This window comes from Bufo bufo, chromosome 4, assembly GCF_905171765.1.
Source record: "Bufo bufo chromosome 4, aBufBuf1.1, whole genome shotgun sequence".
Taxonomy (NCBI): Eukaryota; Metazoa; Chordata; class Amphibia; order Anura; family Bufonidae; genus Bufo; species Bufo bufo.
In genome coordinates, this window is record NC_053392.1 from 61603337 (window position 1) to 61891694 (window position 288358).

Consider the following 288358-nt stretch of genomic DNA (forward strand, 5'->3'; position numbering starts at 1 on the left):
ACATGGAGGTGACTAGGAGCAGCACACCCTATGTGAGGCGTCTGCGCTCCTGAACATAAAGGCCCAATGGCCTAGGTAGGTTTAGTGTCGGACCCGCCTGACCTGAGACCACCTTGGCGCTTGGTAGGCGGGCACAGATATGTTTTGATCAAAATATATTGGCTAAGTGTCTCAGATATTATCACATCAGAGTGAGGACTTTGTCCATATATTATGCTTGCATCTACTTTACTAAGTGCATTATTATTTTATTTCTGTGTATTAGGGACCTTCAGTCATTATTAGATGAACAAGAACTGGAAGATACATCTAAGTTTCCCATACATCTGCATCGCTGATCGCAGCATTGGCCCCCTACGACATCCTGTCCAGCGGTTGATATCTTTGTTAAGCTGGTTAAACGGGATTTTGAAGAGATTTGTAACATTAGATTTCACGACAATTTAAGTAGGGAACAGAGGATTGTTCTGAAAGAATTGAAGAACATGAATAGTGTCGTGATCAAACCTGCCGATAAGGGGGGAAATGCTGTGATCTGGCCGGTGTCATTTTGGATCATGACTAAGAACACTACTGTTCGAAATGCGTAGATCTACTGGGACTAAGTGGGGGCCAGTGCCACTGATTGCTGTACCTATTTGGAATATGTTGGTGAATAAAGATCGGGATTGTTGAATTGTCCACATCTGGTGCTGGAGCCTTTTTTCTAAATTTGTGTGAGACCATCTGCTTTGATTTTTATCTACAGAGATGTGTAGAAACTTTGCCTTCATTTGTTCGTGACAGTACAGATGTCCTCAGGAGACTGAATGGGGTGCATCTGGATAGGGATATGCTCATGGTCACGTGCGACGTCGAGTCCCTGTATACGACCATCGGCTGCGAGCGTCAAGATTCTTTCTGGAAATGACCAGTCTTGATGGGGACCCTATTGATCTCAACATGTTGTTATTGGAGTTTGCACTGACACACAATGCATTCACATTTAAGGACCGTTTTTTCCTACAGCTCCAGCGGACGGCAAAGGGGGCGACTTGTGCGCCCTCATATGCTAACCTCTTCCTGGGGCTGTGGGAAAGGGAGATTGTTATGAATGCAGGGAGTCATGACGCCGTGGTTTCGTGGTTGAGGTATATTGATGACAATTTGTTTATATGGCAGGGCTCGGCATCGCACTTGGAGGAGTTCTTGCAGGACCTTAATAACAACGATCTGAACATTAAGCTTACTTGGCAGTATAGTGCGGATCGGGTTGAGTTTCTTGATCTTGTGATTATAGTTGAAGATGGAGGTTTCCTGGGTACAGATGTGTACAGGAAGCCTACTTCCACCAATTCCCTGCTGCATTCCTCCTCTTCTCACCATCCGCAGGTCTCTAGAGCAATACCAGTTGGCCAGATTTGTAGAGCCAGGAGGATCTGTTCGAGTGACACTCGGTTTGAACGACAGGCGGCTAACCTGTCATGACGCTTCTTGGAGAGGGGATACAATAAAAAAAGTAGTACAAAGGGGTTACACTAAAGTAAAAAATCTCTCCAGGGATAACCTTTTGAGCTATGCCAGGCAAAAAAGAACAGGTACTGATTATTCCAGATTTGTTACCAATTTGAATGTCCTTTGGAGACAACTACAAGCTATCCTACAGAAACATTGGCAGGTGCTCCTGACAGCTAAAGATCTGAAGGGAGTTATCTCTGAGAGACCATTAATAACATGGAAGAGAGCCAAAAACCTAAGGGACATGATGACAAGAAGCCACTATGTTGCCCCGGTGAGAGGAGGTCTGTTTGGTGATAAGGGCCCACAATGGGGAGCCTTCCCGTGTGATAGCTGTTCTGCTTGCCATTATATGATTAGAACAGATAAGTTTGTTGATTCCGGTGGGGGTAGAGAATACAAAATTGTCCATCACATTTCCTGCAAAACAGAGGCGATCATTTACTATGCGGAGTGCCCATGTGGTCTCATCTATATAAGGATGACCACTAGGGCGTTCAAAATCAGAGTACTCAAACACATTCGAGACATTAGGGCAGCAGGTGAGATCACTGAACAAGAGAAACTCAAGAAACTGAAACCGATTGCAAAACATTTTCGGGATAATCATAACAGCAACCCTAGAGGGATTTCTTTCAGGGGGATAGATCGGGTAAGACTGGGGAGGAGGAGACATTAAACGATGCCTCCTTCAGAAAGAAACAAAATGGATGGTTCTGCTTAATACGGTGACCCCTCATGGACTCAATGAGACCCTGAGTTTCAAATCCTTTCTCTAATGTTTTTATGATACGATATTTTATACTTATATTTTCTTTTCATTTTTTTTTTTGTAGCCTCATTTGCCCTTTGAACATTGGAACCATAATATCTCTTATGTGACCATTAGGATGGGTTGAATGGAATGGGAAGTGGGAGAAGACCCCATCATTCGTTTTTGGGAGATACCACTATATGAACTATTAAGACATATCAGCAAAGTGATATGATATTGTGATATATTTTATCTTTTTTTTTTTTACATTAATTTTGGCACTTGTTATTTTATTGTATTTATTATATTTATTGTATATTTGCACTTTGTCACTTTTTATTATGGAATATTTTATGTGTAGACATTATTATTATTATCCATTTTTCCTATAGAATATGGTCCTACTATTATTTTCACAGTTATTATACACTCACCTAAAGAATTATTAGGAACACCATACTAATACGGTGTTGGACCCCCTTTTGCCTTCAGAACTGCCTTAATTCTACGTGGCATTGATTCAACAAGGTGCTGATAGCATTCTTTAGAAATGTTGGCCCATATTGATAGGATAGCATCTTGCAGTTGATGGAGATTTGAGGGATGCACATCCAGGGCACGAAGCTCCCGTTCCACCACATCCCAAAGATGCTCTATTGGGTTGAGATCTGGTGACTGTGGGGGCCATTTTAGTACAGTGAACTCATTGTCATGATCAAGAAACCAATTTGAAATGATTCGAGCTTTGTGACATGGTGCATTATCCTGCTGGAAGTAGCCATCAGAGGATGGATACATGTTCTCATTCTGTTTACGCAAAACTCGGACTCTACCATTTGAATGTCTCAACAGAAATCGAGACTCATCAGACCAGGCAACATTTTTCCAGTCTTCAACTGTCCAATTTTGGTGAGCTCGTGCAAATTGTAGCCTCTTTTTCCTATTTGTAGTGGAGATGAGTAGTACCCGGTGGGGTCTTCTGCCGTTGTAGCCCATCCGCCTCAAGGTTGTGCGTGTTGTGGCTTCACAAATGCTTTGCTGCATACCTCGGTTGTAACGAGTGGTTATTTCAGTCAACGTTGCTTTTCTATCAGCTTGAATCAGTCGGCCCATTCTCCTCTGACCTCTAGCATCCACAAGGCATTTTTGCCCACAGGACTGCCACATACTGGATGTTTTTACCTTTTCACACCATTCTTTGTAAACCCTAGAAATGGTTGTGTTTGAAAATCCCAGTAACTGAGCAGATTGTGAAATACTCAGACCGGCCCGTCTGGCACCAACAACCATGCCACGCTCAAAATTGCTTAAATGACCTTTCTTTCACATTCTGACATTCAGTTTGGAGTTCAGGAGATTGTCTTGACCAGGACCACCCCCCTAAATGCATTGAAGCAACTGCCATGTGATTGGTTGACTAGATAATTGCATTAATGAGAAATAGAACAGGTGTTCCTAATAATTCTTTAGGTGAGTGTATATGCACTAGGACTATGTATCATGTGTATTTCACTAGTAGGGAGGTTTTTGCACTCAGTAATTATGTAAGCGCATGAGTATGTCCCTTATTACTATGATATAGCTGAATAGCGCTAATAATGGATCGGATCAGATTCCACTTTGTTATAGTGGTTCTGACCTTTTCCTTTTAAGTCCTCTTTCTTTTCATACATATTCCTTATAGCTACTGTAGATTTTCTTTCATAAATATTGTTTTGCTTTTGGTGTTTGGATATGGACGCCTAGTATATAGTTTACAGGGTTGCTTGGTTACCCTGTCAGATGTTGTAGCGCATCGCCATGGTGCGCTACGTCCCCTTTGGGAGGCAGGCTGGAATACATGGCGTGCGTTCCACCCCTCCTCCTGATGGGAAAGGTGTCTCCATGTTTTGACCGCGGTGCGCATCATCAGGTGGGGATGCGTCCGATAGGACACAGCAGCTGAAATATGTGAGTTCATTATGTATACTTGGCACCCTTTTTGGATATAAATTTGGGCTGAGGGCTATATTTTATTACCTCCTGACGAAGCTGAGGCGAAACGTGCGTCGAGGTTTTTCTGGCTGACCAGTGTTGTTCCCTCTACCCCCAATCATGTCTTGCGGTATGTACTGCCTACTTGTGTTAGATTCTCTGTGATATATTGCATTATATTATTTGTGGCCTCCTTGATTTGCCCTTGCTGTACCAGTGCTTCAGGTTAGTAGAATCTATCAGTGTTGTTATACACTTCCTAGGTATGTAATCTGCATGGGAATATACCTATATTGTGGGATGTACCCAGGGGGCATACGGTATTAGGTCGGTCACTATGTGCTCTTCATGTTCTACAAGTGCACTTATTTATATTTGTGACTACGCGGGACATGTGTAACATCTATTTGAGGGTAGCAGTAGCAGAGGTTAGGGTATTCTGGCATCTTTGTACGTCTGTTAACTCTTCATTTCTATTTTCATATTGTGATATGCTTTGTATATGGACTTTTTATGCAATAAAGTGGATCTATATTTTTTGACTATTTTGGGCATGTGTCGTTGTTTTTGAGTGAACAACATTGTAGGTATATTATGGTTATTGCATTTATGCCCTGATCTAATGTTGGTGCGGACTGTAAAACACGGTACGTCATGTACCTCTTTCACACGGGCATCATGTTTTTGGCCCGGATAAGATGCGGATGTGCAACGAGCAGGACACTGGGTCAGTTGGGGCTGCTTTGCAGTGGGTCAGATTTAGGTGTAACTAAGTTCGTGACGCCAGTTTCAGCTTGCGCAGGTACTGTAAAAGGGCCCTTTAAGATGGTATAGCTCATGTACTAGGTTAGGAATGCCAGAGGGGGATATTGTCTCTGTATTGTGTCAATGGTGTCTCCTACCTTAGTACGGCTGGACTCCTGTATCCTGGCTCACATACAACAAAATTGAGTGTTGTAAATAGGAGGAATGATGGAATTCCACACAGAGAATAGGGTCCAACTTGTCTTTACTTGAGGTTATCTTATGCAGCTCTAGATCCAAACAATGTTACAGCAATAGTCTAGGGTCCCAGCAGGTATTGGCAATATGTGGCAGGAATTATATATATCTTCTGCATGTATTACATACACCTTTAAGAATCTGGCAGGTATCTGTCTTCTGCTCTGTCTATGTTCTGCTTGGTTTGGGCCTGACTAGCTATGGAGGTACTTATCTTCCCATTTCGTCCTACGGCAGCACAGCATGGGTTAAGCTCGTCTTCATCCCCTTGGCTAGGACCGCCCACCTAGATTAAAATAATTAATTAATTAAATCATTAGTAGAGACTATAAAGCTGGCCTCCCACAATGCTCCACTGTGTTTTTTTATTGTCCTCATTCCTTGAGGATGAAGCCCACCTATATGACCGCATACCGTGGTGTGTCCAGGTTCTAATGGTCTGTAAGAATCGGCGTGTGCCATGTGTGGTTCCCTGGCTGCCGTTCTTAGCCGCTGTGGCGCTGAATAGGAGAGTGATTCACTCTTCTGGATGCTATTTCAAATCGCAGGAGGCGTGTGTCTGGGACCGGAAGTGGAACTCCGAACTTCCGGCTCGCGCCGTGGAACGCACGGTGGAACGAAGGAAGTGCGTCTTCAAGCACACCTGGTGCCTCCCCTACAAGCGCCCCTACAGCTAATTAAGTTAAGTATATAAAGCGGCTCTGTGCAGAGCTCGGCGCCCCTCTGTGCCTGGCAGCCGAGCTCTAGCAGAAATAAGGTAAAAAGCCTGTCTTGGTCAGGCAAATCCTTTATTTATTATATATATATATATATGTTCTCATGATTCCCCTTTTCTCACTGCAGATGTCCTTCTCTTCTGAGAAAGGGGGAAAAAGATCCTGCAAAGGCAGGCATAGACTATGCAAGTCCTTTGAACAGCCATTGCCTGATGAATGTACAGATGATCTGTGTACAAGCTGTAATGTGGACTCTCTAAGGTCTCCACCCAGATCTAATAAGAGGCAGAAGACTAAGCATGGTCTATGTATTTCATGTGTTCAGCCCTTACCCCTGAACTGGTCATCTAATATATGTGAAAATTGCTCGCATCCAGAAGAAGTGTCGGATGCAGAAACTAAAAAATTAATGTCTATGTTTAAAGCCTTTTTGTCGCAAGCCAAAAAGAAAAAGCATTTAACACATAAGAAGCATTATGTCTCTCCATCATCTTCTGAGGAGTCTTCTAGATCTGAGGGTGAAGTGTCTTCAGACTCAGAGCTTGACTTGCCTACCCTGGAAGACAATTTTTTGTTTAACAAAAGTAATGCAAATCACTTGATTAAGGAAGTGAAAAACATCATGGAATCAAAAAAAGAGGAGACAGCCGATAAAGAAGAAGATAACCTTTTTTATTTTCCCAAGAAGAAGGCGTCCGTTTTCCCTAGCCATCCAGTACTCAATACTATTATGCGTAAAGAATGGCAGCAGCCAATAGGAAAAATAAACTTAGGATCAAGATTCAAGTCTATATATAAAATAGACCCGGCTGAATCTACAAGTTGGGAAGTTCCTGCTAGGGTTGATCCTGCTGTCGCCAGATTAGCCAAGAGATCCATGTTTCCTAGCGATGATTCTTCTCTTCTCAAGGATCCAATGGAGAAAAAGGCGGACGGTCTCCTAAAAAGATTGCATTCCTACCTGTCTCTTACAAATAAAGCTGCTATGGCTTCGGTTCCGGTAGCACGTGCTCTGAGGGTCTGGCTAAGTCACCTGGGCAGAGACATAGAAGACAGTGTGTCCAGAGAAGAATTACTCCAACAGTTACCCACATTGAAACTAGCAGCAGAGTTCCTCTGTGATTTCTCTGTAGATTCCTTAAGATTAATAGCTAAGAATATGGCGCTTTCCAACTCCGTCAGAAGATCTGTCTGGCTCAAATTATGGTCTGGAGATTCAGCATCAAAAAATAATCTATGCTCACTCCATTTTGAGCCCGGGAAGTTATTTGGGTCCCATCTAGATAGACTGCTGGAATCCAGTAATGAAGAAAAGGTGTTGAATTTTCCCCAATTCAAGGGTAATGAAAAGAAGCGTTTTTTTCGTCCCTACAGAGAACAAAATTATAGAAGGTATAGATCAAGAGGACGCTTCAACAGAAGCAGACCTGACAGGAGATCCTGGATGCCTTCAGAAAAGTCAAAGCACAGATCAGAGGATGGAAAACCCTCTAAGAAGGAATTCTGACGCCAGAAGCCAAAAAGTAGGAGGTCGGCTGACACATCACTACTCACAGTGGCAAGAGATTACTTCAGACACCTGGGTTCTAAACATCATAAAAGAAGGATACATGTTGGAGCTAGATCGTCATCCAAGGGACAGATTTCTACTGAACAAGAAAGAAGATCCCAGAATTTTCTCTCTTCTAGACGAATTCCTAAAGAAAGGAGCGTTAGAACCAGTACCCAGGCACCAAAGAAGTTCTGGAGTATACTCCAAAATATTTCAGGTTCCCAAACCAGGGGGGAAGTATCGTCTTATAATAGACCTTCGATACCTGAATCAATTCATAAAAAAGATCCATTTCAAAATGGAGACATTAAGATCTATCACAGCGGTGCTCACAGAAAATCAGTTCATGGTCTCTCTAGATCTAAGAGACGCCTACCTGCACATCCCCATAAGGGAAGAATCCAGAAGATTCCTAAGAATAGCGGTCATAAGAAAGAAGAAAGTGTCGCACTTCCAGTTCAAAGCACTACCGTTTGGCCTTTGTTCCTCTCCCAGAATCTTCACCAAGGTGGCAGTCCTGGTTGCAGTACATCTTCGTCTCCAGAGAATACAAGTTTTTCCATATCTCGATGACTGGTTACTGGTAGCTCAGTCAGAAGATCTTCTACACTTTCATCTCAAACAAACTATCATGACGCTTCAAAGACTGGGGTTTTTAATAAATTGGGAGAAATCCGACGTGATTCCTACTACCTCAAAGATTTTTTTGGGTCTGCAGATAGATACACTCTCAATGGCTCTGTTTCTTCCCCCACCAAAGATCAGAGCTCTGAAGAAAGAAATAAAGATTCTCATTTCTTTACGTTCTCCCACAGTCCGCAGAGTGATGAAGACCCTGGGACATCTAACAGCAGTAACGGATGCGGTCCCTTGGGCAAGAATCCATACCAGAGACCTACAGCAAAATATGCTTCAAGTCTGGCATCACACTTCTCACAATCTGGAAGCAAGAGTGAGACTAAGGCCTTCTACAGTTCAGAGCCTCAGGTGGTGGTTGCAATCCAGGAATCTATCCAAGGGGAAGACCTTCAAATATCTACCCCCAGTGGTAATCACTACGGATGCGTCTGGCCGAGGCTGGGGAGCCCATCTTCAAGACAGTTGGATCCAGGGGCTGTGGTCCTCCGAGGACAGGAAGAAGTCTTCAAACTTCAAAGAACTAAAGGTAGTGCAACTGGCACTTCTCCAGTTCAAGAAACTTATAGTAGGAAAACCAGTGTTGATTCGTTCGGACAATCTTGCAACTGTATTTTACCTCAACAAGCAGGGTGGAACGAGGAACAGTTCCCTCCTGAAGTTGTGCAAAGAGATCTTCTGTTGGGCGGAAGCCAATATCTTAGAGCTAAAAGCCTTGCATATAAGAGGTTGCTTGAATATTCAAGCGGATCGTCTGAGCCGGAGGAAAATAGACCCAGCAGATTGGGAACTGAACCAGAGAATATTTCAGAAGATTGTAGCCAGATGGGGATGTCCAGAGTGGGACTTGATGGCATCAGCATCGAACAAAAAGGTTCCCAAATTCTGCTCTCTGAACAAGCTGGACAAGCCCACAATACTGGATGCCTTTTCCTTCAGTTGGAGACGCCTGTTTGTCTACATTTTTCCTCCAGTACCTCTCATTCCAAGAGTCCTGAGGAAGATAATGATGGACAAGCCTCAGACGATATTAATAGCCCCATTCTGGCCAAGGAGGTCGTGGTTCCCTTTACTACTCCAGCTATCCAAGAGGGAGTTCTGGAAGCTTCCCCTAGTTCCAGATCTTCTGTTACAAGATGGTTTCTATCACCAGAACCTCAACCATTTACATCTGACAGCCTGGAGGTTGAGAGAGCTAAGTTAATGCAGATGGGCCTCTCTGATTCTGTAGTTAAGACCTTATTATGTTCCCGCAAAGATTCTACTAATAAAAAATATGCTAAAATATGTAAAAGGTTTACAGCCTGGTTGGCTGAAGCGAACTATGTGAAGATTGAGGTCGGGTCCATTCTTCAATTTCTTCAGGAAGGTTTCCAGAAGGGATTTAAGCCTAACACATTAAAAGCGCACATGACGGCTATCAATATTATGACTGAGAACAAGTTTCTCCATCACCCACTTATTTTCAGATTCTTCAAAGCAATAAGAAGATTGAAACCTACACATAGAGAGCCTACACCAGTCTGGAACCTCTCTCTGGTTCTGAGGAGGCTTACACTTGCTCCATTTGAACCCTTGCAGCAAACTGACTTAAAATGGCTGTCATACAAAGTATTGTTTCTGGTTGCGGTCACCTCCGCAAAAAGAGTAGGTGAACTTCAAGCGCTGTCTTCCAAATACCCTTATTTAAGAATCCTGCCTGATGGGGTCCTTCTTCGCACCATACCATCTTTTACTCCTAAGGTGCCTTCTACTGCTAACAATAATAGAGAAGCCTTTCTCCCCGTGTTTTTTCCTGACCCGGTTGATGAAGAACAAACTCTACTACATACTCTAGATCTGAAAAGGGCAATCGAGATCTATCTCCAGAGAACAGAAGAGTTCCGGTTAGCCGAAAATTTGTTCATATTGTTCACAGGTCCAAGAAGAGGGCAAGAACCTTCCAGAGATACATTAGCTAGATGGCTAAAGGATACTATCAAAGAATCATATTCCTTAGAAGAGATGGTTTCTCCTTTTCCAATTAAAGCCCATTCAACAAGGTCTGCCGCAACCTCCTGGGCTGAACAGGCGCATGTATCTATAGAAGAAATCTGCAATGCTGCCTCCTGGTCCTCATCTCAGACCTTCATGAAGCATTATCGGTTAGACGTCAACGCTAGAAGCTCAGCCTTTGGCACTGGGGTATTAAGTGCAGTTCTTGATGAAAAATCCCCCCTTTCATGATCTATACAAATCCCATGCTGTGCTGCCGTAGGACGAAATGGGAAAGGGAAAATCTGTACCTGGGATTTTACTTTCCTTGAGTCCGAAGGCAGCACAAGTATACCCTCCCTTAAATAAATTTTGTTATTTTTGCATTGAATGAAAGTCTATTCTTTTTAAACACAGTGGAGCATTGTGGGAGGCCAGCTTTATAGTCTCTACTAATGATTTAATTAATTAATTATTTTAATCTAGGTGGGCGGTCCTAGCCAAGGGGATGAAGACGAGCTTAACCCATGCTGTGCTGCCTTCGGACTCAAGGAAAGTAAAATCCCAGGTACAGATTTTCCCTTTCTCCTTGTATTTGGAATCTGTACTTACAGGACTGCTCGCAGGGAATGGTGGTTTCTTCCTGGAGATCTAGTAGTTCTGAAGATGGCTGATTTCTTTGTCATCCAGCTGAGGTAAGGAACTCAGGCTGGAAAGATTGCTTTAGGCCTCAGGTTAGGCCTGAATCCTTGGTTGGGATCCCTGTTTCTGGGAGCTCCTATTCACACAGCCTACCCCAACAGGGGGTGGCTGGTACACTGCCTAGAACTTTCTATCCTCCCTCTGAAGTAGGATCTGGGAACATTCCACTCCTCCTCAGATAGGGGGAAGCTAGCCTGGAATGTACTATTCCAGTCTAGGTATACTAACTGGCTTGGGTCTGTTACATACTGCTGCCACCTGCTGGTGTACATTTGAAATTACAGCAAATACATTCAACACAGACATAGTAATGGCATACAAAATCAATGCAAGGTCAGATTACACAGGGTGACAACACATCTACACTTTAACATCATGAAGCTGGGTGTCAGAGTTTTAGTGAAATACTCTGGGATGTTACATACCCGCTTACTTTAAGTGAAGCCGTCCTCGGCGTATGCTATAATAAAAGGAACAAGCTCTAGGTACCCAATTAATACAAAGTGCTGCATGAATTTACATATAATGACATACATAAGACAAAACATATAACGGTTTCCTCGAGGTTCCTGCCCGCTAGCATAAGGTGTCCAACACACAGTTTCCTTATCTTGGTATAACCAGGTAACCTAAATACTGCACAAAGCTAAACCTTTACTGACTGACTTTGTATGTTCTGGATCCTTTAAACATCAAAGAAAGCATGGGGGTGTCTTTACTCCGTAATCCCACCATGGTGTAATGAAATACTGGCAAATAGAAGGGTGGCTTTATCCTGTATTCCCTTCCCTGCACCATAGCCTGAAGAAATTTGGCTTATAGCACGATCACTATGATGTCTTAGAGGAAGCTAAGTTGTGGCTCTAAGGTTTGAGGCGCCTTACCTTAGGCAAAAGGCTCAGAAGGGGAGGTATGTATCGTCTCCATGTCTTCTGGCAAGTCACAGGAGGAGGGCAGTACGTTCCCATGGATCTCCTGGAATGAGACACCTCCGAATGGGAACAATCCGGAACATTTAACAAGCGGGAAGGAGCAGCCTAGGGCTTCTAACGATTCCCGAAGCAGCAGGGGTACCTGTGAAATAATCTGGACCTGTCAGGACTTAACATTTGGTCCTACCCTGGGTACCTATGGGTATATATCACCGGGTGTAGGCCATTGGTGTTCAACGTCCCTATGTAGACAGTCCGTATAATGGGGGAGAGAACAAGAGCTGTAAAAAGGCACACTTTAAAGTAAGTTGCTACAATTTTTTGTTAAGTGCAATGGTAAGTGCAATCATTTGAAACAGTGCATAATTTCACATTGTGGCACCTGGAAGGATAATACACACAATGGGTAGGATATCTTGAACATTGCATAACATTTGTAAACTGGTTACAAGGACATAAGAATAAAGTGCAAGCTTTTATGTTGCAATAAAACATTTTATAAAATAGTGCAAATTTTATAAGTGCAAGGATAGGCTCAACAATGACTTGAGTCCTTATTCCTGGAAGTGCTTAAAGTTGTAGAAAAGTCCTTTGCAATCCACAGGGCAAAAGTTAATTGTAATCCAAAGGGTTAAAATGTCATAAAATAGCAGCAGGCTATCAGGTAACCTGAGAAAGGGGATATAACATTCAACTTGGAGTTGAGGGGTTTAAAGTGCTGATGGGGGGAGTCCTTACTGACATGACCATCTGGATGAGGACAACAATGGCAACCTGGAACAAAAATGGTTAAAATCACACAAACAATGCCACCAGGTCCTCACCCTTCAGGCAATCAGTCCATGGCGTGGCTCCCAAACAATGTCACTGGATTTTCTTCATGGGAGACACCTTAGGGAGACAGTAGGTGTCCAGCTCCTCGTCACTACTGGAGCTGCTGAAATGCATCAAAGGGAGCTCTAGCCTCTGCTGGTAGCTGAGGGTAGTATTGGTAGTGGTGCGCCACTGACCTCTACCGGTGGCTGGATGGGTTGGCTGTGCAGACAGCCTGGAAAACGCTGCCGTGGCTTGCTGCAGACCGGAATCCACAGCCGGTGCAGGAAGGGGCAGAACTTCTGGCTGCAGGGTGCAGGGAGAGCTGGAGCAGTTGTCTGGGGCTGCTTCAATGGGAGCACGTAGGGTGGCATGAAGCAGGTCTGAACCTTAGGATTAAAGGTCAAGACAGAATTGTTGATTTGTCCTACCCTCAGGGTTGGTGGCGGTGACAAATCGGGAATTAAAGGTGCAGGGGCTGGTTGTGCTTTTTCTTTAAATACCAGCCGGCCATCTGGGGTCTCCTGCAGACATCTGGTCTTAGCTGCAGAGCCTGGATCTTCCTGCCAGGTCTCTGGGGTGATGGCAGGGGAGAGAGGTTTCTGGAGCAGAGTGACTCCTGCTGCAAATAGTCCTTGCATGGACCGCATGGGGGTATACTCAACTTGGTCCCCAACGGACAAGTTGTGCCTCTCCTGGGGCAAGTAATGACGCTTCACTGATATGCGGCCTAAACACTTCTGTGCCTGAATGGTTGTCTTGGAGGAAACCCACGCCTCTTTCTACAGAGAACCATAGGACGGTTCCGGTACGTCTGGTCAGGACGGGATCTCCGGACTGGGGGCTGTCAAGGACCTCCTTCACCCACTCTTCTACGGCCGATTTGTACTCCTAGGCCGTCTGGGCAAAGGCGGTAATCTCATGCGGCACCTCTGGGTTAAGGCAGCTGAGCAGGCTGTAACTGGGCGGTGCTGGGGTCTCTGGACATGGCGGTGGAGCGGACATGGACCGGGCCTGGGCCTCAGGGAGCGGGGTAGCTCCTACCTGATGTCGTGGCCGGGCGGCCGGTTCCGGTGTCCTCCGCTGGTCCTCTCCGGATTCAGGCGCCATCTGGATCACGGCCTTCTTTTCCACTGTCGGAGTGACGTCAGCGACGGCCTCTGCGGGAACGGGTACGATGTCTACATCCATCCGGGCAGGTTCGTCAGCTTCCGCGGGTGCACTGTACACGGCGGAGGGATCCACGGCCTCCTGGTACTCGATTACCAGGTCTGGAACATCGCTATCAGGAATCGGGACTTCATCGTGGGTCTGCTCAGGCATCTCTGGTAGCTCAGGTAGGCTAGATGCAGCAGGGATCTGGAGCGCAGAGGTATCCACGGCCTCCTGTCGGGCAGCAAGAGCTGAGGGTCCGCGACTCTGTATTAGCTGAGAGACCCGGATCTCCATAGGCTGTTCGGGGTATACGTCCTCCCCATCAATGGCCATGGCATTCCATCTTGGTCGCGGATAGGCCATCTTCACTGTGCTCCGGCACACGCTGATTTCTAACACTAAAGGAGGGGCACAGAGGGCGGAGCTTTTATCACCTCTGGCCAGATCATAGACAAGTCCATAGAGGGCGTTCTCCAAGTTTCCCGCTCCTGAAGGGGCGTATTCGATATCTTCGCGCTCCTGGGAGGGCGTTTCTTGATTTCTTTGTCTTTCAGCATGAAGATGCAGCGCCATCTTGGAACGAATATGGCGAATCTCCCCAATAACGAATTAACTCTTCAAGTGCTGCAGCTCTGTTTGGCACAGCAATGCAAGTAAGACAATCATTTTTTAAGCGGTTTTGGTACAATCTTCAGCCCTGATTGTTATACTGTGTAGCAGGCGGTTTAAGTCCGTTTTTTTTTTTTTGCGCACAATTAGTTGCGGTTCTGCTGTTTAGGGATGCACACACAATGCAATCTGATCCTGTTCCCGTGACGCCACTTGAATGCAACGAGCAGGACACTGGGTCAGTTGGGGCTGCTTTGCAGTGGGTCAGATTTAGGTGTAACTAAGTTCGTGACGCCAGTTGCAGCTTGCGCAGGTACTGTAAAAGGGCCCTTTAAGATGGTATAGCTCATGTACTAGGTTAGGAATGCCAGAGAGGGATATTGTCTCTGTATTGTGTCAACGGTGTCTCCTACCTTAGTACGGCTGGACTCCTGTATCCTGGCTCACATGCAACAAAATTGAGTTTTGTAAATAGGAGTAATGGAGGAATGATGGAATTCCACACAGAGAATAGGGTCCAACTTGTCTTTACTTGAGGTTATCTTATGCAGCTCTAGATCCATACAATGTTACAGCAATAGTCTAGGGTCCCAGCAGGTATTGGCAATATGTGGCAGGAATTATATATATCTTCTGCATCTATTACATACACCTTTAAGAATCTGGCAGGTATCTGTCTTCTGCTCTGTCTATGTTCTGCTTGGTTTGGGCCTGACTAGCTATGGAGGTACTTATCTTCTCCTTGTATTTGGAATCTGTACTTACAGGACTGCTCGCAGGGAATGGTGGTTTCTTCCTGGAGATCTAGTAGTTCTGAAGATGGCTGCTTTCTTTGTCATCCAGCTGAGGTAAGGAACTCAGGCTGGGAAGGTTGCTTTAGGCCTCAGGTTAGGCCTGAATCCTTGGTTGAGATCCCTGTTTCTGGGAGCTCCTATTCACACAGCCTACCCCAACAGGGGGTGGCTGGTACACTGCCTAGAACTTTCTATCCTCCCTCTGAAGTAGGATCTGGGAACATTCCACTCCTCCTCAGATAAGGGGAAGCTAGCCTGGAATGTACTATTCCAGTCTAGGTATACTAACTGGCTTGGGTCTGTTACATACTGCTGCCACCTGCTGGTGTACTGTCACGACTGTGACTGATCCAGACAGGTCTGGGAGGAGAAGGTCGCAGCGACTTGCTACTCGCGATAGCTTGTGAGTTTGCTCCGTGGTTCAGGGTATGTCATCTGGGTTTTTCCTTGTGAACCTTTTTGTCCTGACTGGGAGTTTGTAGGCATCCTTCTCAGGTGAGTCCTGTCTGCCACTCCCAGCTACTATATTAGTTTCACTTTCACTTGCAGTCATTGCCAGATATAGTCCTTACTTCCAGTGCTACTCTGACCTTGGAAGGAGATCGTTTGATGGTGTTGCTGTGGAGCTCTTGTCCGGCGTGGACTGTCGTGTTTGGGATCGCCTTCTCTGCCCGTGACTGGATAAGTCTATCTCTGCTGTTGTTTGTTTGTTGCTGTCTTCCCCTGTTGTTTTCCTAGACGTGAGTGATGGTGACTAGCGCTCCCATCGGCCTTTCCCCAGTCCAGTCTTGTTAGGGCGACTGAGGGTTTAGGCATCCTGCTCGCCGCACGGGTTCACACCCCGTCTAGGGTATCAGGGCAGACAGGTGCCAGCTTAGGGTTAGTCAGGGGTGGCCATTCTATTTCCCATCCGTAGATAAGGGTCCCCCTTCCCCTCCGTCTGGTGCGACACGACTGCTGCTGGGATAGCGGTCGTGACATGTACATTTGGAATTACAGCAAATACATTCAACACAGACATAGAAATGGCATACAAAATCAATGCAAGGTCAGATTACACAGGGTGACAACACATCTGCACTTTAACATCATGAAGCTGGGTGTCAGAGTTTTAGTGACATACTCTGGGATGTTACAGATGTGTCACAGGAAAATGCACGATTTTTCCGCGCGTGTGCAAAACATTGTAATGCGTTTTGCACGTGCGTGAGAAAAATCGGCATGTTTGGTACCCAAACCCGAACTTCTTCACAGAAGTTCGGGTTTGGGATCGGTGTTGTGTAAATTGTATTATTTTCCCTTATAACATGGTTATAAGGGAAAATAATAGCATTCTTAATACAGAATGCATAGTACAATAGGGCTGGAGGGGTTAAAAAAAAAAAAAAAAAAAATTTAACTCACCTTAATCCACTTGCTCGCGCAGCCCGGCTTCTTTTCTGTCTTCATCTTTGCTGTGCACAGGAAAAGGACCCTTGATGACATCACTGCGCTCATCACATGGTCCATCACATGATCCATCACCATGGTAAAAAAAGATCATGTGACGGACCATGTGATGAGCGCAGTGACGTCACCACAGGTCCTTTTCCTGTGCACAGCAAAGATGAAGACAGAAGAGAAGCCGGGCTGCGCGAGCAAGTGGATTAAGGTGAGTAAAAAAATGTTTTATTTTTTTTTTAACACCTCCAGCCCTATTGTACTATGCATTTTGTATTAAGAATGTTATTATTTTCCCTTATAACCATGTTATAAGGGAAAATAATAATGATCGGGTCCCCATCCTGATCATCTCCTAGCAACCGTGCGTGAAAATCGCACCGCATCCGCACTTGCTTGCGGATGCTTGCGATTTTCATGCAGCCCCATTCACTTCTATGGGGCTTGCGTTGCGTGAAAAACGCACAAAATAGAGCTTGCTGCGATTTTCACGCAACGCACAAGTGATGTGTGAAAATCACCGCTCATGTGCACAGCCCCATAGAAATGAATGGGTCAGGATTCAGTGCGGGTGCAATGCGTTCACCTCACGCATTGCACCCGGGCGGAAAACTCGCCCGTGTGAAAGGGGCCTTAGTGTGCAACAACCCCCCCCCCACACACACACACACACTTTATGGTGCCTAAGTTGGGGTGGGCACACTCTATATGACCAATTCAACAGCAAGTAGAGTTCATGGAGGGGAGGGGGGGGGGGGGATGGAGCATACTGTCCTGAGTCCTCTATATAATAATGACCCTAAAGAACAGTGTCCTCCCAACCACACAAGAACTCTGCTTGCTGCTGCTCTCTGTCTTCCCCCCCATGAACAGAGTTACTGGCACTCACTGCTGTGCTGACTGTGGTCAGGTGGCATGGGCACACCACAGGGGCAAGTGTTGCTGCCTGCTGAGCCGGCGGCGGTGATGCTGGGGCAGGGCTGTTGGAGTCCATTTTCTTCTCCGGTCCAGTGGGTGGCTGAATGAGGCAGGCAGAGACAGCGTGAGCGCGGTATACAACTGCCGCCTGCGCCCACCTGCACAGTTCTGTCAGCTGAGCCAGCGGTGCACTAGCCAATCAGTAGCAGGAGCTTTGCACTGCTAAATGCTAATTGGCCAGTGCAGTGCCCAGCAGACAGAAGAGAGAGCGCTGTGCTGAATGTCACTGGCTGGGTCACACAGGGAGGAACATCGGTGTGAGTTGTGTACATAATGGGGGAGGGGGCCCTGAGCAGAGGGGAAGCAGGGCCCGGGAGTCAACAGAAGACAAGCCTGCTGTGGGCCTGTGCCAATGCCCGACAGCGATCTCGATCATAATATATAAACTGAGTCTGCAGACTTAGGGGGCGGGGCCTTCCAAGCACTCCGGCCCCCACACTGCCACGGGCCCCATAGCAGCTTTGTGGTCTGCCTATATTGGCGGTACGCCACTGATTGTGGCATTCCTGAGGAAAAAAAGACTTAGGGCTCATGCACACGGATGTAATTTTGGTCCGCATCCGATCCGCAAAATGTTCATCTCAAATCGGGCCGCAAAAGATGCGGTTCTGTGGCCTCATCAAAAAATAGAACAATAGAACATAACCTATTCTTGTCTGTTGTGCCTGGTGACAGAACCTGGTATGGTTGATCCTGCTGATTACAATGATACTTATCTTGTGAAAATCGGTCCTGAGAGAAAAAAGACTTATAGTGATTATGCAATTGAGGGCTTAAAGGCCGTGTACACCTTTTGGAGGCATTTTTTTTTGTTATTGCATTTTACTCAATTTGGGCTAAAAATCATTTTTTCAATTGGTCTTTATTAAAAAGACTGAGTCGTTCTGTCACAAAGGGTTAACTGTTTATCTAGCTGTGTGAATCCTACTTTTTACTTTCACTTTGTGCTGGTCATCTAATAACCCTTATCTCTAATTTACTAAGAGGTCATAAACACCTATTTTAGCCACATTCTTATCAGTAAGATAAGAACTGAGCTATAATGAGTGTTTATAATGTCAGAGAGCAGAGATAAGGAGCCCGTCAGCTCCCTGCCTGACAGAAGAGAGAAAATTCAGATTCCTCTGTTAGAGCATCTCAGCCCTGTACAGAAAAAAGAGCTCCATATTTTTAATAAAGACAAATTAAAAAAATGATTTTTAGCTCACAATGGGTACAATGCAATAAAAAAAAAAAATTGCCCCCAAAGGTGTACATAGTCTTTAAGTGCACAGAGGGGCGTGGACAGCATTAGAAAGCTGAGGAGATGAGGTGCACTGACAAACTAGGCTCTGCCCCTCTTTGCACTGAAGCCCTCATTTTCATTTTTCTCAGGAATGCCACAACTGATTTTCACAAGACAGGTACGGTTTTATTCTGTAGGATCAACCGTACTAGGCAGTATGCCTGGTTTAATGGGATTTATCCTGTTGACAGTCTTTAAAGGTATCACATTTCAGAGGGTGAGCAGTATACCAATGTTGTCTGTATTTGTAATAAGCACCACCAATGACAAGTACATCTGGCACTGTTTTGATCAGGCGGTGGAGGTCAGCACTATAATATCTGATTATACTGTGTACCCAGCCATGCCATGTGCCAGCAGAGTGACACCAGCAGATACATAAAACTCAAAGATCCCAAAACAAAAAGTCTGCATTGCCCCCGGGGTCCACAGCCCTGTATGGTGGTATGTGACCATGCCTCATGTGCACATTTCCTTTACTGCCTTGGTATTTATAATCCGAGCTGTGTTGACAAGGAACTGAGAGGACAAAACACATGGATGCCAAGTGTCCGGCTGGCGTGGTGCCTTGCTTCAGAATTTCAGCTGCTATGACTGCTTATCCAACACTGAAGCTATCATGACAATCATAGGGCCCCAAAGTAAAACTTGTATGGGCTCCCCAATGACATGTCTGCAGAATTTACATTTTCAGAAATTTTTTAACGAGTGCCTATATAAATACAGCTCATACAAAAAAAAACATAATTGTCGATGTATTTACAGCTGAACAATGGCCTAGATACATTGATAAATCTTCTCCATACATCAATATATCACTGCTTCACTTTAGCCACCACTAGGTGGCGCTCAGTGCATAGGAATTTATACAGTTACTATTGAACTCAGCGGAAGCAGTACAATATCAATGCACTGAGCTCCTCCTAGTGGTGGCTGCAGTAAAATGTGATGCATTCATGTAAAAACGCAGAAGAAGAAGTTTACCACCAGGCTTCCCCTCACCACAGGCCTCGTAGCGTGGCGTGGACTGCCTCCACAATAAGTACCATCAGTGATGCAAATTGCTCTAAATATATGAAGACAGTGCACAGGGCATATAATAGTAGACACAACTCGATGTTAGACATTTTATTCCCACGCCATTTGACAATTAAAAAAACAGAACTCAACAGAGGGTGTAAGAGAATCTTCTTTATTGAAAATGAATCAGCATAAAAAAACAAGTGTTTCAGGGATACTCAAAGCCCCTTCATCAGATTACAGTAGCACTAGCAGCAACCGTAGCCTGGTAAAGGGGACTTGAGTATCCACGAAATGCATTGTTTTTTTAATGCTGATTCATTTGCAATAAAGAACATTCTCTTACACCATCTGTCTGTGCCGGTTTTCTTGCGCCAAGCAGCAAATACTGCAAAACTACATTGGTTCCTTTGAGAGATTGGGCATCTCCAACAAAGGCATTTCATCTGGCATACCTGGCACCTCGGATTTCAGGCCTCACAAGCCTACCATAGAATTGTGTCTATCCTTAGCACAACTCAACAAGGTGAGCCTCCACATTGGAGATCTCCGTCTTCGGCCAACCACCCAGGACGTACTTCCCGTACGTTGCGAATCCTTCTGTTTTTTTACACAGTGATTCCATGTCTTCTATTTGAATTCTTTCAATAGTCACAATTTTACCCTGATAGGAAAAAACCCAGGTAAGCGTCAGGTATGAAGGTCTTTCGCCAATTATTTTGACACAAACAGTAACTTAACACGTTTTTTTGTAGGGTTCGGTAGTATGTGCTATGCTCCACTTTGGGGATAGGATAGGGGATAACTAACTGGTTGCTGGGGGTCCAACTGCTGGGAACCCCATAAATCCCGAGAAAGGGAGTCCCATTCCCCCATTCTTGAGGAGTGGCAGGTCATAAATTTGCACTGCCTAGCAATTAATTCTCCATAGGACCACCGAATATAGCTAAGCACTGTACTTAGCTATCTCAGGCAGTCCCATAAAAATTAATAGAATGGCAGGGCGCATGCCCGAACTTCTGCTCCATCAGGATGGGGGGAACATGACCTCTGTTAGTGGAATCAGTGGGGGTCCCAGCAGTGTTCCATCGGTCATCTTCTATATGTGGTGGGTGGCCTTAGAGCCATCGACACAAGTAAGGTAGCTCTCACCATGGCAGGGACAGAAATATTACAGGTCCAGGTCCTGTAAAACCAGCTGTCATCTAGGGATCTGTTCAGGGCTGTCATGAGCATGCACAGAGAAAGGGGTGGGATTACATCATCCTAGCACAGCTTGCATACCCCCAACAGAGCCATATGTGACCTTAGCAAACAGCTGCAGTATTGAAAGGAGGAGGTGAAACAACACTTTTAAACTACAAAATTCTACTTTCCAGTAGTCACCACTAGAGGGAGCATTCTGCATGCAGTCTATACACTGAACCCAATAATAAAGTGTACGCAGTAAACTCCTAACCTGTAGCAGAGTAAAGAACTCCAGATTACACACCACTGTAAGGAATCTTGGTCTGTCCTGAACTGGCAAAACTATTTTTACACTGTAACAAGTGGCATTATGTAGCGTTATGTAGCAACCCAAGAAACACAGTGTTCAAACCTTCTGAGAGGTATAGATGTCAACCCTCCAAAATACTGGCAAATTTTGCTTGTCCCAGCTTAAAAAATGGGTGGATATTATAAACTCTGCCCAGAAGTGGGGAAGAGGCAAGGCTTAAATGCCCCAAAAGTATGTGAGAGGCCGTAGGCGAGTACAGTAGAGACAACTGCACACGACCACTTCAGAACGTGTAGCTTCATATTCTCAATTGGTGGTCACCCAGACAGGAAGTCAGGTGGTTGCTAAGAAACTGAAGCTGAGAGATGGCTAAGCTTTCTGTCACCTGAGGGCTGTATCTAGTACCCTGACTTTCCAGAATGGCTTGTTGGGGAACTCTTCTGGTATCCAACATGGGGGCATATGACCAGCCAGCCCACCATAGCTTAGCATGGAAGGTTCAAACAGTCTACCAGGTCAGCTTGGACTTAGTAGGTGGGTCATATATACACGGCAGGGTGGCAGCTGTCTCAAACTATGATATACGTGGAGATACCTCCCTGAAAAGGCTAGATGAGAGAAGTCGCTGTGTTGTGAGCTCCTCAGCCCATGCTTTGTGTATGAACTCGAGCAAGTCAGTGAAGTGGAATACTTTGAGAGTCAGTTGTAAGGGAAGAGTGTTCTAGCTGTCTGTCTCAGATTTCTGGGTTAGCTGCCATTCCAAGAACTTGTGCAGGTAAAATTAGCAAGCAAACACGATCAGCGTAAATACGTTTACCCTGAGTCTTCATTGTCAATTCCTTCAGTGCAGGATGCTGGATCACAGCAAAAATACTGGGGAGATTGCAGCCCACCCAGCATGAAGGTACACTCTGAAGAGGACTTGTCCAGAGAGCATCCAGAGAAGGGAAGCCAGGACAGTCTCCCAGAAGACCACTTAGAGGACAAAAGACTGACAGTAGCTGGCATACCGCTGGGCCTGGAGTACCACTGGTCCTGGGTAACGTAATCTTATTATCTGCTCTGCAGTCCCTGCTAGACATGTGGAAATGTAAGGTGGGCATAGACCGGGGGATTACTTACCATGCACAATGAAAAAAACAATCTATAGAAAAACACAGGGACAACCCACTTGTAAATATCTATCTATCTAATATCTATCTATCTATCTATCTGCAAGACATGTGGAAATGTAAGGTGGGCAAAGACCGGGGGATTACTTACCATGCACAACGAATTAGCAATCCATACTAAAACACAGGGACAACCCAATTGTAGTGGTATTGAAATGTAATCTAATCTATCTATCTATCTATCTATCTATCTATCTATCTAATATCTATCTAATATCTATCTATCTAATATCTATCTATCTATCTAATATCTATCTAATATCTATCTATCTATCTGCTAGACATGTGGAAATGTAAGGTGGGCAAAGACCGGGGGATTACTTACCATGCACAACGAAAATAGCAATCCATAGAAAAACACAGGGACAACCCACTTGTAGCGGTATTGAAATGTAATCTAATCTATCTATCTAATATCTATCTCTTTAGCATCTCTTTTATATGTAACATCAGTATATATTTGTGAACATATAACATCAGGCCTGATTTATTTTTATTTGAGAAAACATTAAAATGTTTTTCATACTTTAACTGGAGTTCATGGAGTTCAGGAATGCCAATCACTAGAAAGTTATAATTAGGAGCTGTAAATAATAAGGACATCATGTACCGTAGACAACTCAATTTGCTTTTAATGGCAATTTCCATTTTTCCATTTAATTATAATGGTCATAATTTTTTTTAACACTTTTTATCATTTATAAACAGACTTTTCTGCATGACACATTATTATTTGATGGGTTATATCTTTTAATTAATTAATGGAGTAGATAGGCACACTTCATCTGGAGTAACCCAGAGACCTCGATATTCTCAGGTCAGATATTCAATATTCTAGACATGCACTCTCCGTTTGGAATTACTTAAAGAACATTATTCATATCTCAAATACATATATGTTTATTAAAAATATAAAATAGTATACACCTTATCCAGACTAATCAGAGGGTGAGCCGCTATTTTATATATACTACAGTCTACATATCTTTTAATTAGATAGATAGTAGTGTTGATCAAGCATGCTCGGCCGAACACCAGTTCGGCTCGAGCATCTCGATGCTCGGCACATGTCGGTATTCGGCGGAATACCGTGTGTACTCGAGCGCAATGCTCAAGTCTCCTCCCCGCACGTTTGTTGGCTGCTACGCAGCCAATAAACGTGCAGATGGGTACTGCCCTTCACTGTAATTCCGTAGCCATGTTGATTACTGGCATTACAGTGATTGGCTGGCCGGAATGCGTCATCGGGTGCTATATAGTCAGAGACCCAAAAGTCCTTTTATAGACTATTGTGTGTGGCAGCAGCAATATAAATTTTCAGCGCAACCTGCGCTAAATTGCTAGATCTTTACAGACCCAAAAGTCCATTTAAGGACTGTTGTGTGTGGCAGAAATATCTATTTTTAGCGCATCCAGCGTGCAATAGTTAGGCTGCTGCAGACAGTGACATTAGCTGCACTACATCTCCTGTGTAACGTGTGAACATACAAAAAATATCAGTGATATCCAGTGTACTTTTTCCGTAGACAGTGTCCGCTGCGGACAGTAACATTACCTGGGGTACATGTCCTGTGCAACGTTTCCACATCCCAAATACCTGTGACATTTCCTGTAATTTTTTATTAGCCGCTAGTGACATCAGCGACATTATCTGCGGTATTTCTCCTGTGTAACGTTTCCACATCCAAAATACCCGTGACATTCCCTGTAATTTTATATTAGCCGCTGGTGACATCAGCGACATTATCTGCGGTATATATCCTGTGTGACGTTTCCACAACCCAAACACCTGTGACATTCCCTGTAATTTTTTATTAGCAGCTGGTGACATCAGCGACATTATCTGCGGTATTACTCCTGTGTAACGTTTTATACATCCCAAATACCTGTGACATTCGCTGTAATTTTATATTAGCCGCTGCTGACATCAGCGACATTATCTGCGGTATTTCTCGTGTGTAACGTTTTTACATCCCAAATACTTGTGACATTCCCTGCAATTTTTTATTAGAGGCTGGTGACATCAGCGACATTATCTGCAGAATTTCTACTGTGTAACGTTTACACATCCCAAATACTTGTGACATTTCCTGCAATTTTATATTAGCCGCTGGTGACATCAGCGACATTATCTGCAGTATATATCCTGTGTGACGTTTCCACTTCCCAAACACCTGTGACATTCCCTGTAATTTTTTATTAGCCGCTGGTGACATCAGCGACATTATCTGCGGTATTTCTCCTGTGTAACGTTTTTACATCCCAAATACTTGTGACATTCCCTGCAATTTTTTATTAGAGGCTGGTGACATCAGCGACATTATCTGCAGAATTTCTACTGTGTAACGTTTCCACATCCCAAATACTTGTGACATTTCCTGCAATTTTATATTAGCCGCTGCAAACATCAGCGACATTATCTACGATATTTTTCCTATGTAACGTTTTATACATCCCAAATACCTGTGACATTCCCTGCAATTTTATATTAGCCGCTGGTGACATCAGCGACATTATCTGCGGTATATCTCCTGTGTGACGTTTCCACATCCCAAACACCTGTGACATTCCCTGTAATTTTTTATTAGCCGCTGGTGACATCAGCGACATTATCTGCTGTATTACTCCTGTGTAATGTTTTATACAGCCCAAATACTTGTGACATTCCCTGTAATTTTATTTGAGCCTCTACTGACATCAGCGACATTATCTGCGGTATTTCTCCTGTGTAACGTTTCCACATTCAAAATACCTGTGACATTCCCTGTAATTTTATATTAGCCGCTGCTGACATCAGCGACATTATCTGCGGTATATATCCTGTGTGACGTTTCCACATCCCAAACACCTGTGACATTCCCTGTAATTTTTTATTAGCCGCTGGTGACATCAGCAACATTATCTGCGGTATTACTCCTGTGTAACGTTTTATACATCCCAAATACCTGTGACATTCGCTGTAATTTTATATTAGCCGCTGCTGACATCAGCGACATTATCTGCGGTATTTCTCCTGTGTAACGTTTTTACATCCCAAATACTTGTGACATTCCCTGCAATTTTTTATTAGAGGCTGGTGACATCAGCGACATTATCTGCAGAATTTCTACTGTGTAACGTTTCCACATCCCAAATACTTGTGACATTTCCTGCAATTTTATATTAGCCGCTGCAGACATCAGCGACATTATCTGCGATATTTTTCCTGTGTAACGTTTTATACATCCCAAATACCTGTGACATTCCCTGTAATTTTATATTAGCCGCTGGTGACATCAGCGACATTATCTGCGGTATATCTCCTGTGTGACGTTTCCACATCCCAAACACCTGTGACATTCCCTGTAATTTTTTATTAGCCGCTGGTGACATCAGCGACATTATCTGCTGTATTACTCCTGTGTAATGTTTTATACATCCAAAATACTTGTGACATTCCCTGTAATTTTATTTTAGCCTCTACTGACATCAGCGACATTATCTGCGGTATTTCTCCTGTGTAACGTTTCCACATTCAAAATATCTGTGACATTCCCTGTAATTTTATATTAGTCGCTGCTGGCATCAGCGACATTATCTGCAGTATTTCTCCTGTGTAATGTTTCCACATCCCAAATACCTGTGACATTCCCTGTAATTTTTTATTAGCCGCTGCTGACATCAGAGACATTATCTGCGGTTTATCTCCTGTGTGACGTTTCCACATCCCAAATACCTTTTTTAATTTTCTTGCGCATGCACTTACAAATCCTACGCTACTGTACGTGTGACATACTTTCAAGCATATATAAGATTTAATATGAAGAAGGCGAGCAGTAAGGGACAAAGAAGTGGCCGTGATGCTGATAGTGCACGCAGAGGCCGTGGCCCTGGGCGCGTTGAAACTGTGCCTGCTGCCAGAGCCCAAGAAAAACAATCATCCACGATACCTAGCTTCATGTCCCAGTTTGCAGGGTGGCGCAGGACAACGCGTTCGAAGTCAGACCAGTGCGACCAGGTGGTAGGTTGGATTGCAGCAGATAATGCTTCCAGTCAGCAAAGCACAGCCCTGTCTTCCACCAAGTCCAGTCTCAGTAGCCAAGAGTCTGTTCACCACAATCCTCACTATGATCCTCCTTGCTCCCACCATGGAGAGTCTTGCCAAACAAGTAATCCCACACTCGGATCTTCTGAGGAGCTCTTTTCAGCACCATTCCTTCATTTGGGCCTCTCGACAAGCCCGCTTGAAGAGGGACATGAGATCTCGTGCCCTGATTCCGAAACTCTTGAGCATCCAGTCACAAGAAGATGACGGTGGGGAACAGCAATTAGTGTTTCACGAGGTAGTTGCTGATGAGACACAGTTGCCAATAAGTCCACGGCAATTAGTGTCTCAAGAGGTTGATGATGAGGATGAGACACAGTTGTCAATAACTGAGGTTGTTGTTAGGTCAACAAGTCAGGAGGATGAGCAGAGTGAGGAAGTGGAAGAGGATGTGGTGGACGATGAAGTCACTGACCCAACCTTGGAAGGTGGCAAGCCGAGCAAGGACAGCAGTACAGAAGGGGAGGGATTCGCAGCACCGCAACAGGCTGGAAGAGGCAGTAGGGTGGCAACATGGAGAAGGTGGACCACACCAAACAGGCCCGCAACTGTTCCCCGGAGCACACCCTTGCGTAAATCTCCCTTGCCAAGGGGTAGGTGTTCCGCAGTCTGGCGCTTTTTTGAGGAAAGTGCGGATGACAAAAGAATTGTAATTTGCAACCTGTGCCATACAAAAATGAGCAGAGGTGTGAACACTAGCAACCTCACCCCCACCAGCATGATCCGCCACATGGGAGCAAAGCACCGTAATAGGTAGGCCGAACGCCTGGGTCTACAATAAGTGTCTGCGGGTCACACCACTGCCTCCTCTTCCCCTGTGTTATGTGCTGGCCAATCCCCTGTCGAAGGTGTAGGCCCGTATGCCTCCCGCCCTGCACCTGGACCTTTGCAAGCCCCATCAGCGACCACATCCACTTCCGTGTCAAAGCGCAGCGTACAAATGTCCTTATCCCAGGCATTTCAACGCAAGCGCAAATACCCAGCCACCCACCCACAGGCCATAGCACTAAATGTGCAACTTTTCTAATTACCGGCCCTTGAAATGTTGCCATTTAGGCTTGTGGACACTGAGGCCTTCCGCATTCTGATGTCAGCGGCCGTCCCTTGTTACGCAGTCCCCAGCTGCCACTATTTTTCACGGTGTGCCGTGCCCGCCTTACACCAACATGTGTCCCGTAACATCACTCGTGCCCTGACCAACGCAGTTACTGGGAAGGTCCACTAAACAACTGACACATGGACAAGTGCATTCGACCAGAGACACTACATTTTCCTGACAGCACACTGAATGAACGTTGTGGAGGCCGGAAGCGAGTCTTACCCTGGGATGGCACAGGTGCTACCGATGCCAATGATTGTTGGCCCTAATTCCATCAGGGTTTACACCACCACGTATGTTAGTGGCTCCAACCCCCACTTCACCTCCTCCACCTCCTCCTCCACTTCCACCTCAGAATTTTCCTCTTGCAGCACCAGTCAGCCATCAGTCGGTAGCTGGAAGCAGTGTAGCACTGCAGTGGGGAAGCGGCAACAGGCCGTGCTTAAGCTGATCTGTTTAGGTGACAAACAGCACACCAGCGCAGAGCTTTGGCAGGGGATAAGAAAACCAGACTGAGCTGTGGTTCTCGCCACTCAACCTAGAACCAGGCATAGTTGTGTCTGATAATGGCCGTAACTTGGTGGGAGCTTTGGAGCTCGGCAAGCTCACACACATCCCATGCCTAGCCCACGTCTTCAACTTAGTGGTTCACCTGTTTCTCAAAACCTACCCCAATTTGCCTGAGGTACTGGTGAAGGTGCGCCGCGTGTGTGCCTATTTCCGCAAGTCATCGACAGCTTCCGCCGGTCTGTCAATGCTGCAGCAGCGCTTACAATTGCCAGCTCACCGACTGTTGTGCAACGTGAGCACGTGCTGGAACTCGACGTTCCACATGTTGGCCAGGCTTTGTGAGCAGCAGAGGGCAGTAGTGGAATACCAGCTGCAACATGGTCGTCGCCTTTCCAGTCAGCTTCTGCTCTTCACAAGCGAGGAGTGGGCATGGATGTCTGACCTCTGTGAGGTTTTAAGAAACTTTAAAGAATCAACACAGATGGTGAGTGGCGATAACGTTATTATCAGCGTCACCATCCCACTTCTCTGTCTACTCAAACGCTCGCTGCTTACAATTAAGGATGATGCCTTACATGTGGAAGAGGTGGAAATGGGTGAAGACATTACACAGGGTGATAGACAGATCACCCTCAGTTTGTGTTCTCATTGCAAATTGGAAGATGATGAGGAGGAGCAGGAGACGGTTGCCTCCGCTACAGAGGGTAGTACCCATGGAAGTTAAATTCCATCTGTTCAGCGTGGATGGGCAGAAGAGGAGGAAGAGGATGAGGAGATTGAGAGTCATCCTCCTGATGAGGACAGCGAAGTCTTGCCTGTTGGGACTCTGGCACACATGGCTGACTTTATGTTAGGCTTCCTTTCCCGTGACCCACGCGTTTTACGCATTTTGGACAACACCGATTACTGATTGTTCACCCTTCTCGACCCCCGCTACAAAGAGAACTTCTCATCTCATTACTGTGATGGAGAGGACGAGCAAAATGGTGCAATACCAGAAGGTCCTTGTGGAAAAATTGCTCCAAAAATTTCCAGCTGCCAACGCTGGCGGCAGAGTACGTAGTTCCTTGGGCAACCGAGGAGGGGAGATGAGGGGAACACACAGCAGTTCCAATAGAGGCAGGGCAACACTCTCCAAAGCCTGGGACAGTTTCATGACACCCCGCCAGCACCCTCACCCTGATGCGCGGCCTAGTGTCACAAGGAGCGAAAAATTTGGGAAGATGGTGAAGGAGTACGTAGCAGACCGTGTCAGCGTCCTCAGTGATCCCTCTGTGCCTTACAACTACTTGGTGTTGAAGCTTGACACGATGGCCCGAACTGGGGCTCTACGCCTTGGAGGTGCTGGCCTGCCCTGACGCCAGCGTTTTTTCAGAGCAGGTATTTAGTGTTGCTGAGGGCATAATAACTGATAAGCACATCCGCCTGTCAACTGAAAATGCTGACAGGTTGACTCTTATAAAAATGAACAAGGCCTGGATTGCCCCTGACTTCTCTACTCCACCAGAGGAAAGCGGCTGAACATAAAGGCACTTTAAATGTGTTTTTTATAATGTACTGAATACACTGTATTCCCATGCACCCCTTTTATCACAAAAAAGGGTATATGGTTCAATCTTCCTTTTCTCGTCCCCCTCCTCCTCCTCTTCCATCATATCAACATGCTTATTAGGCTACTTTCACATAGCGTTTTTCTTTTCCGGCATAGAGTTCCGTCACAGGGGCTCTATACTGGAAAAGAACTGATCAGGCATATCCCTATGCATTCTGAATGGAGAGTAATCCGTTCAGGATGCATCAGGATGTCTTCAGTTCAGTCATTTTGACTGATCAGGCAAAAGAGAAAACCGTAGCATGCTACGGTTTTATCTCCGGCGAAAAAAACTGAAGACTTGCCTGAAGACTTTTTCCATAGGAATGTATTAGTGCCTTCAAAATACCGGAATGCCGGATCCGTCCTTCCGGTCTGCGCATGCGCAGACCTTTAAAAATGAGAAAAAAATAAATACTGGATCCGTTTTGCCTGATGACACTGGAAAAACAGATCCGGTATTGCAATGCATTTTTCAGACTGATCAAGCATTTTTCAGACTGACATGCGTTTGCACATACAGTTTGCCTGATCAGGCAGGCAGTTCAGGCAACGGAACTGCCTGCCGGAATCAAACAACACATGTGTGAAAGTAACCTTAGTCTGCCCTCGTTCCTAATGTTGTAGAGGGTCAGCTCACCTGCAGGCCCTCGCATATAATGTTTTAGAGGGTCAGCTCACCAGCAGGCCCTCATCTACAATCTTTTAGAGGGCCAGCTCACCTGCAGGCCCTCGCATGTAATGTTTTAGAAGGTCAGCTCACCAGCAGGCCCTCAACCATAATGTTTTACAGGGTCAGCTCACCAGCAGGCCCTCACCTACAATCTTTTAGTGGGTCAGCTCACCAGCAGGCCCTCGCATATAATGTTTTTGAGGGTCAGCTCACCAGCAGGCCCTCAACCATAATGTTTTACAGGGTCAGCTCACCAGCAGGCCCTCGCCCATCATTTTTTCAATGGTTACCTAAGCAGCAGGCACTCGCCCATAATTTTTTCAATGCTCATATCAGCAGCAGGCACTCGCCCCTAATGTTTTAGAGTCAGCTCTGCAGTAGACCCTCACCCCTAATGTTTTAGATGGTCAGTTAAGCAGCAGGCCCTTGCTCCTAATGTTTTTGAGGGTCGCTAGCAGGCCATCAATCATAATTTTTCAAATGTGTATGATGCCCTCCTTTATGTGTAATAAAGGGTGTATTGGAGTGCTGGTTCCTTGTAATTTTTGGCAGCCCTTTCACTTAGTGCATAGGCTTTATGAGTGTAGGAGTCCCACTACCTGAACAATTGTACCACAATGTGAATGAGGCCCTCCATTATGTGATATACAGGTTATATCGGAGTGCCTCTTCGTTGTAATTTTTGGCAGCACTTGCACTTTATATACAAGTAAATATACAGGAAAGAATGTTTCCTAACAATTTTTCCTCTAAAATCGATTTTATCTTCGGTTTTGTGCGTATTATTGTCAGTCTGTAAAAGTGGCGTACTACTCGGACAACATCGTTCCCAGCAGCGACCTGGGAGTCCAAGATGCATCCAGACATCCTCCCCATGCTGTTCCCGAACCATTTTGGTGGTGTTTCCATCAATTTATGACCTTTTCCTATGAACCAGACACCCTCCCCTCTTCAGAGCAGGGGGTGCCTTGTTTAATGCTTCCATTGTGCTCGGGTGCTCGACCCGAGCATCCGAACACCCGAGCCATTTGGTGCTCGATCAACAATAATAGATAGCTATGAGATAGATAAATAATAGATATAGAAATAATAGATAAATATTATGGTCTATTATTTGTTGGCAATTATTGTGAAGCTGGAGTAATATAGATAGTAATTACCATCATTTTACCATTCCTAGTAAATGCTACTTATGCCTTCCTATCAGTATTCTGGGCTGTAGACTGAGATCACTTATACATAGGTTAATCATAAAAATTATGTGTTCATATGAAAATTGTTGACTGTCCCTGATATTTGAAAAAGTTGGCCAGAAATAATAAGGTTGGAAACCCCGGTCACCTGGCCTTGTGATATGAAATAGATGAAACAGAGCATCTACCATCAGTTCACCTAGTTCTTCTGAATGTTTACCAAACATTGTTGTCCCTGTTGTTTAGCACTGGTCACCACTCCTGTGGTGTCTACTATTCTACTGAGGGGCTGGTGGAACCAAAAGTTGTGGAGAACTGGCAAGCAGGCACCATGTTGACAGATCTATCAACTGGCATTGTGATATGAAATACAGCACCTTGCACAGGAACATTTATTTTGGAAAGGTTCAGGGCTCCAAGTATTGGACCATTCCCTGCTGGTAATTGGACATGGGCAGATATTAGGGAATTACATCATAAGTAGAGTTGAGCGGACACCTGGATGTTTGGGTTCGGCAGGTTCGGCCGAATTTGAAAAAAAAGTTCGGGTTCGGGACCCGAACTTGACCTGAACTTGACTCCGAACCCGAACCCCATTGAAATCAATGGGGACCTGAACTTTTGGGCACTAAAATGGCTCTAAAATAGTCCTGGAAAGGGCTAGAGGGCTGCAAAAGGCATCAAAATGTGCTTAAGAGCATGACAACTGTTCTGCAAACAAATGTGGATAGGGAAATGACTTAAAATAACATAAAATACAGAAAAATTAAAAATAACAATCTGGATCTAGGAGTAGGAGGTTGAGGAGGCGGTGGATGGGTGGATGTGGCGGTGTAGGTTGACGTGGCGGTGTAGGTGGAAGCGGCGGTGAAGGAGGAATAGGTAGCCAACACTGATTTGTGTTACACCAACCGAAATATATACCTCAACCATAGAATGAATCCTCATTCAAGTGATGCCCAAGCCTTTGGCAGTAAAATACATATATATAACCTACATAGAGAAATGCCAGACCGCTGGTACTAATTGATTCTTTATTACAAAAACACATTATAATTTAGCAACATACATGATTAAAAGAATCAGTGCAGGAGATAAAAAAGCAGCATCGCTGGAGGAGACATACAGTGGACGGAGTCCCTATCCTTAACCATGATTAATCAAAAAATTGCATGCATGGAATCATACATTGTAGGAAACAGGACAATTACCCATACAGAGTCTCCTCCAGGATGGCGCCAACCCCAACGCGCGTTTCGGCGTACCTTCGTCTGGGGGTAGCGTCATCACTGGAGGACAGGGTTTAAATATAAATGTCAGCCAATCAACATACCAGTAATCATCAATTCATGCATCACCGGACTGCGCCGGAATTGGTCTGATGGACTTCCTAGATGCCGGCATCTAAAGGAAGACGTGACCACTGATTTGTGTTATTTTTTATTTTTAAATTGGGGTATCCCCCAAAATATTGGGACATATAACAAAATAAAACTAAGAATAAGTGCACTTGAGTACAAGAATGGATGGTTGAGGCTGGTATAAATGTCTATTCTGCACAAGGTACGGACAAGTCCTGTGGGATCCATGCCTGGTTCATTTTAATAAATGTAAGCTTGTCCACATTGGCTGTGGCCTGTGATAATGCTCTCTGCCGTGCTAAACACACGTTCACACTATACACTGGCTGCAGGGCAGGTCAGCACCTCCAAGGCTGACAAAGCTTTTCCACATTTGGGCCATGCTAAGCCTGCCTTCTCAGGTGCTGGCGGTGCCCCCGCTGCGTTGGCGACCTCTTCCTCCTCCTCTGCCTTTGCCTTGTGCTTCCACTGTGCCCACGCTGTCAGGTGGGAATGCCATCATCAGCGTGCGCTTGTAGTCGCGCATCTTCCGATCAGTAACAGATGTTTTCACTAAATTTAGTTCCCTGTCAGCAATGCAGAGCAGGGGTTCATTCACGGCAAAAGGGGGTTCATGTCACCCAGCAATAGAACAGAGGATTTTGAGAGATTTAGGCCCCTGTCACCCAGGCACAGCAGGGGTTTGTAAACGCCAAGAATTGTAAAATGTCATCCGACAATTGAAAATAAGAATTTTTTCAATTTAGGGCACTAAAATTGGCACTTTTAAAAAAAATTAAAATGGCTCTAAAATAGTCTTTGAAAAGGCTAGAGGGATGTAAAAGGCAGTAATATGTGCTTAAGAGCATGGCAACTGCTCTGCAAACAAATGTGGATAGGGAAATAACTTAAAATGAAATAAAATAGCAAAAAATTACAAATTATTAACCTGCAACTCAGAGAAGGAGGTGGATATGGAGTCGGAGGTTGAGGAGGCGGTGAATGTGGTGTTGTAGGTGGAGGCAGCAATTGGGGAGGAGGAGGAGGTAGTCAACAATGTTTTTTTATTTTTTTTATTCAGGTAGGTAGCCCCCAAAATATTGGGACAAATAAAAAACAAACAAACAAAAAAAAAATAAGAATCATTGCACTTGACTTGAGTGCAAGAATGTATGTTTGATGGTGGTATAAATGTCTATTCTGCACAAGGTACAGACAAGTCTTGTGGGATCCAAGCCTGGTTCATTTTAATCAACGTGAGCTTGTCCACGTTGGCTCCATATCAGCAGTTGGGGCCGGTTGTTGCGGCGAGGTGACAAAGCTTTTCCACATGTCGGCCATGCTAACCCTGCCTTCTGAGGTGTTGGCGCTGACACAGCTGCGTTGATGACCTCTTCCTCCTCCCCTGCCTTCGCCTTGTGCTTCCACTTGTCCCCCAGCGTCAGTCGGGAATGCTCTCAGGAGCGTGTCTACCAGCGTGCGCCTGTAGTCGCGCATCTTCAGATCACGCTCCAGTGAGGGAATTAAGGATGGCACATTGTCTTTGTAACGGGGATCCAGCAGGGTGGCCACCCAGTAGTCAGCACACGTTAAAATGTGGGCAACTCTGCTGTCTTTGCGCAGGCACTGCAGCATGTAGTCGCTCATGTGTGCCAGGCTGCCCAGAGGTAAGGACAAGCTGTCCTCTGTGGGAGGCGTATCGTCTGCGTCCTCCGTATCCCCCCCCAGCCAAGCACCAGTGATGGGCCCGAGCTGCGTTGGATGCCACCCCGCTGTGAACATGCTTCATCCCCATCCTCCTCATCCTCCTCCTCCTCGTCCTCCAGTAGTGGGCCCTGGCTGGCCAAATTTGTACCTGGCCTCTGCTGTTGCAAAAATCCTCTTTCTGAGCCACTTCTAAAAGACTGGCCTGAAAGTGTTAGAGATGACCCCTCTTCCTCCTCCTCGTCCTGGGCCACATCCTCTTCCATCATCGCCCTAAGTGTTTTCTCAAGGAGACATAGAAGTGGTATTGTAACGCTGATAACGGCGTCATCGCCACTGGCCATGTTGGTGGAGTACTCGAAACAGCGCAACAGGGCACACAGGTCTCGCATGGAGGTCCAGTCATTGGTGGTGAAGTGGTGCTGTTCCGCAGTGCGACTCACCCATGCGTGCTGCAACTGAAACTCCACTATGGCCTGCTGCTGCTCGCACAGTCTCTCCAGCATGTGCAAGGTGGAGTTCCACGTGGTGGGCACGTCACATATGAGGCGGTGAGCGGGAAGGCCGAAGTTACGCTGAAGAGCAGACAGCCGAGCGGCGGCAGGATGAGAACGCCGGAAGCGCGCACAGACGGTCCGCACTTTACGCAGCAGCTCTGACATGTCGGGGTAGTTGTGAATGAATTTCTGCACCACCAAATTCAGCACATGCACCAGGCAAGGGATGTGCGTCAAACCGGCTAGTCCCAGAGCTGCAACGAGATTTCGCCCATTATCGCACACCACCAGGCCGGGCTTGAGGCTCACTGGCAGCAACCACTCGTCGGTCTGTTGTTCTATACCCCGCCACAACTCCTGCGCGGTGTGGGGCCTGTCCCCCAAACACATCAGTTTCAGAACGGCCTGCTGACGTTTACCCCTGGCTGTGCTGAAGTTGGTGGTGAAGGTCTGTCGCTGACCGGATAAGGAGGTGGTACAAGAGGAGGAGGAAGCCGAGTAGGAAGAGGAGGCAACAGGAGTCAAAGAATGATGCAGTGCGATCCTTGGCGGCAGAAGGACGTGCGCCAAACAGCCCTCCGCCTGGGGCCTAGCCGCCACTACATTTACCCAGTGTGCAGTTAGGGAGATATAGCGTCCCTGGCCGTGCTTACTGGTCCACGTATCTGTGGTTAGGTGGACCTTGCCACAGATGGCGTTGCGCAGTGCACACTTGATTTTATCCGATACTTGGTTGTGCAGGGAGGGCACGGCTCTCCTGGAGAAGTAGTGGCGGCTGGGAACGACGTACTGTGGGACAGCAAGCGACATGAGCTGTTTGAATCTGTCCGTCTCCACCAGCCTGAATGACAGCATTTCAAAGGCCAGTAGTTTAGAAATGCTGGCATTCAGGGCCAGGGATCGAGGGTGGCTAGGTGGGAATTTACGCTTTCTCTCAAAGGTTTGTGAGATGGAGAGCTGAACGCTTCCGTGTGACATGGTGGAGATGCTTGGTGATGGAGGTGGTGTTGTTGGTGGCACATCCTCTGTTTGCTGGGCGGCAGGTGCCAACATTCCTCCAGAGGCAGAGGAAGAGGCCGAGGCAGCAGCAGAAGAGGGAGCAGGAGGGGCCTGAGCCCTTTCTTGGTTTTAAAGGTGCTTACTCCACTGCAGCCCATGTCTCGCATGTAGATGCCTGGTCATGCAGGTTGTGCTAAGGTTCAGAACGTTAATGCCTCGCTTCAGGCTCTGATGGCACAGCGTGCAAACCACTCGGGTCTTGTCGTCAGCACATTGTGTGAAGAAGTGCCATGCCAGGGAACTCCTTGAAGCTGCCTTTGGTGTGCTCGGTCGCTGGTGACGGTGGCCAGTAGCAGGCGAACTGTTTTGGCGACGGCTGCTCTGCTTTTGCACCCTGCTCCCTCTTTTGCTACACTGTTGGCTCGGTCTCACCACTGCCTCTTCCTCCGAACTCTGAAAGTCAGTGGCACGACCTTCATTCCATGTGGGGTCTAGGACCTCATCGTCCCCTGCATCGTCTTCCACCCAGTCTTCCTCCCTGACCTCCTTTTCGGTCTGCACACTGCAGAAAGACGCAGCAGTTGGCACCTGTGTTTCATCATCATCAGAGACGTGCTGAGGTGGTATTCCCATGTCCTCATCAGGAAACATAAGTGTTGTGCATCAGTGCATTCTATGTCTTCCACCCCTGGGGAAGGGCTAGGTGGATGCCCTTGGGAAACCCTGCCAGCAGAGTCTTCAAACAGCATAAGAGACTGCTGCATTACTTGAGGCTCAGACAGGTTCCCCGATATGCACGGAGGTGATGTGACAGACTGATGGGCATGGGTTTCAGGCGCCACCTGTGCGCTTTCTGCAGAAGACTGGGTGGGAGATAATGTGAACGTGCTGGATCCACTGTCGGCCACCCAATTGACTAGCGCCTGTACTTGCTCAGGCCTTACCATCCTTAGAACGGCATCAGGCCCGACCAAATATCGCTGTAGATACTGGCGGCTACTGGGACCTGAGGTAGTAGGTTCCGTAGGACGTGTAGCTGTGGCAGAACGGCCACGTCCTCTCCCTGCACCAGAGGCTCCACCAACACCACGACCATGACCGCGTCCCTTATTAGATGTTTGCCTCATAGTTAGCGTTCACAAAGCAAAGTAAGTGGTTAAGTATGTTAAAAATAATTAACCACCAATATAAACCCTGATGTAGGGTATTGCACTCTATTATTATTATTTTTTTTTAACTCTATATGTCAGCGGTATTTGTGGCCTAAATGTGACAGTCACCTATGCAAGTGTAATCCCAGATGTGCAGTATATCAGAGGGATTTTTCACCACAGTATCCTATAAGCCTTATTTGTGGCCTAAATGTGACAGTCACTTATGCTTGTCTAATCCCAGATGTGCAGCATATTAGAGGGTTTTTTCACCCTAACCAAAAAGCTGTATTTCTGTCCTAAATGTGACAGTCGCTTATGCTTGTCTAATCCCAGATGTGCAGCATATTAGAGGGTTTTTTCACCCTAACCAAAAAGCTGTATTTCTGTCCTAAATGTGACAGTCACTTATGCTTGTCTAATCCCAGATGTGCAGTATATCAGAGGCTTTTTTCACCTCAGTATGCCAAAGCTGTATTTCTGGACTTGCAGATAGCCTATGCTGGTGCACTATCGTTGCATAAAATGGCTGCCGTTCATGTATTGATATTGACTAACTGAAGAAAAAAAAGTTCGTTTTCAGCAGTAGTTGGCTCAGGGCAGGCTTAAAAAAATTGTGCACTGCACACGAAAAACACTTTTGCTGTAGATCGCTGAGTACAAAAATATTTCTTGATAAGATTTGTCCCTGATCTCTCCCTCACAGCAGCTGCAGCCTCTCCCTACACTAATCCGAGCAGAACGACGGGTGGCGCTACGTGACTCCAGCTTAAATAGAGGCTGGGTCACATGCTGCAGTTGGCCAATCACAGCCATGCCAATAGTAGGCATGGCTGTGATGGCCTTTTGGGGCAAGTAGTATGACGCTTGTTGATTGGCTGCTGTGCAGCCTTTTCAAAAAGAGCCATAAAAATCACGAACCTGAACTTTTTTACGTAAAGTTCAACTCGGGTTCGCTCAACTCTAATCATAAGCAATTCTATAATATACATGCAGTGGTGGCCGAGTTTGAGGTGGCCCATCAATGCGATGCTGGGTCCCTCGGACACCTTCCAAGTGTCACCACGTGTTGCTGCTCTCTGGAAGGGATGGTAAGACGTGGTGCACCCCAATGGTAAATAAGTCCTGAGAGTCAGGGTCTGCAGTAAACTAGTGTGCTTCGTTATAGGAGCAACTCAAGTGCATAATAATACAGACAAGGCACTGAGCTGGCAGAACGTTTTATGCTGAGGAAAGCCCTGAGTTAGCTGTCCCTCTCTTTATCAGAAGGCTGGTGCTCTGGACAAAGGCTGGTGTCCCAGGGTCTGTTAGCTCAGTTGTTCAGCTGGAGCCCTGGTCAATGGGATGGTAACCTGGGGTCTTTGGCTCAGCATTCCTATATCTGTGTCTTCTGGTCACTCATGCAGTCTGTTAGAGTCTGTCCTACTAAGCAGTGATCCTTATCTGCCGACAACTAGGGGCTCTGAGTGCTCTACTTATATACGGTTTGTAGCTGAACTAGAACCTTCGAGTGGGAGGGGTGGAGTGGAGAAGCACAGCCTAAGCGGAAACATTGTAACAATTTATAGATTTGTATAGAGCTTCAGTGCAAGTCTATGGGAATCAATAAGCAGTCTTCACCTAGTTTCAGCAATTATTATAACCCTTTAAATTAATTAACTTTAATTAAATTACTTTAAGATAAGACATACGGAACAAAAATCACTGAGATAGTCTCAGATAAATCTACCGCAGGCAGCTACATCAATGTATCCTGACGGGTGGGGAGAGCTGTCACTATATTCTCACCCTAGTCTCGTGCTCAGCCCAGGGACGACCCCTAAAGGTGGGGACTCCCTGTCCTCGAACCTGGACTCACAAAGTCCTATAACAACCCTAACAATGAGATGGAATGTAGACGGTAGAATAGGTGCCTGCCAGTAAAAAAATGGAAAGTAAGAAAGGCACTGTACATATACACTCCCCTATAGACATAGGGTAAATCGATGGACTCTGTATACAGCCCTAATGCTGTATTACTACAGTCAAAGGTACACAGTGCATCAAGGTATATGAATCACCCTAAACATAGAAAACATATAGAAAACCCCAACGCGTTTCCCCCACTATGTGGGATCATCAGGGGGTAGGTAAGATCAATAGCTGATATCAAAGATAACGGATACCCACGCTATAAGGTGATATCCGTAATTTGGGTGAGGACCACCAATATTGATAAATCAGTGTCCGTTATATATTCATCTTGATTATGAGGGGACCATCAAATGATAGCGGGAGGAGAGCAATCTCAATTGGACTGTGCACCGACCATAGCAAAAAGAAGTGGTTGTTCCATACGGTCACATTTCCATAAAGGCATAGTCTCCCCAGATATATGAGAGTGTCCAATAAGTCGGTAGGTGGCATCAGCAACAATAGATATTAGTTAGTTGTCCAACTGTGGGATAGAACATATCGGCTCCTCCATCGGTCTTCAGACATAAACATCAGAGCTAAACCAGACAATCAAAAGGTCAGTATGTCTGTTTCTTTTCCCTCCAAATTTTTGCATAGGTAGAAAGTAATAAAGTCTCTGAGTATTATCCGGCTGTGCAACTAACCCTTTCCACAGTGCAGTTCAGCTATAGTGTAATAACAGTGCAAATGGACTGGATATATTATAATAAACATATAAATGCAATTCAACAATATGAAACAGTATAAGTGCACACAACAGCATAAATCACCGTGCAAGTTAACCCTTCAAAGTGCAGTAAAGTAGTTATTTGATGGCTTTGCGTAGTAGCAGTAAGGGCAAATGTCCACAAATGTCCACTACATATGGTACATCTATTAATGGCACCTTGCAGTATAAAGCACCTGTTTTCATCAACTCCATACTAAAGGTTGCAACAGGCAGTGGCGGATCCAGAGCCTGGTCTCAGGAGGGGCACTTTCATATTTTTTCTGTCCGCCGCCACAAAACAATGGTGCTTAAAGAACAGACTACACAGTGTAGCGGTATACTGTATGTTGTGTGGCACAGTGTAGCGGTATACTGTATGTTGTGGGGCACAGTGTAGGCTATATGTGTATAACAAACATATTTCACATGAAAACTTACAGTTACTTGACTTGGCCCTTGGGGATCCCGGACGCCACTTCCACACTTGGCCGGGGGCTCGGTGGAGCTGATGTTCTGTTTTATCCTAATGAGAAAGATTTCATAATAAGGATTTGGAGAATGGGCAGAGGGATAGCAGAGCAGGGAGAGGCTGGTGCTGCTACTAGGGGGTCATTCCATGGGGGGGGGTAATAAAGCCCCCCCCAGTAGAAATAATTCTCCTTATAATGTGACAGTGCAAAAAATACCCCCTTGTAATGCCCCCAGTTGAGCTAAATGTCCCCATAGTACCCCCATAATGTCCCAGTATAAAATACCCCTATATAGTGCCCCCAGTAAATGCCCCCATAGGGCTCCACACCCTCCTTCCTCCTAGTGTTCCCCATAATGTACCAGTATAAAATGCTCCAGTAGATGGAAGCGCTCATCTCCCTGTGCCCCGCCGCCTCCAGCTCGGGGGGGGGGGGGGGGCAATTTCCCCGTTGCCCCCCCCCTCCCTGGATCCGCCACTGGCAACAGGGTGCAAGGATTCTTCTGCAGGAAGTTCTGAACTATGGCCACCTTATCACTACAGACAACTGGGCTGATCTGAGCCGAGTGTCCTGTGCATTTTGCCAAGAATTCCTAATCTTACACTTAAATAACAGAGAGTTTTTTTTACCTTGTCCTACAACATGGGGACAACTGAATGTCTTCTTGGAATTGGTCATGAAGACTATTTCATGTAGAATATTCAGTGAGGTTTCTGTAAAATGTTCAGTAAACTAATTGAAAAGTTTGCCTTTAATATGACTGAAGACTAAATAGCGAGGAAAGGGGAGAAGGGAGATGATTCTGCAGTCTCTGCCAAGACTAATAGGAAACAGTAGGGGAGGAAGGGGATATTGCTGCAGTCTCTACCAAGACAAGGAGGAGGCAGAGGAGGAGGAGGGGGATGATACTGCAGTCTCTGCCTACACTAAGATGGAGGGAGAGAAATTGCATAATCCTGGAGTCTCTGCCAAGACTAATAGGAGACAGTGGGTGAGGAGGGGGATGATTCTGCAGTCTCTACTAAGACTAATAGGAAATACGAGGGGGAGGGAGATGATTCTGCAGTCTCTACTAAGACTGATAGGAGAAACAAGGGGGGAGGGGGATGCTGCAGTCTCTGTCAACACTAAAAGAACTGCCACCGGAGTCAACTAATCACTGACCTAGTATCTTTTTTACCAAATAGGTTTTCACTAACGATCAAAAAACCTCTGGTATGTACAAACTATTCTCTATTTTTCATATACTATATATTATGGTTTACTTTCCAAAAATCGGTATTCGTCGTATTTTATAGAAAATAGGATTAACTTTGATCGCACTGTAGATGAAAGAGGTTCAGCTTGGAGAATCCTAGACATATGATGTTTTTATCCATTTCCTTATTTTTTATGTACCCTTGCGTTCTCTCTAAATATAGTAATATATTCATTTACACTACTGTTTTTATGGATCTATATAATTATATATTCTCGCATATCCATTTTATTCATATGTATTATTTATATACCCAGGCATTTCTGCATGTCTATTTTATTCATATGTATGACATTCCCCTGTCATTATGACTATTATCATTATTATTATTGCTATGATTTTCATTTTTATTTTAATTTTATCTTTATGTATCTCCAACATTTATTTTTATTCCATTTTATTTTCCTTTTTTCTTCAAACTTCTATATGTTTATTATCATTTTGTACATGTACCTTTGGTGTGTCTTTTAGACTTGATAAAGGGGTCAGAAGTACCCCGAAATGCCTTGTCTACCAATAAACCTGAAAATTACAAATTATCCAGTTGTGATAGTGCGCCTCCTACGTTCGACCAAAACAGTCAAGCGTCCTTTCTTCTCGTTCAACACTAAAAGAAGACAGAGGGGGTAGGGGGATTATGCAGCCATCTCTGCCAAAACTAAGGAGGCAGAGGAGGAAAAGGGGGGTGATGCTAAAGTTTCGCAAAGGACTAATAGGAGACAGAGGGTTTGGAGGACGGGAGGATGTTGCATTCTCTGCCAAGACTAAGAGGAGACAGAGAAGAGGGAGGATGCTGCAGTCTATGCTAAGACTAAGAGGAGACTGAGAGGGAGAAGGGGTGATGCTGCATTCTCTGCCAAGACTAAGAGGAGACAGATGGGAGGAGGGGGATGATGCTGCATTCTCTGACAAGACTAAGAGGAGTCAGAGGTGGAGGAGGGGGATGATGCTGCAGTCTCTGCCTCACACTGTGTATGGGACTCAGGGTAGACATCTGATTGGTCAGAGCACACAGCACAGCTCTCCAGCTCCACACACCAGGAAGGTCCAATCAGCACAGTTACATTTGCATGGATCTAAAAGGTAATGGCAGATTTTAATAGCTCAGTGGCGTACTAAGGGGGGAAGGGGGTTGTGGGGGTGGTCCACCCCTGGTGCTGGCTCTCAGGGGGGTGCCAGAAGAAATGAGGGCTTCCATCAGTACAGATGGAAGAGCTCATTGCTGAAGCGCAGGGAGCTGGGTCCTGTCATTCACCACTCAGATCCCAGCGCTCCTCCCCCTTCAGGCCGGCGGCAGCGCACAGGATGGTGAAGCAGGAATATTTCCCCCACTCCACCATTCTGCCTGCAGACACAGATCGCACTGACAGCCTGTGTGGGCGGAACCTGCAGCCCGGAGATCTGCATAAGCTCCGCCCACACAGTGCTGCAGCGCGATCTGTGCCTGCAGGGAAGAGAGGTATGTGAGCTTCAGGAACGGGACAAGGTGAGTAGTTAGTGTTTGTTTGTTTTTCATACAGAGGGGGCATCAAGAGCTTTATTACTATGGAGGGGGCACAAAAGACTTTATTACTATGGAGGGGGCACAGAAGACTTGATTACTATAGAGGGGTAACAGAGGGCATTACTAATGTGAAGGGGCACAATGGGCATTTTTACTATGGAGGGGGCACAGAGCCAGAGGGCATTACTACAATGAAGGGGGCACAGAGGGCATTATTACTGTGAAGGGGGCACAGTGGGCATTATTACTGTGAAGGGGGCACAGTGGGCATTATTACTCTGAAGGGGCACAATGGGGATTTCTACTATGGAGGGGGCACAAAGGACTTTATTACTATGGAGGGGGCGCAGAAGACTTGATTACTATAGATGGGGAACAGAGGGCATTACTAATGTGAAGGGGCACAATGGGCATTTCTACTATGGAGGGGGCACAGAGCCAGTGGGCATTTCTACTATGGAGGGGGCACAGAGCCAGAGGGCATTTCTACTATGGAGGGGGCACAGAGCCAGAGGGCATTTCTACTATGGAGGGGGCACATAGCCAGAGGGCATTACTATAATGAAGGGGGCACAGTGGGCATTATTACTGTGAAGGGGGCACAGTGGGCATTATTACTGTGAAGGGGGCACAATGGGGATTTATACTATGGAGGGGGCACAATGGCGATTATTACTGTGAAGGGGGCACAAAGAGGGCGTTACAACTGTGAAAGGAGCACAGAGAGGGCATAACAACTGTGAGAGGGAACAATGTGTGAATAACTACTGTCAGGGGGCACACATCTGTACAAAACTATTGTGAAGGTTGTACAATGAGGGCAATACTAATGTGAGGGGGTAAAAAACATTTTTTTTTGGGGGGGGGCAGAGAAAGGACCCGCCCCAGGTGCCAAACACCCTAGGCATGGCACTGCCATAGCTACATTTTATTCAGCTCATCTGACAGCCTAAGTGTTGTCCCAGTTATTGTTTAGCACTGGTCACCACTGTCAATGGGCGGCATGGCTAGATCTCTAGACTCTTGTGGAGTCTACTGTATCACTGAAGGCCTGGAGGAAACAACAGGTGTGGGGAATGGTGCAGGGGACATGCTGACTTCCTGACAGATTATTTACTTTTGAAGGATTGTATGGCACATGCACTGCTCTACACGCTTGTATAATCTGTCCTGAAATTCCCAAGGACATAGGATAGCTCCATAGAAATCTAAGAACATATCTCCGTCGTATGGACAAGCCTACATACACAACCCCCCTAAAAAGATATTTGCTATATAACAGGTCATTAGCGCTGCATAGAGTAATCAATACAGCGGCCACAGAGAAGCCCTCATTACAGGAGAGGAAACCTGTGCTGAAACCTGGGAGATATAATATCTGCACAAAGACGCTCATCTGGAACACCCACGTATCTAAACACCCACGTATTTCTGTAGTATTGCTCCTGACGAGTGTCTCATTAGACTTTGCTGGGACATATGCGTATATATATATATATATATATATATATATATACAGCGAAAAAAAGCCAGCAGCACACCATGGAATTCAAAGAAACACGTGCGGTTTATTCACCCAGTGTCATGTAGCAGCGACGTTTCAACCGCTTGTTGCGGTCTTTCTCAAGCTATGTGCACATGTGTGTTACAACCACAAAATATATAGGTGTGTCAATTAATGACACAATGAAATCAATCAAATACAAAAGTGAACAAAATTCATAATAATAACATGTGAAGCATACACAAAATCTCATTATCAGAGTCCAAAGTACATAAATAGAAAAAATTTGCAGTGCTATATGATCAAATACATGATATATTGTGAAAATACATAATAGAATATAATTAATCATTACACAATACAGGTGCGCCCATTACATAGTGTAAATTAAAAGACTCACACAATCAGCTGATAAACTGCACGCATGGAGCACCGCGGTCTTAGTGGCGTCCCCATTCAGCTTCTGCGCATGAGCGGGAACACTAAATATCGCGATCCTTCAGGCACAGAGAAACTCAATAGAGCCCATATCCAAGATGGCTCGATCCGGCAGTGCTCAGATGTGCGCATGTCTATGCAGTAGAGGCCTCCCACTTAGAATCATGTGATCATTAACACATGATCCGAACAAAGTCAGGTAAACAAAGTCATGGAGAAACTAAACGGATAACTGTGGGTCAGGATCGCATGCACACCCAAGTTCACCAATAATATGCGGACCTCGCACATATGGGAACCTAGGGTCAGGCGTCCTGTCAACCCTCATAGCTTACTACAAATCCATTCAACCAGTGCACATTACGGGAAGGGATGGTGTCCCACAGCTAAGACCCACCGGACCAACAGTAAGGTCATCGCCGTGATCGGGCAACGGCGGGGTCGCCACGAGTCACCGTGGCAAACCGCCCCCGTCCCCCATAAGATACCGCACCAATCCACCAAGTGCACTATGTGGTTAAAACAAGCCCTATTGTGACCCTTTGTAGGAACAACACCTTATTCAAATATCAAAAGTATTCACTGTGTGGGTGAGACCTACAACTGCCATATAACAAGCGCCACATATGTAGCAAAATTAAGATCGGGCCATCATACAAGATGTATTCTTGAAAGAAATATAAAGCAGAATGTGGGTAGCTGGTAAGACTCAGAGTGCTCTTGTCTTTATGCAGGATGTCAGTAATGATTGTGATTGATAGCCAAATCTATTAAAATGCAGAAAAAGAAAATGTTAAAAACACTTCAGCTTGGTTGTTTTATACACATGTTCACTATACCCAATATAGGGACTAGGGACAACACGGTACACGGGGAGAGACACCACTAATCCACCCTAAAGTCAACATTCAGGCCATTAGGCCTCACGGTCTTCAAAGTAAAAATCCAAAATAGCTCTCGCTTTTTAAGGAGGGCCTTCCTATCTCCACCACGCCTGCCCATTTGTATCTGCTCTAATATACGGAACCTAAGATCTTTTTCCGAAAGCCCCGCCTCCTTAAAATGCTTGGAGACTGGCAAATCCATTTTTTCTTTTCTAATGGAGTATCGATGCTGATTTAACCGTGTCTTAACGTCCCATGTGGTCTCACCAACATACCACCTCCCGCAGGGACATGATAGTAGGTAGACCACGTAGGACGAATCACACGTCAAATACTGAGTGATTTTGATCGTTTTATTTGTCGCCGGATTATGGAATGAATCCCCCTCAACATAAGGCAACAATTTACACAGTTTATAAAAAATAAATAAATAAGCCTCAAAAAGTACGTTGCTTGGTGGTGTCGCAGGTCCCGACGGTGAAGTGGGTACAGTTCACACAGGTGAAAGCGTTTCTTTGGATTGGACCGCGCTACCTCTGGAATCACAGAGAATCCACAATCGAAGCCAGCAAGATAATCACAAGCATGGGGAATCAAACAGGCCAGTCAAAACCTCTCCTCCTCTCCTTTCCTTGATCCATTGTATACTGCCTGTATATACTTGTGCATTGTGAGTATAATAAAACCGTTTTTACTCCAATTTGCATGACGGTACTTCACTATTGGATGCAATTTTAGTGTTCCATAGAAGCCTGGAAAGGAGAGGAGGAGAGGTTTTGACTGGCCTGTTTGCTTCCCCATGCTTGTGATTATCTTGCTGGCTTCGATTGTGGATTCTCTGTGATTCCAGAGGTAGCGCGGTCCAATCCAAAGAAACAATTTACACAGTGATGACATGGGTAGCAGCCAGTCCGCGTGGAGCCACATAGTGCCCTCACACTGGTCCTGCCGCTGCCCACATCAGACGTCACCAGCCTGTCACCTAGGTTACGCCCTCTCCGATATGAGAATAGTGGAGGTGTATGGAACTCCTCAATCTGGGGAAAACTATTCCCTATCATCTTCCAATGTTTTCTGATGACAGTCGCGATCTGCGGACTGTCAGCAGAGAACTGAGAGATGAAGGGAATACGGGGGGCTCTTTCATAAAAGCCTACCTTCCGCAATATGTTTTGCACAGGGGCTTTTTTACGTATCTTGATATGACCCTGACCCTGTAATATAAACTTGCTGGATATCACCCTTAACATCTGAAACTTACCGAGAAGGACTTGCATAACTATGAGGACAATCTGTCTTAATATTTGGTAACTCAGACTGTAATATAAAGGCAGGGGAATGAATCCAAATAATGTGAAAAGAAATAACCAAAGTATAAAAGTCCATTACGTAACATAATACATTGGCTTATACCTCGTGTTCAGTTTATACAACCATAGTGCAGTGCAGATATTAAGTGTACTAATCCTGTGCTATGCATAGCAATTCTGTACGGCACAAACCTCCATATCAAAGATGTGTGTATATAGCAATTACAGATTAAGTGAAAGAGAGACAATGTCAACATAAGACGCTTACACAACTTTGTGGTGTCCACTATTCACTTGGCCTGTGGATACAGTAAATTAACAGCAGTTGAATAGTCCATAATTAGCTCTTGTGCTCTACAAGTGGCTATGCTCTTAATGCAACACTTTATTTTCTTTCTTGTCGTACCATAAAAGTGTAATTAATAATGCAGCCTAAAAAATATATCCGTGCATGTGATGTATTCAAGAATAAGGCATAGTCCAATGTAAAATCATCGCAATATACACTGTATTTTAATAGTCATTTCAAAATGTGCCCTGTGAACGATAAAGCTTGCATTCCATCTCTCCCAGCAGGAAGTCGCAGCAGCAATCAGCAGATAAAGTGCTCATTAAAGGGGTTCTCCCGGACTTAAGAAAATTAAAATACTTAATTACTTTATTATAAATATATTCCCAAATACCTTTCATTAGTTATAGTGGCTCGTTTTGTCGAGGGAGCAATCACTAGGAGAAATAAAATGGCGGCCGTCCTATTAGTGCGCACAAAACCTGTCCTAATCACACAAGAGGACAAGTTATTTCACAGGACTGAGCGAAAGGGCTGCCTCATCCTCCTCTCCTCCTTGTCAGAGATTATGATCCTAAATACAGGCGATAAGATCTTCAGCTGAATCTCTGTAAGAATGGAGGAGACATGAAGTACAGAGAGGATGGACAGGACAGACTGTGAGGTTAATGTGTTGCTGTGGTAATGGAGTCTGCATACAAGAGCTGCTGCTCATTATCCACATCACCACCCTCCTCTCTGTACTTCATGTCTCCTCATGAACTCCATTCCCACAGAAATTCAGCTGAAGATCTTATCTGTTTCCAGAACCATAATCCCTGACAAGTAGAGCAGAGAGGAGGATGAGGCGGCTCTTTAACTCAGTGTTGTGAAGTAACTTGTCCTCCTGTGCGATTAGGACAGGTTTTGTGTGTACTAATAGAACAGCGGCCATTTTATTTTTCCTGATTGCTCCCCCGACAAAACGGACCATTCTAACTAATAAAAGGTATTTGGGAATATATTTATAATAAAGTAACGTAATATTTAAGTATTTTAAGTAATTGTATATTCTAAATTCCCAGAGAACCCGTCTAATTTGCATTTAACTAGATTTACTGGATTGTTTTTCGCTTTTTTTTAAAAAAAAGCTAATAAATCAACCTGAATTCAAGTCGTCACCTCCCACACTTTTATTTTTATGTAACATGCAACTAGAGTAGGGGATGGGAGATAGTGAAGGAAGGGTGTTATTATTTGCACTCGTATGTCCAAAAAAGATTGTATTACACTAGGCATTGTCTATTAGTGCAGTGCTGCTTGTGTCACTTGTTTTGTTTCATATTTGAAATCAGGGACGATGAGGGGGTATGAGTGTCTTGGCTTAGTTGCATTATAAAGGGCTGGAGGTCCAGGAGTGGAATCCTCCGAATTTGTGGAGATGGAAAGGTGCAGCTAATGTTTTCCGTTCCCACAGCATCTTCATAACAAAGCTAGCCACATTTGCCCATTAGCCCCTAGAACAGAGAAAGCTACAGTGCCCCCATAACAAACATAACCAGAGTAAGGGTCAGACTGAAGTCTCTTGGGCCCACCAGAGTAAATTGAGGGCCCACCCTCTGTTTATACAGGACCTTAAGGGCCTTGTCGTATTAGGTGTACACTATTGACAGAGCTTGGGCCTAACGGAGGATTCTCTAGTACTCTGGTGGGGCCGTCCGACCCTGACCAGAGTGTCCTTTTAATGGTGACACTTGCCAGCCACAGAGCCCATACAACAGGGATAGCCACAGTGTAGCCACAAGTATGTCATCCTCAGTGCTTCTATACCAGTGACAGCCATAGTGCCCCATACAGAGGCATGTACAGTGTCCCCATAACAGGGCCAGATACAGTCTCCCTATAATACAGTACAATATAGTACAGACACAATGAACTCATAAAGCCGGTCTTATATAAAAACACATGGTACACACCCAAAAATTGGCTAGAGGGCATTGTCATTACATTGTCAACCTTTTCAAAAAGTGACAGTTCACATGTGTCTTTGTGTTACAGTAATCAAATGAACGTTATTTGTAGAGATGGCCTTGCAGTTCGCCCGGCGGTCGTTTCGCGGCGAACTTTGCTCGTTCACTGTTTGACGAACAGGTGAACATATGGCGATGTCCGCTGGCGCCATATTCCATGCATTGTGCAGAACTTTGACCCATGACACATCCATCAAGTGGGACAGGACAGCCAATTGAGACGTTTCAGCACATGTACACACCCCCACCCTAGAAATAAATCCGATCTGGCCACCATTTTACATTCAGTTTTTGCCAGTGTAGGGAGAGGTTGCTGTGTGGAGCAGGGACAGACTGTTAGAGACAGAGACACCAAACGCTAGCTGATAGGGCCACAAAAGTCCTTTTAAGGACTGGTATAGGTGTGCTGTCGATAGGTGTGACATACTGAGCGGTGTAATATACTTATAATATACTTTCTAACATAGAAAGCATATTATAGTGCATTTGTATTGTGCAGCAGTTGTGTGCGGTTCTGCTGCGATACCGCAGCTATACAGAGGGACAAACGCTATTGAACAATTAATTGCAACTGGTGTGATATACCAGTTGCCCCCCAAAAAATCTTATTGAGGCAGGGGTGTGATATACCTATAATATAATTTCTATATAGTGCAGCTACATCTATTTGCCCCCCTGGAGCCCCTCAAGGCACGCACCACCGGTCTGTGAGTGAAAACTGAAGTTCATCACCAGATAAGTATCACACTGGTATTCAGTACGGTTTATCCAAATTTAGTAGCTACACGTATTCTGTGTCTAATTACTCTCATAGACCAGTGCTGGGTTGAGGGCGCTCCAGTTTTTGGTTTTGTTTGGTTTTTGCTTTTGCTTTCGTTGTGTATCTGTGACACACGTGCTATGACATCTGACTGGCATTATTTGATACTTGTGTCCCCTGACGAACCTTTAGGATTACAAAGGGAAACGCGTCGGGACGAGTAATTTAATACTGTGTTTTGATCGGGACTGTAAATCTATACTGTTCTCGATATGTACAAAGTGTGTATCATACTTAGTGTAAACTAAGAACCATGTAATTTTTCTCTGGTATTTGGTAGATTATGTATTGGGTACTTTACCATTAGCAAGGGCTTTTTAAGGACAGGCAGTCAAGGCACGTGGACAGAGTGCTCCTACCATTCAGGTGCATCTCTGGGCTGAGGATATTTTGAGGGATATGTAGGGACAGACATCAGGAATCTATACGTGTTGCCCCGTGCCTCTATCCAATAGCATTAGCCGTCTGCCTGGTTCACAACAGCTCTTTTTTGTGTTTGTCCATGAATTCATTGGTCCCCTGTAAGGGATCTGTATTTAATGATCTTTAATAAAAGTTATGTTTTAGGTAGTTGTTTTCAGTGATAGTGGTCTTGATTCTGCAACTACCCCATAAATATTTTTCTTTGACGAACTAATGTTTGGGGCCTGTACTCCACTCACCTGCAGTAAAATTGATATCCAATGACCGTCTACTATACCTATAGGCACATTATCACTTGATCTTTTCTGTACAGTGAATGCATAATTTTTGGGGCCTGTAATCTAACTGGCCAACAGTAAAATTGTTATACGGTGACCGCCTAATTTACCTCCAGCCACATTATCAATTATGCTTTTCTGTACGGTGAATTAATAATTTTTTCGGCCTGTAGTCCACTGGCCTGCTGTAAAATTGATATCCATTGACCGTCTAATATACCTCCAGCCACATAATTACTTGTTCTTTTCTGTCCATTGAATGCCCAATGTTTGGGGCCTGTACGCCAGTGGCCTACATTAAAATTTTTATCTATTGACTGAAAAATGTACCTCGAACCACATAATCACAATTTCTTTTATGTCAGGTGAATGCCTAATTTTTAAGGACCATACTCCCGTGGCCTAAAATAACATTTTTCTAGGCTCCAGCAGGGCACATTTCTGAGAATTTCCCTTTAAGACGCATAAAAATGGCCCCTCATTAAAATACATATTATTGGGGGGAATTTTTGACATTGATCCCCCTCTGGTATGTCACTGTCCATGTTGTGGGACGATTTGTGCACTTCTTGTAAGTATTTGGTGGTTGCAAATATGACTTGAAGGTTTTTCGTGAACATTTGATAGCATTCGCGAATCATCCCGACCGATGTTCGTCCATCACTAGTCATTTGTATGTTTTTCTATTTTTTTAAATCTCAGACAGGACCATTTAGGGTGAGGTCGCTAAAATAAATGGGTTTATGGTGTTCTTCCAGCGTAGTGGTTTCAGTAGATTATTGCTCCTGGTGAAATGACACCGTTCTAACGAAGAGCCAGCCTCATAACAGTGCCAGCCAACCACATAACAGTGCTCAGAAGAACAGCCAGCCACATAACAGTGCTCAGAAGAACAGCCAGCCACATAACAGTGCTCAGAAGAACAGCCAGCCTCATAACAGTGCTCCATAGAAGAGCCTGTCTCATTACAGTGCCAGCCAACCATAAACAGTGCTCTGTAGAAGAGCCAGCCTCATAACATTGCCAGTCAACCAAATAACAGTGTCCCCTAGAAAAGCCAACCTCATAACTGCACCAGCCAACCACATAACAATGCTCCCATTGTTCCAGAGCCCAGCAGCACCCCCTACCAGTTAATTTATTCACTGCACTTGCCCTGACGTCATTACCCCCAAGCGCCGTAATCTCGTGTGCGCAGGGAGCCGGCGCATGCGCAGTTGGATCGACGAAGCCTGTGCCAGTAGTCCGCACGGGCACAGACTACTGTGTACACTGTGCCTGCGCGAGATTACGGCGCTTGGAAGGAATGACGTCAGGGCAAGTGCAGTGAATAGATTAACTGGTAGGCGGTGCTGGGCTCTGGAACGATGGTCCCGGCCGGGCTCCAACGGATCATGGGACAACCCCTTGGGCTCCTTATCAAGGTAATTTACATAGCAATAAAATCACTTTTTTGACGAATAAAAGATACACAGAGCAGTAAGAGTGGGATCATTTAATACAAAACAAGGAGACTGATGGGCACATATAAATATCTCTGCAGGGTAAATCCTGGTGACAGAATCCCTTTAACAGCTCCATGTGAGCTTGTATATTTTTGTTACACCTCAGGAGACTGAGACTTTGGTAGTATTTAGTAGCATTTTACATAGGAAGGACACTAACAGCAGAGATGCTAGCTATAGACCATCTTCAGAATTCCTCACCAGCATGCCAGCCCACCAATAAATAAAAGACATGGATGGGAATGAATGTAACCCCCTTCCAGTGTCAGACTGGGGTACCTAGGGCCCAGCAGTAAAATTTATTTTGGGGGCCCACTGTACAGATACATTCAAATATAATAAATCATCTGACAAGTGTTTTTTTTATATGAACATGGTTGAGGTGCTGTACATTGAATATATGTATGTAGTGCAGTAAATCTAATGTGTTATATGTCACTTGTGCAGGGGGTGGGAGACTATGGGCCCACCTTCCTCAGGGGCCCACCGGGGGATTCCCCTGTGGGCCAGTCCGAGCCTGACCAATAGACAATAGGAAGCACATTTCAGGTAGAGGGGAGGGGGGGGGGGGTCCCTTGACTGCAGGGCTATTGTGCAGTTTCAAAGGTTGCAAATGTGGTTGGTCTTTCCCAGATGTTCCAAGCTACTGGAGTCTAAAACAAATCATAAAAAAGCAACCAAAATGGTGCATGCAAACAAACTATATATATATTATAAATTAATTTTAAAAAATTCCCTCTTCTTTTTGTGCTATCCAAGAATAAGGATTTGTGCACAATATTCTACGAGGCTCCTGTTGTAAGCCCCAGACTACTCCCTGTTTGTGTTATAATTGGTCGCGTGGCTTGATTGTGTGTTCATGTATTTCCATTTCCAAAACTCATTGGATTTCAACCACCCACCTCCAACTGCTGTGCTGCTGATTAACCTACCACCTATGACAGGTTACTGCTGTTGATTCGACTAGATATTTGCAAAAAAAATTTGGAAAAAATCTGCTTGTTTTCATTCAATTCACGATTACTGGACAGATAGATAGAGAGATGCAAATATATTCATATGGCATTGACATTTAGAGGGTATGTTTTCCAAGAGCTGTAACAGGTTACAAAATCTATCTCCGCATATTAGACCTCACAGGCCATGTTTAATTATTTCCTATCCAAAAGATATATACGGTTAAATAATTATTTTTCTTGAATCTCCCAAACTCCATTGCATCGATAGTCTATTTGTGACCCCTGCTGGTCATTACAAGCCATAGTCACTATTAACATCTATTGATTCTATGACCTAGTATGATGATGGAGTGATAATCTCTAGGGAGAAGATAACGAGTGCTGGATATTGCAGGCTGGAGCTATTCTGATGAACATACGCAGAAAGAGATTTCATGACATGATGGACAACCTGTAGACAATGAATCGGATTCTTAAATTTTTCTCGTTGTACTCGAGTTATGTGTCACTAATGACATCTGTGGGATCTCACCAGGTGTCCATAGTGATCATTCATGAGCTTCACACATTTAAAAAAAAATCTGGAGCTGGCTATAGACATTTCCGTCTGATCTGAGGGTTGCAGAAGGAAATTGCAGAAGCTTATGGCTTCATATTTACATGTGTAGAGGATGGGGATGGTAGTGGCCTGTTGAAGCGTTGTTGTCACAGTGTCCTACCTCAGGGTGTCTGTCCCTGGGGTTCGGTGCAATGAAAAAAAAAAGTGATAATGAAAGGAATCAGGGAGAGATTGTAGAACGAAGAACGTCTTTTTTTACTGAGTGCAAAAAAACATTAGCAAATCCAGTTTGTACAAAGGGGTATGGTGGTTGGCAATGTGGCAGAAGATGACAAAGTCTCTCTCTGGATTCCCTTCCTTATGGCCTTACTCTGGCACCTGTGGCTGCAGGTGCCCAGTGCATATGTCATGTTCAAGGGGTCCAGGAAACCCCTGGACATATCGTAAGCGTATACAGAACAGACAACAAGATCCAGAGAAAGCCAAAACCAATGTTTTATTAAACCAAAGTACCAGACACAAACAATAAGAATAAACCAGGCCAGGAAGGAACCACAACTAAGGAGGACAGCAGGTTTAATAGCTGAGCAAGCTGTATGGATTAGGTGGATCGGTTGCAGAAGTGTAACCACTGTGCCAAGTGACTGGTTTGACTTTAGGCAAAACCTTAAGGGAGTTATTCTGGTGGTCAGGCCCGGTGCTATAATAAGGCAGACCAAGCGGCCGCCTTAGGGCGCTGAGAGGGGGGGGTGGAAAAATGAAAAAAAAATTTTTTTCATTAATCACTTGCATGCCGCCGGCCTCCTGCGGCTGTTCTCCTCTGTGTGGTGGTCCTCATATCTTCTCTCGGGGCTCCCGAGTCCTGACAAGTTGTTTGAGGACCTTTCCCACTCTGCCAATCAGTGGCCGCAGCTGTGTCACGTGTCAGGGCAGTGATTTCCCGCTGAGCCAATCACTGGTCTGACACATGACACAGCTGCAGCCACTGATTGGCTGAGTGGGAAAGGTCCTCATAGTCTTGTCGGGAGCACAGAGAGAAGATACCAGGACCACACAGAGGAGAAGGGGAGCTGCTGCAGACGGGAACAGGCCCAGGTGAGGAGCATAATGTTTATTTTTACACAGCATTAATAGAGGGGGGAAATGTGCCATGGAGGGGGGGGGGGGTGATGTGACATGGGGGGGATTAATGTGACATAGGGGGGGAGAAATGTTACACAAAGGGGTGATGTAAAAAGCAGGGGGTGATGTGACATGGAGGGGGAGAAATGTGACATGGAGGGGGAGAAATGTCACATCACCCCCCTATGTCACATTTCTCATCCCCCTCCATGTCACATTTCTCATCCCCCTCCATGTCACATTTCTCATCCCCCTCCATGTCACATTTCTCATCCCCCTCCATGTCACATTTCTCATCCCCTCCATGTCACATTTCTCATCCCCTCCATGTCACATTTCAACCCCCTCCATGTCCCATTTCTCATCCCCCTCCATGTCACATTTCTCATCCCCCTCCATGTCACATTTCTCATCCCCCTCCATGTCACATAACGCCCTCCTTTTTACATCACCCCCACCGAGTTGGGGGGGGGGGGGCACCAAAATGTAGCATCGCTTGTGTGCAAAAATCCTTGCACCTGCCTTGCCGGTGCTCCCCTGGTTTTCACCCTTTAACCCATATACAGGGATCTGGTCTTTGCCACACGGGGGCCACGAGAGCGCTACCCCCTGGGATGGTCTGGGTACACTTGGCAGCTGACCTGCAAGGAAACAGACACTGGTGCAAGGCCAGGATCACAGACAGAGCCACATAGCCAGGGACCCATTCAAATCAAGTTACACAGAACATGGTGAACACAGACAAATCAGAACATAATCAGAGAAATACAAGCATGTCTGGAACCCATGCGTAACAGGGATCATGGTGTTTCCAGACATACATAATAACATACCTGGAACCCATGCAGAACCCGAAGCATGGCGTTCACAGACAGGACATGAAGACATTAAAACATAGAAACATAGTTACATAGCCTGGAGCCCATGCGGATTAGGGTACTGTCACGGATGATGTTGCAGATAGCTGGAACCTATGAATAAACGTTCGACTGGCTTGATCCCAAACTAAGGAGCATATAGGTGAGCCCTATAAAACCCTAAGAGCTCTCCCTGACTGCTATGCCCATGCAAGGGTCTCAATTTTTCTGTTCTTCTGATCGATTAGAAGAACGGAAAACAAAACGGTGATGTGAATGAAGCCTTAGGGTACTTTCACAATAGCGTTTCTCTTTTCCGGTATTGAGTTCCGTCCTAGGGGCTCAATACCGGAAAAAAACTGATCAGTTTTATCCTAATGCATTCTGAATGGAGAGCAATCCGTTCAGTATGCATCGGGATGTCTTCAGTTCAGTCACTGTATGATTTTTGAATGGAGAAAATACTGCAGCATGCTGCGGTATTTTCTCCGTCCAAAATTCCGAAACGCTTGCTGGAATGCTGGATCCGGCATTATTTTACATTGAAATGCATTAATGCCCGATCCGGCCCTAAACGTTCCGGAAAAATGGATCCGGTTTTGCGGTCTGCGCATGCGCAGACCTTTAAAAATGTGAAAAAGATAAATACCGGATCCGTTTTTCCGGATGACAACCGGAGAGACGGATCTGGTATTGCAATGCATTTGTGAGACGGATCCGCATCCGGATCTGTCTAGAAATGGTATCCGTTTGCACACAGATTGCTAGATCCGGCAGGCAGTTCTGGCGACCTGCCGAAATCCAGTGAAGCTAGTGTGAAAGTACCCTAAGATAAATTTTGCTGTATCTGTGATGAGTTAGACCAGTGATGCCAGCTAGAAAACAGGAGAGAATTATCACATCAGCTCCTGGCTGGTGTATATTTCAGTTTCTGGAGAAAGGACATCACAGACAGGAAAGATGGCCTTCATAGACAGACATACAAACATGCCTGGAACCCATGCGGAACAAGGAGCATGGCGTTTATAGACAAGTTTCCTAGTTTTTGGCAAATCACTACAGCTCATGTGGAGAACAGGGGAGCTCACTATCACTTTTTACATGAACTCTCCAGTCCAATAAAGGGAAAAAAGGATAGAGGGCACAGATCACGTGTACCCATCCGGCTCCCCAACCCGCAGGGCACACACAGTATCGAAGGACCATAATATTACATGGAACTGAGCAGACAAAGTAAGGGAGAGTTCACATCACCGTTTCATTTTATCAGGGTCTTGGGCATCCAGATAATGGGAGAGACAGTAGCATTACAAAAAATAAAAAATTTATAAAAAGGTTACATATCCAAATTACTACATAGGAGTCCAGAACAGCTGGGTCCTTCATATTTGTATATGGATCATAGAAATTTTTTATATTCATTCTAAAAGAAAAAAGAAGATAAGTATCAAGTATGCCAAACAAACATATGCCACCCCCCCACCTCCCCCCACCCCCACACACACCAACAGTAGGACATCACATAAAAATAGACAAGAGAGTATGACCTCAAAATAACTACTGCCCAGCAGCCCAGTAACTTTAAACTCAACACTGAGGCCATATGGCTTCAATTGATGAATCCAAAAAAGTTCTCTCTACTTCAGTAGGGATACCCTATCTCCCCCTCATGCGTGGGGAGAGGAAGGCAATTCCAAAGAAAAAAAGGAGTGTTAGTCAGAGAACTCCCTGGAAGAAAGCCAGGAAGGTCAGAGAATAACCGTAGGGCGCCAGAGGAAGGAGAGACAGTGTTGGGAAGGTGAGTGAGGAAAAAGAGTATTAGAAAAGAGGTAAAGGCTGCAGGTCATGGCTGTATATGTGGAGTACACTCCTACATACGTTTTTGCAATTCAGGGAAGAAAAATAAAAAACAAAAATAAAAAAAACACGATATAGGCGCCAACCAAATAGAGTGTACAATGTTGATAATCTGTGAAGGACAGGTGAGAACAGAAATAAACAAGGATATATATATATATATATATATATATATATATATATATATAGGAAGAGATGAGTTACCACCTAAAATCCAGAGCGGAGAGGGCATCGGGTTGCCGGTGCGAAGAGGAAGAGAAAAGCAGTTTACATTATGGTCTGTTAATACTGTAGTGGGGTGTATTGCAATAGGGTAATTCCTGACTAAAGAAAATTGATCACCACTGAAACCCCTATAAAATTTGTAAATAAAAATATAAGCATATAAATGGATGAAAAATATACATATAAACTTATAAAATATAAATATATCTATATATTTATAAATAAAACTATATGAAGAATATATACACATAAGATATAAACTTCGTATATAGATGAAAAAAAAAAATAATTAAATATATATATATTGTGGGGATCAGCTCAATAGTAGTAGGCACAGCAGTCAGAGACAGTGACACAATGGCACAGTTCACACAGGGGTTTGCCTGTGTTCTTTATTCTCGTCCACAAACAAAATATAAGGCCTTTACATTCAGGCAAAGATACAAAATAAATTCCTGCTCGGCTGAGCACTAACTAAACATAAAATCACCCTTTCTATACGGGTGGCCTACTACCAGCCACACGACACAATTCAAAATAAACTCACAGTGTCCTTTTTGTTGTTTGCACAGACTTCAGCAGCAATGGTGAAAGCCAGTCAGTCCCCACCCAGACATGCTCATAGTGCAAACCTTTATAGCCCAGAAATGAGCTGAGCTCCATCTTTTCCTGGATTTCTGATATCTCACCCAGGTTTCCTAGTTGAGATATCCACCTCCTGTAGCATAGTACATGGTATATGAAAGAAACCTAGGGGAAATATAACGATTCTCTACTACTTTTCCAGTCCCTATCTCACATCCCTCCCCCTTTGTTCGAACCTGTGGGGCCGAACACTTTTACTCACCAAACAGTGTGTTCTGGATAGGGCATCGGCATTCCCTTGCAGTTTGCCTGACCTGTGCTCAACCAAAAATTTAAAGTTTTGTAAAGTCAGAAACCACCTTGTGACTCTCGCGTTTTTCTCCTTGGCCTGACTCATCCATGTAAGGAGGGAATGATCTGTCACCAACCTGAACTGTCGACCCAACAAGTAATATCTTAGAGTCTCTAGAGCCCATTTAATTGCCAGACATTCCCGTTCAACAATACTATAATTTTTCTCCGCAGGAGTAAGTTTTCTACTCAGGTATGTCACGGGGTGTTCTTCTCCCCCAACCTCCTGTGACAGGACTGCCCCTAAACCAACATCAGAGGCATCCGTCTGTACAGTAAACACCTTTTTGAAATCTGGGGTCATCAACACTGGTTGTCTACAAAGGGCAGACTTTAACTCCTGAAATGCACTCTCAGCTTCTGTGCTCCATTTTACCATGGCCGACTTACTTCCCTTGGTGAGGTCTGTCAAGGGTACTGCTACACTAGCAAAGTTTGGGATAAACCTATGGTAATACCCCACAATTCCCAAAAAGGCTCTCACTTGCTTTTTGGTTATGGGCCGGGGCCAATCTTGGATGGGTTCTACCTTATTCACTTGAGGTTTTATTACACCTCTCCCAATTATATACCCTAGATAACGTGCTTCCTCAAGACCTAAAGCACACTTCTTAGGGTTTGCTGTTAATCCGGCTGCCCGGAGGGAATCCAACACCGCCTGCACTTTTGGTAAATGACTTTCCCAGTCATCACTAAAAATGATGATATCATCTAGATAAGCAGAGGCATATCTACGATGAGGTTTGAGGATGACATCCATTAACCTTTGGAAGGTTGCTGGTGCCCCATGTAACCCGAAGGGCATGGTGACATACTGAAAAAGGCCTTCTGGAACGACAAAAGCTGTTTTTTCTTTAGCACTGTCAGTAAGGGGCACTTGCCAGTACCCCTTGGTTAGGTCAAGGGTAGAGAAATACCTTGCATGGCCAAGTCTCTCAATTAATTCATCTACTCTTGGCATTGGGTATGCGTCAAACTTTGACACTTCATTTAATTTTCGGAAGTCATTACAGAACCTCACTGTACCATCTGGCTTTGGGATTAGGACTATGGGATTGGACCACTCACTTTGCGACTCTTCAATCACCCCAAGTTCTAACATCTTTTTTTACTTCTTCCGATATAGCTTGTCTCCGAGCTTCAGGTACCCTATATGGTTTCAAGTGAACTCGTACATGCGGCTCAGTGATTATGTCATGTTTGATAACTGAAGTGCGCCCAGGCAAATCTGAGAACACATCAGTGTTTCTTGAGACAAATTCTTTTGTCTCCTGCATTTGAAACTTGGACAAGGACTCTGAAATATGCACACCTACAGTATTATTACAAGGGTTGTTTATCCTATTTGCCGATAAATCTGGGGCAACACTGCCAGGGGAACTCACTGCTGACAGAGTCTCTCTGTCCTTCCAGGGTTTGAGCAAATTTATATGATACAACTGTTCAGGCTTTCTTTTACCAGGCTGGTAAACTTTATAATTTACCTCTCCCACTTTTCCTATTACCTCGTATGGCCCTTGCCACTTAGCCAGGAATTTACTTTCTACAGTGGGCACTAGCACCAACACTCGGTCACCGGGGTTAAAGGTTCTAACTTTAGCTGACCGGTTGTAGACACAACTTTGTGCATCTTGAGCCTGCTCTAAGTGTTCTTTGACGATGGGCATGACAGCAGCTATTCTGTCTTGCATGAGAGCAATATGCTCTATTACACTTCGGTAAGGTTCCTGTTCCCAAGTTTCCTTAGCAATGTCAAGGAGACCACGTGGGTGTCTGCCATATAAGAGCTCAAATGGGGAGAAACCTGTTGAGGACTGCGGTACTTCCCGAACTGCAAACATCAAATAAGGTAATAAACAATCCCAGTCCTTTCCATCCCTGCTAACCACTTTTTTTTAACATGCCCTTCAGTGTCTTGTTAAATCTTTCAACTAGGCCATCAGTTTGAGGGTGATACACGGAAGTACGCAGGTGTTTAATCTTCAAGAGCTTACACATTTCTTTAGTGACCTTGGACATGAAAGGAGTCCCCTGATCCGTAAGGATCTCCTTTGGTATGCCTGTGCGAGAAAACATGTAAAAAAGCTCCTTGGCAATAAGCTTAGCAGAGGTGTTTCGTAAAGGCACTGCCTCAGGATAGCGTGTAGCGTAATCTAACACTACAAGTATATGTTGATGTCCCCGTGCAGATTTTACAACAGGGCCTACCAAATCCATGGCCACCCTTTCAAATGGTACTTCTATAATGGGCAAGGGTACCAAAGGACTTCTAAAACGTGACACAGGAGAGGTTAGTTGACACTCTGGGCAGGATTCACAAAACCTCTGTACCTCAGAAAAAATCCCTGGCCAAAAAAAAAACGCTGGAGGATGCGTTCTCTGGTCTTTTCAGACCCAAGATGACCTCCTAGCACATGCTTGTGTGCTAGATCCAATACCAGTCTGCGATACGGTTGGGGCACCACCAGTTGCTCAACAATTACCCCACGTATTTTATCTACCCGGTATAATAGATCCTGGTTAACAGCCATATGGGGAAACTCACCATCAGCACCTGGATACTGTGGTACACCATTCAACACCTTCACATTTTCCCTTGATCGTGTCAAAGTGGGGTCTCTGAGCTGAGCAGTCCCAAAATTGTCACGAGACACCTCTAAATTAGGCATATCAGGAACCCCCCCCCCCCCCCCACATCTTCAGTATCACCAGCTAGAACGGCTAGAGGAAAATTATCAACTTCGTCAGTGGTCACCCCTACTGTGGGAACCTCAGAATCGGGGTCATAGGGTTCAGGGGTAACCTCAGTACACACATTATCAGTCAGATTTTCTCCACAGGTTACATTTCTGCTCTGCCATAAGTCCCAGAATAGGGAAAAGTCTCTTCCCAGTATCACACTATGCATTAGTGATTTAACCACACCCACTTCACGACATGATACACCACATGGAGTTTCTATTGTGACCCGAGCAGTTGGGTACTCTCTGGTTTCTCCATGTATGCACAGTACCCCAACAGTATGTCCACTGTATGTCCCAGGGTTTACCAGAGAGCCGTGTACCAAGGTCACCAAGCTCCCAGAGTCCAACAGCGCCTCAGCTGTACAACCTCCTATGGACACAGTACACATTTGAGGTTCTAACTTAGACATAGTTTCTGCAGAATACCCGGGTTGTGCAAACAGAGAAATACGTCTGGACATATTGCAGTCCATTGGCTCAGTTGTGAGGGGGCAATTAGCAACCACATGTCCAAATTCATGACACCGCCAGCACTGTACACGGCACTGTTCCCCATTTTGGGACCCTGGCCTGGACCTCCAGGTCCCAGCGGAACGTGGCACAGCTGGCTCCCCCTTTGAGCCATCTTCCCTTAAAGCATTTCTCATGTCTCTAGCAATTGGTACAGTCTTACCAGTAGACTTCGGTGACCTGCTGTCCCTGGGGCTGGCATACCTGGAAGATGCTTGGAGTAGGTCCTCTGTTGCGCTGTACTGCTCCACGAGACTCACCAATTGGTCAGCAGTTGTAGGTCCTCCTTGTCCAACCCAGCGCTGGATCTTGGGGGGTACTGACCTGATGAACTTATCCAGGACAACTTTTTCTACAATTTGACCTGGGGTACTTTCCTCAGGCTGCAGCCATTTCCTCACAAGATGGATCAGATCGTGCATCTGTGAACGGGGTGGCAAGCTCTCAGAGAAAGTCCAGTTGTGCACACGGCCTGCACGCACATGCATGTTTACTCCAAGTCGAGCAAGTATCTCACCCTTAAGTTTTGCATAATTTTTCGCCTCTGGCTCACCCAAATCGTAGTAGGCCTTCTGCGGTTCCCCAGTTAAGAAAGGCGCCACCACATCCGCCCACTGGTCGACTGGTAACTTTTCACGCTCTGCTACTCTCTCAAAGACCATGAGATAGGCTTCCACATCATCTGTGGGCGTCATCTTTTGGAGTGAACTTTGTACCGCAGCCCGTGCTGTTGGCAACGCTCCCCGGCTTCCTGACACGGCAGCATTTTCACCGGTAAGTCGCAAAGCCGCCATTGCCTCACTCAGCACCGCCATTTTCTCCATTAATTGGCGATTCATATCATCCTGCCTGGCCTGTGCCTGGTGCTGTCGTTTGTCAGCCTGTGCAAAGGTTTGCTGCTGCTGCAAAATCAGCTGTTGCTGTTGAAGAATGGCTTGTCCAAACTGTTTGCCAAAGTCCTCCATTACACCAGCCGTGAAGTGAACTGGCAGGTCTGTGCAACAAACTTTTTAGGTGTCTGTCTCTTTAAGACTGCATTTTTGGATCCAGTTGCCCGCATCCTCCACCATATGTGGGGATCAGCTCAATAGTAGTAGGCACAGCAGTCAGAGACAGTGACACAATGGCACAGTTCACACAGGGGTTTGCCTGTGTTCTATATTCTCGTCCACAAACAAAATATAAGGCCTTTACATTCAGGCAAAGATACAAAATAAATTCCTGCTCGGCTGAGCACTAACTAAACATAAAATCACCCTTTCTATACGGGTGGCCTACTACCAGCCACACGACACAATTCAAAATAAACTCACAGTGTCCTTTTTGTTGTTTGCACAGACTTCAGCAGCAATGGTGAAAGCCAGTCAGTCCCCACCCAGACATGCTCATAGTGCAATCCTTTATAGCCCAGAAATGAGCTGAGATCCATCTTTTCCTGGATTTCTGATATCTCACCCAGGTTTCCTAGTTGAGATATCCACCTCCTGTAGCATAGTACATGGTATATGAAAGAAACCTAGGGGAAATATAACGATTCTCTACTACTTTTCCAGTCACTCTCTCACAATATATATATATAGGAGATGAAACAACGGACAGCACTCCAAGTAAAAGCTAGTGGTGTTTATTCACCCATGTGGATGGCAACGTTTCAGCTCATACAAGAGCCTTTTTCAAGCTTGAAAAAGGCTCTTGTATGAGCTGAAACGTTGCCATCCACATGGGTGAATAAACACCACTAGCTTTTACTTGGAGTGCTGTCCGTTGTTTCATCTCCTATTGATGGGGTAAGCTGCTACATCCATGGACATAGCACCCTCCTTGTGTTTTCTTCCAGTGCCGCCATTATTTTCTTTTTTTATATATATATATATATATATATATATATATATAAAAATACATAGTAAAATACAATGTACTTTTAAGTGTGGGTATAAATATGAATAAATATATATAAACATGCAAATGTATAAATAAATATGTAAATAAATAAATATAAGTAAGATGTCGACAATAAATAAGAGTCAAATTGATATTTCTAATGAAGAGATGTTCGTGGCTAGTAGTTAACATATTAACTATTGTCTCACCCACGTACATCAATTGGCAAGAGCACTGTACTAAATATACTACAAATTTAGAATCATATGTTTAATCTTATTCTATCTATCTCATATCTATCTTTTTCTCTATCTGCAGTGAGCCCCAGCGGAGCCAGCGCAGAGGATGGGAGTGGTAGTGGTCCTGATGAGATGATGTGTCACAGTGGGGATCACATAGCTGCCAACTGTCCTGAATTTTCAGAGGCAATCCTGGCAAATTAGCGCTGTCCTGGGGCAGGAAAAATGGGAGGGGCTACTGCAAACCCCACCCACACGTGGTTGTTTCTGGTTGGGCCCAGTGTGTTCCCAAGGTGGGGCTTATATGCCCAGGTTTTACCAACTCAAATGTTGTTAAGTAAAAGTATGGGATCAGTGCAGTGAAAAGGTGGCATAAGGAATCAGGCCAGAAGTAAAAGAATAAAATTCTCTCTCTAAGTGCAAAATAGGAGGTAGTACATCCAGGAGTAGTTGTTTATACTGTAGTGCAATTTCTCTTCCCAGATGATGAGATATGGTGGCTGGCAAAGTAGCTGGTAATGGCACCTCTGATATGCTATCTTGCTGAGGAAAGCTGACACTTGTTGCTGTAGGCTTTCACTGTGTAATGCAGGCTTTTGAGTTGGCCTTGCCTGGATGCAATCTAAGTGATGGGTGTCTGAGCCGTAGTCCCTCACCTGCAGCAGGCTCTGTACAGCTATGGTTTCAGGTCAATTTGCTGACTGTAAACGCAGCAGTTTTACAGATATCTGTATTTTTTTTATTCCTTCAGTCTCGCTGGAGTAGTGGTCTCACAGATTAGCTAATTGTCTGGTCCCTAAGGTCCTTGGAGCAGGATCAATAGGATGTGCTTCCTCACTCCTCGCTGTCCTAGCTAAGACTCCACCCTCCCTGACAGGAAGGAGGATCAGCCCACTCCTACCAAGAGGTGAGGAATGGGGTGGTTAGTCCCATTCCTGATGCCAACCATACCTCATCTGCTGGTGTACAGTGCAAACAAACATAACATTACTAATCTATTGTTCAAAAACACTTGTCGTCAGCTCACCTGTCTTCTTAATTGTAGACCTCGGGGTGCACGGAAAATAGCTCGAAAGCTTCAAACACGAAGACAGGAATGACCAGCACTCCTGTGAGCGGTATAAAATCTTCTATACTTTATTTCCAAAACTCAACATGGATACATCTTCACTGTCTTTACTTATGTGTTTCGATCATAAGATCATATCTATCTATCTATCTACAGATGTAGTAGAGTTAACACTCATGGTTTATGAGACGTGTTAGCTAAACTAAATGTGTTCACCTTCAATCGCTTTTCAATGGCTTTTCTTTCAAAATAACTCGATGAGTTAAAGGGCTTCTGTCACCCCACTAAACAGTTTTTTTTTTTTTTTGGTTACTTATAATCCCTATACTGCGATTTATGCATACATACTGTAATTAATCATTTTGGTTCAGCAGATTATGTTAAAAACTTACTTTTAAAATATGCAAATTACCTTGCTACCAGCAAGTAGGGCGGCTACTTGCTGGTAGCAGCCGCATCCTCCTATCCTAAAGACGCCCCCTCCGCATTGTGATTGACAGGGCCAGCGGACGGGATCTTTCTCTGCTGGCCCTGTTTGCATTCAAAATCTGGCGCCTGCGCCGTAGCTGTCTTCAGTCGGCGCAGGCGCACTGAGAGGCGGACGCTCGCTCGGCCACTCCATCCTCAATGCGCCTGCGCCGATGACGTCACATCTACACCCGGCGCAGGCGCATTGAGGAAGGAGCGACCGAGCGAGCGTCCTCCCCTCAGTGCGCCTGCGCCGACTGAAGACAGGTACGGCACAGGCGCCAGATTTTGAATGCAAACAGGGCCAGCAGAGAAAGATCCCGTCCGCTGGCCCTGTCAATCACAATGCGGAGGGGGCGTCTTTAGGATAGGAGGATGCGGCTGCTACCAGCAAGTAGCCGCCCTACTTGCTGGTAGCAAGGTAATTTGCATATTTCAAAAGTAAGTTTTTAACAGAATCTGCTGAACGAAAATGATTAATTACAGTATGTATGCATAAATCGCAGTATAGGGATTATAAGTAACCAAAAAAAAAAAACTGTTTAGTGGGGTGACAGAAGCCCTTTAAGAAATTTGAGTTAAGAGTTTGTGTGTTAACCGTGCTACATCTGTTTCTATCTATCTTTATAGTGTTTCATGTTGCTGTACACTACCAGCCATTCTAATACAACCTTCAGGAACATTCGGTAATTGCAGAGAAAACAACATTACTTAGTGAATAAAGGCCGCTATGCATTAACATTTTCTGGGGGCCATTTCAGAGAACAGAAAGCAAATGCTTAATCGTCAGCACAGTACACGGCACAAGAGGAAATGGGCAGAAATAGAACACAAGCTGAATGGAGGCACTTATTAGACACTTAGAAAAGCACCAGTATGACAACTTCTACGTTTCATACTGCACCATCTGACTCACAAGAAAGTTCAGATCATAATGTATAAATGACGTCTGCACTGCAATTTTTATATTTTTATTTATTTTTACGAAAAATCGCCTCCTTCCTTAGTTAATGGCTGGTCAGGGTAAATTCTCCATGTAATAATAATTTTGGAGCATCTATTCTTATGACTCTAGGAGGTGGTCTCTGGCGTATTAAAGTTTAGAATTCTTAGTAGTCTATGGCATTGGAAAACTGTTAAAGAGCATCTGTCACCACGATCAATCCTATTAAATAGTGTTGTGAGAATTCAATACGGGAAAATTCAATACTCCGCGAAGCTGAATTTTCTGGTGCTTCGTGGTAGCGAATCCATTTTCCCTGAAATAGTGTAAAAAACAAACAAAAAACATACTTGCCTCTTCCATTTGCTCGTGACGAGTCATCTTGATCAAAGATCTCGCACAAAATCCTGTGCGCAGTGATGCATGACGTCATCATGCCAGCCAACATGATGACATCATCCCGGGCCGTGCAAAATTTCGCGCTAGATCTTCAATCAAGATGGAGGTGGTCGGCACGAGCAAATTGAATGAGGTATGATTTAATTTTTAATTAAATGATTTAATTTGTAAAAAAAATTTTTTGACACCCAAATATTGGTATCAGATTCCAAGATCTTGTATGAACGCAGAATCTGCGGGGTACAATGACGGGGAGCGGCGCAATTACCGCTCCCTGTCATTGCACGCACTAATTACAAAGAAATACGCTTCGTGACCAAGTCATTCAGCACAAAGCAAATTTTATGTAAAATTCTGCAAAGCAGCCGAATCTATTAAACCTGGCATACTGCCTGGTGGGGTTGATCATGGTGACTAGTCCCTCCTTTCTTCAATCGGTACTACCATTGCAGAGAAATTCTTATTTTTAGTCACTGTATATGCAAATGAGGTGCTCGGAGCACCGAGGAGCTGGTCTAACTTTACCCACACCTCTCTCCATTACCTCTCCCCCTTCCAGTGAAATTGACAGGGCCAAGTATCCTCACTGCCCTGAAAATTTTGTGCTTGAGCCAGCAGCAGTAGCATCGGTGCAGTGAACATCTCAGAGTGGAGACGGTACATGCATGAGATTTCAGAGCCAGGCATTGGAGCAGTACTTGGACCTGTCAATCTTACAGGGAGGGGGAGTGGCAATGGGGAGAGGCATAGATAAAACGCCAAGGGGCTAGGCCAGCATTACCATACCTCCCAACTTTGTAAACGCACAAAGAGGGACACATTTTTTCTGCGCTAGGCCACGCCTCTAACTCCACCCAAAACATAACTACTGTATACACCTAATCTCACCCAGTCCCCTTAATGCCCCACATAGTAATTATTACCCCTTCATGCCACCGCACAGTATGCCCACATTGTGCCTCCTTCACAGAATTATGCCCAGCTGTGCCCCCCAGTAATATGTCCACATTGTGCCCCCCCAGTAATATGCCCACATTGTGCCCCCAGTAATATGCCCACATTGTGCCCCCAGTAATATGCCCACATTGTGCCCCCAGTAATATGCCCACATTGTGCCCCCAGTAATATGCCCACATTGTGCCCCCAGTAATATGCCCACATTGTGCCCCCAGTAATATGCCCACATTGTGCCCCCCAGTAATATGTCCACATTGTGCCTCTCACAGAAATTTAAAAAAATTAACACCACATACTTACCTTGTTCCTAGCAGCAGCAGGACATCGGCTGCTTTAGTCTGTGAAGAAGGCGGAGCTGAGGCTAACAGCCATCCGGCCCCGCCCCTCGCACAGATAAAAGGTGTGGAGAGCCGGCAGGAATGATGAAGCAGGGAGCCGATGCCGACTCTCTGCTTCATTATGGCAATTGTCTCTGCTTCCTATGGACGCAGATACAGCTCCCAGAAAGCTGGACATACCTCGCCCGTACCGGGACATTGGGACAGCCACTGAAATCCGGGACTGTCCCGCCGGTTCCGGGATGGTTAGGAGGTATGTATTACATATACTGGAGGCATTATATATTCTGGGGGTCACTAAGAGGGGCCTTATATATGCCGTGGGCACTAAGAAGGGCTTTATATATACTGGGGGGCATTATTCATACCGGGGGACACTATGGAGGCCATTTGATATCCAGGGGGCACTATTGGGGGTATTATGTATACTGAAGGCACTGCAGGAGCTGGGATTTAGAAAAAAAAAGCCTATGAAATTCATCTATTTTTAATGGGCATGAAAAGTGAAGGCACGTGGCCATTAAAAGCGGATAGACGGCGAGAAAACGGATGCACACAGTGATGCAAAATGGCCATAAAAACTGACAGTGTATCTGTTTTTATCTGCAGTTTTTTCACTGTGGTGTGCATGTAACCTAATAGTCTTAAAAGTAGTAACTGCCATGACAATCGGGCCTTTCTCAGTAAAAGAAGGAAAACTGCTCCCCTCCAGGGGTTCACCAGGTAACCCTCTGCACAGCTCTCCTCAGACGACATGTCTCCTAGCCTCTAGTTGACCATCATTCCTTTTGTCCCAGCCTTCTTTGGTTTCTACACCCCAATCCTCCTTGGTGGCAAGGCTCCAGGCCTATTTGTTGCTCATAACAGCTTCTCCAGTGGGAGCTACACGAGGACCTTCCTCACTTCCTCCTACAGGCGCCAAACTTCCCTTTTAATCTGTTCTCCACCACTTCTCTCTACCGGTCACAGCGTGGTGCCACCGCACATCAGCATCACCACACACATCTCCCCATCAGGACCAGACCCTTCCTGTGTCTACCCAACTGTCCACACCCTTCTCTGTAGCTAAAAGCCCATTCCCATAGCCAGCTGCAGCAGCTCCAAAGGGCATCACAACCTGCCATCCAGGCAACCCGTGAAGTAAAGGCAATATATATACAGTCACATTATATATATATAGTCACTATACAGTAGAATATCTGATGATCTTCAGGACAGGTCATCAATAAATATCTGATCACCTCTTCCTAGGCCAGTGACATCACATTCATCGGTCACATAGCCGATGTACTGCTCAGTCCTATTCAAGTGAATAGGACTGAGCTGCAGTACCAAGCACAGCCACTATATGTTGCTTGGCGCTGTGCTTGGCAAGCTGTGAGGAGATCACAGCAATCCTCACCAGATCACTGCGGCCTCTTCAAACATCTGATCAGTATCGGACCCTCACTGATGAGATATTTATTACTTATTCTGAGGACAGGTCATGAATAGTATTGATCACGAATATTCGAATTGCAAATTTTTATCGCGAATATCGACACTTTGAGAATTCGCAAATATTTAGAATATAGTGATATATATTCGTAATTTCGAATATTCAAGATTTTTTTTAAAATCAGTACACATGATCCCTCCCTGCTTCTAGCTTGTGGGCCAATGAGAAGGCTGCAATATACTTGTTTTTAGGTGTAGTGTTGATTGCCAATTTTCGTTATGCGAATTTTCGGAATGAGAATCAATAAGATCGTGAAAACTCAGATCGAATGGTATATTCTAACCCCCAGGCATTCCCATGGTGACGGGGACTCTTGTCGGGGATGAGTATGCCAAAGTGGAACAACTGTACAGATTTTTTTTAAAAAGACGAATATTCTAAAAAAAAACTAATATATTTGTGGCAGGGGCTGAGGTGTACATTGACGTGGATTCGGGAGGGATGCCCATCACCCTCCATGAACCATCTGGCTGAACTGTGCCCGGAGCCAGTGCGGGGTAGGCCTGAATAAGTGGGCCACCCAAGAGAGTGGAATGAAAAAAAGAAGGGTTGGGAGGGTGGGGCATGAAGCGACTGTCCTCAGGGTGAGATCGCGTGGAAAGATATAGCCAGCAGCCCCGCCCACAAATACAGGCTGTAACCAGCCTTAATACTTGTGGCAGGGGCTGAGGTGTACATTGACGTGGAGTCGGGAGGGATGCCCATCACCCTCCATGAACCATCTGGCTGAACTGTGCCCGGAGCCAGTGCGGGGTAGGCCTGAATAAGTGGGCAAAAGTCTACCCACGCTGTAGGAGGGAAATAGTTAATTGAACCGACCGGCACGGGAGGTAACAAGGGCCTGAGTGATTCAGGCAGGAGCTGGGCTGTTAAATGACCTGAGCGACTCGGGAAGGCACTGGGTAGTTAGTAAAGTGACGGTCCAGGATGACAGCGGAAGAGCAAGCTTGGGTGATCCAGGATGAGAGAGGCAACGTGGGCCTGGGCGATCCAGGATGAGAGAGGCAACGTGGGCCTGGGCGAACCAGGATGATGGAGGCAGAGTGAGCCTGGGCGATGCCGAATGACAGACAGGGCGAGCCTGGGCGAACCAGGATGACAGGAGCAGAGCGAGCCTGGGCGATCCAGGATGACAGGAGCAGAGCGAGCCTGGGCGATCCAGGATGACAGGAGCAGAGCGAGCCTGGGCGATCCAGGATGACAGGGGCGGAGCGAGCCTGGGCGATACAGGATGACAGGAGCTGGGCGAGCCTGGGCGAACCAGGATGCCAGGAGCAGAGCGAGCCTGGGCGATCCAGAATGACAGGAGCAGAGCGAGCCTGGGCGATCCAGAATGACAGGAGCAGAGCGAGCCTGGGCGATCCAGGATGACAGGAGCAGAGCGAGCCTGGGCGATCCAGGATGACAGGAGCAGAGAGAGCCTGGGCGATCCAGGATGACAGGGGCAGAGCGAGCCTGGGCGATCCAGGATGACAGGAGCTGGGCGAGCCTGGGCGATCCAGGATGCCAGGAGCAGAGCGAGCCTGGGCGAACCAAGATGACAGGAGCAGAGCGAGCCTGGGCGATCCAGGATGGCAGGGACAGAGCGAGCCTGGGCGATCCAGGATGGCAGAGACCGGGCGAGCCAGGGGACCCCGGATGACGCGAGAGTGTGTCAAGAAGCAGGGCAGACAGACAGAAGAGGTATGCAAAAAACCTAAAGAGTTCGGGAAGTTGATGAGCGGCTACTTGGCTGATCGGGAGGACTGAATATCAGACAGTACCGCAGCCCTGTTTGTTTTGAGAAAAGAGTGCCCAAAATGGTACATTTAGGAAACCGGAAAAACAGCACGGCAACAAAACCCCACTACTAAGACAACATTCATGGAGTTAGCTACACTAGAGGGGATAACTTGTGTTACATCCGGTAGCATCATTGGAAGGAGCAGTTTCTGGCCCCAGTCGAGGAGGCATAGAGCGATTGTGCAGCAATTGATTGGCACTTGTGGGTATAGGGGTCCACTGGAGGTTCCAACTTAAACTTAACCTGGGCTAGTGGTAGTATAGGTGATGGGAATCAGAGCAGCAGTCCCTGACCCTGCAGCAGTGTCCGCAAGGCAGCACCTTGCTGATCACACCGGTGTCTGGACTCTCCGCTGCGTTCTTGAAGCTTTTTTTTTTTTTTTTTTTTTTTTAATGTTCTGTTCCCAGGAATAGAAGCTCTGGCATACGCTCCCTGCCCTCTCTGTCTCCATACTTGAACTCCCCCCTAGCAGAAGCAGGACCAGCCCACTCCCACCGGAATGGAGAAACAGGCCGGCCAGCCCGGTGCCTGCCAACTGATGCCAACCATGGCTTCTCGGCTGAAATGCACTGTGAAATAAATGAAAATAGAAAACAATACATGCAATTATACCTAATTACAGTTGCAGATACCCCCAGGTCCAGTGTACTGAAGAAGTACTTGAACCAAATAGATTTCATTATTATTTTAATAAACACTGCTTTAGGAGAGCCGGGAAGAGAAGGAAGATGAGGGAACGAAGGACCGTGGACGGGGAGCAAGGAAGGATGACAGAGGCAGCGAGGGCCTGGGCGATCCAGGATGACAGAGGCAGCGAGGGCCTGGGCGATCCAGGATGACAGAGGCAGCGAGGGCCTGGGCGATCCAGGATGACAGAGGTAGCGAGGGCCTGGGCGATCCAGGATAACAGAGGCAGCGAGGGCCTGGGCGATCCAGGATGACAGAGGCAGCGAGGGCCTGGGCGATCCAGGATGACAGAGGCAGCGAGGGCCTGGGTGATCCAGGATGACAGGGACAACGTGTACCAGAGATAGCGTGTACCTGGGCGATCCAGGATGACAGAGGCAGAACGGGCCTGGGCGATCCAGGATGACAGAGGCAGCGAGGGCCTGGGCGATCCAGGATGACAGAGGCAGCGAGGGCCTGGGCGATCCAGGATGACAGAGGCAGCGAGGGCCTGGGCGATCCAGGATAACAGAGGCAGCGAGGGCCTGGGCGATCCAGGATGACAGAGGCAGCGAGGGCCTGGGTGATCCAGGATGACAGGGACAACGTGTACCAGAGATAGCGTGTACCTGGGCGATCCAGGATGACAGAGGCAGAACGGGCCTGGGTGATCCAGGATGACAGAGGCAGCGAGGGCCTGGGCGATCCAGGATCACAGAGGCAGCGAGGGCCTGGGCGATCCAGGATGACAGAGGCAGCGAGGGCCTGGGCGATCCAGGATAACAGAGGCAGCGAGGGCCTGGGCGATCCAGGATGACAGAGGCAGCGAGGGCCTGGGTGATCCAGGATGACAGGGACAACGTGTACCAGAGATAGCGTGTACCTGGGCGATCCAGGATGACAGAGGCAGAACGGGCCTGGGCGATCCAGGATGACAGAGCCGGAACGGGCCTGAGCGATCCAGGATGACAGAGGCAGCGTGGGCCTGGGCGATCCAGGATGACAGAGGCAGCGTGGGCCTGGACGATCCAGGATGACAGAGGCAGCGTGTACCAGAGACAGCGTGTACCTGGGAGATCTAGGGTGACAGAGACGGAACGAGCCTGGGTGATCCAGGGAGACTACAGATGAAGTGTGAGAGTGAGACAAGAAGCATGGAAAACGGACAAAATTACGTGTACGTGATACCTGAAGAAATTCGGGAAGCTGAGCAGCAACTTGGCCGAACCGGAAGACTGGATATTAGACGGTACTGCCGCCCTGTTCATTTCGGAAAAATTTAACAGCACCTGGATAAAGACAACAAGCTCATGAAGACAGCCCTGAGTCCGAAATGGCACATAAGACAACCGGAAAACAGCCGCTGCACCTGGGAAATGAAGGGACCGCTTAAGGGTTATCGCGCCCTCCCCCATACACGCGGCAGGGCGGTAAAACACGACAGTGCCACCCGCATGTGCACGGGAGGGCGGCACGAGACAGCTGTGCCAGGTACCCGAGCATGGAGGGTGGCACAACACCGCCAAGCCGTGTAATGTGCACAGAAGGGTGGCACAAGATAGGGGTGCCGAACACGCATGCACAGGAGCGCGGCATCACACCACTGCGCTAGCCAAGCGCACAGGAGGGCGGAATAACCTGCGGTGTGATGTATATGTGCACAGGAGGGCGGCACAACAGGTGTCGCGGACATGTGCATAGCAGGCGGAAAAACCGCGGCCGTGAAGTAAAAACGAGCGGTGTGATGCACATGCCTGCTGGTAGAACAATAAATCATACAGGGGGCCAACCTTAAAAGTATACCTGTGGATAGTTCACACCAGTATACAGGAAGTGTTGATGGAATAGGTTACTGTCATACAGGGCCTGATCTTTTAATTAATACCATGTTATGACCCATAAGGCCTCATGCACACGACCGTTTTTTTTTGCGGTCCGCAAAAACGGTATCCGTTGTACCGTGATCCGTGTCCGTTTTTTCATCCGTGGGTCTTCCTTGATTTTTGGAGGATCCATGGACATGAAAAGTGAAAAAAATAACTAAGTCAAGTTTGCATTGAAAATGATAGGAAAAACGGACACGGATCACGGACACGGATCACGGACGCGGATGACTATCTTGTGTGCATCCGTGATTTTTCACGGACCCATTGACTTGAATGGGTCCGTGAACCGTTGTCCGTGAAAAAAATAGGACAGGTCATATTTTTTTCACGGACTGGAAAAACGGATCACGGACGCGGAAGCCAAACGGTGCATTTTCCGATTTTTCCACGGACCCATTGAAAGTCAATGGGTCCGCGAAAAAAAACGGAAAACGGAACAACGGCCGCGGATGCACACAACGGTCGTGTGCATGAGGCCTAAGTCATATAAAATGTAGCTGGGCATGCTGTTTTTTTTTTTTTTTGCATAACATTTACAGCTCTGCTAACCCAAACAAGCCGGTTGCTAAGGAACTGTGGCGCCGGCTGAGCCCCACCTGAAGCGTCGTGGGTGTCGGTCCTGTCGGACCCCAACTGCGGACAAGAAAACGCACCTGTAGCGAGGAGGCTCCCCCGAAGCTGGAGGGGAGAGGAAGACCGGCCGGGCCCGGCCGGGCGGCGGACGAACGCTGCCCCCAGCTGAGGAAGCCTAGAGCGCAGAGACTTACCCGGAAGTGACGTGGCCGTGAACCGGAAGTGACGGAACGGACCGAGAAAGAGCAGCATGAAGCGACCGTCCTCAGGGTGAGGTCGCGTGGAAAGATATAGCCAGCAGCCCCGCCCACAAATACAGGCTGTAACCAGCCTTAATACTAGTTTTTTAGAATATTTGTAATATTCAAAAACAAGAATATATAGCAATATAGCGAATATTCGGGAAAAAAAAAGAATATAGAGCAATGTAGCTAATATAGTGCTATAATCTTCTTTGTCTAATAGTTGTAATTTTTTTCTCATCTGAAGTTCGATTGGAAAAAATTACAGCTGTTAAAAAAAAAGATTATAGCACTATATTAGCGAAATTGCTCTATATTCGTTTTTTTTCTAATATTCGGTATATTGCTATATATTCTTGTTTTTGAATATTACGAATATTCTAAAAAACTAATATATTCGTTTTTTTTAGAATATTCGTCTTTTTTAAAAAAAATCTGTACAGTTGTTCCACTTTGGCATACTCATCCCCGACAAGAGTCCCCGTCACCATGGGAATGCCTGGGGGTTAGAATATACCATCGGATCTGAGTTTTCACGATCTCATTGATTCTCATTACGAAAATTCGCATAATGAAAATTCTCAATACGAAAATTCGCAATCAACACTACTCCTAACGAATATTCAACGAATATTCTACGAAATATTGCAAATTCGAATATGACCCCTGCCGCTCATCAATAGTCATGAATATTCTACTCCAGGCGACCAATAATAATGGATATGACTGCAGTCCATGTGCAGTCTTCCTACAGGAGGGTTTTTGCCAACTTTCCTCTGATGTTTATGGGCACTTAGGCCCCTTTCACACGGGCGAGTATTCCGCGCGGATGCGATGCGTGAGGTGAATGCATTGCACCCGAACTGAATCCTGACCCATTCATTTCTATGGGGCTGTGCACATGAGCGGTGATTTTCACGCATCACTTATGCGTTGGGTGAAAATCGCAGCATGCTCTATATTCTGCCTTTTTCACGCAACGCAGGCCCCATAGAAGTGAATGGGGTTGCGTGAAAATCACAAGCATCCGCAAGCAAGTGCTGATGCGGTGCGATTTTCGCGCACGGTTGCTAGGAGACGATCGGGATGGAGACCCGATCATTATTATTTTCCCTTACAACATGGTTATAAGGGAAAATAATAGCATTCTGAATACAGAATGCATAGTAAAACAGCGCTGGAGGGGTTAAAATAAATAAATAAAATTATTTAACTCACCTTAGTCCACTTGATCGCGTAGCCCGGCATCTCCTTCTGTCTCCTTTGTTGAATAGGACCTGTGGTGAGCATTAAATACAGGAACAGGACCTTTGATGACATCACTCTGGTCATCACATGATCCATCACATGATCTTTTACCATGGTGATGGATCATGTGATGAACGGAGTGACGTCATCAAAGGTCCTTGACCTGTAATGGACGGTCACCACAGGTCCTGTTCAGCAAAGGAGACAGAAGGAGATGCCGGCATCGCGATCAAGTGGACTAAGGTGAGTTAAATTATTATTATTATTTTTTTAACCCCTCCAGCGCTAGTTTACTATGCAGTCTGTATTCAGAATGCTATTATTTTCCCTTATAATCATGTTATAAGGGAAAATAATACAATCTACAGAACACCGATCCCAAGCCCGAACTTCTGTGAAGAAGTTCGGGTTTGGGTACCAAACATGCGCGATTTTTCTCACGCGAGTGCAAAACGCATTACAATGTTTTGCACTCGTACTGAAAAATCGCGGGTGTTCCCATAACGCACCCGCACATTTTCCCGCAACGCCCGTGTGAAAGAGGCCTTAAAGCCCATAGCAGTGGTGCTCATGTGAGATTAGGAGGAGCGGATATGGGCAATTATATTCTGTTGTAGAGAATTTACCGTATTTTCAGTATGTAATAAACAATAAAATACGAAAGACTTTGTAATTAATGCAAGTTATTTTTTTTTATCTTCAATCTACTTACAGTATTAGGCCTCATGCACACCAATGTATTTTCTTTCCGTGTCCGTTCCATTTTTTTTGCGGACCGTATACGTAAACATTCATTTCAATGGGTCTGCAAAAAAAACGGAAGGTACTCTGTGTGCATTCCGTTTCCGTATTTACATTCCGCAAAAAAATAGAACATGTCCTATTATTGTCCGCATTACGGACAAGGATAGGACTGTTCTATTAGGGGCCGGCTGTTCCATTCCGCAAAATACGGAATGCACACGGACGTCATCTGTGTTTTTTGCGGATCCGTTTTTTTCGTGGATCGCAAAATACATACGTTCGTGTGCATGAGGCCTTAAGCTACATTCACACCACTGTATTTTGTTTCCGTGTCCATTCCTTTTTTTTGCGGATAGGATGCAGTCCCATTCATTCCAATGGGGGGTCCACAAAAAATGTGGACAGCTCACAGTGTGCTATTCGCATCCGTATGTCTGTTTTGTAGCCCTGCAAAAAAAAAATAGAACATGTCTTATTCTTGTCCGTTTTGCGGACAAGGATAGGCATTGTTACAATGGATCCGCAAAAAAAAAAAACGGATGCCATACGGACGTCATCCTTTTTTGGGGGGGTCCGCAATTTGCGGACCGCAAAACACATACGGTTGTGTGAATGTAGCCTTAATGTCAGTTTTCTACTTTCTCATGCGATATAGTATATTTACTTTATTTGCTTTAAGGCTCATGCACACGAACGTATTTTATTTCCATGTCTGTTCCGTTTTTTTGCGGACCGTATACGGAACCATTCATTTCAATGGGTCCGCCAAAAAAAAACAAAAGGTACTCCATGTGCATTCCGTTTCCGTATGTCCATTCCGCAAAAAAATAGAACATGTCCTATTATTGTCCGCATTACGGACAAGGATAGTACTGTTCTATTAGGGGCCAGCTGTTCCGTTCCGCAAATACGTATTTTTTGTGGACCCGTTTTTTTGCGGACCGCAAAATACATATGGTAGTGTGCACTAGGCCTTATAGACTTTATTTTATAAGGAAACAGAGACACCATGTGGCAGAAAAAGGAAGTGTTCAGCTGAACCTACAGCAGACCACTCATGATAAACCTGCTAGATGAGTAAATCCGATGGCAGCACTACCATGATTCACCGTATATAATATATATTTTTCCTGGGCCCCCTCTGGTTTCCTCTGAATAAGGCCTCTTTCACACTACCGGTTTTTTTTTCCGTTTTGCAGGCCGTTTTCTGCGTTCCGTATACGGTCCGTATACGGAACCATTCATTTAAAAAAAAATGGAATGTACGCCGTATGCATTCCGTTTCCATATTTCCGTTTTTCCGTTCCATTGGAAGATAGAACATGCAAATCACGTTCTGTGGCTCCATTCAAGTCAATGGGTCCGCAAAAAAGAAACAGAACACATACGGAAATGCATCCGTATGTCTTCCGTATCCGTTCCGTTTTTGCGGAACCATCTATTGAAAATGTTATGCCCAGCCCAATTTTTTCTATGTAATTACTGTATACTGTATACGCCATACGGAAAAAACGGAATGGAAAAACAGAATGGAAACGGAAACACAACGGAAACAAAAAAACGGAACAACGGATCAGTGAAAAACGGACTGCGAAACACTGAAATAGCCATACGGTAGTGTGAAAGAGGACTTAGGCTACATGCACACGACCGTATGTGTTTTGCAGTCCGCATATTGCGGATCCGCAAAGAAAACGGATGACGTTCCATATGGCATCCATTTTTTTTGCGCATTAGTTTTTTTGCGGATCCATTGTAATAATGCCTATTCCGCAAACTAGAAAAAATAGGACATGCACTATTATTTTTGCGGAGCAACGGAACGGACATACTGATGCGGACAGCACACGGTGTGCTGTCCGCGTGTTTTGCGGACCCATTGAAATGAATGGGTCCGCATCCTATCCGCAAAAAAAACGGATCGGACACAGAAACAAAATACGGTCGTGTGCATGAGGCCTAAGAATTACAGAAATGACTCCGTGTAGATTCATGGAATGGATTTTCAGAAGAAATTTGCTCCAAATCTGCTGAGTGCACTTGTTGCCTATTACCTATAGCAATGTACTTACAAAGTTATTCCATAATTTGGCTGGAAAACGAAATAAACCTTGTATCCTTCGGCTGAAAATTGCCTAGCCTGAATATGCCAGCATGATATTTATAGGAAATGGTGATTTAACCAGTTTCAGCCCCGAAGGTTTCGTGGGGAAAAAAACGTTATTCCGCAACAGTTTTATGGGTTTTGTTTTTGCGGTGTTAACTGTACGGTAAAACTGACCTGTTACTTTCATTCTCCAGGGCAGTACGATTACGGTGACACCACATATGCATAGTTCTTCTTGCATTTTAATTATTGTATCAAAGTACACAAAGTGGAATTCGATCCGAATTTCAGGAAAAATTCGATTTGCCACGATTCCAAATTTCTTGGTGCTTGGTGGTAACAAATCCATTTTTCCTGAAATGGTGGTAAAAAAAAACAACAAATACATACTCACCTCATCCATTTGATCATCCGTTTTCTTTAATCAAGATGGCCGCGACGTCATTTCCGCAATCATATGGCAGAGGTGAGTATGTATTTTTTTTTTTAACCCCTGATTAAGCCCAGAAAGGACTCAATGTGACCCTCAGATGCCACATCAGCATTGAACGTGGCATCTGAGGGGTTCAATGACGGGCGCAGCGCGATCGCTGTTCCACATCATTGCGTCTGCTACATACAATGGAATGTGGCAGAAACACGGAAATATAGTGGCAATTCTGGAGGAGCTGCTCAGCCCCTAACACTGTGGCGTGTCTTTCATTGGGGGAGCAGCCCGACCGCATGTGGACCGCAGTAATCGACTATCCCCAGCAAAATATGCATACAATGGAGGATGTCGGTGTGGTCCACATGCACCACAAGAGCAAACTACACAGAATGTAGCAAATAATCATATAAAACACAGAGAGAGAATGCACCAAACAGAAATGCTACTGACTATACTGGCAAGTCATAAATGCAGGTATTAAAAGCTGAGACTAAGGCTACTTTCACACTAGCGTTCGGAGCGGATCCGTCTGATGTCTGCTCAGACGGATCCGCTCCTATAATGCAGACGTTTGCATCCGTTCAGAACGGATCCGTCTGCATTATAACTTAGAAAATTTTCTGAAAGTAGCCTGAGCGGATCCGTTCAGACTTTACATTGAAAGTCAATGGGGAACGGATCCGCTTGAACGGCTGCGTTCAGGGCCGCTTGTGAGCCCCTTCAAACGGAGCTCACGAGCGGACACCTGAACGCAGGTGTGAAAGTAGCCTAAGACACGCCACAGTGTTAGGGGCTGAGCAGCTCCTCCAGAATTGCCACTATATTTCCTATTGTGTTTCTGTCTTGTCTTGTTAGATTTGAGTGTGTGTGCCTTTATTTGGCATTCTAACACTCTGTTGCACCTGGTAACCTCCATCACATGGTCTGGTATAGGTGTGGCTCACAGTCTGGCTTTGTTCACATTTTACTACCGCAGTATTCATGCTGGGCGGTTGTGTGGAAGCTTGGCTGTGAGCTGAATTATATCACCCCCAGACCTTGTTCACACCATAGTTAGAGCAGCGGTTAGGACCCTCTGCCATGCTGAGTGACCGTGACGTGGTGCATGATGGGCTCCGATATTTTCCTGACAGGAATATATTGGCGAAAGTCTCAGCTTTTAATACCTGCATTTATGACTTGCCAGTATAGTCAGTAGCATTTCTGTTTGGTGCATTCTCTCCCTGTGTTTCATACAATGGAATGTGATTCATGACGAAGTACTTCATAAGGAATCCAAAATTCTTGTTGAAGTTTGGTGAAGCAGCCAAATCAAATTTTTGAAAACTTCGCTCATTCGTTTTCATACTAAGGAAAAAAAACTTGAAAAATGTTTTTTTTTTCTTTTCATTGCCATATTCTGACCCCTATAACGTTTTTTCTAGTTATGTGTACAGAGCTGTGTGAGGGCTCATTTTTTGCAGGGCGATCTGTACTTATTTATTGATACCATTTTGACATGTGTATGACTTTTTGATAATTTTTTATTTAATTTTTGTGGGAGGTGAAGTGAGCAAAAAACATCGAATCTGGCGTTTTCGCACGCTGCAATGCCCATGATGTGTATTTTTTTCTTATTGATTTACATTTTGGGGAAATTAGGTGAATTGAATTATTAGATTTATTTATTCATTTACTTTTTTATATTAGAATTATTTATTTACCGTTAGATGTAAAATATTTTCAATTATTTTTTATCTTCCATTTTTTACTTTAAATTTTTATGTTTAGTCTATTTTATTGTTTGATAATAAATATTTGTTTATAAATACGCATTTGATCAATCTGTGCAACACCAGATAGCAGAGCGCCCTCCATTTATATACAGGTCTCCATATATCATTAAAAGAAATTTAGGAACAAATTGACTCGGATCTTGGATATGAAGTTCGATTCGCTCACCCCTAATTACCACCATGGGCACCCCTGAACCATCATCAGGCAGGAGTCCACAGCTACAGGGAGCGCCCTGAGGGAACACAGGGTGCCCCTCATGCACTGCACCAAGCCCAGGGAGCAACAGCCTAAGGGCTCATGCACACGAACATATTTTCTTTCCGTTTCGTTTTTTTTGCGGACCGCGTACGGAACCATTCACTTCAATGGGTCTGCAAAATCAACAGAAGGTACTCAGTGTGCATTCTGTTTCTGTATGTCCGTATTTCCGTTAGGCTTAAAAGTAGTGCATGTCCTATTATTGTCCGCAAATCACGGTCCAAGGCCCCATTCAAGTCAATGGGTCCACAAAAATACAGAACGCACTCCGTATGTCATCCATATTTCATCTGTTTTTTTTGCGGATCCATACTGTAGAAATGCTATGGCCAGCCCATATTGCTCATTTGTTTGGTGATTAATAAGTTACTGTTTCCGTTTCCGATCAGCAAACTAGCCCAGGAGCGTATTTATAATACGACGCCCCCTTGGGTCTATTCGCGCGGTGCTACAGGGGATACCTACCCCTTCACACCATTTGTTCTTTTCGATTTATCATTAACATGGGCTGTTGTCTATACAGGTATATTATCCACCTGTGACACAGAAAATACTCGTCGTTTTCACGGGGTACCGTGTTACTGCTTACTGAGAGGAGGGTGTACGTAGGGCAGCCAGTCCAGGTACGAGGACTCCACCTTCAGGGGATGTCCCTGGGCTAAGGATTCATTCAGGGTGAGCGTAGGGTTAGTATAGATACCCCAACACTCCCCATTACTGCCCTGTGTACACCAACCATCACAAACTGTATCAACGGTTGGTTACCCTGTCTAAACATTTATTATTTTTTGATTATCATGTTATGTCTTCTGTCTCACATTTTTCACTAGGTGAATCACTAATGCGGTGTCATTTTATTAATATAAATAAGTAAAAGTTATGTTTTAAAGGGTCAAATTTTGCTGGAAAAGTTACAGATTCTATATATTATTCATTAATTCAGCTGGACATATATGTACTGTATGTGCCCAGCTCATTACAGAAGAAAGCTCTGGTATATTGTGACGGGCCCTGCATCTTTGTGACGTGTGATCAGAATGGGATTGCAGCCATTGGATGATAACAAGAATATAGTCGTTCACTAACAGCAAGCAGAGATCTTAAAAATGATGATGAATTGAAACACAGAGCATGTTAGAGATTTGTAGAGCTTTCCATTATACAATAATCTTTACTTTAGACCGGACACCTCTTGCAGATTATGAATCTAGTAGTATTGGAAGCACAGTTTGAAAAAAACATGTTTACATCTTGTAGAGCGAAGGGACTGACTTCTGTGGAGAGTGAACCCTCCTATGTAAATTGCTGACAGAAAAAAAATGTCTATAATTAGTTACAACATTTGGCAGCAAATCAGCAAAAACAAGTTAATGGTATGTTCTCCGGGCCACGTGCAGTGGGAGCTATGTACAGTGGATCCAACTGAATATCCATCTACATTCCCATTAAAAAAGGTTATAAGGTCGGCTGACTGTTTCCTCGGGTGATCGGAACGTTTGTGTATTTTAATTAAAATTTTTTCTGAGATTTTCCTCTGCTCAGGACTCCCTTTATGTAGGTCAATACTTTTGGGCATGGTGCTTCCAGAACACAGTCTGCAATCCATTTTAATGGCTTCCATGTTAGACTATATTTGCCATGCAGTGACGAAATGTATGGGTAGACATGACTTCCAGTTAAAAATGGGGTGTCTTCACCTGCTAACCCCTATCATGTGGCATGAACGTGATTGTACGGATACAGAATTATAAAATATTCTGGATTATAAAATGGACACTGAAAAGCATACCCAAGGCTATGGACACAGTATTTTTTCTTTAAAGAGGACCTTTCACCAGAATAAAACATCTAGGGTACTTTCACACTTGCGTTTTTCTTTTCCGGCATAGAGTTCCGTCACAGGGGCTCTATACTGGAAAAGAACTGATCAGTTTTCTCCCCATGCATTCTGAATGGAGAGTAAGGGCTCTTACACACTTGCGTTGTCCGGATCCGGCGTGTACTCCACATGCCGGAATTACACTCCGGATCCGGAAAAACGCAAGTGTACTGAAAGCATTTGAAGACGGAACCGTCTTCAAAATGCTTTCAGTGTTACTATGGCACCCAGGACGCTATTAAAGTCCTGGTTGCCATAGTAGTAGTGGGGAGCGGGGGAGCGGTATACTTACAGTCCGTGCGGCTCCCGGGGGGCGCTCCAGAATGACGTCAGAGCGCCCCATGCGCATGGATGACGTGTCCAATGCGATCACATGATCCATGCACTTGGGGCGCCCTGACGTCACTCTGGAGCGCCCGGGAGCCGCACGGACGGGAAGTATGCTGCTCCCCCGCTCCCCACTACACTTTACCATGGCTGCCAGGACTTTAGCGTCCCGGCAGCCATGGTAACCATTCAGAAAAAGCTAAATGTCGGCTCCGGCAATGCGCCGAAAAGACGTTTAGCTTAAGGCCGGATCCGGATCAATGCCTTTCAATGGGCATTAATTCCGGATCCGGCATTGCGGCAAGTGTTCCGGATTTTTGGCCGGAGCAAAAAGCGCAGCATGCTGCGGTATTTTCTCCGGCCAAAAAACGTTCCGTTCCGGAACTGAAGACATCAGGATGCATCCTGAACGGATTTCACTCCATTCAGAATGCATGGGGATAATCCTGATCAGGATTCTTCCGGCATAGAGCCCCGACGACGGAACTCTATGCCGGAAGACAAGAACGCAGGTGTGAAAGAGCCCTAATCCGTTCAGTTTGCATCAGGATGTCTTCAGTTCAGTCGTTTTGACTGATCAGGCAAAAGAGAAAACCGCAGCATGCTACGGTTTTCTCTCCGGCGAAAAAAACTGAAGACTTGCCTGAATGCCGGATCAGGCATTTTTTCCCATAGGAATGAATTAGCGCCGGATCCGGCATTCAGAATACCGGAATGCCGGATCCGTCGTTCCGGCATGCGCATGCGCAGATCGGTAAAAATGTGAAAAAATTTACAAGACGGATCCGTCGGTCTGCATGACAAGCGGAGAGACGGATCCGTCCTTGCAATGTATTTGTGAGACGGATCCTCACCCGGATCCGTCTCACAAATGCTTTCAGTCAGCGGCGGATCCGGCGGGCAGTTCCGACGACGGAACTGCCCGCCGGATCACACTGCCGTAAGTGTGAAAGTAGTCTTAACTAACTATACAGACATGTAGAGCGGCGCTCAGGGATCCCCCTGCACTTACTGTTATACCTGGGCGCCCCTCCGTTCGCCCGGTATAGCCTCCGGTATCTTCATAGTTAGGCTCCACCCAGTGGAACCTGCCGGTGTCTCTTTCTCCTATGCTGTAGCGCTGACAAATCGCAGCGCTCAGCTCATAGCCTGAGAGTTGTTTTTTTTCTCTCAGGCTATGAGCTGAGCGCTGCCATTGGCCAGCGCTACAGCATAGGAGAAAGAGACGCCGGCAGGTTCCCCTGGGTGGAGCCTAACTATGAAGATACCGGAGGCTATAACCGGAGAACGGAGCGGCGCCCAGGTATAACAGTAAGTGCAGGGGGATCCCTGAGCGCCGCTCTACACGTCTGTATAGTTAGTTTAGATGTTTTATTCTGGTGAAAGGTCCTCTTTAAAAGGGTTTGTTGCCAAAACCACTCCCCCCATCCCTCACCCCCATTCTGCTGGACCTGCAAAGGGAAGATGACTTACCTGCCCCCTGACGCCGACTCCCCACTCCTTCTCCAGGCCTGTGTTGCTCCACTGGCGTCCAACGATGTCAACATCCGGTTTGACATCGCCACAGCCAATCACAGGCCATGGTGGTGTCCGGCTTCTCTTGCATCATGACAAATGGTCGTAAGGGGAGCTGGACACTGCCACGGCCTGTGATTGGCTGTGGCGATGTCAAACCGGATGTTGACATCACTGGAGCCCAGAGGAGCATCGCAGGGCTGGAGAAGAAGTGGGGCGCCGGTAAGTCATCTTTCTTTTGCAGGTAGAATGCAGGTTCTTGCACAATCCCTTTAAATTATTGCATTGTACTTATTTTGGACTTAACATTTTAACATCATATCTTAATTAGTGATGGCAAGTTCGCCGTGTTCGACCGCGAACACATGCGGGCTGCCATCTTAAATCACAAGTCCGGCAAAACACAGGTAAGTCCTTACCTGTGCCTGCGCTGCGAGCCGGTCTGAAACAAATGCGGTTACCGGGAGCAGGCAGTTCCGAGAACAGCCACCGGGGGCCTTCATCGAGCAGTTCGCGGGCGAACTGGCCATCACTGATCTTAATTGCATATTTCCCATGATTTGCAGTGCAGTGTGTTAGGTAGTCTGATAGGTTCTGCTGTCCATACATACATGCAGACCTGCTAAAATGTGAAGTTTCACGTATTGCGCCAAAATATTCGCATCATTAGTGCCGATTAGCGCAATCGCGAATATATTGGAGCACTCTAACTGCATATAAAGCCATTTTTAATGTTCTGCCGTGCCAACCATTTTCTCCAGTCTCAGAAAACTTCTAGCAGCTTGGAAAATGTAGCAAAAGTGACCCACACCTGTATTTCGCGCGCATTACACGAATATTACATTGGCGATTTTTTGCAATCAAGAAAATAATCTCGAATTTGCGAACCTATGACAAATATTTTCCCAAATATTCGTAAGATATATCAAATTCGAATATAGCCCCTGTCGCTCATCACTAATGGTGAACAAGCCACTCTAACCTTTTGATGCTCCAGCCTCCAGCTCATCGACATGCCAGATAAGAGCCTGAAATCGGGTAGTGTGTGCTCCGTGCCCCCGATCTGTGGGCCCCATCTGTGCCCCCTGCATCAATCTGTGTGCACCCCAAACCTCCAGAACCCCACCCCTTCATGCCCCCCACCTCCAAACTTTTTGCCGGCCATGCGCTCTTGCGCACTTCCGTCTCGGCAGTGCCCCATCCGTGCCCCCTCCATGCTGGCCGTACCCCCTCCCCTATTTTTTCCCCCTGCCCCGATGCGGTCTCCCTGCTGTATGTGATGACGGCGGCTCTGTTCCTGAGCCGCCATCAGCAGCAAGTGTCGGCTGTATGCTGACACACTGCTATAACCTCTTAGATGCCGCGGCAGCAGTATCCATGGGATTAATAGAGGGAGGGGGCTCCCTCTCTCAACCATCGGGCTGCCGTGCTGCTTTGCAAAGGCGCCCGGTGTTGCCATCTATGAGGAAACCTGATAGTACAACCATCAGCCCCACTGGATCTTCAAGATCCAAGTGGGACTTGATAAAAAAAAGTGTGAAAGTAAAAAAAAAAAAAAAATGAAAATGTAAATTTAAAATAAAATAAATTGCCTTTTCCTATATCCGCTCATTTATAAGAGATAAAAAAATGATAAAAATATAATAAACTACACATATTAGGTATCACCGCGTCCGTAACGACTGGCTCTATAAATATATCACATGATCCACCCCATCTGATAAACACCAGAAAAAAATAAAAACTGTGTAAAAAAAATAAATCATTTTTGTCACCTTGCATCACAAAAAGTGCAACACCAAGCGATCAAAAATGTTACCAATAAAACCGTCACCTTATCCTGTAAAAAATGAGCCCCTACATAAGAAAATCGCTTATAAAATAAAAAAAAACTATAGCTCTTAAAACATGGAGACACTAAAACATTATTTTTTTGTTTCAAATATGCTATTATTGTTTTACGGTTCAATCATTATTTTATTGAAGCATATAAATGAATGATACAACAAGCATATGAAGTACACATATAAAGGAAAAGAAATGGCCAACGGTTGGCTTCATAAGCGATTCAGAGGTAGTACAATCCAGATACACCCATATAAAATAGAGCTGACAAATAATAAGCCGATGGGAACCACCAGAATTGAGTAGAAAAGTAAGTATGGCATACATTTCCCAATTTTTGGACAAACAATCACATGACACGAGAACGGACAAGACGAGACTCGACAGACCAAGACATGACGTGAACAAGAGGTAGGGGAGGAGAGGGACAGATAAATGGATTGGCCCTACCGTGTACATCACTTTAGGAACCGCTATCCGGAATGGTACCAGTCGTCGCTATTATTGTTTTAAACTGAAATAAATTTTAAAAAGTATACATATTAGGTATCGCCACGTCCGTAACAGCCAGCTTTATAAAAATATCACATGACCTAACCCCTCAGCTAAACACCGTAAAAAATAAAAATAAAAACAGTGCCAAAAAATGCAATTTTTTGGCACCTTTACATCACAAAAATTGCAACACCAAGCGATCAAAAAGGCATATGCCCCCCAAAATAGTACAAATCAAACCATCACCTCATCCCACAAAAAAAATCATACCCTACCTAAGACAATCAGTCAAAAAATAAAAAAGCTACGGCTCTCAGACTATGGAGACACTAAAACATCATTTTTTTTGTTTCAAAATGCTATTATTGTGTAAAACTTAAATAAGAAAAAATATACACATCCGTAACGATCTGCTCTATAAAAATGTCACATGACCTAACCCCTCAGGTGAACGCTGTAAAAATAAATAAATAAAAACTTCTAAAACAACCAATTTTTTGGTCACCTTGCCCCATAAAGTTTAATAATGAATGATCAAAAAAATCATATGTACCCAAAAATGGTACCAATAAAAACGTCAACTCTGCCTGCAAACAAAGAGCCTCTGCACAAGACGATCGGCAGAAAAATAAAAAAAAAGGCGTTTAGAAAATGGAGACACAAAAAACATAATTTTGTTTTCAAAAATGCTTTATTATGTAAAACTGAAACAAACAAACAAAGAAAGTAGACATATTTGATATCATCGCATCCGTAACAACCTGCTCTATAAAAAATAGCACATGATCTACCCTGTCAGATGAATCTTGTAAAAAATAAAAATCGTGCCAAAACAGCAATTTTTTGGTTACCTTGCCTCACAAAAAAAGGAATATAGAGCAATTAAAAATCATATGTTCCCCAAAATAGTACCAATAAAACTGGCACTTTATCCCCTAGTTTCCAAAATAAGGTCACTTTTTGGGAGTTTCTACTCTAGGGGTGCATCAGGGGGGCTTCAAATGGGACATGGCATCTAAAAACCAGTCCAGCAAAATCTGCCTTCCAAAAACCATACGGCGTTCCTTTTCTTCTGCGCCGTGTGCCCTTACATCAGTTTACGACCACATGTGGGGTGTTTCTGTAAACCCCAGAATCAGGGTAATAAATATTGAGTTTTTTTGGCTGTTAACCCTCGATGTGTTAAAGAGAAAAATGGATTAAAATGGAAAATCTGCCAAAAAGTGAAATGTAAAAATGTAATCTCCATTTTCCTTTAATTCTTGTGGAACACCTAAAGGGTTAACAAAGTTTGTAAAATCAGTTTTGAGTAACTTGAGGGGTGTAGATTCTACAATGGGGTCATTTATGGGGGTTTCCACTATGTAAGCCCCATATAGCGACTTCAGACCAGAACTGGTCCTTAAAAAGTGAGTTTTGGAAATTTTCTTCTAAAATTCTAAGGCCCCTTTCACACGGGCGAGATTTCCGCGCGGATGCGATGCGTGAGTTGAACGCATTGCACCCGCACTGAATACGACCCATTCATTTCTATGGGGCTGTTCACATGAGCGGTGATTTTCACGCATCACTTGTGCATTGCGTGAAAATCGCAGCATGATCTATATTCTGCGTTTTTCACGCAACGCAGGCCCTATAGAAGTGAATGGGGTTGCGTGAAAATCGCAAGCGTCCGCAAGCAGTTGCGGATGTGGTGCGATTTTCACGCACGGTTGCTAGGAGACGATCGGGATGGAGACCCGATCATTATTATTTTCCCTTATAACATGGTTATAAGGGAAAATAATAGCATTCTGAATACAGAATGCATAGTAAACTAGCGCTGGAGGGGTTAAATTTTTTTTAACTCACCTTAATCCACTTGTTCGCGCAGCCGGCATCTGTTCTGTCTTTAACTGTGAGCAATAGGACCTTTGATGACGTCACTACGCTCATCACATGATCCATCACCATGGTAAAAGATCAGGTGACGGACCATGTGATGAGCGCAGTGACATCATCAAAGGTCCTATTGCTCACAGTTAAAGACAGAAGAGATGCCGGGCTGCACGAAGTGGATTAAGGCGAGTTAAAAAAAAATAATAATAATTTTTTTAACCCTCCAGCGCTGTTTTACTATGCATTCTGTATTCAGAATGCTATTATTTCCCCTTATAACCATGTTATAAGGGAAAATAATACAATCTACAGAACACCGATCCCAAGCCCGAACTTCTGTGAAGAAGTTCGGGTTTGGGTACCAAACATGCGCGATTTTTCTCACGCGAGTGCAAAACGCATTACAATGTTTTGCACTCGCGCGGAAAAATCGTGCGTGTTCCCGCAACGCACCCGCACATTTTCCCGTAACGCCCGTGTAAAAGAGGCCTAAGCCTTCTAACGTCCTAAAAAAAAAAAATGACATTTACAAAATGATGACAACATAAAGTAGACATATGGGGAATGTTAAGTAATAAATATTTTATGAGCGATCACTTTCTGTTTTAAAAGCAGAAAAGTAAAAAATTGGGGATTTTTTTGATAAATAAAGGTGAAATATATTGACTCAAATTTATGACTATCATGAAGTACAATGTGTCACGAGAAAACAGTCTCTGAATGACTTGGATAAGTAAAAGCGTTCCAAAGTTATTACCACATAAAGTGACATGTCAGATTTGTAAAATTAGGCGTGGTCACGGGGGCATCAATGATCCTTGGTCATGAAAGGGTTAAAGTGAAACATGCAGTTTTTTGGGGGTTTTTAGGGGATGGTCACACAAAGGATTTTGAAAACACTGATTTTTTCGTGCAGTTTTTGATGCGTTTTTTTTATTTGTCTTTTTTTAAGCAATGGATATTTAATACAAAGCTGCATTTTCAGCTCAAGGTTTTCGGCACGGATGCGTCCCAAAAAACGCGTGGAAGACGCACAAAAAAACACATGGACTTACTTGGAGCTGTTTTTTAATGCTTCCTATTCATTTCAATTGAAGCTGATTCCGCCCCAAGATAAGGCATGCTGCTTCCCATTGAAAAGAATGGGAGGCTGTTTTGCTATGTTTTTTGGAGCTGATTTTGAGGCAGAAATGCTCCAAAATCAGCACACAAAAAACTCAGTGTGGGCTGGCTCTTTCTGTAAGTGGAGAGCATAAAGATGTCCCCCTAAATGAATGGACAAAATGGAGATTTATCAGAGCTGGTGTAACGGAAAACTGGTTTAGTTGGCCATAGCAACCAATCAGAATACAGCTTTCGTTTTTCTTAACGCCTTTGGAAATTGAAAGGTGGAGTCTGATTGGTTGCTATCGGCCAGTTTTCTCATCTATAGGTGCTCGTTTCCACCAGTCTGATTACACAGGCCGATGCAAGCAGAATGCTGGAGGGATGATTTGTGATTACACGGGGAGATGTGCCCCTCATAATCGGGCATTTTCCATCCTGATGAAAGATGCCCATCAACTGATGAACGAGCAAACACTTGTTCATCGGCTGATCGGCCGCTTAATTATACGAGCCAATTATCGCAAACGTGCACTCCGATGAATGCTTGTTCGTCTAATAGGCCCTTATGTCTTGGCATAGTTTTCAGAGACAATCCCAGCAAAAACAGCTCGTCCCGCTATAAAATGGGTGGGAATTGTGTAGAAGTAGGTGCGCCATGGCAGATTTGGGGCAGGTTCAGAGTCGTGGCTTAAATACGTGAAATTACCAACAACGTTTGTAAGTATAATATTTGTTAGCCAAAAATAATAATGGATTTCACCAGAGGGGAGTAAGGATCCCTACCTTCCCAAAGGAAAGATCTCCTCTATCTCAGTTTCAGAGGCCACAAATACATGTCCACTGGGTAGATGCCAGTGTCCACTGGACTTGGGTATTCCATGATAATTTGGGTAACCATGGTCTACATGAGGGGTACTCAAGAATGTTTTTGTAAATGTCCACATACTTCTACTGTCAGATGAAGGTCTGAACAGAAAAACCATAAGAAGGGAGGACGCCTGTGGCCTGTAGTGCGCTTCGGCAATTTTTTACAATAGGTTATGCCTCTGATTCAGCTCAATCCCCTTTGTGCTCCCCACATAGTAATGGTGCCCCCTTAGAGCCTTCCCACACAGTACGTACGCTCCCTTAGTGCCCCAACATAGTAAGAGTGTCCCCTTAGTAAGAGTGCCACAATAGTGATTAGTGCCCCCCTAAATAGCAATGATGCCGCTTAATGTCCCCACAGCTGTGATACCCTATTAAGTGCCCTTTATACAGAATGAGGCCCCCTTAAAGTGCTACCACAAACAAAGTGATACCTTCTAAGTGCCTCCCACATAGTATGATGTCCCAACAAGTTTGTTCTCGCAAAGTGATGCCGTCTAAGTGCCCACTCACAGAGTGATGCCCTCTAAGTGCCCCCTCACAGAGTGATGCCCTCTAAGTGCCCCCTCACAGAGCGATGACCTCTAAGTGCCCCCTCACAGAGCGATGACCTCTAAGTGCCCCCTCACAGAGCGATGCCCTCTAAGTGCCCCCTCACAGAGCGATGACCTCTAAGTGCCCCCTCACAGAGCGATGCCCTCTAAGTGCCCCCTCACAGAGCGATGCCCTCTAAGTGCCCCCTCACAGAGTGATGCCCTCTAAGTGCCCCCTCACAGAGCGATGACCTCTAAGTGCCCCCTCACAGAGTGATGCCCTCTAAGTGCCCCCTCATAGAGTGATGCCCTCTACGTGCCCCCACACAGTCTGATGTCCCCTTAAAGGGGTTGTCCAACCCCTATGTTGACCCCCTAATGCCTGAGCCCCTCCCCGCACAGCGCCACTGCATCTCCCCATTGCACGGATCAAAACATCCGGCGACAGGGGGGGTGGGGGAGACGGGGTTCGGCAATAGCAGGCTGCAACAGGGAAGAGCCTACCTAGCGTCACCCGCGTCAGCCATGCCGGTATCAGGAGCGACGTGGGTGCCGGGGTGCAGGGTAAGTATAACCTATATGAGAGGCCTGGGCATTAAGGGGGTCATTATAGGGGTTGGATAACCCCTTTGAGTGGCCTCCCCACATATAGTTATACTTCCTTCAGTGCCCCCCCTACAGGGTGATGCTCTTTATTACCTCCAGTTTGAATGCCTGTGGCCCAGCGCAACAGGTATGATGACATCACTGCGTCCTGCCGGCCAGCGCTGAACCACCACTGGCAGGGGAATTGTATTCAACTTTATGGGTGTCCTCAGGACGCAGATACAGTTGAAATCAGGACATGCAGGGGTCCGGACACTGGCATCTGCGGTCCGTCAGTTGTGTCCCAATGGGTCTGGATTGAGAGGGGCCCTAGTGTACCTTTCATTTATCATTTTTACAAGCGTGGCACATTCACTACAGTACAGAGCAACCTGATAGCAGCTTATAATGCAGGGTAATGAATCACACACGTCTCCCTCGTGACTATCTGAACGCACTGTTCCCTGACATACAGGACGTCACTTTATGAATTTGTTTGCGTTCTTTTTAACTGGATTAAGGTTGTCCCTGCAGAGGATGGGCTGATCTCCAGCACATACGCTTTATTTACTACCTGGCAGTGATATAAAGGCGTTCCCGTAGATAGGTATTTACTATGAAATGTCACCTTCTGTTCTTAAAGGGAATGTGTTACCTATCAATTATTTTAGTTCTTTTTTTCTGATTAAAAAATCTGCAAATTGTTTCCTGAACATGATTACGGGGGCGGCCATATTGTCTGAGCTGTTCTTAAAGGGAAAGTGTCATCAGAAAATGACAGCATTCAGAGATATGCTTTACAGTAGCTACCATATGCAAAATGGGCAGGAAGGGACCTCACTGACTTCTGTGGGATTTTCTAGGCATGCTCTGTGACTTGTGACTCTGTGGAGGGAGTAGATAAGCTGGGATATCACTTATTGTGAATAGTGGGTCCTATGTTATCTATAGAAAAGTGATATCTGTCATTTTAATCCTGCCAGTGATGATAATGAAATGACTGCTGAAAAGTAATCTATACAGAACAGTAAGTGATGCCTATTATTAGGCTTAGTGGCAGGATTTTAGTTTTTTTTCTTAATATAGATAGTAGCATTGGACATTTACCGAATCACTCAGTGTGCATTACGTTTCCGTATGTCCGCATGGCCGTTCCACAAAAAAGATAGAACATGTCCTATTCTTGTCTGTTTTGCAGACAAGAATAGGCATTGTTACAATGGATCCGCAAAAAAAAAAAAACGGATGCAATACGAATGTCACATGGATGTCATCAGTTTTTTTTTTTGCTGATCCATGTTTTGCGGACCACAAAATACGGTCAATACGGTCGTGTGCATGAGCCTTATTCACACGTCAATGTTCCCAGTACATGTGCTGGATTCACACAACACACATCAGTGTTTTACTATGGTCCGTGTTTTTAGCACGGATGCATGCTCTATTTTGTCCGTCACACCCATTATAGTCTACGGGTCCGTGAAAACCACGGATGCAAGACAGATGCCATCTGTGTTTCACGGATCATTAGGAAGAGATGCTTTGAAAGTTATTTTTCAGCTGTTCAGTGTCAGTGAAACACGGATGACACACGGACAGCAAAAAACGGACACATGGACCCAACACGGAAGCATCACTGACCACCTTTTCATGGATTTGAGCACGGACACGGACGTGTGAATGAGGCTTTATTGGGGTTTAAATATAGGCACAAATTTCATGTCAGCCAAAGCCAATCCATAGTAGACAGTTCCTTTATATGGCTCATGCTGATTCCAGGGGTGAGTGACATATAAATGACCTATGACCAGCCCTGTACCTCACATGGATCCAGGGATCTCCACATTCATTGCGCCAATTGTTTGGCTACATTTATTACAAGCTGCTAATAATTTTTCATCACTGAGAAAAAGCTACCGCTAGATATATTACTAAAGCAGGAAACAATTCGTAGCCTTCATCTACACATAAAATAACACTTTTATTAATTAATATTAAAACATTAAAAATTAATACGATATTGGGTCAGCCAGAATTTCCTGCAGACGGGTATTACAAGCAAGACACGGTCAAATCAGATAATATGGAAGCCCCGACCTGCTATGGAATAGGCCTCAGGCACACGACCGTTGTTTTGGCCCGCATCCGTGCCACAGTTTTTGCGGCTCGGATGCGGACCCATTTACTTCAATGGGGCCGCAAAAGAAGCGGACAGCACTCCGTGTGCTGTCCGCATCCGTTGCTCCGTTCCGTGGCCCCACAAAAGAATATAACATGTCCTATTCTTGTCCGTTTTGCGGATAAGAATAGGCATTTCTACAATGGGCCGCCTGTTCCGTTACGCAAATTGCGGAAGGCACACGGGCGGCTTCTGTTTCTTGCGGATCCGCAATTTGCGGACCGCAAAAAAAACGGAACGGTCGTGTGCATGAGGCCTTACTCCGTGTGCATTCCGTTTCCGTATGTCCGCATGTCTGTTCCACAAACAAAAATAGAAACATGTCCTATTATTGTCCACATTACGGACAAGGATAGTACTGTTCTATTCAGCTGTGCCGTTCCGGAATGCACACGGACGTCATCCGTATTTTTTGCGGATCAGTTTTTTTTGCAGACCGCAGAATACATGCGGTCGTGTGCATGAGCCCTAATGGACAAGGATAGGACTGTTCTATTAGGGGCCAGCTGTTCCGTTCCGCAAAATACAGAATGCACACGGACGTCATCCGTATTTTTTGTGGATCGCAAAATACATACGGTCGTGTGCAAGAGGCCTAGTATGTATATAGCGGCAGGGTATTAGTAAATATAACTGCACCTGACCATCTAAATAATATATATTATTACGGCTGTGGTAATAAGGTATATCTTATGATGACCCCCACAATTCACCTGTAAACAATTAATAGCAGTGACACAGGGCGCCTACTGTTTGCGCTGTTGCTGGATACCCGATTCCCGCAACGCGCTTTTCACGTTTGCTTCATCAGGAGGTGACGTAGGATGGGAATGGAGAATAGATAAAGGGACCGTCTACCAATGAGGGAAGCACATTATGGTCACGTGGGCGCTAATTGGAGTAAAGCCGTATTTATTTTTGATGTTTTAGTATATAACTGTTATTTTATGGGAAGATAATGACTATGAATTTTTTCCTGATTTAGCAATTTATTTCAAGCTTTCAGTTTAGGGGCATGTCCTTTCTCGGGGGGCGGGGGGGTCCTTTCTCAGGGGTGTGTCCTTTCTCAGGGGTGTGTCCTTTCTCGGGGGGGGGTGTCCTTTCTCAGGGGTGTGTCCATTCTCGGGGGGGGTGTCCTTTCTCAGGGGCATGTCCATTCTCGGGGGGGTGTCCTTTCTCAGGGGCATGTCCTTTCTCGGGGGGTGTCCTTTCTCGGGGGGGTGTCCTTTCTCGGGGGGGTGTCCTTTCTCGGGGGGGTGTCCTTTCTCAGGGGTGTGTCCATTCTCGGGGGGGTGTCCATTCTCGGGGGGGGTGTCCTTTCTCAGGGGCATGTCCTTTCTCAGGGGTGTGTCCTTTCTCAGGGGTGTGTCCTTTCTCAGGGGTGTGTCCTTTCTCAGGGGTGTGTCCTTTCGGCTGCATCCAGTGGCCGTCAAAGGATGGAATTGAGTGCGTGCTTCCATCTCAGTGAGCAGGACAGGAAAATTAGAAAAAAAGCAAACGCCAGGTGGCGCTATACGGATACAGTTCACTGAATAACTTATAGAATATTATTTGTTGAACAACCCCTTTAAAGAATAACTATACCTGTGCTAACAGGTCGATGTTTAAGGGCAAGTCTAATTCAGACCTCCCTGTTCGTAGGTTCCTCAACTTTAGGATGCGCCTTTCCACTTGGGGGGTTTCTTTAGAGAAGTTCTCTCCAGCCTGCCTCTTTAAGAAAGTGACATTAAGCCCCAGAGGCGTACTTAGACTTCAAGCTCATAGAGTGACATAGATTTCCTATACAGATGCCAGCTGGCAGTAGATGAAGTGCCAGTTATCACAAGCCTGGGCTGCAGGGTGTTATATGTCCACAGTAATGTATTATTCCGCACAGCTAGCGCGTACGTTAATAGCACTTTACATACATGTTTTAGAACATATTTGGGCATCGCGCTGCATCAGAGGATCATTACGGCATATCCTCCTCATGACACCATCCAAGATTTCTCTGCTGCAAATTCTAATTCAGTGCGTCATTTCTTATATAATCCGTAATAGTAATAGTATTACATTACAAGAGGGCTATTCTAGCAATGTACGGTCCTCACATCCCACTAATCAGCCATAGGTGCTGAAGGCGGGGGGAACCAACAAGTCATTCCGCCTTCATCAGGGTATTTAAATACAGGGCAAGGGCAGAAAATGAATGTTTGCCCCTGTTACGCTACGACTCCCAACAATCTGTTTTTAGTTTCTGATTGCATAATTATGGGGCAGGGGTTGCCATCCTAAATTTTTTATTTTATTTTTTTCAGGCAATTTATCCAAAAATCACGGGCAGTCAAATTTTTTTAAGGACAATTTGGAAAACTATAATGAATTATAAAGATTATAAGCAATACATGTCTATAGATCAGATACTAATACTGAACACATTACCAGCGTTTACTGTGAAGTCTAAAATGCTGAGAATTACAATGAAAGTGACCCGCTCAAGTACCACCAACCTCCCAAAAAATTACGGACACTGCAAAAAAATCCCCTATTTTTACGGACTCTCCAGGAATTTCTGGACAGTCGGCAACCCTGTTATGGGGGCGGCCATCTTGCCTGAACTGTTCTTAACAGCATTTACACAGCATTAAAAAAAATAGCTTTACGGCAGCCCCATGGTCTATAGATACAATGGTCAGGAGGGGACCTCATTGACTTCTAGGCATGCTCTGTGACCTGTGCAGAGGTGATTGTACAAGGGAAGAATAGATAAGCTCTGACAATCACCTATTGTGAATCAAGGATCCTGTCTTATCTATACACACAGGTGATATCACTACAGGCAGGATTAGAATGACAGATAAGCAGGTAACTGCAGTAAAGTGATCTGTACAGACCAAGAAGTGACGCCTATCGTTAGGCTTAGTGGCCAGTGCAAAAATTGCAGGATTTTATGTTTTTTTTAAATTAAACATAGATATTGACATGGAAAATTAAAAATAACATCAAATGAAAAATTCTTTAAAAATATGTTAAACATAAAAACATGATATAAACAACTGGTCATTTTCTGATGACACATTTCCATTAAAATCAGGCACAGAAAAGAGGGGGCCATATAGCAAAAGTTAAAATGGAGCCCCTTTCTAGTGCTAGTTGATACCTCTGCTATAGGCCTCATGCACACGACCGTTGAGTGCATCCGTGGCCGTTGTTCCGTGATTTTCTGCGGACCCATTGACTTTCAATGGGTCCGTTGAAAACTCGGAAAATGCACCGTTGTTCATCCGCGGCCGTGATCCGTGTTTCCTGTCCGTCAAAAAAATATGACCTGTCCTATTTTTTGGACGGACAACGGTTCACGGACCCATTCAAGTCAATGGGTCTGTGAAAAAACACGGATGCACACAAGATTGGTATCCGCGTCCGTGGCCGTAGGCTACTTTCACACAGACGGATCCGCAGATCCGTCTGCATAAAAGCTTTTTCAGAGCTTTTCAGAAAACTCAGATCCGACACTATATTCTAACACAGAGGCGTTCCCATAGTGATGGGGACGCTTCAAGTTAGAATATACTTCGAACTGTGTACATGACTGCCCCCTGCTGCCTGGCAGCACCCGATCTCTTACAGGGGCTGTGATCCGCACAATTAACCCCTCAGGTGCCACACCTGAGGGGTTAATTGTGCGTATCATAGCCCCCTGTAAGAGATCAGGTGTTGGCTCTGAAGCAGACAAATAGGGTGAACAATTGAGGGATTTGAAGAAATATTTGAGTCCAGACCTTGTGATGAAGTTCAATGGCGGCTTTACTTTGCATAAACGTTTCTCCAAATGGTTTACAGACTTTATCTTGGTTACAGCAGGCTTTAGCATTAACTCTGGCAGGCAAACAATCTCAACTCTGCTACATCGGCTTCTCTTTCGCTCTGCTGTACTAACAGACTTAAATGTAATCTCTACTTCTGCAGGATGCTGCAACTTCTCTCTGTAGTCTGACTCTGGATTATGCCAGGGAATAGGTTAGAATCCTGGCAGCTCCAACATGGAGTCTCAACCAGAACACACCAGAACTCCCTACCTCCTTCTGGTAGCAAACAGGACTGGCCCACTTCTGACCAAGAAAGGAGGGGAGAATGGAATGGTGAGTTCCATTCTCTCTAAGTGTAGCTCTGCCATAGTTGCTGCCACCTGCTGGTGAACCAGGCACATTACATGAAAAATTTCATAACATTATTATAAATGGGATCTGGAAATAAATGCATGAGATAGCATTATATTAGCATTTACAGATGGAAGCAGGGCGTAGGAGTGTTAATGCTACTCGGGGGTGTTACACATGTGTCTAGCAATGGCTTTCTTCCCTCTCCCATTCACAACACATGCATGCTTGAACAAGCATTAGAAGAACATTGCTTTATTGACAAAACAGCGCCACATCTGTCCATGAATTGTGTGTGGTATTGCATCTCAGCCCCATTAAAGGGCTTCTGTCACCCCACTAAACAGATTATTTTTTTTTGGTGTACTTATAATCCCTATCATGCGATATTGCTATACCTTATGTTATTAATAATTTTCGTTCAGTAGATTTTGCAAAAAACTTACTTTTATGATATGCTAATTACCTTTTTACCAGCAAGTAGGGCGTTTACTTGCTGGTAGCAGCCGCAGAAAACCGCCCCCCTCCTCTTGTTGATTGACAGAGCCAGCCGCGATCTCCTCCTCCGGCCAGCCCTGTCAGCATTTCAAAAATCGCGCGCCTGTGTTGATTCCGTCATGCATTACTAATCATGAACAACCCATTATATTCCTAGGTGTCACATGTAAGTTCTAAATTTAAAGGGAGTCTGTCAGCAGTTTTGACCATGCTAAACTGCTGATTTTTCTCACGCGCGTGCAAAACGCATTACAATGTTTTGCACTCGCGCGGAAAAATCGCGCATGTTCCCGCAATGCACCCGCACCTTTTGCAACGCCCATGTGAAACCAGCCTTAGGGTGCATTCATATGACCACATGTATTTTGTGGCCTGCAAAACGTGGATCCGCAAAAAATACGGTTGACGTCCGTGTGACATCCATGTTGCATCCATTTTTTTGGTGGATCCATTATAACAATGCCTATTCTTGTTCGCAAAACAGACAAGAATAGGACATGTTTTATTTATTTTTTACCGGGACTGCGGAACGGACAGCATTGAAATGAATGAGTCCTCATACAATCTGCAAAAAAAATGCAGATCAGATGCAGCCCAAAAATATGTCGTGTGAATGGGGCCTTAGTGACATATCAAAGGCTTTGATCGGTGGGGATCTGAGTGCTGAGACCACCACCAATCACTAGAACGAAGAGAAAGAAGCATTGTCTCTCCTCACTGCAGGAGAAGGATTCGAGTTGGGCTCATAGGCCTCATGCACATGACTGTGTCCATTGTGCGGTCTGCAAATTGCAAATGTGCGTGTCCGTAGAACGTATGCTGGCTGATCAGTTTTATCCTAATGCATTCTTAATGGAGAGCAATCCGTTCAGGATGCATCAGGATGTCTTCAGTTCAGTCTTTTTGGCTTTCCAGGATGGAGATAATACCACAGCATGCGGTAATGCATTAATGCCGGATCCGGCCCCGAGTGTTCCTGCTCAGACCGCAAAAAATGTAAAAAATAAATAAATGCCGGATCCGTTTTTCTGGATGACACAGGAGAGACGGATCCGGCATTTCAATGCATTTGTCATATGGATCAGGATCCTGATCCGTCTGACAAATGCCATCAGTTGGCATACGTTTTGACGGATCCGGCAGGCATTTCCGGCGACGGAACTGCCTGCCGGAATCCTCTGCCGCAAGTGTGAAAGTACCCTAATACATCTAAGAGTACTGCATTCAGGTAATACCGACCAATGTAGTCCTGACCCCGACGCGCGTTTCGCTGTCTCTTCCTCAGGGGATGAAGATGCAATATGCTCCCTGATCTTATGTACCTAAATGATTAGGAGAAGTTAAAACACATGTGGAATGCTTTGGAGGTGTATTAAGACGTGTTCCATATGGAGATGGCGTGCGTTCCGCAGTGGAACACGTGTTGTCATTTCCTGTTATCAATAGGACACCACCCACTCCTTAATTTGAGTACAATACAAATGTATATGAAGAAATGTGCACTGCTCAAAAAAATAAAGGGAACACAAAAAGAACACATCCTAGATCTGAGTTAATTAAATATTCTTCTGAAATACTTTGTTCTTTACATAGTTGAATGTGCTGACAACAAAATCACACAAAAGAAAAAAATGGAAATCAATTTTTTTTAACCCATGGAGGTCTGGATTTGGAGTCACCCTCAAAATTAAAATGGAAAAACACACTACAGGCTGATCCAACTTTGATGTAATGTCCTTAAAACAAGTCAAAATGAGGCTCAGTAGTGTGTGTGGCCTCCACGTGCCTGTATGACCTCCCTACAACGCCTGTGCATGCTCCTGATGAGGTGGCGGACGGTCTCCTGAGGGATCTCCTCCCAGACCTGGACTAAAGCATCTGCCAACTCCTGGACAGTCTGTGGTGAAACGTGACGTTGGTGGATAGAGCGAGACATGATGTCCCAGATGTGCTCAATTGGATTCAGGTCTGGGGAACGGGCGGGCCAGTCCATAGCATCAATGCCTTCGTCTTGCAGGAACTGCTGACACACTCCAGCCACATGAGGTCTAGCATTGTCTTGCATTAGGAGGAACCCAGGGCCAACCGCACCAGCATATGGTCTCACAAGGGGTCTGAGGATCTCATCTCGGTACCTAATGGCAGTCAGGCTACCTCTGGCGAGCACATGGAGGGCTGTGTGGCCCTCCAAAGAAATGCCACCCCACACCATTACTGACCTAATGCCAAAACGGTCATGCTGGAGGATGTTGCAGGCAGCAGAACATTCTCCACGGCGTCTCCAGACTCTGTCACATCTGTCACATGTGCTCAGTGTGAACCTGCTTTCATCTGTGAAGAGCACAGGGCGCCAGTGGCGAATTTGCCAATCTTGGTGTTTTCTGGCAAATGCCAAACGTCCTGCACGGTGTTGGGCTGTAAGCACAACCCCCACCTGTGGACGTCGGGCCCTCATATCACCCTCATGGAGTCTGTTTCTGACCGTTTGAGCAGACACATGCACATTTGTGGCCTGCTGGAGATCATTTTGCAGGGCTCTGGCAGTGCTCCTCCTGTTCCTCCTTGCACAAAGGCGGAGGTAGCGGTCCTGCTGCTGGGTTGTTGCCCTCCTACGGCCTCCTCCACGTCTCCTGATGTACTGGCCTGTCTCCTGGTAGCGCCTCCATGCTCTGGACACTACGCTGACAGACACAGCAAACCTTCTTGCCACAGCTCGCATTGATGTGCCATCCTGGATAAGCTGCACTACCTGAGCCACTTGTGTGGGTTGTAGACTCCGTCTCATGCTACCACTAGAGTGAAAGCACCGCCAGCATTCAAAAGTGACCAAAACATCAGCCAGGAAGCATAGGAACTGAGAAGTGGTCAGGTCACCACCTGCAGAACCACTCCTTTATTGGGGGTGTCTTGCTAATTGCCTATAATTTCCACCTGTTGTCTATCCCATTTGCACAACAGCTGTGAAATTGATTGTCACTCAGTGTTGCTTCCTAAGTGGACAGTTTGATTTCACAGAAGTGTGATTGACTTGGAGTTACATTGTGTTGTTTAAGTGTTCCCTTTATTTTTTTGAGCAGTGTATAATAATCTGGAATGGCAGTAATATAGGAAAGGGGGAGGGGAAGGGTGCTAGTTAATAAGTTATAATGAGAGTCGCAGCACGGAGGAGAGGATCGGCAGTGCGGTCCACTATTCGATTTATTATTTATGTTGTGTTCTTATGTTGGGGTTAAGACAATAGTACATGTTAAAAAAATTTTTTTGCGGGGCCATGGAAGTAAATTTGAAGTAAATGGGTCTGCATCAAACCCACCAAAAATGCGGCTCGGATGTGGACCCAAACCATGTGGCCATATACTTTCTACTGAGTCTGTCTTCAGTAGTGTTGAGCGCGAATATTCGAATCGCAAATTTTAATCGCGAATATCGCCACTTCGAGAATTAGCGAATATTTAGAATATAGTGCTACATATTCGTATTCGCGAATAGTGTCTATCGCAAATATTCTAATCGTGAATAACGGCACTTAGCAACATCCCTAGCAACCAATCGGAAAGTTGCCTACCCCTTAGTGTTGATCGTGAATTTTCTAATCGAGGAATTTTAGCGCAAATACATTACATTGCCGATTTTCGCAATCAAGTAAATAATGACTGGAGATCACGAATTCTCGAATTTGCAAATTTATGGCGAATATTGGGCCACAAATTAGCAAAATATTGCAAATTCAAATTCGCTCATCACTAGTCTTCAGCAGCGGAGAGAGAGGGCTATGTATCTATTAATTGGTGGGGGTCTCCACTCTCCACACTTGGACCCCCACTGATACGTATCAATAGTGTTGAGCGAATCGAACTCCACAAAGTGGACTTCGATCCCGATTTAAGGGAAAATTTGATTCACTGTGAAGCCAAATTTCCTCGTGCTTCATGGTAGCAAATAGATTTTCCCTTAATGGTTGTAAAAAAATAAAATAAAATCATACTCATCTCATCTGTTTGAGCACCAAGAGCCGGCCCCCGCCATCTTGATTGAAGATCTTGCTGGAAATCCCGTGCGCTGCGTCACATGACGTCACCACGCCGGACAATGTTATCACGGGACACGCCAGATTTTGCGCTAGATCTTCAATTGGTGGTGGCCTGCTCTTCGCAATTAAATGGATAAAATAAGTATTATTTTATAAATTTTTTTAATTTTTATTTTACACTATATTATTGCTGTCAGATACCGCAATCCGCTATGAACGCGGCATCTGAGGGGTACAATGATGGTGGGTGGGATGCGGTGCAATCGCCCATCCCTTTCATTGCACCCACTACTTACAAATAAATGAGGTTCGTGACGAAGTAATTAGTCACAAAGCAATTTTTTTTTTTAAATTCGGTGAAGCAGTCGAATCTAATTTTTGAAGCAGATGATGGGAGTCCTTGCCACTAATATTGGGAGTAGATGTCCGCTTGGCATGCAGCACAGCATAGTACTACACATTCACACACATACAATAGGAAGGCACAATACTGTCACACACGAGCTCCGCATACTTGCTGGCAGAACATGCTATTCCCACTTCTTGAAGTGATTAGTGACTCTGTGGCAGAGCATCGGCCGGTAACATGATGCTAAGACTTGTACAGTGGCCGCTGATTGGACTATAAGGACCACCGCCTCCTTCCTAGTAAAAGATCTGGAGAACAATCAGCGCTTTCCAGGAAAATCTTGTTTTCATGCTCATGTTTGCATTCCTTCATTGACCTCCCCCTTACACATACCGTCATTTGTGTTTTCATTGAAAGCAACTTTGGCAGTAGAGAGTAAGAAGAGTTTGTGGATTTATGTCATCTTATGCGAACAGGCTTCTAACATTCTGATGTAGCAGAGCAAAATTTGTTTTGTATTCACTTATGCAGTACCATCAACCAGGTTTACTTAGTTTTGTTCATATAGGTAATAGTGGAGTTAAAGGTTAAAGGGGTATTCCAGGAAAAACAAGTGATTCCTTAACCTCTGGACCACCAGTCTTGTGAGGTTCAAGCAGTCAAACCCCACTGATCAGGAGGACAAGAATCCTGTGGCCCCGATTTGAATAGAACAGCAGTTGAGCATGCACTCTCTATGGGACTGCTGGCAATGCCATGCACAACTCCTCCTCTATTCGAACAAGAGGGCCCCCAACCTCTGGAATTCCCACTGATCCTGAGAAATTGCCTATTGGCGCTGTTGTCCACCTCCTCATTCAGGTATACTTTTGGGGAACACTCACTCATACCTCCCAAATGTCCTTCTTTTGGAGGGACAGTCCCTCTGTGATCCCTAAATGTCCCTCTTTTTGACCTTGGGAATTTGTGCATGGAAGATTCATCGCCCAATCCAGTCCCAGACATTCTGGATGGGGAGAAGATTGGGGGATTGGGCTGGCTAGGGGAAGTGCTGGTCACCCTGAAGAGCACCTTGTGTAGTGCAGGTAGTGTGTGGATGGGTGTTATCTTGTTTGAATATCACATCTCCTAACTGAGTCAAGGACTGGTTCCAAGATATCCTGGACATAGTGAAGGCTGGTCACTGTTCCCTGTATGAATACCAGACCAGAACAGCCATGTTTCCTAATGATGCACCACAACACCTGGTGTTGGTCCTGTGTGTTTCCACATTATGCATGATGGCAGTAGGCGCTCTTCAGCCCTCCTGCAAACTCTGACATGGCCACCATTAGTACCAAGGCAGAACCTGCTTTCAACACTATTGTTGGCTATTCATTCCTCCAATGGGCTCTGTCACGGGACCAGTGCAGGTGCTTTTGGCTATGATTAGAGGTCAACGGTCAATGAGCTAGTGGAGTGTGTGAATGCAGTCCTACTCCAAGTAGTCATGGTTGATGATTAGCAACATTAAGAAACCTCTGGTGCATTGTAGCAATGAGACGCTACTTGGAGTGCTCCCAGGGGATATTATGGATCATATCAAGCAACCATGACGCTCGGGATCACACGTTCCTGAGACAGGTCTGGCAATACAGGATGCCTCGTCCCAATAAATTGGTTCATGAGAACCTATCTACAGTGATCCAGTAACGCGATCCAACTGCACCAGCTCACTTTGCTCATATTGTAAAACAGGCTTTTTATCTTAACTCCTTTTAGTTTTTTTGTTTTTTTTTTCCATTTTCCAGTAGTGTAATATACTAGGATATACACTCACCTAAAGAATTATTAGGAACACCTGTTCTATTTCTCATTAATGCAATTATCTAGTCAACCAATCACATGGCAGTTGCTTCAATGCATTTAGGGGGGTGCTCCTGGTCAAGACAATCTCCTGAACTCCAAACTGAATGTCAGAATGGGAAAGAAAGGTGATTTAAGCAATTTTGAGCGTGGCATGGTTGTTGGTGCCAGACGGGCCGGTCTGAGTATTTCACAATCTGCTCAGTTACTGGGATTTTCACGCACAACCATTTCTAGGGTTTACAAAGAATGGTGTGAAAAGGGAAAAACATCCAGTATGTGGCAGTCCTGTGGGCAAAAATGCCTTGTGGATGCTAGAGGTCAGAGGAGAATGGGCCGACTGATTCAAGCTGATAGAAGAGCAACGTTGACTGAAATAACCACTCGTTACAACCGAGGTATGCAGCAAAGCATTTGTGAAGCCACTACACGCACAACCTTGAGGCGGATGGGCTACAACAGCAGAAGACCCCACCGGGTACCACTCATCTCCACTACAAATAGGAAAAAGAGGCTACAATTTGCACGAGCTCACCAAAATTGGACTGTTGAAGACTGGAAAAATGTTGCCTGGTCTGATGAGTCTCGATTTCTGTTAAGACATTCAAATGGTAGAGTCCGAATTTGGCGTAAACAGAATGAGAACATGTATCCATCCTCTGATGGCTACTTCCAGCAGGATAATGCACCATGTCACAAAGCTCGAATCATTTCAAATTGGTTTCTTGAACATGACAATGAATTCACTGTACTAAAATGGCCCCCACAGTCACCAGATCTCAACCCAATAGAGCATCTTTGGGATGTGGTGGAACGGGAGCTTCGTGCCCTGGATGTGCATCCCTCAAATCTCCATCAACTGCAAGATGCTATCCTATCAATATGGGCCAACATTTCTAAAGAATGCTATCAGCACCTTGTTGAATCAATGCCACGTAGAATTAAGGCAGTTCTGAAGGCAAAAGGGGGTCCAACACCGTATTAGTATGGTGTTCCTAATAATTCTTTAGGTGAGTGTAGATATATGACTATAAATTATAATACAAAAATTGCATAATTTAATCCTCCCCAGATAAAAAAAAAACCTTCAAATAATATAGACATATGTGTCCAGGATCACCACATGTACAATAACTGGTCCAGTATTTTTTCTGTATTTTTCCCATCCATAGTAGTCGCTGTGTTTGAACACCGGGATCATTTCTGTGTCTTGTTTTGAGGAGCAAAGCTGCCAAAAGCAGAGCATGCAAAACCTTTACATGAGCATTGTTGTGGCCCTTGCTGAAGCTGCGGCATTATCTGTGATGATAATAGGCAGGTTTAGACCTACAGTATGGCTGTCTGATGAATTAGCTATTTTATCTGTGCAGAGCTTTTTCTGGAATTACAAGAGGTCAGATTTGCTTTTCCCTTCAAATCTCCAAAAAATGATGACATCATAACTTTATACTCAAATAATATCACTGTACTCTAAATGGCCTGATGTACTGTAGTATTACCTGTGACTAATACAAAGGGTTGGATGGACTGAACTAACCTATGGCTTCTCTGAGAATTATGACACTTTGTTGTTCATCAGTGAGTTCTCTCACAAGCTCCTATAAAAAAAAGCAGATTGTTAGGGGCAAAAGATTACAGAAATATCAAAGTGATTGCATATACAGTGCATTCAAAAAGTCTTCAGAGGCTTCCACCTTTTTTACAGTTTGTTATGTTACAGTTGCAGCGGGCTGTCCCCCAGGGGTGATCGGGTCCCAGTGTTTAGGAATGCTGAGTGGTATGTTGTGGCCCTAATAGTTTTGTGTCACGGTGCTCCTACCTTGATACTGTCGCTCCCCGGGGTTAGGCTCCATAGCAACAAAGGAGTTGTAGTTGGTGGGAACTTGGTGAAGTTTAAAGGTTTTACTTGAATAAACTTGCGATAAACTTCTGTCATTCAAACAATACTTGATTTTTCTCTTGGCTCCAGCAGGCTAACGGTAAACTGGAAGGTGTACTTGGATACTTTGCTTTCTCTCTCTGCTGTGCTTATCTCTGGCATCAATCTGATTACTTGACTTTCTAAAGGTTCTGGTTCCGTTGAGGGGGGTGCCTTTGGCCGTTGACCCCTTTATAATACTCAGTCTATGAATTGCAAGGAGTCGGGGTGCTTTACAAGCTGCTTCCCCGTGTCCTCACTGCGCCATATTGTCTGGTCTCCTTCTAACTATCAACTTCACTCCAGCTTCCTGCAACCGCTCCTTTGGTAGCAAGCAGGACTAACCCATTTTTGTCCCAAAAAGAGGGAGAATGGAATGTTAAGCTCCATTCTATCTAAAGGTACTAAAGGTACCTGCTGGACAACCAGGCACATTACGTGCAATAACAGTTGCATAACAATATTATTAAGGCACGGTATCAGAAAATAAATAAACAGATCACATTCTCTGCTAGTCATTAGAGACAGTAGCTAGGTGTAAGAATGGTAGTGCCCCTTTCTGAGGTACTACACAGTTCTAAAATATAAAAAAAACTCAAAATTTTCCCCATTATTCTGCACTCAATACCCCATAAGTGAAAACAGAATGTCTGTGAAGGTTCCCATTCATCCAGGTCATAGTTTAAGGGTATTAATAAGTCAAAGCAACTGGTCTTCTTGCATTTTTTTCTTGAAGACGTTTTGCTTGTCACTCTACTGGTGACTCATGCTTCAGTCATTAATGTAAGGTGTTGATTGCATTTAGCTAGCTCAACACACTAAGGACAAGGAGACACAACAGAAGAAGTTCTGTTGAAGAACTTTTCAGATAGGGCTCTTTTCTAGCCAGAGACAGATGTCCTGACTAAAGGGTTGAACTTTGGGAATGCTCCCACTACCATCCCTGTGGTGGATATTATCTCAGCTACAGAAACCTCCATCTATATCAACAAAATGTCACAAGATGAAGCTGAACAACTCTGTCTTAAAGTGTCTGCAGCCTTAGCCAGCACTAAACCACCACCATCCACCTGGACTACCCAAGAAAGAAAGGCCGTTACATCTCTCAAGAAAGATACTGACTGCTGATGAAGGAAGATACACGGTTGTACTTAATATGTCTGACTACCATACTAAGTTGACCACACTTCTAAGTGATAACAACATATATGAAGCCATAAAGCTACTTTCACATCTGATCTTTGGTTTCCAGTTTTGAGATCCAGCAGAGGATCTTAAAACCGGACTAAAACGGTTCTGTTTGATTTAACACATCAGGATCCATCCGCTCCATTAGGATGCGGTTGTGTTAAATCAAAATGGAACAAACCGGATCCATCACTCAAAATAATGTAAGTCAATGGGTGACGGATCTTTTTTTTTTAGGATAAAAAAAACAAAACTGATCCGACACCATTGACTTACATTGTTTTTAGTGACGGATCCAGCTTGTTGCATTTCAATGACCAGACACAAAACCGCAGCCTGCAGACCATGAGGGGGCACTGTTCCAAATGAGGGTAATTTGCAGAATTCACCTACTGTATAAAATATGTATTTTACTGCAGCCAATCTACATTCGGTAGACTACCAAGAAGTAGGATACAGATGAAAGCAAATATGACTGCGGGCTCAGACTACACATGCATTGATTGTTGTCTGTTACCATTGAGACACAACTCTGCATTAGACCTATAGACGCCAAACAGAATTTTTCATTGAGACTATTGGTAAAGTTGCTTTTTTTCATTTTAGATTCATTGAGACACAAAAAAACTGAAAAGCATACATGGCCCAGACAATGACTAAATTTGGGTTGCATATAAAGTGATACTGAAATGTTTCAGGCTATAGTATCATACAATATTATACACCGATTCCCTTCCCATCCTAAGATATTCCATCTTCTACTGATCATGGTGGTTCCAGCAGTCACAACCCAGCCATCAGTGATGGCATATCCTAACATGAAGAGAGAGCAATGCCAGATAGCATAATGATGCTACTTACCTCCCACTGTCCATGTAAATACAATGCACCCTTCAAATAAATGGAGCTGCATTGCAATTTATGGCATATGAAGTTGTGCAGCTGTGCAGAAGAAAAGCTAAGCAATCTCAGGTTCCTTATGTTCCAGATCAGCAGAAGTCCCAAATGCCCCCACTGATACCCCTTTTAGGATGCCACTTCTTCTCAATGGCCATAGTAAAAAACCACAAGTGAATCTTCTCCTCACCACTACTACCAGATGTGAACAGATCCTAAAACTGTCATAGATAAATTTAGTGCGGTACCACTATGCTGCTAAGAGGAGCAGCTAGGAGAAGTTAGGGTATGTTCACACAGCTAAAATCTGTCACTAATCTGCCACCGATTCAGCAGCAGAAAACCGGCGAATTCAACGGCTAAATCCACAACCAAAACTCACCCACAGTTTTCCCATTGACTTTAATGTTAAAAACCGCACCTTGTGCACACAGCATAAAATGGTAGAGGGTTTTTCAGTAGCTGATTTGAAAAACGCTTGCACTTAGAAGAGCCTTAGAAGAGTATTTGGCTGAGGTTTCTCTGCTTTCTCAATTATTTGTTTGAAAAGGGAGAGGTTTGGAGCCAATAGGGAGAATGTGGATGTTTTTTGTGCAGTGCCTAGAAGACTGTTTACCTCGAAGCTGGTGAAGGTTTGGTCAAGAGGAGAGGTGGTGGCGAACTGGGAGCTGTAGCTGCTTGTCCACTGCAGAGTTGGCGGTGGACTAGAGGATGAAAGACACGATGTAGTGAAGATGTAAAGCTAAAAAGTAGGGCCTGGAAAGTTATCACAGGACTTGATAAAGTTCAACAGTTGTACTTGAATAAACTTGCATCCAGATAATATTTGATTTTTCTCTGGCTCCAGTAGGTTTTGGGGTGCACTGGCAGGTCAGCTCGGACACTTTGCTTTGCCTTTCTCTGCTTTAATAATCTCTGGATTCACTCTGGTTACTGGACTTTCTAGAGGTTCTGGTAAGTGGGGTGCCTTTGGCTGTTGACCTCTCGTAATACTCCATGAACTGCAAGGAGTCATGGTGCTCTAAAAGCTGCTTCCCAGAGCTCCTGCTGCAGGGGGAGACACTCCCCTCACTGTGCCATGTTTTCTCCTCTCCTTCCAGCTCTCAACCCTCCATAGCTTCCTGCAACTCATCCCTTTGTAGGAAGCAGGACTAGCCCACTTCTGCCAAAAAGGGGAGAGAATGGAATGGTAAGTTCCATTCTATCTAAAGGTCTCTCTCTACCAGACACACTGCCACCTGCTGGATAACCAGGCACAGTGCGTGTAATACAATACATAAGTTACATAGCAATGTTATTAAGGCACAATATCAAAGGATCTCGAATCAGATATACAGATGACATTATTTGTTAACAATTAGAGAAAGTAGCAGGGTGTAGGAATGACAGTGCCAGCTCTGGGGTACTACATAGACAGTGACAACTTGATACTTGGGGGATTAGGGAGCCAGTGCAATGTAAGCCAGGGTTGGCCTAGCTCTGGGAAAGCTTTTTTAGGCTGTGTAAGGTATGTCATTCTGGTGGAAGCCAGGGAGGGGTGATTGGTGCTGAGCTCATAACAAAAGGGAGGCTGTAGATGAGTCCAGTTGGGAGCTTTGATAGAAACCAAAATCGGTGAGGACAAGCAAGAAGCTGTAGTGGAGATCTGGGTACTTGGAGACCTAAGCTGTAGCCTTATCAGATCTCTCTTGAGGTGCAGGAGACTGAACATTGTTCAAAGTCATTGCTGGAATCAATTGTGTGGTAAGGATTCTTGAGACCAGGGCCTGGGTTAATGGAGACCATCCACCAGTTATAAGGTGGGATATACATCAAAATGGGATTCAGCCTGATGGCCTGGAAATACTGCTCCAGTGTGTGCACATGTGTCCACAGACCGGGTGTTTAGCTTAGTCAGAGCCAGAGCCCAGATATTAGAACAATTAGTGGAGAACCTTTGAGGAGAAGATATATATTTGTGATCCCATCATTGTGGTCCTGTGACACCTGTTATTGGTTCTATGTGTCTCCACACTATGTATGACAGCAGTAGGCACTCTCCAGCCTTTCTGCGAACTCTGATGGCAGAACCTGCTTTTATCACTGAGCACTATTGTTGGCCATTTATGCCTTCAATGGGCTCTTTCGCGGCACCAGTGCAGGCGATCTAGATGATGATGAGAGGGAGGTGGCAGATGAGCTAGTGGAGTGTGTGAATGCAGTTTTGCATCAAGTAGACAGGTTCTTATGGACCAGAAGGTCACTGCAGGGGCTGCTGCAGAACCAATTCGAGATGCATCTGTCTCCCTTGACTATCCAGAACTCTGTCTACATGTGTGAGTGCCCTCCATTGACCACTGTCCAGTCCACTGATGCGCTACAAAAACTTCTTGTCCAACTCCAAGATTTGATGGATGGACCATCCAGCTTCTCGAAGTCCCACTATTCGGCCCTTTTCAAAGTCTGTTAATTGCAGAAATGGTGCACACCTTCATCTAGTAGGCATAGTGAACATAGTCTTCAGTAAAAAAAGAGTTAATCCCAATGCAGTCTGAATTGGTTTGTCCTCTGTTCACCTGCATTGTGCAATTATAAAATCTCTATTCAGTATAGCACACAACCTCTGGCACAGTTGCTTTTCACATCAATCCTTATGTAAGGCAGTGGGAAGGTTTCCTTCTTTTCACACTCATTGTAGCTCCAGACCTTTTGTTTACTTCAATTATAGGCATTGTGCCCGGGCGGACATGTGACTGCATTGGCAATTACATTAGCTGGAAATTACAAAAGATCATTGCTAAACTGTGACATACGGCTTACAATTATACATCTAATTTTCAATCTTTTATTCTCCCTGGTTCTTCAGATTGCAGAACCAGTTTTTGGGCAAATCATTATCTAGTTCCCACACTGCCGATCACCGACAGCAGTATGGGGAATTTGGAGGGTCCAAGGCTGACGGCAGGGGCGGACTGGGAACTTAAAGTGACCCTGGAAAAAAATACTAAAAGTGTCCCCGTTTTGAAGTCGGGTCCAAATTGATGGAAGGTAAGGCCAGCAATACCATATTGTGGCACATTATAGCACCCAACAGAGCCAAATACCACAGTCCATCACAAAATACATCCCCAAAAACTTCTACTGGCCGGCTGCGAGGAGGGCCCAGGTGGCCCCCTGGGCATCGGCTCACCGGGAAATTTCCCTGTAAGGTCTATGGTCATTTCGCCCCTGGCTGAAAGGAATTAAACTTCTACTGTATGTACCCATGTAAGGATAGACACCTTTGAGACGGTACACCTTCGAGATGGTACTCTTGTCTATGGCTCATTCCAAAAAAGGGCTCATCCTCACCTTTTAGTGCTGCTATCCCACACGACCTGCACAATTTCTTATTTATTAAAAGGACCAGCCCTACTTAATAGTCAACTGGGGGCCAATTTTGCTTTCAACTTAAATTCTGCAAACCCCAAATAGCCAGTGTTTTCCCCCTTCCGGGTGACCCACCAAATATCTGGTATAGACCCTTCGAAGGGAAAGATACATAGGGTACCGTGAAGGGGGTATTTTTATGCTTGGAATGGATTATATTAGCACCTCAGGTCCAAGACCTGAATATAAAGTTACCAAAGGTGAAGTCACAGCGTAATTATATAGTAGAAGCAGACTCATCGCCTGATACATCCTTCACTTCCTTTATTCTATGCATTATGTCTATAGTCTGATGGTGTTGCTTCATAAAACCTGTTTTTCGTGGAATGTCCCATCCATTAGCACTGTGTCATAGGGTCACCTGAGTAATTGCGTTAATGTCATCAAGGACATGTTTATTAGCATTGTGTATTGTCCTCCGTATTATATTGCTCATCTTGCAATTTGTTCAGAAAAATACACATGAAATCATCATTGTCATTCTGCCATAACTGTGGTGCTCATCTCCACCCAAAATATTACGTAAGACCTGGTACTAATGAGATGCCGACATGACAGGACGCTCGTCCCGATCAGCCGCCACATTTAGCAGACTTGATGAGGCAAATTCCACCTCAAAACATGAAAAAGGAAAAATAAAAAAAGCCTATATGGACCGTGTGATTTTTATAGAAAGATTCTCTATTTCTGCAGAAATTTGAGCTAAAGATACTGTACAACAGATTTGATCATTGTTCTCAATAAATAAATGATCAAGTGTCAGGTTTGACTTATTTGTTTGATTTGGTTATCTTTATCTACTTTTAGGGCTTGTGTGAAAATCTGATCTGAGTTTTAGGTCAAATTTATGCAGAAATAGGAAAAATTCTGAAAGATTTGCCAACTTTCAAGCGAGGCTGTAGGGAACTAGTAGCTTCAAGGGACTGGCGGGTCCTAGTGAGCCTTTGGTTCCCGCCATCCAAAGCGTAGACCCTGCCAGTACAATGAGGTTAATGTCCGAGTTAAAACGAAATTGGAAAAAGGCATAGAAGGTATTAAAACAATATAACACCATAAACTCATTATTTCAAACCTCTTCTACCCCAGGCTCCTGTCCAAGCTTTGTTTCCATGACTGACGTGGTAACGTCCTGTAGAGGTCGTGTGGTGTACGGGCATGTCACCACTGCCACCAAGAACATGACATCACGGTTGGTGGGAAGGACTGGATCGATGTCATTGGAGCAGAGGGGGTTTGAATACCTGCCCGACTTGTTTCCACATTTTTTTTCCTCGTGCTTCGTGGTAACGAATTGATTTTCCCTGAAATGAGTTAAGCGTGTTTGAGAGCAAAGAGCCGTTCGCCAACATCTTGATTGAAGATCCCACACTGGATCTTCAATCGAGATGGCAGAGGCCGGCTCTTTGCAACCAAATGGATGAGGTAAGGGCTCATGCACACGAACGTATTTTCTTCCCGTGTCTGTTTTTTTTGGGGACCGTATGCGGAACCATTCACTTCAATGGGTCCGCAAAACAAAAGGAAGTTACTCCATGTGCATTCCGTTTCCGTATGTCCATATTTCCGTTCCGCCTAAAAATCTAACGTGTCCTATTAGGCATCTTTCACACGACCGTATGGATTTTTCAGAGTTTTGTAGTCCGTTTTTCACGGCTCCGTTGTTCCGTTTTGTGCTTCCGTTGTGATTCCGTTTCTGTTCCATTTTACCGTTCCGTTTTTCCATATGGCATATACAGTATACAGTAATTACATAGAAAAAATTGGGCTGGGCATAACATTTTCAATAGATGGTTCCGCAAAAACGGAACGGATATGGAAGACATACGGATGCATTTCCGTATGTGTTCTGTTTTTTTTGCGGACCAATTGACTTGAATGGAGCCACAGAACGTGATTTGCGGGCAATAATAGGACATGTTCTATCTTTCAACGGAACGGAAATACGGAAATACAGAAACGGAATGCATACGGAGTACATTCCATTTTTTTTGGCGGAACCATTGAAATGAATGGTTCCGCATACGGACCATATACGGAACGCAAAGAACGGCCAGTTAACGGAAAAAAAAAACGGTCGTGTCAAAGAGGCCTCATTGTCCGCATTACGGACAAGGATAGTACTGTTCTATTAGGGGCCAGCTTTTCCGTTCCGCAAAATATGGAATGCACACGGATGTCACCCATATTTTTAGCGGATCCGTTTTTTTGGCGGACCGCAAAATACGTACGGTCGTGTTTAATTTTATTGATTTTTTTTTATACACTTTATTATTACAGTCAGATGCTGCAATCAGTGATGAACGCGGCATCTGAGGGGTACAATGACGGGGGGCGGAGCAATTACCGCTCATCTCACCCACTATTTACAAAGAAATGCGCTTCATGACTAAGTAATTTATCACAAAAGGGAATTTTTTTGTACAATTCAGCGAAGCAGCCGAATCGAATTTTACCGAACTTCGCTCATCACTAATAATAACCATTTTTGAAGGCCAGGCCTGGATCAGCACATATTGGGCATCCACAAGACAGAGGAGGTGCTGTGTGGTACAGTGCACTGCGTGGCTACATATATCCGGACACTGTATGGCGTTCTTTGCCTGAACCCTGTGGGAGTGAGGACAAGTAATAAATGGGCATTACTGGAGCGCTGTACTCAGCAGTCCCATGGAAGAGAATGGTGTGGTAGTCAGGCATGCACACTCCCGCTCCTTTCTCATGACGCAGTAATCGTAGACATTCGTTATAGTCATGTTCTGAGATTCACATATTTGTGTACTATTAATTATTTGCGGTCCATGGTGGATTACGTATTGAGTTGCTGGCCTTTTGGGGGTGCCCCAACCTTATTAGGAGTCAGGGGTCAAGTTACCTCGCATTTAATGTGATTTATGAACTTTGTCCTATATATTTTTGTACGATGTGTAATGTCATTTGCTGTAAAGTCTGTGATGGGCTGCCCGGGATTTTGATATTGATAGCCTATCCTCAGGATAGATCATCAGTATTAGATCAGTTGGGGAACTGACTCCCACTATTAAGCTGTCTGAAGAGCCATGGCCTCCTCACAGCTCACCAAGTACAGCGCCGTACATTGCATAGTGGCTGTGCTTGGTATTGCAGCTCAGGCCCATTCACTTAAAGGGGTCGTCCGGGATCATATATATATATATTTTTTTTTTTAAAGTGTACTCACTATTAACAGCTGATTAAAGTTCCCCTCATATGTTTTTAGGTATTTTCCCCACTTCTACAGGGCTCCCACAGTCCCCCACGCATTGTTTACATCTATTTTATCTTTGCCTAACTTCCTGCCGCATTGCCCTGTGGGTCCCAGCGCAGCGCGGCATCACGTGGTTACAGCGACCTATCATCCCCGCCATAACTCCGCCCCCTCATTAATATTCTGCCTCCTTCATTCATTAGCAAGTGCCATGCCCAGTGACATCACCGAACTGGAGGGGCGTGGCTTAGCGCGATGTCTTCCAGCCTAGTTACCGCCCCTCCCTGCGATCTCCATAATTACTGAGGCTGGAGGGCGTGGCTTAGCGCAATGTCTTCCAGCCTAGTTACCGCCCCTCCCTGCGATCTGAATAATTACTGAGGTTGTTGGTGACGTCACCGGGCTCCCTGCGAAGCGGAAGAAGAGACCCTGTACGTCACTGACTATGAGAAAATAGGCACTTCCGGCTGAGAATTTGCGATATGAAAACGGGGCATCAGACATGTGTGGCAAAGGTAGGACCGGCATGTGTGTAATATTTATGTCACTGTTGTACACTTAGAACAATGTCCCCAATCCCGGACAACCCCTTTAAATGGGGCTGAGCTGCTCCTAGGCCTCGTGACTGATGAACATGGCATCACTGCCCTGAGAAGAGGCCTAAGTGCTCACCAGAACTCTGTAGCCCCTTTAAACAGCTGGTCCGCATGAGTGTTGGACCCCCACCGATCAGTGATGAGCGGCAGGGGCAATATTTGAGTTCGCGATATTTCGCAAAATATTTGGGGCGAATATTCTTCATATATTTGCGAATTCGAGATCTCCAATCATTATTTTCTTGATTGCGAAAATCGTCAAAATTTGCGATATGAAAATTCGACACTACTCCTAAAGTCAAAGATTTTGCAGCCTTCTCATTGGCCCACAAGCAAGAAGCAGTGAGGGATCATGGGTACTGATGAAAAAAAAAATCTAGAATATTCGCCATTACAAAGATAGCACTGTATTATAGATATTCACGAATTCTCGAAGTGCCAATATTCACGATAAAAATTTGCAATTAGAATATTTGCGATCAACACTACACGTAATGCCCCTTTGTATTTTCATTATTCAGGGTGTAATTGTACAAGACGAGAGCATATCGGGGTGGTGCAGAGGAAGTTGTCGATTGCAACAAATCAGATTTGCAATTTTTAAAGGAAATGTGTCAGAAATTTTTTATTTGCCAGTTAAAATGAGATAGTAACACTTAGCCTTTTTTTCTAATCTGTTTTTATTTTCTGATTACAGATTTTTTTTTATTCTGTTTCCTGAACATGATTACGGGGGCGGCCATCTTGCCTGAGCTGTCCTTAACAGCATTTACACAGCATTAATACAATTGCTTTATGTCAGCCCCATGCTCCATAGACACAATGGTCAGGAGGGGAGACTATGGACTTCTATGGGACGGTTTTCTAGGCATCTCTGGGCCCTGTGCAGAGGTCATTGTACAAGGAAAGAATAAATTATCTTTGACAATAACTTATGTTGAATGGCAGATCCTGTCTTATCTATACATCTAGGTGATATCATTACAAGCAGGATTAGAATGACAGATAGGCAGGTAACTGCAGATAAGTGATCTGTACAGACCAAGAAGCGGCACCAATTATTAGGCTGAGTGGGCAGTGCAAAAACTGCAGTATTTTATGTTTTTTTGGTTTAAATATAGATATAGAGATGGAAAATTCAAAATAACATCAGCAAAAAAAATTCTTTAAAAATATATTTAGCATAAAAACACGATTTAAACAATAGGTTGTTTTCTGATGAAACATTCCCTTTAAATGAACGATCCACACTACTTTGTCACTGTGGGAAACTGCTCCATGTTTCCATTGCAAAAGTTTTGAAGAGTTTTTGCCTGTGTGCATTCAGGAGCAGGACCAAGTCCTGAGAACATAGCAGAGTCGTGTGCACAGAGCTGGAACAGTGGTGCATGGAGGCTGTCTGTATCCTCAGCCTCTGCGCTGCCATACAGGCTCACCTAGAGGGGAATACCTCCAGAAGGACGGCTTCCGATACCTATGTCACCATACAGCAGAAGCCCCTAGCACCTCTATGGCGGCTATAAAACTACATTTACCGATAACTAAAATTATTCACACTAAAAGTAACACAGTTTGTAACGCTGACAAAAGACATCTGTAAAAATTGGTACTGACTCCCGGTAATCTCCTGGTGTTTCTCTGTGTCCGTGAAAAGGGTTGCAACATTTTTATAGCCCCTGTCCGTATGCTGTAGTAGGCATTTGGATGTCATAGCGGGGCCTTCTGCTGACAAGGAATACCGTTTTTGCTCCAGAGTGGCCACTCGAAGGGAGATGTGAGAGCAGGGTGCTCGTTTTTGGAGACATAGTTGTCTTCTTGAGAACACCCCTTAAAGGTTTTTTTTTTTTTAAACAAAAAAAATAATAATATCTGGTCTTTGTTTACAAAGTGACAATGACACATTACTGGTACAATCAGTAGCCTAGAGGGTCACATGCTGTACTACGGCCATCATAGCGCCCATCAATAAGTGGTGCTGCCAGTGGTACAGGACTGAGGCCACTGATGGGCTATACTGGTAATGTGGGGGTCCCATGTAAACGAAGACCGTGAGTGTGTCTACTGTATGCCGAATGAGATGAGAGGTTTTTCTTATTTTATAGCATTTGTGGCTTATGTATATATTTATTTATTAAAATTATTTGGACAACTCCTTTAAAGGGGTTTTTCTGTTATTGATCCAATTGCTCTGCTACATTTTCTTCAGCCTGACAGCTCAGGGGGTGTGTCCTTACTGCTGCAGCTCAGGGGGCGTGTCCTTACTGCTGCAGCTCAGGGGGCGTGTCCTTACTGCTGCAGCTCAGGGGGTGTGTCCTTACTGCTGCAGCTCAGGGGGTGTGTCCCTACTGCTGCAGCACAGGGGGCGTATCCTTACTGCTGCAGCTCAGGGGGCGTGTCCTTACTGCTGCAGCTCAGGGGGGCGTGTCCTTACTGCTGCAGCTCAGGGGGCATGTCCTTACTGCTGCAGCTCAGGGGGCGTGTCCTTACTGCTGCAGCTCAGGGGGCGTGTCCTTACTGCTGCAGCTCAGGGGGCGTGTCCTTACTGCTGCAGCTCAGGGGGCGTGTCCTTACTGCTGCAGCTCAGGGTGTGTGTCCTTACTGCTGCAGCTTAGGGGGTGTGTCCTTACTGCTGCAGCCTTCTCCCTATCGCAGCACGGGGGGTTGTATGCTTTCTACTGCAGCGCTCTCTCTCTCTGTAAGGGCTCATGCAGAACGTCCCGCCCTCTGTAGAACTGTCCTATCTTTGTCCGTAAAACAGACAAGAATAGAGCATGTTCTTTTTTTTGTGTGGTGCTGTGGAGCGGACATACGGATGTGGACAATATAAGTCATCAATAGCTGGAGCCCGGACAACTTCTTTAAGCGATCGTGCACATTTTGCGGAACGGAACGTCCTGCCATCTACAGCACAATCCTAAGCTTGTCTGTAAAATGGACAAGAACAGGACATGTTCTATCTTTTTTTTTTTTTGTGGGTGCCAAGGAACGGACATACGTGTGCTGTCAGCATCTTTTGCGGCCCCACTGAAGTGAAAGAGTCCGCATCCGACCCGCAAAAAATGCGAATCGGATGTGGACAAGAAACACGATCGCGTGCATGAGCCCTAACTGTCACAGCTTCTAGGAGTAGATATGGCTGGTGGAAATTGAAGGATGGAACTGAGCATGTGCGACCACCTCAGTAGGCGGGCATGCACATTAATATACAGATTGAACACCAAGGGGGCGCCATTATAATGAAATAAAGAGAATATCTCACAACTGGAGCATTTTTGGAACAGAAAGAAAATGACAAAAGCGACTCGTTTTTCATGCTGAATTATATTAAAAAACCATTTAATGGCGGCACAACCCCTTATGACATTTCTCTTGGGTCTTTCATGTTTTTTGCTGGCTGCTCTTTTCCCCTTTTTACCCCTCTTTCCTAATGTAGCTGTCTTTTTCTGAGTCTGATGCATCATGGTTTTTTTGGTCAGCGTTCCAAGACTCTTAGATTCTTTAGAATTTGTCAGCGTATAATGTGGTATTTATAAGGTATGAGGAGCAGACAACTCTTACCCGTTGCACCGTGTTACTGAGTGCACCGCCCTGTGCTGTGGTCAGAGAATGAGCTTCCAGCATTATTAACAGGCTGCACACATCTACTGGAAAGTGCTGTCCCACCGCCCAACAAAGAATGCAGTATTTTCTGGCTGGGCAGCCATCTGCTCCAGTGCCATAGACTGTAGTACATCGAGATACTGTGAAACTTCTGAAGACCAGGGATAGGTTGGCATTTCTGGAGCCCTCTATGAATCCGATGAAAGCTTCAGACTGGTGGCCACCACAATATGGGAAGAGTCAAACAAATCCTCCACTCCCTGAAGTACAACAGCTTCTTGTCTGAATCTGAAGTGAAAAGGACGACGGTTTGTAAGATTTTCTAGTAAATAATAAGCTGATCGGAGACTATAGATTCTTCTGATGATAGTTTAGACACCTTGTTCTTCTTCTTATTATAGGATTGTTACTTTGATTCTATTGTCTTTTTTTTTTTTTAACTCGTTTTATTGCAAAGTAAAATTTACAAGCATGGCACATAGAAATTACAGTGACCCTCGCAGGGGCCATACGTAAAAGCAAAAGCAGTACACGAGGAAGTTACATACATATTCAATCAGCTGTGGACGCCAGGGCGCCAAATACAAAATGTTAACACAGTCGGTGTTTATCAAGGGGTAGAAACGTGCGGGTGTATAATAGATGTAGGCTAGCCAAGCCGACTCACAAGCCCCCTTACATGCCCATAGAAAGGCTATCCAGAACCATCGACCACCAGGTACCGACTCGAGTCATGCATGGTAAGTGAGGATTCGCACCAGGCCCCCCACACCCTATCAAACTTCTGCGGGCATCCCCTATGCTTGTAGACCATGTTTTCCATAGATACCGTAGCATTCACTAGGGAAAGCCATTGACCCCTGGAGGGTAAAATGTCCCCCATCCATCGCAGGGCGATTGCCTTTCTGGCCATAAACAGTGTTCTTTCCAGGAAGATCTTATGATAGTGTGACCAAGATTCTTCGTCTACTATACCCAGTATGCACATTTTGGGACACAGCTGCAGTGTTGGAGGCACCAGGGCCCTGAGAGTCTCCAGTACAGATACCCAGTACTGCCGGATGTATGAACAGTCCCACATCAGGTGCCAAAAGTCTGCGCCCTCCACACTGCACCTGTGACATCTGGTGTTGTCCATCCTGCCCATCTTGTGAAGCCTAGTGGGGGTTAAATAGCTGTAATGCAAAATGAAGAGCTGCGTCATCCTATTATTAATAGAGGGGGACACTCTAGTAGGTGCTAGTAAAGCCTCCTCCCACTCCTCATCGGACAAAGAGGGTATAAACCCCTTCTATTTGTCCTCTATGGCCAGCGGAGACACCAGCAAACGGCGATCTAGCAGATGGGTATAAAGGGCCGACACTATCCCCCTAGGTCCCTGAGATCTGAGTATGCCGATGGTGGGATACTTGGATATGCTTCTACCACTGCCTCTAAATTGGGTTTGAAGTGCATGTCGCAGCTGAAGGTACCTATAAAATAGGGTGCTTGGTACTGGGAACCTGTCCTGGATTTGCGAGAAAGCTAGTAGCTTACTATCCTCATATAAGTCCCCCAGCGCTAGAATCCCATACCTTCTCCACTCCCCTGCCCACTCTAATCTCATTCTATTGTCTTTTTATGCGTTTAGCATATTGTGATTTTAGAAATGTGGCTAAGGGCAGAGAGGAAGTCAGGCTTCATACACGTCACCGTTCAGCTTTTCCGTTCTCCTGCTCCGTTTAGGAGCAGGAGAACGGAAAGGACGGATTCGGCACATAACTGAGCCAAACGGAGCCTAAGGACCCCATAGACTATAATGGGGTCCGTTATGTTTCCGCTCAGAAGATGATTTTGGAGCGGAGACAAAAGTTGTGCATGCAGGACATGAGAAGAGGGACATGAGGAGCTCTTGTGCACCGATTCCCAAACTCTGGAGCATCCACAGTCAGAAGAAGATGACGGTGGGGAACCGCAATTAGTGTTTCACGAGGTGGATGATGATAATGAGACACAGTTGTCAATAAGTCAACGGCAATTAGTGTCTCAGGAGGTTGATGATGAGGATGAGACACAGTTGTCAATAAGTGAGGTTCTTGTTAGGTCAACAAGTCAGGAGGATGACCAGAGTGAGGGAGTGGAAGAGGAGGTGGTGGACGATGAAATCACTGACCCAACCTGGGAAGGTGGCAAGTCGAGCGAGGACAGCAGTACAGAGGGGGAGGGACAAGCTGAAAGAGGCAGTGGGGTGGCAAAAAGAAGAAGGCGGGCCACACCAAACAGGCCCACAACTGTTCCCCGAAGCACCCCTTGCGGCAATCTCCATTGCCAAGGGGTAGGTGTTTCGCAGTCTGGCGCTTTTTTGAGGAAAATGCGGACGATAAAAGAATTGTCATTTGCAACCTGTGCTGTACCAAAATGAGCAGGATGTGAACACTAGCAACCTCACCACCACCAGCATGATCCGCCACATGGCATCAGAGCACCCTAATAGGTGGGCCGAACGCTTGGGTCCACAACCAGTGTCTGTGGGTCACAACACTGCCTCCTCTTCCCCTGTGTTAAGTGCTGGCTAATCCCCTATCCAAGATGCAGGCCCGGGTGCCTCCCGCCCTGCACCTGGACCTTCGCAAGCACCATCAGCTAGCACATCCTCTTCTGTGTCCCAGTGCAGCGTACAGATGTCCATACACCAGGCCTTTGAACGAAAGCACAAATACCCATTTAGGCTTGTGGACACTGAGGCTTTTCGCAGCCTGATGGCGGCGGCCGTCCCTCGTTACTCAGTCTCCAGCCGCCACTATTCTTCCCGGTTTGCCGTCCCCGCCTTACACCAGCATGTGTCCCGTAACATCACCCGTGCCCTGAACAATGCAGTTATTGGGAAGGTCCACTTAACGACTGACACATGGACAAGTGCTTTTGGTCAGGGACACATTTCCCTGACGGCACACTGGGTGAACGTTGTGGAGGCCAGGAGCGAGTCGTACCCTGGGATGGCACAGGTGCTACCGACGCAAAAGATTGCGGGCCCTACTTCCATCAGGATTTCTGCCACCACCTACATTAGTGGCTGCAACCCTCCCTTCTCCTCCTTCACCTCCTCCTCAATTTCCACCTCTGAATTCTCATCTTGCAGCACCAGTCAGACATCAGTCAGTAGCTGGAAGCAGTGTAGCACTGCAGTGGGGAAGCGGCAACCGGCCACGCTGAAACTAATATGTTTAGGTGACAAACAGCACACCGCCGCAGAGCTGTGGCAGGGGATAAGGGACCAGACTGAGCTGTGGCTCTCGCCACTCAACCTACAACCAGGCATGGTTGTGTCTGGTAATGGCCGTAACTTGGTGGCGGCTTTGGAGCTCGGCAAGCTCACACACATACCATGCCTAGCCCACGTGTTCAACTTAGTGGTTCAGCGGTTTCTCACAACCTACCTCAATTTGCCTGAGCTACTGGTGAAGGTGCGCCACGTGTGTGCCCATTTCCGAAAGTTATCTACAGCTGCCGCCAGTCTGGCAACGCTGCAGCAGCGCTTGCAATTGCCAGCTCACCGACTGTTGTGCAACGTGAGCACGTGCTGGAACTCAAGGTTCCACATGTTGGCCAGGCTTTGTAAGCAGCAGAGGGTAGTAGTGGAATACCAGCTGCAACATGGTCGTCGCCTTTCCAGTAAGCTTCCGCTCTTCACAAGCAACGAGTGGGCATGGATGTCTGACCTCTGTGAAGTTTTACGCAACTTTGAGGAATCAACACAGATGGTGAGTGGCGATGCCGCTATTATCAGTGTAACCATCCCACTTCTGTGTCTACTGAAATGCTCGCTGCTCACAATGAAGGCGGGCGCTTTGCATGTGGAAGAGGTGGAAATGGGGGAAGACAGTACACAGGGTGATAGCCAGACCACCCTCAGTTCGTCTTCTCAGCGCGAATTGGATGATGAAGAGGAGGAGGAGCAGGGGACGGTTGCCTCCACTACAGAGGGTAGTACCTATAGCAGGTTTATTCCATCTGTTCAGCGTGGATGGGCCGAAGAGGAGTAAGGGGATGAGAGTCATCCTCCTGATGAGGACAGCGAAGTCTTGTCTGTTGGGACTCTGGCACACATGGCTGACTTTATGTTATGCTGCCTTTCCTGTGACCCTCGCATTATACACATTTTGGCCAACACCGATTACTGGTTGTTCACCCTTCCGCTACAAAGAGAACTTCTCATCTCTCATTCCTGAGGTGGAGAGGACTTACTCCAAAAATTTCTAGCTGACAACGCTGGGAGTACGTAGTTCCTTGGGCAACCGAGGAGGGGAGACGAGAGGAACACACAGCAGTTCCAAGAGATGCAAGGCAACACTCTACAAGGCCTGGGACAGTTTCATGACACCCCGCCAGCACCCTCACCCTGATGTGCGGCCTAGTGTCACAAGAAGGGAAAAGTGTTGGAAGATGGTGAAGGAGTACGTAGCAGACTGTGTCAGCGTCCTCAATGATCCCTCTGTGCCTTACAACTACTGGGTTTCCAAGCTGGACACGTGGCACGAACTGGTGCTCTACGCCTTGGTGGTGCTGGCCTGCCCTGCCGCCAGCATTTTGTCAGAGCGGGTATTTAGTGCTGCTGGGGGCATAATAACTGATAAGCGCATCCGCCTGTCAACTGAAAATTTTGACAGGTTGACTCTTATCAAAATGAACAAGGCCTGGATTGCCCCAGACTTCTCTACTCCACCAGGGGAAAGCGGCTGAACATAAAGGTACTTTAAATGTGGCTTTTATGGTGTATTGAATACACTGTATTCCCATGCACCCCTTCCACCACAAAAAATGGTATGTGGTTCAATCTTCCTTTTCTCATCCTCCTCCATCATATCAACATGCTTATTAGGGTCCATTCACACATCCGTATGTTTTGCGGATCCGCAAAACACGGACACCGGCAATGTGCATTCCGCATTTTGCAGACCGCACATCGCCGGCACTCTCATAGAAAATGCTGTTTCTTGTCCGCAATTGCGGACAAGAGTAGGACATGTTCTATTTTTTTGCGGAACCGAAGTGCGGATCCGCAAATGCGGATGCGGGCAGCACATTCCGGCCCCATTGAAAATGAATGGGTCCGCACCTGTCCTGCAAAATTGCGGAACGGATGCGGACTCATTTTGCGGATGTGTGAATGGACCCTTAGGCTGCCCTCGCTCCTAATGTTTTAGAGGGTCAGATCAGCAGCAGCAACACTAGTACTGATGGCATAGCCAAGCATTGCGAAAGCTATGTAATGTGCAGTATACAGCCAAGGAAACAAAGCCAGACCAGGAATGGTGCAGTGCTGGAGCGCAGGGTGTATAAACTGGTATTTTTCAATTATTATTTTAACCCTTTCCCTGCCATTTAGTGATTTTTTTATTTAACTTGGACAACTCAATAAAAGGGGTTTCCTATTTTTCTATACCCTTGGGATAGGTCACCAGTATCTGATTGGTGGGAGTCCGACACCCGGCACCCCCACTGGTCAGCTCTTTGAAGTGGAAGCAAGGCTAGTCCGAGCGCTGCTTCCTTTTCAAGATTACATTGCACCTCGGCTCGAAAAGTCTCGGCGGTGCAGTGCAATTACAAGTGCTTGATCCATTCACTTGAACGGTTGAGCACGTGTAAATTACACCGCAAGCATAACGGATCCGTCTGCCGACAGGACTGTGTGTTTTCCGTCCTGCATAACGGAAACCAGACGGATCCGTTATGCGGCCCATAGACTTCTATTATGCCTTTTTAAAGGCTTCCGTTTTGCATGCCATCTGGGAATTTCGTTATAAACGGAACCTATAACGGAATGCCATAACGCAAGTGCGAACCCACGCTAAACAGTGCGGTCTCATTCGTTTAACAAGAGCCAGCTGCGGCCCGTATGGCAGTGTGGTCATACCCAGTCCTGGGTTGCCAACCGTCCAGAAATTTCTGGACAGTCTATAAGAGTAGGCGGCTTTTTTCCTGTGTTTGTGATTTTTTTGAGGTACTTGACTAGATGATTTTGGTGGTAATTCTCATCATTTTACAGCTCACAGTAAATGCTGGTAATGAGTTCTTATAAGTATACTGAGCTATAGTCATATACAGTTGTGTTCAAAATTATTCAACCCCCACTGAAATGGAGTGTTTTGGCCAGTTTGACATTGATTTTGATCATTTCAGTCATCTTGTTTACAATTAAATCAAAGAGGCACTTGTAAGTCAGACAAATATAACATAACATTTATAATGAAGTAACCACAAATGTCTTTTCTGTGCTCACATCATTATCAGTTTTATTCAACCCCCAAGTGACATTCAATCTTAGTACTTAGTACAACATCCTTTTCCAGTTATAACAGCTTTTAAACGTGAAGCATAGCTTGACACAAGTGTCTTGTAGCGATCTACGGGTATCTTTGCCCATTCTTCATGGGCAAAAGCCTCCAGTTCAGTCACATTCTTAGGCTTGTGCGCTGCAACTGCTTTCTTTAAGTCCCACCAGAGGTTCTCAATCGGATTTAAGTCTGGTGACTGCGATGGCCACTTCAAAATGTTCCAGCCTTTAATCTGCAACCATGCTCTAGTGGACTTGGAGGTATGCTTGGGATCATTGTCCTGTTGAAAGGTCCAACGTCTCTCAAGCGTCAGGTTTGTGACGGACTGCATCACATTTTCATCCAATATCTCCTGGTACTGAAGAGAATTCATGGTACCTTGCACACGCTGAAGCTTCCCTGTACCTGTAGAAGCAAAACAGCCCCAAAGCATGATTGACCCCCCCGCCATGCTTCACAATAGGCAAGGTGTTCTTTTCTTCATAGGCCTTGTTCTTCCTCCTCCAAACATAGCGTTGATCCATGGGCCCAAACAGTTCTAATTTTGTTTCATCAGTCCACAGAACACTATCCCAAAACTTTTGTGGTTTGTCCACATGACTTTTGGCATACTGCAGTCGACTCTTCTTATTCTTTGGAGACAGCAAGGGGGTGCGCCTGGGAGTTCTGGCATGGAGGCCTTCATTGCGCAGTGTGCGCCTTATTGTCTGAGCTGAAACTTCAGTACCCACATCTGACAAATCTTTTTTCAGTTCCTCAGCAGTCACACGGGGACTTTTCTCCAATTTGCGCTTCAGGTAGCGCACAGCAGTCGAAGTCAGCATCTTCTTTCTGCCACGACCAGGTAGCGTTTCAACAGTGCCCTTTGCCTTGAAATTGCGAATGATGCTTCCTATGGTGTCTCTTGGTATGTTTAACATCTTTGCAATCTTCTTATAGCCATTGCCCTTCCTGTGAAGAGAAATCACCTCTTCTCTTGTCTTCCTGGACCATTCTCTTGACTTCACCATGTTTGTAAACACACCAGTAAATGTCTAGAAGGAGCTGAGTATCACAGTCCTTTTACATCTGCCTGATTGGTGCTTATTATGCTTGATTGCTGCTCCTTGACATCCACAGGTGTTTTCAATACCTGATCGAAAACACTTGAATGAACCTCTGTTCTTAAGAGTGGTAGTCTTTAAGGGGTTGAATAATTGTGTCAATTAAGAAATCACAAAAAAAAAACATTTAATACTGTATTACAAAAACAATTGATGTCATTTTGGTTGCATTTGGTTCTTTAAAAAGTCCTTGTAAGATTTCATTCTGAACACAATTGCAAATGTACACTAAATTCCCTAAAACCCTTTACAGCATTGGGGGTTGAATAATTTTGAACACAACTGTATTACTTCTAGTCTTTATCATTCATGATGGTTTTCCAATTTTTCCGTAAAAAATGTTGGCTTCTCTGTGATTTTGGGATAAGTTGCCCTTAAAAAAAAAAATTCTGGTTGGCAACCCTGACCCTGTCTCTCCATGCTCTCGTCAGTGAGGCTGGATACTTTCATCAGATCACATTCCCGCCACCCTGCATTTTACTGACTCCAGATGCTGCTCACTCTCTAGGAAAATACTGATGTCATCAAAAGACAGGATTCGTCCTTGTGTAGAAAGGTCTCCTTTATTCCCAGCTTCTGCGCTGGCAGCAAAGTACAGGGCGGTGCAGAACTCAGCCAGCGCTGCAGGGGCCTCCCAGCCACATGTACCTGCTCTCTACCGAGCATTCAGACACAATGATATATTCTTATATGGTCATCGACATTGGTGGTGCCCTGCATATTTCTGTGCGGAAATGCTTTGGATTTTCCTGCAGATTTCACCTTATGCCCTGCCAAAGGTGAAATCTGCAGCAGATATCAGCAATGCAAATGGGCATAATGCGGATTTAAAATGTAAAAAGTTCTGTGTGGACACTGCAGCGTGAGGGTCAGGTTTAAAAAAAAAAAGAAGAACTCATCCTCTTCGCTGCCACTGTAACTGCTGTGCACACAATTAGGGCTTGTTCACACGACCGTATAGCTTTTTAAGTGTTTTGCGGTCCGTTGTTTCAGTAGTGTTTCTGGCTCCATTCCGTTTTTCCGTTCTGTTGTTCCGTATGGCATATACAGTATACAGTAATTACATAGAAAAAATTGGGCTGGGCATAACATTTTCAATAGATGGTTCCGCAAAAACGGAACGGATACCGAAGACATACGGAGTACATTCCGTATGTGTTCAGTTTTTTTTTTTTTAATAGGACATGTTCTTGAACGGAACAGGGAAACGGATTGCATATGGAGTACATTCCGTTTTTTTTTGCGGAACCATTGAAATGAATGGTTCCGTATACGGAACTAAAAAAACGGCACGTATACGGGATGCAAAAAATGTTCGTGTGAACGAGCCCTTACATTGTGGAAAATCTGTAGTATTTACGCTAGGGGTGGCCAAAGCCTTAGGGCTCATGCACACAAACGTATTTTTGTTTCCGCATCCCATTCACTTCAATGGGTCTGTAAAAAACGGAAATGACTCCGTCTGTATTCCATTTCTGTATGTCCGTTCCACAAAAAATATAGAACGTGTCCTATTCTTGTCCGTTTTGCAGACAAAGATGGGCATTGTTACAATGGATCCGCCAAAAAAACGGTTGCCATACGGATGTCACACGGACGTCATCCGCTTTTTTGCAGATCCGTGTTTTTTGGACCCTAAGATACATACGGTCATGTGCATGAGCCCTTATACCATGAATAAATACTTGTGACATTTAGATCTCTTTCACACGAGCGACACGGATTGTGTCAGGATCTGTGCAGGGAAAAACTCATGGTTTTGCACGCAACTCCATTCAGTTTTTTCTGCGATTGCGTTGTGTTTCCGTTTTTTCCCGTCCGGATTGTGTACGTTTCTCGCGCTCGTGAATAAAAACTGAAGAATAACTATCTATATCTCCTATCAACCGTCAGTGAAAAATGCATTGCATCCTGATGCCTTCCGTTTTTCACGCAAGCCCCATTCACTTCTATGGAGCCAGAGCTGTGTGGAAAAAGCAGAACACAGAACACGCTGCGATTCTTCCTGAACGCAGAGAAGATGCGTGAAAAATGTGCACAAACCCATTGAAATGAAAGGGTCAGAATTCAGTCCAGATGTTATGCATTCACTACACGCATTGCATCCGGATGCGAAACTCGCATGTGTAAAAGAGGCTCTAAAGATGTTATCCTATGACTAATGTAAAAAACCTTAAATCGGCCATCATATACTACATGACAATCTCTCTCTAACAAAGCTAGAACCAGCCCTGTACCTCACATGGATCCAGAGATCTCCGGATTTATTGCTCTACTAGATTTATATCAAGCTGACAGCTCAAGGGGAGTGTCTTTTCTGGTGAAGTTCAGGGGGCGTGTCTCAGCTCTCCCTATCACAGCTCAGGGGTGGCGCTATACAGATACATGTTATTGAATAACTCAGAGGCTATGCTAAATTTTTAATTCCATGCAATTAGAAAAGTATTCAGATCTAGGTTGTCACTACCAGAGCTTTGAGACGTTCTCACAGCTCTGTTTCTCCACCCCTGTGATGATGTCACTACTAGAGCTTGGAGGAGTTCCCTCTGCTCTGTTTCTCCGCCCCTGTGTTGAGGTCTTTACTTTCTGTTTCCTTCCTCCCAGCTGTTCCTCCTGTGTTTGATTTCTCTGCCTTTAAATCACCCCTCCTCCTTTGTAGGGTGTGGATTATACTTTTCATTTGAGCTGTATCTCTCGCTTGAGTATCTTCACTTGTGTGATATCTTCCTATGGACCTGAGTTCTGCTGACGCAAGTACTTTGGATAGTGTCTGCTGACTTTGGATCTGTTTTCACTGCTGCTGCAGCTCCTTCAGTTAAGTGTGCAGACATTGTGTGTTTCTGTTTGTTTGCTGACTGAATCCGAGGCGACCCCGGTTCCGTCCATATTCTGAGCAGGGCACCGGTGGCCGTGTCCCTTCTACTATTGTAGGGGTCACAGTGGTCATCAGCCTTAGGTACGCGGGCATGTCTCGATCCACCATTTGGATCTGGACATGTGCTTAGCAGCATAGGGACAGCTTTTAGGGTCTGACAGGGGTCACCCTTTATCCTCCCTAGTTTGGGTCCGGTCAGTAGCTAATTCTCTGTGTATGCTCTTGTTGCTCACATACAGACGTGACATAGGTGCTAGTTTGAAAACTGTAGAATGTTTAGTCAGAGTGCACCCTGTGGCTGAATATCTTTACTGTACCAGTACTAACAGCTAAGGGTACTTTCACACTTGCGGCATAGGATTCCGGCAGGCAGATCCGGCAATCCGGACGCAAACGGATGCATTTGTGAGACGGAGACGGATCCGTCTCACAAATGCATTGCAATACTGGATCTGTCTTTCCAGTTGTCATCCGGAAAAACGCATCCGGTATTTATTTTTTTCTCATTTTAAAAGTTTTTTTTTAAAGGTCTCCGCATGTGCAGACCGCAAAACCGGATCTGTTTTGCCGGAACACTTGCGGCATTAATACACTTCAATGGAAACACTTCCGGCAAGTGTTCAGGATTTTTGGCCGGAGGGAAAACTGCAGCATGCTCCGGCCAAAAAACGTAAGAGGGACTGAATTGAAGACATCCTGATGCACACTGAATGGAATTCTCTCCATTTAGAATGCATTAGGATAAAACTGATCCGTTTTTTCCCGGTATAGAGCCCCTAGGACGGAACTCAATGCCGGAAAAGAATAATGCTAGTGTGAAAGTACCCTAAGACACTGCCTCTATGAACACGAATAAAGATATAAATTAGTAGGAGAGTTCTCATAGTCGCTTTTTGTATACCCATTACTCGCTGTTATATGGTATTCATATTCGCTATTCAAACGCCCATGAATCGTGGTAAAATTGTGACATTTAGTTACTTTGGAGCAACCTTAATTTTTGAGGTTCTTGCTGCTCTTCTGCAACCTTTTCCACCCATATGGAAACATAGGGGTCACTGCAACTCATGGATGACTTAATCTTGCCAAGGAATCCTCACTGACATCATGGAGAAGCTTTTGCTGGGCTTGTGCTTTAGGGTCCATTCACACGTCCGTAAGTGTTTTGCGGATCCGCAAAGCACGGACACTGGCAATGTGCATTCCGCAATTTGCGGACCGCATATGGCCGGCACTATAATAGAAAATGCCTAATCTTGTCCGCAATTGCGGACAAGAATAGGACATGTTCTATTTTTTTGCGGAAACGGAGGCACGGATGCGGAAGTGCGGATCCGCAAATGCGGATGCCGACTGCACATTCCGGCCCCATTAAAAATGAATGGGTCTGCACCCGTTCCGCAAAATTGCGGAACGGATGCGGACCCCTTTGTGGACGTGTGAATGGACCCTAAAGGGGTTTTCCAGGGATTCTTTTTTTTTTTTTTAAGATGGGTCCCAAGGGGTTAAAAATGAATCATTACTGTAACCTAGGGGTGTAGCTATAGGGGATGCAGAGGTAGCAGTCGCTACCGGGCCCAGGAGGCTGAGGGGGCCCAAAGACCCTTGTGCTGCATAAGAAGACACCAGTATAAGGCCTCATGCACACGACATTTGTTTTTTGCGTCCGCAAATTGTGCGTCCGCCAGAAAAACCGGATGCGGCCCTGATCTCGTCCATCAATCCTACGTGAAGAGCAGTGAGGACTGGAGCAGTGTTGAGACAGCAGGGCTAGGGGGATCGGTGGTGGTGGAATATGATTTTTTTTTTAACTCCTTCAGGCCCATATTCTTAAAAAAAAATCTCACTGCAAAGCCCCTTTAAAGGGCACCTGTCTCCTGGTTTGCAGCCACTAGACCACTAACATGCCGTCATGCAGCTGCGGTTTAATGTCCTGATCCTGCCCCTGACGAACCCATCTATCCCCACAAAGGATAGCAAATGAAATTCAAACTTACCTCGGGAAGAGTCCTGGACTCTTATCCGGCAGCACTGGGCGCATGCGCACTGCACCCAGGACGATACACCTCATTGCACTGAACATCAGCCACATGTACAGTCCTCGGCTTCATCACTGCAGTGAGCATGTGCCCGATACCATAAGGGCTCATTCAGACGGCCGTATGCTATCCGCAAAAATGCGGATACGTTTTTTTTTTGCGGTGTAGATGCTGACCCATTCACTTCTATGGGGCCCCTTTTCTATTCCACGGTTCAGCAAAACAAATGAAACATGTCCTATACTTGTCCGTGAAAATCAGGACATGGCCCCATTGAAGTCTATGGGTCCGCACAAATACTGAATGCTATCCATTTTTTTTCGGATACGTTTTTTTGTGGATCTGCAAAAAAACGGATAGCATTCAGTATTTTTGCGGACAGCATACGGCTGTCTGAATGAGCCTCTAGAGAGGAGTCCGAGACTCTTCACTAGCTTTTGCAGGGATGGACGGGTTTGTTATGGGCAGGGTGGGGACCCTAAATCCCAGCTGCTGGTAGTGGCCCCAAACCAGATGACAGGTTCCCTTTAAACACATCATGAAAAGTTGCACAGAGCGTTTATATCCATGGATTGGCGCAGTTATCGGATAAAATTCCCATCAGTGCCCCGTTTTGTCCAGTATTTAGTAATTTGATTCATTAGTTACATCTGTTTCTGGGAAACTTGAGTGACAACCAAGATGGCCGCCATTATAGCCGCCATGGGGGTTTTCATCAAGCTTTTCAAGTTCCTTACATCAATGATAAGTCTCTTGCTCTGCATACGAAAAGGTGCATTAGGCCTCATTCACACTTCAGTCAATCACGGGTACGTGCAATACGCGTTCTCTGTGGACAGCACACGTACCATGTGTTTGTACAACCAGCAGTGGTTATCCAGTGACTGCGGGTCCGTGGAAAAATCAGGGAGACATGCGCCACTTTGGTCCGTGATGCCGACCGAACATGCCCATTGAAGTCTATGGGCCTGTGTAAAAACCCACTGACGCAGTACGGATGGCATCTGTGTTCTGTCCAAGGTTTCCCCGGAACATTGATAGATGAGGCTCTGGAAATTCATTTTCAGCCAAGCAGTGTCCGTGGAATACAGACGACACATGAAGGGCAAAAATCGGACACATGGATCAAACATGGATTCTTCACAGACATCTTCATGGATGAAACATGATCCATGGGCGTCAAACAGACACGGATATGTGAATGGGGCCTTAGGGTACTTTCACACTAGCGTTTTTATTTTCCGGCATAGAGTTCCGTCCTCGGGGCAAAAGAACGCTTCAGTTTTATCCTAATGCATTCTGAATGGAGAGCAATCTGTTCAGGATGCATCAGTTCAGTCCCTCTTACGTTTTTTGGCCGGAGAAAATACCGCAGCATGCTGCAGTTTTCTCTCCGGCCAAAAATACCGAACACTTGCCGGATCCGGCATTAATTTCCATTGAAATGCATTAAATGCTGGATCCGGCCTCAAGTGTTACGGCAAAACTGATCCGTTCTTCCGGTCCGCGCTTGCGCAGACCTTTAAATCTGTGGAAAAAAAAAAATACCAGATCAGTTTTTCCGGATGACACCAGAGAGACGGATCCGGTATTTCAATGCCTTTGTCAGACGGATCCGCATCTGGATCCGTCTGACAAATGCCATCCGTTTGCGTCCGGATTGCCGGATCAGGCAAAAAACACGGATGACGTCCGTGTGCATTCCGTATTTTGCGGAACAGAACAGCTGGCCCCTAATAGAAGAGTCCTATCCTTGTCCGTAATATGGACAATAATAGGACATGTTCTATTTTTTTACGGGATGGAAATATGGAAATGGAATGCACACAGAATAACTTCCTTTTTTTTGTGGACCCACTGAAATGAATGGTTCCGCATACGGTCCGTAAAAAAAACGGAACGGACACGGAAAGAAAATACGTTTGTGTGCAAGAGCCCTTAGCCTGTCATCCTGCAAGTTGATCCAGAGGAAGGCAAAAAACCCTGTGAGGTAGAAGCCAATTTTCCCCACTTTAGGGGGAAAAAAAATTCCTTCCCGACTCCAATCAGGCATCAGAATAACTCCCTGGATCAACGACCCCTCTCTAGTAGCTATAGCCTGTAATATTATTAAGCTCCAGAAATACATCCAGGCCCCTCTTGAATTCCTTTATTGTACTCACCATCACCACCTCCTCAGGCAGAGAGTTCCATAGTCTCACTGCTCTTACCGTAAAGAATCCTCTTCTATGTTTGTGTACAAACCTTCTTTCCTCCAGACGCAGAGGATGTCCCCTCGTCACAGTCACAGTCCTGGGGATAAATAGATGATGGGAGAGATCTCTGTACTGACCCCTGATATATTTATACATAGTAATTAGATCTCCCCTCAGTCGTCTTTTTTCTAAAGTGAAAACCCTAATTTTGATAATCTTCCAGGGTACTGTAGTTGCCCCATTCCAGTTATTACTTTAGTTGCCCTCCTCTGGACCCTCTCCATAAGGTCATCTATATCAGATCTGTGGGGGTCCCACCAATTAGCTGTTCACAGAGCTCCGGCTTCTTCTTAGCCCATGTGACGTCACCTCCACCGGTCACATGGCCTAGTTGTAGCTCAGCCCCATTAAAGTCAATGGGGCTGAGCTGCAATACCGAACAAAACCACTATACGATGTACGGCGCTGTCCTTGGAAAGCCGCCGGGGCCCTTCATCGGGCTGTTCTCGGAACTGCCTGCTCCCAGTGACTGCATTAGATTTCAGACCGGCACAGGCAAGGGCTTACCTGTGCATCGCCGGACGGGTGAGTCTACCTTACTAAAGATGGCAGCCCGCATGTGTTTGCTGTCCAGAGACCCACAGCGCTCACCAGTGATCTCAGCGGTTCCCTGTAACAGCTAATCAGGGTGGGGGTGCCAGGACGTGGACCGGCACCAATGTGATAATAATGACCTACCCTGAGGATAGGTGATCACCCAGATATTGCCTTTAAAGGCAGGACAAACAGGCATTTTTTGTATTTTTCCCCCCCTTGAGGTGCAGTTTTGGGTCAGCACTCTCAGAATATCCCAGCATGCTCTGGGTCTGGCGTTTTTTCCCATATTTTTTTAATTTTTTTATACCCTGCTTGAAAAAAACGTGTCGGTGTGTGGTGTGTTTTTAATGGCATTCTTTGTACCAATGTATTGTCCCCACACCGCTCTCCAAAGCTGGGGTCACATCAGAGAAAAAAAAAACCGGATCCTGTTTTGTTTTCCGTTCTTCTGATCCGTCAGAATAACAAAAAAAACAATCCTGTATTTTCCGCTTCCATTTTTCTCAGTTCGGTCAGAGATTCGGTTATACGGATCTCTGACGGAAATGACAAAAACGGATGCAAAATGAGCGAAACGGAAGCTGAAAATACAGGATTGTCTTTTGTTTTTTTCTTTCTGTTCTTCTGACGGATCAGAAGAACGGAAAACAAAGCGGTGATGTGAGCCCGGCCTAAAGGCATGAAAATTGTGCGCCGTCCCATCTGATGATCGGCGTCTCAGTACGACGCGACAATCGCGAAAAAAATCGAGAACTGTTGCATTTTTGGTCGCAGGGCGAAAGCCACGCGAGACTTTATCGTTGGCCACAAAAACCACAGCTCTAGACTAGCCCTGCCACTGCCTGGTGGTTCCTGTGGCCCCAGCTTTTCTAGACTCCTGAATGGCAGCCGTGGTGGACAATGGTCACACAGATAAGTGGCACTGGGGGTGGGGGTGCAGTTAACCATTCAGTGACCAGTCTCCAGGACCCGGGGCTGAGGATGACAGCTCTGGAGGAGCGCCTGATGTGTGCGGCCGCTGATAGGCCGCCCGGATCACCCCAGCCTCCTCCCCACTACTGCTCAGTCACTTCCAGCATGGGTGCAGACACACCGCCGCCCAGCACCCACGTCTCCTAGCCCCGCAGCGCGCTCACTGTGACACCGCGGACTGGAGGAGCCTCCGTTACCATGCAGGCCAGAGACGTGTAGTCAGCGCGGTGCCCGCCGGCCGGCCGGATCCCCCCTAGTGCCCCCCACTGCTGCCGCCGAGTACCCGGTGTGGGGCCCCCCTGGAGGGATAGGGGGGCTGCCGGGGGTCGTCCTTACTGGATCACTTCACTGCACACTGATCATCCGCCGTAAGTAATGGCTGCTCTGCCTTCATTTCATGTGCAGCATATAGAATAGGGGACATGTTTACAGGCAAGGCTGGTGGGTGATGTGATACATTGTGAGTTGTATAGTGTCTATCTATATATCTAATATCTATCATCTCTCCTCATATCTATCTATGTACAGTATCTGTCTAATATCTATCTATCTCTCCTCATATCTATCTATCATCTCTCCTCATATCTATCTATGTACAGTGTCTGTCTAATATCTATCTATCTATCTATTATCTACATTATCTATCTATCTATCTATCTCATATCTATCTATCTATCTATTATCTATCTATCCATCTATCCTCATATATATCTATCTACATCTTAGGCTACTTTCACACTGGCGTTTTGGCTTTCCCTTTGTGAGATCCGTTCAGGGCCCTCACACGCGGTCCAAAACGGATCAGTTTTGCCCTAATGCGTTCTGAATGGAAAAGGATCCGCTGCATCCGTTTGCCTCCGATCGGTCTCCATTCCGCTCTGGAGGCGGACACCAAAACGCTGCCTGTCCGCCTGACGAAGCGGAGCCAAACGGATCCGTCCTGGCACACAGTCAATGGGGACGGATCCGTTTTCTCTGACACAATCTGCCATAATAGAAAACGGATCTGTCCTCCATTGACTTTCAACGGTGTTCAAGACGGATCCGCACAAATCGCGAGTGTAAGGAGCCAGTGGCAGCTGCTGATGGGGGTATTCCTTCTGTGTATGGCTGACGTGGTTGAGCAGCACAGTCTGCATTGTGACCTGTCACCGGTGTTGGCATCTCTCGGACCTCGCTGTCTTTACCTCCCGAGGGTGGGGAGGGTCCGGAGGAGGTCTCTTCTGAGTCTTGTCATGTGTATATTTTCCTTCAAAGTGAGAGTTGTTTTCCAGGCCTGGGACGCCATTGGCTGTGCGGGGAGAGGTGGCGCCTCTCGCTGGTGGGAAGGGCTCCCCGGGTGTATTTTGGGTGCTCTGACAACTGATGATCTGGAGCTGTACATGATCCTGATATCCGCTCTATTTATCTTATCCTTCTCCAAGACTATGTAAGTTCTAGCAAATCTACATTTTACTACTTTCTCCCAGCAGCGCCGATTAGCAGGGACGGGCCCATGTTTAACCCTTCACCGTGAGCGTCCCTGGTCCTCGGTGTTATTTGTATGGATTGCCCTGGGGATATCCAGCTCCTAAGCTCATCTGTATAGAATTTGTAGATTTCTCTGCTGCTTGTAACATTGCATTTTTTGCCTTTTTTTTGTAATGCAATACACAATATAGCAGCTCATGAATGGGTCATTAAGACACCAGGTCTGGGTGCGGGGGACCCTTTGGATCCCTAAGGACCCTGGGGCTTGGATAAAAGCCGGTGGCTCTAGTTGGCTTAGACCAGGCATGCTCAACCTGCAGCCCTCCAGCTGTTGCAAAACTACAACTCCCATCATTCCCGGACAGCACAGCTATCGGCTTGTGTTGAGCGAACTTGTGTTTTAAGTTCGGCGTCTAAAGTTCGGGATATCGAAGAATCGCGTTATGGATTCCACTACCACGGACCGTAACGGAATTTAGAATCCATAGCGCGATTCTTCGATGACCCGAACTTTAGACGCCGAACTTAAAACACAAGTTCGCTCAACACTACTATCAGCCTACAGAAGGGCATGGTGGGAGTTGTAGTTTTACAACCGCTGGAGGGCCGCAGGCTTAGATGATAAATGGCCTTCAAATCTGCATCGAAATCTACACAAGGTCACTCTGCTACTGGTTTTGCTGCAGATTTAGCAGTGAATCCACATCAAAGCAACTAGAGGACCCCTTTATACTGGGGCTCTATGGTGGAATATTGAATGCAAAGTTTGCGGAAAGATCAAAATTCCACAGCAAACTTGATATATATTTTTTTGGGTATGTGTGCATGCATGTCACGTGTCTGCAATTGCAAAAAATAAAATTTGCAATGGAATTTAACCAGCAAGCATTGTTAGCGATGTTACGTTTCTCGTAGGAAACCTTTACTGTTTCTTTACTTTCTGAACCTCTGATGTTGGATGCGCCATGTTTGATTCTCTTGTAACTAGGGCTGAAGTGATTACTCGAATCAATGGAGTAAGGCTACTTTCACACCGGCGTTAGGTGCGGATCCGTCTGGTATCTGCACAGACGGATCCGCACCTATAAATGCAAACGCTGGTATCCGTTCAGAACGCATCCGTCTGCATAACTTCGTAAAAAAAAATCTAAGTCTAAGTGTAAGTCAAACGGATCCGTCCTGACTTTACATTGAAAGTCAATGGGGGACGGATCCGTTTACAATTGCACCATATTGTGTCAACGTCAAACGGATCCGTCCCCATTGACTTACATTGTAAGTCAGGACGGATCCGTTTGGCTCCGCACGGCCAGGCGGACACCAAAATGCTGCAAGCAGTGTTTTGGTGTCCGCCTCCAGGGCGGAATGGAGGCAGAACGGAGGCAAACTGATGCATTCTGAGCGGATCCGCATCCATTCTGAATGCATTGGGGCTAAACTGATCTGTTTGGGGCCGGTTGTGAGAGCCTTGAAACGGATCTCACAGGCGGACCCAGAAACGCTGGTGTGAAAGTAGCCTAACACGACATAAAAAATTAATAAATAATTTTTTGCATCGAGGATTCGTTTGTACCATGTGACCACAGAGGGAAGCGCTTTCTATTACTCACCGCTCCGTGGTCTCCCGCTGGCCAGCACCGTGGTGCGCTGCGCTGCCCTCCTGACGTTCACACATGGTCAGGATGCAGTGCACGTAAGCGCGTACGTCAGGAGGACAGTGCAGCGCGCGAAGAAGACGATGCAACTGCCGAGTGTTGACGGCGCCCCTACAGGAAAGGTAAGTATTTCATTTCACTGGCGCTGGGGAATGAGAGCATGGGAGAGCTGATGGCACTGGGGGAGAGCTGATGGCACTGGGGGAGAGCTGATGGCACTGGGGGAGAGCTGATGGCACTGGGGGAGAGCTGATGGCACTGGGGGAGAGCTGATGGCGCTGAGAACTGATGGCAGCAGGGTCTGATGATGGCATGGGAGGCTGATGAGTTTTTATAAAGGAAAACATTCTTTTAATTAGTTTTTTTCTGATTAGAGTGCTCTATTAATCATTGGATTAAACGGTACTTGATTACTAAAATAATCGATAGCTGCAGCCACCTCTGAGACACCCACCTATTTAGAAAAGGGGGGTCCCTTAAACATACTGTTTCCATAACTCCCGTCAACTTGAATGGAGAAATCCGCTGTGGGTCGTCCACTGTCCGTCCAGTCTGTACCTGGTCAGGGGACCGCAGTTCTCCTCATACGTGGAGGTCCCAGGGGTGGTTATGCCATAAATGTCTGATGTATTAAAAAACAAAAACACTTAGTCTACATCCACATGTGCCGTATATGCTGCAGGTTTTCCATGGTGGAAATGTGTCCAAACAATCTGCCGATGAGATTGTAACCGATATCCTCCACACACTGTGGAAAGTTTCAGCAACTAAATCCATACTTAATGTGTCCTGCGGTGCAGACCCCAAATCCTTAGCAGATCAATCTGCACTGAAGATTTCTGCCAAGGGTTTCACGGTTTGCAAAGTAGAGGATGAACCAGCAGCTGTTCTGCAGTGAATTCCGCAGCAAAATCCTTCTGCTGCTGCAAGATTTCGGCAGGAACGCTACAGAAAATCCACGGTTGGCCATAACCTTTAGGCCTCATGCACACGACCGTATCTGCTTTACAGTCTGCAAAACACGGATCTCCAAAACCAGATCCATACATTGTGTAGTTCTGGCACCGGCATACTACAATTCAGTTCCCTTTCACTTGAATAGGAGCTGAGCTGCAGTACCCAGATATGGCCACTACACAGTGTATGGCGCTGTCTGCCTTCAGCTCCATATACTGTAGAGTTTCAGGCGCTGCTGATCGGTGGGGGTGTTAGGTGTCGGATAGGGCTGCAACGATTACTCGATTAAATCGAGTAACTCGACACAAAAAAATCCTAGATGCGAAAAATTAGTTTGATTCGTTTGTGTCATGTGACCATGGAGCGTGAGTGAAGCGCTTGCTATTACTCGCGCTGCGTGGTCGCCGGCCGGCACCGCGCTGCACTGGATCCTAAAACATCGTCAGGACTAGAGATGAGCGAATTTCTACTTAGGAAATTCGTTCACACTTTGTTTGTTAGTAAAAGGTGAATTGCGCTATGGATTTTTTTACCACAGACTATAACGCAATTGCATAACGGAATGCCCTTAGAGGCATTCCGTCATAATAGAAGTGTATGGGCTGAAAAACGGATCCGTCCCGTTTCCGTTATGCAGTGGAGTCAAAATATGAAATTCGCTCATCTCTAGTCAGGATGAATGCGTGCGCTATAACCTGATGCTGTGTGACGACAGGGCAACAGTGCAGCGCGCGGAGAAGAGGACGGACGAGCTGTGACGTGTCTGCGGCGCCCCTACAGGAGAGGTAAGTAATAAACTGGTGCTGGGGACTGATGGCATGGGGTGGGGAGGATTGATGGCATAGGGGTGATGGTGCAGACTACTGATGGCACTGGGGGGAGCTGATCGTGCAGAGGACTGATGGCACTGGGGGGGAGCTGATGGTGCAGAGGACTGATGGCACTGGGGGGAGCTGATGGTGCAGAGGACTGATGGCACTGGGGGGGAGCTGATGGCACAGAGGACTGATGGTGCAGAGGACTGATGGCACTGGGGGGAGCTGATGGCGCAGAGGACTGATGGCACTGGGGGGAGCTGATGGTGCAGAGGACTGATGGCACTGGGGGGGAGCTGATGGTGCAGAGGACTGATGGCACTGGGGGGGAGCTGATAGTGCAGAGGACTGATGGCACTGGGGGGGAGCTGATGGCGCAGAGGACTGATGGTGCAGAGGACTGATGGCACTGGGGGGAGTTGATGGCGCAGAGGACTGATGGCACTGGGGGGAGCTGATGGTGCAGAGGACTGATGGCACTGGGGGGGAGCTGATAGTGCAGAGGACTGATGGCACTGGGGGGGAGCTGATGGCGCAGAGGACTGATGGTGCAGAGGACTGATGGCACTGGGGGGAGTTGATGGCGCAGAGGACTGATGGCACTGGGGGGAGCTGATGGTGCAGAGGACTGATGGCACTGGGGGGGAGCTGATAGTGCAGAGGACTGATGGCACTGGGGGGGAGCTGATGGCGCAGAGGACTGATGGCACTGGGGGGGAGCTGATGGTGCAGAGGACTGATGGCACTGGGGGGGAGCTGATGGTGCAGAGGACTGATGGCACTGGGGGGGAGCTGATGGTGCAGAGGACTGATGGCACTGGGGGGGAGCTGATGGTGCAGAGGACTGATGGCACTGGGGGGGAGCTGATGGTGCAGAGGACTGATGGCACTGGGGGGGAGCTGATGGTGCAGAGGACTGATGGCACTGGGGGGGAGCTGATGGTGCAGAGGACTGATGGCACTGGGGGGGAGCTGATGGCGCAGAGGACTGATGGTGCAGAGGACTGATGGCACTGGGGGGGAGCTGATGGCGCAGAGGACTGATGGCACTGGGGGGGAGCTGATGGCGCAGAGGACTGATGGCACGGGGGGGGAGCTGATGGCGCAGAGGACTGATGGCACTGGGGGGGAGCTGATGGCGCAGAGGACTAATGGCTCTGGGGGGAGCTGATGGCGCAGAGGACTGATGGCACTGGGGGGAGCTGATGGTGCAGAGGACTGATGGCACTGGGGGGGAGCTGATGGCGCAGAGGACTGATGGTGCAGAGGACTGATGGCACTGGGGGGAGTTGATGGCGCAGAGGACTGATGGCACTGGGGGGAGCTGATGGTGCAGAGGACTGATGGCACTGGGGGGGAGCTGATGGCGCAGAGGACTGATGGTGCAGAGGACTGATGGCACTGGGGGGGAGCTGATGGCGCAGAGGACTGATGGTGCAGAGGACTGATGGCACTGGGGGGAGCTAATGGTGCAGAGGACTGATGGCGCAGAGGACTGATGGCGCAGAGGACTGATGGCGCAGAGGACTGATGGCGCAGAGGACTGATGGCGCAGAGGACTGATGGCGCAGAGGACTGATGGCGCAGAGGACTGATGGCGCAGAGGACTGATGGCGCAGAGGACTGATGGCGCAGAGGACTGATGGCACTGGGGGGAGCTGATGGCGCAGAGGACTGATGGCACTGGGGGGAGCTGATGGTGCAGAGGACTGATGGCACTGGGGGGAGCTGATGGTGCAGAGGACTGATGGCACTGGGGGGAGCTGATGGCGCAGAGGACTGATGGCACTGGGGGGAGCTGATGGCGCAGAGGACTGATGGCACTGGGAGGGAGCTGATGGCGCAGAGGACTGATGGTGCAGAGGACTGATGGCACTGGGGGGGAGCTGATGGCGCAGAGGACTGATGGCGCAGAGGACTGATGGCGCAGAGGACTGATGGCGCAGAGGACTGATGGCGCAGAGGACTGATGGCGCAGAGGACTGATGGCGCAGAGGACTGATGGCGCAGAGGACTGATGGCACTGGGGGGAGCTGATGGCGCAGAGGACTGATGGCACTGGGGGGAGCTGATGGCGCAGAGGACTGATGGCACTGGGGGGAGCTGATGGCGCAGAGGACTGATGGCACTGGGAGGGAGCTGATGGTGCAGAGGACTGATGGAGCAGAGGACTGATGGCACTGGGGGGGAGCTGATGGCGCAGAGGACTGATGGCGCAGAGGACTGATGGCGCAGAGGACTGATGGCGCAGAGGACTGATGGCGCAGAGGACTGATGGCGCAGAGGACTGATGGCGCAGAGGACTGATGGCGCAGAGGACTGATGGCGCAGAGGACTGATGGCGCAGAGGACTGATGGCGCAGAGGACTGATGGCGCAGAGGACTGATGGCGCAGAGGACTGATGGCGCAGAGGACTGATGGCGCAGAGGACTGATGGCGCAGAGGACTGATGGCGCAGAGGACTGATGGCGCAGAGGACTGATGGCGCAGAGGACTGATGGCGCAGAGGACTGATGGCGCAGAGGACTGATGGCACTGGGGGGGAGCTGATGGTGCAGAGGACTGATGGCACTGGGGGGAGCTGATGGTGCAGAGGACTGATGGCACTGGGGGGGAGCTGATGAGTTTTTATAAAGTAAAACGTTCTTTTAATTAGTTTTTTTTCTTGTTAGAGTAATCATTGGATTAATTGATAGAATACTTGATTACTAAAATAATCGATAGCTGCAGCCCTAGTGTCGGATTGGGGAGCTATACTCAGAGAAACTAGAGTTTCTCATGGCGTAGATGGCGCTGCAGATTTTCCACCATTGGAGTTGTGGTTTTCCCCACACGGTTAAAAGGAGTTGTTACCATAAGCAGAAAATCTGCAACAAAAACTGCATAAAAAACATCAAAACCACGATAAATAGTGCAGATTTATACACGTTTTTTACGCGTTTTCCCTGCATAGAAATCGTCTCCATATGCGGGTACCCTTAAAGGGGTTGTCACACTTCAGCAAATTGCATTTATCATGTAGAGAAAGTTACTACAAGGCCCTTACTAATGTATTGTGATTGTCCATATTGCCTCCTTTGCCGGCTGGATTCATTTTTCCATCACGTTATACACTGCTCGTTTCCATGGTTACGACCACCCTGCAATCCATTAGCAGTGGTCGTGCTTGCACACTATAGGAAAAAGTGTCGGCCTCTCTGGTAGCCAGGACCGTGGGAGCACACATAGGCTAGTGCTTTTTTCTATAGTGTGCAAGCACGACCGCGACTGCTGGATTGCAGGGTGGTCGTAACCATGGAAACAAGCAGTGTATAATGTGAGGGGAAAATGAATCCAGCCAGCAAAGGAGGCAATATGGACAATCACAATACATTAGTCAGTGGCTTGTATTAACTTCCTCTACATGATAAATGCCATTTGATGTAGTGACACAACAGTGAGTGTGTTTCAACAGCTGTTTTGGGGGTTCTTGCCCCTCACAGGATCAGAGCAGGGTACTGGTTAGCTGGATGAGATGTGATCTAAAACCTGTACCTCTCCAGCCAGTGCAAAACTACAACTCCCGTCATGCTCTGATAACCTCAGGACTGTCAGGACATGATGGGATTTGTAGTTTGACAACCACAGGTAGGGGAATATTGCCTTATCTCAGGGATCAGCCACTTTCGGCACTCCAGCTGTTGTGAAACTACGACTCCCAGCATGCACAATTGCTTAGCTGTTCTCAGACCTGCCATCGAAGTGAATAGAGCATGCTGGGAGTTGCTAGAGTGCTAGAGGTTGCTGATCTCTGCTTTAGGGCTCATGCACACAAACGTTTTTTTGCGTTCCGTATATGGACCGTATTTTAGTTCCGTATACGGAACCATTCATTTCAATGGGTCCCCAGAAGATGTGGGGAGCACTCGGTGTGCTGTCCGCATCCGTTGCTCCGTTCCGTGACCCTGCAAAAATTATGAGACATGTCCTATTCTTGTCCGTTTTGTGGACAAGAATAGGCCTCTCTATAATGGGACTCCTCTTCCGTTCCGCAAATTGCGGAAGGCACACTGGTGGCGTCCGTTTTTTGCGGATTTGCAATTTGCGGACCGCAAAAAAACGGCACGGTCGTCAGCATGAGCCCTTAGATCCAGCAATGTGCAAGTCTTCTACTCGCTGTTTGGCAGGTCATCGCCCCTAGGGAAATGTGCTGCCAACATAATGCAAAAGAATGGGGGATGAATGATCACCCCGATGCACTTTCCATCGGGTTGTGAAACAGGACTTTTACACAAGCGCCGATTTAGCTCGTTTTATCGTCCGTTGCCGATCGTAGCTCAGAATCTGGCCATATCTTTCAGGCCATGCTTCATGGGAAGATGTATGCAGATTGGATCTCCTGATGGCACCAGACCAGCAGGGGAAGTAACAGAAGGCCGCACGTTCAGACGCTGGGTTTTCAGAGTGTTCTGATACGTTGCATCTTTAAAAGCAGATTTGGGAATGAGAAGTGGGTATTGTTACCCCAGAGGGGTGGGAGCCTGGAGGAAACGATGCCAAGATCCTGTTTACTAGGAATGGCTGTCGTGTCTCCCTGTGTTTGTCTCTAGCTTTATCCAGACTTCAGGCCATCAACATTTAAGGCATGTCCGTAAAATCCTGCGGGGGGACATGAGGCGAGGTAGTTGGCATGGGAATGCCGGTGGAATTTGTGCTAATGACATCAGTCTGCCATTCACGCCTCTTAGATTGCAAGCTTTTTGTCTCCATTATTGCACTTTACATGCTCGGCACTTGCCCATGATGTATTGCGGTTTTATCAGGGATCTTGGCAGGTGTTAAGCCTGTATCACACAGCCCGATGTGGCAGACGATTATTGGGAAGGAAATGTTCCCTCCCGGCAATCGCCTGCTCGCTAGCGGAGGAGATCGCTTCTATTACATGCAGCGATCTCCTCCACAGCATGGGGAGGAACAATCGCTATGCTATCGCTCGTCCCCATGCTGTATAGTGGTTTGCCGCCTGCAAACGATTTTTTTTAAATTTGGGTTGCCTGATGCTCGTTAATCGGGCAATCGTATTTCACCGCCAGGTGATCATTAACGAGCATTCATGTGAACGCTCATTAGTGATTATCTGCTGCAAAATCGGGCAGTGTATTACAGGCTTTAGTCAGGGCTGGGGCAAGGGATAGACCTACATACATCGACTCCATGTCTGACTGCATTTTACTAAAACCAACCTTCAGATATAGACTGCAAGTATATGGTATAATGACAAAATAACTGCATGTGTTATTTTAGGGTACTTTTGCTATTTTTTATTTGCTGTGCTTTTTTATGTTTTTTTTGGGGGGGGGGGGGGCAGGGGAGGGGTTTCCCATTGTAAAGAAGTTTTATGTAAAAACACCATTCTGCTATCCCAAGAGGTGTATATGAAGAAAAAGGGTTAATTTGTAGGGCCTCTGATTCAGTTGCTAGGTGTGGGCTGGTCCCACCCTTCTGATCTGGTAACAGTGGGGAGTCTGTGAAATGTAGCTGAATGGTAAGGATCTGTTTTCGGTGTGTAGAGTTGCAAGGAGAAGAAACGGGCAGGAGTATACCAGCCCTGTGAACTGAGAGCAGCTATTAAAGTGGCTCTAAGACAAGCCTGCCTCTGAGGGAAACAAGCATTGAACTTTACAGAAGGTTGAGGGCCATTTCAAGGGACAGTGCATAGACAAAACGTTAGTGAAGGTAACGCATGTATATGGACTGTGGACTTCACTACATCTTGAGGGCTTGTTGTTAGAGTGGATTTGCAACTGGAAAGACACTCAGAGAGGTAATCATTGTACGGCCTAAATCCCCATATACAGCTTTGGGAAAATTGTGCGTGTAAACTGGAAAAAACTTTACTTACTTGTGCCATCTGACCAAATTGTACAGTGGACTTATTACCCCAAAACCAACCTTTATTGCCCCTTCCCAGCATGTCAAGGGCACCCTGCCTTGTACCCCTAAAACTCACTGACACCAAGGACACCCCACCTGCCAGCAGGCAGAAGTCTCCCAACGTAAGGTGTGCCCCTCCCATCACTGCACAGCCCAGGGAGTACCAGAGCGCGGGCTGCTACAGTGACCATGACTATTACTTCTATCATTGCCATTTTTCACTCTTGTCCTCTCGCCCTCATTGTATTATTTGCACCTGCCTTCCTAAAGCACAGATTGTGTTATTTTGGATGCATGCCCTGGGTACTCGGGCTATTGGAACTAGTGCCAGCTGTTGTACCTTGTGACTGCACTAGTTGCACGCCTCTTTAGGCCAAAACAACACACAAAACTGTGGATCTCTTGCAGACCTACTTTACATAAATCCACAGCCTATCCATCCGTCCGGATGTACCCTTACTGGGATTGTATTTGTGCTTTTATCAAGAAGGATCCTGGTAAATGAAGCAATTCTTCTATAGAACGTGTTGGATGGTGGCTAGATGAGCCATCGTATATGTTTTGTTTGGAGTGCTACCTTGTGTACCACCCTATTTTTAGTTGGACAAGCAAAGATCATTGCCCACCATGGAGATGTCTGCAAAACCATGCTCCAAATATCCACCGTGTCATCTGTCCTGGCAGCGGTTCAGCAGACCGGGCAATAGACCCTCCGTGTATCAAGTCACCCTGGATGTCTGCACTAACTTAGCGTCAATAAGCTGGAAATTTTAGACATATGAAGCAGATGTGGAATTTATTTTAAATTGGTCCTTTCTAAATATAGGACCTCGATGTGGCTCCGTAACTCAGAATATCAGCCTGTCCTCTGAGGTAAAGTCACATCTTTCACCTTACACAAGGAGCATCTGAAGAGCATCTACTGTTCATGCAGATGACTGTAGGATACTGAGTCATTTCTCTCAATTTGGCTGTGTACGGTTTGCGGCGGTCAGAAAGATTTGGGTAATTTAGCATTTGTGGTCACTTTACTTGTGGCAGGATAATTGCAGATATGGAAGCTCTTACGCAGTTCCTCATTCTCTGGAATTCTTCACCATCTTGAAGCCTTAAAGTGGATGTCCACCTTTTTATCATCCTATCATTTTTAGTTCCTGAAGCCCCCTATGAAAATGAAATGGTGGTGCACATACATGATGATCCATCATTCTGGAGATCCTGAAGCCCCTTATGAAAATGAAATGGTGGTGCACATACATGATGATCCATCATTCTGGAGATCCTGAAGCCTCCTATGAAAATGAAATAGTGGTGCACATACATGATGATCCATCATTCTGGAAATCCTGAAGCCCCTTATGAAAATGAAATGGTGGTGCGCATGCATGATGATCCATCATTCTGGAGATCCTGAAGCCTCCTATGAAAATGAAATAGTGGTGTGCATACATGATGATCACCACTCTTCTCTCTTCTGTGGCACTGCTATAGTTCTGAGCTCTGTACTTTACTAACTATAGTAGTAAATGGAACCGTAGTCACACCTGCATCCCACCACTCTATTTTTACAAGGGTCTCCAGGACCTTTGTTTTCCCAGCAGTCAGTCACCCCCAGTGATCAGATCTTTAGCCCCTATTCTGTGAAAAACCCTTTACATGCTAAGTAATACGTTTGGCTGCCACCACTTGAGAGGGCTTCCTAGTCCTGGCAACATTGGGCTGAAAATGGGTGAAACATATATAGACCCAACCCATAAGTAGGTGTTCCTGGCTCGGATATTGGGGGAAAGGTTAAGGGGCTGGGGCTCATGTGCCCCAAATTTACCAAGAAGCATGTTGGCCAGTATGCAGATTCTGCAGTGGCGAGGTTGCCCGTCTGTTGGTTTGGGTTGTCCAGGCTGCAGCTCTGATGGCCTGATTCATAACAGCACCACTTATTTGTGGATGGGTGCATCTCAATGTTTAATCCAAATGCAGGAATGTCTTCTGGGGTCCTCAGGAGATCACTTCCTCCAGACTCCCCAAGAGAGCTTCAGAGTGGGTTCTGCCAAACCATGTGCCTCCACAGCTGAAGTTCATGTGAATATTATACTTGCAGGATGTGTTTTGGCATTCATTCGGCTTGCCTGCTTTATGTGTTTCTCCATGTTTGTGTACACGGGTGTATTTCAGTCCATGTGCTGGGACACGTAAATGCTAGCGCCGCCTACACTGAGGAGTTGTAGGGCTTTCTAGGACAAGCAGGTCATTTGTATTCTGTAGTAGGATCTTGGGATGTAGGGCTGAAGGTAGCAGCAGGAGCTTCTCTTACCAGAGTACATCTATTTAGTTGGTAATGTCAGAGGCTGAGATGGCGTTCCCTGAAGGTATGTCATTAATGATTAACTTTTCCGTGGAGCGCTAGGAATCTTGAATGGGATTCATAAAATGTGCCCGCTATTTATGTCAAATGTGAAGAACACGCTAAGCACAAACAACGTCCATGTGAAGAACAACTGTTCTCTCTTTTCTTAACCAAAATCCTAATGTTGTTCCGTTAAATGGAACCTGTCATCAAAAAATGAACTATTTTTAATCTTCCTTGTTACTATGATAAAAAAAATCCTCATCCTGCAGTTTTCATACTAAGCCTACGAATAGGCTGACCCTTCCTTTTCTGCAGTCATCTCATTGTCATCACAGGCAGGATTACCATGACAGATAACGCCTATATATCGATAACGCAGGAGCCACCATTCACAATAGATTTTAAAAGCTTATCTGCATCCTCCTGAGCTCTGCAGAGGTCACAAAGCGTAAGCTAAGCAATGAGATTGTGTACTGCTTAGAATTCCTCAGGTTTTCAGAGGTCAAACGCATGGAGACCTCGCTTCTGTGTGTTCAGTACCCTACAAGTGCTGAGTCCTCCAAGTGTTGGTGTATCAGTGTCCTTGAGGCTCCTTCCAGTTGTCAGTACATATTGACAACCTCTTTTATTCCTGACAACCTTTAGCATAGTTGTTTGGATTATTCCCCCTTCTGTATATCGCCATTTAATGTGCAGAGCCCTAGTAAGTCAATAGCAAGAAATCTGACATTGCTCCTCGGCCTCTATGCGCCGCCTGCTGAGGGTTATACTCCTGTCTTCTGTCAGCGCTGAACAAGCTGTTTGTTTGCTCTGTCTGTGGAGCTCGTGAGCCGGGTTTTTCAATGATTGCTTTTCATGTGATTCACTAACAAAGACAAGCCCTGAAGTATGGCCGATGAATGTAAACAAGGGCGGCTCAGGCAAGAGGGTATTAGAGCACGCATAGCTCTGCCTCATATACCTGTAGCTCATAGCCAACTTCTGAGAAGTGTTTCTGAAGGGGGCGCAAGGTTTTTGACTGCATGCCTCCCTCATTTATCTAGAAAACAACCCCAACCTATGACATTTGCGTTAAAATGGTGCCCTCACAACCAAAAATGAATACACACCAGACCCCCTAAAGTATTAGACTCCCCCAGAGGGCCCCTAAACAAATACAGATCCCAGACCTCCTAAATAAATACAGACCCCCCCCCCCCAGAGCCCTGAACTAATAAAGGCCCAAATTTTAGTTTCCACCTTTAATACAGAGCCCAGATCAGGCTCCGCCTTAATACAGAGCCCAGATCAGGCTCCGCCTTAATACAGAGCCCAGATCAGGCTCCGCCTTAATACAGAGCCCAGATCAGGCTCCGCCTTAATACAGAGCCCAGATCAGGCTCCGCCTTAATACAGAGCCCAGATCAGGCTCCGCCTTAATACAGAGCCCAGATCAGGCTCCGCCTTAATACAGAGCCCAGATCAGGCTCCGCCTTAATACAGAGCCCAGATCAGGCTCCGCCTTAATACAGAGCCCAGATCAGGCTCCGCCTTAATACAGAGCCCAGATCAGGCTCCGCCTTGTAGTGATGCAGTTGAATACTGCGGCAAAGGTGGAAATATTTTGTGCCACGCTGTGATTGTGTTGCACTATGGTTTTGCAGGCTTGCCTACTAGTGTTGCCCCATCTTCTGTCAGTTTGGACCCACCTACAACATTGGGGCCACTTTTTTTTTTTTTTCTGGGGCCAGTTTAAGTTCCCAGTCCGCCTCTGATGCAGTATCCTCCTGGAACAAGAAAACCCCTTTAATACAGAACCTGAGGGGAAGATCAGATCGTCAGGAAATGTTATTACGTGAAAGAGAAGTTGAGGCTTGGAACAAACTCCCATCGGGAAATCTCCAGTAAGTGGATGTAAACCTACCTGGTATAAAGACGCATCTATCCTGAGAATAAATAGGAAATAATATATGTTCAGACTAGAGGGACCATGGAGACTTTTTCTGCCGACAATCTTCTGTTTCTAGACCGGACTTCACACTATTATATACAGACCCCAGACCAGACTCCCCCATTATTCCCATAGAAGTAAATGAAGCCGTGCACTGACATGAGCGCTTCCGCTTCCTTCGGAGAATGGATTCACGGAGCCCTTATTCTCTGGATCACTTCAGTGGTCCCAGGGATCCAGCCCACCCCGATACCCCTCATCTGATATTATCATCTATGCTGTGGCTAGGCCAAAAATACTTTCTATAGGATAACCCCTGAGTTGTGTTCTTTATATAACACCAGGAATTTATTTTTATGGGTCCTGCAAATTTGGGCATTGCTTGGCTTGTTCATTAGCTCTTCCGTTTGGTATGAAGTGACTTCTGCTGTGTCTACGGAGCTGTTCCTCTTCCTGTGTGTTTATGACCGTGTGACTAAAGCAGAAGTGGTAATGTGCCACAAGAAGCAGCTTCCCCGATCGTCTTTGAGATTGTGTATTTTCCTTCAAAACTAAAGAAGAGTTGCAGTTTTATTTAATTTTTTTATCTAAATAGTGTTTCCTGATTAATTTCTAAATGCACTGTATATATTTATAGCAGTCGGATCACCAGTTTTCTGATACACAGTACCAAATGCCCTGCATTCTAGCTGCCACTAGGGGGCATGTAGGAGCATGCTGCTATACATTGAACTCTGTATACAGCATGTCCTCTTTTGAATCTATGTCTATGCAGGGTGTTCAGACTTTTATAACGATCTATTAAGAAATTAGTGCAGAACTTTAAAACCTAAACAGTTTTTTTTCAATTTGATAAAGGTCCTGTTCAGCTCTTCTGTGTCGTGTTTGTTAGTGGAAAATCTGGGTTGCAACCAAGTTTGTCAGCTGGCTTTCCTTGACCGATCCCGAATCGCTGCACAACTGCCCCGTATAAGCTTCTCTTGGCGTTCTATAGTTCTTGGTATAATAAAGGTCTGTTCACACTAAGTATGCAGTGTTCATGCGCTATATGTGTCAGGAAAGTCCCAGGTGCTGAATGTGTCCATAGTGCCCCATTGACCAGGTAGGGATTGAGCTGATATAGGAAGGTTCAACTGCTTAGAATAAGGAAGTTGTCACATAATGTAAAAATTTAAAAGTACTTATACTCGCCTCACTGTCATTACAATGGTGTCCGGGTCCCCACTTCCGACACGGCAGGAAATGGCGATGACCCACCTCTGCCAGTGACTGGCATTCCTAACCATTCCCTGCCACGTCAGGACGTCAGCAGTAAGTAGAGAGCAGTGGGGATCCGGGCACCATTAGCACAGCAACAACGGAGGATCAGTGAGGTGAGCATGATTTTTTTTTTGTTTTGTTTTTTGACACAATTTGTATCCCACTGCAGTCCCTTAAAGGGGTTTTCCGGGATTTTGATATTGATGGCCAGTCCTCAGGGTAGGTCATCAATAGCTCATTGGTGGGGTCCGACTCCTGACACCAGTTTAAAGAGGTTGCTGTGTTCTGGTGAGAACCTCGGCCTCCTCACAGACTACCAAGCACAGTGCCAGACATTCTATAGTGGCTGTGCTTGGTATTACAGTTCAGGCCCATGCCCTTGAATGACACGGAGCTGCTCTTAGGCCATGTGACCAATGAATGTGACATCGCCAACCAAGGAAGAGGCCTGGAGTGCTGCAACGTCTTTAAATAGCTGATCGGCAGATGTGCCGGTACTTGGACTCCACCGTTCGGATATTGATGACCTGTCCTGTGGATAAGGTCATCAGTATCGATCTCCTGGAAAGCAGAAGAGGATGACTGACGTAAGGACTTCTAGACCTGCGGTCTGAGAAGCGGTAAGATACTAAAATAATGTAGAACATGGAGATCTTCAGATACGAGGAACAGCCGGGAAGATTGAGGATGTTTATGTTCAGTGTGAGGAGAAAGGCCTCCTGGGAAATACAATTGCCATTTTTATCATCAACACATGGATCTCTCTGAGGATGCTTTTCAGCCAAGAAAAGGCTTTGGTTGCACAAAGAAGTCATTGTGGGAACTGTGTCTGAAGGCTGTATATAATCCGTATCTGTTTAATAGTGAGGCTACTTCAGCCCCCATCGCGTCTAGACATGTAGGAATTTGTAATTGCGTTACTATGCTTGAAAAACTGATGTGTTTTTTTTCCTGATTTACCTATTTTTGCTATATTTCTCCTCAGGCTCAAACAATGAATTACGTGGGGCAGCTAGCTGGACAAGTCTTTGTTACGGTGAAGGAGCTGTACAGAGGACTGAATCCCGCCACTCTGTCCGGCTGCATAGACATTATTGTGGTCCGTCAGCCCAATGGTAATCTACAATGTTCACCGTTCCACGTGCGCTTTGGGAAGATGGGAGTTCTGCGCTCCAGGGAGAAAGTGGTGAGTACAGTGATCATCCAAAATTCATGGGTCTGTAGAATATTTTCAGTGAGGCCAGCACAAGCCTGAAGATGGAGCGGGCCTTATGGTTGTGTGACCACCTCCTTGCTGAAGGAGGACCATCGACCCATTTGGAGTTTACATTCCCCTGATTCCAAAGAATATATGGAATATATGGAAAGGAAGCTCGCATAGGATGCTGCCACTTCACCTATTTTTTGATGGGGCAGTCTTATGTTGGCTATGTAGGGTTGGGTGTCCATACAAGGTACTTGCATGAGATGCCAACCAACTTCTTGAAATGGTCAAATATAAACTCATCTGATCAGAATTATGAGGCGAGTTCTGAGTTCAACTGGGTAAGGCTGTGGATCCTGCGACTAGAGGAACATGTGTGTAGTTGGGCTAATAACTGGCTACTGACAGTTATTTTTATTCAGGGTCCTAATTCACGTAGTGTTAGGCGTAGACTTTTTTATTTTTTTTCAGTATATTTATAAGTGACCTTGGATGGCTTACAGAGTAAAATGTCTTTGTAGAGTAGATACGAGTCAGACTGCCAATGATCTTAGAGGGAAACTGTCAGCTGGATATTGCTTCCCCCCCCCCCCCCCAAACTGGCTGGAGTACCTGACCATTCTGGTCCTCCTGTCACCAATGGTGTCCTTTCCCTTGCTTTTTTTTTTCTTAGCATCACTGCATCCAGGCAGGATGTTTACATGCATAACTTTCTGTTTTCCTCAGCTTCCTGTTGGGTTTTCTAACCAAACCCTGCATGCTTTGATCTGCTTAACTTACATAGAGAGGGTATGTGTGGATGGCGTGCCTGCTGAAGAGAGAACAGAGTGGTAGGCGGAGCAAGTCCTATGAAATGTTACAGAGCAAGGCATGGTGGGATTGATTTGCTGATGAAAACAGGAAGTTCTGCATGTAAACATACTGGCAGGATGCAGTGATGCTGAAAAGAGGGAACTGAAAGTGCTGACATAAGAAAAGGTATATTGGACAAAGATATGTAATGTTTGGGCATCTCTAGGCAGATAATAAAATAATTCATTATGAAACAAGAAAACCTCATAAACACAGAGTAGGATAATATTATACTAACATCGTACATAAGGCTGAAAAAAGACATATGTTTATCGCATTCAGCCTGTTATCCTGCAAGTTGATCCAGAGGAAGGCAAAAAAAAACTGTGAGGTAGAAGCCAATTTTCCTCATTTAAGGGGAAAAATTCCTTCCCGTCTCCAATCAGGCATCAGAATAACTCCCTGGATCAACGACCCTTCTCTAGTAGCTATAACCTGTAATATTATTAAGCTCCAGAAATACATCCAGGCCCCTCTTGAATTCCTTTATTGTACTCACCATCACCACCTCCTCAGGCAGAGAGTTCCATAGTCTCACTGCTCTTACCGTAAAGAATCCGCTTCTATGTTTGTGTACAAACCTTCTTTCCTCCAAACGCAGAGGATGTCCCCTCGTCACAGTCCTGGGGATAAATAGATGATGGGATAGATCTCTGTACTGACCCCTGATATATTTATACATAGTAATTAGATCTCCCCTCAGTCGTCTTTTTTCTAAAGTGAATAACCCTAATTTTTCAGGGTACTGTAGTCCCCCCATTCCAGTTATTACTTTAGTTGCCCTCCTCTGGACCCTCTCCAGCTCTGCTATGTCTGCCTTGTTCACAGGAGCCCAGAACTGTACACAGTACTCCATGTGTGGTCTGACTAGTGATGTGTAAAGTGGAAGCACTATGTTCTCATCATGGGCATCTATGCCCCTTCTGATGCAACCCATTATCTTACTCTTGCTGAGATGGACTTAAAAATATTGGAGTTTTGAACAGAGTTCAAGTTTAATCTAGATAAATGTGGGGATAAAACACTTGGGAGGAAGAAATAAATTTCACCATTGCACATGATCTGGTAAAAGACGGGATGAATTGGTGGAATATAAATGATGCTCTCCTCTTCACCTACTTTATCTGACTTGTCAGAAAAAGTGGATTGGGTGCTTCATAAATATGATGCGTATTCTGAATACCGTAATTCTTCGTGCATTTATCACACAACTGGCATATATACATTGATAAATCTTCCCATACAGCCCTGTGGCTTCCCTAAGAGAGTGTATTAGAAAACTGTCTGGCAAAAGCCACCACTAGAGGGAGCAGAGTGCATAGGATTTCCCATTGTCTACATTGAATGCTGTAAATATCTCTGTGCTCCCGCTAGTGGCAAATGCGTGAAAATTCAGTGAAGGAGATCATCTCTGCCCGCCCCATCCTTCCCACGCCTCATAGCAGTCACGTGGTCTGCCTTCATAGAAGGTGCGCCTCAGGCCTCAGCCAGCCAGATGGGCACTGCAGGGAAAGTTTAATATAACACGGCGGCCTAATTTCACCACAGTGAGGACTACTGCGGGTTATTATGTATCTGTTGTGGCTCATAAAATGGGGTTCTGAACGAGGGACCCCCTCCCATATGACATTCATGTGCCCTGGATATTTCAATAGCTTTCTTCTTCTGGGGAAAAAAAAAAAAAGGTGAAACCTTCAAATCAAGAACCTGTTTAAAGGGGTTGTCTCTTCATGGACAATTGGGGCATATCGCTACTATATGCCCCCGTTGTCTTATCGGTGCAGGTCCCACCAATGAGACCCGCACCTATATCGAGAATGGAGCCCCGCAAGTGAAGGAGGGCGCACTGCGCATGCGCTTCCGCCCTCTATTCATTTTCTATGGGACCGTCGGCCCCATAGAAATGAATGGGAGCGGCGGTCGCTCCCATTCACTTCTTCGGGGATCCAGCTTGATGGTATAGTAGCAGTATGCAGTCAGGTGTCACAGGGTATACAAGCAACCAGTGTCCTTAAGTGTGTGGACAATCAGAAACATAAATGCTCTACCACACCTAGGTTGAGAAACTGCTGCGTCCTCTCCTCCACCACCAGCTACAGTGGCCATCAAACAACAGTAACCGTAAGACCGTTCTGTGTTTGTGATTGTCCATGGTACTATGGAAGTGCAATGGTTGCTTATACCCATTTGTGATACCTTTTGCCTGCATGCTGGGATTATGGTATATGCCTGGTTTATCTTTGAGCTATGAACAGATTTGGAGTATTTTTCATCCATCTAATAAATGTTAAATGTTACTAATCGTTACGCGATTCGTCAGGCAGGGTGCTGGGCAGTGATAGGTAGGGCACATACTGTAGTCGGGGACTGGAAGCTTCTGTATGTTACACACAGGCATCTTCAGCGCTCAGTAGGACTGAAGACAGACTCTCCTTAGCAATGCTCAGTTAGAACTTTACCAAGAAGACTCCGTGTACACAGTTTTCTAGTGCAAAGAAACATCTTTCACTAATAAAGTGTATTACAATTTTTTTTTTTATATCCCTGTCCTTACACTATATAAAAAATAAACCAAAACAGTGACATTTTAAGTTAATAAAAACACACTTTACTATTGTAGGTTGATATTGAAATCAATGGAGAATGTGTGGACCTGCACATGAAACTTGGAGACAATGGAGAAGCTTTCTTCGTGGAGGAGACTGAGAATAATGAGGTAAATAAGAACGGTATTTTTGTACTTCTACATAAAGGACTGGTCCTCAGCTGCTGGCAAAATTCTCAAAAGCTCATTGACCGTTGGCTATGAGTGGCTGCAGCGTGATCTACGGCACTGGGTGTAAGGGCGTGCCGGGAGCTATTGTTTTACAACAGCTGGAGAACCAAAGTTGCGTATAGGGAGAGGTCTGTCAGTCCAGCAAAACTGAGTACGGTTTTGACAGATTTTTTTTTTTTTACAACCTTGCAATTATTTGTTTCTGAAATGCAACATTAAACAGTTTTCTAAATAGTCTACATTAAAATTGTCCCACCATGTTGCTGCTGTAGAGTCTGTGCAACTCCTGTGCATGGCTGACTCTGCTGCTTCTCAGATGGATCCAACAGCACATGGCTCCTGGCTGCTGTTTGTTCAGGGCTGATATCATCTGTTCTTTCTGCTTCATCCCACCTTTCTCTCAGTGTTCGATACCAGCAGAAAGGGGAAGTGAGGAGGTTGTATACGGGAAAAGGGGTAGAGATCATACAGACAGCGTCAGTGTAGAGTGAGTAGAGAACCCATGTCCGTATCTGCAAGGGGAAGGGGTGAAGGATTGCACACACAGGCAGCATCAGTGTACAGAGAGAAGATAAACCATATTAGAATCGGCAGGGGAAGAGGTTAAGGCTTACACAAGGCAGGCAGCATGAGTGTACAGAGAGAAGAGAACCCATGTCCATATCTGTAGGGGTGAAGGAATTCACCCGCAGGTTAGATCAGCGCAGAAAGAGGAGAGAACCCATGTCAGAATTTGCGGCAGTAAGGATTACACTTGGGCAGCATTGTTGTCTATGTTGGCACAGGCAGAAGAGAATAGACAGAATTGTATTAGAAGAAATCAGACCAGGAATGAAGCTGTGCTGATACACGAGAGCTAGTGAAGATAACAGTATCCTGGATACACAAATCCTACATCCAGTATGTATTACTGGGAGGAACACATCCACATGAGAGCAGGTTGTAAACTGAATGTCAGGGGTCTGAAAATGAATAAAAATTGACAATAGCAGACTGAAACTTAGTGCAAGTTAAAATATGAACAGATCATGTTAAAGGGTTTCTGTCACCAGATTTAACCCTATTAAGCTAGCTGACATTAGTGATGTGCTAATGTCAGCTAAACCTAACTAGCCTATTCCTACTTGTATCTATGCCCCCGTTACGCCAGAAATCTAACTTTTATAATATGCTAATTAGCCTCTAGGGGGGGGGGGGGCGTTGTTCCTGCTCCGTTCTTCCACCTTTGTCGCCTCCCTCCAAGTCCTGATTGACAGGGCCGGGCAGCGCTCGCATCCGTCTGCCAGCCCTGTGCTCTGGTGAAATCTCGTGCCGTTGAGCATTCGGCGCGGGCGCGGTGAGGGAAAGACGCCCTGCAGGCTGCCAGCTTCCTCATCGCACCTGCGCCGAATGCTGAACGGCACGAGATTTCACCAGAGCACAGGGCTGGCAGACAGATGCAAGCGCTGCCCGGCCCTGTCAATCAGGACTTGGAGGGAGGCGACAAAGGTGGGAGAACGCAGGGCCGTTTGAAGGAATTTGGGGGCCCCAAGCAAAATAGACATGGAGGCACGCCCTCCCCACCTTACGCACGCAAAGCCTACAGGAACCACAGTATAGCCATACAGTTTAAGTTCATCCACACTTTATATAAATAAAAAAGGAGGTTTACAGTGCAAATACTGCTGTTGCATTTAATGTGCATGAAATTTGAACATTTTCAACAAATGTCCTACTTACTCTCCCCCTCCCTGTTTTTTTTTTTTTTTTTTACTCCCTACCCTACCTTAGATAAGTTCCTAAGTTAATTCAGTCCTCCGGCTCCTTCCCTGGACCCTGTAGCGTGGCCGAGCTCTCCTCCTCTACCTCCTGGCTGTCACTCAGTGCGGCCGGGAACTGCGTGGTACAGGTCAGGAGATTCAGTTTCCTGTTCCCGGCCGCGGCCGGACTAAAAGGAAGTGAGCACTCAGTGTACACTTCCTGTCAGTCCGGCCGGGAACAGGAAACTGAATCCCCTGTTCCTGTACCGCGCGGTACCCGGCCGGACTGAGTGACAGCCAGGAGGTAGAGGAGGAGAGCTCGGCCACGCTACAGAGCAGCAGTCAGCAGAGGAGGAACTCGGGAGGTAACCAGGCTCTCTATAGAGCGCTCAGGTGGCTGCAGCCTTAAAGGAAGCAAAACAAGCACCGGCTCTGCTTGGGGCCCCGGGCCAGCTCGGGGCCCCAAGCAATTGCTTGTTTTGCCTGTCTGTTAGCGACGGGCCTGGGAGAACGGAGCCTCTAGGAGCAGGAACAACGCCCCCCCCTAGAGGCTAATTAACCTTTTATAAAAGTTAGATTTCTGGTGTAACGGGGGCATAGATAAAAGTAGGAATAGGCTAGTTAGGTTTAGCTGACATTAGCACATCGCACATATGGTGACAGAATCCCTTTAAGTAAATAAGTCCAACTTGTCGTCCTCACCAAATAGGTAGGACTTTCTGTAATATCAACAGATTCATCACTGCAGAATAAAGTCCTTCTTCATTTCTTCTCATGTGGCAGGAGAGCCCGGTTCTAGATCACAAGTAGATCAGAGAAAGTACTGGAGGTCATGTTCTGTGAGAAGGTGACATAACAGAAGCTCGTCAGACTCTATTTGTATAATGTCAGAGAGCAGGGACATTAGACAGGACACAAGTGGCATACCACAGTGACAGCTATGGACAGACATGGTTTTCTTGGGCACTTCCGTGATAAGATCTTGTAGCGGCCAGACCCTGTCTTGGCAGGAGCTCTGACATACTGTCCTATAAGCGCCTGGTGCTTGTTCTCATGTATTGACCCTGTAGATGACAGTACTCAGATAAATGAATGGTTTGTTACCCTCTACTGACTCCTCCTGATCATATCTCGAGAAGGTCTGTTAAATGCATTTCTGAAAATGATCTGAGTGACCTTGTACCGACCTTAAAGTTCTTCTTTATATAACTTGAGCGTCTTATTCTGGGACAAAGGGAGGCTCCTGTGTAATACGAGGGAGAACCTTGACGCTCCTGGGCCCCAGTGTGCCGTCTGTTACAGGACCCCACATCTTCCATGTGCTGTTTATGGCATTGGTGCCTTCTGGTGTTGAGTGATTTGCAGCTTCTGCAGCCCCCTTTAGATGCATCCCTTGTACTGCTTTATTCCAATGTAGCAGTGAGATTCTTGGCCCCCCCCACTATTTCCAAAACCTTACTGTCAGTGAATGGAAACACTCTTGCTTACTAGGAAAAGATGAACGTCTGTTCAGACCTTAGAGCTTTTCTACGTAACTTCAGTTTGTTACAGTGCATCAGTGTAGCTAAAGCTCTGAGGCCTCCCATACTAAAGTTCCTAAAGTGGTGGATCTCCCGTACACCGCCATGGTAAATCATTGCAGTCTATGGGAGAAGTGAGCAGACAATTGCATGTTCAACTATGGACTAAAATATGTAAAAAATAAGAAATAGAACAAAAAAATCCAAACAATTTTAATAACAAATAATTAATAATAAAATAAAGATTATTAGTATCCCCATGTCTCAAAATGCTCAAAAGTATTAAAATATTAAAAGTTTTTTTATCCTGTTTGGTAAATGGCGTCACATAAAAAAAAATCAGGAGGAATAACCGAGGGGCAAAGGAATGCAGAATTATAGTATTTTCCGAAATAGACATGTCAGGATCGCAGACAGGTGGTTTTTAAATTTAAAGGAACATGAAGATTTATTCACCATGCATTTCCCTAGATTTAGATTGCAATGTGAACACTTCTCCACTCACAGCCAAAGCTGCATTCAAGCTTTAACTACCAGCACAGCATGAGGGTGGTCGTCCTAGAGTCACTGAGGTGTATGACAATATAACCATTTCAGAGAGGAGAGCCTGAGGTTCTCTGTACTTTTTTCGTGTTGGAATTAGGACTATTACCTAATTATTGAAATGTCCTCCCCAGGAATACGTCCCATCCCACCTGGCAACGTCTCCCATCTTGCTGGATGGAGCTTCTCTTATGGAGGTGCAATTGAAGAGGAATTCAATGGAATGGACAAGAAATTTGGATCCGTCCGCCTCGACCCATGCCCTTGGCAACATTCACCTGGCTCAGGGCGGCACAGAGGGCGCCACTAGTGGCTCTGTGAAGAAGAGACGGAAACGGAGGAGGAAGTCCAAGCTCGATAACTTAAAGAGAGACGACAAAGGGGACACGACGGAGGATGAAGATATGTTTACCATTGAGATGACCTCTGAGGAGGAGGCCGAGCCTCTCGAAACAGCCAGGTTTGGTTCTGAGCTTGTTTTTTGTCGTCATTTTTAGTCTGTTTATTGATCAGCATGTTATTAGTATGTAAGCAGACATTAAACAACCAAAAAAAAACTTTATATATAATTGGCCAAATCCTCAATTCCTTTCAACTGAACCACTTTCCAGAATACAATTAAAGCATTGCGTCACTTTATTTTTAATTTTTTAGATCATTTTTATTGTCATTTTCAGCTCAATAAAGAAACAATAAAGTACAGTTGGTACCTCCAGTACAAGTAGTGTCTAGTGTTGAGCGAACTTCTGTTTTAAGTTCGGCGTCTAAAGTTCGGCTTCCGGTTAGCGGAGGATCCCGATATGGATTCCGAATTCCGTTGTGGTCCGTGGTAGCGGAATCAATAATGACCATTATTGATTCCGCTACCACGGACCACAACGGAATTCAGAATCCATATCGGGATTCTCCGCTAACCGGAAGCCGAACTTTAGACGCCGAACTTAAAACAGAAGTTCGCTCAACACTAGTAGTGTCTTCATGTAACATCTATTACAAGCAATATGAGCAATTACAAATGTAATGAAGACAATTATTCCTACCCCCCCCCTCCCAAAACTCCCTCCCCTACTATAAGTATAACCCACCCCCCTCCCCACTCGCCAGCATTGGCAGACCCGTTAGTAACGATCTAGGAAGACCAACGTTTCCCATCCAAAGACTCCATAGCTTATGGAACTTATGAGGGCAACCACGCTTCAAGAATACTGCTTTCCCATACATCACCTTAGTATTAACCTTACTTAGAAATTCCTCCACCCTTGGGGGACACGATTGAATCCAATGAAGAGCAATGAGCTTCCTGGCTACATATATAATAGCCTTCCTATTGCGATCCTACCCACCTCGTCTGCGCCAACCTCAGCCATATATCCCAAAACGCATACTTTAGGCTCACGAGGAACCCGTATTGAGAAGACTCCCCGAATTATTTCCAATATACTCGTCCAAAACTCATCCAATCTTGGGCATTGCCGCAGCTGGATCCATATGACATCTTGGACATTTAGCATCTGCTCGGACACCGACACGATGTAAAAACACTGGGGCTTTGTAGACCCTGTGTATGGTAAACAGCGGTGATAGTTTCCTGCTTTCCTTTAAGGACGATTTCGGTACTGCCTCTAAAATGTCCTCCCATTGTTCCTTCGTTATCTCTCCCAGGCTCTTATTCTGGATAGTGGGTGTGATTCCAGAAATGTATCCAGAAGCATTTGGTATATTGTGGATATTATTCCTTTTTTGTCCCCTCCCGAGATCATTAAATGCAGAGTGGTGTCTCTAGAGACCACTACATTTCCAGTTTTAGACATAGAGATATATGCGTGCCTTATGTGCAAGTATTGATAGAGATTCCGTCTTGGTATGTTGTAGACCTCCTGAATGTTAGTATTTGTTCTAAGTACCCCCTTGTCTAATAAGTTGCCTTTTCTAGTCACTCCTTTCTTTTGCCAAAGTTGGAACCCCTTTTAAAGGTACAAATTCAGGAAGCATGCGACTATGCCATAGGGGAGCATACGCAGTAATACCTGTAACGCCTCTCAATTGTTTGGCCTTTTCCCATACATTGCTCATGAGCCGTGTAAGCGGGTTCCGTTCATCCACTAATGGCACTCCCGCCCCCTCTAGTGCCCACTTCGGTTCTTTCCCTCCTAGTTTTTGTCGCAGAATCCGACCAGTCATGTCACTTGTGTCTGGGTCCATCCAACCCTTGACATGCTGGCATTGTGCCGCCAGGTAATAAATCCACGGGTTAGGCAGAGCCAGACCCCCCGCCGATTTTGCATATTGTAGAGTTTCCAGCTTAATTTTGGGGTGACCCCTCCGAGTTGGGGCATCACTATCATTTTTTAAGAGATTAACTCTCCCAACTATGGACAGGAACAGCTTACACCACGCCCTGGTCTTTTGTCTGAGCATTGGCATTAAGTTTAACTCCACAAAGTCCAACAGACGGGGTGAAATATTAATCCCTAAATATTTGATGCTGTCCACACATGGTATATTGTTTTCTATAGCAATCACTGAGGAAGTCTGTCCGTTCAAAAATGTATGCCAATTTCTAGTCAGACCGGACATTTTCCCAAAGCGGCCAATGAGAGACATGGCTTCCGACAGAGACGCCGACGTGTCCCCTAGAAACAGCAGGGTGTCACCTGCATACATGGCCACTTTGTTGTGTATCTGGCCATACTGGAAGCCTTTTATTATTGAGGAGCTACGCACTGCTGCTGCTAGCGGTTCAATCGCTATTGCGAATAGCGAAGGGGACAGTGGGCATCATCCCTGCCGGGTCCCCCTGGCTAACCTAAAAATCGAGGATACCCCTCCATTAGCTCTAATACGCGCTCTTGGGTCGGAGTATAGTACTTGAACCCATTTGATAAAATGTTGGCCAAAGCCCATTGCGCGTAGTGTACACCACAAATACCTCCACTCCACACTATCGAAGGCCTTTGCTGCGTCAAGTGCTAACACTGCTCTATCACCCCTATTATCCGCCTCAATCCGGTAAAAACTCTGCGTATGTTAATGGAGTGGATTTTTGGGGTATAAAGCCAGCCTGGTCTGGATGTATTATGGTTGAAATCACCTTTAGACAATCTCATCGCTAGGGCCTTGGCCAGTATTTTAACGTCAACCGTGAGCAGCGAAATAGCCCTATATGAGTCCGGTAGTGTGGGGTCTTTACCAGGCTTGGGTATTACCACTATAAGCGCTTCCTGCATCGATTCAGGGGGAGTGCCCCTCTCTTATGAGTATTGGAGAACCTTCAGCAGCTCAGGTAGTAACACCACTTGGAACCTTTTGTAGATCTCCACAGGGAGACCATCCGCACCTGGAGCTTTGTCATTGGCCATGGTTTTTAATGCTGCCTCAAGTTCTTCTAAACTCAACGGGGCTTCTAGCGAGGCCTTCGCTTCCAGTGTTAATTTGGGCAAGGCAATCCCTTCCAGGAAGTTCACTATCTCTTAACTCTGAGCGTGAGATCTTAGATGTATATGAAGACTCCTAGAACTCCTCCAGGATATCCAGAATGTCCATAGTACCTGTCCTCCTCTGTCCTCGAGAGTCTACTTGCTCTGTAATGCAAGTTGACCGCCTGAAATGACCGATAATAAATGCCCCACCCGTTCTCTTTCTACAAATAGGCGCTGCTTAAAAAATAATCTTTTCCTATCTGCCACTTGAAGCAGGTGGCATCTCAAATTTTCTTGGGCATCTTTTAACTCTGTGCTTGACAGCAGCGGGGGAGCTAAAACATCTGCTGACTCTGCTTCCTTAACCTTCTCGTGCACACGAGTGTCCGCCTTCTTCGATTTGGATTTTAGCCTACAAAATGGATTTGAATTAATATCCCCCTTAAAAAAGCTTTTTCATGGCATCCCATGTCTGGTGCACAGAGGACGCCCCTTCATTAAAAAGAAAATATCCCCGCAATGCTGACTCAACGTCTTTCATATCTCCCAAGACCTGCAACCAAAAAGCGTTACATCTCCACATCATAGGTCCCGGCCAAGTACCTACAGACAGGCAAAGTTCCACCTTCAGTGGAGAATGATCCGCTAAAGATCTGGGTAAGTATTCCGACGATTGTATTGATGGATACCTACTGTTAATAGCTAGGGCCAGACCAATTCTCGATAGGGAAGAGCTACGTGACCGCTCTGCCGGAGGCTGTAACCTCCAGATATCCAACAGCCCTACTTCTGTCATTAGATTGTTTAAAGGGCCTGCATGCGCTCTATAAATGAATAAAATAATACGAATTATAATGATCATAATCAGTCACATGACCGTAATTTATACCTCTGGAAGATTCTCGTAATTGACGCAGTCCTATGTTTTTGGATCCTGAGTAAACCTCTTGGGGAAAAGCATGAGGGAGGTTTATTTCAGTAGTGAAATATGGCGCAGCTCTGAGTTATAAATGCAGTTATCTCGGTGCTGGATTCCGTGACCTGAAATGTGTCCTAGTCCGCCTTTGACTGACCCACGAGAAATATTGAGAAGGGTGTTGGGAAATAATAGAAAGGTCATGTCATACAGAATCCAAGGGTATATGCATTTTGTAATGTTTAGTGGTGGGGAATAATAATATAATAGTGTTTGGCGACATCTAGTGGAGAAATGGTAGTAATGCACATGTGGTTGTGGATTTATAAATGTTAAATTACGATCCTATCCTATAACCTGCAGTACTAGGAAAATAATGCAGCATGCTGTGCTATTCTGGCAGCCAAAGATCAATGGAAACCTGATGCAAAATACCTAATGCAAGTGTGAACAGACTCTAACATCATCTCCTTCCTTAACCCTATTTCTATATGTGTATATCATGGACCTTTACTTTATTTTCCCCGTCTTCTCCCTGACCCTGATCTTGATGGGGTTGTCTAGGACTTGTCTAGGTAAAATGTTTTCTCCCCAGCAGAACCTGTGAAGAGAACTATACTAAACAGCTCCCTGATGCTCCGTTTTCACTGTCTTTACCGGACTTCCAGTCCCTGCATGTAAATTACCTTCCTAAACTGGGCCATGTGTGCTGCTGCAGCCAGTGACTGGCCTCAGCGGTGAAGAGTCCCCAAGTGGCATGTGACCCAGCAGTGACACATGCCTCTTCTTGACATGTCACTGCTGAGGCCAGTCATGACCCTGTCCATGGAGGAAGTTTACATTGGGGAACTGGAAAACCAGTAAAGACAGCCCAGGAGCCTGAATGGAGTGACTGCGAGCAGGTACAGTAAGTACAGCTCTCTTCGCAGGTCCTGCTGGGAGGTTTGGACAATGTCTAATCAATAAAAGTGTCTCTTGACAATAAGAACAACATAAAGTGTCCTCTGCTGGAACCTCCACAATCGGCTATAATCTTTGTGGAAATCTGGTAGGAAGTGTTTGATTTTCCTGCAGTGCCACCACAGGCGAAATTAAGCATTACACAGTGACCACTTAAAGGGGTCCTCTCACTTCAGCAAATGGCATTTATCATGTAGAGGAAGTTACTACGAGGCACTTACTAATGTATTGTGATTGTCCATATTGCTTCCTTTGCTGGCTGGATTCTTTTTTCTTTCACGTTATACACTGCTCGTTTCCATGGTTATGACCAGCCTACAATCCATTAGCAGTGGTCGTGCTTGCTCACTATAGGAAAAAGCGCCAGCCTCTCTGGTAGCCGGGACCGCGGGAGCTCACATAGGCTGGTGCTTTTTTTTATAGAATGCAAGCACGACCACCGCTGCTGGATTGCAGGGTGGCCATAACCATGGAAACGAGCAGCATATAATGTGATTGAAAAATGAATCCAGCCAGCAAAGGAGGCAATATGGACAATCCCAATACATTAGTAAGGGCCTTGTATTTACAACTGCTTTAAGGCTACTTTCACACTAGCGGCAGGACGGATCCGACAGGCTGTTCACCCTGTTGGATCCGTCCTTCCGCTATTTCTCTGTGCCGCCGCTCCGTCCCTATGGACTATAATGGGGAGGGGGGGCAGAGCACGGCTAGAGGCCGCCGGACTAAAAGTACTGCATGTCTGACTTTTTAGTCCGGCGGCCTCTCACCGCGCCCTGCCGTGCTGCATCGGAGCTCCGCCCCGTCCCCATTATAGTCCATGGGGACGGAGCGGCAGTCCGGCGGCGCGGCAGGACGGATCCGCCAGGGTGAACAGCCTGTCTGATCCGTCCTGCCGCTAGTGTGAAAGTACCATAAGTCAATGGATGCTCTCTGCAACTGATCTCACCCTAGCCAAGAGATGAAAGCTTTGAGGACAGCATCTGTACTAGTCTTGCTGCTTGTTTTTGCCTTATGTTATATACTTAAAGGGAACCTGTCATCAACTTTATGCTCACTGTGCATGTGCGGCGCGCTCTCGTTCACTTTGGGAACTCCATTCTAGAGAGAGGTTCGGGTTCCACCTCTGGGACCTGCACCTATCCTAGCGATATGCCCCCAGTGTGTGAGACAACCCCTTTAAACCAGGTACAATCTCTGTAGCACACCCTCCGTAGTAGCAGCAGTAATGGAGGATGTTATACAGCAGTACAGAGCAGTTTACAAGGAAATTCAGTGGTGAATTAGACAGCAAATCACTTCCAATCCAGCAGCAGTCTTTGTCAGTCTATTTTTCTCTGCCTGTCTCCAGCAACCCTTCCCATCTCCATAGATTTCTATGTAGTGTAATCCTTCATTTCATTGAGCAGGCAACCCATCCTAAGATGGATCTGAGCAGTGAATTGAGAGATAGTGAACAGGAGGGGGAGCAGGAGAGGAACCTGTGAAGAGGGGAAGGAAACCTCTTTCTCTGATGATATATATTACAAAGTTTCTTTTATCCCCCGGAATACTTGGTCAATCCACAACTTCTCCACCTTCAAACGTGCCTTAAAAACACATCTGTTCAGGCAGGCTTATCAAGCTACCTAAACCTACCCCGACTAAACCCCCCCCCCCCCGCCCCCCACCAACTCCTCTGGCCTAAACTCGATCCTCTAGTAGTCCCAAACCCGAAGCAGATCGGCCGGCACCACTCCTGTCAGTTCCATAATGGCTCAAATCTTACTTATCACAATCAACTACCTTATGTGTCACCCCCAATTCCTCATAGATTGTAAGCTCTTGCGAGCAGGGCCCTGACTCCTAGTGTTTCCGTTGCATATTAGCCAGTTATTTTAGCTTTGTATATGAACCCTATGAATCTGTAAAGCGCTGCGGAATATGGTGGCGCTATATAAATAAAAAAAAATTTATTATTATTATCCGCTTGTACCATTCATGGGGGGGAAATGACAGTTCCTTTTAATAATCAATCATTATGTCTTGTATCATTATTTCCAGACCTTCAGTTCAGAGCAGCTTCAGCGATCGAGTCCAGCTGCAGAGTGGAGTCTTCTCTAAATCTGACACTTACCCCCACTCTGATGGAGAGTGGACCTCGGGACAAAGGTATGTACCTTAGGCTCGTCCTATCGTGATTATGGGGCCATTTGTTTGGTAGTAGAGGATGGAAGGATCAGAATACAGAGAGTTTCTTTAAGGTCTGTAACCATGGAGACGCATAGCTCCGCAAAGGAGCTGTAAACATGACATGGAAGCCTGACATTTAATTCTTAGATGTACTGGAGCAGTTGAAGAGCAGACTGCAAAAGTGTACATGCCCTGTGGGTATTGTTCTTGTATATGTGTATATTAGATGTGCTGTCCTGCCATTAGAACCTTGTCTGCAGTGCTAGTATACACATGTTATGCCTAGCCTTGAGTAATTGTAAGCTAGAGGAATGGCTTTATCTCTATTTTATTTTATTTGACTCCATTTTCTCTATAGGGTGATCTATTTTCATCAATATTAGATAAGCGGGGTCTGACACCCAGCACCATGACCTCCTCACAGCGCCGTACGTTGTATAGTGGCGGTGCTTGGTATTGCAGCTCAGCCCCATTCACTTGAATGATACTGAGCTGCTCCTAGGCAACGTGACCTATGAACGTGATGTCACATAGGCTAGGAAGGTACTGCGGTCCCCATCAAACAGCCCTGGGTGGCAGACCCCAGCCAATCTAATATCGATGACCTATCCTGAGGATTGCTCATCAGTATCAGAATCATGGAAAACCCCCTTTAACATCCAGAGCTGCATTCACAACTCAGTAGACATTTTTTACAGCAGAAGTCCACGGCAGATGTATGCAACTGTGTATGTCTGGTCTATACACACAGAGATATTATAGATGGAGTCAGATCTCCTCTATAAACAGGGGTGCACCACCAATGAGGCCAGGTGAGGCGATCGCCTCAGGCGGCAAGAGGAGGGCAGCGGAAGGGCCATGGGCTATGAGTGCTTTCATTGTGGCAAAAGGGTTAGGTTAAGAAATTGGCATGGGGGGGGGGGCACTGTTTAAGTTTTCGCCCCAGACAGCAGAAAGGCTAGGTGCACCCCTGCATATAAATATTCGGGCCCAAAGCGTCAAAGGAAATAGAAGGTCCATTGGACAAGGGGGAAAAAAAAACCTGAGTAACAATGTAAGGGCGGGTTCGCATTTGGCGTTTTTGAATTCCGTTATCGGTTCCGTTATAACAGAACAGGACTATTTTTTTCTGTCATGTGTAACGGAACCGTTATGTGTCCCCATAGACACGTATTGGGACGAAGCATTCCGTCCTAGAATTCCGTCATATTCCATTATAACTCTGTTATAACAGAACCTATAACGGAATTCAGTAACGCCAATGCTAAGCCCGCCCAAAGAATTAAATCGAGTCCCAGAACCGGGAAAAAATAAAAATCTAATTTTCTTCATAGATGCATTAAATAGATTGTGGTGTGCTTTGGCAAACAGATGACATGGCTTACGCGTTTCGAGCCCTATCTGCTTGTAATGGGCTCTTAGTCATCACATAGTATGCTAGCGATTTATAGACCTGCACAGACCAGGCGGTACCATGTTGTGAATGGTACAGACCATACAGAGTTAAATCTGTGTACAGATTGCGTCCCACCCCACCCAACCAGAAGAGCATGGTATGGTCTACAAACTGTCAAGGCAGGAGAGCTTCTTCTCGATGTGACTGCTTTGTGATGTGTGTCCTGCACTCAGACACCAGTGTGCGCCATGCATTATCTAGGCATCTTACATAGTTGGGCCTGACTGGTTCCCCCATTCTTTAGGTGACGGGTATTCTCTCTAGTTCAGCAGATCTGTGGCTCTCCGGGTGTAATGTACAAGATGAAAACACTTATTTTCACAGAGTGTCTGAAACCCATTAATGAATGAGGATCTGTCCTCCTCCTGGAAAAATAACGTTGCTTCCTTCTCCGACTCCATTGTGCGAGAAACTTGATTCATAGAGAATTCCGAGCACATTCCGGGAGATAAATCAGCCTGGGATTGGATTAGTGAGGGTCACTACATCCATAAAACCTGTGTGAGCGGCTCCCATGGAGATTTACTCTACACTTCTATAGAGAGAAATATCACATACACAGCAGATATATTGCCAGCCGCGGCCCGTCCAGTCACCGAGGCCGGGATTAATGGAGACGCTTCTCTGGAGGGAAACTGCACTTCACACAATACTTACACTGGAACTGTCAAATCTGTCTATCGGTCTGTCTATCTATCGGTCTGTCTATCTATCGGTCTGTCTATCTATCGGTCTGTCTATCTATCGGTCTGTCTATCTATCGGTCTGTCTATCTATCGGTCTGTCTATCTATCGGTCTGTCTGTCTGTCAGTCTAATTATCTGTCTGTCGGTCTGTCTACCTATTATTATTATTATTAATATTTATTATTAAAGCGCCATTCATTCCATAGCGCTGTACATGTGATAAGCGGTGCACATACATAATACAGACAATTGCACTAATCATAAACAAGACGAGTTACAGACTGGTACAGAAGGAGAGAGGGCCCTGCCCGTGAGGGCTTACAATCTACGAGGTATGGGAGAAGGACACAGTAGGTGCGGGTGAAGCTGGTCATGGCGGTATAGAGGCAGCAGGGTCACTGGTTGTAGGCTTGTCTGAAGAGGCGGGTTTTCAGGTTTCTTTTGAAGGTGTCCATGGTAGGTGAGAGTCTGATATGTTGGGTTAGCGAGTTCCAGAGTATGGGGGATGCACGGGAGAAATCTTGGAGGCGATTGTGGGAAGAGGTGATAAGAGGAGAGGAGAGAAGGAGGTCTCGTGAGGATCTGAGAGTGCGTGTGGGGGTGTATCGGGAAAGTAGCTCCGAGATGTAGGGAGTGGACAGGTTAAGGACGGCCTTATATGTATTTGTTAGTACTTTGAAGTGAATTCTCTGGGCAGAGGGGAGAGGCAGAGGAGTAATAGGGTGAGAGGTGGATTAGTCGGGCAGCAGAGTTGAGGATAGATTGGAGGGGTGCGAGAGTGCTAGATGGAAGGCCACAGAAGAGAGTGTTACAGTAGTCTAGGCGGGAGATGATGAGGGCATGTACAAGCATTTTTGCAGATTCAAAGTTAAGGAAAGCACGGATGCGGGAGATGTCTGTCTGTCGGTCTACCTATCAGTCGGTCTGTCTGTCGGTCTACCTATCAGTCGGTCTGTCTGTCGGTCTACCTATCAGTCGGTCTGTCTGTCGGTCTACCTATCAGTCGGTCTGTCTGTCGGTCTACCTATCTGTCGGTCTGTCTGTCGGTCTACCTATCTGTCGGTCTGTCTGTCGGTCTACCTATCTGTCGGTCTGTCTGTCGGTCTACCTATCTATCGGTCTGTCTGTCGGTCTACCTATCTATCGGTCTGTCTGTCTATCTAAAAAAGTAAAAGAAAATAGTGTTTATTAACCCATGTGGATGCAACGTTTCTGCTCAATACTAGAGCCTTTCTCATCTATCTATTATCTTTCTATCTATCTATCTCTCCTATCTATCTCTCCTATCTCTCTCTCCTATCTCTCTCTCCTATCTCTCTCTCCTATCTCTCTCTCCTATCTCTCTCTCCTATCTCTCTCTCCTATCTCTCTCTCCTATCTATCTCTCCTATCTATCTCTCCTATCTCTCTCTCCTATCTCTCTCTCCTATCTCTCTCTCCTATCTCTCTCTCCTATCTCTCTCTCCTATCTCTCTCTCCTATCTCTCTCTCCTATCTCTCTCTCCTATCTCTCTCTCCTATCTCTCTCTCCTATCTCTCTCTCCTATCTCTCTCTCCTATCTCTCTCTCCTATCTCTCTCTCCTATCTCTCTCTCCTATCTCTCTCTCCTATCTCTCTCTCCTATCTCTCTCTCCTATCTCTCTCTCCTATCTCTCTCTCCTATCTCTCTCATATCTAATCTAGTATCTATCTCAAATCTACCTATTGATCCATCCATCATAGACAGACTTGAGCGACATTAAATACAGTAGTTTTGTGGCAGCCTCATATCTCGCACACATGGTCTCAATCTGCTGCAGTATTTTATATTTTTTTCACTTTGTTTTTTTTTTTCTCAGTCGTCTAAGTTCACGTCCTGCAACTCCTAAAAGTGACTCTGAATTGGTCAGCAAACCATTGGCCCCTAGTGAGCTTCCTATGCACTGGGCCTGGGGAGAATTACCTCAGGCTACCAAGGTAAATCCAAGTCATATATACACAGCATTTCATAGTGTTTCTTGTAAGCACCACCAGGGGGCGCCAAACCCCAGGGCCTGATTGAGACTATCCGTAACCTGAACAAACAAGTCTGATCTTTTTTTGTTGCAGTAAATAAATTGCTGCGGTCACTGATTCTTTTGGGATTTTCCGAGCCGCCAGGTGGGGAAGGGCAATCCACCTGTAAAGTAAGGGACAGTAGCGGACCCTGGATTGGTATACTGCTCCTGTGCAAATATTAAACCGAACAAGGCATAATTTTATGTTAAAATTCCCTTAATATGGCAACCAAACTACCCAGCTTTTGCCGGATGATGAGACTTCCTTGATTACTGGACAGAAAATATCAGACTTTTGCTTCGGACCCCGTGAGAATGCATATTATCTTGCAGTTCACCTCTGGAAATAGACCAACAGAATTTCAGACCCTGGGTTAAAGGAACACTCCATCTAGAGCATATACACTGTGCATGACTCAAGTGTTCAAAGAGAGATTCCCTGTGTCATGCTCCGCCCCTTCAAGTGTCCGCTTTGCCTGGACTGTTCCCTCTCCTGACACGTGTTTTTTTTTTTTTTTTTTTTTAGAAAAATGATTACATTGCCCATGAAATAACAATTCTGGATTATCTTTTCTTAAAATCCTGTTTTATGCCATTCCTCTGTAATCGCTCCTGGAAATGGGGGGAAACTGGGAGTTACCATTCTTCTTGGTAGCCCATTCTTCACACTCCCAGCCCTGATTGGACAGTGTCAGCACGTGCAGACCAACCCGCGACTGGTAACACCCAGTTGGCAATTTATCCCTCCATTTGTAGGAGGAATAACAGAGGAACTGCACAATGTAGACTTCTAAGCAAAGACTATCCAGGATACAAGTGTTTACTAAAACAGACATGACAAGGGCTTTTGCTGTATATGGCGGTATATATAGTGTGTATACATCTGCCTGTTCTTACCCATGATGTCATGTCTCTTTTCTGCCTCAGTCTTCTCCGCATAAAGTGAAAGAACAAACTGTTGTGACCATCAGTCCTTCAGAAAGCACTCACTTCAGGATCATCCTGAACCCAAATGAGGAAGAGATTGCCCCGTCGGAGATGATAGGGGAACAGTCGACGTCACTGACTGTAGAAGATGTCGGTCCTGAAAGTAGCGCCCCAAGGACATGTGAGCCTGATATTGAATCCTTGGGATCTGCAGCCCTCGCTTTTCCCATTTATGAAGAGGCGACCCCTACATTATCGCCTCCACCGCCGAGTAAGACTGACTCACCTTCCAAGAAGAAAGGTAGGTACACTCGGGGTTGCAAAAAGTACATGTAATGCATGGCTTAGAGGCCTTCATGGGCAGACTCGAGTGTTCTTTAAAGGGTTTCTCCGCTTTAGAAGACTATCCTCCTACCCGAAGTCTCTAGTGATCAGCTGTCTTGCAGTAAATGCTTAGTTTGGCTGCAGCGCCACCACAGGAAAAGCTAAGCATTACACAGTGTCCATTTATGCAGGACAGGACAGGTCCTCCAGAGTGAGAGACACTCTTTGTAGCCAAGAGAGGAGGATCCTAAACAGAGGAAGACCTCAGAAATAATTCTAGGTGAAATTGTGTTTTCTAACCCAGAGAACCCCTTTAACTGTAATCATCGGGGCTTTCTGATAGCTCTCCAAGTTGAGGTAATGCAGATTCACGTGCAGTCCCATGTAAAACGAAAGATTACCCATTGTACTGCCGTGGGACCATAATGAGTTCAATCACATAACAAACATGGCACTGCCACATCTCTTCAGATGTAGCAGAGATGAATCTGTTGATGGTTTGGTGATGCATGGATGTGTCATGATATGTAGGTTTATCTACACTCCTATGGAAATTGTCAATTAACCTGTTGTCCTATTGCAATGCTCAGTGCCAAATGACAAACCCGTTCCTGCTACATCAATAGATGACTTTCCCCCCTCCGGTTACATGATGCTGATTTGAGTCCAGCGTGACATCACTGAGTCCAGCGTATATTTAAGGGCTCTTTCACACTTGCGTTGTCCGGATCCGGCGTGTACTCCATTTGCCGGAATTGCACGCCGGATCCGTAACAACGCAAGTGAACTGAAAGCATTTGAAGACGGATCCGTCTTCAAAATGCGTTCAGTGTTGCTATGGCAGCCAGGACGCTATTAAAGTCCTGGGTGCCATAGTAGTAGTGGGGAGCGGGGGAGCAGTATACTTACAGTCCGTGCGGCTCCCGGGGCGCTCCAGAATGACGTCAGAGCGCCCCATGCGATCACGTCATCCATGCGTGTGGGGCGCCCTGACGTCACTCTGAAGCGCCCCGGGAGCCGCACGGACTGTGAGTATACTGCTCCCCACTACTACTATGGCACCCAGGACTTTAATAGCGTCCTGGGTGCCATAGTAACCATTCAGAAAAAGCTAAACGTCGGATCCGGTAATGCGCCGAAACGACGTTTAGCTTAAGGCCGGATCCGGATTAATGCCTTTCAATGGGCATTATTTCCGGATCCGGCCTTGCGGCAAGTGTTCCGGATTTTTGACTGGAGCAAAAAGCGCAGCATGCTGCGGTATTTTCTCCGGCCAAAAAACGTTCCTGTCCGGAACTGAAGACATCCTGATGCATCCTGAACGGATTTCTCTTCATTCAGAATGCATGGGGATAATCCTGATCAGGATTCTTCCGGCATAGAGCCCCGACGACGGAACTCTATGCCGGAAGAAAAGAACGCAAGTGTGAAAGAGCCCTTATTAAAAGCTATAGCCACTCCCCTGCCCACCTGTTGCTGGTTCATATGGAAAAAAAACTGTCACTCAGCAGCAGTTGGGCGGGGAGAGTCAGGAGCTCATGAATATTTAGGACTCATCATTATCAGCTGGAGCTTTTCAATACAAGATGTTGGCAGATTGACTGGGTCAATTAAAGAAAGTGACCCAGCATTTTGCTAAGAGAATCAGTCACTTATTTATTTTTAGGACACCATAAAACTGGTGACAGGTTCCCTTTAATGTAGGAACATCAGATACTTATGCACCTGGCCTATGGCTGCCCTCCTGAATTCAACCGTATTGCAGTCCTCTGGACGATGATACAGTTTCGTACTGTGGCACAGGTGGCAGTATTATGTGCTGCACTGTCTATTTGGTTCTACTGGGGCGGTATTTTTTGTTCTGCACTACAATATTGCTGGGCCAGCCTACTTCTGTTGGCCCCTCCTTCTGTCAATTTGGACCCACCTACAACATGGGGCTACTTTTAGGTTTTCCTCAGGGCAACTTTGAATTCGCAATTCACCCATGCTGGGCTCCATCTTTGAAAACCTGCCTTCCGCTATACGTGTACAGCAGATGTTGGGAAGAGGTTAAAGACGTTTTCCGGTTTGGATCTGCTTCATTTAAAATGATCCTTTTATGACGTTCAGTGTAATTTTGTAATGTGTATATATATATTACCTTTATTACTCCTATCTCCTGTTCTGGGCTGTGGTCACATGACCATGTCCATGCAGCTCTATCTAATTTCCTTTGATGTCATGTCCATGGGCGGGACTATGATAGTGGAGTGTCTGTATAAATAGCTGGGTGGGAGGAGCTATAAACTAGCTGGGTGTTAGGGGCGGTGCTAGAGGTGTGGCAGAGGAAGGAGAAGTGCATTGTGGGTTTGGTTGGAGACAACAACAGGAAGTGCTACATACAGGATGGAAACAAACCGGAGGGATTGGCTTACATGGTGAAAATGGAGATTTCAGACAAAAAAAAAAAAGCATAAGGAAGATGTATATGAGGTAAACAACTACATGAGCAGATCTGTTAAATGCCATAGTAATACCGGAAAGCTCCTTTAGGCCCCCTGCACACGATCAGGATTGCGTGCGGATTTTCCGCGCGGATTTGCGTGCGGAAAATCCGCACCGTAGGTCATGTCCATTGTATTCTATGAGAATTTGAAATTCTCAATGCACACGATGCGGATTTTTTCCGCGCGGATTTTGACCTGCGGTGCGGATTTTAAAATCCGCGACATGTCAATTAATTTTTTTTTTCCTGATCGGATTTTCTTCATTCACTTAGTGAAATCCGCATGCGGAAAATCCGCACCAAATCCGCACGCAAATCCGCATGCAAATCCGCACCAATTAATGCGGATTGACCGCACGGATTTGCCTGCGAACACCTGCGGATTTCAGTGCGGATTCTCCGCACATGAATCCTGATCGTGTGCATGTAGCCTTAAAGGGCTTCTGTCACCCCACTAAAGTGATTTTTTTTTTGGGGGCTAGTTAAATTAGTTATATAGCGATATATGAAAATATAATTGTGTTACTTACATTGATCCAGCAGTTTATTCAAAAAACAAAGTTTTATCATATGCAAATTCGGTCTCTACCAGCAAGTAGGGCGGCTACTTGCTGGTAGCTGCTGCAGAAATCCGCCCCCTCCTCGCCGATGACGTCTTCTATTTCGGTGATGTCATCGGCGCAGGCGCACTGAGGGAGTTCTGAGGAGACGAGCCTCCTCATCTCAGAGCGCCTGCGCCGAATCAACACAGGCGGGCGATTTTTGAAATGCCAACAGGGCTGGCCGGAGGAGGAGATCCCGGCTGGCCCTGTCAATCAACAAGAGGAGGGGGCGGATTTCTGCAGCAGCTACCAGCAAGTAGACGCCCTACTTGCTGATAGAGACCGAATTTGCATATGATAAAACTTCGTTTTTTGAATAAACTGCTGGATCAATGTAAGTAACACAATTATATTTTCATATATCGCTATATAACTATTTAACTAGCCCCAAAAAAAAATCACTTTAGTGGGGTGACAGAAGCCCTTTAAGACATAAATTATGAGTGTGTGTAGTTGAAGCTCCCCACAAAAGGTTCAGCAGTAGCCAATCCCTTTTGGAGTTAAATGGGTTATCCAATCTCAAGAAACCCCCCACATGTGCCGGGCCCCTCAACGGTAATACACTTATCCCGCTCCTGGTCCCCGCACTGCTGCTGCTGCTTCTCCCTGCACACGGATGAAAACATTTGGTGTCGGGGGGGGGGGGGGGGAAAGGGGGCGAGCCTTCCTAGCATTGCGGGTGACACTAGGGAGGCTTGTCCCCGCCTGCCATTGGCTGCTCCCCCCGACACCGGATGTTTTCATCCGGGTCCAGGGAGAAGCGGCAACGGCAGTGCGGGGACCAGGAGCGGCACCAGGAGCGGGGTAAGTATATGTGTTGAGATTTTCTTGAAATTGGATAGCACCTTTAACTTTTAAAGGCAGTGGTGGTCATTTATCAAAATTAGTGTAAAAGAAAGCTGACTTAGTTGCCGATAGCAACCAACCAGATTCCAGCTTTCATTTCCCAAAGGAGCTCTGAAAAATGAAAGGTGAAATCTGATTGGTTGCTATGAGCAGCTAAGCCAGTTTTCCTTTCCACCAGTTTTGATGCAGCTAATTCCTATGTTGGGCCTAAGGGACCTTTTTACAACACCCCTAGACCCGCCCCACCCCCCATCCAAACTGTCCCATGCTATAATATAGTATTGGTCTTCTCAATCGATTACTGGAGAAACTCTATGCAAATGAAATTAAAATGGCCAAAAGGGAGAAGTCCAGACACCCCAATTCCTTTAGATATTTCGCTAGACTTTATTTTATTTATTTTTCTTAGATTTTTCAGGGCGTCTATAGAATTTGGGCCACAATGTGAACCTGTAACGTCAAGCGAGCACAATGCGAGGTAACTGAAGTGCTGATCTTTCTTTTCCCCCCTTGTGCTTGCAGATAAAAGAAGCAGACATCTCGGGACAGATGGTGTCTATTTAGATGATATCAACTGCATGGATCCTGAAATTGCTGCCTTATACTTTCCAAAAAGGTTGGTAAATGTCACTATTAGGATGTTACATTCCTTTATCTGTACTGTCCTGTCTTGTAGCCAAGAGAACATTTGAGCATCAAATCCAATTAATACTAAAGGGGTTCTCTGCTCCCCTAAAAAAGACATGTCATCCATGTGCTGCACACACCCGTGTGTCCATTCCGGAAAAGGTAGAACATGTCCTATTCTTGGTCATAAATGCGGACCACAGACCCATTGAAGTCAATGGGTCCTCCCAAAAAAAAAAACAGATGCAACTCGGATGTCATCCATATTTTGCAGATCCGCAGTTTACGGATCACAATGTACATACGGTCATGTGAATATGTGAATGCACCCTAGCAGTGGGTACACATGGGGTGGGAAGGTGAGGGATACTGCCAGATGTGCTTGAAGAAACAACTGTTCAGCTTGTTCCCTCTGAGGGTCGGGGCCTACATGGAGAGTCATACAGATGATTGAGGTGGAGTGTCATGGCGTCGCAGGACGTGCTAGACACTGGTCTTGTGATCGGGAGAATGTGGTGTTTGGAAACAATGGGGCAGAACTACTATTTCTCGCTCGTATCATTGGAGGACACAGGAGACCGTGGGTATAGCTGCTGCTGCCACTAGGAGGCGACACTAGGCAAAAAAAGGGTTAGCTCTTCCATTTCTGAAGTCCCCCCTTCACTCCAGCCTCACTACCACCTCTGTGCTAGTGGCTAAAGAGGTGACCCTGCTGGTACCCCAAGGGGGGTGAACAGAAGAGGATGAAGATGGGGCGAGTATTGTGAATACAGGGTGAATAAAACCCCCTCCATCCACCACCTCCCCCAATCTCTCACCCCCACCTCCCCTCTCCATTCCTCCCCTCTCCACCCCTCCATTCCCCGGCCAAATGCTGTTTCCTCCCTGCCCGGGTTCTCTCCTTGCGCCCTTCTCTCTCCACCCCATACCTCCGGGGCCGACCAGTACAAGTTCTCAGTGGTCATCCAGCTGCTGGGCGTCGAGTACGCCCGTCCCAGGTCTCCTCGGTCTGGGGTTCGAGAATGCCCGCTCCTACGCGAGTCCCCGGCATTTCGGCCTACTAGGCTGCAGCTTCCATCCCGGAGTATGGTAGGCGGGGACTGTCCCCCGGGCACGAAATCTTCCTGCCACCTTATTGAGGCATTACATAACTGTGTAGTTTAAAATTAACCCCTTCTTGCCTCCAGTTGAGGCTAGGGGTTTCAGTTTTCGAGTACACGACTACTATAGGTTTATATTAAAAAATAAATAAATAAATTATGTTAAAATAAATAAATAATATTTTACCCTGGCGCTATCAAGTGCTGAGTGTGGTGTCTGTTGCCGAATCAACCCCCTCTAAGGTAGTGCATGTGCGCGCCCCCTCATGTGGTTACTGCCGCACTTCCCTGCAACAAGTCCACTGCATGTTTTACATGCCGTCTCAACCCCCTTTCCACGGACACGCACTGGCGGCGTATTTGCTTTACCATTGGTTGCTGTACATCCTGTCGCGTTCCCCCTTCCATAAGTGGATTAGTTGCACTACCACTGGTTGCTGTACATCTGGTCATATTCCCCTCCTCCCATACACTGAGTAATGGCACTACCAATGTATACCATGCATCCCTCCATATGACCTTCCATCCATAGACTGACTAATTGCGCTACCCACGTATACCGTAAATCCTGTCGTGTTACTGCTCGGGTGGAGTAATTACCACTGGATGCCTAACACTCTGTAGCATTGCCCTCCTCTCTTAGGTGGTGTAAATGCACTACCGCTGCATACTGTACAGCCTGCCGCATTACCCCGCTCCATAGGTGGCGTAATTGCACGACCACTGGACATGGTCATGATACTCGACACTTTAAATAGGTGGTGTATCTGCCCTAGAAGAGAATTCGGTGGTTACTACCAAGCGAATTGAGTATTACACTGCCTCTGGATACTGTATCCACTTCTCCTTTTCAGGTGGAGTATTTAGGCTAGCGCTCCATTCCATGGCTACCACTGTATGTCCTCTTCCGCAGGTGGAGTATTCGTGCTAGCACTAGAGATCGTAGCTACCACTGTAGGGCCTCCTTCCTAGGCGGCGCGTCTACCCTGACTTTGGCTTTTGTGGCTACTACAGTATAGCCTCCTTCTCAGGGCTCCAGACTAAAAAAAAATATCAAGGAGCCATTGGCTCCTAACCTGAAGAATTTAGGAGCCAAATTAAATTTTTAGTCGCCAAATTTAAAATACATATAATATGGCTGGGATGCTTAGGAGCATGGGGTTTTTTAAGCTACAGCCCACGCAGTTAAAGGGTTTGTGCACTCATTTCCATGACCTGTCAGACTCGCCAGATTTGCGTTGGTAATCCCTATGTGCTGGGTCCTGGCTCATTCGCTTCCAGGTCTCCGCTGCTTGTCTGCTTTTTCGAGAATCTCATCCCTAAAAAAACTTTCCTTGACAGAGTAAGGGCTCATGCACACAAACATATTTTCTTTCGGTGTCCGTTCCGTTTTTTTGTGTGGACCGTATGAGGAACCATTAACTTTAATGGGTCCTCAAAAAAAAAAGGAAGTTACTCCATGTGCATTCGGTTTCCGTATGTCCGTATTTCTGTTCCGCAAAAAAATAGAACATGTCCTATTATTGTCCGCATTACGGGCAAGGATAGGACTGTTCTATTAGGGGCCAGCTGTTACGTTCCGCAAAATACAGAATGCACACAGATGTCAGCCTTATTTTCTGCGGACTGCAAAATGCATACGGTCCTGTGCATGAGCCCTAAAGCACATAATTTAGATTTGGATGCTATGTTCTCCTCTCCAACCTTTTAGAAACTAAGAGGCGCTGGGGTTCAAACCCCTCTTACCCTCAACCAGGAGTACAGCACCAAGCTACACTGACGCATTGTAACAAACCCACAGCTCTGTCACCAGGATGGGTTTTCAGCCTCTGTACATATGCCTTTAGTCACTGTGTGTACTGCCTGCAGCGTTTTACTGTCCGCTTGACGAAACTGAGCCAAACGGATCCGTCCTGGCACACAATGTAAGTCGATGGGGACGGATCAGTTTGGCTCAGCTTCGTCAAGCGGACAGCAAAACGCTGCAGGCAGAGCGGATCCTTTTCCATTCAGAATGCATTACGGCAAAACTGATCCGTTTTGGACCGCTTGTGAGAGCCCTGAACGGATCTCAGAAACGGAAAGCCAAAACGCGAGTGTGAAAGTAGCCTAAGCTATGGCAGGTCACACTCCTTTCCAGCTAAACCATGCTCCCTTGCACACAAGTCAAAAACAGTATCTAAAATCCTTAATAAAGGTGTTACAAAGCACATTCGAGAACTTTTTTTATTTATTTTTTTGCAAAATTTGCACTAGAATTCTGCCACATTTTGATTAGTAAATCTCCTCCATTAAAACTTTTATTTTTTTTGGTAAGCAGACTTACTTAAAGGGTTTGTCCCATTACAACACCTTTACCCCTATTCGTGGAATAGAATTCGTGTCTCATCAGCAGGGGTCTCTTGAATTGAGAGGAGAATATGGAACATCATCACACCAGTACTTACCCCTCCGTCACCCCACCGATTCTGAGATCTGATTGGTGCTAACTTGACCCCTGACTCTGGCTGTGGCCTCTTACAAAGACGTGTCCACTGGATCTCTGTGCTCCTGTTCAGCTGCGTGTTCAAGATTATACATGTATTTGGCTTCATCTGCTAGGACAGGAAGTAGCATCAGCCTTATTAGCTTCCCTAGGACCACCCAAGAAAAACTCTCCCACTTTGTCAATTTGTAACAATAAATGAACATAGAAATTCAGTATCTCAGACCTGGGGATATCATCTGCAATTACTGTATATTGTATTGTTCATGTTTTGGCCGTATCTACCAGTAAGGTAATGGCTAAGGTTGGCAAGGAAGAGGGCTAACCACCCTGTTCCTCCACCTCATGGTAGGAGTGGGCTCCTGTCCAGAGACCGAGTGGAGAGGAAGCGCACTGCAGAGCTCCTGCTTCTGCCAAAGATTCTCCACAGAGAACATCTAAAAGTAAATCCTTGAGAAGTCAGACAGCTGCACCTTTCCCCAGGGAGCAACGGCCTAAGAGAGTACACTGTGACACAACACTTCATCAGGGCCACCACCACTCCTATCCTCCGCGTCGGCTCCTCAGGGACTCCCTTCAGATACTTAATGAAACTCAAGTTTAGATTCTTCTGTTGCCGGAGCAGTGTAGCAGACTACGCTATCCTGTGTGTCGAACATGACCTCAATCTGGTGGATTGGAAAGTAATTGAAGCTTCTGAGATCCATGCAGACATGAGCAGAGCCTTACTGCCGTGCTCATTGGCACTCCCTGTCCCATGTACGTTAAAGGGGCAGTAGTTTAAAGGAAACATGGCTGCCTTCTACCAAGAGCTTCTCCACCCTAGGCTGTGTGTGGTATTGCAGCATGGCCCTGTTCACTTGAATATCGACCCATAGATAAATGAGGTCCCGTTTCTGGAAGCAGACATACTACCCCTTGTAGGAGTGTTGTAGTTGACTTTTGTGCTCTGGGCACCCTTGGGTGCTCCTTTTAAGTAACCTTCCATGTATGTTTTATCATCCTTCAGCCTTCTCCTTGTGTAGCAGTTCTCCACAGATATAGGGTATATGCAGTATATATTGAAAGTTGAGGTCTGCTCTTCTGCAGTCTTAACTTGTATAATGTTTGTTTCTAGTGGAGATGCAGCCACAGCATCGAAGAGCACAGGAGAAAATGGGGCCCGTTCTGCTAACCAGTCACCGCAGTCGGTAGGAAGCTCTGGAGTCGACAGTGGAGTAGAGAGTATCTCTGATGGTTTACGGGATCTACCATCCATTGCTATATCGTTGTGTGGAGGCCTCAATGACAATAAGGAACTGACAAAAGGTATAATACTCAATGCTTCCAAACATAATGGTGGACTGTTCTGAAAAATCTATGGGTCTGATTTGCCAGTTAAAGGCTATGGACACCTTTTGAGCGTTTTGTTTTTATGATCTGCATTTTACTCATTTTGGGCTAAAAATGTTTTTTCAATTGGTCTTTTAGAAATGTTCAGCCATTTGTGAGATACAGGGGTTAAAACTTGCAAACTTTCTTTGAATCCCGTCATCTGAGGGCTCATGTGTAGCTCTTATCTCTGATCTCCTGACCTCATAAACAATCATTGTAGCTCAATTCTTATCAAACTTATAAGAACATGGCTAAAGGGCCCTTTGCAAGGGCCGAGAATTGCATAGCTCATCGCCAACGAGTGTTCATAGTAACGCTGGTTAGTGATGATCTGGCAGTGTAAATGTACCGCCGATTTCCCGATGAACGAGCGAAATGCTGGTTCATCAGGTAATTGGATAGTCTGTGCGAACACAAAAATCCTTGTTTCCCGACAGCAGATCCTGCTGTGTAAACACGATCTGCTGCCGGGAAACGACGAGTCGCTATGGGGAAGAGTAATCCCATTAGCGATCGCTCCTCCCCATCTCTGGAGGAGATTGCTGCATGTAAATACAACAGTCTCTTCCACTAGCGAGCAGCAGATTGTCAGGAATCTGATGTAATATCGGCCCATGTAAAGGGACCTTTAAATAAGTGTTTATGAGGTCAAGATCATATATAAGAGCTGCACATGAGCTGTCAGATGATGGTATTCAAAGAGAACAGCAAGTGACAGCTTGCAAACATACAAATTTTAACCCCTGTATCTCAGAAACGGCTGAGCATTTTCAATAAAGACCTATAGAAAAAATTATTTTTAGCTGAAAATGAGTAAAATGCAATAATAAGAAACAATGCCCCCGAAGATGTACATAGTCTTTAAAGGGTGTTTTTTTTTCAGGACTTTCCCTCGACAATCAGACATTGATGACCTTTATCCTTAGGATAGGTCATAGAAACATCTGCCGACACATTCTATGTTTCTATGACCTATCCTAAGGATCGACCATGAATAGAAAAGGCCAGGAAAACCTATTTAAGACCGTGCAGTGTTGCTCATTAATATGACCACAGACACTGAGCACTGGAGACCACACTTTTTGGCCATGTTGCTGCCGAGATACACCCCCGATGTGCCCAAAACCGCATTGATCTGTACTTTTCAAGCTGACTGCAGCTAAAATCAGTGTGATTGTTAATGAGCATAGTTTTTTTTTCCAGATCTATTGTTACAATGCCTATCCAAAACGGACAAGAATAGGACATGTTCTATTTTGTTGCGGAATGGACTTGCGGACATACGGATACTGAATACACACAGTGTAATTTCCGTTTTTTTTGCGGCCCCATTGAAATGAATGGTTCCGCATACAAGCTGCAAAAAACCCCGGAAAGGACACGGACAAAAAATAAGTTTGTGTGCGTGAGCCCTAAGTCTGCTATACTATTTGGAAGTTGAAGTTTTTTATGCATTCAGCCGTATCTTTCACCCCTGTGCTATCCACATTTTTTGCAGACAGCAAGCCTACCCCTTCATTTTTACGGGGTCATGCACACATCTGCATTTTTTTGGGGATCTGTGTGGCTGTTCCTCAATTTATAGAGCAGGTCCCATTCTGATCTGTGGACTAGAATAGTTCTTTCTATTGAAGGGAGCGAGAAAAATATGTAATACACGCAGAAGTTATCTGTATCTTGTAGATCCGTTTTTCGCTGACTGAAACACAGGCGCAACCAGGTGCATGAGGCTTTATTAATGCTAAAATTCCTAAGCCGTGAGCTCCCCCTAGTGGTGGATGCAAGCAGACAGTTTAATAACTGTGTGAAGGGAAGCAGGAGATTTAAAATGCATTTATGCCAGCTGTGTGACGTGATACATTGAGAAATAGGCAATTCAGAGGGAGCACCATATTTTTAAAGCATCCGTTCCACTTTTTCCAACATAGAAGTCAGCTTAAGTGAGCAAGGCCAGCGGCAACTTTTTTTTATATTAGATTTTTTTAATAAAAATTTCTTCCTATTAATAAAAAATCATTAATTTTTCCGAAATCTGGGGCATTTTGCTTCACATTCTGCATTGTTGAGGAATGAGGGAATGAGAAACGCACATGTACTGCGAAATTGTGTGGGTCAGGGGGGCCCATACTAAGTTTTGCTATAGGACCCTATGAGATCTATACCATGATTTACTTCCTATATAGCAGCATCCTGTGTGGGTGTAGCCCAGCAGTAATGGGGTGCTGCTAGTCACCCTGAATTTTCCTTCCTCAGTCTGACCATTTTCCCCAGCTGTCGTTATTTGTTTGCCCCTGGAATAGTTGCACATAAAACCATGTTCCTCCCTGGCAGACCGCCAGCTGCATTTTTATGTTGTTTTAGATTGCACAAACATAAAACGGTCCCTTGTATATATGCGATTTGTCATCTTGACCTCGAGGAAAAGCGGCTTCCAGAGAACAAAGGGAATAAAATGCCAGAGAAATGAACAACCTGTTCTGCTGGAAAAACAAAACTCTGCATTCATTTAAAAATTCAAGTTGATCGGCAATTTAGAGGATGCTGCCAAACCTGAAACGCTGAGCAATTATTCTGGAAAGTTAGACGGCTTTCGCATTCGCACTAACGATTTTCATGGTCCTGTTTCGTTATAGGAGCAGAACAGCGAAAGTAATGGAATGGTACATAACTGAACCTAATCATGTCAGACAGACCCAGGGTATAAACCATACAGGGAAACTTCCCAGTAGGCGGGTGGCTGCCTAGGCCCTCCTCACTGCCGCTGGCGGACATATAAAGATCTGATGGCTCCTCGCCCTATTGTTCACCCAATAAGCCATAGGCCAGTATGTAAGCCAGTGTACAAATGGCGCAGGAAGAGGCCTGTGGCCTGCTAATGGAGTTGGCACCTTGGAATGGGATTTTTTTCTTCTTTCCTTGGCCTTTCGAGGAGAATACTAGGGTTACTATAGGGGTCATTACTATGGGAAGTCCAGGCAGCATGCTGAAGGTAGGGCTGGCATCTCCTTGGAGACAATTGGAGGAGGAGGGAACAACATGGCAGCTCCAGAGGGGCAGATTCTGGGATGGTGTTTTATGCCTAATGGTGGTATTTGGTTCTGCTCGGATGAGCTGCAACGTGGTATTCCTGACCAAGCCTACTTGTATTGACCCATCTACTTTTGTTGGCCTTGCCTACTTGTGTCAATTTGGTCCCGCCTACAACATGGGGCCACTTTTAGTTTTTATCCAGTGCCACTTTAAGTTCCCAGTCTGCCGCTGGACAGACCCTGTTGACGATAATGGAGTTCCTGTTGGGGAGTCCTTCATTTTAACATGCATGCAGAACTCATTTGTCTGATATTTCTGGCAGAATCTGCGCCAAAGGCCCCGAACAAAGCCTAATTCTGGCATAAATAGAACTACATTTTATTTTATGCTTCTAAATACCAAAAATATATCTGTCTCCTATATGTCCTATCTATATACACACCCAGGGACAGTTTTAGTTGTGTGTGATCGGTATGGCAGCACAGGGGGCGCCTCAGTCACCCTGATGGGTGGATAGTGAAGTGTGAGGAGCAGGAGAAGCAAAGTCCAATATGTAGCTGCTATCTTAGCCCCTTGGCCCTGGCCAAGCTGAGGGAGTGTGAAGAACCTACCTACAGCTACCTAGCACAGACCAGAGTAAACTGTGGAGATAGGAGCAGCATTAGTTTATGGACTCCACCGCACCAGTGACCGGGAGAAGCCTAAAAGCACCTGGACACAGCCGGACGACTAGGCGCAAGGTTGTCTATTACCACAAGCCTCTAAGGATATTGTGGACCAGAGTTTCTGAAAGCAAACAGTGCAAACAATGAAGCAGAGGATTCATGCCTGCCATTAGGGAGACCGCCCTGTGAGTTGCCAAAGACAAGTAAGAGTCATTATTATATCCAGTATCTGGCGGCTAGAGGGTGGACATAGTGAGGACAGTTAGAAAGGAGCTCTCTCATACCAGCCAAAGGAAAATCTCAATGCACCTATTGTCAAGCCTGTTACTAGGATTGCAGATAAGCCAATCGTGTATGCATCATATGGGTTGTCACCCTTGCCATGTAATTGTACTGAACTACCTCAAGGCAATTGATTAAGTAAAAAGTTCCGTTGTTTACAACTGTTGACTCCTCATCCTTTCGACCACCTTCCTTTGCACCTAATGGTGAGGCGTCACGAACACCAGGAACCCTGCCTCCACGGCACCTTAAACCATTCCACCAAGGGCACCTTAATCACCATCTGGCGGGGGTCCCTGGACAACAGAGTGTGCCCCGAAGGAACCGGTGCTGTCCTTCCATTCACTGCACACCGGCCCAGGGAGCTCTAAAGAACAGGGAGTAAACAACTACTACCCCCATCAGCCCACCAACACTCACATATTGCCCCTGTGGCCCGGTCACTGCAACTGTATTGTAGCATTGTTTGGCGTTGGTACTTAAAGGTTTGCCTGAGTTATCCTAAAATCCACCCATTGCCCCTAAATGCCTTGAAATAAAAAAAAAGAAATAAGAGAATTGTCCAGAGCCGGTCCTCCTCCTGCTGTTTGTATACAAGGCTGTATCGGGGGCATAGAGGTATATGGCACGTGAATGCCGCAGCCAATCGCTGTCCTCAGTGCTTGGTCCATCCTGGCCCTGTTGTCTGCCAGTGAAGAATATTTACGGCACCATTGAAAGCATTAAAGTATGTGATGTCAGCACCAAGATACGGTGATGTCACCAGTTCCAGCCTGGAGGAGCCCAGGGCACTGTCAGTCCTCCTAGTCCACGAGTAGTCATTGCTGTAGAAACCACTGATCCTCCGTTTTTTCCCCACAAATGTATGACTTCAATATTTATGCTGATCTGTTCCAGCATACTCGACAAATTTCATTAAAACATCCTCTGCAGGAATAAAGCAAACAGCTCCGCAGCCAGAGGCTTGCGTGCCATCTGCTTGGATTCGAGATGTCTGTTTTAACACCACAGACTTGATGCTGTAATAAAGAGATGCTGAATCCATGGACATTTTGCTCTGGGTGACACCTGCAGTAGTCCAGAGCTCATTTCTTCAGGAACCGTGCTACACATCTTCTGCTTACTTTCACATAGCGATAAAGATCTGTATGCTTTCAGTCACCACTAGGGGGAGCATAGGAGCTTACTGCATGCAGATAATAAAGATCTGTCTGCTTTCAGTCACCACTAGGGGGAGCATAGGAGCTTACTGCATGCAGATAATAAAGATCTGTCTGCTTTCAGTCACCACTAGGGGGAGCATAGGAGCTTACTGCATGCAGATAATAAAGATCTGTCTGCTTTCAGTCACCACTAGGGGGAGCATAGGAGCTTACTGCATGCAGATGATAAAGATCTGTCTGCTTTCAGTCACCACTAGGGGGAGCATAGGAGCTTACTGCATGCAGATAATAAAGATCTCTCTGCTTTCAGTCACCACTAGGGGGAGCATAGGAGCTTACTGCATGCAGATGATAAAGATCTGTCTGCTTTCAGTCACCACTAGGGGGAGCATAGGAGCTTACTGCATGCAGATGATAAAGATCTGTCTGCTTTCAGTCACCACTAGGGGGAGCATAAGAGCTTACTGCATGCAGATAATAAAGATCTGTCTGCTTTCAGTCACCACTAGTGGGAGCATAGGAGCTTACTGCTTGCAGATAATAAAGATCTGTCTGCTTTCAGTCACCACTAGGGGGAGAATAGGAGCTTACTGCATGCAGCTTATAAAGATCTGTCTGCTTTCAGTCACCACTAGGGGGAGAATAGGAGCTTACTGCATGCAGATTATAAAGATCTGTCTGCTTTCAGTCACCACTAGGGGGAGCATAGGAGCTTACTGCATGCAGCTTATAAAGATCTGTCTGCTTTCAGTCACCACTAGGGGGAGCATAGGAGCTTACTGCATGCAGATGATAAAGATCTGTCTGCTTTCAGTCACCACTAGGGGGAGCATAGGAGCTTACTGCATGCAGATAATAAAGATCTGTCTGCTTTCAGTCACCACTAGGGGGAGCATAGGAGCTTACTGCATGCAGATGATAAAGATCTGTCTGCTTTCAGTCACCACTAGGGGGAGCATAGGAGCTTACTGCATGCAGATAATAAAGATCTGTCTGCTTTCAGTCACCACTAGGGGGAGCATAGGAGCTTACTGCATGCAGATAATAAAGATCTGTCTGCTTTCAGTCACCACTAGGGGGAGCATAGGAGCTTACTGCATGCAGATGATAAAGATCTGTCTGCTTTCAGTCACCACTAGGGGGAGCATAGGAGCTTACTGCATGCAGATGATAAAGATCTGTCTGCTTTCAGTCACCACTAGGGGGAGCATAGGAGCTTACTGCATGCAGATAATAAAGATCTGTCTGCTTTCAGTCACCACTAGGGGGAGCATAGGAGCTTACTGCATGCAGATGATAAAGATCTGTCTGCTTTCAGTCACCACTAGGGGGAGCATAGGAGCTTACTGCATGCAGATAATAAAGATCTCTCTGCTTTCAGTCACCACTAGGGGGAGCATAGGAGCTTACTGCATGCAGATTATAAAGATCTGTCTGCTTTCAGTCACCACTAGGGGGAGCATAGGAGCTTACTGCATGCAGATAATAAAGATCTGTCTGCTTTCAGTCACCACTAGGGGGAGCATAGGAGCTTACAGCATGCAGATGATAAAGATCTGTCTGCTTTCAGTCACCACTAGGGGGAGCATAGGAGCTTACTGCATGCAGATGATAAAGATCTGTCTGCTTTCAGTCACCACTAGGGGGAGCATGGGAGCTTACAGCATGCAGATAATAAAGATCTGTCTGCTTTCAGTCACCACTAGGGGGAGCATAGGAGCTTACTGCATGCAGATAATAAAGATCTGTCTGCTTTCAGTTACTGCATGCAGATTTACAATCATTGATTGTGGGTATACAACCGCTGGAAAACCTACTGATCTCAAGAAGTGGGGTCCAGTGTACTACATTTGACTGGAACGGCAGTTGAATATTTGCACTGTTACTTCATTCCAAGTCTGTGGGACAAGTTGACCGCTATTAGACGGTACTTTATATTCTGATGTATATGAGGTCTATTAGACATACGGCGGAGTTACAATATGTTCAACATTACTATACATCACAATACAATGTCCATATACTGTCAACCTGTCGCATGTGTAAATGTCTGAAGGATCCCACCATGCTTGTGCGACCGTCTCTTTTGAAGCCTAAGTGAGTCAGCGACATATCTATGGGCACATGTACACAAACATTTTTTTTTTTTTCTGTTCCTTTTTTTGCGGCCTGTATGCGGAACCATTAACTTCAGTGGGGCCGAAAATGTAAAAAAACGGAAATGACTCCATGTGCATTCCGTTTGCGTACATCCGCATGGCCGTTTTGCTAAAAAATAGTGCTATTATTACTATGTCCTATTATTGTCCGCGTTCCACAAAATACGGAATGCACACGGCCGGTATCCGTGTTTTGCGGATCCGTAATTTGTGGACTGCAAAACAACTACGGTCGTGTGCATGAACCCTATCTCTTATTACCATAGAAGTCGGTGGAGAGACCAGGTGCATGTTCAGAGACCTCTCCTACAAATAGGTGACTGCTATAAACGGAACATTTGGGATTGGGGCCCAACCAACCTGATCCAGCCCTGACCTTCATACCCTTTACAGCCTCGCACATTACCACGTGACATACTTTTGGATGGGGTGGGATGAAAGAGCGCGCCGTTTTTCTAGCCTCACCTCCTTTCTAGTTGTGCCTTGTCCCCTCAAATGGCACAATACTCCTGGCGCCATATACAGGTAATGAGCATGGAGGGCTGCATTTAAGGAGAAAGCTAGAAGCTGCCCCCCATGCTGTTCCTGAGAGATTTGCTAGGACTTCTGTGGAGTACAGGGCCCATGCTCTCTTGGTCGGGGTCGAACCACTAGCCGATTTTAATAGTTATCTGCTGTAGATGGGGGATAATTATTACAACCGGAATACCCCTTTATGTCATAAGGTCAGTCAACAGCAGATACTTTTTTTTTTTCAACAAGCAAGCCAATATGCTTTCTTCTCTAGAAATAAACGGAGGTTGAAATCCTCTTGTTTTTTCCACTGTGCTGATCGGTGGCTTTAATCTTCGCTCACGTGGATAGTTTGGTAATAATGAAGACAAGGCGGAAAATGAACTCACTGGGCATTTATACAGCACAAAGGTTAAAAGTACAAAACTTTTGTATTAAACAATAAAATTTAAAAGTTTTCTCAAACAGCGCCATGTTTCTCTGTGATCCATTTAATTGCATGGGGGTGAGCTGCAGTACCAGACATAGCCTGTGGAAAAGTGTGGTGCTGTTTCTGAAAAACAAAATAAAAAACACTTTAATTTCTAATTCGAAGTGAAGACTTTGGGGGCACATTTATTAAGACTGATGTTTTAGACGGCAGTATTAATAAAGCCCCTGTGCTGGCGAGGGATCCGCCGGAGTTATGAAGAGGCGCCGGCCTCTACATAACTTCAGTGCATCCAGCGCTACTTCTAAATGTAAGACCGCTTTCTACAGGCGTAGAAAATGTAGAATGAGACGGGCCTACCGGCCTGTCCCCTTCCCCGCCGCACCCACAATTTTAGACCTGGCGTGAGTGGGGTGAAGTCGCAGGTTGCAACTAACCGTTGCGCCGCCATCTGTGCCTAAAATATAGGCGTATTTCAGTATATTAAATGACCACCTTCATATCTGGAATATTGGTATTTGGTTGTTGGCCTGAAATCTAATCTGCAGGAACAGTGTCCATTGTAAGCTCAGTGCTCCAGCGTTCCTCTGCCTTTGTTACAGGAAGTAGCTATCTGCCGTTGTCGGCCATATTGGAATCACTTGGTCACCCAGATACAACCCTCCCAACCCTGCCATTACGCCAAAAGCGGCTATATTCAGTCTACGCCCTGAAACGATGACCATATTTTCTGGTTCTACCTCTATGAGCATGCTTTTAATGTTCATATTTTGTCTCTACAGAGCAGTTTTTAGAACAAGTAGTGACATACCAGCAGTTTGTGGACAATCCGGCCATCATTGATGATCCAAACCTGGTTGTAAAAATTGGAAACAAGTAAGTATTGATCCTGTTAGGACGTTGGTAAAATGGTTGTCCAGTCATCAAAAATTGGCATAAAATAATAAAAATACTTAATACCTTTCCGATCCCGTGCCACTTCCTTTTCTGCCCTTTCTGGTTCCTCGGTGGTCTCTGGAGGAGGTGGAACAGGAGTGGTTGGGTATTCTTTTATTATGTTACATCATTCTAAGTGGTTTTTGAATATTTTTTGGTAGCAGGACAATCCCTTTATTTTAGTAGACTGTATATTATTCGAGTGGTTGTTTCAGATCCTGGTCCCCTGTGTGATATGAGCAGAAGAAGGCAACTTTCATTAGCTCATTACTTGGGTCTTAGGGACCAGAACCGGGGTGATCAGAAAATGGTCACTGTGGCCCTCATATTGAAGGGATGTGATGACACAAGCTCCTTCATAAAGGTTTATTTGTGTACAAAGCTACAAAAGGAAGAAATTCAGCTGTAGATACATTCGTGACACGGCAGTAGTCCCTCCGCCCCCGGTCATCCATGACCGGCTTCACTTGATTGTTAGCAGAAATTATTTGAGGGCAAAAAAATATAATCAGCTAAAGGGCAAACTGCTCTGTATTCTATAGCCAAGCCTTCCATATACCCATGAACCGTGACCGGTATAATCCATTCTCATATTTCTAGTATAGATGAAGAGACGTCCTGTGGTTGCTATGGAAACAGTATCGTTATGTGGGAGTTTAAAGGGGTTTTCCACTGACAAAATAATTTCAGCAACATGAATTGTACTCTTGGGACAACTTACATGGAGATGGTCACTTCTGTGATTAGATGCCTCGTTCTGCCGTTTTCACTGCTGGTCATGTGACTATAGCACTCCGTTCCTCACTGTAAGGGCTCATGCACATGACCATATCGGTTTTTCACATATTTTTTTTTCACTTCAATAGAAATGTCCTATCCTTGTCCACAAAATCTTTTTTGCGTAATGGGAAACACGGCCGTGTACTGATAAAGAGATGGATCTGATCGTTCCTGGTATGTCGCTTTTTTCCCCTTAGTGCAGCCCAAACCCCTCTTTTCCCACCATCCAGGCAGCTCAAACCCCTCCATCATTTATTCACCTCCGAGGTGTGGCATCACCGATCCAGTTATTTCAGTGTCCAGCCATGGTCAGTGTTTTCTACTGTCGCCAGTCCAATTTTACTTATGAGGTCTCGTGGTGTCTGTTATATGGTCTGATCTGGGGTCTGATCTCCCACTTCTACTGGTTAGGCTGAATGGGGCATATGCATAGCACAAGTGTTGGAGATAGGACAGAGAAGCCAGGAGGAGTAGGTATTTTGGTCACATGATACTGCGACGTGCCATCCATTGGAGTCATTACAACTGACAACCAATGAACACGCGGCGCAGATGGTTATGTGACAGGCAGGGAAACGGCAGAATGCAGAGAATTAATTAGTGGATCAACCAATAGCTTCTAGCTGTTAGAAAAAATAAAAATTTCCTGGAAAACAAATTTAAAAGATGTCTATTAATTTTCTGTGCCCTGATGTATGTCCTTGCCATACAGTATATACAGCTCTAAATTGCTGATGCGTGTTAGCACTGTCTTCTGCTGACCGAAGTATATGTGTAGAAGTGGGATACATCCTCTCAGTGGGAGAGTGCTGCCTACATTCATACCCTGAACTCAATAAGAACACATCGGCCAACATATACTAATGTGAGTACACCTAAATTTAGGCGTAATTTACACCAAAAATTGACAGTTTGGGGCGCCAAGGTTTAGAGGATCATGTCCCAGGTTTTAGGAATGCCGAGTGGTGGTGTGGCCTCAATAGTTTTTTTGTCACGGTGCTCGTACCTGGATACCGTCGTTCCATGGGGTTAGGCTCTGTAGCATTCAAAGGAGCTATAGTTGGAGGAATAAGTCGAGTCCAGACTTGGTAAAGTTCAACAGTTTTATTTGCATCCAGACTGTACTTGATCTTTCTCTTGGCTCCAGTAGGTTTTAGGATGCATTGGTTGGTAAACTTGAATACCTTGCTTTATCTTTCTCTGCTGTGCTAATCTCTGGCTTCAATCTGGTAAGTGGACTTTCTGGCAGTCCTGGTACCTTTGACTGGGGTGCCTTTGGCCGTTGACCCCCTCATAATACTGTGTCTGTGAACTGCCTGGAGCCGGAGTGCTCTACGAGCTGCTTCCCCCTGTTGTCTCGTCTCCTTCCAACTCTCGACTCCACTTCTGAACGTCTCCACTCATGACTCAACTATAGTTTCCTCCAACCACTCCCTTGGTAGGAAACAGGACTAGCCAGTCCATGCTGGTGATCTGGAATATTGTATCAGAAAAAAAAGATGGCTGCTATAAAGATGCACTAAGAAATTAATCGGCGCTGCGTTTTAAACTGATTTAAATTGAAAAAAGAACCCACAAAATTATATTTGCGATCTGTATTAGATCCCAGGCATAGTTTTAAAGGGGGTTGTCCAAGTTATCTAAAAAGTCAGGCAACCCCCATAAATGTCCTAAAATAACAAATGAATAGATAGATACTACCCTGTCCTCTGCTTCTTTCTGCACTGAGCTCCAGGCATCACCCTGCTCTTTGTTTCCCTGGCTGCAGCAGTAAGGTTCTGTGCACACAGGTCACCACTACAGCCAATCACTGGCCTCAGAAGAGACGTCCCATGCACTACTGAGGCCAGTGATTGGCTACCTGTGTCCATGGAACATCACCACCACAGCCAGCAAGATGACGGCAGCAGGAGGACGGGAACTCAGTGCTGGAAAAAGCAGGGTTGAAAACGGGTGAGTATCCATTTATTCATGTGATATTTTAGGCTATTTATGGGGGTTGCCTGAGTTTTTATATAACTCGGATCATCCCTGTGAAAGAAGTTTCCCATAAGGGTTCATGTACACAAATGTATTTTCTATCAGTGTCCGTTCCATTTTTTTTTTTTACAGCCCGTATGTAGAACCATTCATTTCAATGGGTCTGCAAAAAAAACAAAACGGAAGGTACTCTGTGCATTACGTGTCCGTATTTCCATTCCGATCTATAGAGGTTTGACTGCTGGTGGACCTCGAGTCCCCATGGGAATGGAGTGTCGGTGCGTTTGCAAGACCACAGCTCCATTCACATCTGTGCGACTGATGGAGATAGAACGGGACTGTTTTCATGACAGTCCCATAGAAGTGAATGGAGCGATGGTCACACTTGGACACCATCGTTCCATTCACTCAGGGGACTCCCCAATCTCATGGCTGGTGAGAGTCCCAAAGTTTGGACCCCTAGCAGTTATACATTTCTCATCTATCCTGTAGCTATGTGAAAAGTTTTTTCTATGAGACCCCCGTGGTTTCAATTGGGCCATTTACACCACCTCAGTGAAATATGGCGGAATATGGAGATTTTGGTATGCAAGTCCACAAAAAATGCAAATGTTTTTGCTCTGTGATACAGAATCTTGTGTCTATTCTATATTGCCTAGCATATTGTAAGGGCATACACACATACTATACAAGTGAAGATCCTCAGTGCTCTGTTTCCACCACTAGGGGGCCGATTTGTATTCTGCTGTATGTCTTCCATTGCCCTGCATAGGAGCTGCGTACAGACTGGCTCCCTAGCTGTTCATTTCATGGGGTGGGACTGAAATTCAGTGCTCTGTACCACAGTAGAACTCCTTAGTCCTATCCACAAGGTTATGCTGCTGGTTTCTCCAACAGAGTTGTAAATGTTAGGTATGCCGTAGGCCATATTTATGCAAAGTATTCTGCCACAGATGTACGTTAGAGGAGTCTCTCACTGGTTGTGAGTGGTAATCTCTGTACAAGCAATTCTAGACAGCTGAACTCACTAATATCCCTAGGTCGTGGTACCAGTTGCATGTGAAGCTCCAGTGAGGCGGATACAATGGAAATGCTTTGGTAATTCATTGAGTTGACCTTAAGCAAAGACATATAGACGACAATAGAGGATATTAGAGGTCAAAACGAAATGCTCTCACCAGCTCTGAGTCTGCTGCAGAAAAGCACACCGGAACAGCACAAACAGCATATGATGTCACTGAAAGGGAGGAGTAGACAGAGAGCAAAGGCAATGGGATTTACATAATAAATTCATAAACCTATGACAAGAATGACCACAGGGTGGCAGCATTACATAACATGGTAATGATCTGATAACACGAGTACAGCAATTAATCTTCAATGGAAGAAATAAATGCTGGGACAGCACACAGTCATGGACCCTGTTACGTACGGCTATACAGCAAGTATTTTGAGAGTTGCAGAAGCTATTTCTTACTTATTCTTATAATTTATTCGTCACTTGATTATAGATATTAGTAGTTTCCATAACAACTGTATAAAAATGCTGAATTAGAGCTGTCGATGTCTGTTAAAAAAAATGGGATGCTAAAAAGTCTGTCTTGCCTGCCTTGTTTGCATATATGTAAACTAGCATTGAATAATTCATAGGACAGAGCATTTATCCTGCTGAGGATTGACTTGACGTGACCCCTGCCACTTTTTTTGGGGGGTAGTCTTTCTATATTAAGTGTTTTTTTTTGTTTTGTTTTTATTTCCCTTGCAAATGTTTCCATTTAAATAATGTACAAGTAATAATTGCCTCCTCACAGATTGCAGATCTTGATTTCTTTTCCTTTTACTGTATGAGTGGTTTAACCCCCGTGGTTTCTTTCTCAGATACTACAATTGGCCAACAGCTGCCCCCGTTCTCCTGGCCATGCAGGCCTTCCAAAAACCATTGCCTAAGGTAGGTATAAGTGAAACAGCAGCTCAGAACGCTGTATTATATGTTATGTGGTTGATATGTATAACATTGGTTACTCTTACTTTGTGGTGGTCTTGAGGTTGGATGGGGGGATGGCCCACTGCCAAATCACCATAACTAACATATTTCCATACTAACCCTACACCGCATTGGTTAAAAAAAATACTGTGTGTGTATATGTATGTGTGTATATGTGTATGTATGTGTATATATGTATGTGTGTATGTATATATATATATATATATATATATATATAGGCTTTTGTATATGCCTTGTGTACACCTGTTTTATATGATCTGCCATTTTGTTTCCTTCTTCTCCTTTGATATGTTTTACTACTAAAGCCTATTTCTTGTCATGCCTAGCTTTGCAAAGACAGAGGGGCAGGGTCTCACCACACTGCACTGCTCTGTGTAAGGGCAGCCTTGAGTGACACAGCTGCTGTCCCCTCACACTGCAGGGTCTCGCCACACTGCACTGCTCTGTGTAAGGGCAGCCTTGAGTGACACAGCTGCTGTCCCCTCACACTGCAGGGTCTCGATGTTTTCCTATGCAGCTTGAGCCTGTTTCCCCTCTCTGGTCTGTTGTCATTCTCTCCCTGCCACCTCTTACATGAAGGAGATCTTTGTGAAGCTATGACTCCTAGATCTACACTGGAGAGTCAGAACACACAGATAGTACAGGCAGGAGGGTTATATAACTGCAGCTATATGTTTGCAAGTAGGGAGGAAAATGAAGGGGCCTGAGAGCTGCCAGAAGGGATTTTATTGGTAATGATGTCATCCCGTAGTTCACAGGAAGTCAGCCACATGGGAGAGACCAAGTTCCTGTTTACACATTAGAGCAAGCTCTGGGCTGCTGGTCAGACCTAAAGGTCACATGACCTGGTTCCCATAATGAAAAGGTTCAAAATGTATGTCTGCAACTGAGTTAGGGTGTAATAAACGACACTGTTGGAATACTAGTAGTGATTTAATAATATATGCAAAATAAAAAAAATGGAGTGCCTTTTTAAGTTTAACGCCCAGCGCCGTACATGTACAGCGCCTTGATTGGGCGGGTGCAGGAGCTGTGCCCGCCAGATCCGCGGCAGGTGTCCGGCAGTCACTGATAGCCGGACCCCTGCTGTATGCGCCGACATCGGTGCGGACTTCAGACGTGTGCAGGGTGTCCATCGGGTCCCCGCTCTGCTGTGAGGGGGACCCGATGGCAGGGAAGGCAGCCCGCTGCCTTCCAGGAGAGCCTGTGAGATCCAGCCCCCTGGATCTCACAGGCAAACAGGCTATAAGTGTATTACAGTCTGTAATACACTTACAGCCAATGCATCACAATACAGAAGTATTGTAATGAATTGTACCTGGTTCCCATAATGAAAAGGTTCAAAATGTATGTCTGCAACTGAGTTAGGGTGTAATAAACGACACTGTTGGAATACTAGTAGTGATTTAATAATATATGCAAAATAAAAAAAATGGAGTGCCTTTTTAAGTTTAACGCCCAGCGCCGTACATGTACAGCGCCTTGATTGGGCGGGTGCAGGAGCTGTGCCCGCCAGATCCTCGGCAGGTGTCCGGCAGTCACTGATAGCCGGACCCCTGCTGTATGCGCCGACATCGGTGCGGACTTCAGACGTGTGCAGGGTGTCCATCGGGTCCCCGCTCTGCTGTGAGGGGGACCCGATGGCAGGGAAGGCAGCCCGATGCCTTCCTTAGGCATCGTGGCTGCCTTCCAGGAGAGCCTGTGAGATCCAGGGGGCTTACAGCCAATGCATCACAATACAGAAGTATTGTAATGAATTGTAAAGGGGATCAGACCCCCAAAAGTAAAAAAAAAATAAAATTGTATAAATAGGTGAAAAAAGAAAAGTAGACATATTAGGTATCGCCACGTCCGTATCGACCGGCTCTATAAAAATATCACATGACCTAACCCCTCAGGTAAACACAGTCAAAAATAAAAACTGTGCTAAAAAACATTTTTTTGTCACCTTACATCACTAAAAGTGCAACACCAAGCGGTCAAAATGGCACCAATCTAACCGTCACCTCATCCCGCAAAAAAATGAGCCCCTACCTAAGACAATCTCCCAAAAAATAAAAAAAACTATGGCTCTAAGACTATGGAGACACTAAAACATAATTTTTTTGTTTAAAAAATGCTTTTATTGTGTTAAATGTAAAAAAAAATTCAAACAGTAGACATATTAGTTATCGCTGCATTCAAAACAACCTGCTCTATAAAAATACCACATGACCTAACTCCTCGGGTGAACATTGTAAGGAAAATAAAATAAAAATGGTGTCAAAAAAGCCATTTTTTGTCACCTTATATCACAAAAAGTGTAATACCAAGCGATCAAAAAGTCATATGCACTTCAAAATAGTGCCAATCAAACCGTCATCAAGACAATCGCCCAAAAACTGGAAAAACTATGGCTCTCAGACTATGGAGACACTAAAACATGATTTTTTTTTTTGTTTGTTTCAAAAATTATATTATTGTGTGAAACTTAAATAAAAAAAAGGTTGACAAAATAGGTATCGCCACATCCATAACGACCTGCTCCATAAAAATATCACATGACCTAACCCCTCAGGTGAACACCGTAAAATAAAACGGTGTCAAAAAAGAATTTTTTTTGTCGCCTTACATCACAAAAAGTGTAATACCAAGCGATCAAAAAGTCATACGCACCCCAAAATAGTAAATCAAACCGTCATCTGATCCCGCAAAAAATGAGACCCTACCTAAGGCAATCGCCCAAAAAATAAAAAAAACTAGGGCTCTCAGAATATGGAGACACTGAAACATGTTTTTTTTTTAAATACAAAAATGCTGTTATTGTGTAAAACATAAATAATAAAAAAAAAAGTATACATATTGAGTATTGCCGTGTCCGTAACAATCTGCTCTATAAAAATATCACATGATCTAACCTGTCAGATGAACACTGTAGATAACAAAAAATAAAAACTGTGCCAAAACAGCTATGTTTTGTTAACTTGCCTCACAAAAAGTGTAATATAGAGCAACCAAAAATCATATGTACCCTAAAATAGTACCAACAAAACTGCCACCTTATCCCGTAGTTTCCAAAATGGGGTCTTTTTTTGGAGTTTCTACTCTAGGGGTGCATCAGGGGGTCTTCAAATGTGACATGGCAGCTTAAAATTATCCCAGTGAAACCTGCCTTCCAAAAACCATATGGCGTTCCTTTCCTTCTGTGCCCTGCCGTGTTCCCATACAGCAGATCATGACTACATATGGGGTGTTTCTGTAAACTACAGAATCAGGGTAATAAATATTGAGTTTTGTTTGGCTGTTAACCCTTGCTTTGTTAGTGGAAAAAAATGGATTAAAATGGAAAATCTGCCCAAAAAGTGAAATTCTGAAATTTCATCTCTATTTTCCATTAATTCTTGCAGAACACCTAAAGGGTTAACAAAGTTTGTAAAATGAGTTTTGAATACCTTGAGGGGTGTAGTTTCTAAAATGGGGTCATTTTTGGTTGGTTTCTATTACGTAAGCCTCACAAAGTGTCTTCAGACCTGAACTGGTCCTTAAAAAGTGGGTTTTGGAAATTTTCTGAAAAATTTCAAGATTTTTTACTGATCTGCTCAGTAAAACTTGCACCTCCTCACTTCTGCTATCTCTAAGGCCTCTTGCACACGACCGTATGTATTTTGGTCGGCTGCATTCTGTACTTTGCGGAATGGAACAGCTGGCCCCTAATAGAACAGTACTATACTTGTCCGTAATGTGGACAATAATAGGACATGTTTTTTTTTTGGCGGAACTGAAATACCGACATACGCAAACGGGAATGCACACGGAGTAACTTCCATTTTTTTTGCGGACCCATTGAAATGAATGGTTCCGTGTACGGTAACGGACACGGAAAGAAAATGCGTTCCTGTGCATGAGCCCTAACACTGAGAGAAGGGAGGGAGAGATCAGAAACTCGAGCAGAACTCTGATGGTGTTAGGTCAGGTTCAGCAGCTAGGTGAAGGACTTGCTACATACTGCGGAAGCAAAATGCTAAGACATTGTAGTGAAGATTGTAATTTGGCATTTAGAAACAAATAAAAAAAATTATAATCTGTGCAAAGGTGTCTATAGCTTTTATTATGAAAGTGGAGCTCCTCTACTCAGCAACCAATTCTACTTAAAGGGCTTATCCAGCCATATGATGTTTATTATATATGTGATCAGCAACCATATATAAATATTCTATTAGGCCAGAAACAACCCTAAATGCACTTTTCATTATCTTGAACTTCGAGACCATGATGCCTTGCAGTAAGATGTGGTCTCGTAGCTAAGTGCATAGTTGAAAGCTGCTTGTATCCTTGGTACTCATTTTAAGATATAAGTTCTTAATACTCTATTTCTTCACTTTGTAGAAGTAGAACTGCTGTAGCTCCTAGTTAATGTCCCGGGGTATGGTACAGAGGCAGGAATAATCCGGTCTAAAGGACAGACCTTAGTGATGTGCTGTACAAAGAATACTGGTTTAGAGGATGGAAAAGCTCCTCCGTGTGAGACTTTAGTACACGTATGCACCTTTGTTTGTTGGGAGGGGCTTTACCAAAGGGGTGTGGCTGAGTGGCCTGTTCCAGACAAAGCAGTGGGGAGGAGCTTGTGCTGCAGTTAGTTGCCTTACAGACAGAGAGAGCTTTTTATCTTTGTTTAACAAGAAAACAAATGGCGACCAGAATTTCAGTAATTCTTTCTTTATTTAGTGTTCCTAAAAGGGGTATTGCCATCTCCCCAGGTCTGGGACCCGCACAGAGAACGAAGCAGGGAAGTTGGTGGCCACCTCTCCCATGCAATTCTATGGGGGCCGACAGATATAGCTGAGCCAGAGCTCTGCTATTTTTAGCGGCCCCATAGAAATGAATGGAGGGCGGCTGCACATGTGCAGTGTGCCCTCCACAGCTTTTAGGGATACGTTCTCGATGTAGGTGCAGGTCCCACACCTATCTGACAATGAGGGCATATCCTAGTGATATGCTTTGCTTCCATTGTGTGAGATGGGAGTACCCCTTTTTAAAGGGGTTTTCAAGTACCTAGATACTGATGACCTATCCTGAGGACACACCGCTGGTGCCAGAAACTATACAGCGGAGGCTCCATCAACAGTGTAGTTTCCGGCACCGGAGTACTGCAGCTCAGTTCCCATTCTCATGAACGGGAACTGAGCTGTAGTACCCCAGCACAGCCACTACACAGTGGACGACACTTCTGACTCCATCCACTATATAGTTTACTGTATAGTTTCAGATCAGACCCCCACCAATCAGATATTGATGATGACCCATCAGTGGAAAAGCCCTTTTAAAAATTTTCAAAAACTTTTGCATATGACTGTTGTATACATTTGCAGTTGTAGCATATTTTCACATTCATAATTTAATATCCTTCCTTTTAAACCACCCATCCGGCCACCCCACCTCCAGTCCTGCAATGGATGTTCACTTTCTCGATCATGATGGGAATGGTACCCTCTCATTCGGACTTGCATTAAATTCCTGGCTGCTTTAATGTCCCTGAGCTTTACTACTCAGGGCAGTGGAACTTGGCTGATACCAGGCTGGAGACAAAATATTATTGCCGGAATGAAAAGCTTTTTGCTGCGGTCTATGTTCGGTTGCCATGGGCAACTCATTATTCATATTTAAACATAATTGAGGTGTCCTATTGTCAGGCGATTTTTCATAGGAACAGGTTGGTCGTGCAGCAACATTTTCCATTAGAACTTGTTTTGTTTATCCGGAGAATAATAAGACATGAATCATGTAATTACCCATTATGGCTGAGCGCTATTCTATCAGGGTGGTTAGAAATAGAATGATTTGTTTGCGAATGCTCCATTTTTCCCCGGCACAATGGTTGATTATCTACTCTTCGGGCTACGGCTATTCAAACAAGTTTAGTATTTATTCAGAGGCTATTTACCGAAGCTGGATGTATCCTATCGAGTAAGTTCTCTCTCCCAGGGTGTAGTTCGGATCACAAATTATAAGCTGAATTATTAGAATATTGCAGAAGGTTGGGCAAAATGAGATGTTTAATAGTAAAAAGCGCCAAACAGATGGGGGTTTAAAGAAGCACTCCATAAAAGTGTTATGTTGAGGGCAGGGCCTTGCAGTGCATGACACGGGATTCAGTCGAGCGATGTGAAAGTTGTCCGTGTTTCAGCCACTAGAAAGGAAGAATTTTTTTAATTCATACCATTTTGAGATGTAGGGGAACCTGTTTTAGACATAGGTGCTGGTCACAGAAAGGGGGCCCATGTCTAGCAGACATATATGGCATTTTTTGGGGCATTTCTCTGTGATGAGAATAGCCCTTTGATATGGGCGAGGCAACCTTGGCAGACCACACAGGTTCATGTGTGGATTGGAACCAGAAAATAAGCTGTTGCTGGACAGTCGCCCATAGATACCAATGGCCAAATTCCACATTTATTTATAAGGTTTGTTGGAATTTCCATCCACGGTGGTTGGCCACTTGTGGTTAGATCGGCTGAACAGTGGTTTTTAGCATATGTTTTTGTATGTGATTGTATTTAACGATGTATGCTTGTAAATTGTGATGCAGTATCAGCCAAAAGTGCAGGGAGAGGACCTACCCATCTGCCGGCCAGTAGACCTCTCTTGTCTATGGTTAGCTGTTGCAGGAAAACTGTGTGTCCACCTTGACCTTTACTTGGTGTTGGTTATGGACTCCAATTTCTCACAAAACAAAAGCAACACAGTATTTCAAAATGCTAGCAAAACCGTTGACAGGCTGCAATTCATATGAGAAACCACTGGATGGACATACAGACACATACTCCACTAAGAGATGTTTATGCTGTATCGTGACATAATGTTTTTTTAAAAACATTTCAGGATATGTTCAGCCAAGACCAAACATGTAGAGTAAAAGTGTTGGTCAAGTGAGGGGTAAAATGCAATTTTGGGTTTTTAGGGAAATTCTAGGACATATTTTCAGCTATTCCTTTTGGAAAAGACAGCTTTTTTTTTTTGTAGCTGGGGGCCGGGCATGGTACAAAAGTAAAAAATAATATAGACCTTTATACCATCATTGCATCCCGTTCAACCCATATTATCCCACCAATATATGTCATAGAAGAAAAAGCTGGTAGACATGCTTAGGTTCCACTACGGAGCTCTGCCTGCAGTTTTCTTCCATAAAATAGGAATACTTTTTTCTTGAATCAAAAACATTAAAGAAACACAAATTTTTATGAAATGTAAAAGAGTTATGGAGTTAGAAACTGCTTTGCCTTCATTTAAGAAGAACAAAGATGAGGAGGAACCTTTCCCCTGTTTCCATGTGTTGTTACCTAACCAAATGTTGAAAGGTATTTTTGGAGGAAATAATGAAAATATGGTGCTAACATGACTATTTCAAATTCTGGAGTCATGTAATTGCCCCGTGCCTATCAAAGTCCACGTCCCCTTGACTTTGTCACCAGAACTCCTATGTGTATATCCTGAGGCCACCTTGTAAGGTCATAACTATTCTGTGTATGTGTCTACATGTACTAACTCCAAATACTAACAGACTTTTATATTTTCTTTTTCTCGTTTTCTTTCAAGTACTCTTGCTTTGGTTACGTCTGTGCAGTGGTAGATTCCATTAGATTTTGTTTTTCTAGTCTCTGTGGCCAGCAGACAGTATGTATGTTTCTCATACGCTCGCTTGCTTGCTAGTGCTTCACTGCTTTCTACGTGTTCTTTTTTTAGTTTTGTTTCACATTATCATTTTATTCATTTAGATGTTTCTGTTTTGCTTTCTTTTACGTTACTCTGGTCACCGTGCATTTATCGCAGGTTACTGTGGATACTCTGATGAGAGAAAAGATGCCCAAAAAGGGGGGAAGATGGTGGTTCTCTTGGCGTGGAAGGAACAATAATATAAAAGTGGTAAGCAACTGTCAATTGTATTACATACTACAGGTGTAAATTGTGGTCTATGCTATTCAGAGGTAATGCATCTCCTACAATAAGCAGATTTTTGCTCTCGGTGACCTATAGTTTCTGTACTCTATATGGTTCTTGACCATATTTAGAAAAGTTAAAGGTTTTTTACAATATTGATAACCTATCCTCAGGATAGGTGGGATTCCAACTCCTGGCAGCACCACTCATCTCCAGTGAGCGCTGTGGCCTCTTCACAGCATGCCAAGAACAGCACTGTCCATTGTATAGTGTGTAGTGCTTGGTATTGTAGACCAGAATAAGCTGATCCTAGCCAATGTGACCAACATGACACCTCTGGCTTAGGAAGAGGCCATGGCCTCTTCAAACATCTTATCGCCAGGCGTGCCGGGAGTTGGACCCTCACCTATGAGATGTTGATTACCACTCTGAGGATAGGCCATCAATATTAAACTCTCGGAAAATCTCCTTAATTGGGAAGGAGGGGCAGGTCCTTCATCTCTTGGCCAGAGTATAGACTGGCTACATAGACTGTCTTTTGGTCTAGAGAACCCAGCATGCATGTGCATTACAAGACCGGCATATTGAATTTAAATAAGAACTGTAATGCTTAATTTCTCCATGGGTGGTGCTATAGGGAAACTGAGTACATGTTGCTTTACAGATTACAGATGATCGCTGGTAGTCATAGCATCGAGAGACCCTGTGATCAGTTTATTGTTGAAGGACTCTTCTAAAAGCAGGATTTTACAAAGTGTGCAACCCCCTTAAAGGGAAAGCCTTAAAAGTCAGCTTTTAGATTTCTTCTTGAAGTACCCAGGAGATTTTTCATGTACAGAGTTACTGGAAGAATGGCAGAGATCCCAGAAGAGAGATTCTGAAGCGATCAGAGCTGGGTTCAAATGCTCCCATATTGTATTATTATGCAGAAATTCTATTTTTCATGAGATATGTTTCTGACAAAGGCTTTCTAAGACGAAACGTTGCATCTGGATTAAAATTCCACAAGTTTGGACGTGCTGTCTCCTTTTTTTTTTTTTCATCTTTGCTGTTCATACTATATTTTTGGGGGGGAATTTACCACCCCCCTGGGAGACGAGCACCCACTGTCTTCATACCAAGGAGTGCCTCGATTATTGTAAAGGGAATTTTAGTCTGGACCGCCTCTCCAGATTATTATTTTTTTTATTTTCATTGTAAGTATCCACTGTGTAATTTACAGACCTGTTACAAGTGGTAAAATCTTGGGCGTCTGGATTTCTCATAATGTAAGAAATATCTTAAAAATGGGTGACTTGCCGTTTTTGCCTGCTTTACAATAAGTGGCTTAACACATTACTTTCATTAGGAGTCAAAGGCAGAGCAAGGCTTAAGTGGAAATAGACCTTATCCTGGTGAACAAACCATGGGCAATGGCATTGAACAGAGGTAGGTACTGTAAGCTTGCATCATACTGATTATGCATTGAGCTAATGCTTTGGGCCAGGTTTACTAATTCAAATTAGTGCCAAAATCGGGCACTGATCGGGTCAGGCAGCAGAGAATCTGAGTCTGTACACAGACAGAAAATGAAACGGCACATCTTTGCAAGAATGAGCAAGCTAGAATTACCTATTGCTCAGACACCCTCCCACAAGGGAAGGTGCCTAAAGTACCCTAAAATGACCAGCCATTAGCTGGAAAAAATAAGGGCGTGCGCACACCAGCCCTTTAAGAGATGAGAAGCGTGCACACACCCTATGGGCAAACTGGAGGAGCCTAGCTGGCAAGCATAGGCCATGACCTGCAGAAGATCCCAGTGGCTGGACCTGCTGCAAGGAAGCTGTGGGAGGTAAGTAGGTCCAAGTCACTTGGAGACCATGTTGAGTAGAGCCGACGCCCACCTAGGAGATCAGGGAAGTGGGGGGCATGGGCCTCTGACATAATATATAGTATACTGTAAGCTCCCTCTAGTGGCAGCTGCAGGAGTAGAATATTATCCTGTACGCGGGATATTTATTGTGAGGGGAATTCCTAAAGTCAGTTTTGCTCGAGTGAGCATTGGCTTAATAAGCAAGAAATGTATCAAACATTGCATGTTGTTTTATTAATTTGGCACATCTTTAAAAACTGCTCATTTGTCTAGAGATGTTACTTTAGTTTTTTACACCATCTTTGTACTAGAGTAGGCCTCATGCACACGACAGTGTTTTTTCACTGTCAGTGATTTGGCTTCAGTGGTCCGTGTCCGATTTTGCTTCAGTTGTGTTTCCTTTTTTTTTTGTCTGACGGGGAAAAAAAAGGAAGGTTAATGAAAAGTGTAATTTTATTGCACCATGGTCTTGTAGAAAAAAACGGACACGGATGACATACCAGTTGTGCATCCGTTTTTTTTGACAGACCCATTGACTTGAATGGCTCCGTCCTTCGTTTTCCACTGACAAGAATAGGACAGGTTATATTTTTTTGACGGACTGGAATCACGGAGATGGAGAAAAAATGGAGGGCTATCAGTTTTTTTTTTCACAGCTCCATAGAAATGAATAGGACCTCCGCTAAACTGTGAAAAATGACGGAACGGACGCGGATGCACACAATGGTCGTGTGCATGAGGCCTTAGACTGCATTTTTTTTTCCTGGAAATGTTTACAAATTGGCAATTGAAGAATCTGGGGCACACTTCTTTAATGTAGCTAACCACCCCCTCTTTTCAAACGTGGAGTGAGTGGTGTAAAATCATAAAAACAAAAGTAGCTTTGCGCCAAATTTTTGCATCTTTTGGTGGCACATTTTTAGTGCAGTAGATTGATTATTTTCCAGGGAATTGGAATGGTGCTTTAAAAAAACAAAATAAAAATTAAGCTCCAAGCATTATAAAGATATTTAAGGAAATTAATCATCACAAAAATCTGAACATAAAAGTAATGTGTTAAATAGTGTGAAAAGGTGGCGATTTGCTTTAAGACCTCAACTAGATTCATCCTTAAAGAGGTTGTCCTATGAAAAATACTGTACGTTTTTCAAATCGGCCCCTGGATCTGAATAAATCCTATAAAATCCAATAAAATGCATCTGTATAGCGCCACAATTCTGTTTGTTCTTTCCCTTACTTCTCCGTCCCCCTTAGTAACATCGATGACACGGTCACACACACTCAGTTTCATCCTTCAACTGCTACCAGCGATATCTCCTCTTAGAAGCTGTGACAGTTACAGGGAGAGAGCTGCAGCAGAAAGGACACCAAACCCCCCCCCCTCCCTCCGGAATTGTGAAAGGGGGGGAGCATTGACTGGGAGAGGTACAGGGTTGGTTCAGGGCTGAAAAAGATTGTCATGTACTATATGATGCCTGATTTTCATTTTATACATTACTCCTGGTTAGAGGTCGCAATAAAACCTGTACAAGCACCATAGACGCCTGTACAAGCACTTTTACGATTTGAAACAAAGTCTCATACATATCAATGTGCATCAGGTTTTCATAGGGCAGCTTCTTCCCTGTTTTGCTCTTGGATGCCCTGCATCGAATTACGGATTGGAGCCTTGGATTGTCCCTGGCTGTTATCCTGTGAGGGTCTCGGTCAGCTCAGGGGCAGCAGGAAGTGTTAGTCGCACAGAGGCTCTGGCGCCCTGTCAGACATGGGAGACACCGGCAGTGAATGCAGCCACCCCTCACACTGACCCTGAATATTCTGGGGGTAAGAGTCCTGGGCACAGTTCCCTGATACTGTACTTGGGAGCAAGGGGGCACACCCAACCCTACAGAGACCCTTAAACCTACATACTGTGCCATCCTGACCCTACAGAGTGCGCTGTTTCTCTCTAGACCCAAATGATGTAAACCTATATACTGTGCCGCCCTAAACCTACATGACATCATACTGTGTCACCCGGAACCTGCAGAGCCCTCAGTGCTTCATACTGTGCCACCCTAAACCTGTATAGTGCTCTTTCTGACACGGCTGTGGGCAGGGGAAAGCTTACAGGCCCAGGGCGCCCGTGCTCAGAATTTTGTACCAAGTTGCAAAATGGATCGGCCCCTGACCTCCTTTGACGCCGAGTGTGACGTTGTTTCTAGCTTTAGGCGACTGAGGAATGACTTTAATAGTGAGTCTACTGCTCATATCTATACAGACAAGAACTAATCGCACATATGGCTGTTATTGTGTATGGCTATGGAAGCATGGTGTATGGCTTTGCTTTGGTGGCAATGTCGTGGAAGCACTGTGTATGGCTCTCTTGTGGTGGCATTGCTTTGAAAGCAATGTATATGGCTTCACTATGGTGGCACTATTATGGAAGCACTGTGTATTTTTCTGTTATGGTGGCACTGTTATGGAAGCATGGTGTAAGGCTCTGTGATGGTGGCACTTAGGGAAGTACTGTGTATGGCTCTGTGATGGTGGCACTGTTATGGAAGCACTGTGTATAAAGTAAACTAGTAATAGTTTCCCTGCATAAATAGCCCCAAAATAGTGCTAATCAAACCGTCATCTCATACCGCAAAAATGATACCCTACCTAGGACAATCGCCCAAAAAATAATCACTGCGTCCGTGTCGACCGGCTCTGTAAAAATATCACATGACCTAACCCCTCAGCTGACCACCGTCAAATTTTTTTTAATAAAAAGTGTGTCAAAAAAGCCATTTTTGTCACCGTGCATTACTAAAAGTGTAATACCAAGCGATCAAAAAGTCATATGCACCCTAAAATAGTACCAATCAAACCGAAAAAAATAAGCCCCTACACAGTCGCCAAAAAAATAAATAAAATTTGGCTTTCAGAATATGGAGACACTAAAATCATTTTTTACAAAAATGCTTTATTATGTAAAACTGAAACAAACAACCAAAAAAAAGTAGTAGCAAAACAGCTATTTTTTGTTACCTTGCCTCACAAAAAGTGTAACATATGTACCCTAAAATAGTACCAACAAAACTGCCACCTTATCCCGTAATTTCCAAAATGGGGTAATTTTTTTGGAGTTTCTACTCTAGGGGTGCATCAGGGGTCTTCAAATGTGACACGGCAGCTTAAAATTATACCAGTGAAATTTGCCTTCCAAAAACGATATGGCGTTCCTTTTCATTCTGCGCCCTGCCGTGTGCCCGTACAGCAGTTTACGACCACATATGGGGTGTTTCTGTAAACTACAGAATCAGGGCAATAAATACTGAATTTTGTTTGGCTGTTAACCCTTACTTTGTTACTGGAAAAAATGGATTAAAATGGAAAATCTGCCAAAAAAGTGAATTTAATTCTTGTGCGTGTTAACAAAGTTTGTAAAATCAGTTTTAAATACCTTGAGGGGTGTAGTTTCTAAAATGGTGATTTATGGGTGGTTTCTAATATGTAAGCCCCACAAAGTGACCTGGGTTTTGGAAATTTTCTTAAAAATTTAAAGATTTTCTTCTAAACTTCTACGCCTTCTAACGTCCCAAAAAAATAAAATATCATTTTCAAAATGATCCAAACATGAAGTAGACATATGGGGAATGTAAAGTAATAACAATCTTTGGAGGTATTACTATGTATTATAAAAGTAGAGAAATTGAAACTTGGAAATGTGCTAATTTTTCCATATTTAAAAAAAATATAAATAAAATATTTTTACTCAATTTTGCCACTGTCATGAAGTACAATATGTGATGAGAAAACAATCTCCGAATGGCCTGGATAAGTAAAAGCGTTTTAGGGTACTTTCACACTAGCGTTTTTCTTTTCCGGCATTGAGTTCTGTCCTAGGGGCTCTATACTGGAAATGAACTGATCAGTTTTATCCTAATGCATTCTGAATGGAGAGCAATCCGTTCAGGATGTCTTCAGTTCAGTCTTTTTGACTCTTCAGGACGGAGATGATACCGCAGCATGCTGCGGTTTCATCTCCGGCCCAAAAAACTGAACACTTGCCTGGATTTTTTTCCATAGGAATGTATTAGTGCCGAATCTGGCATTAAAAATACCGGAATGCCGGATCCGTCCTTCCGGTCTGCGCATGTGCAGACCGGTAATAATGTGAAAAAAAAAAATAGAAACTGAACCATTTGTCCGTATGACAGACGGATCCGTTCTTGCAATGCATTAGTGAGACGGATCCGCCTCCAGATCCGACTACAAATGCTACCCGTTTGCATGGAACTGCCGCAAGTGTGAAAGTACCCTTAAAGTTACTACCACATAAAGCAACACATGTCAGATTTGCAAAATTAGGCTGCGTCCTGAAGGTGAAAAATGGCTGTGTCCTGAATGGGTTAAGGGGTTATTTTAAATGCAATAAACGGATTTCTTATCACTTTGCAGTAGCCTCCTGTTAGGCCTGGCAGGATCATTAAACTATAATGCTATGTAATCTGATTACCCTAAAGACAGAGTTATTTTTACTTTATATGATTCATAACCTATCACATCTGAGTGCTAGGTATTATAGGAAACCTTATTCTCAATGGAAGGAGTCTGCTGTGAATGAAGGATCAAGTACGGCTAGCTCATTGACAGTTTAACATGCAGGTTTTTGGTATCTTCCCCGGAGACGTCGCTTGCAATAGACAATCAATTAATGCACTCAATGAGTCAGAGCAAATGTATTTTTTGAGCGCACAGCCAAATGCATTTTCCGGTTCATCACGTCATCTTTCTGTATTTGTTCCAGAATAAAAGATGAGTCGTCGTCCAGCGACGAGGACCCCAGAGTAGCCAAGCAGAATATAGGCTCCCTGCAATCGAACCAAAGCCACCTCTCATCATCTGGTGTTACATATAAGAAGACGCTACGGCTGACCTCTGACCAGCTTGTGAGTGCCACAGCAGAACATTAGCATGTAACTGAGAATAGATAGTAGTGGAAGGTATTATTGCAGGCTGTGTACTGTAAACGGGCATTCTCACGGATCAATTTTCTCATATTATGTGTAACATTGGGTTGATTAAAGTATACAATCTGCTCCGTATATTTATAGCTTGGCTCGATGACCCCTTAATGGGACAATCTGACATAGTCTGACACAATATTCTGCAAACTAACATGTCAGGGTAAGAGGATATGAGAATTAGAGGGTGTCCAGAATAGAAAGCAATACAGTTAATAAATACATTCATTTTTAGATAGGTGTGGGCTGAATGCTCGCTGCAGAAAAATGCGTCTTTCTGCACGTCGGCTCCTGTCCATCTCCCTGCCGCTACCACTGATCACTCATCCTCAGTTCATTGTTAGAATTCGTGCAGGAGGGGGGACAGATTTTCAGCCTCAGTGATCAGGTTACAGTTGCTGCCCCATAGAAATACGGGTACATATGTTAGGATAGGGGGAGAAGGAAGAGGGAGCAGCTGCAGAATGATAGAGGCGCAGACCCACAGAGAGAGTGCTTCTAGTACATGTTCTATGTCACACTAGTGCTATAGTAGCCCACACACCGCTCAGTACCTCTGTGTAATGTCCTCCATGCTGCTTCTGCATGTGAGAGACGAAGGGAGCAGGATCTCCAGTTTTCTGTGTGTTGTGTATGGGAGACATTATAGCAGCTAGTCTCCATCCATTACACCTTTATATGTAGCTGTAAAAGAAATTAAACAATTTTATGTGCTGTCTCTACTTTCCAAATGATTTCTATGTAAATCCAAGGCAGGAGGATTAAAGGGAAATGTGCAGAACCTACAGAAATGCTGCCATCCACCCTTTGGTGTTTGTGCCCCTCCAAAGGCAGCTTATATTCTGCAACCGGGCAACTGCTTTCCAGAAAACGGACCAAAAAAGAAATGGAATATTTCTGATATTGCAAACTAACATTGGCTCTACAGTAGAATAAAAAATGGTGACTATGCTTCGGGGAGTTTTGCTTTACCCTCCCAGTAAAAACCAGCTGTATTACAAACCGCAAGACGGGAACATAGAAATGGAGCCATTATCCTAGAAGCAGTGGGCTCTTGTTAGTGGAGGCTCACACTTTGTGACTAGCGTGCAGAGTCTACAAATAATTGGTCTGATGTCAGATGGGAGTGCATTAGGGATGTCCATTATATATAACAGTGTAAAGTACAGGAAGTAAATTGGTATGTCTGGTGAATGGGGCCGCAGCCAGTAATGAGTCACAATCGAATAATATGTATCCTCGGAGTAAGGAGATTTACAAGAAATGTTTGATGTGTGAGAGAATGAAAGATTTATGAAGAGTTAGTCTTCACGCACTGTGCACATAACAAGCGCCCTTGGTTTGGCTTCACATAATTATGGTAGGTTTTGACTGATGAATATTGCTTTTTCTATTGAAAATGGCCACCGTAAACAGAATAATTTCATAGGTACTGTCGAATTCACCTTCAGGATTTTCCTCTACTTTGGCCAAATTTAAAGGGTTTCTGTCACCTGAAAAAATAGGTATTAAGCTGGCTGACATCAGCGATGTGCTACTGTCAGCTGAACATAACTATATTAGAGCCATCTCACTGCCTAAAGCCTTTATTGAAATAACTAACTTTTATAATAGGAGGGGGGGGGGGGGGGGGCGTTGAACCTGCTCCTAGAGGCTCCGTTTGCCCACCTCTTTTCTCGCCGCCTTCTCTTGATTGACAGGGCCAGGCAGCGCTGCTCTCCTCCCGCCGGCCGTGTCTGCAGTGTAAATCTCACGCCGTTCAGTATTCGGCGCAGGCGCTGTGAGGGAGGGATGCTCGGCGGCTGCTGGCTTACTCACTGCACTTGCGCCAAATACTGAACGGCGCGAGATTTACACTGCAGACTAATTAGCATATTATAAAAGTTTTGTTTTTCTCAATAAAGGCTTTAGGCAGTGAGAGTGCGCTAATATAGTTCTGTTCAGCTGACATTAGCACATTGCTGATGTCAGCCAGCTTAATACCCATTTTTCAGGTGACAGAAACCCTTTAAAGGGGTTGTGCAGTGCAAAGATATTGATGACCTATCCTCATGATTAGGTCATCAATATCAGATCGGCAGGGGTTCCGATTTCCGGCACCCCTGCCGATCAGCCGTTTGAAGGGGTAGCGGTGCCACATTCACTTAAATAGGACAAGCCATTGTTATGACACTGCGCCGCCTCTACAAGTAAGACGACGTACAGGTAATTTTGAAGCAGAAACAGCACTAGCACCAACGAGCGCCACTGCCTCTTCAAACCGCTGATCGCCAAGACCCCATGCCGATCTGAAACTGATGACCTATACTAAGGATAGGTCATCAGTATCTTTGCATGGCACAACCCATTGGACAGCGTAGGCCATGTCCGGATAAAGCTGCCTACAATATGGTATCTAGCATCTTCCTCGTGCTTTCTTGTTGCTATTCTCCTCTATTCTCCTCTCCTATCCACTTTGACAGGACCAGGCAGTGTAAACGTCATCACACCTGGCCCTGTCAATCAGAGTGCAGAGGGTGCAGCAGAGACAGCAGAGCCTCTAGGTGTAATGGCAACGCCCCCATTGCTCCTACAGGTTCATTTGCATATATTAAAACTTCATGTTTCTTAGCAATATGGACACATATGAACATGGGACCAACACTTATGCCTTAGGCTGCCAAGCGAATGTGCAACAGGTCGGCCAGTGTCATAGATACAAATCTGCTGACAGATGCCCTTTAAATCTGTGCACTGCTTACAGTGTGGGTATCCTATTTTGCCCAGAGTAATCTATTGGATGGAAAATAATTGCTGTTTGGTTATGATGTTCAGTGCATGTATTAAAGCTTTAAATATGGCTTTTGTGGGATCCTGATAATGTGCTTTCTATCAGCCTGATTTCCATTGTTTTTTTCTAAAACCGTGGCTGTATATACTCGATACAAAAAGAAAATGTGTAAAAACCATACATGATATCTATCCAACCAGTTCTGATGGGATGGATCATGGAATGTGTTCTGTACACCGCCGCTGACTGCAATTCTGTTCTGTTTCAGAAAAGTCTGAAGCTGAAAAATGGCCCAAATGACGTTGTGTTCAGCGTTACCACTCAATACCAGGGAACGTGCCGCTGCGAGGGCACCATTTACTTGTGGAACTGGGATGATAAAATCGTCATTTCTGATATTGATGGAACAATTACCAGGTAAGTTCTTTGTGGAGTTACTTGCAGAATGTGCTGCTTCTGTCACTGTTCTTCCTTTAATTGCCTTTTCAGAAAGTGTCTTGTGCCAGCTTCTCTTCATTTCTAGAATTGATTATTTTTCTTACAGTTCCTTGTCTGCAGTGCCCTAAACACATATCTAAATGGCCATAACAAAAAACTTTCACAATACGTGATCGGTTTAAGGTCTCGCCACTGGAGATGAGGTCATTCTGTATCGGAGGATTTTTCAGAATTTGTTATTGTGCTTGTTATGATACTATAAAGTATACAGTAATAACCCCAGATTGTTTATGGGAAAAAGGAGCAATTGCCTCTGGACCTCCGTCACTCTGCCCCTGTTATGATCTAAAAGTACTGTCCCAGTTGTGGTATTATTTAGGAGCAGTATAGTAGTGTTATTTGGATGCTACATAACCCTCTTTTTTGACTCTGTATAGTGCTCTTCTGTGTTGACTGTGTTGAGCTGGAATTATATGGTGCTCTAGTTTTGGTACTAAATGACATTGTTATTAGACTTCTATTATAGAAGTATTATGTCTCCTCTGTCTCTGGTCAGAGACCTCCACCGACCTTCCTCTGGCCCTGTATGTACTATTTAATTGCAGCAACATGATAAATGACGGATCACAGGATCATGAGGGGGTCCCCAAGTCCCTTCTCTGATTGGACTGGTAGTGCACATGTGGGTTCACCACTCCTTTCACTCCTTTGGGACTGGATTGACGGTGCTGGAGTGGTAGACCAACATGTGCATTGTCACCTCATTCAGAGAGAGGTCTCATAAACCCCTTGTTCTCAGAATCGTAGGAGTTCCAGTAGTTGCGTCCCCCATGATCCCTTATTTATCACCTATCCTGTGGATCTTTGGGACCCTCTTGATAGGGGATACGTTTTATAGTAGAAAAACTCCTTTAAGGTAGCCCAGCACATGAACCAGCTCAGTCCAGCGTTGTGTGTGTATATTTCTGTTGAATGAATGAACGCACTTTTACACATTTCCTACAAGTATGTTAATGTGTTGTATGTTATTCCCTTTCAGATCAGATACATTAGGTCATATTTTACCTACCTTAGGAAAAGACTGGACTCATCAGGGTATTGCAAAACTATATCACAAAGTTAGCCAGTGAGTATTCCAGCAGTATTCTCAAATTGTTCTTCTGTCTTTCTATAGTTTGTGAGAGCTTACATTCACATTTATTTGTAGAAATGTAGAGCCGCCATATTTATGATGTCCCATGTTGGGATATTGGGGTCTATAGGACATGCTGTTACACTTCTGGGGCTTGTCCACAACACTGTAATGGCAAATCAAATGTGTCTCTCATCAACCATTCCTGATTCTTACCAGATCGTGGAGTCATATATGGTCCTTTTTTAAGTCTGTTTTTGACATGTGTATTACCGTGAATTCTGAGATACAAGAATAAATAGGCTTAACACTGCTTAGGTGCATAAGTAGTAAAGTAAGTAACAGTCACCAAAGCCATGGACAAATAAGTGAGCTCCCCATCAACCAGTTCTCAACATGGCACCTGGCTGACACCCATATGATACAAAGAGACGCATCTTAGACCCGTCTTACCCTTTGCTCGATGTTTTCTACCTAGCCCCTCCTAAAGGTCTTTAGTGTGCAGTAAGCATGTACAGTTACATAAGACCTGTTATGTGGTACGGCTAATGAACTACATTACAAGGAATTAAAGGGAAAGAATCACTAAATACCTTGCCACACAACATGTCAGAAGATCTTGTAGATTCTAAATTTGCTACTTCAGATTGACCTTCCATTGTAACTTTTATTCTCCTGAAACAGAAACGGTTATAAATTCCTCTACTGCTCCGCGCGGGCTATTGGAATGGCAGACATGACCCGAGGATACCTGCACTGGGTTAATGAACGTGGCACAGTGTTACCGCAAGGACCTGTCCTACTGAGCCCCAGTAGCTTGTTCTCTGCACTGCACAGGTGATGGCGCCAGATGTCAACTTTATAATGACTTGAAAAAAACAATTTTTTCTTGTGTTTTTATTTTCAATATTAGCCTGATGCTTCTAATATAAGAACTCATGAACATGGCAAAATGATGAATCTGTATGACCTCTGAGCTGTAGAAAGCCATTATACGTAACGTGTGTAACAAGGGAATCCAGCTCACCTTGGTGCACGGAAAGTGTTGGTAAGACCTCAAAGCTTGTAATAAAGAAAGTGGATCCTGCACCTTAAATCTTCTTGAGTGAAGATTTCTTTATTTCCAGCAGTGAATATTACAGGCAATTGGCAATAAAACACGTCCTCCTCAAATCCCGCTTTAGTCTACGCGTTTTGAACAAACCATGTTCTTACTCATGACTATCGAACCAACTCAATAATCAACATATATAAAGATTTATTCCTCCCTCCCACATGAACAAGGGGAGGAGCAAAAAAATAATTCAGGTGTATATGCTGATTTAGTTCATTAAGGGCGGGTCGCTTGACTAACTTTGTTTTCAGAGAACGGATGCATAGAACTTTATAAAATTGTATATACACGACATATAGCCTGAACGGGTAACAGACACTGAATGGCATAATAAATCTAACGTGGCTGAAGTCTCAGTGCCAAAATCTTCCAAATTAAAAAGAGAGACAGCCAACCGTTATTCTACATAGAACATAGCAGTGTCTGAACCTCCACCAATACTGCCAGGTTGTCTTGGGTATGACATGTAAAAAAATAAATGTAAAAACAAAGATGGAACTGTTCTATGAGTCATGAGTAAGAACATGGTTTGTTCAAAACGCGTAGACTAAAGCGGGATTTGAGGAGGACGTGTTTTATTGCCACTGTAATATTCGCTGCTGGAAATAAAGAAATCTTCACTCAAGAACTTTTAAGGTGCTGGATCCACTTTCTTTATTACAAGCTTTGAGATATTATACGTAACCATTTAAAGTGTATGGAACCTCAGTATGCCCCCGACTTCATATGCAATATCTGCAATAATGAAGTGCATTACAGAGGCACCCAAGGCGGCATGCAATGTCCACCAAACAGGCTTCATTACGTAACTAAACCAAAAACAAATACATGGTGGTCCGTAGAAGATGGAGCCACATTTGATGGTTGCAGTCTACTGTTATGATAGAGCAGGCATCCTCAAATTGCAGCCCTCCAGCTGTTACAAAACTACAACTCCCAGCATGCCCGAACAGCCTACAGGTATGAGCCGACAGCAGGGCATTGTGGGAGTTGTAGTTTTACAGCTGGAGGGCCGCAGTTTGAGGATTCCTGTGATAGAGCTTTGGAAAAGTTCTGGATTTATACCTCTGTTGTCCAAATTATTTCATTGTTTGTTTGTTTTTTTCCTTTTTCTTAAATTTTTTATCACAGGGAAGTAATAGAAAAGAAGCCAGAGAAATTCAAGATTGAGTGCTTGACAGACATTAAAAATCTCTTTCTCCCAAACACCGAGCCCTTCTATGCTGCTTTTGGAAATCGACCTACAGTAAGTGCATAGTGGTCGGTATGTGACATCCCCGTATGGACGTCATGTCATAATCAGATAAGACATTACGATAAGTCTGCTTTAATGCCATTTTACAGGATTAAAAAATAGGGTAAGGGTGGGCTCACATCTGCGTTCTGGATTCTGTTATGGCTTTCCGTTATAAAATGGATATTACGGAATATAACGGAATCCATAAGATGGAAGTCAAAACGGAAGGCCTTTTAAAGGCTTCAGTTTTCCATTCCGTCATAATACAAGTCTATGGGCAGCATAACAGATCCATCCTTCCGTCTTATGGATTCCGTTATTTTCCGTTATAACCATTTCCGTTATAACGCAGATGTGAGCCCACCCTAAGAGGGTTTTTTTTTATAAGTTCCTGAACCAACACTGCTCTTCTCCATGGGCTGTGCTTGCAGCCACATTCACCAGGAACTTGCTGATATATTGGGTGCTTGAATTTGGACTCCTACTCCCTGCTCCTGATACTCGGTATACAATATGGCCATGGTGATGATTACATCATACATCACTGGAGTCATAGGAAGATGGGGACATTAACATGAGGTCATAAAGATGTCATGCCACTGGGGTGGTTTGTTGTTGATACCACTTCATGCATTTGGGGAGTTGGACATACAATATATTAGTAAGTTACTTAATTTTTGTTAAAGGGGTTGTCTGGGATTTTGATATTGATGGCCTAGCTTTAGGATAGGTCATCAATACCAGATCAGTGGAGGTACATCTCCTGGCACCACCGCCTGTCCGCTATTTGAAGAGGCCACTGAGCTTACCAGAACTCACTTGAATGGGACTGACATGTGACAGCTAATCGGTGAGGGTGCCCGGACTCAGATCCCTGCCCATCTGATATTGATGACCTATCCTGCCTATGCTTTTCTCAAGGCAAACCCTTTTTAAATGGAATCCGGCCTGGCGATCAGCTGATCATCTCTGATTTGGTTTTAGAAACCCCCATCGATCACCAGGAATTTCCCTGCTATCCATGCATTTCCCTGTGTAGTGGCTATTCACATGAATAGCCAACCAAGTAGTAACAGTTTTTTTTTTTGCATACTGTGGGTGTATAGGTTGAAATGTAGACCTGAAAAATTGGCCAAATCTTGACCATAAGCGTATTTTTCCGACATATACGCCATATACGTTTTGATACCTCTGTATCCGTATACCTTTATTTGAAAACATATACGTTTTGTCACATAATCTTGTTTATTCTGCACATGTGGTCAGAAAAAAGTATACGTTTAACATATGCTGATGTAGCCTTTTACGTTTGCATACGCCGTCCATACATTGCCCATTGATTTCAATAAAAAGAAAAGTATACGTTGGGCGCGAGTCTTGGCAAATTACTAAGACGCTTAGCAGACTACGCTTTTCTGGACTTTGGAAAAAACAAAGTAGGATGAAGATGTAAACGCACCAAAGTGGATGCCGAAAGTACACTATTTGTGCCTGCGTCATGACCATGAGCCAATGTACACATCACGGCCCATGTTTTAGCACTATAAGAATGTAAAAATGTGATTGTCAGATGTAAAAAAAATGATATGAACTGCATTAAAGGAGAGCTGCTTCCTCTTTATTACACTCCCTGTTGTCTCGGAAGTGCGGTGTGATTACAAGTACTCGCTCCATGCACTCGGAGGACATGATGTGCAGTGTAATGGAGAGGCAGCAAACAGCCGATCAGTGGGGTGTGTGCTTCAGAGAAGTAGAGCTAGTATGTGGGTCGCATCACCCCCAGATCAGTGGGGTCACTAAAACCAGACCAGAGAGCCATAGACAGCAGGGAGTAGCCCATCTGTGGGAGATGCAACAAAACAACTGGTGACCTATGTCTGCAGAGGTCTTCAGCAAAAAGCAGGAGGCACCTGATAAACCAACAGTATGGCTGACTAAGACCTCAGAGATGGTGGTGGTATAATGGAGTGCAGAGAATGTGTTGTGTTAACTCCAGAGACTGTTATAGGAGTCAAGCACCTGCACATCCTGGTACATACCTAAGAAAGTGCTTCTAGACCCTCATTTTAGTGATTGGTGGGGGTCTGAGAACTCCGGAACACACACTGCTGGGTCCCTCCGATATGTCACTATGGGATGGGATTTTTCAGAGGAAGACATAGTCAGCCAGACTGCAGTGGAAATGTAGCGGCCATTCTTACAGAGCTTCTCTCCATTTTGACTCACAGATGGGGTTCCACGCTGCAAAAGTTTTCTCTATGATATCCATATGGCCTAAGAGATCATGTAGACAGGAGGGTTGTCTCCATTAGACAACATCACTAAGAGCCAAGGCATAAAAACACTGACGAATGACCTGCATTCACCCCTTTCACCCAACAAATAACAACTAGGATATATCTCAACACCTGCCATGGGGAGAATAGCAACAAGGAAGCATCAGGAAGATGTTAGATGCCATATTGTAGGCATCGTCGCCTGCACATGACCTACTCCGTCCAATCGGCTGCTCTGTGCAAAGATATTGATCAATTTAAAATCGGCATAGGGTCTTGGCGATCAGCTGTCTAAAAGGGCAGCGGCGCTCGTACAGAATTACCTGTATGTTCTCTGGTATTGGCGGCGCAGTGTGATTACAACAGCTTGTCCCATTCAAGTGAATGTGGCACCGCTACCCCTTCAAATCAGCAGCGGTGCAAGGAGTCAGACCCTCACCGATTTAGATATTGATGGCCTCTCCTGAGGGTAGGTCTTCTGCCTGCACAACCCGTTTAAGGTGGCCATACACAGCAGACAGAAGTTGGTGGATGGTGGAACAGTAGTTGAACAATCATCTGGTGAACAATGGTTTTGCAGACACGGCCATACCCATTTTTGTCCATATTGGCTATTGTTTGAACTAGCCGTACATATTTTTTGAAACCCACTACTCTTTCTTGACCTCTGCACAGGTCACAGATTATGCCTAGAAAAGTCTCCCATAGAAGTCCATGGGGTTATCTCCTGTCCATTGTGTCTATGGCCCAAGTCGCTGCTCTCAAAAGACAGGATGTCTTAAAGGGGTTATCCAACCCTTATAATGCTCAGGCCCCTCATACAGGTTATACTTACCCTGCTCCCCGGCACCCGCATCGCACCTGATGCCCACATGACCACCGCTGCATCTCCCAGTCGTGCGGATCAAAAGATCAGATGATGGGAGGTGGGGAAGAAGGGTAGCCAATAGCAGGCCACAACAGGAATGAGCCTCCCTAACATCACAGGTGACGCTAGGGAGGCTCATCCCCGCTGCTGCCTGCTATAGCGTCCCCCCATCAGGAGCGACGCAGGTTCTGGGGAGCGGGGTAAGTATAGCCTGTATGAGGGGGGACGTTATAGGGGTTGGATAACCCCTTTAATGTATTTTAGGCCTAGTAGCCAGTGTGAAAATGACAGGATATATACAATTGCTTTTAATATAGAATGGAAAAAAATATTTAAAATAAAAATGTGATTTAAAATATAGGGCATATTCTGATGACATATTCCCTTTAAATTTCACACGTGAACAATTATTTTAGTTTAAATTTAATTTTTTTTTATCAGCTTTAGGGTCCATTCACACGTCCGTTTTTTCTTTCCTGATCTGTTCCGTTTTATGCGGAACAGATCTGGACCAGTTCTGTACCCATTCATTTTCAATTGGTCCTGGAAAAAATCGGACAGCACAATGTCGGACAAATAATCGGACAGCACAATGTCCTATTCTTTTCTGCAAAAATCGGATCCTGGTACAATACAAAGTCAATGGATCCGCAAAAAACAGAAGATATTCGTATGTCATTACGTATGTCATCCGTTTTATGCGGATTCCGTTCCTGGAAATTAAATTTTTATTTTATAAACTTTTATTCACTTTTTTTTTTTTCTTTTTTTTTTCAAAGAAATCCAAACCACTTTATTTGCTTATTGAAATTTATACATGTTTCCGTTTTTTGCGGATCCGCAAAAAACGGATGACATACGGAAACATTTTCAGGAACAACGGATCCGCAAAAAACGGACCGAAAATCGGGATATAGAAAAATACTGATGTGTGAATGTAGCCTAAATGTGTATGGCCATTTTTAGTTTCCTTTTTGAGTTGAATCCAGTATAATTCAGGTTTCTTACTGCACGTACTGTGGTTAATCTCTGCGCAGCACAGCGGGGTCGTCCTCGGTAAGAAAATGAAGCAGTATTTCTTATGTGAAGCCACGAGCCCATGTGCATGTTAATATTTTATGCATCCACCTCCTATAAAACACAGTTACATCCACACAGCTTATCGCTCCCCGCGGTAACAAGAACGGGGGTTCTTGGCAGGATTAGATCTCGCTGAATAGGACAGAGATTAAAACACTTGTATTAATCCAATAAGACCCGTCTGTGAATTTACGACATTGTCCAAATAAAATCCAAGCACTTGCGCAGACTTAGAGAATATTTATCGAGTAATCCACGGAACCTTTTTATTGGACTTTTTCTCATTCTGTGTTTTTATCTGCTTACACAGAGGACTTCTCTTTATGACGTGATAAATCTGTAGAAATGCTCTGAACTTGCTGGAGTTGACGCCATTATTGCTCCGTAAAACTGTCAGCTCCGTAAACTAATATGCGTTTATCTTTTATGATTTACACAGGATGTTTATTCATATAAGCAAGTGGGAGTTTCTTTAAACAGAATCTTTACCGTCAATCCCAAAGGAGAACTCATTCAGGAGCACGCAAAGACCAACATCTCCTCGTGAGTATCTGTTCCATGAGAACATGGAAAGTATGGTGATGGTGAAGCTTCTAAACCCCTCTTTACACATATAAAAATCTGCTGGGAAAAGTGGGTGGAGCTTTAGTGCGCCGCCTAGCCCGATTTATCTCGCCAACTTTTCAGATACTTTTCCTCTTGGCACATTAATAAATCTCTTCCAGTTAGGAAGTGAAGTGTCTCTAAATTATGTCACAAAAATATGGCATTTACTAGATTTGCAGGTATGTCCACCACTTACCTTAGCTTGAAATTAAAGGGGTTTTCTGGATTGCATTAATACCATTAACATAATCCTTTGTAATGTATTTCTTTTACCTTTATCTCCTGTTCTGGGCTGTGGTCACATGACCATGTCCATGCAGCTCTTTCTTATTCCCTGTGATGTTATGTGCATGGGCGGGGCAGTGATAGGGGAGTGTCTCTGTAAATAGCTGGGTGGGAGGAGCTATAAACTAGCTGGGAGTTGTTTGGGGAAGTGTCTATGTAACTAGCTGGGTGGGAGGAGCTACAAACGAGCTAAGAGTTGTTAGGGGCGGTGCTGGGGCAGGGGAAGGAGAAGTGCCTTATGGGATTGATTGCATACAGGAGCAGGAAGTGCTACATACAGGATATAAGAAACCACAGCGATTGGTTTACATGGTGATAATGGGTCTAGAGAGTCCAAACTAAAAATAAAAAACATTAGAAAAATGTACATGAGGTAAGCAACTACATGAGAATATCTGTTATAAACCATAGTAATCCCAGAAAACCCCTTTAAAGGCAATGGACACCTTCTAGGATTTTTTTTACTAATTATGGGTAAGTCATTTTTAACTTTTTATAAAAAAAAAACTTTCAGCAGTTTTTGGTGATACAGGCTGTTAAAAATTGGTCTATTTGCACACTGTCCTTCCTGAGTTTTTTCAGCTGACAGCTCATGTGAAGCCTTATCTCTGATCCCTTGACATCATAAACACTCATTATAGCTAAACTCTAATTAAACTGATAAGAATATGGCTAAAGTAAGTGTTTATGATGTCGGGAGATCAGAGATAAGGCTTCACATGAGCTGACAGAACTCAGAAGGGAAAGTGTGCTAAAAGACAGATTTTTAACCACATGTATAATAAAGACTGCTGAAAATTTAAAAGGCAAATAAAAAAAATATATTATTTTGAGCCCAAAATGAGTAAAATGCAATCATAAAAAAGAATTGCTCCGAAGGTGTCCATAGCCTTTAAAGGGGTTTTCCAGGCTTTTAATATTGATGACCTATCCTCAGGATAGGTCATCAATGTCAGATCGGCAGGGGGGCGACTCCCATCACCTCCGCCAATCAGCTGTATGAAGAGAAGGCATATGCTGTGCACGCATACCGTCTCTTGTCTCTCTTCCTGCTTGCTGTCGATATACGGTAGCATCGGTGAGCTGGAAAGGAGACAGCAGACGGCACGTGCCTTCTCTTCATACAACTGATCGGCCGGGGTGTCGGATGTCGGACTCATGACAATCTGATGTTGATGACCTATCCTGAGGATAGGTCATCAATATTAAAAGCCTGAAAAACCCCTTTAAGGGCTCCAATCTCTTATGAAAAAAACTTAACACCACATTGCGATATGCTAGCAGAACCCTTGATTGGCTGCACTGCACAGCACACCCAGCATACGGTGTCACATAGGATAGATATCTTGTGACAGAATATCACCAAGTTTGTGGGGGGGGGGGGGGGGGGAGACTAAACACACAAATAAATAAATGCAATCAACTCACCGCCTTAGTGCTCGGTGCACGGATCCTCGGGAGAAGCAAATCCACTGTAGAAACAACGTACCGGGTCCAGCGCTCGGGTCTGGAATAAAACCATGAATTTTTAATTTTTTTTTAAAGTCCAAAAATGGCACACAGCAGGACATCTCCCCTAACCAGTCAGACTGGACCCACTAATTTGTTTCTACAGTGAAAAGACTAAACACGTAGACCTCATTTTCTGCCCTCTCCGCAGCCATCAAATTTAATAAGCGGCATGCTCATCTTAATACATTTTGTGCAATTTACTCCATTAGATTTTTAAGACTGCCATGAGAAATGCCAGTCTTAATAATTCTGCCCCATTATGTCTCTTCTACACACTCCAGTTACTGAAATGTGAAATAATCTACATGATACATTCCCTTTTTAATAGAATTTGTATTTTTTATAGTAGTGGGTTTTTACATGAACACATATGATTTATTTTATTTTTTTGCCATTTACAGTATGAAAAAAAAACTTGAAAAGTCTTCCACGGACAAAATTCTATAAAAAAAAAATAGTTTTTGGACCTATATTTAATCAACTCTCATAAAACCTTGATTTGGTCAAATGTCAAAGTAAAGCAAAAATAGTAGGAATCTAATTAGCACAAAACTTGATTAATCACTTTTAGATTTTCCAGAGTATCTTTCTTCAGTAATTATCTTCCCTATGTTATTAGACTATGCTAATCCTGCTGATAATAACGCTCAGTGCTCCCAGTAATTATGTGATGATATATTCCTCTGAAAAATATGTTTAATATAATGCGCTAATCTCCTGTAACGTATACTTAACATTGCTTCATTGTGTTTAACCTTTTGAGGGGTTTTGACTTTTGACATTTCATCAGCTGTAGATTTAAAGTGACAGAGATGGAATTGCACATGGTACATAGCCTCGTATGTCTCCTTAAGGCTGCTTTCACACTGGCGTTTTGGCTTTCCGTTTGTGAGATCCGTTCAGGGCTCTCACACGCGGTCCAAAACAGATCAGTTTTGCCCTAATGCATTCTAAAAAATGGAAAAGGATCCGCTCAGAATGCATCAGTTTGCCTCCGTTACGTCTCCATTCTGCTCTGGAGGCGGACACCAAACTCTGCATGCAGAGTTTTGCTGTCCGCTTGACGAAACTGAGTCCAACGGATCTGTCCTGGCACACAATGTAAGTCAATGGGGACGGATCCGTTTTCTCTGGCACAATAAAAAACGAATCCGTCTCCCTTTGACTTTCAATGGAGTTCATGACAGATCCGTCTTGGCTATGTTACAGATAATACAAACGGATCCGTTCATGACGTATGCATGCCGTTGAATTATTGTAACGGATCTGTTTTTGCAGATCCATGACGGATCCGCCCAAAACGCGAGTGTGAAAATAGCCTAAGTTTGCACGATGCAGATTACATACTTTTTTCAGCACAGATTCTCATGCGGGGAAAAAAGCAGTATAATACAGTACCAGCAGCATTAATGAGATCTGACAGATCTCGTGTACACTTGACTTATATTTTCCGTGTGACCTTCACCTCCTCCTCTTCCCCCGTCTCCACTCCCCCCTCCCCAAGCATTGATTGACAGGGCCAGGTATCCTTTCTGTTCGCACGCCTGGCCCTGTAATCTCACACGTGTGCGGACGAGAGTATAGTAGGCACATGTGCAGGTCGTGTAATGCATTGCTCTGGAGCTGAATTGCGCATGCACTGATTTTACTTTAGCCGGAGCAAACGCAAGATTTCAGTGCCAGGCATCTGTCCATGCTCCGTACACATTTTACTTTCGGGACTGACGAAGGCCACTAACAGCTGATTGGTGCGGGTGCCAAGAGTTGGACCTCCACTGGTCTCCTATTCATGACCTGTCCTACAAATAGGTCATCAGTATCTCAGTGCCAGAACCTAATCCCTTAAAGCTGGGATGCTTAGCCTGCAGCCATCCAGCTATTACAAAACTACACCTCCCAGCATACCTGGACAGCCTACAGCTATCCGCCCTCAGCAGGGCATGATGGGAGTTGTAGTTTTACAACAGCTGGAGGACCACAGGTTGGGCATCCCTGCCTTATAGGATTTGTCTGGTGAGGTATTTTTTTTTTTATATAAGGAACAGACTGGGTTAACAAAATATAGGCATTACTCACCTCACCGATGCCCTGCTTCTGCCATTCCAAAGCTTAGTGGGTTCCTGCTGGTCTCGACAGGCAGGATATGTCAGGAGATGCCTGCTCAACCAATCGCTGCAGCCAGTGTTTGGCGGAGCAGGCATCTCCTGCCATATATCTGTGTATTGACTCAGGATGAGGAAGCGAAGACGAGCAGACCCTGTAACTATTGGAACAGTGGTGGTGGAGGATCAGTGAGGTGAGTAATGCTTCTGTTTTTAACACATTTTTCCCTTGTATGATAAAAAAAAAAATCCCACTGACAACCCCCTTTAAATAATTCAGGGTGCATGCAGCCACCATTAGAGGGAGTGCATGAAGCACGCGGACCGCATTTGTATTTTTTGTGTGAATGCCCCCTTGGTATAACAATCTTCTGATGTAGCAATCTGGGGTATAATGATATCAGAGGTCTACAATATTAACTATATTCTCTGGTCTCCGGATACGCTGCTGTTGGGGATGCTCGTCCTTGGGAGTAATGTATATATAGCTCTCAGCCTCTCACCTCTATGGTTTCTTGTCTTTTCAGCTATGTTCGGCTCTGTGAGGTGGTGGATCACGTCTTCCCGCTCTTAAAACGAAGCCATTCCTCAGATTTTCCTTGCTCAGACACTTACAGTGATTTCACATATTGGAGAGAACCCTTACTCCCATTTGAAAACCAAGATATGCACCCTACAGCTTCTTAAGGAAAAAAAATTCTTTACTACATCTGCTACATTTCACCATCCTGAACTTCATCGGCTGCACAAGTCGGGTGGGAAAATAATTATTTTTAATTCCAGCTGGGATTGCTGCTGCTTCTACGGTTTTCCGGGAGGTTTCTTATAGAATTGCGTTCTTCAGAGAAATCTATTGATTGACATGAGTAATATGCGCTTTCTCTGTACATGACTGGAGGGCTGTGTGCCGTACAGTAATACAAGACGGCACCCCACCACCCCCACCCCTCCTCCTAACACACAAGACTTCCGTGGCATCAGCTCCCAACTGAGATGGGAATCTAGGCAATGAAATCCTGCAATGTGAAGAAAGATGCTATTGAGATTATCCAGCCATTGTTATCGCTGTATTTCATTAGGTGGAAGGACAAGCTTATTTGTCCAGGCCACCATCAGCCTGACGTCCTTGGGTGGAAAGCTAAACCGTATTTCTGAAGAGCTTTGTTAACCCCTTCCATATCTGTAGGGCTGATTTTCCGTAATGATTTGCGGTTGATAGACCGCCCAGTTGAAGCCGGTGCCAGCAGAGATGTGGCCTAGGACAACCAATCAGAATCAATTAGTCATCTTGGCAGCAATCCCATCTGTGGTTTACATATCTGAAGCCAAAAGGACCTACCTTCAGGCAGTTCTTTTTTTATGAACAGATTAAAAAGTTCACCTTCTCGACCACTGTTCAGTCAAACTCCTCGCCGAGGCTGGGGAAAAAGGAAGCTGAGGTGCACCGTTTTAGACGTCAGTTGGGTTCCTACCTGTTGGATCCACACCAATCGGACATTTTTTACCTTTCTAGTGGACCTACTGTGTAAATCCAATTCAGCAAAAATGAATATTGCTTGTTATAATGATATTTTCATGGCCCACACTTATTTCACCTACTGGTCCACCTTGCACTTAATGGATTCTCTGAGAATGTTTTAAAATGGCCGACAGCAACCTGTCCTAGAATGTGAGTAGGACTGGTTGCAGAAAGGACATGACCGTAAGCTAAACAGCTTGAAATAAGTCTAGTAGAACAATTCAAGCAATGAATGTGGATCCATGTGAGGTACAGGGTTGGTTCTAGCTTTGTTAGAAAGAGGTTGTTATGCACTATATGATTTCTATTTTTAATTTTTTACATTATTCACGGGATAGCCCCTTTAATGGGTGTTTTTCTAGAAGCCAATAGGTCCCGTAAACCCACCTTAATTGCACATAACACGCCTGTAGAAGAAAGTTTGTAATATTTTTACCGTTCCAAAGTTAGGTGGATCGGCTGCTCTTGAACCGGGTCATGTGACTCTTCTGAATATCCTGCTCCCGCCGACATCACGTCTTTTACTAGGTTTCCAGCCGAAGCAGGATTTTTGGAAGGGAAGCATCACATGACCAGGTTCCCGAGTGGTCAATCCACACAACTTCGGGACAGTAAGTATAGGCAATGAGGATGAGTTTACACGACGGGAACCCCCCCCCCCCCCTCCCCTTTAAGATGAGGCCTGGTTATTGGCTGTTTTGTCAGACAGTTTTGATAAATGAGGCCCAATTGAATTTATTGTTACTGTAATGGGAAGAAAACTATGACTATAAGGTGTATTATAGCTACACTATACACTATAATTTATAATCTAGACGCCTCAGGCGGGCTTGGATTGCAAATGCACATAGCCTAGAAGGGTCTAAGGGTGGGTACACATCACATTTTATGCCTCCATTTGACATATACGTTGTAAAAAAAAGCTATAAATTTTTTTACAATGGTAAAAAAAATAATGTATATATATATATATTTTTTTTTTTACAATGGAACTTTATGGTGGACGGATGCCACTGTATGTCATCAGTAGTGTTGAGTGAACTTGTGTTTTGAAGTTCGACGTACAAGGCTCAGGTTATCTAAGAATTCCGTTATGGATTCCGCTACCACGGACTCTAAGTTATGGTCCGTGGTAGCGGAATCCATAACGGCATTCTTAGATAACCTGAGCCTTGTACGCTGAACTTCAAAACACAAGTTCTCTCATCCCTAGTCGCCAGTCTGAGGCATCCGTTTAACGTAAACCTTATACGTTAAAAGGATGGAAGAAATGTGACTTGAACCCAGCCTCTGACACAATTTTGCCCATGGAAAAACTCTCCACTGATTTTATTACAAACAAATAGATTTTTATATGGTTTGAGCGAAGGGTTATGGCTTCAGGATTAAAAAAGGTTGTTCAGAGACTCCTTCAGACTTCATATTAGACAACTATAATACGTGGATATATAGATGTAGCAGAGCTGAACCTGTCACTTATCTGAGTATATATGATACCACGCTGGGGGAGATTTATGAAATTGTCTAGTTGTGTCGCCCACATCAACCAATCACAGCTCCGCTATCATTTCATATTCTGCTTTTGAATAATGAAAGCTGCACTGTGATTGGTTACTATGGGCAACAAAGACAGTTTTCATAAATCACGTACATGGCACGGTATAAAGGATACCTGGCGTCCCTTTGGCTCAGTACTGTGGAGCTGTAAGCACTTTGGGGGAGAATTAGGAATAGTTGATGCCACAGTAGTGGCGTCAGAAAGTTGCAGATTATGGCACACACCATATTTGCACCAGTGTAAAACTTTTTGAGGTTGCCACTTTTTCAAAGTGGCAATAAAAGGGGTGGGACTTAGAGGGAGGGGCGGGGCCTCCTGAAGCCCATCAAATTTCCTGTAAGGCACACGAAAAGCCAGATGATGCGCCAAATTTAGTAAGAAGCCTGTGCCTTTTAATAAGTTTAGCGCATCTTACTCCAGCACACTCTGTATGAAATTGGAGGTACAGGAGGACCCCTTAGATTTCTATGAGCACCATATTATGGCTCAGTAGGTTGACCTGCAGTCCTATGTAAAAATACAGAGGGGGGAATTATATTTCTGGCGCAAGTGCAATGTGGTTTACGCCTTCATCATTTTAAGTACACCTGGGGCTTGCCTGGCGTGGAGTTGCAACATTTTTACTTATGTTTTGTGATTGTTGCAGAGGATAAATGAGACTTAAAACTGATCTAATCTGCAAACTTGGCCTTAATTTAGCCCACTATTAAAAGTGGTGTGGGGAGGTGCAGGAGGCCAAAAGTAGCTAAATTTTACACAAAAAGTTGCGTGCGCCATCACATGCAACATTTTAACGCTAGAAAACTGGCGTATCAGATTTCATAAATGTCCCCCACAGATATATCCAATGATACTATGAGTTATGCCAAGTGACACGCTAAGCTCTGCTATATCTGTGTAAATATAATAAATATATATATATTTATTTACAGATTTAAATATTCTCAATATACTGTATTTGTTGCTCCATAAGACACACCAGACCATAAGATGCAACTTGGATATAAATAAGAAAAAAAAAATTTCATCAGACCTCCATTCCTCCTCAGAGCCGACCCCCATCAAACCTCCAAGCTCCATCAGACTTCAGATCAGACCCCCATTCCTCCTCAGACCTCAGATCCGACCCCTGTCAGACCGCCCATTTCTCCTCAGATCACACCTCCATTCCTGCTCCATCAGACCTTAGATCAGACCGCCATGCTTCATCAGACCTCTATATCAGGACCCCCATTTCTCCTCACATCTTAGACCAGACCCCTATTTCTCAGACCTCAGATCACACGCCTATTCCACCTCAAATCAGAACCCCATCATGCTCCCATTTCTCCTCTGACCTCTGTATTAGACCCCGACCCCGATTCTTCCTCAGATCAGACCCTCCATTCCTCCTCAGACCCCCAAGCTCCATCAGACAAGATAAAAATGCTTACCTCTCCTGTGCACGTGCACTGCGGAGCCTGAAAGAAAACCAGGGAACGGTGAGTATAGCCAGCGCAGCGATACACTCGCCACTCCTCTCGCCTCCTGCATACTTATGACCACTTCCATAATGGAAGTCATTTGTATTCGCTCCATAAGGTAATAAAAGTGTGTCTCATGGTGCAAAAAATATGGTAGTTATTATTTTCACCAGTTCAGTATAGCCAAGTGTTTTTTCTATGCTGAGCTTGGTTGGAGTTCCTAACTTTTTGTAAGCTAGGTAAATAGTCTTGCTCTAATGTTTAGTTAGTTACGTATTGTCATTCACTTAGTCCGTTTAGCTTTTCAGTAGCTGTAAGCTGCTGTAGAGATTTTGACTGTGTTAGGGCTCATGCACACGACCGTATGCCCTCCGAGACATATGGTCCGTGAGCGGGCCATATGTCCCGGAGCGGAATACATCGTGCGCACGGGAGCGCACAGCATCATAGGTTACTATGATGCTGTTGCGCATCGGGCCGCCCGCAGGACTATTGTCCCGCACTCATCATATCATATGAGTACAGGACAATAGTCCCGCAGGTGGCCCGATGCGCAACAGTATCATTGTAATCTATGATGCTGTGCGCTCCCGTGCGCACGATGTATTCCGCTCCGGGACATATGGCATACGGTCGTGTACATGAGCCCTAATCAGTCTGCTGTTCTGAGGAATGATTTTACATTACCTTAAAACCAGCCATACACCTCGTGATGTTGGCAACACTACTAGAAATCATAAGGAAATCTAAAATAGGACGGAAATTCCTACATGAGGTGGAAATCTAGATTACATCAGCGATGGGAGGGATCATGTTTGACGTGTTTCAATAAAGGACATATTTGCTTAGTGGAAATTTTTTTAATGGGCTACAATTTTTTTAAATTTGAGCAAAAACACAGCAAATTTGCTATGTGGGGAAGCATGAAGTGGAAGTAATACGGACTAAGAATAATGTCCAGAAAGTATCCTCCACCGTTGACCATCACGTACTTGGTTGTGGTGCAAAATTTAAGGAGCAAATGGTTATTTTTGGACTCTGGTGGTACCTATTTGACTCATTTAGGCTACTTTCACACTAGCGTTTTTCTTTTCCGGCATAGAGTTCCGTCACAGGTGCTCTATACCGGAAAATAACTGATCAAGTATATCCCCATGCATTCTGAATGGAGAGCAATCCGTTCAGGATGCATCAGGATGTCTTCAGTTCAGTCGTTTTGACTGATCAGGCAAAAGAGAAAACCGTAAAAATGTGAAAAAAAATACAAGACGGATCCGTCTGTCCGCATGACAAGCGGAGAGACTGATCCGTTCTTGCAATGCATTTGTGGGACGGATCTGCATCCGGATCTGTCTCACAAATGCTTTCAGTCACATCCAAATCGGCGGATCCGGCAGGCAGTTCAGACGACAGAACTGCCCGCCGGATCACACTGCCGCAAGTGTGAAAGTAGCCTAAAGGGGTTTTCTGGGAGTAGAATATTAATGACCTGTCCTTAGGATAGGTCACCAGTATTGGAACGGTGGGGTTCCAACACCCAAGACTGTCACTGATCAGCACAATTGCCTCCTCACAGCCTACCAAGCACAGCGCCGTACACTGTATAGTGGCCGTGTTCAGTATTGCAGCCCAGGTCCATTTCCTTGAGTTGGACTGAACTGCACCTAGGCCATGTGACCTATGGACGTTACGTTGCTGGCCTAGGACGATGCCATGGTGCTCATCGAAGAGAGACCGTCTCTTTACACAGCTGATTGATGGGGGTGCCAGAAGTCTGACCCCCACTGATCTGACATTGGTGAACTATCTTGAGGATAGGTCATTAATATTTTACTCCCGGGAAAACCCCTTTAATGAATATTATTCTGATGACTGTAGATAGTGAGTACTTGTGGCTTATCTGTAGAAACATACTCCAGGTCCCTTTGAAATATAACAAGTATGTACACATTTGCAAAAAAAATTCAAGCTACTTGGCATAAAGTTGATAAAAAAAAGTATCCGACTTTGTGTATACAGCTCCTGTACAGATCTGTGTGTCTCTTTGGTCACGGACTGAAAAATAAAGGTTGGATCCTGCCGTCTTCTGTTACTCCATTCCATCATTCTCTTCATCATCTGTATGTTGGACCGATGAAAGGGAGTAAGACCTGACTGCAAGATTGGGGTTAGTTTGTAGTCTGTAACCAAAGACACATCTGTCTGCACAGGAGCTGCATACCATAAAATGGGTGTTTTTATTCAAAACTATTTGCAAAGCTTTTCTGATGATTTTTAATGATATATATATATACAAAATCTGTAAATTGAATTTAAGATCATTTTATTTATTGAGATTATTTTTCCAATGACCATAAAATCTTAGATGCAACATCGAGTTTAAAAACTTTACATGGGCAAAGTCAACTTTTTTGTCCCTTTGTCACCCATGTGATTTATCTTGGATAATGAGTCACTGACTTTCTAAAGTCACTTTCTGCCACCTCTTCATAGTGATCAGTGGGGATCATGTTGGAAGAAGAAGAATATACTGTAATAAATGACAGTTGGTTGAAAGATTCTGTCTTGTGTCTTATTTTTTCAGTCTTGTGCAAGTTACCGAAGAATTTATGTATAACATTAGAAAAACATCCACAAATGGCGCCGCTCTTCTCCTTTGTTAGTGTCGCAGCCCAGGCCCATTCATTTGAATGTGTGATACTGTATCCTACACAACCCTCGGGAGATGGGAGAATGCCATTGGGGCCCCACCCTGAGAATTTCCTAAACTATATGGAACCTTCCACTTGTGGGCAGGGCTTACATACCCTGTACCCAATGTCCTAAATTATATGGGATCACCCACTTATGGCCAGGGCTTACATAAGCCACACCCAAAATCCTAAACCATATGGGACCACCCACTTACATAAGGCTTACATAAACCACACCCATTTCAGCCCGGTGACAGCGCAAATTTTATGGGACTGTCTCTGAAAAATAGGGACAGTTCCTGCAAGTTTGGGACATTTGGCAATTATGTAATACTGATGCAAATCTAGACCCAACCGCAAGAGTTATAGCCCAAATTTACAGCATCAGATTTGAGCTCGTAATACCAAAATTGCTCCCATATTATGCTTGCCGGCAACTGACCTCTTCCCACTGTGCAGACTAGTCGGCAACCTTAAAGGGGCTTGTGTCACCTGCGACATAGGGGGCATATTCCTAGGATACCGTGGGCGGTGCGCTCCTATTCACTTCTACGCGGAGAGCGCTTTGTGGCGGCCGGACTAGAGTCCTCCAGCCACCAATTTGCCTGCTCCGTTCTTGATATAGCTGGGACCCGCACCTATAAGATAATGGGGGCATATCCTAGCAATATGCCCCCATTGTCTCAGATGAGACAACCCCTGTAAAGTTTCCATAATAGCATACCAGAACCTTCCCTCTAATTCACAACCTGTCAGTGGTCAGACTCGCTTTCCTATGGCTTCACCACTAATACCCTGACACTTTATTATATTCTGACATATTGATATCCTGACATGAAATCCTGCAGCCCGTGTACTTGGTTATAACCCGCCATTGTGGTGTTAAGCCTTTATCCTCCGCACCCCTGTCGAGTAAACAATGTGCGTTCACGGTATGGAATTTAATATCCTCAACGCTTCACTGACAAATGGCTTCATATACTGTTGGTTGAAAAGGGCCATACATAATTTACCAAGCAAAATTAAAGTCTCTACCCCTGCGTCCTGTGATATGAATATTGCAGGATTGCATATTTGTGCTGCTCCTCCATACCAGCGGCACATGGGCAAGACGATGAAAAATAGATTGTAGAGGAGATGAATGAGGAATAAACAGTGTGCTGAAAGCTGTAAATAGGAATAATTATGAGATGACGCCAGTAATAATTCAAGATTGTGTGTGGGTATGGCTATAAATACACAATAAATAACTATATCGCAGTGTGCCATGAGACATACCGTACTCGGCTCTACTCTATCCATCTATTGTATCTATCTACCTATCTGTCTACTCTATCTATCTATCTATCTATCTATCTATCTATCCATCCATCCATCCATCCATCCATCGCTTTCCATTTTAAATCTCCAATGCTCAACTGTGCATCATATTAAAGGGGTTTTCTGGCAGTAAAATATTGGTGGCTTATCCTCAGTACAGGTCGTCCATATCTGATTAGTGGAGCCCGACTCCCGACACCCCGATGATCGGCAGGGGTGCTGGGAGCCAGACCAGCACCAATCAGATATTGATCACCTATCCTGAGGTCAGGACAGGACAGGACCTGACCACTGCTGGAGACCGTTGTCTCCAATGGTTTCTAGGTGAGGTCTACAGTCGTGGCCAAAAGTTTTGAGAATGACACAAATATTAGTTTTCACAAAGTTTGCTGCTAAACTGCTTTTAGATCTTTGTTTCAGTTGTTTCTGTGATGTAGTGAAATATAATTACACGCACTTCATACGTTTCAAAGGCTTTTATCGATAATTACATGATATTTATGCAAAGAGTCAGTATTTGCAGTGTTGGCCCTTCTTTTTCAGGACCTCTGCAATTCGACTGGGCAGGCTCTCAATCAACTTCTGGGCCAATTCCTGACTGATAGCAACCCATTCTTTCATAATCACTTCTTGGAGTTTGTCAGAATTAGTGGGTTTTTGTTTGTCCACCTGCCTCTTGAGGATTGACCACAAGTTCTCAGTTGGATTAAGATCTGGGGAGTTTCCAGGCCATGGACCCAAAATATCAACGTTTTGGTCCCCGAGCCACTTAGTTATCACTTTTGCCTTATGGCACGGTGCTCTATCATGCTGGAAAATGCATTGTTCTTCACCAAACTGTTGTTGGATTGTTGGAAGAAGTTGCTGTTGGAGGGTGTTTTGGTACCATTCTTTATTCATGGCTGTGTTTTTGGACAAAATTGTGAGTGAGCCCACTCCCTTGGATGAGAAGCAACCCCACACATGAATGGTCTCAGGATGCTTTACTGTTGGCATGACACAGGACTGATGGTAGCGCTCACCTTTTCTTCTCCGGACAAGCCTTTTCCCAGATGCCCAATCTAAAAGAGGCTTCGTCGGAGACTATGACTTTGCCCCAGTCCTCAGCAGTCTATTCACCATACTTTCTGCAGAAGATCAATCTGTCCCTGATGTTTTTTTTGAGAGAAGTGGCTTCTTTGCTGCCCTTCTTGACACCAGGCCATCTTCCAAAAGTCTTTGCCTCACTGTGCGTGCAGATGCGCTCACACCTGCCTGCTGCCATTCCTGAGCAAGCTCTGCACTGGTGGCACTCCGATCCCGCAGCGGAATCCTCTTTAGGAGACGATCCTGGCGCTTGCTGGACTTTCTTGGACGCCCTGAAGCCCTCTTAACAAGAATTGAACCTCTTTCCTTGAAGTTCTTGATGATCCTATAAATTGTTGATTGAGGTGCAATCTTAGTAGCCACAATATCCTTGCCTGTGAAGCCATTTTTATGCAATGCAATGATGGCTGCACGCGTTTCTTTGCAGGTCACCATGGTTAACAATGATTTCAAGCAACACCCTCCTTTTAACATGTCAAGTCTCCAATTTTAACCCAATCAGCCTGACATAATGATCTCCAGCCTTGTGCTCGTCAACATTCTCACCTGAGTTAACAAGACGATTACTGAAATGATCTCAGCAGGTCCTTTAATGACAGCAATGAAATACAGTGGAAAGGTTTTTTTGGGATTAAGTTAATTTTCATGGCAAAGAAGGACTATGCAATTCATCTGATCACTCTTCATAACATTCTGGAGTATATGCAAATTGCTATTATAAAAACTTAAGCAGCAACTTTTCCAATTTCTAATATTTATGTAATTCTCAAAACTTTTGGCCACGACTGTATGTTTCCTGAGAGACAGGGAGCAAAGTATTGCATACCTTGAATTTCTCCGTATGGACCCTGAGGTCAAGCATTGTCGTCTGTGGGTCAGTACATACGACAAATACAGCCGTCTGAAAGCGGCCTTTTACAGTAGTTTTCCCTGAGTCCTATGTAAAGCCTCAGATAACACACTCCAGTATTACAATCTCTTGTAGGAAAACACAAACTAAGCTCTGCTAGATTTGTGTCCACATATAGTGTGTGTGTAGCAGAGCTGAGCCACTTTTCATTTTTGCATTAAAGCCTAGTTAATGAACCTATATTGGGTTGTTTTGAGTTGCTGGAGGAGGGTCCTTTGTTCTGCTAGATAGGAGACCTGCTACAAACAGCACCCCTCACTGTGGAGGACCTATCATATCTACATTACAAAAACAGCCCATTGATGTTAATGAAATTGTGCAATGCTTCACTTTTCCTGTGGTGGCGCTGCAGGGGAATTGAACACCTGCTGCCATGTTCCCCTAAAGATGAAAGTGCAGTGCCTCAGTACAGGGGGCATCTTCAATTGCTTGTTATATTTTACATTAACGTCATGTGTATCTGCCGTATCCTTTAGCAATAATAATTTGTGTTGCCATTAGGAATGGGGGGGGGGGGGGGGGGGGGGGCTCTAGAGAGTTCCAGAGCTAGCTAGTCTAATGATGAGTGAGTGAGGAAGCCCGAACATCTGCTCCCGCACCAAGGGTCTTTAGGGCCACAGAATCAGCTCAACTGTGAGGAACACTGCTCCAGGGAGACTGAAGTTCCAAGACCATAAATATTCTTCGCAGCTACTGTGCTGCATTCAGCTTGGTGACCAGCAACTAAAGCTTCACAAACCCTGCTGCAGGTGAGGGAGAACACATTAAGACACCCATCACCATAGCCTATATTTGTCAAGTGGACACCTACAGCCACAAGTGGCAGTTGATAGCCAAAGAGAAATCAGGAGAGAGAGAAGGACTACTCTAGAGTACTATTGTCTGCCACCATACCTCTTCAGCTGGGGAAAGAGACCTTGCACCTTGTACAGCTGGAAGTACTGTGACTCATCCTTTGCAGTCAGTAAAGAGAAACTTTTGATGTTATTCTACGTCTGCCTGATCCATTAACACCACCTTTTCATTGCACTGAACCCCAGAGAGCGACAGCTTGAGGGAGTACACCATGACTCAACATCTCATCAAGGTGGGGGGCCACTACCATTCTCATCCTCTGCACCGGCTCCTCAGGGGCTCACTGCAAAACCTGATTGTTAAAGGGGTTGTGCAGCCAGTAATACTGATGACCTATCCTCATCTGACCGGTGGGGATGCGATTCTCGGCATCCCTGCTGATCAGCTGTTTGAAGAAGAGGCACCGTGTAATTACAAGTGCTTGATCTATTCAAGTGAATGGAACAAACACTTGCAATTACACTGTGCCGCCAAGACTTCCCAGAGCAGCAGCACTTGCACAATTTACAGTAATGCCGTTACTTTATGTGTCCTATGTAAAACCAGAGATGACACCACAGGGGTCCTCCAGAAATTTATGAAGATGGCCTCCAGCAACCTGTCCTAGAGTGTGACTAGGATGAGTTCCAGTGATCTCCCTCCATTTCTTGAGGACCTCCTTAACGCTGCACATATTGATTGAATAATACAGTGTAGCTCACCAATACTTTCTGTCTAGAAAATTGGCAGGAATTATTTGCACCTACTGGCACACTGAGCTGGTACATAGAAATTAAAAACCCACATTATGTTGTGCCAAAAGACAAACTCGGCTCTGCTACGTCTGTAGCTATATTAATCAAATGCAAGAAGCACAGGGCAATCCATGGAATGCCAGAATCTATTTATCGACATAGGAAATCCAATGTGCCTTGCATTGCCTTTAATGAGTTTTACAAGCGAGCGGCCTCTTCCTGTGACTCATTCTGTTTTCTGAACCGGAGATTGTGGTTTTAGGTTTCACATTGGAAATCAACCACCACGTCTGTATTATTTTTCTTCTCTCTCTCTCTCTGCGGTAATCAGGCACAGAGAGCAGAAAATAGAAATCCATCTCCTCGTCAGGGAGATTTCAGATAAACACATGATTATTTCTGCCGTGCATATCCCATGCTCCAGTCTCCGAAGATTCAAGGTCAAACTTCCATCCTCTCCATCCACAAGGGCGGACAATGCGGCGGGTCGCAGCTTCCTCTTGTGTCAGTTCTTACAGGAAAACAAGAATATAACACGAAAAAAAATCCCTGAAGGTAAAAAATGTTCCAGGGTGTATAGAAGAAACCAAGACCAAATACAGATGTAGCCGTTGTTAACCTGGCACATGATGAGTTAAATACACTGGGTATTCGAAATGTTCTAAGATGGGAAAGTATCCCCTATCCATAGCATAGGGATAAGTATCTGAGCGGAGGGGGTCCAACCGCTGGGACTTCGAGATGAGTGGATTGATTCGTATATCAGAATGAGTCCTAGAGCTGCGAGGGGTTGTCCACGCTGCTGGACGGGTTCAGACATCTCGCCCGGCTTTGACCATCTTGCGTCTGCGCTAATGCTCAGAGTAGCAGCAGAGGCCGAAGCAGCGTCTGTGCATGCGCCGCTACCCAGAATTGGCGACAGTGGCGCAAGATTGCCAGGGCTAGCCGATATTTCCAATCTTGTCGGTCAAGCAGCTGGGGGGAGCTTCGTCAGTAGCGTGGACAGCTCCTCGCAGGTGTAGAACTCGTAATGATGAATCGATTTGTACAAATGGATTCGCTAATCTCTACTGGGACTCCTATCATTATGAATTATTATAGTGTTCTCCTATGAATGGAGCAGCAGACCGCACGTGTTCACTGCCGCTCCATTCATCCTCTATGGGACTGCTGGAAATAGCTGAGCGCTGCATTCAGATACAGTATCTCTGTCAGTCCTATGGAGAATAAATGGAGGAGCAGCAGCAGACCTGTGTGACCTGCAGCTTTTTGCATACTGGTGCATGAGGCCCCAGTGGTCGGACCTGCAATGTGTCGTGGAGAATAGGAGTGGTAGTGGTTCTGGCTGTCCCAGACGATCACAGCAGCTTTCCTTACACCACTGCTCCCTAGGGCTGTGCATTGAAAGGAAAGCGCACCCAAGGACGGATTCGGAACTTAAAGTGGCCACAAATTGTTGAAAACAGGAGGCCACCTGAGGTTGCTGGCCAGGAGCATAAGTACCTGATGCTCACAGCATTAATTAATGCTGGGAGCATCATATCATTGTGTACCTGGCCAGGGGCCATTAGAAGGGCTCTGGCGGCCCCCTGAGCACCAGCCCACTGGGAAATTTCCCTGCAGGGTCTATGGCCAGTCTGCCATTGGGCACACTCTTTCTTCTCTCAGGGCACACCCTGATTCTGGGGCTCCTGTCTGATGGTATTTGGGGTGCCCATGATATTGAGATGATATTGAGTGTTTGTATGGGTGCTAGGGAGGGCGTGTAGGGTGCAATGGCTGGTGCAGGAGTCAGTAACCAAACCAAATGTAGCACAATAAACATCTCTCTTTACTGTAGTGCAAATTGGGAGTTGTAGTACATCCAACAATAGCAAAACATAGATCCTTCAATATACAGTGCAAATCTCCCCAGGTGGTTTTGCATAGATTTGAGCAAGGATGGAAATTATCGTATTCTATCTTCTTTATCTTTTTCAAGGCTCTTCCTTTAGAATCTATAGCTGTAATTGTGCCTGTAATTCACTACTGAGATGTACAGGTTTTAGAAACATGACTGGTCAAGTTGTGTCCAAGTGTGAATCGTATCTTAACAAGATTCCCCTCACTGCCGTAAAGTCCAGATAGCTTAGGTGGCAGAATGCCTTACTGACTCTTATGCTCAGCCATGCAGATTTCATAACCTTTTTGTCTCTTTCATCTTTTCTGTAGATTACGGTATCTAGAGATAGTTGAGTCTCTGTAGCTTTAGTCCAGTCCTGGAAGGAAATTCAGTACATGGAGGTGCTTCCTCACTCTTCCTCTAATAGCTGGAACTCACTAAACTCAGCAAGGGGCAGATCCAGGATCCACACCCAAACTTCCTGCAGGGGCTATGTCGGAGCAACTATGTCACTTCCATCCATAGCCATACTAGGTATACAGCATAAAATTACAGTAAATAACATGACATGCATTAAACAGCAAACAATTTGCAAGTACCTCCTGCTCTGGGATACTAAAAACCCACCCACCGTTCAGACACTTTTCCCACTTCCCAAGTATTAAGATAAAGGGGACCCAAACCTTTGCTGAAATTACACATGTGCAGTGGTACTTTTCAGGTGGCTCTGCACCTTCGGGTTTCATTGATTCTGCTTGGCTTTTCCAGCATACAAAGTACGAGTCTCATATACTTTCTGTGCATCCATACTCTGCATATTTGAGAAGCCAAGCAGAGCCAATGAGACCCGAAGGTGCAGAGTCTTCTGAAAAGTGCCACTGCATTTGTGGTTTCAGCAAAGGTAGTGTCACGGCCTTTGGTGTGCGCTGTGATACTGTTGCCACACTTGCGGTTGCCCTCGGCAACGTGTTGCTGTGAGAGCATGCGGTGGCAGTGTCTCGGGCTTCTGGGTGATTGCCGTGACATGGTTGCCACGCATGCTGTTGACGGTGGTTACGTGTTTGGTATGCTTGTGTGTGCACTTCCCCTCTAAGTTGTAGCCTCCCTCTGTCTGGTGCTGTAAGGGTTAACTCCCTCACTATGTGTGGTCACTTGGCTTATATCTTCTGTGGTTTCCTGGCTGGAGTCAGTTGTACTTCAGCTGTTGTTGGTGCTGGAGCTCTGCTCCAGTCCAGGGTGTTCCATCTGTCCAGTGAGGGCCACCCTTGTGGTCATCAATGTTATCCCGGTGTCTCCTTCCCTTCCTTTCCCTATTTGTATGGAGTGGGTTATGTTCAGGGTGTTTGTATGTCTAGTTTGGTGTTACATGTCTGGTGGTGTTTCGTGTCCAACATGTTTACTTGACATTCCCCTGTCTCATGTTTATTGCAGCTATGGGTGTCCTGGGTCCCTGTGTGGTTTGTGGTGTGAGCTGTGTCCCTTCATGTTGGTGTGGACACCAGCACTTGTGCACGGGTTCCAGTCAGTGTGTTTGTGGCAGGTAAGTGTGTTATTGGTTTCGCTTACCTGCCATCTCTATAGCTGTATGTGTTCCCCTCTCCTTGCAGCCTGGCCTCAGATAGAGACTCCTATTCCTCCATTACTGGGATGAACAGGTCGTCTCTTCCCTGCTCCTTGGTGAGGGATTACCAGGGCGACTTAGGGTTTCTAGGTATCCAGAGTATGAGACGTCCTACCATCGGGGTCCGCTCATTCGGTGAGGAGTCAGGGAGAGGATTAGGGAAGCTGTAGGGGGTGACCTGCTCCCTTATTACTCCTTTTGGCCAGGCTGATCCCCTTTTACCCTTTGACCCGCCGTGACAGGTTTATAATTTGCTGCATCTGTAACTAGAGAGGGTCAACTCGATTTCCAGATTTGCTACTCAGCTTACTGTGGATGAAGAGATTCACAAAGCAGAATGCTAACTGCTTGAAATACATTTAGAAGATCTGTAATAGTAAATTACATCCTACATCCTCAGGACTAAAGAAGGGCCACGCTATCAGAAAGTCTGGACTGTTGGGCTTTTTCAACATACACAAAATTACAAAAACCTCTCCCTCCCGTATTTAAGACTTTTCTCGAGCTGCAGCTACTCTCTAGAATGCACTTCCTCGGACAATCAGGTTTAATTACCAACTTCCTTATCTGCAAACATGCCTTAAAAACACAGGCTTACCATGTTCCCTTACGCTGGGTTCACACCTGAGCATACTGTATGGAGCCCTCTGTATGCGTGATTTTATCGGTCGTTCCTATTCGCGGCCGACAACAAGCAAACGCACATTGTCGCGCGTTCCCGGAAGTCTATGTACGGGAACGCGCGACCATACGCCCCAAAGAAGCTCCTGTACTTCTTGGGGCGTAGGGCGTTTTACAGCGCATTCGTAGGCGCTGTAAAACGCTCAGGTGAGAACCATGCCCATAGGGGATCATTGGTTCTTGCCTGTTGAGCGTTTTACAGCGCATAGGAACGCGCTGTAAAACGCTCAGGTGTGAACCCAGCCTAAACTGACCCCTTCCACCTTATTCTTCTGACAGTAATCCCCTCACCCAAAGCACTAGCTCACGCAGTTCACCCTGCACCACTCCTTTTAGTACAAAGAAGGCCGGATCACTTCATATAACAATCAACTTTACCTTTTGTGTCACCCCCACTTCCTTCTTGCGAGCAGGGCCCTCGCTCCCAGTGTATCAGTTGTATATTAGCCTGTCATTTTGTACATGAACCCTCTGCGTTGGAAACATGGTGGCACTATATAAATAAAGATTATTATTAATATAAAAATAAGCAACACAAACATACACTTAGACACAGATACTGCACATGTATTTGATGGTACGAGGTGCCACGGCAGGGATCAGGTTCTCTACCGTAGGTCAATTCTCCACTTTGTTGAGTCCTTGGAGGTTACTGGGGCTAATAACTCTTTTTTGAGCCTCTTGGCCCAGCAGGAAATCCTAAATGTTAAGCTATAAATAATTCTATGCTAAGGTCATTTCACTAAAACGAAAGGAACTTTTTTCCAGCTGAGTCAGCACTGGAAAAGGTCACCTAACGTAACAAGCTCATATCCGTAAAGAGTAAAAAAAAAACATACATTAAAATAAAATATAAAAGTATAAAGTAGTCACCAGTCTATCCGCATCTGTTGTTTAGTTCTGCGGCCCCGCAAAAAATATAGAGCATGTCCTATTCTTGTCCGCAATCGCAGACAAGAATAAGCATTTCTATAATGTGGAAAATTGCGGATGGCACACGGCGGTATACATGTTTTGCGGTGACGCACTTTGCGGACCGAAAAAAACCCCGCTGCGGTCGTCTAAATGCGCCCTAACAGTGAAAAAGCTGGGTCTCCTGCTCAGGACCCTAATCTATTAGCTAGAACAGAGCAGCTACAAAGGGTGTATCTTGCTTTGTAGGACCTCAATGCATGACATACAGGGGTACTCCCATTCCAGATTTTGATGGCATTCAATAGCATTCACTGCTGAAGGAGTTCCGAAAATAGCTGGGCGCTAGCTCGGCTATTTCCAACCTCTGGGACCAGCTCCAATCTCCTGAACAGGGCCCCTGAAGTGAAGGAGAGCACAGTGCACATGCGTGGCATCCTCGCCATTCATTACTATAGAACGAGAGAGAGCGCTCGTCCCATAGCGGTGGCCGTGCAGGCACATTGTGTTCTCCATTCGCTGCTGTGGGGCTTCCAAAAATAATGTAGCCCAGCGCGCTCTCTCATTTATCTTTGGAACTCCCCTAGCAATGAATAAAGAGGATGCTGTACATGTAGTGTGCTCTCCTTCACTTCTGGGACCCCATTCTCGAGATAGGTACATTGATGGCATACCCTAGTGATATACTGTCAGTGTCTGAGATAGGAATACCCTTTTAAAGGGCTATTCCAGAATGAAACTGTATCCCCTACCCAAAATATGCTCCACCCTTGCTCCATTCAAATGGAGGGCACAGAACCTCCATTCTCAAGATCGTCAGGGGTCAGACCTACAGAAATCAGAAACCCCTTCAAAGGGGTATTCCGGTTGGTTAAAGTTATCCCCTATCCACAGGATGGGGGATAAATATTAGATAGTGGGGGTCCTACCGCTGTGCTGTACTCGGCTATCTCTGGAACTCCCATAGAAATTAATAGAGCGGCCACACGCATGTTCAACTAGCTGCTCCGGTCATTTTTTAGGGGGAGCTGCAGGGGGTACAGGGCCCCCATTGTTGTGATCAATGGGGGTGCCAGCAGTAGGACCCCCACCAATTTAATAGTTATCCGCTATCCACAGGATAACTTTAACCAACCGGACTTAATTCCAGTAGGCATGGTGTAATGCTTTGCTTGACCTCTGGTGGCGCTGCAGGGAAATAGAATTTCTCAGAAGATTCGATCACTGGGGATCTCTGCACTGAGACAACTTGTGATCATTGTATCATCTGTGGACCCTTCTAACACAATGAGAACGCACCCCTAATATTCCCCTAAGTACTTGACAGCATGTTCCTGGATTTCACCCTGTCATATAAGGTCTTTTTATCTAGAAAAAAAGGAGATTATTTAAGTCCATCCATCTTCTGCTGCTCTATGAAATATTCACAAGTGCACGTATGAATTTGTCGGCATTGGCTCGGGATGGCGGCTCGCGCTGCACCAAATGATTCTTCTGATACATTTCATTAAACATTTCTTGAATTTATGACTCACAAAAGCGGGAGACGCAGTGCTTGTGGGCAGCACCTGGGGCAGATATGCATGCGTTTGGTTAGGAAGAGATGTTTTATTATTATTTTTTTAATACTTTTTTGCTGACCTTGATTCTCTTTTTTATTCATTTAATTAACTCTGCAATTCATGATATGAGTGGATTATGTTGATTCAACATTTTTTAAGTCATTTTTAGGCAATTTTCTCATTTTATATGCAGCAACTGAACATAACTGTATTTTATCCTGCAGATTGTACAAAAAAAAAGGTCTGTAGTGAATTACAGTGATTTTAAAATTCTGGGTAATTATTACTATAACTTGCTATGCATTAAATTAAATATATGCTGGTTTATATATATTTAGTAAGACCTTGTTTAAAAGGCTGCTGTTATAAAAAGTGTAAAATGCATAGTACATCTATCCTCATATCTATCTAATATCTATCTATCTATCTATCTATCTATCTATCTATCTATCTATCTATCTATCTAATATCTATCTATTCATCCTCATATCTATTATCTATCTATCTATCTCTCCTCATATCTATCTGTCTATCTATCTATCTATCTATCTCTCCTCATATCTATCTATCTATCTATCTCATATCTATCTATCTATCTATCTATCTATCTATCTATTCTATCTAGAGATAAACAAAGATTTAAAAATGTAGATTTGTTACGAATTAGGCCTCCTGCACACAAACGTTCTTTTTATTTTGTTTATGTTCCGTATACGGACCGTATACGGAACCATTCATTTCAATGGATCCGCAAAAAAAAACGGAAGGTACTCCGTATGCCTTCAGTTTCCATATTTCTGTATTTCCATTCCGTTCAAAGATAGAACATGTCCTATTATTGTCCGCATAACGGACAAAGATAGTACTGTTCTATTAGGGGCCAGATGTTCCGTTCCGCAAAAAACGCAATGCACACGGATGTCATCCATATTTTTTGCGGATCCGTTTTTTGCGGACCGCAAAATACTGAAAAAGACATACAGTCGTGTGCAAGAGGTCTTAATTTGTCACGAATCGCTATGTTAAAACCAAATTCAGTCTATTAATCAATGGGACTGTTTTTAACTGCAGCGTAGACAGAAGTGCACCCATCTAACGGCCGTTAAAAACGGTAATCCACTAGTGCAATATGGCCTTTTGGATTTGAAAAAAAAAATCACTTTCCTCATCCATTTGTTCACACAGAGGCATTGTAAAGAAAAAAAAAAACTTTGTACAAAAAGCTATGGCGAAATTGTACTTTTCATACATTCTCCGTGATACATTTAGAAATGATACATTAAATTATAGGTACTCATACATACAGTATTTTGTAAAATAAAGTCTCCCGCAAAAAAAACCCCAAACAGCTACGTTGACATAAAACTGAGAAAGTACTGACTGACAGAATGCTGTGAGGCAAAAGTAAAGAAAAAAAAACTACTGTGGTCCTTAAGGCACAAATCGGCTTGCGTTTACTGACTCTTTGTCCTGAACGGGTTAATGCCATAAATCTATCTTGACAGCCTTTGTGCCGGTGGTCTATTTCTCCAATATTTCAACACAGGAAACATGAATCCCCCCCACACACCTGGTTAAATGGCTTGTGGCCAGCTGTTCTTCGTCTTATTTCGAAACCTCTGTGCAGATGACACCTCCCTTGTCCCTTTGCTCCTCTCTTCACGTGGTGCAATTAGATAGGTCACACATAGGTCACAGAAGCCAATCACTAAATGTCACCCCATCCACTTTTTATCACCTCAGTCTTATAGTCAAACGTACCACATGGCTATGATGTTTATATTCTATAATTGCCGAAATGAGTTATGTATATATATTCAACAGTGGCATCCAGGTCCATGTCCCACAATTGTCCGGATTGAGAAGAGATGAGGGACCATCAAGGAAATGGAGACTGGTGATACATTGTGAAGAGTGTCTTACGGTGCTCCCATGGCAACCCAGAACCTCTTATTGAAATCAATCCTCTTGACCGGCCCCTGGTTCTCATGTAGCTGACACTTACAAGAGCTTCATTAGCACCCATAAATGAGCATATAGATGGACCTTTCTCTGTAATAACTATTCTGCAGGGTTAATGACAATGGTGCACGTTACGGTGATTTATTCAGAAGATGTTTATTCTTGGAAGCATTGGCTTATGGAGAATAGATTGTGAAGTGTATGTGAAAAACTCTCAGCTTTATGTTTCTAGAGGATACAAAGATTATATAGAGTTACAGAGTTAGGATGTGCCAAATCGTCATCTAACAATGGATGCAATCATGTTTTACTGTGCTCTGACTAGGTTTGCCACTTGGCCAATAAACCAGCAGCCTAGAAGGTATTATAGGCAGGATTTTTTACTGGTCAATAAAAGTGCTGGTAATTTTTAGTAGCCAAGGAGGTATGAGAAACCTCCTTGGTGCTAATGGCTATATCTCAGGCTGTATAGCACCTAGAAATATGAAGAATCTCATCTTTAAAACAAGACCATGATGGTTGAAGTTGCTATTGAGACAGATATCACTGACCCAATTTCTAAGCGCTTTATCTCTGTTTGTATGGTGGCTAACACCTTAGATTTTTAACTTTAAAACAAAACCTGGCTCATATCTCTAGCTGCTGCCTCCATAAACGATTGCTTTCAATTAATTTGGCGAAACAAACCAATATGACAAACCAGTGCAAACTAAGCTCCTACATAGAGCTGTGAAGTTCAGAGGACAACCCTGAAATTGGTGTAGATGATATGTATTCACTGTCTTTGTGGTAATTATCTTCTCTGTATGAGCTCATTCAATCACTCCTGCATATCACTAAAGACTATACCCTATGTGGCATCACTAGCACTAACATTGCCAGATTATAATATGGCTCTAAGACTTGCAATGATCCCTGGCTCCAAGCCTTAAAGCACTCATCGCTGCAAAAATGGTGACAATTCTGCTTTGGGCAACGTTCAGCAGAACCTGCAGAGGAACCTCTATCTTTCCATCCATTCACCAATCCTTACAACCATCTATCCATCCATCCAACCACCCATCTGTCTGTTCATCCATTCATCCATCCATCTTTCCATCCATCCAACCACCCATCTGTCTGTTCGTTCATCCGTCCACCCATCCATCCAACCAACCATCCATCTATGCAGCGAGTCCCTGAGGAGCCGGTGCAGAGGATGAGAGTGGTAGTGGCCCTGATGAAATGTTGTGTCATGGTGTGCTCCCTCGGGCCATTGCTCCCTGTGGATGGGTGCAATGGAAATGTAGTATTGAAGAACGAGGCCAGAATTAAATGTATAACAGTCTTCTTTATTGGGTTCAATATGGAACTTCTACCAGTAACGACTACAGAGGCAGGTTGGTTGGCTGCAGTTTAGCACTAGTATTGTACTGGCATAGTAGTAGTCTGGGTGATGGTGTCTTAACTGTAGTCCCTTGCCTCACACCAGTGTCTTTAAATGCTGGATGTAGCTTTTCATCTGCTGTCTGTCTTCTCAAGGATTCATTTTAGGCAAAACCAAGTTAATGTCACTACAGAACCTCTTTAGTAGCAGGAGCTCAGGAGTGTGCTTCCTCTCTATACTAAGTATTGACAGGAATTTCCCCTCCTTGTAGGATGCAGGACCAGCCGACTCCTACCAATCCCTCCCTGGTAGTAATGGCCATAAGACATATAAAAGTATATAACAATATATAACAAAATAACTATACAATTGTAGTATCACCAGGTCTTGGGTACTACACATCTGTCCAACCATCCATCCTTCCATCTATTCATCAATCTACACGTGCCCAATGTCCTTTCCTTTCTGTTCTGTTCTTTTTTCTTAATATATCTTTATCTGATACAAAGCTCCAAATCCTCTGCATAGCATTACATGATAGAGTTCTATCTACGCTTTATATCCAGAACACTATGATAAATATATTATCACATAACTGTAACTAATAATCCATTCTTTATTTTTTAAAAGGAGTTACCCTTTAAAAACAATTAAAGTAGCCTCCCTGTTTCAGCATGTGTCTTATTATTTCCTACTGTCCGTCGTCTCGGGCTGATAACCTGCATTATCATTTAACGACATCAATATTCTATAAATAATGAGAAAGTGCGATTTTTAAGATTTATAACCAGCGCCATAACTCAGTATGAGGAGAGCGCAGATGAAAGCTTTCTTTTCTCTCAAAGTATTTTCCACTGCATGAGCTTCTGCCCGCTCCAGTGAACACATCGGTGAAACATTTTAAATAATTTGTGAGCACTAACAGCATACAGCATCTAATTGCCAAAATATTATAATCCCAACAGCACTCCAGCCCATCATCTGAAATGCCAGAATAGAAGAACTCATTTAGTAAATGTCTCATGCATCTACTGGAAACGCAGTTCTGAGGCTTCGTGTCTCTATGTGACTGGAATCCTGACATTCCGTAAGATACAGGCCTTCTGCACACCACCATATTCAATTTGCGGTCCGCAAATTGAAAATCTGCAAAATACGGATGTGATCCGTGTGCCGTACGCATTTTATTTACAGACCCATGGTTTCCAATGGATTCGAGGTTTGCATTTTGCAGATATAGAGGCACATTTATTAAGATCGGTGTTTTAGACGCCGGTCTAAATAACCCCTATACCTGGCGGTCGATCCGCCAGAGTTATGAAGAGGCACCGGCCTCTACATAACTTCAGCGGATCCTCCGCCATTTCTACATGTAATACAGTTTCTTAGCAGTCTTACATTTAGACCATTGTATACGCGTAAAACAGGCGTAGAAAATGGTAAATGAGACGGGTCTGCCGGCCTATCACCTTCCCAGCCCACACAACGCCCCCCTTTTTTTTAGACCTGGCACCTTTACGCCGCAATCTGCGCCATAAATACGCCTACTTCAGGCGTATTTCTGTTTGATAAATGACCCACATAGTCTAACTTTTTGCGGAACGGACATACGGATGCAGAAAGCACATGGATAATCAGTGTGCTGATTTCCACACCAGTAGGTCTGTTCTGCAAAAAGATAGAACATGTCCTATACTTGGCAATTCACAGAGGTAATTAAATACGTGTGTTGTAGGTATATGTCAACTGTATATCACTGAATAATTAACCTACTTAAAACTTTACTTTTATATTGATTATTTTCTAAAATAAGTCCCACAAAGTTATTGTAGATGACTGCATCTAAACAGTTGGAGTATCAAAATATAGCGATTCGGCTAATGGCTATTTAGCCGTACCTATATCTTCTCCATCCCCTGATGAATCTGACAGCATATCTTGACAGAGGAAACGCGTCGGGAATAAACGGAATATCTGGCTATGCAGGCATTGGGAGGTACCAATGTAGGGTGAGATTACCAGGGTCAGCCATCGATAAGTGGGGTCGCTCCTTAGAAGGTGATTCTTCCGCATATAGGCGGGAGACCTCTCCGCTTTTAGGCAGGGCCTAATATAATTTAGGGATATATCTCCCAATACCCTATTTTGCTTTTACAAAGAGGGGCAGGAATATTAACAAACCTTCTTGGACCATATTTACAGCGGAGGAAGTAGCAAACAAGATCTATGGATCCAAAAGGATTGCTTTCAATGAACACGCCCACCTGCCTAGGACACAACAGCCTGAATGAAGTATACATCAAACTGTGAGTGGTGATAAAAATTCTGTTCTTTTTCAAAAAGCATTATCATATGTTGAATGTGGTGCCTTGTACCTTTAAACACCTGCTTGTATGCCAGATAAATCAATTGCGGTCATCTACAATAATTTTGTAGGACTTATTTTAGAAAATAATCAATATAACAGTTAAATTTTTAGTAGGTTAATTATTCAGTGATGTCCTATACTTGGCCGCAAAATGCAGATCGTGGACCCATTGAAGTCGGTGGGTCCGCCAAAAATGCAGATGCAACACAGTCCCCATCTGTATTTTGTGGATCGTCGATTTGCGGCCCACAGACCAGATACAGCTATGTGTATAGGGCCTAAACTGTTTGGTCAGTGTTTTCCATCAGTGGTTGTAAGCCAAAATCGAATGCTGGTCAAAAACATAGAACATGTGCAGATCTTTCCATTATTCCTGATCTCTGAAGGCTTCTCTGCTCGTTTTGGCTCAGGAAGGGGGGGGGGGGGCTCTTATTACTGCCATATAATTGGGGGGGTTGCTCTTGTTACTGGCACATTATTGGGGGCACTATAGGGGCATCTACTGAGGCCACAAAGAAGGGGTGTTTTATATGGGTGGCTCTGTACAGTAGAATTTTATACTGGGACACATTATGGTGGGCACTATGGGGAAGGGGGGAGAGGAGTACTATGGGGTCATCTACGGGGGGCACTAAGAAGGGGTATTTTATACTTGTAAATTAAGGGGGACACTGAGGGCATCTACTGGGGCATTTTATACTGGTACATTATGGGGGGCACTAGAAGGAAGGGGGGAGAGGAGCACTATGGGGGCACTGTATAGGGGTATTTTATACTGGCACATTATGGGGGCACTATGGGGACATTAGCTCAACTGGGGGCATTACAAGGGGGTATTTTTTGCACTGTCACATTATAAGGAGAATTATTTCTACTGGGGGGCATTATGGTGGGCTTTATTACTCCCCCATGGTATGAGCCCCTAGTAGCAGCACCAGCCTCTCCCTGCTCTGCTATTCCTCTGCTCCTTCTCCAAATCCTTATTATGAAATCTTTCTCATTAGTATAAAACACATCAGCTCCGCCAAGCCCCCGACCAAAGTGTTGAAGTGGTGTCCGAGATCCCCAAGGGCCAAGCCAAGTAATTGTAAGTTTTCATGTGAAATATGTTTATGTTAAACACATATAGCCTACACTGTGCCACACAATATACAGTATACCTCTACACTGTGCCCCACAATATACAGTATACCTCTACACTGTGCCACACAATATACAGTATACCTCTACACTGTGCCACACAATGTACAGTATACCTCTACACTGTGCCACACAGTATACAGTATACCGCTACACTGTGCCACACAATATACAGTATACCTCTACACTGTGCCACACAATATACAGTATACCTCTACACTGTGCCACACAATATACAGTATACCACTATACTGTGCCCCACAATATACAGTATACCTCTACACTGTGCCACACAGTATACAGTATACCTCTACACTGTGCCACACAGTATACAGTATACCTCTACACTGTGCCACACAATATACAGTATACCTCTACAATGTGCCACACAATATACAGTATACCTCTACAATGTGCCACACAATATACAGTATACCTCTACACTGTGCCACACAATATACAGTATACCTCTACACTGTGCCACACAATATACAGTATACCTCTACACTGTGCCACACAATATACAGTATACCTCTACGCTGTGCCACACAATATACAGTATACCGCTACGCTGTGCCACACAATATACAGTATACCTCTACACTGTGCCACACAATGTACAGTATACCTCTACACTATGCCACACAATATACAGTATACCTCTACACTGTGCCACACAATATACAGTATACCTCTACACTGTGCCACACAATATACAGTATACCGCTACACTGTGCCACACAATATACAGTATACCTCTACACTGTGCCACACAATGTACAGTATACCTCTACACTTTGCCACACAATGTACAGTATACCGCTACACTGTGCCACACAATATACAGTATACCGCTACACTGTGCCCCACAATATACAGTATACCTCTACACTGTGCCACACAATATACAGTATACCTCTACACTGTGCCACACAATATACGGTATACCGCTACACTGTGCCACACAATATACGGTATACCTCTACACTGTGCCACACAATATACAGTATACCGCTACACTGTGCCACAAAATGTACAGTATACCTCTACACTGTGTAGTCTGTTCTATAAGCACCATTGTTTTGTGGCGGCGGACAGAAAATAATCTGGAAGTGCCCCTCCCGAGACCAGGCTCTGGATCCGCCACTGGACACAGCTCGCAGTCGGTCTCTTACAGCAGCCCGGCCCGAGATTGTGTGAAAAACTATTTGTTACAAAGATTGTTTTCCTCTTTGTGTATGTTTAGGTGAACAGGGGGGGGGGGGGGGCGCCCCCACAAGATTAGCTCGCACAGGGCGCCTGAACACCTAAGGCCAGCCCTGCCTGCACCTATTGATGGCATACCCTAGCAATTTTCAATCAGTATCAGAGATGGGTATTGCCCTTTAACAGTGCCCCTCATTTACCATGTGCCCTTTAGGGAACGACCACTATAAAGCCGGTCTTCATTGTTAATGGCTGCGCAGCACCTTTAATACCGCACAGGCTTTAACAATGAAGACCTGCTATTCAGTGTGGCCTTCATTAGTTAAATAAAAGACAGCTGTGGCCTAATTGGCCGCATGGTTCTGGACCGCTAGCGGTTGCACCTGCAGCGGGCGCCTCCCCCCAGTGCACTTTAAGAGGAAAAAAAGTACTTGCTTTTCGTGACGCCAGTTGCAGTGAAGCAACAAGGGCACATGGCCCCTTTTTAATGATGTAGTAGATGGCACCCAGGTGTAGAAATGCCAGAGTGGTGTAGGGAGGCCTAAATGTCCCTTAATGTTGGTGCACGCGTCACTGTGCTCCTATCTGGATACCCTGGACCCTAGGCGTTGGCCCCAAAGCAATGAAAAGGGGGTAGTTGAATGGTGGGATGAAGAATAAATTGAGTCCAGACCTTGTGATGAAGTTGAAAACAGCTTTACTTTCAATAAACATTTACAGACTTTATCTTGGTTCCCAGCAGGCTTTGGCATTAACCGTGGCAGGCAAACTCCTATCTGCTACATCTGTTACTCTCTGGCTCTGCTGTACTGACAGGATAGCTGTATAATTTAGCTTTAGCTGTAGGCTGCAACTTCTTTCGCTAGTCTGTTATGTCTCTAGATTTGTCCAGGTAAAACTCCTCCTGGCTTCTGAGGCTCCAAGCTGTGGCCTCCAGATCCAGCAGAGCTGAAGGTGCTCTAGCTCAGTGTTTCTCAACCAGTGTGCCTCCAGCTGTTGCAAAACTATAAATCCCAGCATGCCCGGACAGCCTTTGGCTGTGCGGGCATGCTGGGAGTTGTAGTTTTGCAACAGCTGGAGGCACACTGGTTGGGAAACACTGCTCTAGCTGGCCTAGACAAGGATGTGCACCTGCTTCCTTCCCCTTGCAGGGGGTAAGCTAGACTCTCCCCTAGAAAGGGGTAAGCTAGACTCTACTCCTAGAAGGGGATAAGCTAAAACTCACTTAACTAACACTCCACCCTCCATGCAGCAAGCGGGGCATGCCCACCACACCACAGAGGGGGTTAGAATGGAAAGAGGGTTCCACTCTATGTAAATGTTGCTCTGCCATGCTTGGTGAACCAGGCACATTACACGTGAACATAACCGTTGCAAAATAGGAAATGCACATTATATAAGACCTGGAAATAAATACATGTGATGACATTAGGTTAACCATAGGAGATAGTAGCAAGGTGCAAAGGTGGTAATGCCACTCTGGGGAATTACACACCCCTATCGGCTCACGACCGTGGTTATACCCTTATAATACTAGTTTCCTTATGACACCAGGGTCTAGGTCCTACTGCTACCTCTATACCACCAATAGCTATGTCCATGTTCTAACAAATTAAAAGGTAAATTAATATCTATACTTTCTAGAGAAACGACAAGTTCTGGTAACATCACCGTTAGGCAGATAGATCCCTACAGACAACCGCACAGCCAAGTCTTTGACATAAGTAAATGCAAACTGCATAGATAGAGAATACAATGCTTTAATTCCTAGGTAAGATAAGGGCTTCCTACCCTAGAATAGGTCCTGTCGTTTCCTTTCTGCTGAATGAAGAGCTATATTTGGCAGAGATATGCAAAAATCAAACAGTTTTTAAGTACATGTAACGTGACAAGGGCTGAGCCTGCGGCTAAACACAGCTACTGTAGGGATGCGCCGCTGTAACCAGGGACGTATCTCTTTCCATCAAATCACTGGCGAATGGGAAATCACCAGAATCAGATGGTTCTTTTCATGTCATTTGCATTTTGCATTCCGTCTGCATTTACTTCTTATGAAGGAAGAGGGGGAAAAAAAAGTCGAGACATGGGATATGAGAGAGACAATGGAGAGATTTACTAATAAAATATGCCAAAAAACGTAAAGGCAAATTGAACAAAAATGGAGGACATGATGTGTGCTGTATTTAAAATTGCCTAGTGTAACCTGATGAGGTGGACTCCCTAAGCTGATCATCCTCCAAGCACGGATATGCAACGTTTGTGTAGCAGACAAGGAGGGATCAGTGTAGGAGAACTGAAGGGACAGTGTAGCAGAGCAAAAGGGACAATGTAGCAGAGCTGTAGGCCTCATGTAGCAGGGCTGGCTGAGGGCCAATGTACTTAAGTTGCACTGAGGGTAGTAAAGTTGAACTGAGCTCTGAAGGAGCAAAGCTGAACTGAGGACCAACGTAGCAGAGTTAAAATGGGGCCAGTTATCAGGCCAATGCAGCAGAGCTGAAATGAAGGTTGATGAATTAAGTTGTCCAGTCTAACATTCTCACTTAGTGAGGTGTATTCACTTAGTCTGTTTACGCAGCAACCCCCTGAGGAGCCGGAGCAGAGGATGGTAGTGGTAGTGACTGTAGAAAGTCTATCTCAGTGAATTTCCTCATGCCGTGCTGTGAACAGAGGGTGCACCCTCAGGAACACCCTGGTTCTGGGGCTCTTGCTTGATGGTAGTTGGGCTGCCCATGATGCTAAGTGTCTCCATGGAAGTAAGGCAGGGCTTGAGTGCAATGGCCGGTGTATAATGTAGGAGTCGGTAACCAGGCCAGAATTAACAGAATAGATGTCTCTCTTTACTGAAGTGCAAAATCGGAATTGTAGTACATACAATCATTGCAAAACACAGTTCCAACTGTACACAGTGCAATTCTTCTCAGATAGCAATGTATGGAAGGAATGTCCCTCTTCCCTCACTATCTGTCTCAAATCTCTTCCAGTAGAGTCTATGGTGAGTAATAGTACTCTTTCGATGGTGGCTGTAATGTCTATTGAGGGATACAGGGTTTTAGAGATACGACTGGCCAGGTTGTGTCCAGGTGTGAAGGGTGTCTTAACAGTGTCCCTCACTACAGTAAAGTCTTAACAGCCTTCAGTCTCTGGTTACCTTACTGACTCCAGTGCTCTCCAGTTTTCTCCTTCATCTTATTCCTTCTCTCCTGTAGATTATGCACAGATCGATGGGTCTCTGTAGCTTTTTGGGCCTAGGAAGAGGGAACACAAGTTATAGCCTACTTTCCCTTTAAACTCCAGTCTAGACTGACTAGCTGAGCTGAGCGCATATCCTGGATTCTCAAGGGATGATCCAGGATTGCTAACCCTGGCTATACTATCCATACATGGTTATACTGGGTACAGTACATGGCATGACATAACAGTATATTACATAAAATAAAGAAATAAACAATTTCTCAGATACCCCCCCACCATGCTCTGGGATACCACGCTTATCAGTAGAGCAGATCAGCAGCACATATGGAACTACAGGACACTTAGACCCTATCTGCGGCCCAGGATATATTCAATTGCACAACATTCAAAAGCCAAAGGCTTTCCAGTTCCAGTTTCAGGTCATTTTTCTTGTACTTGCCATAAAACTTAACATTTATTATTAATATTAATACATGTTAAGTTTTATGGCAAGTACAAGAAAAATGACCTTAAACAGGAATTGGAAAGCCTTTGGCTTTTGGATGTTGTACACATGGAACTAGGCACCACTATAGCAATGCAGGAGGACCAATGTAGCAGAGCTGTCGGCCTAATGTAACAGGGCTGATGAAGCAGAGTTAGGGCTCATTCAGACCACCGTACCCATTTTGCGGTCTACAAATTGCAGATCCGCAAAACATGGATACCAGCTATGTGAGTTTCACATTTTGCGGAACAGAGTGGCCAGCGCTATGATAAAAATACCTATTGTTGTCTGCAAAAACGGACAAGAATAGGACATGTTCTACCTTTTTTGCGGGACTGTGGAACGAACTTGCACAAAGGACACAGGTACAAATATACGGTCGTCTGAATGAGCCCTTAAACTGTTGGCCGATGTAGCAAAGTTGCAATGACGTACAGCAAAGTTGAACTGCGTATAGGAATAGCAGAGCGGGGTAGATGGTGTGCAGGGATGCAGTTAGCAAACTTGAATAATTGGGCTGCATCCTGCTGGCGAAGTTGGGTTTACTGGAGAAAGAGGAAGCCAGACGGGGGGAGTGAGGCAGCACTGGGCGACGGATCGAGGACAGGTGAATAATATCTAGAAAAAGGAGTGAGTCTGAGGGAAGTCAAAATGTGCCAGATGTGTGCCAAATATATCATGTTTCCTGCACTATCCTGAAAAAATATGGAGCAATAAAGTTTGCCGACTCATAAATTCAGGCACAACAGGACTGATAAATTTTCCCAGTGCTCGGGTACAGACTAAACCTAATGGGGCAGATTTGTCAACGGCATTACAGCAGTATGTGACTGTGTTAACCGATTCAGTCCCAGGGTGTTTTTGGTCTTTCAGACACCATTTACCCACCTTTAGTACACTTTAGCTTAAATTCTAGCGCTTTTTTTATTTGTTGGCCTACCAACCTCAGTTTTGCTGCATTTTTTCATCACTGGTGTAGTGGCTGGTACTAATATGGTGACACTGTGGCTGAGACTTTTACAGAGATACTGCACTTGGACCATTTATTAGGGACATAGGGGGTCATTTACTATCAGAAATATGCTTATATTAAATGTATTTATGGAGCTGATTGTGGTGCAAAGGTTATTTGCGGCACAATCTGCGACTTTTCCCCACTCACGCTTGGTATAAAATAGTGGGCGTGACGTGGGGAAGGAAAGGGACGTACCGGCAGGCCTGTCTCATTCATCATTTTCTAGCAATGGAGCTGGCGTACATTTAGACAGGCGGTGGACACGCCGAAGTTATGTTGAAGCCAGCACCTCTTCACAACTTCGGTGGATCCGCTGCAAGCTATAGCGGTTAAGACTGGCGTCTACAACACCTGTCTTAATAAATGACCCCCATAGTGACTGGCACTACTATATGGGCTCTATAACCAGTAGTATTGTATGGATGCTAAGGGAGAATTGCAGTGTGACAGTCCACAGGAGTAGAACGCGTGGGGTTCACTGTGGGCCGGAATGTACAAACAGTTCATGGGTTACTCACGGTTTAGCAGACGCCTCCCTGGGCCAGCAGTGCAGTGAAGGGGAGAACAGCACTGCATTCTCCGGGGCACACTCTATTACAGAGGACACCGGCCAGGTGGTGATTGAGGTGCCCTTGATGGTGAATGGGTGCTGAGTGCTTGTGCGGCTGGGCCCCTGACTTAGGTATTGTCGTGACGCCAGCACCTTGATGGTGCAAAATGTTGAAAGTGGTAGTAGTATGAAGTTAGAAGAATGAGGCAGGTTTAAATCCAACTGTAAACGTTACTATAACCAGGTTCTTGATAACAGTTACATCCAGTAATAAAGCAGTCTCGGATACACATGCAAGTTGGATGTGATGAATCCCAGTAACAAGCTGTACTGGTGGTAATGTGTCAGGCTAGGGTAGTTAGTTATGTACTCACTGATATTCAGCTCTTTAATCTGGTTCTGGTTCTCCAGCTCTTTAATGGTGAGGCTGCCAGAAGCCAATATTTCCTTCACCTTGAATCCAAAGGTCCTTAAAGCCTGAATAAATGGACGTTGTCCTTTGTGTATTATTCCTCTCTGTTTCCCTTGAATTGCCTTGCATTAAACACAGCTAGAAGATGCACTCTCACTTCTTCAACTCCTACTTCTCCTCTCCACTGACTAACTAGGTCTGAACTGCCCTATATATACTGTGGTGCTACCCCCATCTAGTGGTGGAATGTATGTGGTGCACCTGACAGCCTGGTAAAAAGGGATTTCACATGATAACACAATACAGCATGAAATTACAGAAGACAACAAAAAGCTTTTGCAGTTCCTACATAAACTAGTGGGACGCTGCAGAATTTTCTAACCCGAAGTATGTCAGATCTCTGGGGTATAAAAGTCACGCATTTTCTGCATGCCACATCTTGAACAAAAATGTGACTTTTTGTCATGACTTGGCCTCCCACAGCCCAGCAGATCCAACATAATGTACTCGGGAAACTGATGTAAATTAAGGTTTAGACCTGCAGATTTGCTTTCCTGGTGCTCGGACACCCTACAGATGTGCCAAATTTATTAAGAAACTGCATAATAACTTTGGCGCGTCATTTAATGTTAGCAAACAGCAATCTTAGAGAATCTCCATCTATGATGTAATCATAAAGACAAAACTCGTGAATTCTCTTTGATTCAAGGTTGAAGAAAATTGACTGTGACACATTTCCTCGGGTCTATTCTCCTCTCTTTTAGATTTCGGCAATTGGATGCAGTGTTCTTCGTGACATTGTCTGTAAAGGACTGCCCATGGCCCGGATCCCTCGGAGAAAACCACAATTTAAATATCATGATTGTTACTGTTCAAGCTGTATTGTGGCGTCTCAGCAGTACTGCCATCACGTCCTTTGTTTTATGTACACAGGATATTTAGAGCTCAGGCTCATGGCTATGATCCTCTGGAGTCCAGGCTTCATTCAGACTGATAGGGGCATTAATTGAAGAATCAATAAGCTGTAAAGTACAATTATTTTAACAAAGCTGCAGAAATGATAGCAGCAAGAGTAAAGCAAACAGTCCGGCCGACATCTCACAATGTGAACTAATACACTGCATTCTATGGAAGGAAAAGTTCTGCATGTAGTGTTTCGGGGAATTCATTGTAGACCTACTTTCTGAAGTATTCAGCTGTCAGTTTGGAGTCATCTGTCATACAGTGTGTCAGGTTTGTGCAGTGTACAGGGTTGACCTCAAAGGGAACCTGTCAGCAGTTTTGACCATGCTAAAATAGGGGCTTTGGCGAACAGTAAAAACATACCATTTGTGTAGCTTTTACTATCAGGAGAAGTGTTAATATGAACTTTTATTCTGCCAGATTCTGCTCCCTAAAGGGGTTCTCCCTTAAAAAATATTCAACAGTTTTCAAACCAGCACCTGGATCTGTATACTTTTGTGTAATTGCTAATAATTAAAAATTTTGCATAGCCACTGTATTATTCAATGAAATGTATCTGTATAGCGCCACCTGCTGTTTTTTTATTATTTTTATTTCTTTGTCCTGCTCACTGAGGTGGCCGCACATGCTCAGTTTCATTCTTCAACTGCTTCCTGAGCTGTGATAGGAAGAGCATGGACACACCCCCTGAGCTGTGATAAGGAGATCATGGACACGCCCCCTGAGCTGCAGCAGAAAAGACACTCCACTTGGGGAGCAGAGCAATGCATGTGGAGATCTCTGGATCCATGTCAGGTACAGGGCTGGTTCTAGTGTTGTTAGAAAGAGGTTGTCATGTACTATATGATATCTGATTTTCATTTTTTACATTAGTCACTGGATAACCCCTTTAAGACCTAGGAGGTGAAGCTTCACTGTGAAGTGCTCTCTGCATTGAGCTCCTTCACAGCCCCACTCCTCTGCTCTGAATGACATCTGTAGTGGAGACAAAGAGACAGTACTTACTATCTATGCATATGGCATAGTCTTCATCCAGCCCCTGGGACCTGCACCCATTTGTCCCTCTAGTCACACATAGAAAGAGGTGTCTGCCTCTTCACTAAAATCTATGAGAGTTATGGATACAGCTACGAACTCCCTTTGGATTAAATAAAAACACCCATTACATTTTGTAATTTAGGACACTTCATGGTGATATGCAGTAATAAGCTGTGGTACTGTTCATTTTAGGAATGGCGGTGTACGGAAGGAGATCTTTTCCACCAGTGATTGCAGTAGTGACATGGGTAGATGGGGGCTTATCACTTTAGACAAATAGTCGAAGTCTGGCAGGGACAGCGGTGCTGGAGCGGTGGGGGATGTAACAGGTGAGCGTTACTTCTTTTGTTACTTATTAATTTCCCTCCCTTTGGCCACATTTTGTATGACCTTGTAAGAACTATCTAAGGCTATATTCAGACTCAACAAAAACGCTTCTGTTACTGATGAACGGATCCGGTTGTATTATAGCAAGGACAGATCCATCATGAACACCATTGAAAGTCAATGGGGAACTGATCCGCTTTCTATTGTGTCAGAAAAAACGGATCCATCCCCATTGACTTGCATTGTGGGTCATACCGGAACCATCCCATGATGGAAAGAAAACCGCAGCTTGCTGTGGTTTGCTCTCCGGTATGGGAACGCAACCAAACAGAGCGGAAGAAGAGCAATGGAGCGGGGCGCAGCCGTAGCATAATGCTGCTTGACTTAGGTGTAAGTAGTAATGAAGGGGTTGAATAGTTGAATAGACCTAAAATGGGGATTGGTGGATGTGAGGGTGGGGCAGTTGAGGTTGGTGGGCAGTATTTAAGTGGAGTGAGGGGAAGGGTTAGCCATTCGCCTGGGAGAAGGGTGCAGCAATTCGCACCCACTCGGTTTATGTACCGTTTGTAGGTATAGGGATCGTCGTAGCGGGGGACAGGCAGAACAATTTGGAATAGTTGCATGACTCTTTGGGGCATGCATCTTAGGAGGTTTGGTGAGGTAAAGGCCTGCAGGGGGCATGATGGTGATGTTTTGGTGCCCTTGGGTCGGTGAGTGCGGCCGAGGGTAAGGTGGAATTACAAGTGGAGGCTGCAAATCGAAAATAATCTTAGGGCTCTGTTCCGTTTACTTTTTGTCCCCATTGACAATGAATTGGGACAAAACTGAATCATTTTTCTCCGGTTTTGAGACCCTATGACGGATCTCAATACTGGAAAAGAGAAACGCTAGTGTGAAAGTAGTCTAATAGACCTCTATTGCTTGAGCCACAGAGCAATTCAGGTAATGGTGGAGAACATGGAGGAAGTCAGATTCCCTGTAACTGCTTTACATAGGGCTTTCAACAGAATAAAAACACGTGTAATGATTATAATCTGTCAATGGAGAGAAAAGAAGGGATTATAAAATATGGCCATCATAACAGTCCCTGACTCTTCCCTTTTACTAACACTTAAAGGCTATAGGCACCTTTACTATCAATTTTATTTCAATTATTGCATTCTAATCATTTTGGGCTAAATATAATTTTTTATGAAAACATTTCCACAGCTGATCTTCTACAGCTTTCAGTTTCAGTGGAATTGTGGACCAGCAGGCTCTCTGCTTCACACTGAATCCATCAGAGAGCTGCTCCGATGGCTCGATCTGTACTTCCCTTACAGTTCATAAACAATCATTATCGCTTAACTTTCAAATTGATAAGAATTGAATCTACATAAATGAGCTGTCAGGAGTTCAAAGTTAAAGGTTACAGATCGAGCCGTGAGATATCTGATGGATTCAGTGTGAAGCAAAGAGCCTGCTAGTCTGCAAATGAACTGAAACTGAAAGCTGTGGAAGAAAAATTGTTGAACATTTTTAATAAAGACCAACTAAAAAAATTATTACTTTGCCAATATCTTTCAGTCAGGAACATATCGGAGCCCCTCATGCACCACGTCACGGTGTCTCAGCACGCATGGGGTCCTACCACTAACCTGCCCGTGGTGTGTGAACAGGGTCTGAACAGTGAAATTAACTCACAGCCAGGCTCTCACATGCCTCCATAGTGGTATCACCAATGCACTGTGAGGTAAAATAAAGCTGTGAGCCGCACCCACAACAGACCATGTGACACAGAAGCCGCACCCACAACAGACCATGTGACACAGAAGCTACCAGGTGCAAAGGAATGTTACCAACAAAATAAAGTGGCACATTCCATACACATAAGGACAAAAACTCACAAAAAAAAAGTGGCCTAAACGGGTGAAAATGCTCCAAACCCAGACACTGTAGCGTGTCTATAACCGGGGGAGCAATTCCTCTGCATGCGGTCCGCAGACAACGGCAATCCGCAGCAAAAAATGCGTACAATGGAGGATGCCGGTGCGGACCGCATGCACCACAAGAACATCTTACACAAAATGATACATTGTGCAGATGAAAAAATATACAGTCGTGGCCAAAAGTTTTGAGAATTAGATAAATATTGGAAATTGGAAAAGTTACTGCTTAAGTTTTTATAATAGCAATTTGCATATCCAGAATGTTATGAAGAGTGATCAGATGAATTGCATAGTCCTTCTTTGCCATGAAAATTAACTTTATCCCAAAAAAACCTTTCCACTGCATTTCATTGCTGTCATTAAAGGACCTGCCGAGATCATTTCAGTAATCGTCTTGTTAACTCAGGTGAGAATGTTGATGAGCACAAGGCTGGAGATCATTATGTCAGACTGATTGGGTTAAAATGGCAGACTTGACATGTTAAAAGGAGGGTGATGCGTGAAATCATTGTTCTTCCATTGTTAACCATGGTGACCTGCAAAGAAACGCGTGCAGCCATCATTGCGTTGCATAAAAAGGATATTGTGGCTACTAAGATTGCACCTCAATCAACAATTTATAGGATCATCAAGAACTTCAAGGAAAGAGGTTCAATTCTTGTTAAGAAGGCTTCAGGGCGTCCAAGAAAGTCCAGCAAGCGCCAGGATCGTCTCCTAAAGAGGATTCAGCTGCGGGATCGGAGTGCCACCAGTGCAGAGCTTGCTCAGGAATGGCAGCAGGCAGGTGTGAGCGCATCTGCACGCACAGTGAGGCGAAGACTTTTGGAAGATGGCCTGGTGTCAAGAAGGCCAGCAAAGAAGCCACTTCTCTCCAAAAAAAAACATCAGGGACAGATTGATCTTCTGCAGAAAGTTTCATGAATGGACTGCTGAGGACTGGGGCAAAGTCATATTCTCCAATGAAGCCTCTTTCCGATTGTTTTGGGCATCTGGAAAAAGGCTTGTCCGGAGAAGAAAAGGTGAGCGCTACCATCAGTCCTGTGTCATGCCAACAGTAAAGCATCCTGAAACCATTCATGTGTGGGGTTGCTTCTCATCCAAGGGAGTGGGCTCACTCACAATTTTGCCCAAAAACACAGCCATGAATAAAGAATGGCACCAAAACACCCTCCAACAGCAACTTCTTCCAACAATCCAACAACAGTTTGGTGAAGAACAATGCATTTTCCAGCACGAAGGCAAAAGTGATAACTAAGTGGCTCGGGGACCAAAACGTTGACATTTTGGGTCCATGGCCTGGAAACTCCCCAGATCTTAATCCCATTGAGAACTTGTGGTCAATCCTCAAGAGGCGGGTGGACAAACAAAAACCCACTAATTCTGACAAACTCCAAGAAGTGATTATGAAAGAATGGGTTGCTATCAGTCAGGAATTGGCCCAGAAGTTGATTGAGAGCATGCCCAGTCGAATTGCAGAGGTCCTGAAAAAGAAGGGCCAACACTGCAAATACTGACTCTTTGCATAAATGTCATGTAATTGTCGATAAAAGCCTTTGAAACGTATGAAGTGCGTGTAATTATATTTCACTACATCACAGAAACAACTGAAACAAAGATCTAAAAGCAGTTTAGCAGCAGACTTTGTGAAAACTAATATTTGTGTCATTCTCAAAACTTTTGGCCACGACTGTGCATACACAATTCACTGCAAAAAATGCACCAAAATGATACGCAACTGACAATACTAGCTGAGGAACATATCGGAGCCCCTCATGCACCTGGCTGTGAGTTAATTGCACTGTTCAGACCCTGTTCACACACCACGGGCAGTTTAGTGGTAGGACCCCATGCGTGCTGAGACACCGTGATGTGGTGCATGAGGGGCTTCGATATGTTCCTGACTGGAAGATATTGGCAAAGTTCTCAGCTTTTAACATCGGCTTGAGGAATTAGCTAGTATTGTCAGTTGCGTATCATTTTGGTGCATTTTCTGCAGTGATTTGTGTGTATATATATTTTTTCATCTGCACAATGTATCATTTTGTGTAAGATGTTCTTGTGGTGCATGCGGTCCGCCCCGGCATCCTCCATTGTATGCATTTTTTGCTAGGGATTGCCATTGTCTGCGGACCGCATGCGGAGGAATTGCCCCTCCCGGTTATAGACGCGCTACAGTGTCTGGGTTTGGAGCATTTTCACCTGTTTAGGCCACTTTTTTTTTGTGAGTTTTTAAAAAAATTATTAGCCCAAAATAAGTAGAATTCATTAATAAAAAGTTGCCCCAAAGGTGTCCAACTCCTTTAACCGCCTCCGGACCGCCTAACGCAGGATCGCGTTCCGGAGGCGGCAGCCCTGCGCAGAGTCACGCATATATGCGTCATCTCGCGAGACGCGAGATTTCCTGTGAACGCGCGCACACAGGAGCGCGCGTTCACAGGATCGGAAGGTAAGAGAGTGGATCTCCAGCCTGCCAGCGGCGATCGTTCGCTGGCAGGCTGGAGATGCAATTTTTTTAACCCCTAACAGGTATATTAGACGCTGTTTTGATAACAGCGTCTAATATACCTGCTACCTGCTCCTCTGGTGGTCCCCTTTGTTTGGATCGACCACCAGAGGACACAGGTAGCTCAGTAAAGTAGCACCAAACACCACTACACTACACTACACCCCCCCTGTCACTTATTAACCCCTTATGAACCACTGATCACCCCTGATCACCCCATATAGACTCCCTGATCACCCCCCTGTCATTGATCACCCCCCTTTCATTGATCACTCCCCTGTAAGGCTCCATTCAGACGTCCGCATGATTTCTATGGATCCACTGATACATGGATCGGATCCGTAAAAATCATGCGGACGTCTGAATAGAGCCTTACAGGGGGGTGATCAATGACGGGGGTGATCACCCCATATAGACTCCCTGATCACCCCCCTGTCATTGATCACCCCCCTGTCATTGATCACTCCCCTGTAAGGCTCCATTCAGACGTGCGCATGATTTTTACGGATCCACTGATACATGGATCGGATCCGTAAAAATCATGCGGACGTCTGAATGGAACCTTACAGGGGGTGATCACCCCATATAGACTCCCTGATCACCCCCCTGTCATTGATCACCCCCCCTGTCATTGATCACTCCCCTGTAAGGCTCCATTCAGACGTCCGCATGATTTTTACGGATCCACTGATACATGGATCGGATCCGTAAAAATCATGCGGACGTCTGAATGGAGCCTTACAGGGGGGTGATCACCCCATATAGACTCCCGTGATAACCCCCCTGTCATTGATCACCCCCCTGTCATTGATCACTCCCCTGTAAGGCTCCATTCAGACGTGCGCATGATTTTTACGGATCCACTGATACATGGATCGGATCCGTAAAAATCATGCGGACGTCTGAATGGAACCTTACAGGGGGTGATCACCCCATATAGACTCCCTGATCACCCCCCTGTCATTGATCACACCCCTGTCATTGATCACTCCCCTGTAAGGCTCCATTCAGACGTCCGCATGATTTTACGGATCCACTGATACATGGATCGGATCCGTAAAAATCATGCGGACGTCTGAATGGAACCTTACAGGGGGGTGATCACCCCATATAGACTCCCGTGATAACCCCCCTGTCATTGATCACCCCCCTGTCATTGATCACTCCCCTGTAAGGCTCCATTCAGACGTGCGCATGATTTTTACGGATCCACTGATACATGGATCGGATCGTAAAAATCATGCGGACGTCTGAATGGAGCCTTACAGGGGGGTGATCAATGACGGGGGTGATCACCCCATATAGACTCCCTGATCACTCCCCTGTCATTGATCAACCCCCTGTCATTGATCACTCCCCTGTAAGGCTCCATTCAGACGTCCGCATGATTTTTACGGATCCACTGATACATGGATCGGATCCGTAAAAATCATGCGGACGTCTGAATGGAGCCTTACAGGGGGGTGATCAATGATGGGGTGATCACCCCATATAAGACTCCCTGATCACCCCCCTGTCATTGATCACTCCCCTGTAAGGCTCCATTCAGACGTCCGCATGATTTTTACGGATCCACTGATACATGGATCGGATCCGCAAAACACATACGGACATCTGAATGGAGCCTTATAGGTGGGTGATCAATGACAGGGGGGTGATCACCCCATATAGACTCCCTGATCACCCCCCTGTCATTGATCACCCCCCTGTTAGGCTGCATTCAGATGTCCGTATGTTTTTTACGGATCCACGGATACATGGGATCGGATCCGCAAAACACAACGGACGTCTGAATGGAGGCCTTACAGGGGGGTGATCAATGACAGGGGGGTGATCACCCATATAGTCTCCCTGATCACCCCCCTGTCATTGATCACCCCCTGGTCATTGAACACCCCCCCTGTAAGGCTCCATTCAGACATTTTTTTGCCCAAGTTTAGCGGAAATATTTTTTGTTTTTCTTACAAAGTCTCATATTCCACTAACTTGTGTCAAAAAATAAAATCTCACATGAACTCACCATACCCCTCACGGAATCCAAATGCGTAAAATTTTTAGACATTTATATTCCAGACTTCTTCTCGCGCTTTAGGGCCCTTAGAATGCCAGGACAGTATAAATACCCCACATGTGACCCCATTTCGGAAAGAAGACACCCCCAGGTATTCCGTGAGGGGCATATTGAGTCCATGAAAGATTGAAATTTTTGTCCCAAGGTAGCAGAAAGGGAGACTTTGTGAGAAAAAAATAAATAAATCAATTTCCGCTAACTTGTGCCAAAAAAAAAAAAAATTCTATGAACTCGCCATGCCCCTCATTGAATACCTTGGGGTGTCTTCTTTCCAAAATGGGGTCACATGTGGGGGTATTTATACTGCCCTGGCATTTAGGGGCCCTAAAGCGTGAGAAGAAGTCTGGGATCCAAATGTCTAAAATGCCCTCATAAAAGGAATGTGGGCCCCTTTGCGCATCTAGGCTGCAAAAAGTGTCACAATCTGGTATCGCCGTACTCAGGAGAGTTGGGCAATGTGTTTTGGGGTGTCATTTTACATATACCATGCTGGGTGAGATAAATATCTTGGTCAAATGCCAACTTTGTATAAAAAATGGGGAAAAGTTGTCTTTTGCCGAGATATTTCTCTCACCCAGCATGAGTATATGTAAAAAGACACCCCAAAACACATTGCCCATCTTCTCCTGAATACGGGCGATACCACATGTGTGACACTTTTTTGTAGCCTAGGTGGGCAAAGGGGCCCACATCCAAAGAGCACCTTTAGGATTTCACAGGTCATTTACCTACTTACCACACATTAGGGCCCCTGGCAAATGCCAGGGCAGTATAACTACCCCACAAGTGACCCCATTTTGGAAAGAAGACACCCCAAGGTATTCCGTGAGGGGCATGGAGAGTTCCTAGAATTTTATATTTTTTGTCACAAGTTAGCGGAAAATAATGATTTTTTATTTTATTTTATTTTTTTCTTACAAAGTCTCATATTCCACTAACTTGTGACAAAAAATAAAAACTTCTATGAACTCACTATGCCTATCAGCGAATACTTGGGGTGTCTTCTTTCCAAAATGGGGTCACTTGTGGGGTAGTTATACTGCCCTGGCATTCTAGGGGGCCCAAATGTGTGGTAAGTAGTTTGAAATCAAATCTGTAAAAAATGACCGGTGAAATCCGAAAGGTGCTCTTTGGAATGTGGACCCCTTTGCCCACCTAGGCTGCAAAAAGTGTCACACATGTGGTATCTCCGTACTCAGGAGAAGTTGGGCAATGTGTTTTGGGGTGTCATTTTACATATACCCCATGCCTGGGTGAGAGAAATATCTTGGCAAAAGACAACTTTTCCCATTTTTTTTATACAAAGTTGGCATTTGACCAAGATATTTATCTCACCCAGCATGGGTATATGTAAAATGACACCCCAAAACACATTGCCCAACTTCTCCTGAGTACGGAGATGCCACATGTGTGACACTTTTTTGCAGCCTAGGTGGGCAAAGGGGCCCACATTCCAAAGAGCACCTTTTGGATTTCACCGGCCATTTTTTACACATTTTGATTTAAAACTACTTACCACACATTTGGGCCCCAAGAATTCCAGGGCAGTATAACTACCCCACAAGTGACCCCATTTTGGAAGAAGACACCCAAGGTATTCGCTGATGGGCATAGTGAGTTCATAGAAGTTTTTTATTTTTTGTCACAAGTTTGTGGATATGAGACTTTGTAAAGAAAAAATAATAATAAAAAATCATCATTTTCCACTAACTTGTGACAAACAATAAAAAGTTCCATGAACTCACTATGCCATCAGTGAATACATTAGGGTGTCTAGTTTCCGATATGGGGTCATTTGTGGGGTTTTCTACTGTCTGCCATTGTAGAACCTCAGGAAACATGACAAGGTGCTCAGAAAGTCAGAGCTGCTTTCAAAAAGCGGAAATTCACATTTTTGTACCATAGTTTGTAAACGCTATAACTTTTACCCAAACCATTTTTTTTTTTACCCAAACATTTTTTTTTTTATCAAAGACATGTAGAACAATAAAATTTTGATAAAATTTATATATGGATGTAGTTTTTTTTTTTTGCAAAATTTTACAACTGAAAGTGAAAAATGTCCATTTTTTTGCAAAAAAAATCGTTAAATTTCGATTAATAACTAAAAAAAAGTAAAAATGTCAGCAGCAATGAAATACCACCAAATGAAGCTCTATAGTGAAAGAAAAGGAGGGTAAAATTCATTTGGGTGGTAAGTTGCTTGACCGAGCAATGACCGTGAAAGTAGTGTAGGTCAGAAGTGTAAAAAGTGGGCCTGGTCATTAAGGGTGTTTAAGCTATGGGGGCTGAGGTGGTTAAAGGGGTTCTCCACTCCTTTTATATTGATAGCCTATGCTCAGGATAGGCCCACCATATCTGATCAGTGGGGTGTGATACCTTGGGTGCTGGAACTACACAGCTCCATTCATTGTGTGGTGGATGGAGCTGGTTACTGATATTGCTCCTCTCATTCACTGTGTTGTACCCGGCACTACAGTTTGTGCAAAACAACTGATCGCCAGTGGCGGCAGGGTGTTGAACTCCTGCCTATAAGATATTGATGGCCTATCTGAGGATAAGCCATCAATATAAATAGAGTGGACAAATTCATATTAATTATTTATGTTCTCCATACATTTGGGGCATATTGCTAGGATATGCCCCCTATGTCTGATGGGTCTGGGTCTCACCTCTGAGTCCTGTACTATCTCTAAAACAGTAAATTATTCAGGAGGGCACCACTAACTGGCGTTGCATGGAAACACATTCAGCTTAGATCTGTAATAATTTCATTTATTGGAGCAAAAATATATATATAACATAAAAGAAAGTCAAATACAGTGGGATGCGAAAGTTTGGGCAACCTTGTTAATCGTCATGATTTTCCTGTATAAATCGTTGGTTGTTACGATAAAAAAATGTCAGTTAAATATATCATATAGGAGACACACACAGTGGTATTTGAGAAGTGAATTGAAGGTTTATTGGATTTACAGAAAGTGTGCTATAATGTTTTAACAAGATTAGGCAGGGGCATACCTTGGGCACTGTTGTCTTTTTTTTATTCCAAAACCTTTAGAACTAGTTATTGGAACTCAAATTGGCTTGGTAAGCTCAGTGACCCCTGACCTACATACACAGGTGAATCCAATTATGAGAAAGAGTATTTAAGGGGGTTAATTGTAAGTTTCCCTCCTCTTTAAATTTTCTCTGAAGAGTAGCAACATGGGGGTCTCAAAACAACTCTCAAATGACCTGAAGACAAAGATTGTTCACCATCATGGTTTAGGGGAAGGATACAGAAAGCTGTCTCAGAGATTTCAGCCGGTCTGTTTCCACAGTTAGGAGCATATTGAGGAAATGGAAGACCACAGGCTAAGTTCAAGTTAAGGCTTGAAGTGGCAGACCAAGAAAAATCTCGGATAGACAGAAGCGACGAATGGTGAGAACAGTCAAAGTCAACCCACAGACCAGCACCAAAGACCTATAACCTCATCTTTGCTGCTAGATGAGTCACTGTGCATCGTTCAACCATTCGGCGCACTTTACACAAGGAGATGCTGTATGCGAGAGTGATGCAGAGGAAGGCTTTTCTCCGCCCACAGCACAAAAAGTGCGCTTGAGGTGGGCTAAAGCACATTTGGCAAGCCAGCTTCATTTTGGAATAAGGTGCTGTGGACTGATGAAACTAAAATTGAGTTATTTGCCATAACAAGGGGGCGTTTGCATGGAGGAAAAAGAACACAGCATTCCAAGAAAAACACCTGCTACCTACAGTAAAATATGGTGGTGGTTCCATCATGCTGTGGGGCTGGTGTGGCAGTGCAGGGAACTGGGAATCTTGTCAAAGTTGAGGGGACGCATGGATTCCACTCAGTATCAGCAGATTCTGGAGACCAATGTCCAGGAATCAGTGACAAAGCTGAAGCTGCGCCGGGGCTGGATCTTTCAACAAGACAACGACCCTAAACACTGCTCAAAATCCACTAAGGCATTTATACAGAGGAACAAGTACAACGTTCTGGAATGGCCATCTCAGTCCCCAGACCTGAATATAATTGAAAATCTGTGGTGTGACTTATAAGAGAGCTGTCCATGCTCGGAAGCCATCAAACCTGAATGAACTAAAGATGTTTTAAAAAGAGAATGGTCCAAAATACCTTCAACCAGAATCCAGACTCTCATTGGTACCTACAGGAAGCGTTTTAGAGGCTGTAATTTCTGCAAAAGGAGGATCTACTAAATATTGATTTCATTTCTTTTTTGTGGTGCCCAAATTTATGCAACCTGCCTAATTTTGTTTAAACAATTATAGCACACTTTTCTGTAAATCCAATAAACTTCATTTCGCTTCTCAAATATCACTGTGTGTGGTCTCCTATATGATATATTTAACGACATTTTTTATCGTAATCAACCAACGATTTATACAGGAAAATCATGACGATTAACAAGGTTGCCCAAACTTTCGCATCCCACTGTATAAAGTATATAAAAATAACCCTAGATAAAATTAAAAAACTAAAAATCTTGAAAAATATCCGGATTTGCTGGTGCAATAATAGCCATTGTTATTTAGATCTCGACATGTATAATATCCATAACTACATAATTAATATAGCATAATTGTGGCAATTAATATGTATATTTATTTTCCATATAGGAGCCAACTAATTGCAACTTATTATGTTTTCATAAAACAATTGATAACAAAATTTTCTGTATATGTTTGATATACAAATTATATTGTTATCATTATTCTGAAGATATGTCCTCAAGTAAATGGTATATAAGGGTGATATTGCATCAACTTGAATTATATTAATCCAGTTCAGGTTTTCTGTATGTACCTGGATCTAATCAAACAGCTTCCCCCACTAAAAGGTTATCTATAAAACCATTGGACATGACAGTTCACTTCTAAACACCTGAAGAAGGAATATGTAAGTCCGAAACGCGTTGATGAATGTTTAACATCTAACAGGGAACATATCTGCAGCATAATAAAGATATCCATCTGGGGTCATCAGCACTACCTAATCCTAGGAGGAGAGACGAGACGGCAAGTAAGGATCCACTTTTACCCACCTCCCTACAGCAACGTGGGACGCTGAGGCATCGTAACTAGTAGTGCTTAGCAAATGCGACTATATATCACACAGCGGAGCCGTCCCCTGCAATATGAATCATTATGAACTGACCCAAAAGGATAATCTGATACAACAATTGGGTGAGCCGCTTTTACACAATAATTCAATGTACTGATGCAACGGGCGCCTCCCCCTAGGGCCCTCTATGTAACACGACCCGGGTATAGGAATGCCGAGTGGTATAGTGCGGCTAAAATGTCCCTTATGTGTCACGGTGCTCCTACCTGGATACGGCTGGACCCCAGGCTTTGGCTCGAAGCAATAAATAGGGGAAGAATTGAGAGATTTGAAAGAAAGATTGAGTCCAGACCTCATATGTAGTTGAACAGCAGCTTTACTTGAATAAGCGTTCATCAGAAACAATCTTTCAAGCTTTGTCTTGGTCCAGCAGGCTTTAGCAAACTCGTCTCTGCTACATCTGTTTTCTCTCTGGCCTGCTCTACTAACAGGCTGACTGTATGACTCAGATTCTTCTGTCTGTCTGCACTTTCTCTCTGTAGTCTGACTTTTAAGTTGTGCCAGGAAAACTATGCTCCTGGCTTTTGAGGCTTAAGCTTTGGCCTCCGTGCCAGCAGAGCTTAGGGTGCTCTGGTTGGCGTGGGCACGTTCAGCAGAGATGTGCCCTGCACACCTGTCCCCTAGCAGGAAGTAGGCTAGACACACTTGTCTGGTTCCCACCCTTCCTGCAGGAAGTGGGACTAGCCACTCCTCCACAGGGGGGGGGGGCGTCACAATGGAATGGAAAGCTCCATTCTGCCTAAGTTACAGCTCTGCCGTGTTTTTTGCCACCTGCTGGTGAACCAGGTACATTACATTTTAACATAACAGTTGCAAAACATTGGAAATGCACAGTCTAGTGTACCTGAACAAAATACATAAGATGACATTATATTAGACCATTAAGGACAGTAGCAGGGTGTAGGAGTCACATCGTAAGTTTTTTTATTACAAGATGAGGCCTCTTATGATGAAAAACACACAGCTTTTTAATTTATTTTTTAAGAATCAGTTAATCAGTCTATATCTGGGGGATTTATACTTATTGACTCAAACAAGGACAATACTCTTATAGTATTATCTAAACTGGACATAAGACTACTACCTATCTTTTTATAGAAGGATCATCGCTATTCTGATCTTAATTGGTCCAATGTGAATAATATGACATTTATTTTTGGTACAATAGGTGATTAGGAATATATATGGAGTTACTAAGAAAACATGTGGAACTAAATTATGGTATATTGAATTTATACATTAATTATTTATATATAAATATTCATTGCCACAATTATGCTATATTAATTATGTGGTTATGGATATTATACATGTCGAGATCTAATTAACAATTGCTATTATTGCACCAGTAAATCCGGATATTATTCAAGATTTTTATTTTCATATTTATTTTTATCTAGGGTCTATTTTATATACTTTATATATATTTTACTTTCTGTTATTATATATATTTTTGCTCCAATAAATAAAATGTTATTACAGATCTAAGCTGAATGTGTTTCCATGCAACAACAGTTAGTTAAGTGCCCTCCTGAATATTTCTGGTTTCAAATCACATATACTCATTCGGCAGTGGGTGTGCCGAGGAGTGTGCACAGGAACAATTTTTGCTCAGTGTGGTAGAGCCACTGTACATTTTTACTATCTCTAAAAGAGAGCCCCCAAAGAGAGGGAGAGCAGACATGCATGCTCGGCCACCCTCCATTCCTTTCTATTGGACTGCTGAAATAGCCGAGCACTGGTTCGGCTATTTCCATAAGCCCCATAAAGTGAATGAAGAGGTGGCCCCGCTTGTACGAAGTGCTTCCTTTTTTATTTCTATGGGACTTTCAAAAATAGCCAAGCACACCACTCGAGTATTTTCGCACTCCTTTATAATTTTGGCTGTTTGTACATTGGATACTGATTGTACATTGAACTCAATAATAAAACAGTATGCATTAAGCTATTAAGGGCCCCCTAGTGGCAGCAGCAGGCAGCCAAAACGTTATCATTACCTCAACAGAAGATTTTGGAACTGTCTATTAGAAAATTCAGCTACACTTATCATAAAGATATATTAACCAAGAATGGTCAAAATTCATCTAAAAGAGAGTTTATTGGTTGAGAAAATCCTTGTCCTAGGTCCAGTTTTGATATATCAATGTAACTCATTTGAATCCCCTGCTCAGGACCAACGCAGTGATCTCCTACAAATTCTAACTCTAAATGACTGGCTAGGTTGTATTTGTGTTCACATGGACTTCCATTGTTTAGTGAAAAGAGAACTTTCTTCCCTAATGAAGACAGCTAATAATCATTGAGAGGTCTGGATTGCTCTATGGGTTTGTTCAAATAGGACATGCTCTTTAAATTGTACCTGCGACCTGCTGACAAGGAGCTTGATTTTCCTGCTACTACTTCTCACCATCACTCTAATGGCTGGTGCCTGTGAAGTGGGGTGGGGTAGAAAAGATATTAGGAAATGTAGTATAATGCATCTATTATATCCTGTCGTTAGTGAGCCTCCTCTATAATGATTGCTCACTTCCCTCCTGAAATCTGTCATGTTACTGTCACGGTCCCCTCCCAATGACAGGTGAGGTGAGAAAATCTGGAGACTGGCGACACGTGAGGGTATCTGACAGTCTCTCTGTTTACTCCTTGCAGCGTTGTTGTTCTTGTAATGACCACACCTCTTGTCAGGTGCCGCTTGTGGTCATTACTGAGGCTCTATTTAGTCTGACTCACAACTGCTTACCATAGCGGTTGATAGTTCCTGCTGGATTTGGTTCAAGCTGGTGTGTTGTTCCTTTTGGATCTCCTGCTCCTCCAGTCTTCTTTAAGCTATGTGCATTTTGTTTTGCATTTTGTTGTTTGCTTGTGTGTGTTGTCTAGGCCTCAGGGAGACGCTGGTTTCTTCATCTGGGAGGAACCAGTACTCTCATTCCCTGCCAACCACTCCTAGGGGCTTCCAGGGTCTCCAGGGCTTAGGTTTCCGGTGTATGAGTATTTCCCACCTTCAGGGTCTACGCATACTGGCAGGAGTCAGTGAGAGGTCTAAGGATTCCTAGGAGGTCACCATCCCTCTCCCTTTAGCTTTGAGGCCTAGACTCCGTCTATTCCTTCTCTGTGTTATCTGGTGTTATCCCCTCCCCATTACCCGTGATATTATCAACCGCCCTAAAATAGTCATTTTGTTTGTGTCAGTGCAGCAATGGATACTGTTTCTGCACTGGTTGATCGTATGCAGGGACTGTCTTTGGAGGTGGCTGACCTCCGCACGGCTGTCTTGCAGTTTCAGAGACACAGGCGGCGGCTTCCAGCAGCAGTAACCAGGCCTGTCCTGAAACCTAAGGTCGCTCTCCGGATAGGTTTTCCAGGGGAAGTGACAACTTTATTCGGTTCAGGGAGTCGTGCAAATCATATTTTAGTCTACGTCCCTAACTCTTCAGGGACGAGAGTCAAAGAGTGGGGATTATTATTTCAATGCGTCACGCTCAGTCTTGGGCTTTTTCCTTGCCGACCGGATCACAATCCCTCCGGTCGTAGATTAATTTATCAGAACTATGGGGTTATCTACGATGACCCAGATCGGGTCTCCCTGGCCGAGACTAAGTTTTCGTGGCTTACGGCAGGAGAGCGTTCTGCGGAGTCCTATTACTCTTAATTTAGGAAATGGGCAACTGATACTGAGTGGAAAGACCCAGCCCTCCATAGTTAATTCTGTCAAGAGTTATCCGAGAACCTGAAGGACGCCTTGGCATTTCACAAATATCCAGAGTCATTGGAGGCAGCAATGTCTCTGGCTGTATGCCTGAGGGAGAGATCTAAGGTTCCTCTTGTTCGGGACACACTTTCATATGGGCAAGCGGCCTCTTCCACACTTTGGGTAGGGAGGCACTAGAGCTCATGTCTGATGATGAGCCAAGGCAGTTGGGGGAAGTCAATCCTGGACATGGTGATAAAAACATTAGGGTTAAGAAAAGACTTTTTCTGTGGTAACATGTTAACGTATGCCCTTATCTTAAACATCGAGGTAAAAAGAGAGAAATAAAACTAATGTGTTGTCACGACCGCTATCCCAGCAGCAGTCGTGTCGCACCAGACGGAGGGGAAGGGGGACCCTTATCTATGATGGGAATAGTATGGCCACCCCTGACTACCCTAAGCTGGCACCTGTCTGCCCTGATACCCTAGACGGGGTGTGAACCCGTGCGGCGAGCAGGATGCCTAAACCCTCAGTCACCCTAACAAGACTGGACTGGGGAAAGGCCGATGGGAGCACTAGTCACCATCACTCACGTCTAGGAGAACAGACAGGGGAAGACAGCAACAAACAAACTATAGCAGAGATAGACTTATCCAGTCACGAGCAGAGAAGGCGATCCCAATCACGACAGTCAACGCCGGACAAGAGCTCCACAGCAACACCATCAAACGATCTCCTTCAAGGTCAGAGTAGAACTGGAAGTAAGGACTATATCTGGCAATGACTGCAAGTGAAACTGAAACTAATATAGTAGCTGGGAGTGGCAGACAGGACTCACCTGAGGAGGATGCCTACAAACTCCCAGTCAGGACAAAAAGGTTCACAAGGCAAAACCCAGATGACATACCCTGAACCACGGAGCAAACTCACAAGCTATCGCGTGTAGCAAGTTCGCTGCGACCTTCTCCTCCAGACCTGTCTGGATCAGTCACAGTCGTGACAGTACCCCCCTTTCTACGAGGGGCCCCTGGACCCTCAAGACTAGGCCTCTCCGGATGGGAGCTATGAAAAGCCGAATGAGTCTGTCCGCTTTTATCTCTGATGCTGGAACCCACATTCTCTCTTCGGAACCATAACCTTCCAGTGCACCAGGTACTGAAGAGAGCGGCGAACATATCGGGAGTCAACAATCTTTTCTACCTGAAACTCAAGACTGCCATCAACAACCACCGGTGGGAGGCGGTAGTGGCAATGGTTCAGGAGGTTCTACATATCTCTTAAGCAGAGATCTGTGGAAGACATTATGGATCCTTAGAGTCTGAGGTAGCTCCAGACGAAAAGCCACCGGGTTAATGATCTTAATTACCCTATAAGGACCAATAAATCTCGGACCTAATTTCCACGAGGGAACCTTCAACTTGATATTTCTGGTAGACAACCACACAAGTCATTCACTCCCAAGGTCCGGACCTTCAGAGCGCTCCTATCAGCCACTACGTTGTATCTACCACCAATTCTCTTCAAACTTTCTTGCACACTCTGCCACACTGAAGAAAGTGAAGACGCAAATCGTTCCTCCTCGGGAATCCCAGACGGCCCCCCCTCACTAAACATACAAAACTGAGGATGGAAACCATACGCACCAAAAAATGGTGACTTATCGTGGATTCTTGACGACGATTAGTAATGGCAAACTCGGCTAACGGTAAATAAGATGACCATTCCTCCTGATTTTCGGAAACAAAGCATCTCAAATATGTCTCTAGGTTTTGATTGGTACGTTCAGTCTGACCGTTGGACTGTGGATGGAAAGATGAAGAAAACGACAGAGAACCCCTAAACGAGAACAAAAGTTTCCAAAATTTAGAAACAAATTGGGTACCACGATCCGAAACAATATCGGAAGGGACCCTGTGAAGCTTCACGATGTGTCAATAAAAACCTGAGCCAGTGTGTAGCATTAGGCAATGCGGCAAGAGCAATAAAGTGCACCATTTTACTGAATCTGTCAACAACTACAAGAATAACAGTTCTTCCCCGCTGATACTGGTAGATCCGTAATGAAATCTATTGATAGGTGCAGTCCAAGGCCTGTTGGGATGGCTAGAGGTAAAAGACGCCCTGCCGGACGAGTATGATCTACCTTAGAACGAGCACAGGTAGCACATGCAGACACAAAATTCAACACCTCCTGGCGCCACTTAGGCCACCAGAACAGACGAGACACTAACTCAGAGGTTGCCCTACTACCTGGGTGTCCTGCCAGTGTGGAGTTATGGTGTTCTTTTAGTATCTCCAGGCGTAAATTTCTGGCACAAACAGTTTACCCCGAGGGGCAGGAGGCCAGGGGCGTCCCCCTGAGCTTCCAACACCCTCCCCTCTAAACCTGAGTGTAATGCAGAGACCACCTCCCCTTTTGCAAAATGGGCTTCTGGTACCTCAACATCACCCCCTCCAGGAAAACTTGAGACAATGCATCCGCCTTAGTATTTTTTTGCCCCCGGGCGATAGGTTATTATAAAATTAAACCTAGTAAAAAATAACGACCACCGAGCCTGTCTAGGGGTGAGACGTTTAGCAGACTCCAGATATAATAAGTTTTGTGATCAGTAATCATCGTGACGGGATGAACCGGCCCCCTCCAAAAAAATGACGCCACTCCTCAAAAGCCAACTTAATAGCCAAAAGTTCCCTGTTGCCAATATCATAGTTTCCTTTCTGCAGTAGACAATTTCTTCGAAAAGAAAGCACACGGACGCCATTCACCAGGGACGGGCCCTGAGATAGTACCGCTCCCACCCCCACCTCTGATGCGTCAACCTCTACAATAAAAGAAGCGAGACATCTGGCTGTACGAGAATAGGGGCCGAGGTGAATCTCTCCTTCAGAGATGCAAAGGCAGTTGGACTGCATGTGACCATTTGGAAAAATCGGATCCCTTTCGGGTCATGTCCGTCAGTGGTTTGGACTACCAAGGAATAGTTCTTTATAAACTTTCTATAAAAATTGGCAAACCCAGGAAGCGTTGCAATGCCTTCAGGTCTCAGGCAGATCCCAGTCTATAATCGCCCGGACTTTTCTCTGGATCCATGCGGAAACCTGAATCTGACAACACATACCCCAGAAATGGCAGTTCTTTTACGGTGAACACACATTTTTTCTAACTTAGCAAACAATTTGTTGGCCCTTAATATCTGCAGCACTTGTCTCACATGGATCTTATGTGTATCCAGATCGGGGAATAGACCAGGATGTCATCAAGATATATCACAACAAATCTCCCGATAAGGTGACTAAAAATATCGTTGACAAAATGTTGGAATACCGCAGGCGCATTAGTAAGACCAAATGGCATGACCAGATTTTCATAATGCCCTTCCGGAGTATTAAAAGCCGTCTTCCACTCATCCCCCTCTTGATGCGAACCAGGTTATAGGCTCCTCTGAGATCCATTTTGGAGAACCATTTAGCACCAGCAACCTGATTAAAGAGGTCGGGAATGAGAGGAAGAGGATGGGATCTCGGATAGTTATCCGGTTTTAATTCCCGGAAATCCAGGCAAGGACTAGGCCCCCATCTTTCTTTTTAACGAAAAAGAACCCTGCAGCCACAGGTGAAGAAGAGGGTCTGATGTGTCCCTTAGCCAAACTCTCCGAAATATAATCTTTCATAGCCTTCCTCTCCGGGCCGGAAAGATTGTATACCGTGTTTTAGGTAGTTTTGCCCCAGGTAATAGATTAATCGGGCAATCATATGGACGATGAGGTGGTAACCCCTGACAACCCTTCTCAGAGAACACATCCATAAAATCTGACAGAAAGGCAGGTAAAGATGTTACAGAGAGTGTAGAGCACCTACTCTCAAGCAGTTTGTCCTTACAATGTTTCACAGTCCACTCCACAATCTCCCCGGCCTGCCAATCCACCACTGGATTTGAGTCACCAGCCAGGGAAGCCCCAATACCATAGGAGCCGGAAGACGCGTCCAGGACATAACAAGAGAGATGCTCTTTATGGAGGTCCCCTACCTGCAGATGGATATTATGGATGATCTGAGTTAACTCTTTCTGAGTAAGAGGGGGAGGAGTCGATGGCAAAAACAGAATAGTTCGCTATCGGTTCGGAGTAAAACCCAGAGCCTGAGCAAACCGGAATCCACCAAGTTGACCCCCGCCCCACTGTCCAAAAAGACGGAACAGATCTCAGTCTTATTGCCCGCCTCAACGGTAGCGGAACAACAAAAACTGAGACATACGTATGGAGGATACGAATACGCCCAGACTGTTATCCTCCGCACAATCTGGGGACTCTAGTTTTCCGCGGCTCCTTTGTTTGTGGTCTCTTGGGTTCTGAGGGACAAACCTTTGACAAAATGACCCTCCACCCACAACGAAAACAACCTCTGACCTACGCGGAACTTAGGAGGATTCACAGCCGTCTAGTGGCGCCCCCTATTTGCAGTGGTTCGACTGGATCATAACAACCGATCCTGCCCTATAGAGGCCTCCGTAAAATTTAATAGTCTCTGCCTGAGTCGTCTGTCGATTCTTATGGACAGAGACATAGCAGCCATCCAGAGACCCAGGGACCTCGTATACCGCCAGCGCGTCTTTAATTTTCAGACAACCCTGGCAGAACTGACTCTAAGGGCCGAGTCGTTCCATAACGTATCAGTAGCCCACCTACGGAATTCGGACAATATAGGTTCAGCAGACCGGTTCTCTTGCCGAAGTCTACATAGCTTAGACTCAGCCATGAGACCCTGTCCGGGTCATCATATACGAGACCCAGGGCTTCAAAAAACTCCTCCACTGATCGTAAGGCCGGAGAGTCTGATGGTAGGGAGAAAGCCCAAGCCTGCGGATCTCCTTGCAGGAGAGAAATTACAATGCCCACCCGTTGTTCCTCACCGCCGGAGGATCTAGGGCGTAACCTGAAGAACAATTTGCAAGCTTCTCTGAAGGTTACAAATTGGTCTCTCCCTCCAGAGAACCTATCAGGTAAAGCCACTTTTGGCTCAGGAGTACCTTGGTTTCCCGTAGCAACGGTGGAACCCAAGGATTGCTGCTGCAGCACTGTTGCTTTTAATCCTGCCACTTCAAGGGATAACCCCTGTAATTGTTTCGCCAAAACCGAAACCGGATCCATAGTGGAACAGACAAAATACAAAGCAAAACAGCAAGCAAAGAAAAAAAAAAAAAAAAGAAATGTCACTTTTTTTTTTTAAAAGGCCAGATATACTGTCACGACCGCTATCCCAGCAGCAGTCGTGTCGCACCAGACGGAGGGGAAGGGGGACCCTTATCTATGGATGGGAAATAGAATGGCCACCCCTGACTAACCCTAAGCTGGCACCTGTCTGCCCTGATATCCTAGACGGGGTGTGAACCCGTGCGGCGAGCAGGATGCCTAAACCCTCAGTCGCCCTAACAAGACTGGACTGGGGAAAGGCCGATGGGAGCGCTAGTCACCATCACTCACGTCTAGGAAAACAACAGGGGAAGACAGCAACAAACAAACAACAACAGAGATAGACTTATCCAGTCACGAGCAGAGAAGGCGATCCAAAACACGACAGTCCACGCCGGACAAGAGCTCCACAGCAACACCATCAAACGATCACCTTCCAAGGTCAGAGTAGCACTGGAAGTAAGGACTATATCTGGCAATGACTGCAAGTGAAAGTGAAACTAATATAGTAGCTGGGAGTGGCAGACAGGAGTCACCTGAGGAGGATGCCTACAAACTCCCAGTCAGGACAAAAAGGTTCACAAGGCAAAACCCAGATGACATACCCTGAACCACGGAGCAAACTCACAAGCTATCGCGTGTAGCAAGTCGCTGCGACCTTCTCCTCCCAGACCTGTCTGGATCAGTCACAGTCGTGACATGTGTTTAGTCCTTTTCTCACTCTTGGTAGTCTGGGTGGGGAATCTGAGAATGTACTTTTTTCATTTACCAGTAGTACCCGATTTCTCCTGCCAGCCAAGGTGGCACTAGACTCCTAAACTGTGGGAATTGAAGTATTTATTGACAGTGGGGCAGGGGTTAACCTAGTGGATGGCCAATTCATCTGTATGCATGGTTTGACAACAAGCGCATTAGACAAAGATATTTCTTTGTTTGCGATTGATTCCGCTCCACTCTCACAAATGTATTTGTCACAAATGGTGCAGGACATTCTCCTAAAGGTGGGAGATTCTCATCAAGAATCCATTTAATGTTCTCTGCTGGAGGGTCTGCCTGCTCCTCTGGTGCTAGGTTTACCGTGGTTATCCAAACATAACCCTACCATTGATTGGCAAGCGAGACAGATTCTTGATTGGAGTGATTTTTGCATAGACAACTGTCTTAGGACGTCGCTTTCTGTTGTAACCACTAAAATAGTACCTTCTTTTATTTCAGATTTTTCCGATGTATTCTCTGAAAGTGGAGACTAGGAGTTACCTCCACATCGGGAGTATGATTGCCCCGTCAACCTTATTCCCAGAGCTAGATTGCCCAAGTCTCGGTTGTATAATCTTTCTGAACATGAAAGAGTACCAATGCGAGAATATATCACCGAGAGTTTGGTTAAAGGTCATATTAGACCATCCAAATCACCATTGGATGCAGGGTTCTTCTTTGTAAAAAAAAAAGGACGAAACCCTTAGGCCATGTTTGGACTTCCGTCAGCTTAATCGCAATACTGTCCATGATCCCTATCCCCTTCCTTTGATCCCAGATTTGTTCAATCAGATTGTCGGAGCAAATGTGTTCTCTAAGTTGGATTTGAGGGGGGCATATAATCTGGTAAGGATCAAGGAGAGGGATGAATAGAAGCCTTTTATACCCCTGAAGGTAATTTTGAGAATTGGGTCATGCCTTTTGGGTCGACCAATGTTCCTGCTGTTTTTCAACATTTCATCAATGACATCTTTCATCATCTGGTCGGCAGATGGTAGTGTATCTGGATGATATTTTAATTTATTCCCCCAACATGGAAAAGCATCAGGATCACGTGAGACAGGTCTTATAGATCCTAAGGGAGAATAAATTGCATGCTAAGATGGAGAAGCGTGTATTTGTGGTTCCGGAAGTGCAATTTCTGGGTTACCTACTCTCATCTTCAGGTTTTTGTATCGATCCGGAAAAAGTCTGTGCTGTGTTGGACTGGGATCGACCCGAAAATCTGAAAGCGCTCATGCGATTTTTGGGGTTCACCAACTACTACCGTAAATGTATCTTCAATTACTCGACTGTTGTTAAACCATTAACAGATATAACTAAGAAAGGTGTGGATTTCTCAGTCTGGTCTGATGAGGCATTACATGCCTTTTGAGCGGTGAAGGAGTGTTTGGCCTCTTTCACACGGGCGTCGCGGAAAAATGTGCGGGTGCGTTCCGGGAACACCCGCGATTTTTCCGCGCGAGTGCAAAACATTGTAATGCGTTTTGCACTCGCGTGAGAAAAATCATGCGTGTTTGGTACCCAAACCCGAACTTCTTCACAGAAGTTCGGGCTTGGGATCGGTGTTCTGTAAATAGTATTATTTTCCCTTATAACATGGTTATAAGGGAAAATAATAGCATTCTGAATACAGAATGCATAGTAAAACAGCGCTGGAGGGGTTAAAAAAAAATAAAAAACATTTTAACTCACCTTAGTCCACTTGTTCGCGGCCCGGCATCTCCTTCTGGCTTCATCTGATCTCTGTGCAGCAACAGGACCTGTGGTGACGTCATTCCGGTCATCACATGGTACGTCACATGATCTTTTACCATGGTGATTCACCATGGTAAAAGATCATGTGACGTACCATGTGATGACCGGAGTGACGTCATCAAAGGTCCTTGACCTATAATTAATGCTCACCACAGTAAAGGGGACAGAAGGAGATGCCGGGCTACGCAATCAAGTGGATTAAGGTGAGTTAAATGATTTTTTATTTTTTTTAACCCCTCCAGCGCTGCTTTACTTTGCATTCTGTATTCAGAATGCTATTATTTTCCCTTATTACCATGTTATAAGGGAAAATAATAATGATCGGGTCTCCATCCTGATCGTCTCCTAGCAACCATGCGTGAAAATCGCACCGCATCCGCACTTGCTTGCAGATGCTTGCGATTTTCATGCAACCCCATTCATTTCTATGGGGCTTGCGTTACGTGAAAAACGCACAAAGAGGAGCATGCTGCGATTTTTACGCAACGCACAAGTGATGCGTGAAAATCACCGCTCATGTGAACAGCCCCATAGAAATGAATGGGTCAGGATTCCGTGCGGATGCAATGCGTTCACCTCCCGCAACGCATCCACGCGGAAAACTCGCTCGTGTGAAAGGGGCCTTTTGCTTCTGCTCCTATACTGGTGCAACCTTATGTTTCACAGCCATTCATTGTGGAAGTCTAAGCATCCAAGGTACGGGTTGGAGCAGGGTCCTTCTCCTAGCAAATGGCGCCCATGTGCTTTTTTTCTCAAAAAAAAACTCTCTACTGCTGAAAGAAATTATGATGTAAGTAATAGAGAGTTGCTGGCCATTAAGTTGGCTTTTGAGGAATGGCGTCATTGGTTGGAATTAGGGATTTATCCCATTACGGTAATTACTGATCACAAAAATCTGGCTTATCTGGAATCGGCTAAATGTCTGAACCCAAGGCAAGCCAGATTTAATTTCATTGTCACCTATTGACCTGGGGTTAAGAACGTCAAAGCGGATGCTTTGTCGCGTAGCTTTCCCGGGGGGAATTCTGGCCCGATATTAGCTGATGGGGTGGTTGTATCTGCCCTTTATTTTGAACTCGAAGCAGAGGTGTTGGAGGCCCAGGGAGATGCACCTGATTCTTGTCCTCCAGGGAAGTTGTTTGTTCCTTCGGAACTACGGCACAAGATGTTTCAAGAACATCACTGTATTGTTCTCACCAGACACCCTGGGAGCAGATCCACGGTTTATCTCATTTCCAGGAGATTCTGGTGGCTAGGATTGAGTAAATGTATTGAGGGCTATGTGTCAGCTTGTGAGACTTGTGCACGTGCCAAGGTGACACATACTCGGCCTTCAGGATCTCTACTTCCCTTGTCTATCCCGTCCCGACCGTGGATTCATTTGTCCATGGACTTTATCACAAATTTGCCTTATTCCTCAGGGAAAACTGTGATTCTGGTGGTTGTTGATCGCTTCAGCAAGTTGTCGCACTTTATTGCATTATCAGGTCTATCTAATGCTAAAACTCTTGCACAAGTGTTTGTCGATAACATAGTGAAACTACACGGTATCCCCTCTGATGTGGTGTCTGATAGGGGGACTCAGTTTGTTTCCAGATTGTAGAAGGCGTTCTGTACTCACCTGGGGGTCCAATTGTCCCTTCTCTCTTGGCTTTTCATCCTCAGTCGAACGGACAGACTGAGTGCACTAACCAGAATCTGGAGACTTTATTTGAGATGTTTTTGTCTCGTGAGAATCAGGAGGAGTGGTCTTCATTTTTTTTGTTGGCTGAGTTTGCCAAGAAATAACAGTAGGCATGAGTCCACTTATATGTCGCCGTTTTTCGGAGCATATGGGTTCCATCCGCAGTATGGCACATTTTCTAGTACTGAGACTTCTGGTATACTGGAAAAGAAAAGATTTTTCCTCTTCGTTGTCATCTATTTGGTGGAAAATTCAAAACTATTTAAAAAAAAATGGGCAAAAAGTATAAAGGTATGAGTGGTCCGGACCTG

The 288358-nt window shown here is 44.9% G+C and overlaps 1 protein-coding gene and 1 long non-coding RNA gene across 4 annotated transcripts; both read left to right on the forward strand.

Moving 5' to 3' along the window:
* The first annotated feature begins 21886 nt into the window (after nt 1-21886).
* On the forward strand, nt 21887-230957 carry LPIN1 (lipin 1). 3 transcript variants are annotated; one of them, XM_040427326.1, is made up of 21 exons: nt 21887-22106; nt 22182-22370; nt 154305-154505; nt 157996-158091; nt 162088-162413; nt 169292-169399; nt 173402-173519; nt 174527-174827; nt 179309-179402; nt 184116-184306; nt 193397-193490; nt 198189-198258; nt 206122-206214; nt 207578-207657; nt 212859-213000; nt 216114-216262; nt 217323-217409; nt 218100-218252; nt 219661-219775; nt 224430-224533; nt 229023-230957. In XM_040427326.1, the coding sequence occupies exons 2-21, from the start codon at nt 22230-22232 to the stop codon at nt 229180-229182; spliced, it is 2823 nt and encodes a 940-aa protein (XP_040283260.1). In that variant the 5' UTR covers nt 21887-22106; nt 22182-22229; the 3' UTR covers nt 229183-230957. The 3 variants fall into 3 exon arrangements, with proteins under 3 accessions (XP_040283260.1, XP_040283261.1, XP_040283262.1); XM_040427327.1 differs by lacking the exons at nt 21887-22106; nt 22182-22370 and adding an exon at nt 136958-137339 and having other exon boundaries at nt 229023-229182; XM_040427328.1 differs by lacking the exons at nt 21887-22106; nt 22182-22370 and adding an exon at nt 138254-138400 and having other exon boundaries at nt 229023-229182.
* A 3470-nt stretch (nt 230958-234427) lies between these two features.
* LOC120997292 lies at nt 234428-235092 on the forward strand. Its single transcript, XR_005778141.1, has 2 exons — nt 234428-234978; nt 235034-235092. It is a non-coding gene; the product is annotated as an uncharacterized LOC120997292 (long non-coding RNA).
* The last annotated feature ends 53266 nt before the right edge of the window (nt 235093-288358 follow it).

What these genes read in the sequence shown, in the direction of transcription:
- LPIN1 (XM_040427326.1), top strand. Translation starts at nt 22,230, where the DNA reads ATGAAGGTACACTCTGAAGAGGACTTGTCCAGAGAGCATCCAGAGAAG. An exon ending in GAGCCTCTCGAAACAGCCAG is followed by an intron (nt 162,414 to 169,291) that starts GTTTGGTTCTGA and finishes CATTATTTCCAG; the next exon opens with ACCTTCAGTTCAGAGCAGCT. An exon ending in CAATAAGGAACTGACAAAAG is followed by an intron (nt 184,307 to 193,396) that starts GTATAATACTCA and finishes TTGTCTCTACAG; the next exon opens with AGCAGTTTTTAGAACAAGTA.